General features: G+C 41.5%; 5 protein-coding genes and 2 long non-coding RNA genes across 10 annotated transcripts; 6 read left to right on the top strand and 1 right to left on the bottom strand.

Annotated features, from left to right (window-relative positions):
• Positions 1 to 2,654: 2,654 nt before the first annotated feature.
• On the top strand, positions 2,655 to 9,314 carry LOC115485537 (uncharacterized). The gene is made up of 3 exons (XR_003946315.2): positions 2,655 to 2,724; positions 6,912 to 7,023; positions 8,570 to 9,314. It is a non-coding gene; the product is annotated as an uncharacterized LOC115485537 (long non-coding RNA).
• Positions 9,315 to 25,052: 15,738 nt separating this feature from the next.
• On the top strand, positions 25,053 to 124,653 carry RBM20 (RNA binding motif protein 20). The gene is made up of 14 exons (XM_030241471.2): positions 25,053 to 25,180; positions 100,335 to 101,514; positions 103,117 to 103,178; positions 103,336 to 103,427; positions 103,779 to 103,876; positions 107,703 to 107,846; positions 108,774 to 108,905; positions 110,829 to 110,908; positions 111,717 to 112,401; positions 114,249 to 114,347; positions 115,760 to 116,429; positions 118,771 to 118,890; positions 119,597 to 119,718; positions 123,584 to 124,653. The coding sequence occupies exons 1-14, from the start codon at positions 25,053 to 25,055 to the stop codon at positions 123,692 to 123,694; spliced, it is 3,723 nt and encodes a 1,240-aa protein (XP_030097331.2). The 3' UTR covers positions 123,695 to 124,653.
• A 262-nt stretch (positions 124,654 to 124,915) lies between these two features.
• Positions 124,916 to 129,437, top strand: LOC127059759 (uncharacterized). Its single transcript, XR_007777908.1, has 3 exons — positions 124,916 to 125,312; positions 127,943 to 128,024; positions 129,302 to 129,437. It is a non-coding gene; the product is annotated as an uncharacterized LOC127059759 (long non-coding RNA).
• An 8,073-nt stretch (positions 129,438 to 137,510) lies between these two features.
• Positions 137,511 to 156,581, top strand: PDCD4 (programmed cell death 4). 3 transcript variants are annotated; one of them, XM_018910617.3, is made up of 13 exons: positions 137,511 to 137,925; positions 141,825 to 141,972; positions 143,130 to 143,225; positions 146,501 to 146,797; positions 147,337 to 147,431; positions 149,077 to 149,190; positions 149,454 to 149,675; positions 149,939 to 150,036; positions 151,552 to 151,666; positions 152,499 to 152,606; positions 153,662 to 153,772; positions 154,502 to 154,641; positions 155,839 to 156,581. In XM_018910617.3, the coding sequence occupies exons 3-13, from the start codon at positions 143,186 to 143,188 to the stop codon at positions 155,897 to 155,899; spliced, it is 1,401 nt and encodes a 466-aa protein (XP_018766162.1). In that variant the 5' UTR covers positions 137,511 to 137,925; positions 141,825 to 141,972; positions 143,130 to 143,185; the 3' UTR covers positions 155,900 to 156,581. The 3 variants fall into 3 exon arrangements, with proteins under 3 accessions (XP_018766162.1, XP_018766161.1, XP_009085437.1); XM_018910616.3 differs by lacking the exon at positions 137,511 to 137,925 and adding an exon at positions 138,088 to 138,250; XM_009087189.4 differs by lacking the exon at positions 137,511 to 137,925 and adding an exon at positions 140,639 to 140,921.
• On the bottom strand, positions 155,990 to 157,727 carry BBIP1 (BBSome interacting protein 1). Its single transcript, XM_050976223.1, has 2 exons — positions 157,498 to 157,727; positions 155,990 to 157,422 (listed from the first exon to the last, which is right to left on the bottom strand). The coding sequence occupies exons 1-2, from the start codon at positions 157,541 to 157,543 to the stop codon at positions 157,247 to 157,249; spliced, it is 222 nt and encodes a 73-aa protein (XP_050832180.1). The 5' UTR covers positions 157,544 to 157,727; the 3' UTR covers positions 155,990 to 157,246.
• Positions 157,728 to 169,076: 11,349 nt separating this feature from the next.
• On the top strand, positions 169,077 to 230,901 carry SHOC2 (SHOC2 leucine rich repeat scaffold protein). 2 transcript variants are annotated; one of them, XM_030241186.2, is made up of 10 exons: positions 169,077 to 169,195; positions 169,942 to 170,091; positions 193,139 to 194,073; positions 207,362 to 207,499; positions 217,923 to 218,053; positions 220,874 to 221,062; positions 222,382 to 222,504; positions 224,603 to 224,740; positions 225,230 to 225,347; positions 226,618 to 230,901. In XM_030241186.2, the coding sequence occupies exons 3-10, from the start codon at positions 193,371 to 193,373 to the stop codon at positions 226,824 to 226,826; spliced, it is 1,749 nt and encodes a 582-aa protein (XP_030097046.1). In that variant the 5' UTR covers positions 169,077 to 169,195; positions 169,942 to 170,091; positions 193,139 to 193,370; the 3' UTR covers positions 226,827 to 230,901. The 2 variants fall into 2 exon arrangements, with proteins under 2 accessions (XP_030097046.1, XP_030097045.1); XM_030241185.2 differs by lacking the exon at positions 169,942 to 170,091 and having other exon boundaries at positions 169,082 to 169,195.
• Positions 230,902 to 245,253: 14,352 nt separating this feature from the next.
• ADRA2A (adrenoceptor alpha 2A) lies at positions 245,254 to 247,267 on the top strand. Its single transcript, XM_009087186.4, has one exon. It carries the CDS (start codon positions 245,288 to 245,290, stop codon positions 246,620 to 246,622), a length of 1,335 nt encoding a protein of 444 aa, XP_009085434.1. The 5' UTR covers positions 245,254 to 245,287; the 3' UTR covers positions 246,623 to 247,267.
• The last annotated feature ends 41,091 nt before the right edge of the window (positions 247,268 to 288,358 follow it).

A 288,358-nucleotide genomic window follows, 5' to 3' on the forward strand; every position in this document is an offset into this window, starting at 1 on the left:
AAGCTGACATGGAGCAACTTTCCCAGGTAGTGGTAGACATGTGGGAAATTACTATCTGCAGTAGATCTTAAGCCAGGATGAGCAGGAGGATGTTGTGTCATAAAGCTTTCTGTAGTTCCAGGGACTACAGAGAAGCTGTAGTAGCTGCAGAGAAGACTCCCCTCAGTGAAGAGAGAAGTACAAAATGTGAAACAAAGTGTCCCAAATGCCCCCAGAATTTCTAGCATGGAAAGAGACTATATTTGAGAACCCTGAAGATTCTGAAATTTTGTCCTCTTCATACAGAGCTCTCAATATGAACATTAGGGTGTCTGCTGCAGACCAGTGTTCCTGAATTACTCAGAGGTGAAACCAGTGAGTTCAGAGAAGGACCCAAAGAATATGGCCACAGGTTGACACCTCAGGTTACTGATTTGGTGCCGTTTGGTCCAGTGTTTGTTAGGACATACTTGAGGTGTCTAATCCATGACCACCAGATACATAACTTGCTGTAGTAGTATCAAGCTCTGCTCTCAGCTAACTGATTGGCTTGCTAGTACTAGGATATCAGTACAGTGGTTGTTTGAATTTTGGAAGAGAGAAGTAGTTCACATGCCATGAAGCTAATTACTGTGTTTATTAAAGAAGTGTCATACTCAATCCATCTAAGACTGATCATGAATTTTATCACATAATCTCATTAAAGTGAAAGTAGATTAGAGGAAGGGGTTTTATTTTAGTGATACTGGGTTTTTTTCTACAATGCTCAGCCTAGAGAAGCCTAAATACAGCTAAGTAACTTGAACTTCAGCTCTGTCAGGAGATCTCTGGATTGGGTGTAGCATTAAGTTGGGTTAACAAGCACAGTAGGAAAATGGGTAACCAGCAATCTGGTGAAAACAACAGAATACTAAATGTGGGTAACAGCGCAGAGGAAGAGTAGATCTTTAGCTATCATTCAGTTTCTCATCTGCTAAAGAATAAGGTTTGAACTACTTGCACAAAATTTGGGAGATTATCTATCAAGATTTTCAGGATCCATCTTCAAGGTAAGTTTGGAGGGGGGTGGGTTTTTTTTGTTTAATTGCTGCTAAACCTCATTCTGTACTTGAATAGGGATTTTTCAAGGCTGCTTTCTAAGTTGACACTTTGTTGCCCTGTGAGCATGCTCCTTCCCACATGCTCCATCTTAATGCTGTGCTACTTCTCTGTTGTGTAGCCAGTCTGAAAAAACATGATGTCACAAGTTGTTTCATCGGGTGTACTGAGTGTGTTGCAGTAATGTTGGTACACAGGGGACTGGAATGGGAAAGGCTGAAATGACAGCACCTCCTCGAGATGTCAAAGTACAGTCTCTGAAGTGCTGTGAATGCCCTGCAGTGAGCTTGGGTTGCTAAGTTAGAAACTACAGTTAGAATTAAAGAGAGCCTCAAACAGGAATGAAGTCAGCAGATGATGTCACAAAGTCCTCGTCAGCCCACTGTCTTGAAAAATTAATTGCATGGGAGAGAACTGCATGAAAGTAGAAAAAGTAGAACCTCATTTGTTTCTGACTTTTTTTAAGGAAAGTTCTTACACGAAAGTGGAAGTATTGTTGTGAAAAAAATACCAGTACATATAACCTAAAGGAAGTTTTTTCCCCCAGACTGTTGTTAATATCAGGAGTAGCAGAGAAGTTTTCCTTGCTGTTTGCTTCAGATTGCTATGGAATGCAGTGACTGGAGTAATGCTTCCAAGGTGGATGGTCCTGTGTTCTCTTTGTGATGGTTCATATCTGCTCCATACAACATCAGAATTTACAAGTTGCCTTTTCAGTCTGTCAGTGCTTTAAATTTTCTAGAGTTTTAAAAATAAGCTTTGTTGAGAGTTACTGCATCCCTGAGTTTCTTCAGTGTCCTGTTTTTTCCACCTGTAATTTTTAAAGGCAGAATTCAGTGAAGCTACACATTTGCTTTTAAATGTAGGACATCTCAGGAATTGTAGATATCCAGAGTGCCACTGGTTTCACCAATATAGGTGTTCAGTTGTTCTTTTTCTTAATTATCAATAGGGGAAACTTAACACCTGAGTCACTGATCACTTCTAATATCTTAGGATAGTTTTCATATCTAGCAAACATTCTTCAAGTACTTTGTAAGATTAACACCTTTGAGGTTCATATTTTTAAGCTTATCTAAATGTTACAATATGTAGTTAGTAATTTTGAGCAGGAGATGGAGCCAAACTGGACTAAATGCAAAATGGGAGTTTGCTTTATAATTAAAGTTGATGGTTAAATCATAGCTTTCCTGAGGATTTTTGGAATTCCAGAGACTCTTACAGCTGTTGTGAGGATTCTGAACAAATTGAGAAATACTAGTTAAAGATAGTTTTACATAGACATGAATGTAAGAAAAAGGAAATAATTCAGAGTTTTTGCTTTAAAAATTTATAAATGCCTTTAACATTTTAATAATTTGCTAAAATGTCCTTATTGGGTAGAATTTTGCCAATCTAGAATAAAGTATATATAAATTTATGTAAAAATAAACATTGTTCAAATAAAGTAAAAATTGGAAAAAATATCATTAATGTACATGATTCTGGTTCCTCTGTGAGAAATTGCTAATGATTTTTTTCTAGTGAATGAGATTTTTGTTCTCTTCATGCAGATGAGCTTGTGAGTATGGGAGGTACTGATTCCCAAGGCAGCAATGATCAGAGGGGATGGGCTGCTCCTGTTAAAGTTCTTCTGTCAAATTTGAGGTATGAAATTAGTTACCCTGACTGTTGAAGTCAATAACTGCTAGGATCCTCTCAGCTGCTCCTCTTTGAGTGTATTTTTCCATAGGCACACAAGAGCATAGCCAAAGAACAGCTGCTCTGTGCTTGGAGCACCAGGTTCTGATGCTCTTCATCTGGGGGGAAATAGCTGTTGATTTTGCAAGCTGAGAGTCTTCAGACATTGATCTTCTTTTCCAGCATCTGCTTGCTTTCTTCCTTGGACACAATGGATGCTTTTACAGTCTCACTAATAGCCAATAAAAATATTCCCAGTAACAAGATGAAAATATTTTTTCACATGTGTGCTAAAGTTCACTTCACCAGTGATAGCATTTTGACTTCCAGGAGGGTTATGAAAGAGAGAATTTGGTTTTACAGGAAATATGTAGCCACTTCCTTCAAGTGAAATTATAAATCTATTTGGGAACTATTTTAGTTGGAGGTATTTCTCACCTCAGTCCTGGCATCGCATCCCCCTTCGCCCTCTTACAGTCAACTGAAGTGTAGAGGGAAGTCAAATTAGGCTGAGATCCTTATTTCGAGTTCCTCTGCATTTTTCATCCTTTAGTGTCATTTTTACTCTTTCCTTCTCAATCTCTTTAGTTCCCCATACTTTGGCTGCAGTCACAACAGGACAATTCTTGGATTTAGTCACCTTGACTGCCTTGAGTTCAGCTTTTTGATTTTAGTTTTCTGCCTATGTATTTTGTCTCAGGCCAATGTTTCTTACGTATTGCAGCAATAGTGAAGAACAAAAATTATTGTTCAGTTGTCCTTGACATTATTTTTATTTTTTTTTATTAAGTACTTCAAACTTCTGTTTGCTAATACAGATAAGAGCTTATAATTTCTTAGTGTAGTCATGGCCTGCATTTGGGATGGCTTAATTCCTCTGTGGGGAAATGTAATGATGAGAAATGACATGCAGGTTCTCAGGTTCTGATGCCTGACAGTTCCCACCATTCTAGAAATGAGATTTACATCGGGTGGGATGAGCATTTAGACCTCACTTCTGCAGCTATGCCTATTAAATGTTTGTTGGGTTACGGGATGTCAATGATATAGAATCTGCGTGTACTGGGCTTTAAATAGGAGGCATTCCAGACAGAGCATGTGTTTGAGTCAGAAGTACATCTAATTGCTGTTGATATCATTAAAGGTTGTAGGCAGATGCTGCTGGAGCTTTGAGCACAATGAAAATCTGCCTCAGTTCCTTCTCAGGTTTTTCTGCTTACATTTTGAAGGATAAAAATGCATCTGTGACCTTCGGTGTTCAGATCTGGCCAGCTGGATGCAGGCCCTCACAGTGGAGAGGAAAACACCCCCTTGCTTAAACTGGGGGAAGTCAGCTTGTGAATGAATTTCTGGCCAGTTTAAGAATTCACACTTGTAAATATTGAGTAGCTGGGATTTCTCAAGTACAGCTGTAGTTTGCAGCTCTGGTTACTTGGGAATAAATTGCATTCTCACTGCTTTGTAATTACATTCAGTCTCTGACAGTACAGATACAAAAAAACTGCTGGGGTTACTCTATGTTGCTTCCATAACAGCTATAAATTTTATAATATATATGAATTATGAAATATGTAATATTAAAAGGTATAAATAACATATATATAAACATCTAGAATACATAAAGACATAGTAAGGAAATAGTCTTCTGAAGTTTAGCCTACAGCTGTATTCAAAATTTTGTCTGAATTTCGACAGACCAGCATAGGGTTTGTGTGCTTAGATAATAAAAGCACTCTAATGCAGAGGAGGCATTCCTGCAGTTCTCACGATGCACAGTGGTGATATCTCTGACCTACTTTAAAAAGCGCTTTTTATTTAAGAAGGCTCAAAAAGACATGTGCCATGTCAGTTCTGGGCTTGAACACTTATTTCCCAGTTGTGCTTTCCTACAATAGTATCGTTTATATTTGCCCCTAGATAACAACTTTGGGGATATTTGATGAGTTATAGTGTGGATTATTTCTCTTGAAAGGATACCAAGAAACTCAATCATTATTATGGCTACAGCCCCTTTCAAACAATCTTTTGTCAAGCCTCTTTCTTTTATGCATGACAATTCTTTGACCACCTTCTAGTCAGTGCTCCAGGATTTTTGATCCTTAGTAGTTTTGCATAAGCCATACCAGACTCAGGCTGGGGATGAGGTTCAAGCTGATGTTACTTGATGGGTGCTGTTCTCTGGCTCATTCAGAGAACAAATTTCCAACAGAAAAATACTCTGGAGGACAAGGCAGTGCTTGTGAGACCAAGTTTTAAATTACTCAGTCTCGTTGCCTTTATGAATCCTCTTACCCCACAACGATATTTTATGCTGAAGCTAGTAAGATGGCTTTGATGCTAAAAAAAGTTTCAGATGGGTACCTGGGTAGATGCATGCACAACTTGGAAGTACGGCAACATTTAAATCCCTTGTTTAATAAGGGACACTAAAAAGTGTGTTCACAACTGTACTTTCAGGATATATCTCAAAGCTCTCAGGAACAGTGGTCTGTGTATCTGGATGAAAGGTGTCTTGCAAATCCAGTAAAAGGCCTCTTGCAAATTTGAGGTGAAATTTCTTCAAAAGAGGGAGGGGAAATAAAACAACTGGGGTTGTATTAGTGTGAGGCACCTGAATCCAAAACGATCCATTTGGTGTCGTGTCCTGGGGAGACATCTCAATCTGCTACATAAGACATCAAGGGTCCAAGCCATAAGAGAACCATTCCTAGATTAGATGTCAAGGTTGATCACATAAATATTTCCTCAGTGTCGAATGTAAGGGTAAAGCAGAGATCACAGGCTGAATGGAGGAGGAAGATTTGTTTTCATGAAGAAATAATCTGTTGGATAGATAGAATAAAAGGGAAAACCAGAGAATATTTGCCTGCTTTTGTCTTGTAGTTCCTCCTCCCTCTTCCTCAGGAGACTGGGGTACTTCCTGGATGTAGAGCAGTTCTTCAGTTAATAAAATGTTCCCTTGTCAGAATGGGATCGCTGGTTATATTCAGCACACTACACCCAGGCTTCATTGTCTAATTCCTCTCTTTGAGTTGCTGAGTGATGCAGCTTGGGCTTGTTTCTGGAATGTGCAGTGAGACAAGGGAAAAATATGGATGCATACAGCTGATGTGATAAAAGGAGACAGTCAGGTTTTCAGGGTGGTTTTTATCTTGACTGTGTAACAGTTCCAGAGAAGTGTCTGTGTGGCTCTGAGGTAGCAGGGGATGTGTTGTGCTTGTTCTCTGACTAAGCACCAGCTTCTAGGAGATCAACCCAGAACCACCAACTTGGAGACTGGCAGTCAGATAGGGATCCTTAAACTGTTAAATGCATTTTTCTGGTGGAACCTACTTGTACAGAAAGGAATTCCTTCTCCTGTCTGATCCCTCCAAGGTCACTTGGCAGAAAAAGGAAAGGCTGCTCCATGGATTGCAGTTTCAGATTAGTGACAAGAATTTGCAGAGTTATCCATACCATGTGCTCCTAAGGAACCCCTGAATGGAGCCTTCGGATCTGTGTGTGGGTTTTTACACTGGCTGAGTGTGGAGGTTGTATTAATAACTCTCTGTTGTGTAGAGCACAGATGTTGGACTGTGCAGAAAGAGAGCTAAAGGGCTGGATGAAGGCCATGGTCAAGCTCTCTGGCACTTGCTTTGTGACATTCAGTAGCTCAATGGCTGCTGTTGTCTTTGTAGGGAAGCTGTGCTCGCAAGACCACTTTAAGCAGTCAGCCCGTACAACAAACACCATTACTGATGCCACTCTATTTCCTTCTCTCTGTGGATTTCTAGATGCCAAAATTTAAATGACAGCATCCAGGATGCTCTATTGCTTTTTCTGCAGAGAAACCAAAATACATGATCTGGGAAAAGCTCTTTTGGTTTTCAGTCCATCCTCCCAAAGTGACATCACCAGCCTTGCCAGTTCCTATGAGGTACACTGCTTGGTGACAAGAGAACTTTATTTAGCAAGACATGCCATCAAATAGCTCCAATTTGGAAACTATTAAGAGCAAAATAAATTCTAAAAATTATTACTGAAAGAAGTTTATTAGGTATAAAATGCTTAGTATCACATCCACGGACAACTTATGCATTGCATAAGTGCATTGTTTATAAATAACCTGTAATATTACATCAGTCCCAAACTTCTGCATGCTCTTTTTCTTCTAGGGCTTGGTTGATCATTTTATGAACCAATTTCCTGAGATCTCAGCACACTTCATGCTTTGCGGTTTCTCCTGGGCTCACCTTTCAGGAGCTATAGCCAGTGACTGCAGTATGGGTATGTGTATAATGGCTTGGCAGGTCTCCATAGTTGTGGAATTTACAACCATTGCTGTGCATGTAAAGCTTGGAACAGCTTTTTTTATTATTTATTTCTGGTGTATGATGAATTAGGCCATCTGTCTCCAATGTCTGCTGACCCTTCTCCCCCACTCTCCTCTTGCCTGGTATGTTGGCACTGTCGCACAGTCAGCCAAGGTCAAGGTCTGGAGGCTGGGTCTGTGACCTTCGCTGCTGAGCTCTTGAGGGCTCAGTCCTCAGTTTTCCAGGGTAATTCTCCAGTATGCCATGCACTCACTGGCCTGAGGTGCCATGCAAGGAGGAGAGATCTGTTTACAGTAACATTAAGAATGCGATAATAGGAACTTCCTTCACGCACAGAGCCAGTGCTTGCAGAGTACTTTATTTAAGCCCAAAGTTAACAAGGGGACTAGTTTTTCAAATATAAATGAGGCACTTCCTGGTTTGCATCTAAAATGGCAGGGGGCACTTGACCAAATGAACTGAACATAGGTCTTGAAATGTTAAATGCAGATGCACTTAGACATACTGAGACAGAGGCAAGCTTTGATGAAACAAAAATAGAAAGCTAAGTAAAATTATCTTGGCTTATCCCATTGTGCTCCTTGCCTGAAATAAAAATATATGATAGTGATATAAGTATCAGCAGCCAAACAGGTATGAAGGTCAACCCTTATAAACTGGGCTAGCACTAGTAACTCTAGAACTTGATCCAAAGATTTCTGAGATTAATGGGAATTTTTCTATGAAGTTTTATTGTGCTTTAGATTAAGTGTGTAGATGCAAAAGACTTTATGTAACAGTAAAATGTCTGCAAGCACTTGGGGAATCTTTTGGAAGGTTTCCTGTAAATAGCTAGATCTTTAGTATGAGTGTAAGACTGGAAAGTTTATTTACTGCTGTTGGCAGCCATCACAGGGATATACAAGTGCCTGGGCAGCTCCTCAGGGAAGTGACTTTTGTAGTATTGCCAGTGCTGTTACAAGATGATGAGTCAAGTATTAAAAAAAAAGTGAGAGTGTATGGAAATGATGGGGCTTTGTTTTTAAATAGAAGGCTGTAGGTTCTTTTTCTTTGATGCTTCCCTTTTGGCCTTTAAAGACGCCTGCAAAGCATATTTCAAAGCAGTTGTATGTACCCAAAAGGGCCAGGAATAACTTCCCAATCAGAACCTGAAATTGCCATGCAGTGATATAACTAAAAGATGGTACAGAGCATTGTGGATTTACATTAACACCTCTGGAAGAGGTGATACTGAGCTAGCAGAGGGATCAATGGAATGAGATTTAATGAAGTTGACCAGCAATGAGGAAGAGGAGGAAATTCCTACATGTACCAAGTAGATGACAGAGCAAATGCAGCATGTCTGGAAAATAAATAACTCTTGTGTTATTTTAGATCAGGATTACCTCTGATAAGGAAAAGTTATGTGTAGTGCTATATGAATTCTATGCACAATATCATTTAGCCCAACAACTCCAAAGGGTTGTTAATTTTCAGCTCTCCTTTTTTTTTTTTTTCAGCTTGACTACATGTTTTTGCACCTGTTTTGGCTGCAATGTTCAGAGGTTTGTCTTGTGGGTCCAAGCAGTCCTGTCTGGATGTGAAGTAGCTGAAGAGGTTGATGCTGAAGGCTGATAATCAAATACAAATAGCTGTTCTCATCCCTGTTCTCACCCTGCCTCTTCTAAAGATCAGAGCCTGCCCAGACTCAGCTGTGTTTGTCTATTAACAGATGAGATTACTGCTCTGAGATGAGGTACTGCTTATGCTGCACTAAAAGGTTGGTCTTAGAGCAGTCACAGGTATGTGAGGCCACATGACTGCCTGCCTTGGCACATGAAGCTGGATGCTGTGCCACCCCCTCACATGTGGCCCAGAGTGTACATTCACAGGCACTTGGAGGACCACGCTGTAGAGAATTAGTAGATCTGCCGTGAGGGAGCCTTGGCCCTTTGTAACAGGCAGCACAGACATAGCCTTGGTTTTTCCTGCTGGAATTTAGCTTGAAAAAAAACCCTGAAGTCTCCCTCTCTGACTTTACCAGGAGTTATTGTGGAGTGACCTAGAGGAAGAGAAAATGAATCCACTGCATGTAACCATACTGTGAGGAAATGGGGGTTTGGTGCTGGAGTGACTGATAAAAAATTTAATGTGTTTTCCTGGTGCTTTTTTTAGTGTTGAAGTGTTAATGAGCCTTTGAGACAATTTTTTTATCAGTTCTCAGTATATGCCGCAGCATAAGGGATCATAGTTTCAAGAACAGAGATGGACTTATGAGTTGAAATAAAAATCAAACATTCCCTTCATTGTTATAATAGCTCCTCTGTACTAATAACCCCTCAAAGACCAAAGCAAAAAATTATTTGCTCCTTGTAAGGGAGAAAAGTTCAGAACCATAAAATTCAGATTACTTTGAGACTTCTGCCTCTCGGACTTTACCAACTGGCAGAAAATTAGATGACATCAAAGAATTACTGGAAAAGAGCTTATTTAATTTTGAAATTAATTGGAAATTGTCACGTGTTTGTAATGTAACAGCTGTTTTCCTGTCACTACTGCAAAAGAGAGCAGCATTATGTCTGGATAAGGATATAAAAGATGAAGCTGTGAACTGCAATAGAAATACAAGTTGAACTTAATGGAATGCAGTCAGGTATTTCTGCTGTCTCTACTGCACCTGTTAAGTGTTTCATTTTCCTTTGTTTGTTTTGGAGACTTTTTAATAGTTAACTGTGAAAATGAATTAAATTAATTCTTAAATTTAAATAAACAATTTTACTTCAAAACCGTTCAGATGAAATACGCAAATAACAATCCTGTCCTAAAAAGGAGGTGGAAAAATGTCTCTTTTTTCATGGTTGTTTTTGTAAGATGATGAAAATACCTCTGTGGGAAGCTCAACCCTTCTGTAATTTCTTACACATTGATCTAGGTCATATGTTTTTAGGGAAGGAACCAAAGAGGGTGGGTAGTTGCAGTAAAAATCAGCTGCAGGCAGACATGGATGAGTGTTGGCAGTGAAGTCTTCTCCAGAGTAGTTTACTGGTCCTTTGCTACCTCTGATTAATGTGGCTTACCACACAGCTATTGGCTGCCTTGAAAGATTTTTGGTAAGAAAATTGAGGAAGTATGGTTCTAATGAAGCAACATTTGATGCACAGTGTGCATGTGAAGGATTATCAGGGGCCTTGGGTGTGAGATACAGTGAGATAGAAACCTGTGGGCCAAGTGCTTTCAACCCTTATCAGTGTAACAATTAATGCAAAATGTGCCGTTTAACCCATCTAATTGTAGAATTTGCAGGGAAATGAATAAAATCCAGAATAAAACTCTGTAGAATGTACTAATAGCTGGTGTGAAAAGCAAAATTATTTCCAGATTTGCATATCTGCTCTGGCCTAAAAAACCAATTCCTTAAAAAACACATTTAAAGCCGTACAAAACTTATGGAAGCTGACAGTTTTTACAGTTCTTCTTGCAGCAAGACTTGAAGAGTATCCAGGGTCCATTAATCATGTTCATTGGTGTGATCCCAATTGCAGTGTCTGAGATGGCTTTTCTGGGTTTGGGAATTGGGTGTTCTGTTTGTTTTAACCTTCTTTCCACCAAAATTGACATCTTATAACGGCACCACAAACCATGCCCTTATGAAAAATCTTATCAGGATCATTCAAAAAAAGTTTTAAGGCTAGTTATTTGTTCTTCATTTAAAGGAGTCCCATTTATAACAGCAGAAGTCCTGTCTTGTAGCCTTGAGCTGGACTGGTGAGAGGAAAATACCTCTCACCAACTGCTTACACTGTCAGGAAAATAGTCTGGGTTGTGGGAGGACAAATAGGGATTGAGAGCAGCCTCAGGGAAGGCCTGCAGACACACAGTGCATTTGTCATCAGTTTGTAGGGCTGCCCATCCCTTGCTGTTGAGCATAGGCTGTTGTTAGTACTACAGTTTCCACTGTAGTGGAAAATTCGGTGAAGATGTTGAGGAAAACAGCTTCCCTGAGTGTATTATGCAATCTGTTATGCAGAATTAGAGCTGAAACAGCCCATTCAGTCAGAATGGGTTTGTTTTATCTCATTCTTCCAGCCCAGGTTTATCTGTGTGAACTAGAAATTACAATATTAAATGCCCAGCACAGAAATTTTGTGTGAGGATTATCAGACTTAAGTTTTCTCAGTGTACTGCAGTCTGGGCTTCCTGCTGGCACAGGTTTCCCCGCTGGCTTCAACTGCCAAGGTTTTCAAACACTAATGCCTGGAATTACAAAAGGAGGAATAACAGAAGAGAATGTTTTCTCTGTTTCACTCCTTCTGCATGACAATGACTATTAAAAACTTTTGCTCTTCTCTCACTTCCCTCAAGGAATTTCTTTTAAGCTTCCCAGCTGAAATAAAGCCATGGCATTTTTCCACCTGAGTAAAATTGCTCAGTTTTCTTAAACATAGACATAAGCTTTAGATACCAATAAGTTATATTTTTAATGCTGCTTTTATTTTCCCTTCTCCAGATTTACACATAGAATACATTTACACAGAAGATTTGAGGTGTTTCAGATACTGAGTTTATCAGCTTCCTCTCGTGAGCTGAGTCAAGGATGGTTATCTGGAAATGAAGCTGAGGCAACTGCACAGCTGCTGCATCCTCAAAGTTTGAGCTGCTTGCTGTTGCCACCTCTCTTTCGCTGGGTGCAGCTTGGCAAATTCAAGGTCAGCCTTTCTCATTCTTGCAGTGGTCGTGTGTTTGTGAGCTCTTGCATCTGACTCCTCTAGTGCTGAGACCTGTCCAGGGGTGCTTCATGTCTGTTCTTAAAATAGATCCACCAGATGTTTAGTATCTGGGTGCAGTGTGATTATTTAGTGAAGATTAGATTTCTTTAGGTTTTATATAGTAGTGCAATTGTGCTGTGTTTTAATGATGTGTTCATTTCAATGGGTGCAGCTGGTGCTGCAGTGGTGGAAGGCAGTGTTTTTGAATCCACGTGATGCATCACCACCACGTGCTTGGTGCCTTGCTGCTGGCCTGATCTTGTGAGGTGTTCATCACAGTCCAAAAATAATACTTGCTCACAATGTGATGTATGGAATAGTCTTACAGGGTAAGGTAAGGGAGAGTTTTATTGCTTGTATCACTTGACATTGGGGCTGAATGGAAACTGGAAAATATTATGCCACAGCAACAGCCTTTCAAATTGCCTCTGGATTTGCAAGAAGCAATTACAAACATTTCTAATTCATTATATAGCTTTCTTTTCTTCATTCCATTAGCTTAGTTCCATAGAATTTCTTTCTTTTGGTGAATGCCAAGTAATCCCAAACGGTAAAGGATTTTGTTGGAAAAACTTTTGCTCACATTTCTATCCAATTCTGATGTTCTGTTAAAAGGTTATATTAATAAAGAAATGATTGTTATAGACAAATGAAATTCCAGCACCTAACTACACAGACACAGCATTTCACTGCTATCAGTCTGAGCTACAGCTAGACCTCTTCAGCCTCCCTTGCCTGAGGCTGCAATGCTCCCACTATAAAGCAATTGGTCACACCTCATTATTGAGGTTATTTGCAATAGTGTGCAAAGGACCAAGTAACAGATGTTTTGAAATGGCGAATCAATTTTTATAGATTTAATTAGGTTGATGGCTGCACATATTTCCAATGTGCTTTTTCACCAAAGCTTGGGAAAGGATCTAAATTACAAATTCAGTCAAGCCTTTGTGAGGTTCAGGCTTCAATGTTAGAGCATAAGTATTACTTGCATGCTATTGCAATATTCTATTTTGGCCACTTACACCGTAGATTCTTGTCTCTGAACTTCACTCTTAGAAAGTTACATTTGGACTTAGATGTATGACACTTGTTGTTTGGAGTGATACACACAAATCCCCATATACCAGAATGAAAATTCAGCCCTAATCATCAAAGGGAAGTGAGGACTAAATGAATGTGTCATGCATATCCAATTTCTCCACTGATCATCCAGAGAAAATAAATCACAGTGGATGTCCTTCCATTTCTTCTTTCTTTCCAAAGCTAGAAGGAGTTCTCTGTTAAAGTCACCCTGGGTTTCCCCAGGGAATACTAAAATAAATTAATATTGTCTGATTAAATGTTTTGACCCATATTTAAACCACTGGAAAATGATAGGCCTATTTTATGGCAGCAGGCCAGCTTTTTTTTTTTTTTTTTTTTGTGTGTGCTACTGGAATCAGAGGATAAAACTGGAGGATCACATCTCTTAACTGAACTAATAACCAGTTTCATTCATTTTTAATTTTTTTTTTTGTAACTGTACTTTTCCAGATAGATTTCTCATGTATCAATCTCTCAGCAATGTCTAGTGTCCATCTGTGCTCAGATCTCCTCTCATCTTCCTGTAATACATCAGAAAAGACTTGCAAAAGTGATCCACAGAAAAGAAAAGAGATAAAAATGGGGAAAGGCATTGCAGAAAGGTCTGGCCTGATTAAGTGAAAAATTTTAAATGGCACACATTGCAGATAGGTATCCAAGTCACATTGATTTCAATGAGAATAAGATAGCTTACAGTCCCTCATCTCTCTGAAATGTTCCCTTGCACCCTAAGGCAATTTAATTTGGAAAGAATTGTTGGAAGAAATATGATAGGTGTATAAAATGAGCAGTATAAAAAGCATGCTGCCACAGCAAGGACAGTGCCCTGAGATTCAGAACCTGCTCAGAAGTTAATTGAAATCAATTGGAAAGACTTCTGTTGACTTAAATAAGCTCTGGATCAGCCCTTGTGGGAGCTACTTTCAACACCCAGGTCTACCACAAATTTTTTGAATGGCTCAAAGCAAGTCATTCAGAGCCATATCCAGAAAGGGGGCCAGATAGTGTAATGGGATTGCTCCAAGTGAAGAGAGTGTGAAAGGTTCTCTGTGCAGCCTCACACTAGGACTCTTTTCAGAAATGTCTTATGAGCTGCTAATGTAAAAAACAAAAAAGATTTTTATTTAGCCTGTGGTGCTTATAGTTAAGCATTTAGGATTTAAAAAACAGCATCTGTAGTCAGATTGGTTTTTGGATAAAATGTCATAGGCCACCAATCCTCATGTTTCCCAGCATAAACTCACCAGCAGCTGGAATAATGAAGCAGATATCTCAAAGGAAGAATAGGTTACTGTTAAGCAATTTATTGTATCACTTACATATTTTATTATCCAGCCTTTATGCGGATCAAAAGGGGATCTGTTCTCACTGCCTGGAGAATGGCAGAGCTGTTTGTAACTTGTGTAACTGAGGCCATTCCCTTGAGGTGATGGAGGTTCCTGGTGAGTTCTGCACCCTTCAGACCCAGTGAACTGGATCTTTCTGGCTGCTCTAACCCTTCACAAGTTCTAGCAGTGGTTTTGGTGCAGTCAAGAAAGCTCTGCAAGCACAGGAGCTGGGCAGTACTCAGTGCCTTAGCCATCTGAAATGAGATCAGCTCAGATGGTCAGAGCATGGTGTTAATAACACCAAGGTTGTGGATTCAATCCCTGTATGGGCCATTCACTTAAGAGTTGGACTTTTAATACTTTGCTCTCTAATCATATCCTTGGAAAGGACAGACAGTTTAGCTGGAGATATTATAAAAGCTCATCTGGAAGAAAACATTTCAGCCAAGTAACTGCTTCTGATCATTGTTCAAATTCCATTTTGTTTATGCTTAACAGAAACCAACTTTTATGTGAATATTTTGAGAATTGAAGGAAGTTGTTTTATGTTTACATGTTTACTCCAAAAAAGGAGAAAGAAAAATAATCACTGATCTTGTGAAACCTCCACCAGACTCAGACTTAGGGAGAGGCAACTTGCATTTGAACTGAATTCCTATTGCTTTGCCTTTTATTTATTTATATTAGCTAAAGTAGCTTCCATACAAAAGAAAGAGACCAGTCCCAGAAAGTCAGAAGACTGGAAATTAAGGTAACTTTGGAGAGATGGGAACATGCAGCTCAACCTCATCCTCTGAAAAGGCAGAGGAATTTGAACTTTCCTGACATTTCTCTTTACTAAGAATTTATTTTCAATTACTTAGAATTTTATTGAATGGGAACTACTTAGGTTTCATTTTTTCCCTTTGGATTCTGTTTTACCTTCCTCCTACCTGTCCTTATCAATGTTTTTTTTTTTTTTTGTGGGCTTTTTTTTTGGTTTTTTTTTTTTTTTTTTTTTTGAGATCAGAGGGGTCTTGAGAAGTTCTCTTGCTTCTTTCAAGCATTGACCTCACTTGTAATGTCTGTGCCTCTGCTTACAGTTTTAGTGTCTCTTGGAACTGAGAGGGTAAGGACACAACTGTGCTAGTGAGAAAAATCAAATTATGTAATTCTTTCAGGAATATTACCTTTCTCTTGGGCTGAGTTCAGCATAAGCTGATTGATAAAGTTTGTCTGAGGCTACATATTTTTTGGCAGTTGATCAGCTTACTGGAAAAGACTGTGTGACATGTCAAGTTCTCCATGAAAAAACAAGTGGCAAAGGGAGAAAAGAAAGAGGAAAGATAAGATTTTAAAAGCTTCTTTTTCTTTTTTATAGCTTTTTGCCCTGTTAAAGAAAAAAAATAAATTGAATAGTTGATATATTGTAACTACAGCCTAATAGATTTCTCTGTGAACTGTGAAAGGTAAGGGAGCTTTCAGTGCCAAAGATGGATTATGTCTTCTTTGGTTCAAGGAGACCACTGTGAGGTTTCCAGAAATGAGCATTTCCAGAAAGCAGAATTAATTTCATATGTGATTTTAGATAGACTTTTGGCTTTAGCTTTTTCCTGGCTGAAGGCTGTTTTTGTTTTTGCTTGTATCCCGAGCATGAAGTAATCAAATGGCTTTGCTTTGGTCTGTTTGCAGACTGCGTGGTAGCCCTTGCATTCCAGATTGTATGTGTGCAATGTTTGGAAGATTAGTAATGATGTGCTATCACAGCCAAGGGCAGTCCAAGTAAAAGCTTTGTGGACTGTGACTGATGGGTGGGGCTTATGCCACTTCTTTAACGCTGGGATTGCTGGCCACTCTCATCACACATCTTTTTTTAACAGTGGAGGGAAAAGGGCCTGTGTTTATGAGTGGATTAAAGCATCTGACTTTTCAGACATGGCTCTTTAAGTGCAAACTATCCTGATATGATAATATTTATTTTATATTTTGTATGTAGAGACATGTCTTCTTCAAGACCCTTATTTGAACTGCCTATTAGCCAAAATATTTAATAACTTGGATTTAAACAAGCATCAGTTAAACTAAGATTTTCTTAGGCTCTGGTTCAGGGTTTCCTGGATGGGGCTGAATTTAAGGGTCACTCCATGTGTGACCTTATTTTCTGTTGAGGGCCTGTGTTTGCAACGGCTTCTGTATCTGGGAGGGTGATGCGTTCCATTCCCTAGAGACACTGTATGACTTCCCTTTCACTAGGAACAAACACAAACATTCAAAATGCTTGTGTGATCTCTGCTTATCTCTCTCTCTCCCTAAGAAAACAGCTTTTTCTTCTTCCCAGCTTTGACTGTATCACTTGGAAGACCATCCTTAGATGTATGTTCATGCCTTTTATTAATATAAAGTGTTGGCCATCTTCAAGCCACCTGAACCATGGACCTGTATGGACTATGAAGACTTGCTGGACCTGCAAACTACATAAGTTATATTAACTTTTGCACTTCTTGCTTTCCAATGGATTTTTCATTGCCATTCCAGAGTTTGCTTGCTTCAATAATCATGGATAATGGGACACATAGGTGTACCTAATCCTTCCTCTTGCCCCAAAGTTGGATCATGTTTAACTAATTCCTGACAGATGGTTTGTGCAACCTATTTTAAAGCAGCTACGTGAGGTGTTTCAAAATTTGACATATTCTCTTATTTGCAATTAGCAGATTTAATCTGAACCTCTCTGTGATTAAAATCCACTTTCCTCTATCTTCTTCACCCTGGGGATCAAAACCAATTTATTCCATTCTCTTTAAATGTTATTTTCTGCTTTCAGTCTTTTCATTTCTAGACTGAGCAATGCCTTTTCCATCATCCTTTTTTTTTGTGACTCTTCTTTTGTAGGCTTTTGGTTAGTCCTATTCTTTCTTCTGAATTTTTCAATCCATTTCCTAGTGAAAGTACCCCTGCCGGAGTGGATGTAGTGTTCTTACTGAGGCCTTATCACATCCAAGAAAAATAAGGGAATTACATCAGACAAAACTCCTATTTATATAGCTTAGGTTGATGGATGCCTTCCTTGCATGATATTGTCGACTCATGTTCAGCTGTGATCCTCTGTAATACCCCCAAGTCTTGTTCAGAACAACTGTTTTCTGTCTAGTCATTCCTCATCCTGTACTTTCCCAGACAATATTTTCCTTTCCTAAGTACAGGACTTAACACCGGTCCTTCGTCAGCTGAATCCTGTGTTTTTCACAGTTTCTCTGATCTCTCCAAATTGTTCTGAAGACTCTTTCTGTGCTCCTATTTGCCTATAGCACTTTACCCCACATGCACATTTCAGACGTGTGATCTGTTCCGTTACCCAGACCATTAAATAACAATATAGGAAAAGGAATTAACCCTTCCAGATTTCCAAATTATACGCCTTTCTAGTTTGACAGCAGACTACTCATACCAGCTGTGAGTGAAGGTTTCCAGGAAGTTATGCATTCATCTTCTTGTAGCCTCATCTACAGTATGCTACTAGTTCTCTTTTAAGATTATTTTCTGTGATGGTGGAGCTTTTGCTGCGTTATTTGTGAGCATGAGTTATTGCTCTTTAATTCATGGGGTTTTTTACCCCAATATTTATCTTTGCTGTTTGTTTTCTATGCCCTTCCTCACAAGTTGCTGATAAAGAAAGAGGTAAACTCACTACTAAAGTGGGAAGTAACAAAGGAGAAGCCCTCCAGAGCTCAAGTTAAAATGTTTTTTTTATTCTTAGTATTTCCCTATCCTAGATGGCATATTTCAATAAACTAATTTGACATCACAGTAATAACAGTTATGTGTTTTCCTCCATGGTTACAAGAACATTTTGGGGTTTTATTCCTCCATAATTTTCTTTCAATACCGCTGTTTCATTTTTCAGTCCCTATGAAAATTATTTGCAAAATTTATTTTACAATCCTATATATTGCATATTCTTCAGCTTCCTAATAGGGAAATTACTTTAGAAGTCCTCGTAGATTTTCTAAGGGGAAGGAGCATGTGAAAGGTTAGCAGCTGTGGTAGTTCAGTGAAACAAAACAGAACTGTAGGTTCTAAAGTTGAAAGGCTAATTTTAGAAGATGATCTCAACAGGTGAGCAGATCATTTCAGGTAACTTCAGAGTCCTTTGCTTCTCTGCATTAAATGTCAATGTGCATTTCTCTGTTGACTCTTTCCCTGAATATATAGATTGCAGGAGCTGAGTTAGATTCCAGATCAGCAAGATCATGTTTTCCACTGGAAGAATTCCAGATGATGATAAACATCATCAAATAACTTCGGGCTCACCATGAATGTTGATGAAAGCATATCTCAGACTTCAGGGACACATAGTCTCACCTACCTTATCTAAATGCCATGAGAGTTGTTTGAGATCACTGTAGTATCTACGCAGCAAATGCTACATGGATTTGGCACACTTTTGCAGGACTTCTTTTCTTTCAACTGTAGAGCTGGCCTCGCTGCACTAGACTGCCTGTGGTTACATGGCTGCAGGTCAGAATGTCAGTGGATTCCACACTCTTGTTCACTCAGGGCCCACGGTTCCCTCAAGAAGGTTGTCTAAATGTAATGGCTCAGCGCCACTGTCTGGCATGCAGAACATTCCTGGTTTGTCTCCGGAGATCCGCACTGCAAGTGCTGACATGTAACACCACAGCTGTGCAATTTGTCAGCAGACAAGGGGGAAGGAGCCCTGCCTCGCTCCGTCAGGAGGCACTGCAGCTCTGGCCTTGGCTCTGCCGAGCTCTGCAGCCTCCCAGAGTCAGGGCACCTCGGCAGTTCATGCCAGCAGGCGGGGCTCGCACATGTGGTCTGTCAAAAACTCAGTCCTGCAGAACATCTTTCACAAGTGAGAGGTCCCAGGAACGGATTTGTTTGCCATAGAAGAGACCGCCATATCCTCACTATAACCAAACATCATTTATAGGGGCGTAAATTGTGCAGTCCTTGGTGCTGTTCTACTTAAGCATACTTCCAGAAATCACTTATCTTCGTATAAAATATTAAAAGACCCTACTTTGTAATCTAATTTATACTCAGTTTGTCTTTGTGTGTCAGTAGTATTTATCATTATCAAATGATACTCAGCAGTTATGCAAAAATCAGTGGTTTACCATGGGTAAAGAAACCATTAAGTTTAGACTTTAGCTCTAGCTGTGCATATACCCTTAGAACTTGTATACACATAAAGAAGAGTTAGTATTTAAAGTCTTGACAAATTAATCTTTTTAAGGTCTAGATATTACTTCTAATATAGTGACTTTAAAATTAAAATTACTGAAGTAAAATCTGTACTAAATATATTAATTATGGGTATTTTATTAATAGTGAAAATGTGATAGTTATTACCTACCACTTTGGCAATGAGAGGAAAAACTCCCCATGCATACATTAGAAAGGAGTGGGGTAAACAAATAAATAAGCAATTATTGTTAATTCTCTTGTGCTTATGGGGCCATGAAGGATGAGAACCAGAAGTGAGGATGACTGGAAGCAGACTAGTTACACCATGATATGAATGGAAGTATGTAATAGTGAAGGCATGGAAAGATAAGTCAGGTTATTAACATGCATATTTCAGTTATCTGAAGAGATGAGAGTAACATCCAGGATTGTTTTAAAAGTATTTTTTTTTTCTCAGAGTAGTTTAACATTCATTTTTTACATTTGCCATTATGTTTTCTTTAATTACATTATGCTGTTCTTTAGGCAGTTGGCTAATATAGTTAAAATGCTAAACATTTGCAATTTCTGCAGCTAGAAAAGAGCATGATACAAGCCATTAATGACATAAGCCAGTATTCTGGGGTCAAAGAGTCTGTATTCCTCCTAGGTATGATCAGTTGCACATTCCAGTATTTTCTAAATTTATAATATGTGAATTGAGGATTATATTCTCACTGGCTCAAGGTGCTGAGGGAATACACAGCTTCTCACAGTACCTGCAAAAAGACATCATTAGTTTATTCCACGTAGTTCTGCATCAGGCTTAAAATTCTGCAATGTTTGGATTTCATTAGCTGGCTGTCCCAGTGTATTTGAAAGTCTCAGCTATCCATGATTGAGTGTCTGATAACTTATCTCCAAAGGTTATCCTTCAGCATCTTGATCTGCTTGACTCTTGAAAGCACATGATCTGCACACTGCAGCAGTCAGTCCAGCTCCTGAGTTTTGTTTTTCACCTTTCAGAAGTCTGGAACCAGGCTGTATCTCTTGGTGAATCATTCGTAAGCTTCATTTTCTGGTTACTCATGGGATGATTATTTTGCTCCTAACATGTGTTTAATCAAATTCTTCAGGTGATTCTGTTCTCCTACAAAAACATCTGCTCTATTACTACCTAATTCTAAAGGACTAGATCTCCCCTGTATTTTCCTTTCAAACTATTAGGAAACTTTCTGTTTTCAAAAATTTTGAAAGAAAATTTTGTTTGTTTGCTTATAAAGCAATCTGCAGGCTTGAGCTAAATTTTACCTGGTCTTTTATAAATGTAGCCTGGTTTCTGAATACCACCATTTCAATGACGTGCAGTCATGAGCAGCAGATCCCACACAGGTGCAGGAAAATGCAAAGCCAGAGTAACTGCAAAAGAACCTACCAGTTGTGGCCACCTGTTGTCATTCACATCCAGTGAAAAGAAAATCACTGAAAAGAAAAAAGTCAAAAGTGGTGCTGACTGAAATATTTTTCAGGAGAAGCTGCTAGAAGTAAATAGAGACTTACCCGGAAGGCGAATTTCAAATACCCAGTCACTGGAAATTTCTGCTTCAGTCTTCAGCTTCTCTATCCAAACAATGATCGGAGAGAACAAGAAAACATGTACAGCAAGCTCCAGAAACAGGGTTCAGGGTAACCTGGGAAAACCTGATGCATTGATAACCATAAACTGACTGGACTGAAGTGTTTTTAATTTTTTTAACCTGAATTTTCCTTCATTAGTTTTGGAAGTTGAGTAAGAGAGTGCTTTTCTACCTCTCTCTACCAGTCTGTTAAGGAGTACGATGTTGCCATTCTTCCTAGATGAAGTCTTTTATTCCTGCAACTGGATACTTATGTTACTTCAGTCCTATTTCAGAGATGACATCTCATTCCACATGAAATCATGTTTGTATTTTAATGACTATTGCTGCTGCAGAACCGTCACAACGCTATCTAGATCACACTTTATAAATATGAATTTACTGTTACCTGTGCACAGCAGTAACAGTAAAAACCAGAGTTTATCCTCCATTGAGTCTTGGTCCCTTACCCACTTCGGGAATAAACCACGTTAGACACGCAGTGGTACCTAAACTGCTGCTGCTCATTGCAGCTTAAGTGAGCAGGACATTTACACCAGAGCACAGCATGCACAGCTGGGCCAGCCCTGGCCCTGAGGTACTCACTTTATCTAGGTTTTCCATCTTTCTTTTTTTTCCAACTGCTTCTTTTCCCTAATAATAAAAAGTTGATTATATATTAATTTTCAGAAGATTAAAATTAAGGCAATTAATTCTCCAAGGATTAAATTTCAGGTCACAGAATAACAGATTTAGGCATGAACCAATGAAAGGCCTTACTCAGAATAATAGGCAGATTGACATCTTTTATTCTTAGATGTGTTTCCTTGCTACTGTGTAACGCTACAGTTAAACAAGTTCTTAAAGCAGTGAAATCATTGCTGGTTTTGTTGTTTGATGCTGAACTATTTGGAGACACAGTATCTGTGTGTCCTGGCTCCATCATTGTCCTACTTTATGATGCCTTCCTTTTTCTCTGGGTTCTGCCTGTGCCTTTCTTGATCTGCTCCTAAAAATGGAATATTCTCAGTGTGAGTTCATTTACACCAGAGAGCTGCATCTGATTTATCCTCATGCAAGTTAGAACAGCAGTTAGATCAGGATTTCAGTTTTAGCATGCAGACTGCTACAACTGGAAACTCCAAAAAGGCATTGTAAGAGGTGGGGTTTGTATAATTGTATTGGGAGATGCAGTAAACATATTAATCTCAGCTGAAATGATTAGCCAGGAGTGTTTTTTGTATGAGCTCTCATTAATACCCTGGCATAGATACTTAAAAAAAAAATCAGCAGTTTTAATCTAAAATCATAGATATTTAATACGTACAAAGTCAGCAACAGGAAAGTCAATATTTTGCCAATATTTTTAACAAAATCTCTATTAGCTGACAGTTACACAAACACAGAATATTCTCTAGCCAAGTGGAAAAATCCTACAGTTCTGATTTCTCCATGTGCATAACTATGTTCCATATTAGGAGAACAGGAACTTGTATAGCTGTTAGCACTTGTTCAGTTCTACTGCCAAACCCAGACCGTAAAACTGTGTTTTTTGGACCAGCCATTGTTGTTTCTCTCTTATGAAATGCTGTAAGGTTTGGCCAAAAAACTGCTTATATTGATTTCTTGAATAAGAGAGTCCATGAACATCGGTCAGTCTGTGCCTGCTCACACCCACCCCCACTTATTTCCCTGTAGGACAACCTCAGTGAGCCTTTACTACTGCCTTAGGGTAAGGTAGGGACCAGCTGGTGGTGAGGGGTCAGTGCTTTTGTCATACCAGATCATGCCAAGCCAAACACTTGAATACGAGAGAAAAAGAAAAAGAAACCCCACCCCACCCCCCCCAAAAAAAAAAAAAAACAAAACCAAAACAACAAAAAAACCCCAAAACAAACCACACAACCAAAAAGCAAAAACAAAACCAAAAAAGCTTGACGAGAAGCAGACATAGGGATGAGAACTGTTAAAATGAATGGAGAAAATCTTTGCAGAGTTTTAGGACCCTATGCTGAGACTGAATGCTGAGTTGTACAGTGGATGTATAAAGTGCAGAAATAGTAGTGCCTAGTAAAACACACTTGATCCATTATTACAAGTGATGTAATATGTCTGTGCGAAGTAACACGTTCTTGTGACTATCCACCTCCTAATCCAGGGCGGTGAATTAGTGTCATAGCTGTGCTCCTGTTGCCCTCTGAGCCATGAGTCACCATCTTTCACTTCCTCAAATAATTACAGGCAGCAGTTGGCTGTTGCTTGGTCTCAAGGGCTTTCACTGCTACTCAGGAAATTCACACAAAGCCACTTTTCTGTGGATGATCAGTGGACACCTGGATTTGCTTTAAACCTGGGGCAGAGATGGTCCCACATGCTAAGCTTTTTTTCCCATGACTTGCCTCACCTGTCTGTGAGACCTTACCTTTCCTTTGTTGGAAGATCAGGCATCTCGTAGCTACACAGTGCCAACCGCCTCTTGGCCCTCAGTGAACCAGAAAACACATAATTTGCAATTTTTTTTCCTTGTGGAAATTTTTTGTATTTCTCAGAATATAGTGTAAGTCAATGTGTCTAAACAAGTATTGACGGCTATTAATTTTTAGAAGGTGCATTTGGTGTTACATTACCATTAAGTAACTGTGCAACTGAAATCTGGCCCAATTCTTCACTGCCCTGCACCTGGTTGGTGCTCTCCATCTGCAAAGTGCAAAGTACGTGATTAATGCAACTAACTTAAAATTTTCCAGTTACTAGAGGTGGCATTTTGTTCCCGTTTAGAAGGCTACATATTTGTAAATGACTGTGCCAGGTGCAGGGGAGGAGAACCTGACCCCTTCCAAATTTGTCTTCCTGAATTAGGATTAATTTTTCAAAGAAGCCAGGATGTTTCTGCTTTCCTTGGGGTGTGTGCGTGTGTGCGTGCTGATGGAAGGCTGTATGGCAAGCAGAGGTAGTGCAGGAGGAAGTACTGAAATGGTCTTTGACTTGTCCCTCTCTAATAAACAGGACCTTACAAAGAGAGCAAGAGCTGGAAGAAACATTCTCAGTGTTACTTGTTTAGTGCAAGAGGGTAATTTCTGCTCCATCAGTCATCTGAAATTTCCTCCCAAAACGTGAGCAGGAAAAACTTTTTTTGTCACATTGTATCATCAGGCAGCAATTCCACTCCTTAGTCCTGTGTTATTACAGCAGCAGGTAAAGCCTTCCCGAGTAGGTCTTGATCACGCTAAGGTATGTGTTTGGAAGCAGAGAGCCCAGGATCGACATCCTTTATTAAAAGCCCATCATGGTTTGGCCCAGACGGGGGGGTCTGCTGTAGAGATTACTTGCTACTTGAGAAGGTTTATTAATTGACTCTCCTGTCCCGTTTTATATCAGCCGACAGAGCCTATGTCTGATAAATTACTGATTACATTTCTTCAGAGGTGCTACAAGCTAAAAATTAGAACAGTATACACGCTTTTCCCCTTGCCCTTGGAGTCTGATTTTGGTAAATTATTGCCGGAGTCTGAAGGGGCTGGGGCTGCTCACTCGGCTGTACAGCTCGTCCTTTGCCAAGCGCGGCCCCCAGGACCATCCCGGGCAGGGCCAGGTGCGCCCGAGACATCCTGCCCCCAACAGGTGCGCCCGAGCCACCTTGCCCCGGCTAGGACACAGGGCAGAGCCGTCGGGCTGCCGCGGGGCGCGGGTCCCTCCCGTCGGGCAGGTGCGGGCGGAGGAGGGAGGGAACGGGCCCGACGCCCAGGTGGGGCCGGGCCGGGGGCTCCGCCCGCCCCTCCCTCCGGCCTCGCCAGCGCCTCTGGGGCTCCGCGCAGCACCGGCCGCCCCCGCCGGTGGCCGCAGCCCTCCGGCAGGGCGGGCTCAGTCGCTGGGGGTTGCCTGTCCCGCCGTCGCCAGCCCGGCGGGGGGGCGCGGGGGGAGCGCGGTTGTCTCCAGGGCCGGTCCTCTGCCCCCTCCCTCCCTTCTCTCTGCCACCCTCCCTCCCGCCGCCGCGGCCGAGGGCTGCGCGGCCACCCGCGCCTCCCGCCGCAGGGGCCGCCCCGTATGGTCCTCGCCGCTGCCATGAGCCAGGCCCCGGCTCCCCGCGGCGCTGACCCGCCGGAGAGCGATGCCCGCAGCGGGGCCCCCAGCCGAGGGATGCCGCCGCCCAGCCTGCCCCAGCTTCTCCACAAGTAAGAGCCGCCCCGCGTTCCGCCGCGCCGGGAGGGCGGGCGGGCAGGCGCGGGTCGTTCTCCCTCCCCGGTGGCGGTGCCCCCCTTCCCTCCCCCCTTCCCAGACTGACAGCCCGGCGGGCGGTGGGTCGGCCCGGCACCGGCCCTGGCCGTGGCCGAGCGGTGCTCCGAGAGGCTGAACCTCTCTTCTCCCTGCGTGTGGCGGCGGGCCCGTCCCCGCTGTTAGGGGCACGGACTCCCCTAAAAACCGGCAGTGGCCTCACTGCCCTCAGAAGTTTTCTGCCCGAAAAGCTGCCCGTGTCTGTTTGCCGAGGGTTCGCCCCGGCACCGCGTCTTCCGGGCCGGGGAAGTTTCTGTCGCTTGCCCCGCGGCGGTGTGTGCCGCCTGCCCGGCCGCCGTTCCGCTGCTGCCGTCCCCCCGGCAGGCCTGGGGCGAGGGGCTCGTGGGGTGCCAGAAGCGATCGCATCTCTGCAAAACTGTCACGGGAAAAGTAACCTGTGCGGGTTTGGAAGTCTTATTAATGAGCGCAGTGATGCGAGTGGTATTTTGCTGTTCGTTTTTCACCCAGAAAGAGGGGAATAAGCACTTCTGCTACAGAGATGCAGTGGTGCCAGTGATACTTATCTGGCTAAATGAGAAGCTTGAAGACAAACCGAATGCTCTGTAGCTAGTAAGTGAAGTATGAGTAAGGCCTAAGGTGATGATCTGTGCTGATTCAAGGTGGTTAAGTGCACTGTATCTGATTTTTCCCCAAGTCATAATGTATTAGAAGAGGTAAGGGCTTTTAATCTGCTAACAAATACCCGGCTATGGAGCTGTTAGAATTGCCTGCTATTACTTTAAGATTTGAGTTGACGAGCTGGACACTGGGTGCTGCGCAGTGGTGAAGGTTGAGAACCGCTTTCGATATCATGTCCCAGACCGCCAAGTGGACTGAACCCGTGTGCGGCCCTCAAGCAAAGCGCGAGTATGACAAAGCACAGAGGAGCTGCCACGGCCTTGACGCTGGGCTTGAGCTGCTTTCCTGCAACGACTCCTTCAGCAAAGGCGCTGGCTTAGGCATCTCCATTATCACCTTCTTAACAAAACCCAACAATGTAATTAACGGAGGAAATGCTTTCAGTTCTCTCACGTTTGCGAAATACACACATGTACAGAAATACTGAAGTACAGTGTGTTGATGTTACCGCAAATTTAACGTATGAACGTTATTTTGAGTTGGGAATCACATCAGCTTTTATAAATATGTAAATAACTGGACTTTCAAACTTTATGCAGAATGTGGTCCATAAATTTGATGCTTTATTTTCTATTAGTCTGTTTTTAAATCATGGTTTGTAGCTTAATCGTGAAAACATTCAAGGTTCTTATTACCTACATTTTTATTTCTGATTGGAAATACAGATTTGGAGACTTTCACTGAAATTGAAATACTCCTTGTCTCTTCCTAAGTCCACTGGGCTGTTGCTGTGGTACATGTGAATTATTCTGTAACCACAGAGTAATTTACACTTACTCAAAATCAGTCTGAAATTTTAAACTAAAATGAGTCTCTAAAGTTGACCCTCATTTTCTCACAATTACCAAGACTATGTGGCTGCATATTGCAAGTCAGATAGGTAGATCTGTGGAGGATACTTCACAATTGTATTTCTCACGTGGTGTGTGTTACGTATGAGGGCATCGCATTCTTGCGAGTCATGCTTCCTAGCAGATTAGAGATAGGAAAACTTGAAATACTTCCCTTTTGACCCTACCTTTAATGGAAAGATTTGAGAGAGATGCCATGTTCTGAGTCTGAGTGTTCTTTGTCATGTTAATTTGACGTAGGGTTGCAAACACCGAACATCTCCATCTAAGGTCCTGCAACTCGATCTTACAGTTTTGTAACCGTGTGGCGTAATTTGGTGTGCGCCTGTTTACCTGACAATAAATAAATGCCCTGAATTGGAAATACAGGCAAATTGTTCTTTGTTTTTATGACAATAACTTGGTATTTCATAATCTAAACTGAATATACAGTGAATAATTGAAAGGGAGATGTTAGGGAATATCCAGAATTGCTCTTCCAAATTTATTTCTGACACGCTAGAACAGGTATTATGACTGGCAAAATACCGTGGAATGAAAACAGTGATTCTTCTACAAAATGAAGTAATGGTTTCATTACAGGAAATAAAACATTGATCTTGTTTTCTGAGCATTTTGTTTTTCTCGACTTTTTTCAACAATTGCCATATTTTTGCTTTCTGAGCTGCAGTAAACAAATGTGCAGTTGCAGAATGCTAATTCAGGGCCAAGTAGATCAGAATATTCTGTGGTGTTTAACAAAACACCTCCCTGTTTGAAGTCTTTAATTATAAAATATACATTTTTCATTATCCCACTGGAACTTTGAAAGGTCTCTGGATTCCTTCTTTCTTCCCCTTCAGTAGTTTTGTTAGGAAGGTTTACAGACATTAGGTGAAGAGCAATGTAATTTTAAAAAATGGCTTCCTACATGGGCAGTGGATAAAACTTCATTGTGAGTGCCAAGCTTTGAACAAGAATTAACATTTAGTGAAACTGGAGGTCTGAAATGTCTTAGCAGCTACATTGGCTGAACTCATGCAACACAGGTAGCATGTACTGTATTCTTTAAATGCCCCTCTGCTTTAACATTTATAATGTAATTTTAATACAAAAGTATTACTGAACCTCTAGTTTGAAATTCTCTGCTGATAGTATCCAACTACAATAAAATATAAATTGAAATATGCTCTCTACATGTTGTACTTTTTCCCCCTGAGTGACGATGTCAGTTGCGTTGATAGTAAGGGTCCAATGATAAGATTTACAGAGTTACAGCATTCTATCTATGCAGCTTGTTGTGATGTTTGATAGGAAAATACTTCTTATTTTCCAAAACTAAAAGCCTTATTGCAGTCAAAGCCCTCAAGCTGTAGAGCTGAGAATGAGAAATTGCTGGGAAAAGGAAACATGAATTTACGTGCTTCAGAGGATGACTTATAAACACATACCCTTCTGTATGAGATAGAGCAGAAGACTGAGAGGAAGAACGTTGTAATGGTGTTGGCCAGTGTTCATAACTGGTTTCTGGTGCTGTTGTGTGGAAGGAGAGGAAATGCAGGGTACGGTCTGTAGTGCCAGCAAGTGAAACACGTATTGGATATCTCTGCAAAGACCAATGTGTGTTTGGAACTGTTTGTTGTCTTGGGGCTTTTCCCCCCTCTCTCGGTAAGTCTGCTCTTATGAGAAAATTTATATGGTTTGAAAGGTGTGTTTATAATTTGCAGTTGCAAATTAGGAGTTTTAAATGACAGGTCAGTGTGTGACGAATTTTAGGACCTGCTATTAGGTTGGCTGGAGCGGCTAAGCAGGATGAGAGAGTGGAGACTCCTATTACTAATTCCAGGTGTGTGATTCATTGCAGTCTGACAGAGCAACTACCTGGAAATAACTGAGAGAAAGGACTGTGAGTGGTGGCTGTGGATTAACTATAGAGATGTTGCATGAAGAGTGCTTTCTATGAGTTCTTGCTGAAAACATTTGTCGCAAGTAAACTCTGTGATTATAGGACACCTCATTGTATTGAAATCCAACTCTTTGTATGCTTTTGTTTCTAATGATTTGTCATGGGTCATATCTGTTCAGTGGAAATTGAGCAGTTTTTAACTCCCTGTGTTGATATAGGAATATATGTTTGGTTTACAAATTGAATAAAAGGCACCTTAAAACAATGAGGGGAAAGGCAAAATTAATTTTTTTTTTCCTAAGGGGTTGTGCCCTGGAGATTTTGAGCTCCTCTGAAAGGAAGATGGAATTTCCAACATCTGCGCCCAAGTTGTCATCAGTTTGTGCCAGTTCTGGGGGCAGAGAGGAGGAAGCAGGCTGGTGCTGAGTGCTTTGAGTCCTTTATTTCCCTATAGCAGCAAAGAGAAAACTTATTGAGAAAAATTACCTCCAGTTTATATTTTTTTTAAACTCTAGCCCATGTGGATTTTTTATTAGCATCAGTGTCTGTTTTGTGTAGTGTGGGATTTTCTTTTTCCATTTCCTTTCTCTTTTTTTATCCCCTCCCCAACTCAAAGTCTCTCAGGAGAGATAAAATATGAAATGTACTCCCATTATATACATTAGTCATGGCAAATAGTTTGGCATAAATGGCAAAGGCTAAGCTGATACTTAACAAGGAGAAACACTGGTTTTACTGTTTCTCTTCTTACTGTTACTGATACAGGCTTTCCATACTTATTTGCCTTTTAAAGTACATCTCCAAAATCTCAGTTTCTTCCCTACCTGATAGGACTCTGAAAACTCATGGAGTTTGTGTGGAAACAAATCTAACAGCCCTGACTGGAGATGAAAACCAAACAGAGGGGGCTGTAGTTGTCTTAGCTGAGCAGCTTTACCAAAACAAGAGACAGGAGCTGTAAAAGCAGCATGGTGTGGGACTTGCCAGGGAATGTGGGAAGCAAACCCACATTGTTAAGCTCCTCCTTGTGTTTGCCATTTATTGTCTCTGTATATTATGAAACAGGCAGTAAGGGAAAATGCCGTTTTTCTGGAATTGTCTGGCTTCTTGCTGTGTAATTATTGAGATTCTTCTTACACCTCACCTGATACTAGAATCAGGACTTAAAATGCCAAATGTGCATGTGCGAATGGAGGGGACAAGGACAAATGGAGGTTGCTTCACTTTTAAGTTTACTTGTTTTCCAAAATCAGCATCAGTGATTATAATTATCTTCAAGTAATGTAATTAATTTTTATTTATTTCTTTTTTTTAAATTTTATTTTCTTTTTTTGATGGAAAACAATGACCCCTCCTTTATATCAGCTGTGACCCAAAGATTTAAGATTAATTAATCATATGGAGGTTCTCTGTTTTAAACAAAAATGACTGAAAATGTGGAGTTTGGGACTTGGGCTTGTTCTGCTTGGTTGATCTTTTTCTTTAATCTCTGATTTAAAACCCAACAGCTTACTGGCGGAAAGGCAAAATAAAAAGATTGAAGAGAGAGCACAGAGGTACAAAAGCAGAAAGGGATCAGAACAAAAGAATTTAAAAGGAATGTGTTGCATGCAAACATTTCCAAGTAATCTGACTTTTATTATCAGTTATCAATCAATTTTTAGTTGCCCAGAAATGTCATATTTTAGTGGAGAGAGACATAACAGCAGTGATGCCAACTTTAGCGAAAACTCAATGCACAATTTATAAGAAGAAATATACTAAGTGACTTTTGGAATGCAACACATGAGAACGGAGTCCTCTTTAGTAAAACCCCGTTGCCTGGATGTTGTTTTTTACTGGAAATTTAATATACTGTTCCCATCAATGGGAAGGCTGGAAAATATGTTCCTTTAGTTTTCCTCTTAATTCACCACTTGTCCTTTCAGAGCTGTGTGCACCTAACAGTAAGAGTTGTGTGTGACTTGCTGAGCTTTTGCTATGGTGCTAAAATCTTCCTGATCTCATTTGGAGGAAAGTAAAATGGAGATGGGAAAAACCTCAGTATCCAGTTCTGATCCTTTCTGGCAGCTATCAAAATGTAAGGAACTAGATCTTCAAAGATACTTTTTTACTTCAAAGAGACTGTAGAAATTTATTTAGAAGGGAAAAATGGGTTATTTGCATGAAATAATAATGTCAGTCATTTAAAAATGCTCCTTCAATTAGAATCTGCTTTCTCAGAAGAGTAAGTTGTCTTGCTTTTTCTTTTATTTAAATGAATTCATTTCATATGATTTGCAGCTAGACGCTTTATCAAACTGACTTTATTCCCCTGAATATACTCTTCCCTTTTTTCCTCCTCTTCATCCTTTGTAACATTTTATAGTTGATTTAAGGATGTAATCGCTCTGTTAGCCTCTGCCCCTCTCTATGTCCAGCTGCTTTCCCTTTGTCACGCTAATGACCCATCACAGTGGAGCTGTCACTTGACACAGAGGGGGAAACCAGAAAACGTCTCCCTTTGGGCTTTAGAAACGTTTAATATCTGTCCTGTTCTGACAGCTCAAGCCTAGCCCGTTTTACAAATGCCTCTTGCCTATTTAGGAGAAATGTGGAATGAAAGCATAGGGTATTCTGTTGCAGGAAGGGGGCAAAGGCTTGTTTTCTTAAAGGATCAGTAGGTAGGAGTGCACAAGCAGTTACTTTGTATCAGGATAGCTGCTTTTCTGGGTGTGTGTATGCAAACTTGTGAAATGGGAGTTTAGCTGATATTGAATATGCAGCTTGTGGTACAATTGTCTTGCGCATCTAAGGAACTACAAGGAGGATGCATTTGTTGTTAGTTTTCTCCATGTCTGTGTTGGGAGATGAGCTGAACAGGCAATGAGGAGGACCAGGGTGGAGTTGCATGAATGATGTTGCATGAATGATGCAGTTCAGATTTGTTCTTTGCCATCTCGGTTGTTTAAAGATGTGCAGCTGTCTCACCAGCCTCTGCAGAGTTCTCCAAAGATGCCATGAGCACTACCTGACTCGGGGGGTGACAGGAATCTGTAGCTATGCTGGTTGTGAGGAGCAGTCTATCTCCTGTACGATTTTAACTCTAAAGCCTGTGTTATGTGAAATCTTAATGACAATCACTCTTGGAGAGAGATTCCACTTCTGGATTACTTCTTCTGAAGAAAAGACAGGGGCAGGATAAAGAAGTCTTTAACTTGTGTTCCCTTGAGTAATATCTTCTGCTGGCCAGGGTGAACAGAGAAAATGTTATTTTGGGCAGATTATGAGCAAGCTCCCTGACAGCTTTCTGATTACCTGGTCCCTTCTCTGACTTACCAGCTTTTGAGATAACAAAAGCATCTGGTGTTATCTAGTCTTAACTTTCCTCAACTTGCCATGAAACTTGTGATTTTCTGTAGATTAGGATGCAGAGTTTTTGAATTCAAGCAATGTCAAATGTCTTGAATGTGGTAGTGTCAAAAGCTACAGTTTTATGTGTCGTGGCTTTGCTTTTTTCCTGGATGTGCAGACATGCGCGAATTAATGGTGTCTGTGAGTTAGGGCCACTGGGGAAATGTACAGGAGTTGCAGTGCATTTTTACTAATATTTTAATATTTGTCTTAGGAAACAGGCTTTAAGTACCTCTTCAACAAGTGGCTTGATGGCTGGCATTGCCATTACTGAGATAACAAATACTGTCTGTTTCTGCAGGAACAAATCTTATTTCTGTCTCTGCTGATTAACATGTTTTCCCTCTAAGGGAAAATGCACTAAGTAGTTTTATTAGGTTGATAACACATACAGTTCCTTACACTGACCAACTTTTACTGTTCTATTTTCGGCCTCATTTTTAAAGAAAATATTTTAATAATGTCTTTCTCACCCTTCTTTCTCTTCTTCTTGGGAATAGAGTGAGAGCAGATTAACTTCTGGTACAGAGAAGGTTGCTCCAGTCCCTGCAGAGCTGGGCACAGCTATGCGTATTTGCATGGTTTGCAGTTTGGATGCTATTCTGGTGGTTGTCAGAGGTTTTCTCTGCTCCTCCACATAAAATTCTGTCTGAGAGTGCTCACAATTCAGACTAAGGATGGCATTTGGAGAAAAGATGACTGTCATCTCCTGAAACCACAGAGAGAAATATTAGTGAACTAGGATGAGATTTTTTTCAGCCCTAGGCTCCTCTTATCTTTCTAAGTCTTCCATTAACACGTCTTTAACACTCACACCCTTGCTATCCATGTACCCTGCACCATCCATTTGTGTTCCTCTCATGGCACATTCTTTTAAGGTCACCTAGAGTATTCCACCATCCTGCCAACTCACAACCAAACACTGGCCTCTTTTCTTTATTTACTGCTTCATTCAAGGTCACTGTTGTGTTGTGTAGCAACACCTTCTCATGGTGCAGACAGGGCTGACCCTTTTGTTGGCATCTTCTGTTGACTCTCAGATGAACCAGGAGGTCTGCCTCAGGTTACTCTGCCATGCATCACACTCAGAAAAATGTCATTGTTGTATCTAGAGGTGGACATGTTTGTAAGAACTACAGAAGAATAGTAACTGAGATGGTTATATAGGTACCTCTGTGGGTGGCATAGGCAAACAGGTTCATAGGTAAAGTGTTGTAATAAAATAATCAAAGTTCTGTGGTACTTGAATTCAAGTCAACTCACTTTCTGCACTTGAAAGTACCTCCTCTTTCCCAGCCTCTGGTGAATAAAAAAGTGCTAATTAAATTCTCCAAATTTGACAATGAAATTTAAATTAATCACATGTCATGCATCTTTTGTAGATCAGACTTCTACAAGGCTTGGGATCATTACTGTTCAACCTAGATTTTGTGCATTGCAGATTACTAAAAGATTGAATTTCCTTCCAAATATAAAAAAAGGAGTTAAGTTGAAATTTGCAAGGGCTAGAAGTGACTTTGTCATCTTGTGTAGGTGGTTAAAGTATATCTGTGCAGAGTAAAGCAATATGTCTTTATATTATAAATATGTAACATAATTTATAGCATAACAATGTTATAAGTTGCATAAATAATTTTAGGTGGCCAAGAGTTTGCTTGTCAGCGGTAAATAGGACTTGAATTCCTCTTTGGATATAGTGTATGTGCTATGATCTTCTAAAGCCTTATTCATACACATGAGGATTATTTATGTGTGTAAGGCTTTAAAGGATCAGATCCTATCATCTAAATTTGCAAGGCTTCATGACTCTTTAGTGTATGTTTTTTGGGGAAATTGCTGACAGAAGAGACCTATTGTAGTAGAAGCCAAAGTAAATACCAAAAAGTTTGAAGCATTTAAACTTCCATTTTAAAAGAGTACGGATCTGTGCAGGGAGAAGTAGGGGTCCATGCTCCTTTGTGGTGCTTAATACCATATTAGAGGTCTGACATGTTTTCAAACCAGTACTCTGTAGTGTTGAAGCCTCACCAGCTGCAGGGATTTGCAGAGTTGGAGGTGGAGAGGGGCCTACAAAGAGCCCATCAGCTCCTCTGCACAGTACTGCCCTTGCAGGGGGCCATCACTGCTGTCTTCTCATTTGTGCCAGCATTTGGGAGAAATAAGGCACGGTCTTATATCTCTCATCTAATCTGGCTATTTGCTTTGCTTTCTGTGTAAGTTCTCAGGATTCTTTGTTTGTTATTTTTGCTGCCCTTTTAAAATGGAATAACATGCAAATAGATACAATTTCAGAGAAGCTTTTATAAATTTTATATCCCCGTCCATATGGCAAGAACATAAAATATCAGCAAATAATATTATTTTCTGGATCGCTGGCAAAATTTATGGAGGGAATCTGCTCTTAAACTGCAAGACAGCAGTTTGCAGTCTTTTCTGTACAACATACTGTCTCTTACTGTGTATTTTGGCAGCACTTGTAATCTCCTCCTGCTCTGTAAAAATATAAGACCCTTTTATACAAAGATACAAACATTCAGAAGGGAGCCTCCACATGCTTGTCTTATTGGTCTGCTTAGTATGATAGATTTTTGTCATTCCCTTCTCTGAAGCATTAAAACCTACAGTTTTGCTTTGACAAACTGTATTATATAGAAGTTGGTAGCAGTGTTCAAAGCCCAGGACTTGATTGGCAAGTTTTAGCTGTGAGTAAATTTTCACAGCTGATCCATAAATCCCCAACAGACCATTAGGAGCTTCAGAGAGGCTCTGGCAAACTCCCCTACAATAATTGTAGTTTTAAGTTTGTTATATTTAGTTTTCTCACCTCTTAGCTGGATGCCAGGGGGACCTCACTAGAAGTAAACCAGCTCTGTATTTACTTTTTTTCTCCAAGCTAGCAGTTTGCACAAATAGCACAGCGTGGGAGGAGGGCTTGCTCGTTGCCTCTTGGTGGACAAAACAGAGACTAACCAAGAGTGTGAGTTGTGACAAATGGACCCCAGATCTGGGGTTAGACATTTTAGTAATTCGAGGAGACTTAAGTACATAATTTTTAGCCCTCCACCTCCAGCCCCTGTTCTTAAGACGTAACAAAACCATCAAGGGAGCAGGAAAAAAATGCATCTTCAAGAGTTGTATATAACTGTGTGAGACAGAGAGGCAGCTCTTAATTTAAGTTCCCTGAGGTAATTGTACTTATTTATCTGTAGTGAAGCTGGCAGAGTGACCAGCTTTTAGGAGTCAGCACTACTCTAAGAACAGAACTGCATGGGTGGCAGCGGCGGGGGCAGCGGGCGTTGATGGTGGGAGTATTGCTGGATCTCCTGGAAGCCTGGCTTGGAGAACACATCCTCCTCACATGCAGGAAAGCCAGTCCTGTAGGGACTGCATTGCATCTTCAGTAAGTCCTGGAGAATGCTTCTTATATAGTACTGCCAGACAGCTTAATAAAGCCAGAGAGGTTCCTATCATTCCCCTGCATTTAGATCCTGCTGGGCAGGCTCCAAAGGAAATTCAGAGTAGACTGCTTGTTTGAGCAAGCAATAAATATTTTTGTATGTTTCCTTCTGAAATCAAAACTGCTTTACCAAAAATGTACTTGCCCCTTGATGGAGTCTGGAGTCTCTTGCTGAAGAGGGCTGTGTAGAAGGAAGGTGTGTCTGCATGGTAAACTCTTTCAAAGGGTATATTTCCTTTTTCGGAAGATAGAAAAATAAATGAAGGTCTCTGTCTTCTGCCTCAGAAAACCAGCCTCTCATACCTAGAATCCATGAAGGATTTGTTTACACAGGAGGGTGAAGGACAAGCATTACCTGAATGATTTAGGAAGGGAAATGAAGAAGAATTGGTCTTTGAATTTTCAATTTTTTTTTTTTTTTATTTAGAGCAAGAAAAGCAGAAATCTCATTTATATTAAATGCTCTTTCAAACAAAAATGCCTTCATGTTGCAATTTTATTTAGGAGGATCAGAAGCTTTGTTGATTAAGGTCTCGTTAGGATAATGGTAGAGTAAGTAACTATAAATAGTGATGCAGTGAGTGATGATCTCTTCCTACAGACTTTGTGTTGAACTTAAGCAGGAGAAAGGAAAAATATCAGCCAACAACGTTCTTGCAAGGGAGCATCTCTAAAATAGAGGGGTCTGCAGTAAAACAAAAGGACTTGGTCATCTCTTCAGTCTTTAATTTCAAGTGCTTTAACTCCATTTGATGCAAGAAGTCAAGTGGAAGTGGTCCTTCCAATGGTGGTGATAGAGTGCTCTTGATGCCTGGGCCTGCTTTGGTATCTGACACTTAAACTAGAAATGCTAGGAGTGATAAGAGTAAATGAGCTCATTTCATGTGTACAAATGTAATGCAGAGCATGCTTCTGCTGGGAGAAAAGACAGTGACCTTCATCTGAACAGCATAATGGAAAAAAGTTTTCAGAACTGTATGGAACTTCTAACATAAATTGGGTTTGGGTTTGGTGGGATTGTGGGGAAAAAACACATTGTGGTAATTAAAAATGCAAAACAGTGTTAAGATTAAAACCAAAAGGTATCAGTTATATGGATGTAAACAAACTACACATCTTCCTAGCTGCCAAAGTGTTGTGCTCTGCTCTATTTCCTCAAGAGCTGAATGGATGGGAAGCAGGCCATTAAAAGGGATGGTGTGGTCCTTCAGTGCTTTTGGAGACAGTTCACTAAGGCAGTGCACTGAAGATCATAATGGCAGGGCACCTTCACCTAGGAAATGCTGACCAGCAGGTTGTTAATGCAAATTTCAACTGAGTTGCTTTTCACTTCCCTGGCAAATAAAGTTTGCAAATGCTTGTTCACAGAAGGAGCTGGAGTAAATCAATGACCAGTATTAATGCCTGTGAAATTTTACAGGTGGAGCCTCAGCTGAGTCTGTAAATAAATGCCAGATGTAAGAGAGGGGATGTTTCTGATTGTTGCTCTAAAATACAAGCAAGGGAATGTGACTGGTGAAGAGGATGAGAGACTTTAGCAGGCTTGTTTTCACTGCAGGATTAATTCAGACTCCTGCCTAAGTTTTAACCATTGTCATCTATCAAGAAAATGAGTCTTATGTAAAAATGTGCTTTTGTGACACCTGAGGATTTGGGGGAGAATCTGACCTTCACTTGCATAGCTGACACTTTGGGAAGAGTATGTCAGAAAAATAATCTACAAGCTGGTTAGCCTTCATTTCTACTATTCCCTGAAGGACAGAAATGTTTTCAATGTGATACTATTGAACAAGAAGAATTTCAGTCCTGCCCCTGCTGTGAAAACTTGCCAGCCTGAAACAGTGTTGGATAGGCAGGGCTCCATCAAAAGGGGGAGCTTTTGCTTGGATTAAGTTAATCAGAGAAGTGGCAGGAAGGTGAAATGTATGACGGAGCTATACCCAGAGGAAGAATCTTCCTTTATGAGGGAAAAGTCTCTGTACTTCCCCCAGCTTCTTTGGGAGAGCCTAGGCATTATGCCAGCATTAAGTCAAACAACATTTCTTCCATCCTGCACCCACCTACCTTTCTGGTTGGTGTTGACATTTTTTTCCTAACTCTTAATTAAAATGAGAATGAAGTTAAGGTGCAAACTCAATCATTTGCTTTTCCCTCCTCATGATAGAAAACTACAGCTTTAGTCATTGCAGTAGGTGACTGATGGAAAAACAAAATGTCTATTCCTGTGTGGATGTTATCTACCTGTGAAGTGGCCAGAGCAGTAGGGACGTTCTCTAACCTCTGTGTTTGTCTTTGAAAGTGAAGTGATTTGAAGAAGCAAACCAGAACTTTTTCCTGGTCGAAAGGGTGCCTAGGCTTATGTACAGCCACAACAGGATATTAATAGAACATACTGCATTTCCTTCACATAAAAATACGAAGGGCACTTTGCTGAGAAAAAATCCTGCTGTCCCTTTCTGTCTTTGGGACCAGCTCATCACCCAGCTAAAATTAAAACATGAAGTCAGGCAGTTCTTGCTCTCTATTTTTAAACTGCTTCAGCATATGAATGTGAGTGTGAAATCTTTCTTTAGGCCTCTCTTAACTTAATTACCTACTTATTCAAAATATTCTCTTCTCAAATTACTGAGCTATAATTATATTAATCTTTTCTGTAGACACACTTTTGCTACTTGATGTTTGTTTAATTAGTTTTATGCTTCATTTGTAGTTTTGTTATTATTTACAGTGATGGAAACCTCATGGTAAGTGTTTAAAATCTATTTTGATATGTTAAAAAATTACCAAGTAGATAAGGTTTTTGTGTATCTGCTCCACATGTTCTTCTGGAAAATATAATGAGAAAGTGCACTTCATAAAAAGGTATTCATATTAAAGGGAATGTCTTTTTATTCTTTTTATGCTTTCATTTCTTCACATCTTTTGCTTTGTGCAAGGTTATTCCTATTTTATTTTGGTTTTATGTCTTTTCTTTTGTTTGTGTGAAAAGGGTGGTGTGATCCCAGAACAGGAGTTGCAGTGGAACTGCTTATACACCATAGATTTGTAGCGTTTTTCTGCTGATTTAGATATGCTGAATTCTTCTAATTGCATTTCAGTTTGAAAAAAAATTCTGTGCAACTTCTTTCAAACTGAGCTGCCTTTGCTTGCCTGGAGCTCTGCTGTTTTCCAGTGGCAGTCTCAGCCTGCAGAGGGTGTGCTTCCTCCTGCAAACCCTCCACTCCCAGCTCAGTGCCCAAAACAGCCCGTCCATGAACACGCTGTTCGGAACCCAGGGTGGCATCCAGAGGTACCAAGGAAAAGGCTGTCTCTGTTCCCTGTGGCATTTGTCCCTTGACTTCCTTGACTTTCAGCTGTTTGAAGCACAGGCTGTGTGACTACCTCCCAACTGACCCCTGTCACTGGAAAGGACACTCCTTAGAGAATACAGCGCTTCTTTGCGTACTCATGTAACTGCTCTTGGTCCTAACCAAAGTGCAAAATGGAAAAAACCTTCTCAGCGTTTTCCTGGTTCATTTGCTTTTGTCAGTGGGGAGTAGCTGTGGTGTCAGGGATTTTGGGAAGAGTTTTCCCTGCAGTTTCCTATGTCTGGCTAAGCAGTGAACACACTCCACTGCGTGGGGTCCTTTGTGTTCTGTCAGGTAGATGAAGTTTGGTGAGATGATTGGTTTTAAAAGGCATCACCTTCAACATCCACATAATCCTGCAGCATGCATATGGGAGTCTGTTCGCACTCCTGCCCTTGACAGCTAAATGAGTAAATGGCCTGCTGTAAACTGTCTTTAGGGTGGCTGGTACATGGGCATGGTAGTAAGTATGATTACATCTGCCCAGGCAAATCCCACTTTGGGATTCAGCCTGTTCTGACTTCTGGACTTTCACACATCTTCTGCTTACTAGAAATACCGGGGATTTCATAGGTTTGGGTATTGGATAACAGCGCATTTCTGTCACTGGTGAGAAACATGTTGCTATTCACAGTGGTTTGTGTCAGTATAGTTAGATAGCCAGACAGTGATGTTAAGTAACACAAACCTGGAGTCACAGTCTTTTGGACACGTCTTCCTGTGCCAATCTTGGTGCTTGGAAAAGTTTGCCCATTAATTTGTTCCAAGCTTCCACCCCCTCCCTGCCCTCTCCAGAAAACCCTTGGCAAACCATCTCTTCTGTAAATCCTCCTGCCTTGGCTGGCTGCTGTCTCTCTGTTCATGCTCTCCTGTACTGCTGCCCATTTTTTACTTCAGATTGAAAATTTGTCAGCACAAAGATTTATGTGAGCATATTACATCCTGTAAAGAAATACACAGACCGCTTGGTCTTTGAGAAATGTAAAATTTAATTTTCAGACTTCAACACAGATGTGATGCTCACCTAGACAATTTTAAAAAAATAATGCTAACTACATTAATAGATTGCCTTTTCTCCAACTGAGACTGTAGTCCAATGTTAAAAATGCCAGACTACCAGTACCTGCAGAACTTCTGCTTCTGTCATCTTTGTCTGCATCTTCTGCTGCTGTTTAGCTTTCTAAACTGGTTAGTTTTGTATGTGATTTTTGTAAATGAATTAGTGAAACACATGCTTGACAAAGGCATCTTGGCAAAATCAGTGGGTTTTAATGGTGTTCACATACTTCTGTGCTTGAAATGAAGCCTAAAAAATTTGTCCTCTGGAATGTTACATTATGTTTTGGCCACTGGAAATGAAGCACCTGACAGTGTTAAGCTATCAGAAGGATTTCCAGTCATGGGCAAGCAGCCATTATGTATATGTTGATCCACAGTAGGAGATCTGGACAGCTTTTGATTTACTAGTGCTCATCTGTTCGATATGAGCTGGCTATCAGGACAGCAATTACCTTCAACATTGATTGAAGAGTACTGAAAAGGAAAGGAGAATTCTATGCATGCAAGTCTAGAATATTTGCTGATTGTTCTTCTAGATTATCTCAAAGGTGCATTTCTCAAGGTGGCAAAAAGAACTATTTTTGTTATATCTACGCCTGCTTAAAAATATATTACCAGCTTTATTTTATTTTAAAGCAGACGCTTTGAATTCTCTAGTGTCCTTTTCAATAGATGAGGTTAAATAAATGGAGAATTAGAAACTCTATCTGTTTTTTAGCAGCTTGAGCATTTATCCATTTGTTTGAATGCTGCAGAGTTCAGATGAGCAGATTTATTAGCTGAGCTTAACATTTGGTTTTAAAAAGGATATAAAAATTCTAACATTTTTTTCATATTTGGGCTTTAAATTGTTGTAATAGTAGACTTAATTTGAAGAATTTCTTTTTATTTCAAAAACAGCACATGAAATGTATTTGTTTAAGTGAGTAATAAAACTAAGGAGCCAGGTCATAAGAGACTTTTCACTGAAATCAATAAAAATAATGGTAAAATTCCTGTCATGTGATCTGATAATGAAAGCAGACTTTCTTGTGTAGCATATCATGCAGGTGAAATACAAAACATCTATCTCAGTGTTAGTAATAGAGATGTGTGTAATACATTAACATTTTTATGTGTGCGTGTGTTTTTTAGGGTTTGTATGTTTGTGCACTTACATGGAGTTTTATTTTTGTAAGGAGCTCTTGTTTTAGAGATTATGCAAAATTTTAGCTATTAATATTACTAACCTTTCCCAATGTATAAATACTCCTGGTCTCCCACACAGCTGCTGTGTCATCTAAAAAGGCCTGTGCTCCTTTCACCAGTCAATTGTGTAAAATCAGTGTTGGAACAAGGATGTATATGATAAACTACATTGTCCAAAAGATCTCTTGGTCTCTTACCAAATTTCTGGGGCTGCCTGGGTTAAAGCATTGATGTGGTAGAAACTGACTTTATATTTCTAGGGCACAATTTTAGAAACAAATGGTTTGCTTTTCTCCATTTGGGATTTCAGATTATTGCATGACCTGTGTTACATGACCTAACTTTCACAGTAACTTCTAGAAAGTACTCCTTCTGTAGGTTTTACCACATTTGTAATAAATTTGTGACAGGGTTAGCCTGACCTTATTGTTTGAAGAGCTGGAGATCATGGAAGAGTTGAGATTGTTGTATCAGTGTGGCTTTGTAGGGAGAGTGTGTGCGTGTTCATATATATATATATATATATATATAAACACACACACACATATATATATATTCATACACACACAGACATAGATATATTTTCTTCAGCTGTGGATAATCACTCTGTTGCATATCTCCTTAGGGATACTGAAGTCTTGGAAGTAAAATGGGAATGGCTGCCTGGGAAAGCCAATTCAGAGGTTTCATTTACTGAGCTCTCTGCAGGTTGCCCTGTTAAGGGCTTGGCTTTGTCTTACTGGAAAAAATATCTTAAGGAGCATGGTGGGATTTGTCAGCCCAGGGCTATTTGTAAAGGGGATTCACTGTGAGACTAAACTGCTGCGTGCTGTTGACCCCTGTTGGCTTTCAGCTGTGGAACAAGTTTCACAGAAATGGATCTGAGGGCTGTTGTGCAGACTTTGCTTCGCATGTCAGAAGCTGTGCTAGTCCCTTGCTGGCAAGGAGCAGGGCTGTCTTCTCTTGTAGTGAGCACGTGCATCCTGGGCCAGGAATAAGCTAGGATGCTGGACATTCATCCTGGGAAAAGTGGGTGACACTAAAGGCAACTGTGACTATACAAAACACAATGACTGGTGAGTTGCTCTGTGGTGCATTGTTAGGGCAGCATTTCTCTTCAGCAGCTGACTGTGAGCAGTTTTTTCTGCCCATCAGCACAGGAGTAGTGGATAGTGGATAGACCAGGAATACCCTATAGCCCCTGGGACTGCAGTGGCTCTGCACACTGCCAGCCTGTTCCACCCACTCCCTGAGCTGTGACCCAGCTTTCTGGGTTGTTGTCTAATGCCATCACTCTTTAGAGTCTCTCTGTACACCTAATAGAGGGTGCTAAGCAGGCACTGGGGAATGTTCAAATCACCTTGCTGGCCCTGGAAAGCTCTATCCCAGTATGGTTTCTCTGAGCTAACTAATCCACTGCAAGAATGGATTTAGCAAGAAAACTTACCAGTGGAGATATGCATTGGCACATAATTGGTTAAGGATATAAGCTGAAAATCGAGTTTGTACTTAGGTATGGTTTTTATTAAGAACAATATCCTACTTAGGATTTCAGTAACATATTTTACAAATCACTCTTCAAATGCTCTTTCTGGAACTCAAACAGTCGCGTTATAAATGAAGAACGGATTCAGGAGGCTTCACAGTATTAGTGATTATATTGTAATGCTTTCCAGATGGTAGAACATGATGTAATCCATACTGCCCAGTTTGTTTCACTGCACTGGATACTGTTATGCTCTGTAAGTAACATAGAGACTCTAAGAAGCTCATCAGGCTGTTACAAACAATAGCTGGTTAATCCATATGTTCTTTATTATGTTATGAAAACTGCAGATTAACAAATCACTTGGTGAATGAAGGAAGATTGATTGCTACTCAAAGCTCTTCGAGAACTGGATATGCAACTCGGATTAGCTTAGCTCAAGCTACACATTGGTGAATGAATTCCATTTTCCTCAGGGCTATGAAGTAGTTTGCATCTGTTCAATTGCAAATTCCCCTAGCTGCACTGGGTAGTTTTGATTCCTCTTTGGAGAAATGGCAGGAATGTTGATTTGTTGCTGTTTACATTGATCTGAAATAAAATCACAGCATTAGCATCACTGGTTGTGTGGGCATGGTAGCTAAGGTCAAATTAATTGCAGCTTGCAGTTGCTCATAATTCTGCCAGTGTTCGTGCAGTAATGTTGTTTACTAACTGGTGCTTTTATTAGGCTGACAGACCATCATTTGAATGGCAAACCCATCAAATTTAAGTAGGCACTTAACTCAGGATTTTCTCAGCATTAATTGAAGGCGCCAGGGGTACTGTGGTGGGACAGGTGCAGTGTTGCTGTGAAGAGGGAGGATTTGAAGAGTACATGGGGAAGGAAAACTCCCTGTGCATCCTGACATTCAGCTGTGTAGGGTTTCTCACTTGAACCCACATACAAGAACTTTTCAAGGGAGATTAAGGCTGGGATAGGAGGTTTCAGTCTGCTGGCAGTTATCCTGTAGTGTGGGTTTTGTAGGCACTTCTTTAGGCTATCCTACCCTTTGGTTAAATCCAGAAAAATGGGATTGAGAGAAGAATAGCAAAAGAGACATAAATATATGGTTTTAACTAGCTTCTGGAAACAAGAAAATTTGCTGAGGTGGGTTTATTATCTTGTGGTTGTCTAAATATCCATGGAACATCTGCCCATAGGTTGCCATTGGCAGGCTCAGATCACTGGGTTAGTTGATCTTATCTGGCATAGCGCTTTCTACCCTGTCTGTAGGTTTTCAGGCAAGGAGAGTTGGAACAGGAGCTGAGAAACACTGGAAAGGAGCAATTTCCAGCACAGTTGTTTTTTTGATGGTTGTGTGATGCTGTTTTACCTAGTGATTCCCTCATCTGCTTTTTATCATGCATGGCATTAACTGGTATCTGTTTTAATTTTTTCTTTATCAAGTCTCTGGGGAATTCCACAGTTCAGTGTCAGATCCATGCCTTGTAGGGAAGGATGGAAAGAGGAGAGCTTTGCATGATGCACATGTCTCATTTTACAGTTTCCTGATGATCTTCAGTTTGGCTGCTTGTAAGGAGCATTTGTTGTTTGTAGTCACTCAGCCAGGCTTGTTTATTGACTTAGGTTGTCTTTGCTCACTGCAGTGTTGGTGGTGATTCAAGTGCTTTGCCATTCTGATTGCTTCGCTTGTCCTCTGAAACAAAATTAATGACAGTGGCTTTTGGAAATTGAAGGGTAGCAGAGACCTATTTACAGTTTTCATTAAATATTCCTCCAAGCCCAGGGCAAGAGCTGTGATGCTCAGTTTCATGTAACCTCTTTGCTTCTTTTTGCAAAGAGTTTGTGGTGAATGGGCTCACCAGTGATCTAAGGGCTGAGAGAGGGGACAGAGGTGAAAAGGGAAAAGGTCTTGAAAGGATGCTGTTTTCATGCCCTTCTCCTTTTCCTCCTCTGCTCCTCAGCAACTTTTTCTTCAGGTTTTCTCCCTCTCAAAATTTTTTTAGTCTTCCTGATGTCCTACCATGTCTGATCTGCAATATTCCTAGTTTCTTCTCCTTTACCAAGCCTTCTTTGATTTCAGATTTTTTTTTTTTTGGTGTAATAATTGGCTGCTTCTTCCTCAGCAGCTGAACCTTGTATATAAAGCACAAAGTAGAAATATTCATTGCTTCTTCCTGTTTGTAAGAAATGCCATAGAGAATCACAGCAGATTGGACACCTGGGAAGAGTTTTTGCACAGAAATCCAGCCCACTGAATTGGTTTAAGATGGTAGGAATAGAAATTCAACATTTGTTTGACTGAGAGAGACCAGAGATTTTCAGATTTGATAGAAGGAGAAAACTTTATGTTTTGGAAATATAATATGTATCCAAAGCCTAAAAATGCTCTATTAACAGCAGCTTTCTAGCATTACAGGGTCTCTCCTCAAAAAAACAAAATAAAAAAATTACTTTTTGATCAAGGAGAGAGCAACTGCAAAAGACATTACCTTCCTGAGGAGGAGTAGGGAACCTTCTGTGATTCTAGGAACCCTTTGCTGTATTTTAAAGAGGCTATAAACTGAGTGGGGATCCTGCCTGGGAGGATTGTTGGTGTGCAGAGTGCTGCTGTAAGCATAGATTTTGTGTTGGCTCAGCGCACAGACTGCCGGGCTCACAGCCGTAAGCGCAAAAGGTCAGGATCACATTTAGCCCATAACTATCAACTCTGTGATACACTATTAGTCATAGAAACTTGAGAAATTTGTTAGATACCCTGAGTTTGATTTGGATATCTCAGGACAGTTTTTAAAATTCCACTGTAGTTTAAAGTGGTAGTGCCAGTAGGAAAATCAGTTGATCAAAATACATTGTCTTTAAAATATTTTACTTCTCGTCTGCTTTTTGTGTATTTACCATCATCTTCTAATTTTAAAAGAGCAAAGTTATATGTCAGTGTAAAAGCTGTCTGTCTAGAATAGGCATAATATGGTTAAAATGCTTTCATGCATCTATTCAGTTGCAGCAGTACTACGGGATCATTTTAGCACAAATAGGTTGAACAATTATTCAGATACAAGTGAGATTTTTTTTTTTTATGATGCAAATGTTCCTTTAAAATTCTTAACTACATTTTTCTTCCCTCCTCAGCACTCAATTTCTAATTAATCCAAAATGGGCAATTTTTGTTAATCAGTAGTGCTGAACCGTATTTTGTCATTGTTTCTTAGGAGCTGTGTTTATCTAAATCCGCCATGTCAAACTGTAACTTTTATAGGAAAGCGACAGAGCAAACCATAAACATTTATCCTGCATAAATCACTTCAGTCATTAAACATCAGGTTGTGCATATTAACCTTGCCCTTTTTCTGTTTAAAGGGAGAGGCTTTTAGGAAGCAGTCACAGGACATGGTCTTTTGTTCTACTTACAGAAAATATTTTTTGTGCAGAAATCACAGAACAGGATATCAAATTGTATTGTTTATTTATTTCCCATTGATAATAGATAAGATCAAACCAATAACCATCCAGAAGTCTTGTCCTATGCAGAGACTCTTTGAGCAGGTTAGTGGGAAGTGATGTGCAACTGCCGTGTGAATGGGACAAGCAAAATGGAAAATCATTTAAGTTTAGCCATTGGTCAATAGTAACATAATGCGACACATCAGACAATTTTATTGTAATTAAATATTTTCTATTTAGATTTAACAAAATAATGTCTCACATTTGTCCATATTGTAGATCATTCTTGCTTACTCCATCAGTGTATTTCTTCCCTCCAAGACAACTGCAGAAATGTCCCATTTTTCTGCTTGTTCTCTAGATATCTGGAGCACAGAAGGTGAAATCATTAGCTCAGGAAGCCGATACTTTATGAGTAAATTTAAAATTGTTTCCCATTCTTGCATGTATATGTAGTGGAGAAAGAGAACACGTTTTTATTTGTATCCCATCAAGAAGATTGCGTGTCACTGAAAAAACCCTCTTCCAAAAGCCGGAGTTAATTTTTCTAGCAAAAGAAATTCCCATGGGGTTAGAATCTCAGATTGGAGACAGGCAGGTCAAATTCTTTATCACTTCTTAACTAAACATATATAATTTTTAGCTTAGAATTTAGTTTCATTTATATCATGAAAGCTATTTAGGCATGTCTAAATCTTCTTAGTGCTATTTTGGATTATTTTTTAGAGTATATACAGGAAAAACTTTTTTTTTTTACATTAAATGACTTTTTTTTAGCTTAGGCTTGCGTATAATTCATTAATTTAATTTAGTTCAAATTTGTGAATATAAATTTTTTACGTAAGAGGAAGTCGCCTTCAAGAACAAATGTAATTGAATAATGTTAATTTCATTGGTTTAGTGGGTGTTTTTGTTCTGTTCTATACACTGATACATTGTGAAATGTGATTAGTTAAATACTGTTAAATTACTTAAATAATTAACTAATTAGTTAAATACTACTTAATAGTACCTGTGTTTTCAGTTACTATTTACACATGATTTCCCTCCTTGATTTAGTGAAATTTTTGTTCTCTCTGCTACTATTCAATGTCTTAGAATTCCATTGTACCTGAAGATTTTGAAAGGCAAATATTAAATATTTTCTGAAGCTTTCTGATCTTGAATTTAAAACACACTATGAAATTTATGTTTGTGTATAGTGTTGGAAAACAACGTTTCAGTACTCAGTCTATAGAACAGATGATTTTAGAATATACGATTTTAAAATAAAAGACTTTCCTTAAAAAAGAAGAAAAAACTTTCTTATGCAAGTGAGCTTTCCACTGGAAATGTTCTTTCTTCTGTTGGTTTGCAAGGAAATCTGCATGACTCAACTAAAAAGCATCCCACCACCTTTTTATTAATCAAACTGCATATCTCAGAATCTGATTTATTTAATTTTATTATTAAATGACGAAATTCTGTTGTGGAGAAAGTGTGGATCCAAAATCTGCCTATTCAACTTAGATAAAATGAATTGATTTGTGATTGGGAACACCTAGTGGAACCTGACAGATAATCTTGTTCAATACATTTACTAGGTCCTTCATCTACAAACTCTAGTTTACATTAACTTCCAGATTGTCCTGACCTTAAGTTCAGTTTCAAGCACTCTGTTCCCTTTCAAAAGATAAATTTTCCATAGGCCAGTGCTTATCTGCCTGGCCTCCTGGCTGGCTGGGATTTAAGCTATACTGGCTTGGACAACACAAGCAGTTGAACCGTGTGTACTCACATGAGTGCTCAGCAAGAACATGGGGAATTACTGAGTTTTTATCAGAGGAAAGCAGACAAAATTTTATAAAAGGAGAAACGCAAAACCAAAGATAATGAATCAGAAAAGGTAGTGTGTTCATTTGACTTGATGATACTGGTTTGTTAAAATTGCTTGAAATAACATTTGGTAGTTAATGCTATTTTTTCCTTGATAGATAAGAAGGAGAACACAGTGTATCTCACTGCTGTGTGGCTATCCAATCTTTTGTTAAGCATTTGTACCTTCGGTGTGGGATATTGAGATGAGTAAAAAGGCAGAGGGAGTATGAGTTTGTATGAGTTTTGGTTTTAATTTTCAGTGTAATAGGTTAGTGGTGGTTTTGTGAAGACACTATTGAAAGCATAATGTACAAGAGAACAGACTTCAGGGGCAGATTTATTTTTCTTAATTGCTTCTATTGCTCTTGAAAAAACATGCTTTTTATTAAATATAATTCGGAGTTGTTCCCAAATGATTCCACAGCAGATGTGGGTGCTGTTTTTCTGAATGCCTAATGTGGTTTGCAAAACAACTAAGAATGAGATAGCTGTGGAAATGTTCTCTCCTGCTTTCAGATGCAGACAGTCTATTTTTGACCTGGAGACCAATATCAAGCCCTTTGGGTTTTTGTTAGGTCAAGGGGGTGGGAACAGAAGGCCTTATCTCTTTTTTCCTTTGTTGACAACATACCTTTATCCTTCCTGGGTCCTGGGGGGTCTGCTTGATAGTGCTGGCATTTAAAAGACCTAGATAGGAGAAGTCACAAACTTTTCTCTATTTTTAAGGACGTTCATTAAAGTCCTTAGCAAGGCTTAGTGAGCTGCAGGGCTGTGGGAGAACACTTGCTAGTGACACCAGGAAGCCATAGGAAATCATGCTTCCTTAAACAGAGATCTGTTAAAAGCATGAATTACTGTAAACAATTTGGAAGTATAAAAAAAAAAATTAAACATGATTTATTTGTTTAATTATTGGTTTTGTACAATAGGTGTACTTTCAAAGTGTATTTTTCTGGTGCATTTGGGATTTTTTTTTTTTTAATTAAGTAGTTAATTCCTTTTAACCCCATTTTTAAGAAGGGCCACTGCAATTACATAATGTTTCATTAAAGGAGAAGTTACTTATGAACATTATTTTAAGGATTTTTTTGTTAGATAAGTGGTGAAAACTTAATATAGACCCTCATAAAGGTAAGGCATTGAGGGAAGCTTTGGAAAGAACACGAAATTCTGTACAAACTGTTAGAATGCATGAAAAGGTGCTTTGTCTGTGCTGGCTTGTGCTAGTGGGCAGATTCACTCACATTGTTATATGATGGGTTTTGTTGAACCATTTAGTGTTTTGACTTGACACTGCCCCCTGCCCCAAATTCTTCGACCCTGCAGTGTTGAAAGAGCAAAGCAGTTTAACTGCACAGTTGCTTCTCTGTCTCTGTTTGTGGGTTAATAATAAAGTATTATATCTCTCAGAAACTTTATGTGTTGATATGCTTTATTTATGTTGGTATTTTAAAAATACAATTAAATAATGTAAATAAACTGTAACTGTGAAAATTTATTTATTTTTAGCTAGAAATAATGCACAAGAAGAAAATCCCATAAGAGAAGCATTGTTATCACTGTGGATAATATAGGTGGTTTTGGCAAAGTGGTAGTTTTTCCTCTGTTTTCAGTCTCTTACATATTATAGCAACTTCCTTTACTGGAAGGGAAGGGGCAAAGAGAAGAAACAATTTATTCAAAATAGGCATTTAACTGGTGAATGGTTCCCTATCTAAAGACACATTTGCAAAATTTAGGCAGAACTTTGAAGGCAGAAGTGAAAATTCATGAACTTCCGTGTTAACAAAAAAATGAAATGTTCTTTGTGTGTGTTCAGACTGCATAAAAATGTAATTGTTAATAATGATTAAGTTGCTTTTGTCTCTTCAACCTAATCATACCATGGAAAATAAATTACAGGAATACTTATGGTAAGTACAGAATACACTTTTCAGGAGTTATGGAGGTTATTTTATGCCAATTGTTGACATGCCTACCAACAGGAGCAATTATTGTGTGATTTGCAATAGTGGTAAGTTATACCTGAAAAAGAAAATTAAGGTGACAGATAAGACATATTTGACTTTGTGTTAGTGAAGCCTTGCAGAAACTAGTATTTAACATCTGCATCTATGTAATTTTATTAGTCAGTGGGCAAAAATCTCTGTATGAGGGGAGAATCCTGCTGTGAACAAAGGAAAACTGAAATTCTTTCAAAATGAGTTCTTAATCAGAGAAAACATCGTTATCAGAGAGGCAGTTCATACAGTCCAGTAGTGCCTGTATAAGGTCTTCTCTGATCATCTTCAATGTATTAGCTGCTTTCTGTCTAAATGGTATTTATGTGCAATATTAATCTCATGGACTGGGGCGAACTGTTTTAAAATGATTAGAACGAGTTTTATGAAATCTAACTCAGAGTGTTTTTATACTGAATGAAAAAAAACTGCTGCAAGTTGGTATTGAGTAAGGTTAAAAAATAATTAGAAGAGATGAACAGATATTTCCTTGATATCATACTTCTTACTTATAGATAATTTCTGAGTGTCAGGCGAGAAACAGAAGTTAAGTAGAAACCACAGAATAAATCATAGCCTAATTAAGCCCCTGTTTTTCCCAAAGCAACAAAGATCTTCATAACCTTCTGGAGAAATTTGGTGTATCTCATTAATAACTATTACCATAAATGGTTTCTCTTGCTGTCATCCCCACAAGTGATACTTCTATATTAACTAAAAGCAGTCCTAGTTATTAACTAAAAAATCCGAATCAGACAATGTGGTCACTCCTTGTCCTGGAGTTTGTAATTCTGGCTACACAGATTTGTAAAATGCTCCTATGAAAAATTGCAAATGCAGCAGCATAGGCTGCTCTGAAGCACTCCCTAACCCTATGGAGTGTAAATGTAGATTAATCCCCAGTGACTCCTAGGACTAGATGAGTAGATACAAAAGTGTTACCTGTTAAGCACTGTACTGTCGGTTTGTTCGATGGATTGTACGTGGCTCCTGGTTAGAGATCTGTGGAGTTGCTGAATGAAAGTGTCAACGATTTTTAGTGTCGTTCACCCATTTTGCAATTGTTAAAAAAAGGAAAAAAAGGTTAGAAGGAAAAAAAAAAGGCGGAAAAAATGAACTGTGGTAAAGAATGAGCTGCTTTGGTCCCAGCCAGGTCCTCGCCACCTCCGCAGTTAGAGAATTGTGATTATTTCTTTAAACCACCTATCTTGAAGGATTTAAACAGCCAAAATATTCTGCTTGACTAGCAGAAAAAGCTTAACATCTGCAACACATTGATGTTTTTTATGTTAAAATTTGTCATGGTGACTTTTAAAATTTTCCAAACTCCAGCTTTCAGGCTCTTCATGTATCAAACAGGTAATACAAGTCAGCAGAGTATCAGAACCATTCCTTCAGCAGTATTTTGCTGTCCTTCGCTTGGAGTTTGCTTTCTAAAGCAATGACCCATGTGTTTTTATTTTAGCTGGACTGAAAGCTAGAAAGGTTACTTTTTTATCAGATCTTACTTTTTTTGAGTAAAATGCTTCCCAGTAAATGGAGTGGCAAAGAAAACTCATAATTATGTCACTTTTGCAGCGTTGTGTGACTGAAAACTGGAGCTGCTAAACTGCAGCAAAACTTTTCAGTACTGGCAGTGACCTGCTGTGTACAGCACTAGGAGCAAACCTGTGAAGGAGTTTAAGGTGCAAATTACTCATTTGCACAATATATGAAATATCACATTGATGTGACATGAAACTTGTTTGTCTCAAATACTCCAAAGCCATTGTTAAAGTACGTTTTATAAAATCAGAATGGAATTGTATCCTGTAGGAATAATTAGTTCTGGAACAGTTCTTTACATGTGTACTTAAAAAGTGCCTTTTTACTCAGTGCACATATATTACAGGCATATAACTAAGCAAATCATGCTGTTTTAGAGCAATTATCCAATAAGTTATACCAATAGATATATCCTGTCTTATTACCCTCAAAGAGCAGGAAGCAGCATGAACCTTTCTATTTGACGAACATGAAAATGCTTTTTTTATTCCTCTTATTATCTTCATCATTTCTCTCAGTGAGATTGTACCAAAAATTAATATTTTAGAAATTCCTGTTCAACTCTCTCAGAATTTTAATTTTATGCAAAGTTTCCAAAATCAGTTGCCTTGAGGTTTTCTGTATATTATTCGTTAGTTCCCCTGGAGCATGAAAATTTCTATTTTAGAATTAGCAATTCTTTCTCTGAATCTTGCTTCAGGAAACCTCCCAGGGAATCTTCTGCATGCTCTCCGGCATCTAAGCAAAATAGGTGTTAATATCCAGTATTAAGATTGGTTAGAGAACCAGCAGAGGGAATAAACGCTATATTTCTCAACAAAATGGCTAAAGAAAGAATGGGAATGTTGGCTTTGTTGTGCAGGAAAATTATCTCATTGCATTTAATTAGTGATTTCAAATACTCCTTTATGAGCAGACTGCATGAGACAATTTAAAGCCCAAGCCCAATTAATTCTCATCAATAGATCTTCAATCCTAGAGATGTTATTCATGAAAATTCATTCACTTGTATTTTTGGGCTTGAGAGAAAAACAAAACAAAAAGCACCTTAAAATGAGCCAACTGTGAAACCTGTGGAGATGTTGGTAACATTGACCACTCTCATTGAGAAGTGCCCCCTAAAGAGCCAGTGGAATTAGCAATTTTCCTTCCTTCATAGCACAACTGGGACAGAGAAACCCCATTTTCTTTAGCAGAACGCTTGGACGCCCTCCAGTCAACTGGGAACAAAGAGTTGTCTGTCAGGGTCCAGGGAGCCCCCACATCTGCTCTTTAAACAGGATGTGGGGAAGGGTAAAATCCTCTCCATTTGTGACGCTAACATGGCTTTGAGAACACCTGGAATTACTGGACCCAGCATTTGAATCTTATCTCTGGAGCTGATTTCTGATAGATGAAATCCCTTTAGAGGCCAAGTTTCTATGTTGTGTGGGAGATTGGAGTTTGGGCAGATTTTCCACTGAATGTCCTGAACCCTAGAATCTGAACCCAGCCCACTCTTGGAAAACTGTAAAATAATTTAAACAACTTCTGGGAGACTGTTTAGCCTGATTCTAGCTTTTATTAAAAAAAAAAAAAAAAAAAAAAAAAAACAAAAACCCAAAAGAAATGATAAAACAAAATAACAAACAAACAAGCGAAATTTTTTGAGTACTTTTTACTGCACTTCATTCTCCACTCAAAATTTTGTAAGCAAAAACAAATTGATGCCTTTTTTTTTTTTTTTTTTTTGTTGATTGCTTTCTGGTCTAGTTGATTTAATTTGTGTGAATGTTCAATGAAGCAGAGAACATTAAACACAATCAGGTTGTTTAAGGAAGTTCTTTCTGTGCTTGAAAGAGTGCTAAAAAATACCTGCACATTTTCAGTAGAGCATGAAAGTGTTTCCTCTGATCAATGTGCAGTGAAAATGGCCCAAGGACATCATATTAGCAGTCAGCTTTTAGTGGAATGCATTTCAACAGTTTCTAAGATAAATGGCTAGTTAATAAAAGGAAGAAGTATTTTGGCAGACAATTTGTATTTTTATATTCTTCATATAAATTCATCTGTCTCTCTTTCCAACTAAATATGCTGTCAGATAATGCTGTCAAAATTTTACATAATAGTGCTGTTTACTTTTGATATATTCAAGTTTGGTTTTTGTATATCATGTCAAAAAGATTTGTTGGGTATATATTATTTTGTTTGTTTCATTTGCAGTGGGGAAACCATAATGGGCTTCTCTGGTCAGACTCTGAACACTGCTAGATTTAAGGAATACTTGTTACAAACTTATCTGGAAACTTATAAAAACTCTGCTTTCTATTTCAAAGATTTTTTTTTTTAATCAGTGGCCTAATTGCTTGCATATGAAGTAGTAATATAAAATTATAAATTTTAAAAATTAAAAATTATTTAAATTAAAAATTATTTAAATTTAAAATTATAAATTTTAATATAAAAATAAAGAATCTGCTTCAGAATACATGTTGTGGTAAATTTTACACAGCAGTTGTAGTAAAAAAAAGTGGTTACAGTCATCTTTATTTCTGGAATTTTGAAGTTTGTAGGAAAGCTCTGAAAGTAAAGGGTTGACAACCATAATTGAAATTGTGTTTTTGAAACTAGTAGATAAGTATATTAATGACTGCTTTTTGTATTCATTCCTCATCATATATGATAGCATATAATCTTAAAAGTATATTAACTTGTTTTTGATGTTTTTAGTATTGGAAAAACCCTGCAATTAAGGGGGTGATGTAGTACTTGTTGAGGGGCAATTGAGTGTGTTTATTCTTGCTGTTTCATTTCTGTGGTAAATCCCAAAAGTTAAGAATGCTCATAGATATTTCAATCATCTGAGTTTCTGCTGGTTTTCTTGAGTACAAGTCTCAGTGATGTGCTGGGAGTATTAAAATTTGTTTGTATTCAGCTTGGTTGCTAAGAATTAATGTTGAATTTCATCATATAATTGTCATCTTAAAAAAAAACTTTAAGAAACCACAAATTACAAAAGAGTTAATGTCCTAGATGGGTTTGTTACATCCTTCTTAGCAGACAAGTCTGCAAAATACTGAAACTATAGCACTGGACATATCATAAGTTCAGATAAAGATAAAGATAAGATTGTTTGAAGGATTAAGGTTTAAATCTAAAAAAAGAATGAATATTTTAACTGTAAAAAGTTAAGCGCTGGAAGGAAAATCCTGGTGGCAGCATTGGTGTTAATCTGGCTGGTTCACAGTTTGCCTTCACTCTTTCTTCTGACAGTCTTAATGCCGTGTAATCCTTCATAACCATAATAAAACTGGCCATGCACTTCCTTTTACTGTGAAATAAAATATCACCTAGAGGTAAAAAGAAAAGAAAGAGTAACTGTTATAAACAAAAAACCCAATGTAAATAACAGATGTTTTTCTAATTACTTGGGAGGAAGTATCGTGGTTGCTATACCTTTAGAAAAATTTTCCATTACTATGCTGTTGGCAATCTATTAAACATTTAAGAAATTTGTTTTTCTGAATTGCTGCTCTGAGATGATTGAGTTGCACATACAACTAGAAGCTGCTATGCTGTTGGCTTGTTGGAATAAAGCACAGTGAAAATAATCCTAGGTGTTGGCTGTCATAGTAGGAAAATCTTATTTAAATCTCATTCTTTGTGAATTCTCTAAAAGCGATTTTTCTTATGTCAGAAGCTTGTTTTTAAAAAACAGTAATACCTAGCTTGAATTGATGTTTTGTTATCTTTTTCAGTCAAGTATTTCCAAACTTTTTTTTGGTAAATTTTAAGTGTATTTCTAAGAAGGATGGTATAAGGAAAGTATGGCAAATATGAAGGACCATTGATTGGTAGTAAAGAAAAAATAATATGTGAAAGTAGTTAAAATGTTACATAATTTCTGTTTCTCAGGAGTTAATATATACATGTCAATACTGGCAATGAAGAAATTTTCTTGAAATCCTCACTTGTCTCAGCAAGTTCTGTGCTGTCCAGAGTGTACAGGGAACAAGTGCAAAAACATTTTGATGTTATAGATAAATGTCAGTGTACTACAAAGATTGAATAATATAAGCTTTTTGTGTCAGAAAATTCTTTGATGTGTCTGGCATTAGATTTTTGTGGGGGATATATATATATATAAAATAGATCATTACATAAATGTTTTTAATTACTACTAGTCCATGTTATAATCGAGAAGTCAACTAATGGTTATGCTTAACTATTACAGTGGGTTTAAGGGTGCATTTTAACATTTTTAAGGATATAAATTTGTTTTTCTTTGCATGTGTTTAAATATCTTGAAGGTAGATGAGTTTTCATTCAGTTGTATAATTGTACCATTTCTTTATTGAGCCATTTCTATTCTTCTACCTTAGGGGAAAGTGCTTACCAAACAAAAAATATCACAGTGTGTTACCCACACACATGAAAACGAACTGGAAATAAAGAGCAGTCATGTATTTTAAGAATTCCCTGTCTAGAAACATGCATATAGTGCAGTCTCTTCTTTCTTTTTTCTTTGAGTTTAGGAGGCTTGAAACTAACTGGCTTTTTTAAAAAAATATAGTTTATATTAGATTGCCTTCAATTTTTATCTCCAAACCAACTAGCAATGCTTTCTTTTCAAGTACTTTTAAGGAAACATGCAAAATAAAAATACCTGACAATTATTTTGTAACTCCTGTAAGATCTGTAAGATGTAATGGCTGGAATATACGGCAGATGAAATTACAGACATCGCAGTAAGCTACCATGATACTGCAAAAATTAATTAAAAATATAATAACTAAGTAAAAGCATAAGGATGTTATGTTTCCCACGATTTTTAGGGCGGGAGCAGCCTGTCGGTGCTAGGACAGAGTGGGCAGTTGCAGTGAAGCTGTGGAATTACCCACCTGGCTCGGCCGTGGGGGCTGCTCGGCCCTCGCTCCCCGGTGGCACCGCTCGCGCGGCCGCCGGGGACAGGCGAGCGTCCCGCGGCCACCTCGGAGCCAGGGCTGCCACCCTCGGCACCGCCGCGGCACCGAGGGCTCCCCGTGCCGTCCCCCTACACTCATCTGACAGCACTGGGTGCCTCCACCTCAAAGACTTTGTCAAGGATTAGAGGGCTTTAGCAAGGGTTCTGTGGTTTCATTGCCCCGAGCGTTGGAAAATGCAGTTGCTGCTTACATGGGTAGAGGTTACAATCCGTTTTGAAAAATGAGCTACTAGAGGTCCCCGTTACTCTGTGGATTAAATAATGTGAGTTGAAGCATCACAAAAAAACAAAATTAAGGTGGAGAGAACGAAGGGGAGAAATAACACTGACAAGTAAACTGGGCACAGAGACTACTTCTGGAAGTACTTGGGTTGTCTTGACTCAAGAGTAAATATCTTAATAGTTATTTGCCAGTATATATTTGGCTAGTGGCAAGGCTTTGCAATATCTTGCATCCTTTTAAATTTACATAGTAATTAAAAATGGAATGTATCATTCCCATGTGAATGAACTGGGATATTCTCTGAGTGCAGTTTAAAATATCAGTATTATAATTTAAGCCATAGAAAACACAGGTGCAGAGAACATAAATGAGATTGCACATGTTATAGCCATTCCATATCATGAACTGTTTAATTATCCTTCTTTGCTTGTAATTGAATATAGCCAAACCAGGCTTGTGTTTATGAATAGCAATGGGTGATCTTTCTTACAAGGTTCTTTTATGAGATTGCTGTCTTAACTGACACTCTTTACCAAAAGTCATTTTATTACCTTTAAGCCTGTCAAGATCAGTAGGTGATTCTTTTTTCACAGCTTGATATCGCATGAGACTAGTGTAGCACATGGAAATATTATTTGTGCTAAGATGTAAATGATTAAGTTTTAGAGCAGAGAGTTAAGAAAGCTGGCAGCTTTTTCTTTTTAAATAGGCGTGAAAAGCATTGATGTGCGTCATCAATAGTAACAGTCGTCTCTAAGGAAAAAGCACCTGCCAGGAAACTTCATGGGGCAGGGAAAGACTGTCTGTGTTCACACCATGGTTTTTAGTGTAAAGCCCAGTTGGAAGTATGAGCTTGGATGTTTTTGTTGACATCTGCGCAGCAAGCAAAAAAAAAAAAAAAGTCTGATTTGTATTCCCAGTGAATAAACATCTGTATGACCAAGCCTGCCTCTTGTTCACAGCAAACGAGACTGCAGTACTTTAACCTCTGGAAGAAGTCAGCATTATATGGTGTGGCAGCTACTTGGGTTTACTTCATCCACTTCTGGCTGTGTTGCTGTTGCTTGGTGCAACAATAGGATGAGGGTGGTTGGAATGGCTGTATTTTCCAGTAGTCTGAAGACCTCTGGATTTCAGCTTTCTTGACAACTAGGATTATATGGGGCTTTTGGTGGCCTTCTCAAGCTGCTAAAATGGCCACATTTTGCTGTGACTTTGCCCATCTTGGTCACGTAGAAGGTGTTGGACAGAAAGAAAATATGAAAGAGGGGTGAAATTCAGCGTCAGAATTGCAGTCAGCATGTTTACTAGTAATTAAGAATAACACTTCAGAAGTAACTGTATCCCAAAACAGATTTACCCTCACAAATGAGAAAAGAAAATATCACTTTTCTTGAAGTTCACTACATAGAAGCAACATACACACATTTTAAGTGCATTTTTCAGTTTGGGGAGGAGCTAAGTTTTTTCAGACCAGTGTTAGGCTGGAGAGAGGTTTTCAAAGAGGTCACCAAACTGTTGGAAGAATTACTCTGACATTGCTGCAGTTAGTGGGTTTGTCATGTTGGGGCACTGGAGTGACATTGAGGCTGGTTGATCTCTTCCAGAAACGTCTGAACTCGGAGAATGAGTTTAGAGGTGATTGTAGTACGCTGTATCATTTACATAACTTATCTATCAGTAACACTTCCCATATTGTCAAGTGTGTGTGTTTATATATATGCCTGCTGAAAGGATTGGGTTCAAAGGATAAACTCTGACAGTGATGTGGACTCTATTTGACCTTGGCAAAAGGTAAGTACCTCCTCTTTGGTTGTACTGCTCTTCATTAAAGAAAAATTAAATGTCTGCATGAGTCATTTCTTCTTCCCCTACACAGGCTATGGAGGACTTGTAAGAAAAAGGAGCAAGTCTGATTATAACCTTAAGCTTTTGATGACAATCTATTTTAGTTTTTGTTTATAAGCATTTTATGTTGTTAAAGACTTGACTCAAGTTTGGGATAAAGAACTGAAATAACAGGGATTTGGGTCACTGTTGATAGTCAGCAATGTCTGTAAGTGTGGCTTTTCAGTTTTCATGCTATATTAATAACAAAGTTTGAGAGCAGTGGTGGGACCTGTCTCTTTGCCATCAGCCCTCCGCCTGTGTGCCGGATGTGTCAGCACAATGCCGCTGGCAGATGGAAGAATTGCAATAAATACGCACAGTTATGGTTTAAGTGAAAAAGCTGTGGGAAAGGAAATACATTAATCCACTGCGGCTGTTTTTGCTTTTATGTAAGCCTCTGTAATAAATTGTGAGTTTTTCCTGGACTAACACTTTAAATTTCTAGATTCCTTTCTTGATTGCAGGAGGGAGTAGAGCAAAAATTGAACTGTAGCATTAAAAACCTCCCAAAACCAGAAGCAACTGAAAATTGGTGTAGCAGATCATAAAATGCACTCTTGCATACAAGTGCATTGTTTATTTAGGTAGTGTTGTGGAAGTGATGTTTAGGAAATGCTTTAAAGCTAGTAAAGATCACATCCCTGAATCTGGGAAGAGATAAACTTGATGAACAATTGAGCCTGAACTTGATATTTGAAAGTATACTAAATGTTTGATCTTTTAACTCTTTGTGGTTTTGATACTTTCTTCCTATATAATCAGGAATTTCACTGAAAGGGTGTATCTGATTGTTTTTCTTTGATATTTGCAGCTTTAATAACATTTAGCATATAATTGCTCAGGCCAAAAAGAAGACATTGAAAATTTTACAAAACTTTATTTTTTAATTCAAAAGTATTAATATAGTTTTGTGCCTCAGACACCTAATTTTAGTTTTGATTCTTATGTCATCATCTTGTTATTTTTGCAGTCACTACCACTTTTATATCCTGAAAGGACCTGGTATGCTAAGAAGGAAATTTCATGTGCCATACAAATTTGGAGGAAAATATCTTTTCCTGACCCATTTCCCCTTCTCCACTTGTTGTAAATCACCTTTGAGGTACATGAAATCTTTATTCTTTACTTTTACATTGACCCCTGCCCAAGTGTGGCAGCAGTGCAGGATACCACAGTGGTTGTTCCTGTGCAGGGTCTCCAGTGTCTCCATAGGGTTCTGAGGGAGGGGTTTAGGCTCCTGCTCTCTGCAGATGCCACAGCTGCTGTTGTGGCATGTGGTATGGCTGGTTTGTCTGTTTGATGTTGGTGTGGGTGTTGCTGCAAGGGCTGGTGACAAGTGGCTGTGCATGGAGGACATGGGTAGCAGGAGCCTAAGCTTTCTCTGCTGAAGTGCTGTTAACGTGGAATAAAACGCCTGCTCAAAAAGGGGTAGGAGTGGCAGAGGTTGGCAGTCATCCAAACCTAATGTATCTGCAAGCTGTGCCAGTTGCTTTGGGTACTTGTTGGGATGGATGAAGCTGTGGGCAGAGCTCTGTGTTGTTACATCTCAACCCATTTTTTGTGCTCAAGCCAGTTTATTTTAAGCTATCTTGAAATATCTATGCTGCACCATAGTGGGTAATGTATGCAAAGTCATGCATCTCAGTGCTATCAGTTGCAAATTACTCTCCTGTCACATGGAAACCTTACAAGGAAAAAAAGATAAATAGATGTAAATAGTGTAAGACTCAAGTTAAACTGTTGCTGACTTTTAAATATTGCTCTCTTGCTTTCCAGAAACTTTTGTGGAAGCTGGAAATACTCTAGGAAAAGGTGGCACCTAAGGACACTGCTGAATTAAGCCATGGCTTATGTGTGTCCTGTTGTGCCAGTAATTTCATATCCTCCTAAGAGCTTGTCGATCTTCTTACAAGGGTTTGATGTGAACAACGTCAGGGCAGAAGCTGATGTAAAATATGTATTACACAGCCAAGTCATGCACAGTGAAAGGGGTAAACCCACATGCATATGGTCTGTGGGCACCTCCTCACTGGTTAAATGTTATTTTTGTCAGGTCTCTTGTGGTACTTATATACATGACCGGTTTTGTTCACCTACTTGTGGCTTTTCACTGAAAGCACACTGAAAAAATGCAAATATTACCATAACAAGCTAAAGATCAGGAAAACTGCATCAGAGATAATTTTTTTAAAAAAGTTATTGAAGTACATTGTGAGCAGTAACTTCAACTCAAAGCAGCTTTTGTCCTTAGGAAAAAAATCCTTTCCAGAGGAAAATTTTGTATTGGCCAGTGCCAGCGCTCATGCAGATGGGGCACCTAATTCCCTTGAGAAGGGGCCATTGTAGCCATGTAAAAAGGAGAAGATGCAGATGTTTTTCTTGTTCAGATCCTATCCTTAGTTAATGTTATACTATGCACCATGTGTGCACCGTGCCATGTGGATCCTGCAATTCTAAGAAAGGCTTTCTTTAAACATACACTGCAGCATTCCAGAGCTCTGGCAACAGGGATCCCCATCACAACCTTTCTCCTTCATGCATCTTTTCTAGTGCTTGACCCGAGCCAGATCCATAAGTATCTTAGGAATTAAGTTTTACAGACTAATTTCCCTTCTGCTGCTTGTTTTCTCATGTGAGGTGTCTTTCTTTTCCTGCATGAGTTGCATTTATTGGTAGTTAGATAAAAGGTACAATTTCTTGTTCACAACCACAGGATAGCAATCCGAAATTTCATCAGTGTTTGCACAACTTTCTGCCACCTTTGCATTTTGAGATACAAAATGTGAATCTCTTTTACCCCACAAGCTGATAGATTGCTTTTCTTCTTAAGCGTTTAATTGTTCTGTGGCTTGTCAAAGTGAAATATGTTTCCATCCTACTAGAGTAGGGGAGAAGTTTTTTGACCTCAAGAAAACAACATGAAGAACAGCCTAATGTTTTGTTCAGGCAGTAAACTGTGGTCCCAGACTCTTGTCTGAGTGCTTTGTAATCCATGTCCCTAATGGAAATATCCACTGGCATATGTGGAGACTGAGAGGAAAGATTATACTGTGTTACTGAGTCTATTTCAGCATCAAGGAAACAAACTCATCAGGTGGGGGAATGAATTCCTCAGTCTGTTGTGTTTCAGAAATAACCTATTTAATTACTTAAAAGCATTTTTAAAGTACCTTTTGTTGCATGAGAGGACAATGCTGTCTTTCTGATAAATGTCCCTACACAGACTACCACAGGCCATGACATTCCCCTTACCCCATCTTGATAATCTGAAAATCTTCTGTGCTGGAGCATCTGCTCCAGGGCGGTTATACAGGAAAATCAAATAAATTCTGTGCTTTGTTACATGGTGGATACATTTGCCAGCAAGTTATACAATAAGATTGTGTGAGAAAAGGGTGTTACACCAAGTCTTAATGGGATCTCTTCCCTAGGAATAAGAAAATTAGAAAGATATTAATGACAGTGCATAAAGGTATTGATGATTAGAAGAAATAGGACTGACTCTTGACATAATTATGTTATCTAAGAAAGGAATCTTACACTAATCTTCAGAAAGGTATTGGAAGGCCACTGCTTAATCCCTGTACATTATATCAGAGCCCTAGGTCTGCTGCACTTGAGCGGTAGAGCTCCCATTCTCCTAGGTCTATAGCAGCTTTTCTTGGGCTGTCCTGGAATTTGGGGCCCGATTGCATGATGGGATAAGCCTTCTAAATTTGGGGATCATCTGCTGTTTTGTTTCCCAAAACACATTGTTCCTCTACCATAGTTGTAATTCACATTTTACTGCCTTTTTTTTTTTTTTTAATGAACATGTGGGAGTAGCACTATTTTTCTGATCCTACCCCTAAAGCAGCAGGAGCCATGCATGTTCACCTGTATAGCATTGAACCACCTTTATTTAGCTGAACAAAACAGAAAGTTTGAAAATGAGTTTAAAGGGGACAAGAGAGGCAGGGATCTGATGTACAGGAAATACAGATTACCCTACACATGCAAAGGTCAGACTGCCAAAAGGGCTTTTAATCTCCCATCATGACTTCATGAGAATTTGAGGAGATGTGCATCAGCCACTTGAACATAATCTATAAACTGCCAATTTCAGTTTCTTACTGTTGGTTATCTTGGTGTATTTTAGCATGTTCATCAGAGGGCTGTGAGGCTTTCAGCCTTTCCCTGAGGAAGTGATTATTGCTGACAAATGCGATGGAAGGTTTGTTCATCAGTACGTGAATATTCATCGTAATGAATGACATTAAGTATGCTGATTAAATAGTAGTGGCAATCAGCAAGTTCTGACAAAATTAGCACAAAGTGCCCTGTTTTTTCTCTTGATGACTCAGATCTCTGAAAACCTGTTAGAACTCAATCTCTTTCTAAAGAGTTTCCCTGATTGTTTATGAAGGCGTACCTCAACACATCAGCGACATCTTGTCCTTGTTCACCTCCCCTCTGCTCTGTTAGTCCTCAGAAGCTCTCCAGAGCCCCAGGCATGGCTCTTCAGAGGGTTGTTCAAGCGTGCTGGAATGCAAAGTGACCTTTGCTATTAACCAATGCTATGGAGATCAGTGGGAATGCAGCAGAATATCCCAGTGGTAAATCTGGAATCCTTAATTTCAGTTGTGTGTATTTTTCTAAATCACTTGTGCAACCAGGCTGAAGTTTGGGCTCCATGTGGCTCAGCAGTGTAAGCTAATTCAAGAATTGTGAACAAGTGTTACTTTTCAAAGTCTTCTGCAGTTCAAGCTGCATTGTCAGGAATATAAATTGGGAACATATTTAATGGCATCAATAACCAATTGAATGACACTGCATAAAATTTAATTCACTTCAAAGATTTTTGTAACAAACTTGGCATCTCATACAAAAGCTTCATAGCACAAAAGTATGTGACAGTGATGCATAATGAAACATCATGTTGTTGCACAATCCAAAGTGTTTGCCAAGGAGCAGAGAACTATAATCTTCACAGAAGAGAGAGATAATAAGTTGTTAATCTATTTATTGTTCTAGCTACTACTATGAGCAAACATCAGATTATTTTGAGAAGTACATATGTATATGAATATTTGTAATAAATAATTTCTCCCGCATTCCATTCCAGGGCAAGATTATTATAATGTGCTGACTTTGGCACAGAAACTGAAATCATTTAGAAGATAAAGCCAGTGTAGAATGTGTCGGCTTGCTTGTTAAAACAGTGTCCGTCTATGAAAAAACACAGCAAGTATTGTGTGATCATAACTACTCTGCTGCTTCTTGCAAGCATTTAAGATACAAAATTTCTGACTTGTTATTTTTTAATTCTCAAATGAACCAAGTAGGATCTTCCTTTTTGGAAGAGGTACTGGCTCTGAATCTGTTGCTGCATTGTGTCCGAGGTCTTTGCTCAGGAGGCTGAGCTGGAGGAGCTTTTAACGCAGAAGCAGGAGTTCCTGGCAGTTTCAGCAGCATGTGCCTGAGTTCCTAGGATGGAGCCAGTAGTGGAGCCAGTGCTTCACGTTCCTGCCTCCACAAATGCAAAATGCAGTCATGCACTGCCCAGCACCTTACTAAGACGCAGCAGATCAGCCCCAAAAGCTCTGTCCACAGCCAGCTCTCCCAGGGCTTGCCAGGTTGGTGGTTGATGGTGGAGAAGCAGAAGCCCAACCTTGAGGACTTTAGTGGTCTGGCAGGAAACCACAGGAAACCTGCGAGGGCTGTCTTGCCCTGTTCTTTTGCAAAGAATATCTTGATTGCAAGTGAATTAAAGACTCAGAGTAAGAGGCAATATTTTTAAAGCCATGAGTATATAGTTAAAATAATTTATTAATTTTGGAAATACATAGAAATCTTTCCACTGGTTTCATCAAAGTTTGGAATAACAGCAGGATAGTTGCTTCTAATTGTTCTGAGTGTACTGAGGACTGACATTGAAGAGGTCATGGTAGCTATTTACATGATAGGTAGTTATTTACATGATAGATAATCACTGTGTAAAATTATTAGTGTTAGTATTCATCTAGACATGAAAAGTGACACAGACTAAACTTGGGTTTTCATGGACATTAATTGCAAGAAGACTTGTGTTCACCCAAATAACAAGTGAGAATTCATCCAGAATGATTTCTATGGTGAACTGGAGTCGGTGAGGAATGGAGTGATCATTCTGTTTTGGAAGTCACATTTCAGATTTGTTTTCTGTGCTTAGAGAATGGTTCCAGGTGATGTTCTGCATCTGGTTTAGACACAAGATGATTTATGCATTATTTTTCATTAATTGATTATAAAGAGGAGAAAAAATGGGATTCTGTTTTGACTTCAAAAGCTCTATTCTATTAATTAGGCTTATTAAACAATACTAAACTTGGTTTTGTTTCTTATGGTAAGAAGTCATAGAGAAATGTTACATTGTTCCCAATCCAGGCAATCCAAAATCCAAATTAAAAGCATCATATGACTTTATTTGTTGACCACCAGTTTTATCTGTTGACTGTAGAGGAAACCAGGGGTGATTACAAATCTAAGCTTATTGTATTTGTATTGCAGTAGGTAAATAAAACGATGGCAGTATTCCCAGGGAGAGCTTCCTTGGTTTGAAAGACCATTAATTCATTGTTCCATCCTTTTTTATTATTACAGGGCTGAACTGTAGAGCAGGTTTTCTGGGCTGAGATGCAGTCACAGTTTAATAGAGCAGAGAAAAGCTGCAATAGAGCAACTGAGTCCTGATCCTGTAGATCACAACCTCTGATCAAATTCTTGTATTTGCCCAAACCTGATCAATTTAGATCTTGTTGCCCTTTACAACTTCCTTCAGCCTCCTACCCTAAAGAGTCAGCAAGGGAGAGGTGGGCCAGGAGACTCTTTTAGAAACATCTTCATGAATTTGGAGTGTCAGTGGTGGACAACAGGAAACTAATACAAACATAATAGGTAATAAAGGCAGTAGAGATAATTGACAGTACTGTCAAAGTAAGTGGCTTTCCTTTTCATATCTGAATATTTCACAGGGACTTATAATTATCGGCCAGGTTCATTTGAGATGAAATAATACTGAAATTGATAAAAAGTGAATTGGTGGATATACCGTAACATACGCAGTTCTCAGATCTGAGTTCTCAAGTTCTTTCCCCTATCTTCTGCAGATGGGCTTGTTTTGCTTTTCCCTGTTGTTTCTCAGGGGTTTCCTGAGGGATTTTGGCCCTGCATGTCCAATTGGGGCTTCCCTTTTGATCTGAGCAGTAAGAAAAGCCTGTAAGTCTGAAGGCAGCAAGTCCCCTGTATGTTTCCAGAGGCACAAGGATGGAAAGACACTTTTGAGAACACACAAAGGTCACTACTGCAGTGTCCCTTCAAGAGGTTTATGGCTGATGGAGAAGGGTTAAATGTATTTGCCTGTTGGAGAGTAATACCCAGTTGTCACTGATCATAAATAACCTAAACTGCAGGTGGTCTTTGGTACTGACAAATGCAGACTTTATGACCTATATCAAGCTAGTAAACACTTCGGTGCATCTCTGTGCTAGTTGGGCTAAAAATAGACCTAGCTCCAGTGAAATCTACTTTAAGGATTTCTGTGTTTAAATAACATTTATTTTTTACTATCTGCACCACAAGAGAGAGTGAGTAAGAGGCTGTGATCAAAATAAGTAAAATCCTTATGGAAAATAAAAAAAATTAGGAGAGGAGTGATTACAGCAGCCAAGTGTGAAGGCTGGAGGCCAACACTATAAAGATGTGTTTAGATTTGTGTCTTAAAATTACAGCAGTGCTAGAAGCAAGGAAGCAATATCATTGCAATATCTGTAAAATCTCAGTCAGCAAGACTGCCATTCGCTTGAAATTGTTTCTCTGTGTTTAGATGAATTTTATGGTGCAGGATAGTTACTTTTATATGATCATGATTCCAGTTAATGATTAGAAATCAGGACTTCTGCATATAGTTACGAATTGTATGCAAGACAGAGAAATGCAACAAATCTTAGAATAGACAAGCAATCCACCCTTGCTGGCCCGTTTTTAGAATTTGCAGTTATTTAATCTGTGCATTGTTTCAAACAGTAGCTACCTAAGCTTCAGTGAGCAATGAACCTCTCTGCTGTAGAGCACTATTGATTTAACTTGTGGAAGGCTTACTGAAGTCATGTGTCTATACCTCCTGCTAGTTAGTATGTGTGTTAATCTGTTAAGATTTATTTAAGAAAATGCCAGTGTCATGGTCCTGCTTTGGGTTGGTTTGCTCGATTCTTGTCTTCCTTCTCCTTGCTCTCCTGTAAAAAGTACATTGCACTCAATAGCCAACAATCCAAAATAGCAAAACATCATTAAGCAGATGTACTATAGCACACAGGAGTTCTTGAATAAAGAAAAGATTTTGCAGGTTGAAATACCAAAAGCTAATTATGGGGAGGCAAGACCAGCAATAGAAGTCTTTAATGTGGTAAATCCAGATTCAGGTGATTTCTCGAGCTCTTACTGTGTTGCTAGATGGGGGGGCGGGGAGCTGAACAGCAAGAATTGATTCTGTATACTTCTGCATAGTACATACCAAAACCTTACATTTTGGAGTGGCTGCCAGGCAGTAAGATATCATGAAATATTTTGACTGGAATTTGCAGCTCTGGAAAATGCTATCCCCATGTAAGCAGGGATGTTAGTGGAAGGGGTGGGATTCACTTGCATAATTTTTCAACATCTCGAGGCTGTTGCTTATTCCCTGGTGGGAGTGGGAAGGAAGAAGGAAAGTTACTAAAGATCAGCATGGAGAAGTGCTAAGAATATTCCCGAAGAGGTGTTTGCTTTTGGTTTGTTGTTGGTTTGGTGGTTTTTTTTTTTTTTTTTTTTTTTTTTTTTTTTTTTTTTTTTTTTTTTTTTTTTTTTTTTTTTTTTTTTTTTTTTTTTTTTTTTTTTTTTTGCATTATTATGAATTCAGATTTATCAAATTGTTTGGCCTGACAGGTCGGGTTGTCTACTCACACTTATTCTGAAAACTGTGTGGCTGCTAAGCTGACATTTTATTAATTCCAGTGCCCAGAAGTGAATCCATGCTGTCCTCTTTAATTAATGGCATAAGATACCAGTAGTTTTGGACAAGTGTGGTCCAGTGTCCTGTGGATCTCAGTAATCTATGTCTACCTTCATCCAGGGAGCTAAGTTGTTCTTTTATAAAAGCAGAAGAAGCAGTAAAAGTTTGTATAGAGTTAATTTAAGTGAAGAAGCACGTGTGCACATCTGCTCCAAGAAGGACCTGTAAAGACAGGTTGTAGTAATAAAATTGTTCTTGTGTTTTTATCTTTGCAGGGTCTGGCTCTAAATATTGAACCACTTGCAAATGTGTTTAAATTAACCCAAAGGGTTGAAGGGAGATAGAGTGTTTCTATTGTAAGGTTGGCTAGAGAATTTTTTATAAACATTACTCATACTAAATTGCAGCACACAGAGTGTTCTCTCTTTCTAGAACTACTCTGAATGGGGAAATGGAGAGAGAGGAAAAGGTTCCTTACATACATTCTTGGATTTATGATTTTTGGCGTACTGAGTTAGGTTCTTGTGCTATGCTCTGCATCTTGTAACAATCACCCACTGCCCTTCATGTAGCAATGTACAGCCCAGTCCTGCCAGATCTGTTTTGGCTCCTGGGAAGCAAAAAACAATTTGCTCATCTACACATAAATGTTGCAAACTGCAAATTACACAGGAGCAAATGAATCTCTTTTTGCATCTGTTTCTGTGAAAGGTTTGATGTTCACATTTATTTATATCCCCCAGTCCTTGCCAAGTGTATGATGTAATTTCCTAACTTGTGGCCCCACGACTACTTACTGATGTTATTCCATTTCAGAAATAGCATGAATGAAATACAAACTTTGTACACACCTAAAAGAAATCTTGTCTTGTCTGCTTCTTCCACCTGTCATGTCTCTGTATCTATAGAAGATGCTGCTGCCATTGCTGTCCTCAGAGATCATGTGGTGAACTGCTGCTCCAAGGACAGTTCCTGTATAAATCATTCTGTGAGAAATACAGAATACCTTTTCTCTTTTGTGCATAAATATATGTTGGAGCTTCAAGGTTCAAATACATCCCAAGACACTGATGCATATGGTTTCATCCATTTACATGTGCATTTAAGTTGGTACAATAGCCTCCCATTTCTTCAGTTGAAGGGCTTACGCAATTTTAAATCCACTGCCCTTGTAAAAACAATAATTTTATGGTTTGTAGCTGTGTGGCGTGTGCACAGTAGGCTAAGCTGATTGGTAACACCAAGGTTTCCCGTGAAGCTGGTGGGATTGACAGCCACAGCTTGATGATGAAGACAGATGGAAATCTGCTGTGTCTGCAGGCTGTCATGCCCAGCAGGTCTTAAGGCTGCAGCTATGTGAACACCAGTCACACAGCAAAGCCAAGGCCCCAAACCCCTGGTTCCTGGAACTGGTGGGATATGGAGGAATGAAGACAGTTTTCCTTAAATACCTGTTGTTGTTAAGCTTCTTGGTTTGCTGCTTTGGAGAGCTGATGTTGATATTAAGCCAAGCCATGATTAGTGCAGCAATCCCATGGAGGTGAGGAGGTGTATTAATCTAGGTATATTTCTCATGCTTTCCCTAGGGAAGGTCTAAGCAGCATCTGCTTCACTTGGGTTGATGCATCTGCTGAGTATGTGTCAGGTAATACTGCTGTCACTTGACATTGCTTGTGTGGAATGACTGTTCCCTGCCTCCATCAGCTGGGCTGGGGCAGGTGATGGCCAGGGTTAGTCAATGGCTGGATTTGGTCTTGTCTCTCCTGAGGCGCTGGGATCTAAGTGCCAGTTTTAATCACTATGAAGTTCTCCCTTACTTGTCTGTGTCTTTTATGACAGATAACTAGAAGTGGCACATTTTTTTCAACCAAATATAAAAAAAAAAAAGTTATTTCATGCCCATCACTCATCTGCAAGAACAATTAGAAAAATATGTCGTTCTCATTTTCCTTTATGTTTCACATATTTTTGGTGGGGTTTTTTTGTTATTGTTGTTTTCACCAGTTTTAAATACAAGGATGGACCATGTAAATAGGAAATATGTGTATAATTCCTTTATATTATCTCTTTTTTTTTTTTAAATCATGCAGTTGTAGTTACTAAGTATGAGAGAGTGTAATACAATTGTTACCTTTACATAATAATATCCATGTTTTGGTAGCTGTCTTTAGTCTCTCCATCATAATTTAATTTTATGTTTGCAGTTTGGACTTTCTTAGCTTTTTAGTCTTACCTGTACAAGATGTCTTTAGATGTAGTTAAGAAAAAAAATCCTTGTTTTCATTTTAGTTCAGACCTATAACCAGAAGATAATTGTCAGGAGAAAGGAAGAAAAGTATACAGCACCTTATAAGCTGTTTTCTTATAAACCAATAGAACTTACCCTAATAGTAGAGGCCAGACACAGCTCTGGGTTGTATTCCAGGGAGCTGCAGAGCTCTCTGCATGTAGCAACCTTGTACCTTGCAAACTGGAAAACAAAGCATGTCTGACGTTACAAGAAGCAGATATAAAGGCATTAAATTAACATTTAATTTACTGCATTGGATGTTATTGCTAAGTCAAACTGAGCTTGGCTTGCAGTGAACAGATTGATCATCTAATACAAAATATGTGTGCTCACATAGCTCTGATGGGCTGTGGGAGACCAGCAGGAGGGAACTGATATTCTCAGTGATTTTAAGAAATGTGTATTACTAAACCCTCAGGGAACTATTTGTGTGATGAGGGTCATAAAACTCATGGGATACTTCAGTGGCTGAACCAGTGCCAGGTCAGGCTACTGTGACTGAACAGCAGCTTTGAGTACTCAATGCAACTCTTGCAAGGGATCTCCTTGCAAGCAGCCCCAGAGGAAGCAGGTTTTCAGAGCTCTGTCATTGTTCTTTCTGGTCCCTGCCTTGCTATATGATGCCTGTTCACTTCTCATGCTTTCAAAAGCCCTGGTAGTGCATGTGTGTAGTGCAATGCAGTTTGCTGGGGATGTACTCTGTGACTTCCCTCTCTGCTCATGTGCTCATCCAGACTCTTAGAGAGGATGAGCACAAAAATAAAGGAATCAAGCTGGATGTTATAGTATTAAAGAATTGATGAGTAATTCATATCCACTGAGTTTTGACTGCATGAGGATTAGTTTGATAATCAAGGTCTGGAAAAGAATCCATTAAATAAAGCCAGAGACCAATGGGAACTCGTCTGTTGTATGGCAGTATGTGGGAGGAGAAGGAAAGCAGATATGGAATATTTAAAAATGGGCCATTCAATGTGCCAAGAGATCTGATGCAGCCAATAATAACTCACTTAGCATTGCTAAAAAAAGATAATAATCTTTTAATGCAAAAACCACAGCACACAATACCAGCTGAACCCATTTCAGACGTCATGAAGAGGGATGCAGATGCATTGATCAAGGGAGTGAGATTTGGTGGTTGCCTAGGGACCAGTGAGCCTGACCTACTTCCCAAAGAAGAGGCAAATGCTGGTTTGGATGGCTAACATGCTGATGTGGCATCTCAGAAGTGCTGAATTTCATCTCTCTGGGGAAAAATCTTCTGAGCAAACTTGATTGAGAAGACAAATTTAGAAGTGAATAACTTAAATTGAGATTTTGTAAAGAAAGTTTGCAGAATATTTGCCGCACTCTTCCCACTCAATAACAGAAAAATCATCAGGGATATTCACTCTGGGAAGTATAAAATAAAATCTATGGCTTATGAAAGAATTTAGATGTTTCAGGAGATTGACACTAGAAAGGACTGAGACCCAGTACCAGATAAAGACTGTACAGGAGCTAGAATTGATGCAAAAAAAGCAGAACTGTTTGAGAAATGTCTTGCTTTCCAATATATATTTCATTTCCTCTTGAAAAGAGCAGTATAACCTTGTTGTATCGAATCAAAAGGATTCAGTACACTGAAGTCAGTATTTTGTGAGAATGTGGTAATTTTTTTCCTAGTAGAACCGCACTAAAAATCAACCCATCTGGCTACCTGCACCAAGGAATCTGAAGTTGCATCCAGAAATTCCCAGGCATTTTTGCCATGAGAGTTTAATTAAAAAATTGTGGAATGTGGCAAAAAAAATCAAACTGAGGAAGAAGGAATATGTGTTGGAAAATTATGACTGGAATTGTCTGTGTAGCTCCAGTGTGATTAGTTTGATACAAGCAAGGAACAATATTACAGGAATTTTTAAGGTGAATACAATTGATAAAGACTGAAGAGGGTAGAAGTGTAGTTGTTTCTGTCAGTGTAATCTTCTGTTAAAAGGAGTTAGCTGATTTTTTTTCCCCAAGATTTTTGTTTTGTTTGTTTACATTTATATATAGATAATGAGATTTCATGTTTGCCATGTATTTTGCTTCATATTTCCCAGGCCTTTTATTTTTAGGGAAGAACCACATTATCTGTACAGCAAATTTACTGTATTAAAAGCCCCAAACTTTGAAATGTCTGAGAAGCATTGGCAATAGTGAATTTCTTTCAAATAGAAATATTTTAACAGAAACTTGGAAACAGTGTTATTCAGCAATTCCACCAACAGTTTGGAGTAAATCTAGATGCTGCTTCCTAGAAGCATAAAAATTGCTGGAGTTTTGAATAACAATGTTGTAACCTCAGTTTGTGGAGCAAGCTGGGCCCTTGTTAACACAATATGTTCTAAAGCCAAATCCAAAGTAGTAAATAGAGAAAAGGATATTTGAGTTAAATTTGCACTGCAGTAGTAAGGGAAATGAGATCAAAAAAGTGGTGTTTTGCAGAAAGTCTTGCTTCCACTCAAATCCATGTTACTGGGTTAACAAGGTGAAGCCTCCCAAGCTGTGGCATGCAGGGTAATGTGGGGTGAGCCAGTGGCATGTCCAGACTTAACTTTGCAAACCTGTGATTTTATGCAGTGTAATGAGAGGAGAAGTGGAAAAGGCAGATGAGGCAGTGTCAGGATTGAAGCAAAATTTGCAAAAGGAGAAGACTGAAGAAGCTGTTTTCAGGTAAAGATAGGAACTCAAGTTGCATTTATCCAGTAGGGAGGCAGTGAAAGGATTAAAAAGGTGAAAGTGGTGAAAAGTAAAATCTCGTCATTCCCAACTGCTTTTCTCCCTCCTCCACTTTGATTTGTGGCTCATGAACAAACATTTTTGCTAAAATCCATTTCTGTTCCTATTTGTGTCATGGAAATAATCTGATCACCAGTAGTCAGCTGTGAGTACTGGCTCTCCACTCATACCACGGCATCATTTCCTTTTGTATTGCCAATACCTGTGTGAGAACTAAAACCAAGGCAGGTTGAGGATAACCCTGATTTGTCTGTCTTGCTAGAGCAAACTGAGCACCATGTGAGGAATGCTGAGATATTTGATGGTTCAGGCATGCTGGTCTCCAAGCTCTCAGACAGGGAATAACTTGCAGGGGTTTGATGATGCCATAAATAGGGGTGTCCACATGCTGGTGAGCAGCCTGTGATGGGCTGTGATAAAGGTCACAAGTCTGTGAGTGTCTGGATCCTGTGTGTTCACTGTGGCAGTATCACAGGATTGTCTGTAGTTCTCTCTCAGGCTGAAGATATTTAGGCTCTGTAGGGGCTTTGTCCACTGCAGAAGAGGACATCCTGCAAATACTGCATATGACTCAGCTTTGTTTTGTGTTGTCTTTGATGTGGAGGAGGCTCATAACTTACTGGAGTGTGAAGAGATGTTTATCTGGCTCATTTGGTTCAAGATTGTCTTCTCCAAAGTGTATGCGTACATGTCACCGCAAGGATTTTTGCTTTCTTTTCCTGAACATTTTATCCTATGGTGAGGGTGAAGCAAATGCTTCCTTGCAGCAAATGTGTAAATGTAATTCCATACTACAGAGCTTCATTGATGTGTAGTGTCTGGGGCTTAAACTGACCAAAGAATTCCAATATTGCTCTTACTGGAAGCAACAGAAATGGTAATTGATTTCTTCCACTGCCTTAAATGCACCAATAACCCACTAAAAGTTAGACTTATGCTTCAGTGGCTGGGAAGAATTAGTGGATAAGAAAAGAGTGACATGATTTAATTTTTTAAATTTTTTTTATTTTAGTGTATAGCCTTTTCTTCAGCAAGTTTTCAGCTCTAATCATGGATGATAATGCCACTTTGAAGAAACTAGATTATTTTGTGAGGGAGTTTTATAAAAATTTGACGAGGAAATCTTAAGTTTGTGGCCCTATTAGGTGTCCAGTTGAGCATTTGAGAAGGCAGATGTTTGTACGCTGTGAAACATCAGATTACAATTGATAAGGTTCCTCTGTGCTTCACCTAAATCAAGTTACATTGAGCTGAATGAGAGTCTTGAGCTGAAATTACTCTGGTGGTGTAGAGGATACTGGGCTTTTGCTGAGGATGTAGATGTTGTGAAATATTGTGAAGCCAGTGAGCTTTGCCCTGGGCCTGGGAGGTGAAGCATTTGCTGTTGATAAACCAAAAAGGTAAATTTTAATTCAGAGCTTTGAAACCTTTCATAGGTAGAATTTCTATGTTCATGTTAGGCTTCTTAAAAACACTGAGATTTTTTGCATACCCCACTAATTTGTTAGATTTAAACCAGGTTCTTTCTCTTTCTTCATCTAACAATGCTGTGAGCATCTAAAGGAAAATTTCCTCTGAACTTTTTTTCCTGCGTTCAAGCAGTTTTAGCTTGAGCAGATCCTGCATTGCATCCAGCTCATCTGTGTGGTGACTGGTGTTTGTGGGCAGCTTTCTCTTTGCCTTTTCTTTTTGCAATAAATGGCTGCTAGGCCTCCCTGATGGGGTCTTTTAAAAAGTAAAAAAGATCAATGTGTGTACAGAGCACTTCAAAATTACGAGAGAAATGAATATACAACATTATTCTGTTGAAGAAAAGTTGTATTGTTGGTAAGCACTCCCCACTCTCAGCAAGAAAGTCCCACGCTGGAACGGAGAGGGTACAAGGGCAGTATTGTTTGCGAGTCCTGGCATAAATCTCTGTGCTTGCTGCCCCAGCACACTGGAGCAATGCAGAGGCAATTGCTTTAGTGCAGCAGGCAAATTGCTTTGTGCAAGCAATTCAGCTGCTGCTCATGAGAAACAGAACTGAAGAAGCTGTTTGACTGACTTTCATATAAATGAAGCGTGATCAGAAGACGTTTCTGGTGGAGTTTTGAGTCCCAAAGATTTCACACTTCTGCGCTGCCCTGTGCAGATGCCAGGGTACTGATCTTGAATGCTGGCCCAGAATTCCCAGAGAGTCAGTGTTCAAGTGCTGGATGCAAGCTAAGAGACCTCTACAGATGGTTGCAAGGTGGTTTTTTAAAACACTTTTGGGAATGTGAGAGCTGGCAGCAAAATTATTTTGGAATGCAGTCCATCAGAAAGATGTGATGTAAACCAGATTTCCGTGTGCTGTTACAAGTCAGTACAATATTAATCTGGTTGAATTAGTATCATCATTACTTTATAAAGAGAGACTGTTTTATGGCTTCTCACTGATTTTTATGGAAGCCTCTGAAACATGCCAAGGCATAACAATAATTTTTGGAGATGAGCTGAATTTGTACACTGGAAGAGAAGGCACTTAAAGGGCTGCTTCCCTCACTGGTGTGAATTTTACAATTTCACTGGAAAATTGGCCACTTAACTGTCTGTGAACTGGATCAAAATGCTTGTCTAGCAAATCTTCATTCATTTTGATGATGATCCAAGAACGAAGGCAGGGAACTGGAAATACCTCTACCAATTCATGTCCTGGGTAAAACCCTCTATGAATACCATTTCTTGGCTCGATTTTTATGACTTCATGTGTCTTATAAATTACTCAGACATATCAGTAGCTGTTAAATTATTTAGCAAATGTACTTTTTGTGAACTGGGACATGGAGTGTTTTAAAACTTGAAATGGCATCTTTGGTAGAAGAGGTTAAATGCTGAACATTAGAGAACTTAAGGGAGATTCAGAGCTTTGCAGAGGCTTGGCAGGAAGAGGATGCTCTTTTATGGTACAACATCTAAATCAAGATGTATTTCTGTGTCCCAAAGTGTCATCCAAATCACATGCTGCAGCTTGTCTCTTTCCAGTAATGCTGTTGGACATATTGTCAGCAACACCGAGTATGTTTTTTCCCTTCCTCACTCTGTGTGTGTCAACACGTTTACAGCTGTGATTGAGAATCCTCTGTTTAATGTTTCATAAGTTTTTGGGTTACCTTACACTGAAATAAGCCAGTCTTCATCTGAGAGCACTAAACTTCATGTACATCCCATTGCTTTTTCAAAATAAAAGAACTCTTATGAACCATATGTGAAATAATAGAATCAAGTGTGTACTCCTAGGGAAAAGGTTGGTGAGGAAGCTGAAGTTGTGCAGCTGAGTGGGAGTTTACTTCTACAGTATGTTTAAAAATATCATAAATGTATTCACAAATTGTTTAAATACTTAAGGGAGGCTGGAGGGTTTCTAACATGGCATGTGAAGATTTACTGCCATCTACTGTGCAGTTGAACACTGATTATGTGTAACAGATAAAACAAAAGGAATGAATTGGGTTAGTGTACATTTTTTGGAAGGGGGGCATGGGTTAGGATTTAAGGTATTATCCCAGACAGACTGTGGGGTTTGAAGTTCTGGCTGAGCAAGGGCAAGGTGATGATGCAGAGAAGAATCCAGTGCATCAACTTCCAGACTGTGTGTGTGACCAAGTGGCCAGGCACAAACCTGGGCTCTCCCACCCGGCACTGCGGCTACAGATCCGAGGGGTTTCCTTAAAGATGCCCTGCAAGTGTTAGAAGAACCTACAGCTGTTTCCAATGGATCTGACTTTTATTATCTTCATAAGGTTGGTACTTATTCCTAAAAACCCTTCTGAATGTGATACTTCTTAGCACATTTATACAAAATAGACTTTTAACCAGAGATAGAGATTTTTTTTTTTAAGCCCAGGTAGTGTGGTTAAATTCCTTAATATTTCTGCATGTTTTATTAAGATAAAAGGCAAAATGCTGAGTGAGAAATAGTTGAAGTGTCTCAATGCTCTGGCAAGGAGGGAAACCTAGTAAGGGTATTCTTGTTAGTTACTGCCCTCCCACCTGTAATAAGGAGCTTTTGAGCTTCTCTCACAAATGTTTTGCCACGATATGTGACTTTTTACTCCAGTGTGGATCTCTCCTTAGTACATAAATGAATGATCTTCTGAGCTCTTTCATCCTGCAGCTGGGGCTGTAGGTCCCTTCATGTGGGCCAGGAATTCAGCCCTTCAGATTACTGAATTCCTGTGCCACTCTCAGGCCAGTTGTCTGCCTCCTTAAACCTGCTTCTGGCTCTGCTCTGCCTCTTATTCATGCAGGCTTGTTCCAAAATTTGGAAGATGCTAGTTAGGTGTCTGTGCTGGCTGCTGAATCCATAGCAGCTTGGCAGTGGGGGGAAGCAGGTGGGTGTTTAGATGTGGGTGCTGCCATTGAGACTTTCCTTTCAGGATCATTATTGTGCTTCAAACTCTTGCTAGACAAGTCTTTGTAAGCTGAGAGAGATTAAATGGTCCTCCAGCATTAGTGGATCTTTTTCTTACATCAAAACCATGTGTTTCTTTTATGAATTAATTAAGCCTACAACTAGAATAGCAATTTAAGGCAGTTCTAAGCAATGAGGAAGCTGTGGTGAACTGATCAAGAAACTCAGGCTGTTGTTAAATCCTTTTCTCTCTCAAGCAGAAAAGTCCTAGGCCTTCTTCAAATAAATAGGTCTTCACCTATTTAGATTCAATGTTATTCGGGATAAAAACTTAAAGCTGAGTTTAAGATGTAGAAAAAAGCCCACACAGGTTTATAGTGCTGCAGTAGAAGGATTCTTTTAGGGAAGTATTCAGAAGGCTTCTTCTGCCTTTTGCTTCTTGAAGATTGTAATTTTTTCTGAAAAATTCTTACACATGGGCTTGCAAATATGCTGTACCTTGTAATGTTTTGGCAGTGTGAGGAGTTCTCATTTTCTGCTGTATAATTTTCTTCTACTCTGTAGGATCACTGGTGTGGGTCTTATTACAGCTGTGTACAACCACAGCTCTATTGTGTCTAGTTTTATGTCCTTCACTTCAAGAGTGCACTAAATTCTGATAGTAATAATGCTAATTATATCAAGAAAGAAAACAAACAGGGTAGCATTAGTGAGGAGTCCTTTTTCACACTTCCAAGACATCATTACAAGTATCTGAAATTTCTTATTAAAATGCCTCAAAAAAATTGCAACTCTCTCCTCTCCCCCTTTCTACCATGCTGTATTATCTATTCATCCTAATTTTTCTAGCAGTTTGCTACAATTAGGAAAGATTTCCAGAAGGATAAAATTGTCTGATCTAACTGAGGCTGTTCCCTTCTTCCTATAGAGAGTTGAATGAGTCTTTGTAGTCCTGTTGCTGAATCTCTGACAGATACAGGTGCATGTCAGTTGTTAATTTAATTTCTTTGTACTCGCTATCAAATTTCCTGATAGATCACCCCTGAGGCCTGTAAAGCATGTTAAAAAAAATCCCACTGCTTATAGAAAACAGATCCTGGGAGACTGATGACACATTCAGATCATTGTGAATCATGATGTGGAAAAATAGATTTTTCTGGATTGCTTTTAAGAGCTGCTCAGCTTTATTATAATTAAGGCTTTTCACTGTGGTATTGGAGTTCAGTATGAAACACACAATAACTAGTATATTATTAATGCTATTTGCTCTTACTCTGTCAAAAGAACACCTCAGGGTGCCTACTATAAATGAGATCCTAAGATCATGGTAGGGCCTGTGTCTTTTTGTTTATAACCATAAAGGAACCAGTATAGTAGAAGTGCCAGTGTGTATTTTTTGCTGGGTGACTTGCTATTGTGCTATTTCAAATAGTGCTACTTAAAATTGATGGGTATTTTTAGTGGCATTTTGAGTTTTCACATCTAAAACACAGAAGTGTGGAATTTGGTCATTTGTGGGGAGGATCTACAGCATCTGCTTATCTTTTCACTCTTGCTGTGCACCCTGCTGCTCTAAAACCTGTGATTCCCTGGAGCAAATTGGGGTTGTAAGATGCAGATGTAGAGGAGGGACAAGGATTCTAATCCCGAAGGAATTTGGCTTTTTGGCAGTCACTATAGGCAGACAGGTGTGGATGACTTTGGAGCTGGCTTTAGGTCTGTCACTCGATAGGGCTGCTAATGAGCTGTTTTATGCTTCCTTGCTGTAGTGGATGATGTTGTAATTCCGAGGATAGAATCAGGTTTCCTTTCGGGAGTATTGTCTGCAGCTCCTCAAGAGATCTCTGCCCAGGATCTTTCATGGAGCTGTAGTTAAAGTCTTTTCTTATGCACACATATAGTTATTCTTTTAGTAAATAGCAGTGCCCACCCAGATACTGGTATGCTCAAGCATAATGCAATGAATTACTTTCTTCATGCCTGATGGGAGGGAATTCCACAGCCTAATTGGCTGCACAGAGCACTGAGCAGGACCAGAGCATGGGGAATGCTGTCTTGCAAATGACAAAATGTTCCTTTACAGTCAGATGCAGAGCGTGTCAAAGTCTGTAATGAGCCTGACTGAATGTTTAGCAGTGTAAAGGCATGGAAGTTTGAGAATTACATTGGAAAAATTAATTCTGTCACAGTGGTGTGACAGAATTGCATTGTAAATGCACTGAGGCTCCCATGTGACCATTAACAGCATCTCCTCAGATCTCTAATATGTTACAGCAAATGCCCAGAGGAGGCTGAATCTGTACTGCTGAGATCAATAAATATTTTATCTTTGGTGAAAAGAATTGTGGTGAGGAATACAGCCTGCAATGCTTTTTGTATTTACCTTTGTTTTCCAGCGGTTGAAAGCTATGACAAAGCATACTGAACATTTTTGTTTGTTTGTTTGCTTACTCAAGAGTATGAAAGCCTGACCAAATATGTGTAATCTCTGAAACACAGCTTTAGAAATAAATCCAAGATTTTGCCCCTTAAGTTGAAGGAAACTTTTAATAACTTTTAAAATTTTTTTTTTCACTCTTAATTTTCTTTTTTTTATTCACTCTTACACAACATTGTTTTAAAAGGAGATGGCCAGCTACTTTCAAAGAATTGAACAGTGGTGTTTTGTTTGTAACCTTTTACCTTGGGACAAGAAAAATCAATCACTGAAAAGTTTAAAAGGCTTCATGTGTTTTTTTAATGTGAACAGAAATCAGTTAGAAAGCTTTTATGGGAGTAAATAGTTTTCAGGTTTGGAAAAAGGAAGATCCAGTTTATTTGGAATACCCCCAAATCTGTCTGTATTCCTAACAGGGCTCCCCAGGTGTCTTCTGTAAAAGAATCTGACTTCAGAGTGCAGCCTTCACTTGATGTATACTGGAATTTTGAAGTGATGTATGAAATATTTAAGTATCTCTGAGTAATCCCGTAGTGCTCTGCTGCTCTGTGATTATTTAGCCACTGCTGGGGAGGAGGGTAATACTGGAAGAAAGGATTTGAAGGTGGAGGGAAAAGGAACCTTGGATTTTAGTGCAGAAGGCATTGCACTCACAGGGAGAAAGAGGGACAAGTGAGCAAGTGGGCCCCAAGGCTGATAAAGTGGTAAAGAAAAAGAATTGCCTGTGCTGTGAAGAGTTTGAGGGTGAGGACTTTTAAGAGAAGCTTCAAGCCCTCGGATCTGCAGAGCGACTTGAAGAGCTCTGTCATGGTGGAAGGGATGAGGGCCATGCACATCTTATGAAGGTGTGGGTCCCATTAATTTAGACAGGTGATGCATATTGAAGTTCTAGCTGTAACCTGATGAAAAGGCATGGATAGGGGAGTGGCAGGATTTGGCAACCAGATGCTGGAGGGAAGAGGAGAGGATCCATGTGGATAGCAGGGGAGGAAAAAGGACAAGCATGTGAAACTGCAAAAGATCCGTTGTCAGAGAAGAAAGAGGGTCAGAAGTGGGAGAACCTGCTAGAAGGTTGGGGAGATACACCAGCAGTTTGCTCTTGCCTGGATATTTGTTGAAACTATTTTCAGGTCAGTTTGGAAATACGCACATTGATCTGGTACTGTTTTCTACCTGTTTTCTCTTGTACTCTTTATCCCTTGCACGATATGAATTAATTCATGGTCTTTCACTCAATCCAGTGGAAGACACGGAGAAGGCAAGTGCATGTGTTCTCTGATCCTCTTACTCCTTTTCTTTCCTGTCAATACTCTGAAAAGCCTTTATTGCAGTTTGTTACACTGTTTTTAACTCTTGTCTCTTTAACTTTCTGAAGCCAGACATCCCCATCTAGTGGTTATTCCACCTTCATTCACTATGTACCACTTTGGGAAGAAAGATGCCCTGCACATAGAGCAGGAAGACCAGCTGTAGCCCCTCTGTTACTTCAGTGCATTCCTTATGGGTGTCTTAAACTGCTGTGAGTCCCAAACAAGGTGCTTACAGTTTTTTTCCCAAAGGAAATTTTTTTAGTACTTAGTGGGAAAAAATTTGCTGATATATGGAAGGGAATATTTTACTACTGCTTATGACACAGCAAATACATATGAAGATGCTTGTCATCATAATTGTATGCAGAAAATAAAGCAGGATCAGTCTTGTTTGTTTACTAGAAAATGACAAAAAGAACTAGTTACTAGACATTGCTTTGTAAATTAAATTATTGCATTAAAGTAAAATTTTTGGACCTTGTAGCACATATAATAATGCAGAGCAATGTTTCTGCTGCATGTAACCCTTTGTAGCCTTTCAAAGAAAAACAAAATCTCTTGGTTTTCCTGTTGGAGTCCTGCTTCCAGAAGGCCTCACCATAACTCCCTGTTGAGTGGCTGATGGGTGTTGGTGGTAGCTGTGAGTCAGGAGCAGTTCAAGGCTGGTCTTTGTCTGAGAGGTGCCCAGGCTGGGGCTGTAGTGCAGCCATCTGACTTTCCTTGGCTGTGGGGGAAAGGGTGCCACAAATACAGTCAGGCTCTCACAACCTGGGATGGAGAGACATTTTCAGGACCTCTTGTGATGGGAGAAAGAGGGAAACCCCCCTTTTATTCAAAGGCAAAGTCAAGGTGTGCACCAGGTGTAAACTCCCATCTGCTTCCTCACAGGAAGCTCCATTGTGCTTTCCCCACCATGGGGTCTCCTCCACTTGGGGGCAAAGAAATCTCTCATGGACTTCACTGCAGGAATGGAAACAGTTTTCTATTTCTCCTCAATCTTTAATTAGTTTTGCTTCTATTCTTGAAAGCCCTTTCACTTTCTCTACATGCATACATGCATGTTCAGAGATTGCAAGATAATTTGTTGGATCCCTCACCGTGCCCTGAATCAAAAAGTCTTCAGGGTCAATCAGATTTGCTTTATGTCAGGAAGTGCTAAAGTGTAGCCAGAGCTAGAAAGCCAGAAAGGAGAAGGAGAAAGAGGCTCTCTATCCCTTCTCCTGCAGTGGGGGAACATCTTCAGTGCCTGGCTGAGGACTGGGTGCAGAAGCTGCTGTCTGTGTCAGCTGAATAACTCACCCATGTTTATTGCTGGAAAGGGTAGTAAAAATATTCAGCTGAAATTCTGAGAGTTGGCTCCATTTCCACCATCCTCAAATGAGTATTTTTAACATGTATGCTGTATGGAAAGAGCTCTTTACTGGAAATGTCCTACTATGAAGGGGCTTTCTGTTCCTGAAGCTGAAGCACAAGTGGTTCTGCATTACATCTGCTTTGATTTTATTTTTTGTAATCTGTTAATGACTAAAGAGCCATTGGGTGGCAGTATCAGCCAGTGGGCACCACCAATAGTTCCTGAGCTAAATGCAAATGTCTAGGTAGGAAAGCTGAGAAATTACAAGTTTCTTAAGATGGAAAACGTACATTGGTTTCTGTTTGAAGAGGCTGTGTTTGACTCCACACCATATGTGTTTTGAAAATCTTTTAAAATTAAGTATGATCTCTTTGCTCTACTTTCTTCAAAAGCAGAAGTCTTCATTTGTAATATCAAGATTTTTTTTAAGAAACACCTGTGAATGTAGAATAAAATTAATCTCATGCCAAGAATAAGGGAAACTGCAGTGCAGGAGCTTTGGTTGGTGTGTGCCTTTAGGGTTTGCCTGCACAGGGGCTTAGGTGCTGTTTGAGCTTGGTGTTCCTGAGCTGAGCACATGCATCAGGGGAATTCACATAATACATTTATTTTCATTTTCATTTTATTCAATTCTTTGGTTAATACAAAGCTCACTTGTGTGTTCAGCTTCATGACTGGAAAATAGCATTTGTGGTGACTTACTATTTAATTCTACATTTGGAGGCAACAGACTTAAAATACCAATGTATTTGTGATGATGTAAAACTTGCAAAACTGAGTAAGAGTGCCTACTTTTAGGCTCTATTTCTAGCTAAGCCTGTGCTTTCTGTGATAGGAATTGTAGTTATTTTTGTCATGGGGATGGTGTCAGTTCCATTACAGGCATTTTGACAGAATTATTGTTTTATACATTCGTGCTGTTAGCTCTCAGTGCTCTCTCCTAAGTTCAAGGCTGGCTAGACCATGAATGCTGCAAGCAAATTTAAACTTGTTCATAATATCCTTCACTTCACAAACCCCATCCTGATTCTGAACGGGAACAGTTTGAGAGGAATCAAAAAAAGCCCCCATGATCAAGCTGTTCACATCTTGCTTTCAAATGCACCAGATAATGCCACTTGTTTAAGCTTAGTCATGTCTGGGGGAATGTCAGGAGTCTGCATCACATGAGCTGCTCCTCAGATTTCCCAGCCTGCATCAGCATGTTTTCCTGGGTAGAAGCAGAGTGGAGAAGTTATTAAAATGGTTCATCCTAGATGTTAGCATTGATATTAACTCTCAGGCTTATTTTGTGATTTTCATGCAATATTTCACATTTACATTCAACTGATTTATGTGAAAATACTTTAGTATCTTTTTTTCCTTAAAGTATGTGCCTCAGATGGAAGAACATACATTCTAACCAACCACTCTGTGTTTTTGCTGACAATTTGGTCTTCTGCTCAACCCCCAAATTTATCACCCTGGGGCATCTTCGAGCCAACCTTTAGCTTAATTTTAAACATGTGTATCCTTCCCATGATCTGCTTAAAGACCTAGTGCTGCTTGTCCTCTTTCGCCCCTTGGAGACCAGGAAGCCCAAAGTACCACTGGCATGTCCTTGCTCATGCTCCAGGTCAGCAACCTTCTTCTGAGCAAACCCAGCATGCAGCAGAACAGGGAGGCACCCAGGACAATCTGGGTTTGTTCCTTCCTGCCTTTGTGGCACTGATGATAAATGCACCCTGCTTGGAGGTACTCCAGACTGGTGAGGTCTTTGAGCCTTTCCCCCTGAGTATCACTTCAGATGCTCAAGGGCTGCTGTACTCACCACACCAGCTGTGCAAAACCTGGAGAGGATGAGAGATGAGGAAAGGCTGGCAGCACCAAAATGCTGGGTTGTCTTTTGCCTTGCCATCAAGTGACTCATATTCAGGACAAAATCTGCTCAGTGTGTTCGACTCTGCTCCAGAGCTCTGTTCCCAGGGTCTCTGATCCTGTTTCAAGAGGCAGGAGTAGATTGGCATTGATTCCTAAGGTTTCAAGCCTGTGTTTTGTCTGTCCTCTCCCTGCAGTCCCTCCCCCATGGTGCACATGGAGTTGGATGCCCCTCATGTGCCCATATAGGGAAGGGTGTAACTATCTTGTTGACATTGGCTAATCCAGGCAGGCATGAGAAAGGGCAGCAGAGTGTGATGCTCACATGTAGAGTGGCAGATGGCACTTGGGACTGGCTGTCTCCATCACACCCCTCAGGACCGACATATAAGACAGGGAAAGAGCTTTTTTGCGTACCTCTGCGTGCTCCTGACAGGGTTGCTGAAGAGTTGGGCTGTCTAGCTCTATCTGCTGAGCCACACTCATTCCTAGAGGAGAAAATTAATGACTCTTTCCTGTACTGCAAATTCATGGCAGTTCTGCCATAGTTTTAATTTCCACAACATCAGTGCATTGTATTAGGTGAAAATAACTGAGCAGGACCAGATGTCTTGCAGAAAACACCATCCTGTATTGGTAAAAGCTGGCCTAGCTGACCATGCCTTTTTCCAAATGTATGGCCAAAAGGGACAAAACTCAACTAAATGATTTGCTACTGAGTTTTCATCAATGACACCTAGATATCCCTCTAAGTTATTTGTATGTTAATGCTGGAGTGGGCAGTCAAGCTTATTGTGTGTATTATTCTCTCTGAAGCTCCAGCGATGATCAAAGGCTTTGCTTTCAGTAGACAAGTCAGAGGGTGAAAGTGTCTGAAAGTATTACCAACACAGAGAACACAGGCTGGGTCATTGCTGGAAGACCTGACTGAAGGCTTAATAAATCGGACAAGAGACTTTGAGACCGATCTGTTGTGCAGGAGAATTTTAGGTACTCCAATTAAGTAAGTGAAAACCGATGCACCTATGGAAACTACTCAGGATCTCTTTATAACGGTGCTGAGCACTGAACACTATCTTCACCTGCTGTCCCAGCCACCAAGTTATTTCTCTGTGTGATAATGAACCACTGCATTCACTGTGGACTACAATACAAAATGTAGTAGGAACAGCAGAAAAATTGGAAAAACATCATTAAAGCAGGTGACTGTGCTCTGCCCTTAGATGGAAGCAGCCAGCAGTAGTGCAGGGGGCCAGCATTTCTCTGCAGTGAGAAGGCTTCAGCCTCTGTTACACATATGGATGACTGGGGATTTATTGGTTCCACTTAAAATATAACTATCTTCTCTGCTAAATTGTATTTTAGGTGCAGCAAGAACACTTGTTAGAGTATTTTATTACACAGTCTTTGAACCAGGTGGAGAAGAAGCGTGAATGCTGGACACACGAGCAAATCTCAGCTTGGTAGATGTTTTCCTGGCTAGAAAAGACCACTAAACAGTTGAATCTGACCTCAGGTGTAACACAGATATTTCATACTGTGTGACCCAGAGGGTCCTTTATCATCCCAAACCCAGGTTTTACAACTCATCCCCTCTGATACCAGGATCGACCTGGGCTCTAGCAGCAGCACTACACTGTGATTTCAGTAATATAAATTGGCAGATTTGATGCTGCCAATCTTTGAAGCCTCAATCTCTACAGGCACTTGAGCATCTAAAAAAAGAATTAAAAATATTGATGTGGGCCTGTTTTATTATCAAATGGTGATTGCACTTATAAACCCAGAATATTATGTTAAGGTCTGTCATTGTTTCTTGATGTCATGTTGAAAAGTATTTATGAAGTTTGAATGGTCTTGCTAGTGGTTGTTCAAAAAAGTCAATGTCCAGATGCTCAAACATTTTGGAATCACAGTTGTGTGGAATATTTCTGGTCTTCAACTTACTAGTTTAGATATAGACATTCAAGACCTATGTTTAGTTTTCCTGTCTATCATAAAGAAGTTGTAGATGAAGTTGTCTGATTCCAGCTCCAGTAAGGAAGGTGGTTTTCTGTCCTGGTCTGTAGGACCAGGCTGTAATGCTTAATTAGGCTGTAATGCTGGCTACAAAAAGAATTATAACTTCTCTTTTTAAAATAATTTGTTTGATTATTGCTATATGGAGCTGGATGGGAGCTTAGGAGGAGTGACTGTCTGTGAGTAAAAGCAGAAGAAATATATGTGAATTTTCTGCATGTACTGTGAAAACAGTTTGTTAAGGTTTTTTTCTTGGGTGAAGAAGATAATCTCTGTTTTACTGTGCATTACATTGTAGATGTTAAGATGGATGAAATGCACTCCATTTGAAAAAAACCCACTTATTTGGTTGTTTTAGAAATATGGGAATTCTTACAGCAAATCCAACCACAATTCTGTCTGCTAGCATCTCATTTCTTAGATATTATAGAAGCATGACACTAAAGCTCATTTTTGTGGAATATGAAGATAAGCTTCTTCCAAACCCCAGTCTGTAGAAGGTGGTTTATGCCAAGAGACTTTTAGGCTCATATTCCATCCAAATATCAGGATGTGTTCTTTATTCAGTAGTCTTCTCTGAGTGGGGATGCTCTCACATCTGAAGATCTTGGTCCAATTCTTTTTCTAAATTCTGCTGTTTAAATATTCAAATTGATCCGTCACATTTCTGCTTGGCTTGCGCTGGTGCATCTGACTTCTCAGGATGTTTTCAAAATGACGTACTGATGGTTTTTGTAACAGTAATACTATGATCCAGAAATTCTGGAGATAAGGGCAGAATCTAAATTTTTTTTGATGCTTGCTGTGATAAAAAGAGATTTGTAAACAAGTGAAGAGACTTCAGAGCCCAAAAATTATGCTTAGGTGATTTATATAAAAAGATTGACTGCTAAATTACAAAGTGTAAACAATCCCAAATTAAAGTGTTAGAGAGGAGATTTCCTGAAAAGCTGCATCAAAGGACTTACAGCTCCTCATCAGATATAGGCTTGCCTTTGACTTGATATCTCTCCTTGTGTGCCAACTTCTCAGCTAAAATCTGTTCTCACCTGCATTACTTCATCTATTTGATCCAAGTGGTCTGATTGGTTTTTTCATTTTTTCATTTTTTGATCCAAGTGGTCTGAATGCTTTTTTCCTTACTCCCACTAATATTTAAAGACTGCCAGTGAGCCTTTCTCATCTCAGCAGCCCCAGAGAGTATCATATTACCTTAGCAGAGGGCATCAGGCAGTTAGGAGGCCTTGCATGTGCCAAAAAGGTGGGTTTTGGGACTATCTGAAAACAATGGAGATGCTCCCAGCTGAAATTGAACCAGCTGAGAGACTTCACAGTCTCTCTCTGAAGTGCATCCACTTTCAAAATTAATGGGTTTTTTTGATCCCTTCTGATCACTTTTAAGGTTGCAAAAAACCCTAAATACGCAGATGGAAGTGACTGTTAATTGATTTATTCTGAACGGCACGTCTTTCCTTGTGGACAAGTAGGGAAAGGACTAGCTGCTGGTTTCTTTCTCTTTCTTCTTTCCTCCTAACTTAGCAGATAGATGAAGTGAGGACACACCACAGAGATGAGACTTGCCAGACTGCCAGGAATGCCACAGTTTTGGGGCACGTTCTTCCCCTGGGCCTGAAGGGAAACAAAGTTATCTGATGACAGATGAAAATGCAGGTTGGGGAAAACCCCATAACCGAGAGAGTGAATTTTTTCCCTCTTTGGAGAGATCAGCAGCCACGCAGCCTGTGTGTTAGGCAGTGCTTTCTGCAATCAAACTGCCTGTGTTACTCTCCTTGCTTTTCTTCATCGTTGGCCTGCCCTGACTCGGTGGAAAGAATGCCAGTCCTCCTGCTGACAGGGTGCAGTTGGCTGGGCCGGCAGCTGCGGGCAGGGAGAACCTGCAGCACTCAGTCACATGAACCTTGTGCGGGCAGCGGTGGGGATTAGCTCTGCTCCTGGCCGGAAAGGTCCCCGTGCGGTTCCCAGGCTGAGCTCACCATATGTGCTTCACATGATTGTCCTGAGGGTGACATGAAGCTGAGAGTTCATATTTGAGTGAAAGTTGGTTTGTGTTTCTTCACCCTGTTTAATGTAATGCAGATGCAGAGCAGAGCATGAGGGAGCCTGTGCTGAGGGGAGATGTGACAGGCTGTAGAAAAGCCCTGTAGCTTTTACTAATTCCTTCTCCTTCCCCTGAATTTTACGCTGTTTCCTGATAGGAGTTGTATGTGTGAAGGAACCCCCTTGGACCACCTGTTAGGTGCCTTTCCCCTTTCAGTCATGGTCTTTGCAGTCTCTTAAACATTGGGGGTTTTGTATTTGGAGAAAAGCCAAAAACTTGAACAATAGTTTTCTCCTTTTGAGGGGCGGGGAGAGCTCTCTGACACGGTGCAGGAAGGAAGAAATAAGGCAAGAAAAAATTAGAAAATATGGATGGAGAACCCTCCAGTCTCCACTTTGAGTGTGAAGTATTGCAGGATTGTAATTTTTTTTTTAAGGTAAGAGGTGTGCACTTGCAGGCTGATTTAGTTTGTGGTTTGCCTTACTGCGAGGTAATTTTGGAAATGGCATCTTCCATAGAAGGATCATGTCACATACGGAGTGCCAGTGCTATTGCAAAAGGTTTCCAGACTAATGCTGGAAAAAGGAAGTTTAACAAGCTCTTGCTGTAAGAAACATTGTCTAATGGGCTGAAGAGGCTCATGTCCCTGTGGCAAAATAGGAATATTTGCCTTATTTTGATCTTTGGATATGAGAGAACAGCTAATTTATTTATTAATAATAGAATTTATTTCTTAATTGACATGTGTACTATGTCATGCTAGAAGCAGAGACAGCAAAATGGAAGGTTTTCTGTCTAGGTTAATTTTTTAATAGTGTGAAATATGGGAAAGATCCTTGATTTTACCACCTAGATGTAAGGCATAATATATTTGGGTTTATGGAAGTGCAAAATTTGTTCTTGGAAAGCTTTGATTTTTCAGGAAAAGGTGGATCAGCAACAAGAAGCCTGCTGAGATAACTTGCTGAAGGCTGCATGCGGGTGTGCGGGCTCTGCGCTACCTCTTGCTCTTGCTTTGGGGTCCCAGCACAGGGAACCTGTGGCACAGGTCAGCACTCGTACGCTTATGGGGCAGTGGATGATGACTTTTCCCTTCGCTGAGTGTTTCTGAGCGGGCAGAGAGCTGATTTGAGCGATAATATGCTCGAGCTAACAAATATCAGCAGTGTCTTTCGTCAAAACCTCAACTCTCCTTAGGAAGGAGCCAGCCCGAACATGGACAAATTGCTGTGGGGATAAAATGTGATGTATTTGAGTGCGTGTTTTAAGAAACTGTTAAAATTTCTGCTGGGTAATGCTTGTTGCCTTCCAGAGCAAGGGCTTGCTTTGTAAAATTCAGTCTCCCTCAGTCTTCATTAGTGAGCCGTGTTTTTTCCGCAGTTTGCGTAATTAGACTGTGACCCTCTTCCCAGTAGGATCCCATGGTATTACACTGTACAGGAGCAGGATTTTGGTGCTGATACTTGAAGAGATCAAGAACATATGGCATAAACATCAACCGATATTGTTTGCCATCCACACTTGCTGCGTGTAATGCAACAGGACCGGCTCCTGTTGGCCACGTGATCCGCCTTCCAGTCCTCCATTTGGGGTGGGTTTTTTTGTTCCTAAAGTTGTGACTTTCTGGAAAGAAGCTTGTAAATAATCGGGGTGCAGAGAGCAGGTAGAATGTCAGTGGGATGTTACTGGGAGGCATGTGCGCAACGCTGACATCGGCTCCTGGCCACGCTCCCTCCGCACCAGCTCGCTGCTCCCGGCAGCCCTTCATGTTGCAAGAAGGTAAGATCATGTCGTGTCACCCGTGTCCACCCACCGAAATGCCTGTGTCCCCGTCCTCTCAGCAAGGAGGGACACTAATATGCCAAGTGGAGTATCTTAGCGATCTTTAAAATTTAATTTTGAAGTTCAGCTCGTTCCGTAACGAAGGGAGAAGACAGGGAAGTGCAGCTCTGGCGGCAACAGCTAACTGGGATTTCAGATTAAGGATACGAGCTGTTTTGGGCAGTAGCTTCTTATCGTGCTTAGCTTTTTGTAATAAAGGGCTTTTAGACTTTAAAAGACATTCCACACCCAATTGTATCCTATTGATTTGCCATGGTTAACCACCCGGTAATAAGCCTCATAGTCTGTGTTAGTAGACACAAAGCAGAATTATATTAGTGCTGTTTACAACCAGTGGGCAAAGAGTTATTTGCAAATCGTGGAAGAACTCAAAACACCAAAATTTTTTGAAGATGTTTGAATTTAGAAATGCCTTCATTAGGCTATGAATAGAGTTCTTTGGAATAAAAAAAGAAAAAAAAAGAGGAATCAAAGCATTATTATTTTTTGTTTGTTTTGTCATTTTATCATTTGGAGTTTTTCTAATTACTGATACTTTATACTTTAAGAGAGCTTTTTATTTTCAGAAATAAAGTCTGGTAAATAAATACAATAATATTAAATAAAATATATATTTTTTTAAAGAGCAATAGCAGTGATAGCTTTCTTAGTCATCTTTCCACACAGAAATGAATCTGGGTCCTAGGGTGTTTTGCAGATAAAAGATACATCAATAACTCAAGGTGTAACATCTACTGTACAGGCCAGTGGGATAAATAAAAACTTATTTTCTTCAGTCATGTAGGCTCCATAGACAGTTAGACAATAGCTACTCAGCAGAGCATGTACATTATAGTAAAAATGGACAGACCATCAAGCAAAAATTGAGAGGAAATAAGGCAGTGTTTAACCAAAAAGTAGTGGCCGGCCGTCTCCATTGACAGTTCTGTCAGCAGGACTGGGCAAATGCCCAGCTCAGTGTTGGGGATAGGTTAATATCTTCACACTTTTTCCTTCCTCACAGCTGCCACATGCAGTACTCTGAAACCTGATATTTTTCATCAAAAACTGATTCTTATTTTCTGTCTTAGTATACTAATCAATTTTACTGTGCAGAGCTTGAAGCATATTAACTGTCAGTAACTCTAATTAATACTGAAGGCAGACAGAAAGAGAACAAAATAATTGACATTATTTAATACAAAATGCCTCTTCCAATTTTGTTTCCTTTGTGGAAAATTCTTTTGGTTCCTGTTCAAGACTTAAACACAGTCCTGTTTTATGTTTTGTTTCACAAGGTTGATTGAATGACAGTTTATTATTTAAGACAATAAATTAAACTTCTCAAAGCCAAAGAGTTGCAACAGTTCTGGCACAGGCTGTTTTCTGCCAGAAGAAACATGCTCAGGTCTGATTCATACAAGTGTTGCCCTCTAACTTAAGAAAATTAAGGAAACCCTCTTCTATATCTTTTAAGATTCACATTAAATTTCTTTAGCATAGAAATTGGAATTCATTAAAGAAAACAGTGAGCAACATTCATTGCAAAACAGATAATGAAAGCTTCTAGGCTAAAATACACTGCGTATTACTTCTGTGTAACAGTATGAATATTATGGCCTAGTATTAAAGGCTGATTTCAAAGAGATCATGGAAAGAGAGCAAACTTTTTTGATGTTTTATACTTAAATTAAATATAACCAAAAAGGGATACAGAAGCATTGCTTTTGTTGCAGTGAAATCAGGAAAGCTTTGCAACATGCTTCAGTAACAGCTGAATTAGATTGGGGTTTCACAAGGTTAGTGTATAATTTCTATACACCAGTAGCATGTGAGAATACCTAAACAATAGAAATTTATAACATTTATGTTGTTTTAAAATATGCATAAAAGGGAAACAGAAAAATAGGCCAAAGTATATAGTCATGTAATATAAACATCTTAGGAAATCCACAGAGGTTCTGGTTTTCTAATCATAAATCTGATTGAAAAATAGCTGAAGTTTCAGGGGCTTTGGTTGGGTTTTTCCAAAAGTATTACTTTAAATTGCCAACTTTTCAACATTAGCAGTAAAGAGAAAGTAAATCATCTCGGCCACTTCAGATAGGAGCTATTCCAGCATTTCTGCTCCTACACTCATGTGCTATGTTGGTTAGTAGCTCATAGCATGTAAACAGCTTTTAGGGGAGATAGTGATACTAGATTTATTCTGAAATGATTGTGATGCTCCTGGGTGACTTTTGGTCACCAGCTGTCACTTTTCAGCTGACCTAGGGTACAAACAGGTACAAAAAGAGCCTAGGTTTGCATGTGATTTCTGTAGCCTGTAGTGTTCTGCCAGAGACTTAGTTTACTAATATGCTTTTTCATTAAACTTTTCAAATGTATCATTGGCACTAATATTTAAAAATAAAAGGAGAGGTTTTTTTTTCCCCACAAATGGCAATCCTTTCTTTGAACATAAATGAAGCTACTTTAGAAATAAAAATCCTTCTTTGTACTCTACGCTTTCCACAGTTATATGTCATTTTCCTGTCTACAAACTGAAGATATTACCTTGGTAAAAGGGCTTTTATATTGTCTTACATTACTGTGAAATAGAAATGGCTTATTCAAATGAGGAATTATCCACCTACCACATTATGGCTCCTACTTTCAACAGACAAATGAAAACAGCTGTGCCTCCAGGCACTGCAAGATATTGATACATTCAAACTTATTATTATTGTAGTGGTTAACAATGTCATGCAGAGAACACATTAAAATGAGGTGTGGTGAGATATTAATGTAATATCTCTTTTAGTAAATACTATATGTCAAGGATTATTTTTCGATTGGGCATTTGTCTATGCACTCATGTAATAAGCTTTAAAGGGTTTCTGACTTGAGTTTTTTCTATTTTAAAGTCGGTATTTTCTTTTCTTTGTTACATTAAAAGAAGCTTTCCAGATCCTTTCTCCCCAGAATTCTGTTCTTTCCGAGGGGAGGCTGGGAGCAGCGCTGGAGCACGGAGCCGTATGGCAGAGCCTCAGCGCTGCGGGGCAGGGGTGCATCTGCTGGAGCCCCTGCCCTGTTCCCAGCAGTTACCTGGCTCTGCCAATGCTAATCCTTGTCCCTGCCTTTTTGCTCACCCTGTGGATTTGTATTATGGTCCATATCACATTTTCTCCTGCTTTTCATCCCCCAAAAGAATTTCTGTGCTCCTTGGTCCCAGGCAAGTCCCTGGTGCTGTTCTGTTGACAGCTTGGGGCAAGAGCAGGAGGGGTTTGAGCACTCAGCACCCTGACACCACCACCTGCACAGGGCCCATGGCTGTTGAGGTCCTGAGTTATTAGGGTCACTCAACACCCCTCCTTTCAAGACCCCTACTGGGTGCTGGTTTGCAGGGATCATCCAACCAACCAGGACTTTGGTCAGTAAAGGGTATTTGAAGCCTAATTGATAAGAGCTGTTGCAGGAAGGGGGCTGGGGGCCAGGCATGGGCAGGATGGAAATGCCAGACTGTTATAGAAGCCCTGAAAGCTCCACAAAACTGTGACACAATTTCTCTGCTAATTTAGAACTTTGCAACATGTTACTGAGGTCACTGATCTGGTGCTATAGCTATTTCTGACAGGTTTTAGTGTAAATTTAAAATAAACTTTGAAAAATATTGTTATTTAATTTCAGTAAATAAAGGATTGCATTTCCTTGGGCTAGATGCTTGCAGTATAGCTAAAGGAATTAGTATGGCTGCCTACTGAAATTTAAAATATAGACCAATGTTCCTATGTGCACACTAATGCTCAGATATCTTTGACATGCTGTGGCACATCATCAAAACCAAACAACATTTAAATATCATGAGACATACAATAATTTTCCCAGCTTTTTGGAAATAATGACTTGGAGCTTTGGGTTTATATAGTACCTCTGCTAGACTATGTGCCTTACTTGAAAAGAGCTGAACTTTACCAAACTAAATATTTATGGAGAGTTGCATTGCGTGGGGGAAAGCAGAAATAAACTCAGTATGCAATGTGGAGTTCCACACGATAGATGAAGCATATTTTCAGGATAAAACATGTACTAAGTAACATATACAAGAAATGTGATGGCCAGCACAGACCTTGGTGGTACCTGGTATTATTCTTGTGCTGTAAGTGCCAGTTGTTTTCTATGGCATTGGATTCAGCAACTGAAAACAGCTAGAACAAAACAAAAGCAAATGTTGTTGCAAAGAAGCCAGAACACGTAGTTGATTTTAAACAACAATCTGAGTAACTTGCCCAGAAATATAAAGCAAGAGTTGTTAATAAGAAATCGGTCTCGCCAGAGGTCATCCACCCTTTTATTCTTGCAAATGCAAATATGTTTTGTTGGTTTATTTTTTTAGCAGAAGTGACTTTCAGGGAGGAAAAAACATGGTCTCCTAAGCATGCAAAGCAGAGCTTCAAGGTGGATAACATGTCCTTGAATTACTGGTGTTTGGAGAGCAAATGGAAAGTGTGCCACAGTTTCTTTTTTGGGAACATCTTTAGTTTATTTGATGCCTTAATTGAAAACTTGGGTGAGCAAAGTATCCATTGAATTGGTGCTGAGAGGAGAGGGTTTACAAGTGCTCTGGAGGCACCATGAGAATTCAGAGTAATCCTGACAAACCAGATCTGACCTAATGTGGATGCAATATTGATGAGGATAAAAACGAAATTGTGATACAGTTAATCCTTTGGACAGTCAAAAAAAGCAAGGACTGAACTGGTCCTTATTGTGTGGGAGGTCAGACCAGCAGAGCTCCCAAGATTGCCCCCAACCAGCATATCTGGGCAATATCCCTTCAGGAAAGGGGTTGGGTCTAACGGGGAACCACAGGGCTGTGCTGTTATAAAGAAAAGCAATCAGCCTGGGATTGCAAACAAGTGCAGCTCACAAAATGTGTAGAGAAGGGAGCTGGGATGATTGCAGAGAAGATAGGATAGCAGCAGCTACAGGTGAGAGAAGCCCTTCTCTGTGGGCATGGGGTGATGGGCCTAGGGTGGCAGCAGACAGCCACCATAGGCTTATGATGAGTTTTATAAAATTAAGGGGATTTTAGCAATTAATTATCCCTTGAGGTCATGAAATATCTTAACCCAAGATCAAACAAATATGTCCCGAGCGGTTGAGTTCAGCTTGATCCTGCTTCAGGAACTGGTCTAACCATCTTTCTAAGATCACTTCCAATTTTATTTCTGTGATCAAAACAAAGAACTTTTATCCAAGACAAAGCTACTGTGTTTTGCCCCTTTATCTGGTTCCTTTCTTAGTGAAAATTGCCTGGCAAGAGAATCCTTTGGTTTGAAAGTTTCAAGCCAAAACGAGCAGAAGGACTCTTGGTAGGAGGCAAGCACTTAACTCCCATTAGCTTTGTAAACATCAGGGTTAGCAGCTCTGTGATAACATTTTACATTTCATCTTCTAGATAACTGTTAGGTTAGATAATTGTCCGGTTAGTAGAGTTTAGCATTGCCAAACATGCAAAACTCACTTGACAAAGCACATGTATACATTGGCTGATGTTTTATTTTCCTCTCTCAGTAGTGTAATGGAAAGCTTCAGAAAATCATTATTTGGGATAAGAAAGGTTTTACTTGCAGCTTATACATGTATTAAAGTAGCTTAAGGTTTTTAGTGCTCCCCACCATTAGCTGAACTTACTGGGAAACATGATCTCTTTTTTTTTATCATTTCTAACCAGAACTCAGGAAAAAAAAAGTTTGGTGGTAGATGATTTCAGAGCTTAAATTATGAAGGTGAAGGGTTTTCTCCTTTCAGCAGTCTTTCCAAGCTTTTATGACCAAGAAATTCATTTTACTTGAACAAAAAAGTCCTACAAAAAACTTCTTGTGGAGCTGAAGGGAAAGTGAACAGTTATTTAGTATCAGCCAGAAACAATCTAAGGAAAAAGTTCCAGAGTTCATTTTTTAACCAATGCTCCAGTCTTTTTTGTTATAATTGCTGGATTTATTCAACAGGCAAAAGTAAATATAGACCCTGTATTATTTATAAGATCAGCAAAACAGCATCACATTAAATATAATTATAAAAATTAATTTATATAATAATTTATATATGTTGTGGAGTTTGCTAAACTTTGTCTTTACTCCTAACAGCGTTTGAAATATGATGTTGTAGTTCCCTTGTGTTCAAGAGGCTGGATTCTGTCCTAACATACAAACATGCAATTTTAATGAAGCGCTGTCAAATTATACATTTTAATTTGAAAACCACGTCTACCCCTAATATCTTGCCAACTTCATCATCAAACAGTTGATTTGTATATTTTTAAGGCATTTTTATTTGCTTTTTTCGTACAGTGGCAATTGTTTTGGATGAGTTTAGAGAAGGCAGCTCAATATATTTCTCATAAGTGATGCATTACAGGGAAGGGATGTGTTCACCTTTCTACATAACAGAATGATTTTGTGCTTGCATAATTAGGAAATAGTTCTGTGTGATGTATTCAGGAGTCCTGGATCATTAACTTAAAGTTTGCTAACTGATTCAGAAGCAATTTTAGAAAAACCAGCATGCTACTGCACACATTTAAATCTAATACTCTACTAGTGCAGAGTGATGATACGTTTAGGATACTTGGGTACATTAATGTCCTTGTAATTTTAATTCTGAAATTTTAACATAGTAATGCAGACTGCTTGGGGGAAAAAAGGGCACACTCTGGAACAAAAATTATTAAAAATTTCTCATGCGAATATTTTGACTGGTGTAATTATATGTAAAGACTTGTCTCATGGGGGGAATGCAAAAATCTTAGAATATGTGCAAGATTCATGGAAGATACAAGAAAAATTCTATACTGCTATGAATTAATTTTTTTAAAGTATTCAAATTCACACCTTATGCAGCATTTCAAATATTTGTGAATATATAAATAGTTGTAACTCAGATCATTAATTTATTAGTCCAGATATTTTTTTTCTTTCCTAATTTTGAAAGGTGCTGGACAGCATTTTAAAACCCTTAGTTTTGTCAGTTGAAAATCGAGCTCCAGGTTGTTGATCTGTTCTAATAGACATGTTTTGTGGTCAATCTTTTCATCACTCTTGTAGACAGGATTGCTCAAATAATCCAGCCATCTAGATACCTTACCTCTGACACTGTTCCTGGATAATAAAAGCATAATAAAGATTACAGAGATAGCAGGTGGGCTGAATTGATTTATGGTGATATGACCTTGCCAGTGTTTGCAATCCCATTGTGAGTGCTGCGATATCAATGTACAATTTCAACTCCCATCTCAGAGCTGTATGAAAATTTGTCTGGGCTATGGATTTCTTTACCGAAATTGTGTGGCAGCACTCCTGCCTGTCATTATTTCAGTAAAGAAAGACCATTTCTAACCTTCCTGGTGGTGCTGGTGTAGGCCAGCTGTACAGCGGGTGTTAAATAAATAATTGCAGAGGACAAGTTCTGTTTACTTTTTACATTGCTGACCTTATAATCGGGAATGTTTTGCACGGGATAGAGCTAACTCTGTCTGACGCAGGCCAATTCCCTGAGCGCTTGATGCAGAATGAGAGCTTCATTCAGCTGCTTTCAATCATCTTGTGGCAGAGACCCCCCACGAGCAGGTGGAGGCTGCCTTTTGGTAACCTGAGGATGAGCTGGGGGTGGGAGGTGTGTCCAAATGGGGAATGGCACCCACAAAATACCTTAGCTGAGTGCTATCCTTACCTTGTGTTTGCACTTTCCAGTAGGTTAGTGAGTCAGTACCAAGATTGTTTACAAAATTATGTTATCAAATACATAAATATTTTGGTAGTAGAATAGAAAGAAAGAAGCTTTCAAAGCTGTGTACTCTGGCCTGGTGTATCTCTTGCATCGTGTATTTCACAACAGAACAGAAATCCTCAAATCTGGGTATCTCTCTAAAAGATGCTTTATGTACAGCTCTTCTCCAACCTTCTATCTGCATATCTGCTTTCCCACTGACCCAAGAACAAGCACTTCCTTCTTTGCCTTGGTTAGATGATAAAATATTCTGTTTCTGCTGTGGGAGGATAAACTTTGCAACCCGAAACACTCTGAAATCTGGAAATTGATAATAGACATGGATTTTGAAGGTTTGGCCATTCCCAAACCTATTGTTGCATGGAAACAACTGTTCCCTCTTATTCTGTCCCTCTGGAAGTGGGTTAGAGGCTGTAGCTTTTTCATACAAGGTTCATTTTTGGTAAGGTTTCCTGCAGTCCCAGTCTTTCCTTGGTTTGGACTGCTGGCTTGCAATGCAGGGATTAAGCCAGCAGGCACAGGGAGCTGGTGCTGCCCTGCTCCACAGCAGGGTCCAAAGGCTGTTGGTCTGAAGTGACCAGAGCATTTCCAATGCAGCTGTGCAGGGCACTCCTGGCCTTGCCTTCCCCATACCCAGCAGCAGATCCCCGGAGCAAGCACAGAGCTGGGGAGAGCCAGAGCATTGCCCAGGCAGGGGTGCAGGTTCTTGGAAACAGTGTTCCAAACTTGGTCAAGACATGAGGCTGAGGCAGCTTCAGGGCTTGTGGCAGTGTCAAGTGAGATGGTTTAGCTGGAGAAGGAGCCTGTGCCTGTGTCCAGCAGGTAACCACCAGAGCTGGGAAGTGGCTGCAGCTGTTGGGATAAGCGCACTGCTGCATAGGCTTGCAGCACAATGGAATTAGATTGCTGGGAACAGGAGTCATCTGTGGCTCCTGAGCTGAAACCATTGTACTCTGCTGGCTTTTCTTTTTGAGACCACTGGGCAGATCTTATTTGCATGCTTTGTAAAAGTTTTTTAAAGAGTTTTGCAGCTACTTAAAGAACAAAGGGTATAACTAGCTATAAAATGAAACTGTTGGCAGGACTGTGGTAAATGTCAGAAAACACGCCATGAGTCAAGGCACTCCAGATGCTGGTGGCACAATACAGCCTAGGCACAGGGCCATGCCATGACCCCAGTGGCAATGACAGTGTGTGTGCCATTGTGGCATTGGGGCTCATTGAGCCCCTCCCACCACATGCACTCCTCAGCAGCTTTTGTGGGTCCTCAGCATGTCACGTGCTGGGGTTTGTGAGGCTCTCCATGATGTTTTGACTGTACTTGCGCCCTGACTCTCTTCCATAATCAAATTTACAGCAAACTGTGTTGTAAGTGCAAGTCAGAGAGTAAGTGATGGAAACCACATGGGGAAACAAAAGGCACCTCAGCTCTGAAGCTGAGCACTGGTGTCAGCCTGTGCTGGCAGGGAGTCTGTCATTACATAATGATGCATTTATCCGAACGGTGGTTTGTGTTTTGGGAGACAGATGTGCTTTGCAGTTGCTAGTGGAAGTTAAATGTTAAATATGAAACCCATTCATTTTCTCTTAGTCATACGTTGGATTTAAGCAGATGTTTTCCTAATTTGTGGTTTTCAAATGTAGCATGCTGACAAGACATTTATCATTAACTACAGCTTCATCCATGCAGTTTAGCAAATTGGCCAATTATTAACAGTGAGGGTTGCGTGGTGGTTGATGCATAGTTCCTGCTACTTTGAAAGGCCTCAATTGAAACTCAATACATTTTTACAATATAAATTAATTGAGCTTTGGACCACATCCCTGTTGTGTGAGTGTTCTCTGCTCTCACTGTCAGAATGAACAGCCATTTGTAATGCTATGAGTAGCTGTGTTGTCTGTGAGCAGAGGTGGTGGAAAGTGAAGGATAACATTTTTCCAGTAGGAGCATGAAAATGATAGTTTGGTGGTGGTGCTGTGAACTGGTGAGATGTCTCAAGGGTGTTTCCCAAAGCAAAGAACCACCATGTGCCTGAAAAATTCATCTTATGTTTTCCCAGCTCTGGAGTTCAAGCAGGCAATTCAGTCATTTATTCATCCCATGTATGAGACTTGAAGGACAACACTCAGTGTACCTTTTATTTCTAGGAAGTATAAAGACCTTGATTTTCACCAGCTGGCACTGCAGAAATTTTGTCTTAGATTCAAGTTGAACAGGGAAAACTCTTGAGGACAGCTTGTTTGTAGTTGCTTCTCATTCAGTTTTTTTTCTCCTCTATATTTTCATTTGCAAAACTATAGGCTTTGTGACAGGACAAGCTTCTGTGCAGATTAATAACACAAGGACTGTAAACAAAATAAATGCATGTGGAATATTTTCTCTTGTGGAATATTTTCTCTTTATACAGCTAGATGTGCTAGGTGGGAAATACCTGTGGGGCTGGCTTTAAAATCCTGTTTGATGTCCTCTTTTTCACATCTGCCTGCTTTGTAGGAAAAGGGAATAATTATGGTATCACAAAATCAGCCAGGATCAGTGATGTCTCAGCAGGGAAGCTGGAGGTTGCATGATGTGCAGAAAAGGGGGAAAATTGCTGATTTGGGGATGTTGTGGGAGGGTCTGTGTGGCCTTTGCTTTCCCTGTGTTTGGATTCACCAAACCATTGGCAGCAGCTGTGTATCCCATGCTGGGTTTAAACAGGAGGTGGGTGTAGGTAGGCATGGGGTGAATTTGGCTAACCCAGATGCTGATCCTTTGCAGCGCTGCCAAGCTCCTGGAGAAGAGTCCATTCTCTGTTGGTGCCCCGAGCCCCCTGCTCCCCTCGCCGGCGAGCCTGCAGCTGGCGCAGCTCCAGGCACAGCTCACGCTCCACAGGCTGAAGTTGGCTCAGACTGCCGTCACCAACAACCCGGCCGCTGCCACTGTCCTCAACCAGGTGCTCTCCAAAGTGGCCATGTCGCAGCCACTCTTCAACCAGCTGAGACACCCCACGGTGATGAGCGCCCCGCAGGGCCACGCTGCAGGCCCACCCCAGGGGCCAGGCATCGCTGGCTCGAGGTTCCCCTCTGGTGGCATTGCCTTTCCTGCCCAGAGCCCGGCCTTAGCTGCCCCAGGGGGAGGTCTGGGAGCCGTCCAGGCCCAGGCGCCCAACACAATTGTCATGAATCCCTTTGGAAGTGTCATGGCTCCGACCTCTGGCCAGCAACCCGTGGTGGTGGGTCTCAACAAGGCAGGTGCTTCTACATCTACTGCTGCAGGGGGCTTTTATGAGTACAGCAAGCAAAATGCCGTCACTGCTGCCTCTCAGGTATTCGCCTCGGAGGGGGAACAGTCCAGCCAGCACAGCTTCCTTGCTGGTGGCACCCACACTGCCACCTCAGCAGCAGGGCCGCGCTACGAGAGTCACTTTGGGGCTCCCGGCCAGCTGCAGCATGAGGCGGCAGCGACATTTCCCAAGGAGTCCTACGGGGCAGCAGCACAGCACGGTGCAGCACGGGCCTTCCCCAGCGACCCACACACGGGCTCCCATCCGAAAGGAGATCCCGGCCCTGTCTTGCATGGCAGCAATACAAGCAACCAGTGGGAAAATATCCCTAATTTCCCCAGCCAAAACAAGTCTGACCTCATGCCCGGCGACAGCCTGTGGCCGTCAGCAAGTCAGCAGCAGTATGAAATAAGAAACGAGCTGTACAACCCCGAAGAGCCGACACCTGACACAAAGTTCAGCACGGCCGCCCCCCCCGCCTTCGGCCGCCTCAACCACAGCGCGCAGAGCTTCGGCAGCCCTCGCATGAGGCAGAAGGAGGAGCGCAGTGGCGGCACGCCCGAACTGCCCACCCGCTCCCTGCCGCCGCACCAGCTTGGCGACCTCCGCGGCGTGACCCCTCTCCACTTCCCCCACATCTGTGCCCTGTGCGACAAGAAGATCTTCGATCTGAAGGTGAGTGGTTTGAGGGCGTCCCTGGGCACGGTTCAGACCCTTGAACAGGCTGTCAGGTGACTGATCTGGCTACCAGCTCCTGCCACCCCTCACTGCCAGTGTCCATCACCACAGAGGTGCCCTGAGAGACCCAGAAACAAAAGTTTTGCTCAGGGCATGGTACATCTGTTTCATGGCAGTTACTGGGGCTTCGAAATCCAGTTTTGTTCCACGTGCTGCCGTGAAAGACAGTGAGATTACAGCACTGATGTGAGGAACATGAGGTCTGAGCCGAGGTCCTAGCTCACCTCATGGGCCCGGAGCGAGGTGGGGAGGAGCTTGAAGCTGATCACCCAATACTCAAGCCAGTGTTGCGACCGACATCTGTAGTTTCATCTGCTTCTTTTTTTCTGATCCCAAAGGCTTCCCCCTAACACAGCCTCATGGAAGCAGCTTGCTTAAACAAACCAGTGCATTTTTTGGGTAAACTTACTTTAACAATTCCTCTGTAAGAAATTTTTCTTGCTTGTGTCTCACAAGAAAATTTAGGTCTCAAGGTCCCCAGGGACTTTGACCTGAAAGCAAGAAGCTGCTCAGCTCATGTGGTACAGACTGTGCTCTCTCTCTCTTTTCTGTTCATACTGCCAAGGGAGCTCCAAATTCAACCTCACCCTCAAGAAACAGCTTCCCAGTTTCCCAGGCAGTGTGTTGTAGGTCACGTTATTTAGGTCACGTCTGGAGAAGGCCACTTAAGTGGACCTCTGAGCCCCACAGCCATCCATGGTTGTTCTGGCCTCCTGGTGAGCCCTGCTCTACAAGTCCTTATGACCTTTTCTGTCGCATCACAGGACCAGCAGCTAACCACAAAGGCATGTGTTCTCATGCTGATGGTGGCCTGACAATAAAGTTATAACAACTTGTATGTAAGAAGGAAAATGGCCAGCAGATTAAATAGTACCTGATCCCTCCACACCCTGGGGATTTGGGATATTTGAACATAATTGCTTTCATGTTTACCTTTTACGCTATTCGCAACTGCTTGCAAAAGGTTTTGCTTTGGTTACTGCAGCTTGTGGGGCTGGGCTGAAGCAGACCCTGTCTTGGGCATGCTGGGCATTTCTTGTTTTCATTAAACACTTTAAAAGTGCAGGGGGAATGCCATAGCAGTGAGTTTCAGATCTGTTAGTTGGTATTTAATGCCCTGCCTCAATTGAATCATAGAAATGTAAATAGCTAAGTGTACTTTGACAAATGTTGCTGATCTAGTGAAATAATAAGCACTGTCCTGGCTGCCTTGAATACTGAACATGTTCTTTATAGACATTGCAGGAATTGAGGGTACTTAGCACCTTGCAGGATGAGGTCTTCAGCAAGAGTGAAATAACTTTATTACTAGAAATACACTAAATTTAAGAGCTAATACAGAGAAGGTTTCCTTTTGTAAAATAATTGATAATTTAACATTCAAATAATAAATCAGTAAATGCTTGGCTCTGACATCACATAGTGTCTTCAGCATCTCAGTGTTGTTTTTAGAATAAGGTAAACTGAATGGAAGAATAATCTTTTGTAAATTTGTCTCAGGATTTTTCCTGTGTTCATCGTCTCTTTGTTTCAACATAGGACTGGGATCAGCACATTAAGGGAAGTCTTCACATTCAAAAATGTATGGCTTTTTCAGATAAGTAAGTATTATTTTAAAGTGAATTCTTCAAACTGAATTGCTAACAGAGTATCCCTTACTTCAGTGGTTTTCCACTGGGAATTTATTGCCTAGCAATGAAGCTTTAATATTTTTGGTACATCATGCATGTCCCTAAAGTTCTTTTCTTTCTTTTCCAGCACTGGTATCCGGTGTATGTTAAGCTCAGCAGATGGAACATTGCATTTATCGCCCAATAATGCAGCAGTTTTCAATCCATCCAGTATTGAAGGTGAATGGTTGTATGTGCAGTAGTTAAAAACACTTCATTTAATTGAAAGGGAAATCAGTCTCTGAGGAGAACTGCATTTTTAAAATGAAATGTGATAAAAGTTTCCAAGGAAAAATTTTGAGAAGTTGAGTACAAAAAAAATGAAAGCCAGTACTGTACCCTTTAAAATATGAATTTATTTTTCTTTCAAACAATAACTTGTTTTCATATTACAACAAAACAGTGTATAATTTGGTGTAGAGACTGTGAAATTATTTACTATGTAAATGGGGCATTGCTCACTGAGCACATTAATGCAATTAATATGAGCTAAGATTTTAATGAAATGTGTGTGTGTAATCCATTATTTAGATTATCCACCAAATGTTGGCGCATCTTATATCGCTACACCAGCAAGATCCTTTGGCCAGCCAGGTCTTACATTTTCTTCTCCTCCATCAGGGGTAAGAGTGAGTACCTAAGCAAATTGATGTCTATGTTTCTTGTAGAAGATTGTTGTAGAAGCCACTTCTGCTAACTGGAATTAAAACCCTGAAGGCTTTCTTTTAGACAGTAGTCAGTATTTGCTCTGTTATTTCAACTTCCCTGGAGTTCTTTTATGCTTTTGATTTTGACCAAATATGAACTTGGTTGTAGTTTTGTTTTGCTTTGTTTTTTCCAGTGCTAACAGTTGTTTGCTTGTCAGAGTTATTTGGGGAAGTGGGTAAACAGATTTGTGTGTGTTTTCCATTGACTTTTTTCCCCCATTATCTGAATCTTTTTGACCCAGGAAGGTCAGCTTCAGCTTGGAATGAAGATTTGGATTAATTATGAGTTACCTTCAATACTGAGCCCACCAAGCAACCTTCTGTCTCTCTGGTTATTTGTAGCAATTGCTCTCTGCCTCTCTCACACTGAGGTCCTTCTCCCAGGTAGCAACAGTGGCAAAGACAGTGGCTGCAGCTTCACTGTTACTCTCCCGGAGGTCCCAGATCAGCTTTTCTGGATTAGCTTTTCCTTAGTTTATTTTAGTGTAGTATTTATATCCTCTGTTGTCACTGGTAGCCTTTCAGCAAGTTTGTTTTGATGTGGAGCCTTCCATGGTTTAGGTTTATTAATCCCTGCCCTGCATTCAACACAGGTACCCAGTTTTATATTGCTCTAATGCACACTTGAATTCCTAGCTCTGTAGTAAAAAAATGGCAGAAAAAAGAACCAACATTAAAAGGAGTTCTTACACTGACAAAGCAGGAATGTCTTAAAAGAGAAAAAAAAAGGCAAATAAAAGCAAACCATATTCATAATGAAAATACAAAGCTGTTAGGGTTAAAATGAAACTCATCACATATCAGAAAGTTACAACTAGAGCTGGACACACCAAAGACTTATGTTAGGGCGTTCATGGAATAGCAGCAGTAATCCAGGGGTTCAACTTTTCACCTTGTTAACTTTTATGTATATATCTCTCCTGATGTGGTCTCAGACACTCTGAAAAGCCAGGCTGAGTTGTGTCCCTGTGGCACTCCAGTTCACATCAGGCACTGCTTGCAGAAAGTTCACCCAGATTTCCTTAATCCAGCCAATTTTCTACAGTGCAGTTTTACTGTGCAAGAGGTTATTTGAAGGGGTTTCAGCTTCTGCCTGTCACAGAGACTGTGAGTGCAGGCCAGCAAAGAGCAGAGCTGCTCATGACAGCTGCCTCCAAGGTCAGAGGTGGACTAGTAGTGGGTGCAGAGGAATGTTCCTTTTCATCATGTCTGTCAACTTCGCAACAAATGAAATCACTGCTAATACCAGTGTCATTTCTCTTTAGAATCTGTCGCTATTTATCATTTAAGCTGCCTGAAGAAGTCCTCTTCTGAATGACCTGCAGTATTTTGAGATATAAAACAAACAATAACTTTGATTTTCCTGGATGCTGTAAATCCCTTTTTTCTTCAGAAGCCTATTGGATGAACAGGGAGCTATATTAGAGGTGTTAAGACTGAGTTTGCCAGCTGTCATTCACTCTGCAACCCAGGTGGCTTATAATTTATTACACCTTTGCACGGTAGTATTCACTTTCAGCTAAGCTGCTGCCATTTAACTGAGGAGTAAGAGATTACACTTGACCCTGCATGTAATCATAAACAAAGTGTTCAGATTTCTGGAAGAGCTTGCTCTGTGCTGTCCATCTGCAAATAACTCTATCCCTCTGTAAAAGGCAAGTGCTACCAGTCTTCACTTGGGCATGGTGAGCCATTAGCACTGGAGGGATGAGGTTGGCAGTTTCTTACTATCTTTAGAAAAAATTTCCTAAGAAGCTTGAGAAAAGGATAAAAAAATTTGAAAAGCAAGAAGCACAACAACAAATGTAAGAAAGCAGCTGTAATAAAAAATCACCAAATTGGATGGGTGAAATAAAATGGTGAATAATATGAGGTACATTTTGCTGTTGTACATAATTTTTTCTAGATTTTTTTTTTTTTAAAGGCTTCCAGCTGCATTGGTAACCCCTGGTAGACATTGGTTGCCAAGAAAGTTAACTTTGAGTCTTACTGAAAATTACATTCAACACCAGGCATGCAACAGCTCCTCTAACTTCCTGATTGTAAATATGGAAGGTGTATATTCCTTTTCTGGCCATGATTTACAGCTCTGTTTAATGAATGGATCCAATTTAACTGCAATCAGCTGACAACATTATTGCTTGGTGCAGCCTGTTGATTTCTGGCATGAGTATGTGACCACTTCTTAATCAAGAACTACAGCAGGTTCATGGCATAGCATTTTAATTTAAGCCATTGACAATTGTGGGGAAGTGGCAATGTCTTACAGTTGTTTGATTTAATGTTGTGAGGGCTGTGTGTGGGAGCGTGGGCTCTGGAGCCGAGGCACTGAAGAGCTGAGCCTTTCTAGTCCAATATACTCTTACATACCATCTTTTAAGAGATCTAACAAAACAAACAAAAGGTGACTGGTGACCTGGGGTGTTCTTGCACAGGGACTGCATTTGATGTTTCCTTTTCCTTTTCCTCTAGCTGTAGTAGTGTTCTTCTGTTCTGTGCTGCATGCTGCCTTGCCAGATGCGTGCAGACATCACTACCTTTTCTGTTCAACTGGAGTTGAATTGCTTCATCTTTTTTTCAGGATTAGGTCTTTGTTATTTTTCTGCCAGAATAAAAACCTTACTTCTGGACATTTTTGACTTACCTTATGCAACTGAGTGGGCTCTGTGAGATGCAAGCTCAGTAGCAGATGACTGTGTAATGCAGGGTTCTAGTGCAGCAAAAATACAGAAATGGTTGAGTGGTGAAGTCTGGAGGGAAGGCAACAGGATGGAGGTGTAAATAAGATAACATTAGCTCTGTAACTTGTGAACTTGCTGACAAGCCAAACATTTGTGATGGCTCTGGTGAACTTGATCCCACAAGATTACATGATTTGCATCTTCCCTTGAATGGCACAATTTTAACTGAAGGTAGAGTTACTTCTTCAGTAAAATCCTAATGCAGAGGTCATAAACATGGAGGTAGTCTGGAAAGATTTAATCCTGTGTGAGTGATGTTTTGCTTGTCATTAGCTATGGTAAATTAACATTCTCTCTGGCTGTACCCTGATGCCTTTTGCACAGGGAGTATAGAGCCTGCTTCCCATGCCAAGGAGACGGGCAGCTCTTTCGGAACTGCCCCAGCACTCCAAAATAGACTTCCACCCTTGGGAAGTGATTACCACTCCAGTGCTCTGTGCCTGAGCCAGCCCAATTTGGGAGCTCTGCCTCTCTGCATGTCCACTGCTCACTGTGCCCCCAGGGGGAAGTCCTTCTTCCTGTTTGTTGTTGCAGTGAGAGGGAAAAGTAGCAGGTTTTCTAACCCCAGGTTCAGCTGTGTGTCCTCTCACAAGTCAAGTGGGATCACTTTTACCCCAGGCCCAGTCTGTTCCATGAAGAAGGATTTAAATTTAGTCCCTGCTATCCTGAACATCCATGTAGTCACATAAACTGATTTCCAATATCCATAAATTCAGCAAGGACTGCAGTGAGCAGTTAGTTTTTGCAGGAGTATTGTTGATCCTGTTTGAAGGACAGTCTCCCTTCTAGAAATCCTCTCTGGACTTTGCAAAGTCCAAGGATGGAGACTCCATTGCACTGCAGCTAAACATTTCCATTTCCATTTGTACTTCTAAACCAGGATTGTAAAATGCAAGTTTTAAAGAATATTTTTTTCTTAATAGCAGGTGAACAGAGCATTTAATTTTTTGCAGAAATGTAAAATGTAACATAAAAACATTGGTTTGAGTTGGATTTTTTTTCCCCAGTTTCCCCAGAGGAAATCTACACTGGGTCGAGTTGTTCACATTTGCAACCTCCCCGAGGGAAGCTGCACAGAGAATGATGTCATTAACCTGGGCCTCCCATTTGGAAAGGTCACCAACTATATCCTCATGAAATCTACTAATCAGGTACTGTACATTTGGGGTTACCAGTGTTGACATCTGTTGGCATAAAGACATAAAGATATGAAGACATAAACATGAAGACAAGTCTTTGGGGGGAAATCTCTTATGTAGAAATAGAAACTTAAATATATGGAACATGCTCTCAACGTGAAAAAAATTTGCTGGTCACTGAATTAGATGAGGATGTAAACATGACCACATCTAAAAAAGTACTTCTTTAAAAATCTTGGCAATCTCAATTAAAAAGTGTTGTGAAACTGCACTTTTACTATTTTTTTAAAAAACAATTAATTTCTGCCTTCTCTCAGCCATTTGTTAGCGTTACTTTCAGACTTCTCTTGTTCTTTATAGTAGCTTAAGTATACCTTAAGTATTTTAAGCATACCAGTAGTGTAAGCTGGTAAGAATAGAATATCTTCTCTCACATTCCTGCAGCAGACAAAATGGATGGATGTAGAATCCATGCTAGTGGAAAATGTTTGAGATTGTAATGTGTAAAAATCACAGAATCATAGAATGATTTGGGTTGGAAGGGACCTTAAAGACCATCTAGTTCTAACCCCCTGCCATGGGCAGGGGACACTTTCTGCTAGAACAGGTTGCTCAGAGTCACATCCAGTCTGGCCTGGAACACTGCCATTCAAGGAAGATTAGATACCAGTCATTTAGTTTTTGACTGAACCACCATCTAAGGTGACATATTGGCTTTAATATCTGGTTTGAAACCATTATTTACAGTTAAAGAAAGAATGAGAGAAAGGTTGAGTATTATCATTTCAGCTTCAGGCCTGGAAAGCTACCCAATTTTGTACTATCAAGACATTTTGCATGAAAAGCATCCAGAGAAAATTTACTGTGCTGACTTTTCTCTCTTTTACTTTGTATTCTTAATTATGTAATAGATTGTAAAGTTCTCTCCATTTGTGCTAGGCCTTTCTGGAAATGGCTTACAGTGAAGCAGCCCAAGCCATGGTACAGTACTACAAAGAAAAACCTGCCATGATAAATGATGACAAGTTACTTATTAGAATGTCTAAAAGATACAAGGAATTACAGCTGAAGGTAAGATGGTCATTCTTGATCAAATTAAATGAGTTTCCATGGCACATCTGGAGAATACATTTTAAAAGATTATTGCTGATTACTGATTTCTAATTAATGCTTTAATATGATGGAAAAATAAATAGATATAAATTAAGGAATGTATATTATTGATCTTTTACACTGGCTCTTATTTTAAATTGTATCTCTTGGAAGAGACCCCATTTTCTATGATCCTTTCATACCATTCTTTCAAAAATCCCTTCTGGGCTTCCTTGTGAGCAGGCTCCCTACATTGCTTGGTCTAACAAATGTCTAAAACACAGCCATGTGTAAGATACAACATGTCAGCAAAAATAAGATAGTTCTGTGCTTTTAGTCATTAGGCATTAGGCCCAGAACAATGCTTTTTTCACTGCTTCCATGCTTGAGCCATAGCAGTCTTGACACCAAGCAGTGGTAACAGGACTAAACAGAATACTGATTTCTTTTTATTTCTTGTGAATGATCTAAGTTATAGAGCAAGTGGTTTTGGTTTTTTTTTTTTTTTTTTTGATTGGTTGGTTTGTTGTTGTTGTTGGTTTTGTTTGGGTTTTTTTTTTTTTTTTTTTTTTTTTTTGTTGTTGTTGCTTTTGTTTGGTTGGTTGTTTTTTTTCTTTTAACATAGAGTCAAATCAGAGCAATATTCTTTAGACTTTCTGTAGAGTGTGTGACACTTCTGTTCTGGACACTTGAGTGATGTCCAGAGATCGCTGCTCTTGTGAAAGTATTTATAGAGTCTTATATACTGCCATGTAATGCTAAGAGAGTAATTTTATTTCATGGTGACTTGGACCAGAACTGGCAATGCAGAGCTTAAGAGCTCCGTATTGTATTACCTAACACAGCACAAAGCTATTTTGTAGAACAGCTCAGTAATGTTCCAATTTAATGTTTGGAGTCCCTTTATGAGCCTTGGGGAAAAAAAAATGAAGGAACTCGGATGGTTTGGCTTGACCTTTGGGAAAGCCTCTTTCTCTCCTGTATGTTTATACTAGCTTAAGAAGACTTAAAATGAGTTGCCAAAAGTTCATAAATCAGGGCAGACTTTCCTAATGTGGTACAGGGAGGGGTTCAAATGTTAGGTGGTGGAGACTGTGCATCTTGACAGAGAGGCAGGAGTTACCCAGGAGAATGTGATAGTTTGCCAGATTCCAGGAAGATTTTTCTGCTTTTCAATGGCAGCTTTTCACATCATGGAATTCTTTTGCTTCGCAAAAAAAGAAAGCAAATAAAAATACAAAGAGGGAAGTATGCATGAGCTGGCCTATACTGCTACAAACTGCTGAGTTCCTGCACAATTATGTTGCTCATCTGTGTGCGCTCCAAGTGTTTGAGCAATTGCGAGCACTCCAGCCTGTGTAGGGCATCCTACCTCAGAGTAATCAACACACCAGGATACATCTTGCATTTAGCTTGTCTGAAGCTCTCCTTGTCTAAACATAGTCCTTTAGAGCTATACTGCAGAATGAATAACTCTGAGATTAAGAGAAGGCAGTTCATACCTAGAGGATCAGAGATAGGCTGCTATACACATTTGATTCTGTATCAGAAAAATAGTCAGGTTTGATTCCTCTCCGATCCAATTCCTAGAAAATGCTCTGTAGCGATTGTGTAACAAGGTTTGAAAACAAGCTAGTTTTAAAAGGCTGTTCTGGCAGGCAGAGATGAGGAGAGACTGCTACAACGTAATGGAGCAAATGTTCTGTTTGTATCATTTTACTGCTTTGATCGTGCTGTTGAGAAGGCAACTGCAAACTAGAGTGTAACCACAACACTGAAACTAAGTATTTCCAATCCTAGTACAATTGAACGAAGCATGGATACTATTTCTTGAAGGACAAATCACCTGTATCAGCTTGGAGAGTAGAGTGGCATGCTAAACAGTGTCCTTGTTTTTATTAGAAACCAGGTAAGAATGTGGCTGCTATAATCCAGGACATCCACTCACAGAGGGAGAGGGACCTGCTGCGTGAAGTCGACAGGTAAAGTTTCTCCAAAGTTTGGAATTGGAAATCTGTAAATCTACAGGTAGAAGGAGCATTGTCTGTGTGCTTCCCTCTTGTATTTAATTTGTTTTCCTAATTGGGATTTCATTTATAAAATAGTATATATTTTTATATAGTTCAGTAGTTGGTACAGGGCCTGTATAATGAGATCCAATTGAAACTGTGCATGTTATGAAAATAATTCTTTCCTACTGATTATGTCTCAGAAAGTATGTCTGGCATGTGAAGAGCATAAAAATGAAACTGTTCCACTCTCCTTCCTGTTGACTGAAAAGCATAAAGGCTGGGGGTGCTTTGAGACCAACTGGGAAGGAGGCAGTTCAGATTAAAATGTATTTGGGTACATTTATGATCTCTCTGACTTCTGGAATTTTCAGTAAAATTGGAGAGGAATCACAGTCCTAAAGCATCTCTTTTAAACAGGTGGCCTTTGTCACTTTTGTGTCAGAGATGCCCTAGCTGAGTGAGTATTATGGGTATACACATTAGGGTCATTGTAAAGGTATTAACATATTATAAGCTTTTAATGCTAAACGCCTATGAGATGCTTTTAAGAATGAATGAATATATTCTTGACAGTTCTGTGGGGATTTAGTTAAGCTCTGTGGCTATGACACTGCCTTTTCTCCTGTTCACTGTTTGCAGCTGTGCAGTGCATGTCTGTGAAAGGCCTGGGGTCTCAGGTTTGCAGTCCCCGGGGCAGTCCCCATGAGCTTCCAGTGTACAAGAATTGATAGACAGCAGTAGGACAGCCAGTTACAGTAGCTGCCTTTTCCCCCTGCAGCAGGTACGGCACTGAGAGGCCCCGCTCCCGCAGCCCCATAAGCCGCTCGCTGTCACCTCGGTCCCACACGCCCAGCTTCACTTCCTGCAGTTCACCACACAGCCCGCTGGGGACCAGCAGGACCGACTGGGGAAATGGGAGAGACGCATGGGATCAGTCCCCCTATTCTCGACGGGAAGAGGAAAGAGATAGCAGAGAATGGCGAGAGAATGGAGATGAGAAGAGGGACAGGACTGACACGTGGGTACACGAGAGGAAACATTATTCCCGACAACTGGACAAGTTTGATTTGGATGAACGGCTTGAAGGAGGCAGAGGACACCGAGAAAAATACTTAAAGACTGGTTCCCCTGGGTCCCTTCACCCTTTATCTGGCTACAAGAACAGAGAAGATGACTATTACCGAAAATCCTCTAAGTCAAAATCTGACAAGTTTCAGAGGCAGCTGCAGGATTTACCTGGGAGATCTAAGAGAAAGGAAGAGGCAAAGTTAAGGGAACGCAGGCATTCTTACAGCGAGGACACTGCCAGGGAGGAGGCAGCTGAACAGAAGCACAGCAAAGCATCTGAGGGCTCCAGGCAAAAACAAAGTGATAAGAATAAGGTTAAGAAAGCTGAAAAAGACCAAGAAGATGCTACTGCTGAAGGCAGTGATGTAAAGGAAACCAAACCTCCTGAGAACGAGGTAAATAGAGATCTAAAGGTATATGTAAGAAGTTTAAGTGGTGAAGTAGTACATTTTCTGAAATATCTTAGAGAATTTGTTGTGGGTGTGATGCCAGCAATATGATATGTTTTTCCATAATAAAATTATGGAATGTAGTCATAGAAGAAGTCTTGGGAAGCCATGTTGTCCATGTTTTTGCCTAGACCATGCAGATCTATTACACTCTTGTGGTGTTGGGTATATGGACATTATCATTTTGTGTCTAGCATAAAACCTTTGGGTAACAAATGAGGGGATGGGGTCAGACAGCTGAAAATGAAACCAAGTGACAGTCTGCTAGTTGCATGCAGGTTGTGTGTGAAGAGGCAATTGTCCTCCTGCTAACTCTGTGCAGAATTCCCCATAGCTGTTCTTTCTGCATCCATCACCTGCTTCCGCTGCCAGTGAGGAGAATTGAGTTATCTGGAAATTAAGTGATACTTTACAGAGGTGCACAGTATTTATACAGGGAGGTGGTTGCTATACTATTAAAATGGGGAATGAACTTTTAATGAGAAACATTTCTTTCTGGATGACTCAACAGAGCAATTGTTTCTATTAATCATGTGTCCCTACCCTCAACTGTGGCAGAGATAATTCATATCACTCCCTTCAATGTTCTGGCAGAAATCTCTTCCCATGCAAGAAACCACTGAATCAGTTCACCTATAAAATTATGCAATCTCTGGAGAAATACTTCCAGTGGTAAAGTGGCAATGTTTGTGGTTTGATTCTCCACTGGGAAGAAGTAGGAGGGGGAACACATCCAGATGCCTCATTTGCTCAGTCTCAGTACAGCCCATACTCACATTGCCACTGCTTGGGGATCTGGTTACTGGCTCTCGGCCATCTTGCTGCCCCAGGTGTCCCCCAGGGATAGCTGCTGCCATCCACCCCCAGGTCTGTTGGCACAGGAGGCTGCAGAGGTCCTTGGCTGACCAGGGCTCTATCTCTTGCTTGTGCCTTTGTGCTGCTGGGGTCATTGTCGGTTGTTTCCAGTTGATCTTCATCTCCTGTGGGGCTGAGTTGGTGAAATTTCCTAGATTTGTAACTCACTAGTCTGTAACCAGCAGCAGCACTGCCTCGTGCCATAGATAAGCATGTTTGTACCACCTTTTATCATCTTTCTCCTTTGGCTGGTATTTTGCTATGATGTGTGGTTCCTTGGGAGGAGACATCAGAGAGAAATGTCAGACAGCATCCTAAATCACACTCCTCTGCATGTTTTCCAAGTTGTTTTACAGTGGCTTTGCTAAAGACATACCTCTCTGGGGACTATTGTTAGTAATTTATTTTAAAAGGAAGAAATAGTTTTGTATGCTTTGAACTCACTTTGGCTTTGTCCCTCTTTTACTAAATACGAGGTAGTACTGTGGTTTTCTTCTTCCCTAGTATGAACTGTACAACCAATTCCATTTTCAACTGATCCCGTGTCAATAAACAAAACAGTTGAGGTCTTCTGCAGAGTTTAACACTGCTGCTCTCCTTACCACATCTGAGCCAACATAACAAATGTGGGTAGAGAACAGAAGAGTGGAGGCTGGAAATTTTAATGAATTGATATTCTCCCCCACCTGTCTTTCAGCCAATTCTGTGATATAAATTACACCTCTAATTTTGTTTAAAATTCTTTTTCTTAATTTTTATTTGTACAGCTCTACTAATGGAATTTATTGTTGGGTCTTTTCCCACAGCCTAGTTGACTTGCATAAACTTTAGAAATAAAGAATGTGACCTTGTGAGTGACTTTCCTTCTCTAAACCCAGAATAGAAGCATACTAGAGCACCGCTGTGTGTTGCTATACATGTATATGTATTTATTTTAGCTTGAAAAAGAGGAGCAAGTTCCAGTGAAGAGCTCACCTTCAGATAATAAACAAGAAAAAGAATCTGGAGAGATTCTGGAAAACACAAGGAAAGAGAAGGTTGGTGACACGTTGTTGGTGTAGCTTCTTTGAGAAAATGATTGAAACCTCAGGTTTGGTAGAAGGTTCTCCCAAATGAAATATTAACCCCTCATGAAAAACCACATAAAGGGGTTAGAGAAGGAGCTTGTCTAAATTAGCTTGCCTTACCTTGACCTCTGCTTTAAGGGACAGCTTTTCCTGAAGTCTCCAGAACTCTTTTTTTAGTTACTCTTTGCTCATGTACATTGCTTCACATACATAGCGCTTGGCAGGGGCAGCTGTGAGGAATGTATGCCCAAGTGAACTGGGTAACTTTGCAAACCGTGCCCAAAAATAGGAGATGCAGTCAGTTAGTAGGAAAAGAGGGGACTGTGATGAATACTTTTTAGAACACTGGCCTTATGAACTATAGATGGTAGTCTCCTGATTGTTTCTGGTTTTAATTAAATAATGCCTTTACAGCACCCCTACTGCTGCATTGCAATCGGGGACAGCAATGTCCCTGGAATTCCTCCAGCTTCATTTCTGTAGGGTCATGGGTTGATGGTCAAATATGGAAGATACTGATATCTGTTGCTGCAGAAAACTGATCTCCTGGCAAGAGCAGTGCCACCTCACAGAGTTTTCATGCTGTTTTAGGATTCTAGGAGGGGAAGTGCGGGAATGGCCGAACAGGAGGAGAATACAGATTATTAATAGATTGTGTGTACACAAGGAGTCTGGGAGTTGAAATCTAAGATGCAAGTGTGTCTTAAATGTAAGATATACCTTTTAATTCTAAGACTTCTCAAGTCCAGTGTTAGTGCCTAAGTCTTGTAAGTCTGAAACTGCATGTATGAGGTATTTCAGAATATGTGCCTTGGGGTATAGCTGTAAACCTTCTTTTTCCAAAGTTTAGGCCAGTGGCTCCCAGCACAGTCCCTGGCAGAGGGATTTTGCTGGTTGAAGGGAATGACTACTGAAGGAAGCCATATTTTTCTGAGTCACCATGTGAATTTAAAGGACCTGGTCCAGGAAAGTGAAAGCCAACATGGCTTGAATGGGGTTCAGTATATTTTCATTGCACTGAGAAGGAGGCAGAGGAAGGGGAACACCTAGTAGTATAATTGCATAACAAAGTGTGCTTTGTAAACATTGTGCCTTACTCTATTGCTTACAGAAAAGCAAGAAGCAGGGGATTGGAGAGACTGCAATCCCCAAGGCAGTTACAGAATCTTCACAAAGAGAAGTTTATGTAATAATTCAGTAGAGATTTTTTGTCTTTGTGCCTAAGGTTTAAAATCACAGCACCAAGGCATATCACTCTTTGAAACTAAAACACAAGAGGAGTTAGGCATGGCCATATCAAGATTTTTCCTGGTTTCAAGGATCACTTTTTACAGTGATTGTCTATAATCACCAATCTCTCAAATGTTTTACATCTGTGACAGGACCGAGACTGGGAGAGCGGAAGTGAAATAGAAGGTGAGACCTGGTATCCTGCTAACATGGAGGAATTAGTGACAGTAGATGAAGTGGGAGAAGATGATTTAATTATGGAGCCTGATATAACTGAGCTTGAAGAAATAGTCCCAGTTGATCAAAAAAATAAAGCTGCTTCAGAAATGTGTCCCTGTATGTCAACCATGTTAGAACTGAAAAACGATCACAGCCACTTAACAAGAAGTGAAGACAAATTTGCCCATAAAGCTTTAGAAACAAACTTCAGAACAGCAAAGGGCAGTGCAGCTTCTAGTGGCTGTCAGGAAGATGATGAGGATGATGATAATGATGATGCTGTAACTGAAGCATCAAGCCTAAATCTGGACCCTGAACAGAAGCCAGAGGAATTGAAAGAAGACCAATCTGCTAAGCAGTCTGATTGCCAGCAGAAGGAAGGAAAAATTGATAAGAGCTCCGACACTCGTTTAGAGCCTGAAGATCACCAAATACCTTCTGTTCATCTGAAAGAAGAGACTCTCCAGCTCCCTGATACATTTATAGATGATTACAAACAGATGGGATCACAAGAAGCTGAGAGCAGAGAAGTTACGGAAACGCTCATTAAAAACGCTAGTGAAGAAACAAGACATGGAAGCCAAGAGTGTCCAGAGGCCAAGGGTAACTACTGCTTTTTTTCCCTTCAGCCTGCAGAGAGCCTTGCATGTTTTCTCTGAGAGTAGACTGAAATTTATTGCTAACAAGAATAAGTGTTGTTAATAGTATCAAGGCTTGTCCTTGGAGCAGCTTAGTAAAAGAACCCCAGTGCCTTTGGCCAAACTAAATCATTAGAGCCTCTTAGATGAATAGTGTAAAGGAAATATGATAAGCAGCTTGCAAGCTTTCTGAAAGGCATAAGCTGCTATAATTGTCATGTCAAGGTTCACATGAGTTTAGCTGAAGTCCTTCAGTGCCTTGCTAAATTTATTTTGAATTGTCAATGAAATGAGTGACAGCCTCTGAAGGTCAACAGAAAAGTATCTGTAATGTCTGGCTGGCTCCTGGACAAGGTGGGTATTCTTACACACTGTACTGAAGCATTATTAATGTGGATATCATGCATAGATTGTTACTTCTCAGTCCCTGTTCATGCAAATATATGCCTTTTGTCAGGACTTGCCTTATCATATCCTGTTATCTACTGCATGCTGCCTTTAATATAACTGATAGGATGTGCTGTGAGATAATGCCAATAAATGTAATCATAGCTACCTATTTATATTTTAGCTGTCAGGAAAAAAGGGATCTTGAGGTCTGAAAGTCAGTTCAGTTCCTTATCATGATACTTGAGCAAATGGGCTGTGCATAGTGAGATGAAGTGAAAAACTACATTGAGTATGTTGGTCAGAAATGCTCTTTTTTAATTGCTGCCAGAGCCCATGTGATGGACAGGGGCTTTTGAAAAGAAGGTGATGGAAGATTTTTGAGAGTGCAATGCTGGAAACATTTCACGTGAACAATTGATTTTGAGCTAACTTCTTCCTCCGGGACAGATTTGAAACTCACTGGTTTTTAATACTTGCCTGACTGGCCTGAAGACACCTTGCCAGACTTTGTGTGTTTGGAGATAATATTGCCATGGGACTGGGAAGGGCAAAGTTGGCTCTCCTGGCTTCCTGGGCAGCCAGCTGATGAAAGAGTTGGGTGTCTCAAGAGCATATTTACTAGTGTTTCCAGCATCTCAGCTTCCAGCTTGTCAGCAGGGAGCCTGGAAGCTCCAGGGCCTCTCATGCTTCCCAGGTTTCTGACATGGACTCGTTATCTGGGATTTGCAGTCCAAGGCTCTAGGCCCTCTACAAATGCAGCTGCCTGCTCAAAAGCACAGAAATCAACTGAAGTGGGACTTTAGTTGCTGCAAAGGCCCTGAGTGCCTAAGCTTACCAGCTTACTGGGGGTCTTCCAGGTTCTCTGCTGCAGTATTGGAATCCTGGGGTAGGTTTAAAGTTAACTTGAAAGTCAACCAGTTAGGATTTTATATTCTTTTCTTTTGAATCATGCAATAGGCATAATTAAAAGTGAAGAAAAATTCATTCTCATAGCCAGAAACTGTAGATCTTTGAACTACAAACTTGAAAGACAGGACAGGTTTAGTTTCAGCAAAATATGTTTGTTTTATAAGAAAATCTATCCCTTATTTAGGTGAAATTTGCAATGCAGTATGAATTTTGTCAGGGCAAGTGAGGTAGTTCTTTGATGTAAGGACTGAAAAAGAGGAATCTGACCAGTTTATCTGTATTTCTGTAGCTCTGTGATAGCAAATTCCTCTTATTTTAAAATAAAATTAATCATGGGAAGGGACATCATCTGTTCTTTTGACTGGCTATATCTACCTCAGCAAATCAATCCAGTGTTTCCACATCTTGAATCTCCTGCTGTGTCAATTAGTGTCAGCCAGCAGGGACCAACCATCCCATCCCTACTATTCAGAAACTAAAATCTTTTAGTAGCTTAGAGCCATAAAGCAGGAACCATCCCTTGGAGAAGTGAGGATGGGAGAAGAGTGGCTCCAGGGAGAAGATGCTAATGATGTTGCAGGGATCCTACAAAAGGCAGGTTTGGAGAATTGTATTCATCAGGTCCTGCTGCCCCCACCATCTCAGCAGCCCCTGTGTCAGCCCCGCTGCAGCACTGATCATGCTGGTGGTTACAAAGCTGCAGTCAGGCCATGCTTCTGCCAGAGGTGTGTGATGTTGTTGGTCTAGATAGAGATTAAAATACAAAAGCCCTCCAAACATAGCATTAAATTAGAAATAGAAAAATGGTCTACTGGGAGAAATCAAAGTGACTGCACACCATAGTACAGCTGCTGGAGTTGCACCAAACAGGCCTCTGATTGGAATGGAAAAGCATTTTTTCCTGATTTTACTTCATTTATAGATCCATTCAGAAAGTGTTCCCAAGAAGCTTACTAACGTCTCTTTAATAAACTGTTCTAATTCAATACATTTTTTTATTTGTTAAGCAAATTCTAGGTACTTGGAAATGAGATCTCTGGAATACCCGGAGGTAGAGCCTAAACAAAGGCCCTCTGCAGCAGGCTGGGAACAAGAGGACGTCTTCACCGAGCTCAGCATTCCCCTGGGTACGTTGGGCCGCCCACTGCAATACCCAGGGCTTACAACAAGATGTCACTTTAAGGCTACTTGCTATATTTATTTTTCAGAACAGATGTGGGGAGAGAAGGAACAGAGTATATGACAGACGGGTAGCTGTTGAAAGAAACAGCCTTTTGATTCTAGATCATTGCTAATTCATTCCAAATGAATGGCAAAAGGCAGCTGATGAGATGAAATAAGTTCCCTTGGACTATATATGAAATACGTATGAAAAAATACTTAGTAATTTAAAAGTCTTTGGCATAAAGTATAAACAAAAGTATTGGCTTTACTGTGTAAATACTGATTATGAGCAAAACACCTGGAAGAAGTACATCCTCAAAAGCAATCTGTGTAACTTGAACATGTATTTACGGCTAAAAAGTATTATTGCTTTTCTAGCCTTTGAGGTTACAGAGTGAAGTTTCCAGTCAGTATTATAGCAAAATAGATTTTAAAGCATGTATATGTAAGAGAGAAGAGAAAAGGTGTGTTTTCAATGCACAAGATTTTAAAGTGCAGCTCAATATTGCAAAATTAGGGAAATCAGAGAAGTGAATCCAGGATTCAGTCTTCTTATTCCTAATATTTAACTAAATAGCACATTTTTTTCTTTGAAAACAGGTTTATTATGGGAGGCATAGGATTTTAACTGACATTTCAACTTTAATGTAATTCAGAATTTCTCAACAGGTGTGGAATTTGTGGTGCCTAGAACTGGGTTTTACTGCAAGCTCTGTGGGCTCTTCTATACAAATGAAGAGACAGCAAAGACAAGTCACTGCAGGAGTACTGTTCACTACAAAAATCTCCAGGTAAAAACACACCTGAAGCTACCTAACAACAAGCTTGTGGAGTGGTTTGTGTGTACAGTAGATGATGCGATAAAAAATTAGTTTTTAGTCTGTGGACAGAATTCAGACGAAGTGAAATTCAGGCAAACAAACTTTTCAGTAGTTCCAATTGTTAGCATGCTAATTTCTCCCTCTCAGGTCCTTGAAATCAACTTCTGGATTATAGGTAAAATGAGGCCAGGTGATAATTTGGTCTTCTCACCTACATTTGGTCCTTGTGACTAGCACAGCATGCAACTCAGATCATTAATTCTCTGTTTCAGAGGGTCCTAGATGTTTCTGTCACTGGGAGTGACCCCAGCAGTAGCAGTGTTCAGTACATCTTACTGTCAGGAGCATTAAGCATGACATTTGTCTGATAACATAGCCAGAGCCATTTCTGTGCTGGTGTGGGTTTCTCAGCGTGTTTCAGCTCGCAGCTCTCTGTGACACGCGGGCTCTGCGAGGCATTTCCCGTGACCCTCTGAAATCCCCTCCCTGTGTGCAGAGCACCACTGCTGGGTCATTTCCATTGGGATATGCAGGAGCATGTCAGTGCTTGTTGCTCCATAAGGATGTAACAAAAACATGTCAGCAGTTGATAACAGCGCAGGAAGACCATGTGTGCCTGCAGTTCAAAGACCTGCTTTTGTCACTTTTGAGATGCTCCTTCAATAGAATCAGTCACAACGGCCTGAGCATTGCCTGTCCCATTCTCAGGGCTCCTCAGAGGAGAAGGCCTTAGCTCCCACCCCCAGTCCCTCCCTGCCTGTGAGCAGGGTATGTACACTACATACACACTTGTGCTGTCATTCTCATACTCTTAGCAAAAGTCATGGCAGAGCAAAGCAGAGCTGCTCCTCCTTTCTCTGCTCCTTCCTTCTGCCCACAGTAAATGCAGTAACTCTGCTTCTGTTCAAGTAATTGCTCTCTTTCTTTAGGTGGCTAGTAGGCATTGACACTCACAGTCAAGTAATTTCTCTGGGAGAATTTTCTTCTTGGCTTTCCTGAAGTTCCACAGCTGTAATTATACAAAGGCCTCTGGCCTCCAAAGGCTTCCTACAGGGCTCTGATTCTTGCTTATAATGGACCCTCCAAGTGCAAGCTTGAAAAACAGGTGCCCAGTTTGCATTCCTTTTTTCGCTTCATACAGAAAAACCCAGAGGGATTAACCAGAGGTGGCACCACTCAGTGCAGGCTGTGTATCCCATGCAAGTCTGTCCCTAAGAAACTCATTCTAAAGAAAGATTGCAGCTCTTGCCCCTGCCCCTGGAAGCTGGTTCTCTGCCAAGAAGAGGGATTTTTCTTTTTTACTTTTCTAACTTATTTTGTTAAAGTCATAAGAAACAGGCCGAACTAAAACTGACTTAGTGTGAAAATAACCTCCTTTTCTCCCTATTAAGCCATTTCCCATGAGTACTGTGGTAGATAGGTAACACTGACTTGAGATAAAAGAACAAAGACTATAAAAGCTGTTAAAATTAAATCTGCCAAATGCAGTAATAAAAACAGGCTGTTCTGTCAAGCCATACCTCTTATCTTGCTACATACAGGAAGCAAATGTCTCGTCCAACTTTTGCCTGCTCAAATGGAAACTTAGTAAATTTCAAATCACTGTTCTGTGTTGCTAGAACCCTTTTAGTGTCCAAAATGATCATTTATGCATTCTGCAAGGAATACCAGGCTTCTCCTGTGATGATGCAAGTTAACAAGTGTATTCATCAATGTAGGAACTAGAGACTCTGATTGTAGTGGAGCTATGGGAGTGCTGCTGCAGGGTTCCTGTTCTCCTACCTGGATGCCAAATGCCATCAACCAGCGCCAACAACAGTGTCCCAAATTGTGTCACAGCTTCGAGTCATTTACAGCTGATTTGCTACTTGTTGTCTTTCATGTGATCTCCTTGAGCCACATCCAAAATATACGTGCAGTGCTTGGATTTGAATGCAACACTGAACAGCTTGTTTGCCAATTTTCTTCCAAAAGCCTTGTTTATATGATGATAGTTTCATCTTGAAGTAAGTTTAGTCAACTTTATCTAACTATGATGCCCCTCAAATAACATCAATCACTGATAAAAAAAAATTAGCTGTTTCTTTGCCAGCCTTGCAGACTTTTTGTAATTTTTAATTCTCTTCATCATAATGAATATTTGTGATGTTTGTATTTACAGATACACTGCAATTCCCATGTCCAAAAAAAATCTATATTTTTACCATTCCTTCCTCCACTTCCTCCAGCTACAGAAAGCTGTCACCATTCATCTGGTGGGAGCTACCGTGGCAACTCAGTGCAGTATTTCATACTGTTTTCCACTGGCTTTATGCAGTATTTGTCAAAACTTGTATTTAAATGAAAAAAAACATGCATTTTTTGCTATATATTAATCTGAATCTCAAATTTCAAATCTGGTCTTTGTGATAGTCATGACAGCTGGCAACATCAGCTAAAGGTATTGGATTAAACTCAGTCTTATGTTGGTCGGTGTTCATGAAAAGCCCCAAAAGCTTGGGTTATCCAATCCAGGGACAAGTGTTAGTGATTTATTACAGTTCATGCTGTACAGAACACCTCTCCCAGCCTTTATGGTCCCTATATCTCTGTATACTACTGTAACATTTACTCTGGCTTTTTGCCACGTGGAATTTTGCACCCAGAGATCAGGACTGAGAGTTGTGTAATTTCCACAGCCCAGTCTCTCTAGTCAGAGTAATAAGGGTGCAGTCCATGGGTATGTCCATTCATTACCATTGCTGAGTAACTTTCAGATGAACCTCTTTTTTCAAAACTTGTATTTATCTGAGAGAATGTGGCAATTCTAACACAGCCCATATTTTTACAGCCATTTTTCATTTGATCTCTTTCCCATGGATGCCAAAGAGTAAACTGTACTCGGGGGAAATCCTGCAAGTAGAAAAAATTTTGCAGTGATGTGAAAGAATCTTTTCAAAATAAATCAGAATGAGTAAATAGCTAGGAAAGGAGTTTTATGATCCTAATAATGTGTAGATCAGTTATTCCTGAGTATGATGAAGGTGATGTGTCATTAAGAAGAATACCTCTACATTATTATGTTGGAATTTCCCAGGTGTCTTTGCACTAGCTGCTGCTGGAAAAGCTTCTTTCCATCCGTTTCTATGTCAGCTGACCTTGAATAAAGAGTTTGAGCACTATTTTGAGACCCATACCCATTCATCATCCATTTTGTGTGCAGCTCTGCCAACTAAGAGCACTGCCAAAAGGCTGAAAGCCTCACTGGCCATGTCTGTTCTTTTAAATCTCAGTGAAAGGCTTTATCTTAGAGAAACACAATAAAGGTAAATACTCTAGCCAAACTGCTAAATTGTGTTGATTATTACTGAGTGTGATTATTCCCTTAAAACAAAATGTTCTCGTGCAAAAGGTGTATCTCTGAGCTGAAAATATAATATATAAACTTTAACTCAAGACTCTGAAATCACATTTATGTTCTGACACAGCAGTACTTTCCTGGCAGAATTCAGTTCACTCAGTGGAGTTAGTTCCTGCCCTATAGCACAGGGGAGTAGAGAAGAGGTGAGGTCTGGTTGCACAGACTGATGGGGAGTAGAGTCCTCCTGGTTCTGTCACCAGTTCCCCCCATGGCACACAGTAAAGCTCTGAACTTCTGAGGCTCTGCATGTATTCAGGTAGTTTACCTGACACAGCCATGTTTTCTAGCTTGAGTTTTCACCAAAATGGGGCTTCTGTGTGCTTTCTTTCCTTTTGAGATATTGGAAGAGTTAGAGCTCTAAAGAGGCATAAAGAATCCTGTGTTGAATATTTTCAGTTTTGGTAATAATGCTTTGGTTTTTTGGTGTGATTACAGAAGTATCTATCCCAGCTTGCAGAAGAGAGCCTGAAAGTGAAGGAAGAAGGCTCATCTCTGCCTCAGGATGACACTGGCATCGTTCCTCACTTTGCAAAGAAAAAACTATGATGCAGATGAACTGGAAGAGCTGTAATGAGGGAATGCTGATACTTTTTTTTTTTAATTTCTATGATATAACTATCAATTTGCACTGTACAGAGGAGGGGAAATAAAGAGCATGTTCCATGCATCTATGCCCAGAGTGCCATTAAAAACCAAAATGCCTGAAACTGTTTCCCACGGTGAAGCAATGCTGGCATATCTGTTAGAAGTGGAGCAATTCTTTCTCACACTCTGCGTGCTGGGAGTGGTTTCCTAGATTAAATCAGAATTCTCAGGGATTCTTAAAGTTTTAGTTCTGATGTAACATGTCAGGTCAGGTGGAGTACTTAGCAGCACTCAGCATCCTCCAGTGGACACTGGAAGGAAAGGAGATGTGACTATTTATAGGCTTTAATGTTGCTTAAAATATCTTCAGCCATTTCACTCATTGCCCCAGTGAGAAGTAGGATTTGCATTGAATATCTAAAACCATTTTGCTAAAACTAGTGAGTAGATGGCATAATGTAAACCCCATCAGCACCCACCTTCATGTCTTAGAGCTTGGTGAAATGACAAATGTTTGTGTTGTCAAGCACTGACTGTACACTGCCAGTGTTGTGCCAATTCCAGGGGAGCCACAGTCTGTCCCAGGGACCTCAGAGCCCGAACCCAGCACAGCAAGAGCAGTTCAAATGCACGTGCTGACAGCCAGCCTGCTCTGGTTTCAGCATTTTCCATGGTGTGGTCAGGGTGTTCTCCAGGGACCGTTGTGTTTGAAACTCTTCATTTTGATAATTCTAAAGGGTGCCAACTTTGAGTCTTACAGACTTGAAACTCTCATGAGAGGCTTTTTAAAGTGCCACATGTTTGGACCATGTCTCTTTTAGACATTTTATTCAAGATCCTTGCTTTTGAGGTCTTTTTGTTTTCTTTAAAGCTTGCTTTTCCTCAGCTTGGCAATGTTGAATTTTCCTGGTTTTTATGGAAAGATGCCAGATTTCTAATATTGTTTTTGTATTTTATTTCCCTGAATTTTTTAAGGTGAATACAACAACTGATGGCTCATGGAGCACTGCACTGAGAACACAGGATGCACCAGCAGCTCTGGCATTATTATGACCTATTGTTTCTGCACAGTTGTTGCTTAGTATTTTGCAAAGTCCCTTTGAAATGCACTGTACAAGTTTCTGGTTCATTTCAATAGGGCTTTGTGTACTAAAGTGAATACGCATGCAAACCATTGCCAGGATTGATCCCAGACTTTATAAAATGCCCTGTGCAATCTGGGCAGATAGGGATTTGCAGGCATTTCCATTCTTTGCCTGACTCTAATATTCATCACAATATATTCTGTAAAAATTGCTGGTACTGGATGTCCTCTTTAGATGTTGTGCAGAGGAAACAGTTTCCCAGAAGGTTCTAGCTTTCCCTTGGAGTGACAGGGATGTTGCACAATATTGCAAAGTGGCTAAATTGCCAAAACTGCTTCCACCATGTATTTGTTCCATTTTGTCTTGTGCCAGCAGCTGTGCTCATTCTCTAAAGTACCCTGTAGCCAGGCAGTGTCGCTCAGAGGTGCCTGGTGTTGTTGCCTGAAGCCCTGTTCCATTCCATGGCCTGTGCTTTCCACTTATTTTTACCAGAGGTAGGTTCAGATTTCATAGTTGGAATTCCTGCTTCTTGCAAGTTGAGGGATTCTTTGCATCCCAGATTCAGACAGAGCCTACCAAATAACAAGGGGAAATGAAAAACATTACAGCCTAAATCCTCCTTTGTCCAGGTATGAAGTATGTTAAGACTTGTGTCCATCAGTCATTTAAAACAGCTAGTTTAGTTTTAGTCTTGGAGGAGGAAGTTTGTTGTTTTGGTGGGAGCTTTTTTTGATTTTTGGTGGTGTTGTTTTTTTTTTTTTGGGTTGGGTTGTTTTTGTAGGGGTTTTTTTTGTTTGTTTGTTTGTTATGTTTGTTTGATTGTTTTTTGTAGGGGGTTGATTTTTTTCCCCTATGGAGAAGGAAAAAACCCACCAATATTGCAAACCAGGTATTTTTCCTTCAAGGGTTGGGTTTTCCTTTGACTGTTTGTTTTTCACATTGCAGTGAAACTTGAGCGCAGGGCTGTTAGGACAAGAGCTTGTATTGCAGGCTGTAAGATGATGAAAATGGCAGTAAAGATTGTGCAATTGTCTTCTAAAGTGCAGTTCTCTAGCTGGTCATGTTTCATCTGAATATGAAGTTCCCTTCGTGCCCTTCAGCACAAACTGAACACAAGGGAAGGAAATCAAGCATCAAATCTTTGAAGCTAACCCTGCTATCAAACTGGGGCTCTCACCAGCCTAATGGGAGCTTGTTAGACCATGTGGTTAAGCTTAATTGGATGTGAGACATAGCTGACTGTATATCAAAGTCATATGCCTCCAGCAGCTTTATCCCCAGGTAACCTCAAATGAGAAATTATCACTGTTATTATTCTTTATTTGTAGCGCAGCAGAAGCTACAGGTCCACTGCCTTTATTATAGGCAAGGCACAAATCCACAACAAAGACTTTCCCAGGCCAAAGAGCTTTAAATCACACTTTCTGAAAACAGACAACAGGTGGATACAGGCAGGCAAGGAAAGCAGCAGGTAACCATGAGATTTTGACTGGCAGCAGAAGAATAATTAAAATGAGTGTTTACCCAGGGGCTTATTTTTGGATTTATGGGAGATGATTCAAACTACTTTCCCCCTCCTCTGGTTCTGAACCAGGTTCATTCCCTTTATTCACAGCTTGCAATTAACCTCCTTTTTTTTCCCTAGACAGTTGCATTAGGAATACTAATCCCTCCTTGATACAGTTGGTCCTGGTATCCTTTGGTCCCCAGCCATTTAAGTTTCAGTCTCCAGAGGTGGGGTCTTGACCGAGGCTCAGCAGGAAATGTCCTGGCTCCAGACACCTTGTTTGGGTCACAGCTACAGGCCCTTGCCTGCCACTGAGGAAGGAGGTGGCTCTAGATGGCATCTTTGCCCTGTGCAGTTTCCTCTTCTGGAGGGAGATGACTCAGGTGAGCAGTGCAGGTGCAGAGCCCAGCCCCACTGCTGTGATCAGAGCCAGACATTTGTAGGGCTGGTTTGGACACCCCATCCCTTTGGACTCTGTCCTGACAAAACAGCAATCTGCAAAATCCTGGGAACAGCCAAATGGGCACTTCCCCTTCTGAGAAGGTCCTTTCTCCCCGAAACCTCAACAGTTGAAAGCAATCCCAAGTCTCAATTAGCTCCTAATGATGCCCATGATCAGTTTGCAGCCCCATGCACTTTGAGAACTCAGAGATAATCTCCTTCCCTCTCCAACAGGCCATCATGCAATGCTGACAGGCACTCCTCAACTTGTCTCTACTACCTATTCTGCTGAGAAAGAATTCTGCTGTAGGCAGCCCCTTACCTTCCTCAGCTTGTGTAAAAATGTGTTGTTTCTTTTGGTTTATTATATTAAAATATTGACTTTTTTTAGTTGACATAACTTGTCATCACTATAATCCACGCTCTTTATTTATATATATATATATATATATGTATATAGCACAAAGCAGGCTCAGGTCTAGCCAAACAAATATTGATATTTAAAAAGGAGCTTCCTTAATATATCAAAACCATTTCAATACATCTCAACCAAAGATTGCACTTTTATAATAGGGATTATGTTTTTCATCTCTGTGAAATCTGCATTGATCTCAAATAGTCTTTAATGTCAATCTGCAACCTACTTCCTTTGAAGAAAAAAATGAAAGAATTAAACATTTGCCCCATTAGATCAGACAAAGTTTCACACTGGCTTTAACACTAAATTAGTGTTAGGCTGGTTATATTCAGGGTTTTTTTTCTGTTCTCTAATGATTAAGGCTGTGATTTGTTGAATTATACTTGAACTGGACCAGATGTACTATTTATTGAGCTTATTTAATCTTGTTAATTTAAGTTTTGGTTTGTAAACAGTTGAAATTTGTTAGTACTTGTTTAATTATGTAGGACCTGTCACCAATATTAACTGATCTGTGTAACTGATTGCAAAGTGTTTCAATTTGTATTTCTTAAGAAGAAAGATTTTAATAAAGAGAATTATAAAGCATATGCATTGGTGGGCAATTGTCCCAGAAACAACATGCTTCTAGCTTCCCAGGCGATCTATTAAAAATCAAAGTGAATAAAAGATAGTTTAAGGGGTAAGAATGAAGCAGGGGTGTAAAAGGTTTGCTTTTAAATATAATTTTTACAAGTTGTGGTTCGTGGTTCTTGCAGGGAGTTCCCACTGTACAGATTGTGACTGATTGCCATCAGCTGGTGCTGAAGTTGAAGTGAGCACATCTCAGCAGTTCACTCTGTAATTATCATTAATTGTTATTACCCACTCCTGTCCCTCTAGATATGTCCTTACTTCCCTTTTTCTCTTTATTTCCAAATGAACTGGGCAACTTGTCTGTTCCCACTGGCTTTTTGCTGTCTCCATCCAGATTGTCTTCTCAGCATTCTGAAAGCATCACATAAAATATTGCCCAGCCAGGAACCTTCTCCATGCCATCTCAACCTCCGTCCTTTAAGTTTACCCAATTCTTTTGTTTCCCTTGTCCTCTCCCTTTGCCTTTCCTGATTTATCTTTTTTTCAGCAGTGTTCTCCCCAGTGCCACCCCAGCTATACAAGGACCTTTCTCACTCTGGCCTTCTCCTGGCTCACCACCACTGCCACCAACCAAAGCTCCTGGGAGGAAATACTCAGCCTCAGCCAGGGTGACCTAAAGACATTCTTGTACTAAATATTTAAAGAATGCAAAGAGGACAAAAGCTGAGGGGAGACTTTATCACCAGATCTGATGAATTCATTCAGTGGAAAACACAGAGAGGAAAACTGAGACGCCAATGTCTGGTCCATGTGCAAGGCATGGCATGGGGCACTATCAAAGCATGAGCTACACCTCCCATCCCCCTCTCTGGGAGGGAAATGGGTCCTGTCTGCCCCGCTGAATGGCTGGGGAAATGGACAGAAAGGCTGGCAGTCAGTTTTCTGACTCTGCAGCTCATTAAATCAGTGTCTTTTAAGTAACTGTTTTGCAGGTGAGGCACACATGTCATATATTTTAAGCACAAATGTTTTCAGTTCTTCTGTCCTGGATGTATTAAAACCTTTGTTCGTGTGAATCTCACTGGGGCTGTGAATCTCTTGCTCTAGAAATCAGGCAAATGAAATCATATATTCATACCAAAGAAAAAAAATCCAAACTCTGGTTGAACTCTGGTTCAAACACAATGTTTCAAATCCGGGTTTTGTCATGCTTAGTATTCTTGGTGGAAAAGGGAACTCAGGTCTGGAAAACTTCACAGGTGACCAAAACATCAGCTTGGCCTTTTGACACAAGGCTACTTGACCCACAGTGCAGGTCAAGGCTGTCCCAAAACAGGAGCCCTCTGTGGGAAGCTGACCAGGAGAGAGAACAGGGGCATGCAGGGAGCTGGGGATGGTGCTGCCTGCTTTGGGCCAGGCTGACATGGGGCTTGCCTGGGGGACTCTGCCCTGGTACATCAGCTGGGCTGGCAGGCACTGTGTGGAGCAGCCTCCCCCTTCCTGCTTTTTCAGTGCCCTGGAACTGTGCTGTGTTTGTGCAGGTGGCAGCGAGGGCAGCCCAGAGAACAGGTTTGCCTTGGCTTACGTTCCCACGTCCAACTCCACTGGCCTCCACGGATCTGTGTCAATAGGGCGAGATCTCCTCACGTGCTTCGCTCACTGATGCAATGCTGCAATGCAAGGCCATGGGAGCATGTGGTATGTATTTGTGGAGGGGAAGTTCCCCTGGCTGGGGACAAAAGGGGGACTCAACAAGAGACAGGGATCCTCCCTAAAACATCTTAGTGGAACTAGGAATGCAGCAGTGGAACACAAAATACCAACGAAGATTAGCATTCAATGCCCTGAAGTTGAGTCAGGGGAAGTTTAGGTTGGATATTAGGAAAAGGTTCTTCACCCAGAGAGTGGTTGGGATCTGGAACAGGCTCCCCAGGGAATTGGTTTCAGCTCCAAGCCTAACAAAGTTCAAGAAGCATTTAGACAAACAGCACATGGTGTGAATTTCTGGACTGTGCAGGAGTTGGACGTGATGATCCTTGTGGATCCCTTCCAACTCAGAGTGCTCTGTGATTCTGTAGTTGTCATTGCAGGGCCTGAGCTGGTCTTACTGACCTGGTGGTCAGCAGTCCTTCCCAGCTCTCCTGCCATGCCCCACCTCCCCTTTCCTTGCCTTCAGCAGAGTTATGGTGCATTACAGATCTGGCAATCTGGCCCCATCTTTTTGGAACAGTCTTGTACTAATCTGACATGCTCATGGCACCATGGGAATCTCACTCCCCAGATGAAGAAGTGAAAGAAACAGAGGTAGTCTCCATTTTTTCCTTCCTACCTGTCCCCTTTTGCTGCCAACGTCAGGAGGGCCCTGGGAGCAGTGGGGCCACCAGGCTCCATCTCCCACACTTTGAAGATGGTTTTCTTAGGGCTGATCTGCGCACAATTGCATCAGCCTTCTGCAGGGTGAGATTTCTAATCAGATACCCAAAGCCAGAAGCTCTCTCAGTTCACATCAGGCCTGCTCTGGTTAAAAGGGCTGCCTCTCAGGAGCAGCACTCAGCTAGCTACCTGAACTAGCTTCCTTTAAACTGAAATAGGAGCATACATCAATTTTTAATTGACTGGATCATCTGAATGAGTGGGCACATCCAAAAGCTTTTTGTGAACTAGAAAGCTGCGTAGGGCATGATGAATTCAGCCTATTAAATGTTTAAATAATTGCCAGGCAGAGTCTTGGACACTATTCCTCAAGGTAACACAGTAAAGTATCAGCAGCACAGCCCTGGGTCAGGAGGCAGCTTTCTCAGCCCAATTTCTTCCCTGTGCCTTAGAAACAAAGGCTCTTGTTTAAAAGCTGTCCTCCCCCTGTTCCTGAGCCTTGTTTGAGGACACGCATATTAGTTCCACCTTCCTTAAACACTGCCTTGGTGTCTTTAGAGAACACAGGAAGCCTGTTTTGTTTGTGGGTTTCTTCTCTGGCTGGGCTGCTTTTGCATTGCAGCTGGTTTATCTTTGGCAGATAGCAACGTGTTCTTGGCAGCACATTTTCACCTTGAGCTCACAGGGTGTAGCCACACTGTGTTTTGCACACCTGTGGCGGAGAACTAGGAAAATGTTGCCTGTTTGTGTCAGTGCTGAGATGTAAAAACCAGTTTCACAGCAGACCTGTTAGTGCATTGTAGAGGTTCTGGCTCCCAGGGCATGGGCATACTGGAGGGTGGGTGTGCATGTGTGTGCATGAGCAAGGCTTGTGCTGCCTTGCATGGACTTTAGCACTGAGCAACTGGCAATGGGACGTGCTTCACCATTACAATCACAAGTAAAGTTGTTTTGGTGTGCCCAAGCTGAATTTCAGACCTGCTTATCTACCCTATTCACTGTCACCTCCCACAGCATTGTCTGTAGGTGGAAGCTGTGGTGACAAGCTTGCCAAGACATAGCTGCACCAAGACATTCATGGGGACTGGTGTCAGTGTTCCCCATGGTGCCCTTGCCACAATCCACAGGGTCTCTGGAAAGAAGGGAGACCTCAAACAGGTGTGCTCAATATCAGAGTGAGAAGAAAGAACACTGAGACCAACAGCAAGAGCAGTCCAGGTCTCTCCTGATGCTAATGAGCATCAGCACCACTCCAGCTGAGCTATTCCAGTGCCTGGTTCCAACAGGGGAAGATTAACTCAGGCAGGCAGAATGGATATGCTAGATATTAGTCTTCCAAGATATCAGGAGGCAGATGTTCCTGTGATTGCATGTTCATAAGCTGTGAGTTGCAAGCTCCTCTGCTTTTCTCTTCCTGCAGAGGCAAGTGCTGATTCACGAGCTGCTGCTGTAGTTCAGCCATCAGCACAACTCTTCCCAAACCCCTTCTGTGGGGTCTGATCTTAAAACCAGCAGTGAGAGTCTGGTTGAATTGAAAACTACTTGAGCACTAAGGTAAGTTAAATACTTGTTTAAAACAGCAGCAGATATGAACAGTGTGAGGGAGCACTGGGCCATGCCAGCCTGGTGAAAGGACGAAAACCACTGGAAGAAGCCCCTCAGAAATATTGTTCAGATATGTTCCTTCCAGGAGCTGCTCCATCTCTCTGCACTTGGGGCATGTTCACACCATAGCAAGGAATGGCATGAGCTCACTTTCATTAATCACTTCTTGTCAGCCAGGCAAAGTGGGAAGTAAATTCTGTTTGTTGAAAGCACCATGCAGGTGGTCTGAGAGAGTGGATGTTGGCTCAGCAGGAGCAGGGACTTGGGGTGGGTCAGCTGGTATCGAACTAGAGCCACTGTGGTGTCTTGATTGCTTGTGAATGAGCCTGAACATGCAGACAGGATAAAGCAGAGTGATGCTTATGAGAGTTTTGAAGCTCACATTTGCTCTTATTTGGTCCTGGAGGCTTTCAGCAAAGACCTCCCACTGAAACAAAGAAGAATCACTTTCCTGAAATGGAAAGGACCAAGTCATGTATTCAACCTCTTTCAATACAATTCTGTGATCTTTTGGAGCCTTTGAATTCTTCTTTATCTACAAAAGGTTTTCTACAGAGCAAAATGAGTTCCCAGAGCAGAAAGGTGCTCCTTTTCCAAGGGGATATGGGTTGTTGAGGCTTCAGGTAATGCTTCAAGGTGAGTTGTCATACGTTTCTAAAATAATCTTTTCCCACCACTTTCCTCATGTCAGCATTTCTAGAGCTCCAGTGTGTTGTGGCTGCTGTTGTTATGTAAGGATTTATGAATGGCTACAAAGTTCAAAGGCATATTGGCAACCCCAAGTCCCAAAAAAACAGGAGTCAGCCCAAGCCCTGCCCCATTTCCCAAGACAAAGTTGTTTGCTGACTATTTCTTTTCTTAAAACTTTTTTTAATTAGCCCACAAACTTTAGGATCTCTTAATTCACCTCCCAGGTTTTTTTTAGCTTTTAGGTTGCACTAGTTTCATGGTTTCAAATCTTTCATCCACAAAACCTTGAGGGCTAGGGGCATACTTTGTTTATAAATGAAAGCTAAAATTCGCTTGTTTCAAGGAGTTGGGATTTTAGGATATAATCCCCCAAGCATATAAATTGTGATAAAATCACAGGAGTTTCCAGCAGGGCACCATCTTCTCTCTTTGGAAGAGAATGTATTGGACTGCAGTAAGCTTCAGGCATCACTTGCTACTGTTATTTAGTGAGTCAAATAAAAATAATATTGTGGTTAAACATGAGCTCTGCAGGCCTAACTAAAGAAGATAACCTCATCTATCTGCAGTGCTTCACAAAAGCGCTGCCTTTGTAATCCTCTGGATTAATGTTCACACTTAAGCACTCTGCCCCAGAAGCCTCTGCATCCCCGGCAGAGTGCATTTAAAAGGATAAAGGCTCTCTGGGATGCAGAGGAGGCTGGTGCCAGCCAGGCATCTCCTGGGACACGTGGTTGTGGCTGCTTCCAAACCAGGAGCATTTCAACCCAAGTAATCCTCCTTTCTTCCCTCTCATTGCTCTTGACTGTTGCTTTAATTTCAGTGTCGTGCTGCCTTTCACGTAGCCCCCCTCAGCCTGAATCAGATCCCTATTGTCTGTGTTGTCAACACAGCTGTTTAAATCCCTTCCCCCAAATTCCCCTGCCTTCCAGAAAGCTTCTGTCTGCAAGGCCCAAGCGCTGTTCTGAGTTTGCAGCTTTCTGTCAGGTCCTGGGCTGAGCTCAGATTCCTGTTTGGACCAGCATGAGGTAAAAATGGAAACAAACTCAGGAAAACGCTTCACTTGAGTAAAGCCTGATTCTCCCTGGCTGCCTGCTGGAGGCTGCTGCAGCCTGAGACTGGCAGTGCAGAACGAAGCGAATGATTAGCATTATTAAAAATGCTTTGCAATTATGCAGCACCTTTTCATCTAAAGATTTCAAAGCTTCGTAGCACTCACACAAAGTTACTTATTATCCCTGGCGTTTAGCAGAGTCAGGAAATGCAGGAAAGCAGCTAAGTGACTTGCCTTAGGTCATGCAGTAAGTCGGCGTCAGAGGTGGGAACCCAGCCCCGAAGTGCTGACTCTGTGGCTCATGCCCCAGCGAGAAGACACACCCCACCTTCTCCTGCAGAGAGAGTGCCAGGCCAGCTCCCTGGGGTGGGCAGAGATGGGGGAAGCACTCAGCCCAGCTGGAGCATCAGCACAGCCTGGGCAGTGCCCTGGAAACACCTGGCTGGGAGTAGCACCCGCCGTTCCCAAGCTCTGCTCCATTCCCCAGGAGCCCTGTGGCTGAGGGGCTGTCCTGAGAACTCTAGTGCCTGAGGCTGCAGTCCAGCTTGCCTTGGCATGGTGTGGGGTGGGTGAGTGCAGCCAGCAACCTGGAGGGCAACGTGTGATGCCCCTGGGCTGAGAATGGCCACTGCAGCCCCATCTCCAGCCCGATCCCTCCTGCCTGCTGGCCATACGCACATGGAAAGACCACAAGGACCTTCTTCAGCAGGGAACAATTCAACCTTGACACCCCTGGGGACACTACTGAGGACCAGAGTTGGTTTTCCTTGTATCAGCACTGCAGCCAGGCTGCTGTTCTCCCACTAGCTCTGGCTACAGTGAAGGTGCAGCAGCACTGGCTCCCTCCAGACCAGGTGGTCCAGCCTGCCAAGAAGCCTGGATACACATTCAGACACCTGCCAGGACTTCAGGAGATGTTACACTCTTCGGCCAGCTCAGCTGGCTGGGCTGTGGGAGGCACTGGGTGCCAAACCTTTATGCCCTGCAGCAGCAGAGCTGAAAATGTCACATCCTTGTATGCTGACAATTTTTTGGCTTCAGGCCAGTGGTGGGACATAGGGACAGTGTCCTGTTTTCTGTGAGGAAAGTCAGAAGGAGGGAGAGGAGAGGTGGAGAAAAAAGCAAACATGAAATGGGGTGAAGAAAAGCATGTAGACATTTAGACCTCAATGGTCAGGAAAACGCCTTGGCTGAGTCTCTTGGCCCCAGTGAGGTAACACACCTTATTAGTGTTTACCACAAAAGGTGACTGGCACAGTTATATTTATAAGGTTAAAAAAAGAAAATTCTGAAAGAGCAACTACGTCTGTTCCACCACCAAGCTGCTTATTTTTACCCTAGATCTATAATGAAAATCCACTCTGGTCAAATTTTTCCTTGGAGACTTGAGATGCTGAAGGTTTTTTAGTCATAAACAGTACCCTCAAATGTTCAAAATATTATAACCCATTTATGAAGGCAGGCATGACTGATACAGCTTCAGAGTTCCAAGGAGCATATTTAAGTAAGTAAAAGGAACTAATCCATATAGTCAGCTTTTCTTAGGAGCCTGGGGATTTACATGTCTAAATTTCACTGCAATGAGACTCCAGGACAGGGGATAAAACTCCAGTTAACTTCATGGAGATAAAACCCAGGCAAGGGGAAAAGCCTGGAGACAGATGCTGCAGTTGAATGAATTTATACCTCAGAAATGCTGCTTAGAATGAACACTCATTGCAAGGAATCATTTTAAAAAGCAAAAGAACCAATTGGGTATAAAAGCTGTGTCTCAAAAAGGAGTCAGAGTTTTGTCTTTTAAAGGACATTAATAAAAAATTGGGAAAAGTTTTTCCTCCTTGCATATGGCTGAGGAAAACAGGAGGAAGAAGAAATTATAGGGGATAGAGGTTAATATACATTTGGTATGTGCAAAACCTGAACTCACACTTTGCTTTAACTTTTGCTGAGGATGTTAATCATGTGGCTGCAGATGTGAGGGATAATAGGATGGGAGCATGGAAATGTTTGAGGCCAGGATAGAAGCAAATCTCAGGGCTGTTTCCTGCGCTGAAGGCAGAGGAACGGGCTAATCCACATGCCAGAGCTCTGGAAGAACTGGCCCGATGTCTTCAACAGGTCCCTCAGCCTGGGACAGGAGCACAGCAATCCTGTACAGAAGAACTGAACTGATTTGGGCAAGAAGGTTTCAGCTTAATAGCATAAGGACAGATTCAGAAAAAAATGGTGAAGGAAAGGCTAGCAAAAGAGAGGTAGGTAAATGGCATGAGATGAAATGGGTTTATCAAACCCATTTATCTTTCTTGGGTAAGGCAAGCTGCAAGCCATTTGCTTAGTGAAGGAAATGGGGTGGATCTCACCTCTCTGGACTTACATTGCACATTTCATATGGGGCCAAGTGGAAACTTCTTCAAAAAAGGGAGAGGTGATTTTGCACATGGTTAACCCCCTTAAAGACCTGGTGTAAGAGCAGCAGAGCTGTCAGGCTGGAGGGCAGTTACCAGGGGAGTGTTAAGCATCACTCTGCAGATCTGGCAAAGTGCTTTTGTAAATGAGCTTGGCACTAACGTTACTTGAGAATTGGTGAATTTGCTGATGACAGAAAATATGAAGCAACCTCAGGAGAAAGGAGGCTTGAAATATTATGCTGAGAAAGGTAGATAGAAGAAAGTGGTGGTCATAGGCACAAATGACCAAAGCCTTTCCTACCAGGTCCCTGGCAGCTCACACTTTGATCACCAAGTAATTGACTTGTCAACAGTGGAAATAGGAAGTGAGAAATGCAGTCCTGGAAAGCAGCAGGAGAGGTGCAGCCCAGGCTGCATTGAAGGCTGGGGTGAGCTTGAGGAGAGGCTATCTCACTTCATTTTGCAAAGCAAGTACTGTGAGCATGAGGCTTTCTCCGCATAAACACTCCCAGGAAGGGATGAGGGAAGAGCTGATGCTACTAAGGGCCAGCGCTGGTACAGAATAAATGATCAAAAGGAGGCATCAGACATTTTGATTAGAAGATCACTACCAACCATTTGACAATGTGGTTCTGGAGTGGCCTCCCCACTGCAGTCATGCATGCAAAATATTGAATTGCTTTGAGGATGGGACTTGGCAAGGTCACGATAAGGATTATATCACAGGATGCCTTTGATAGGAGACCTGATAGCACAGAAGTTCCTGTCGTCCTAAGCACAAAGGTAAATGTTCTGTAAGCCTCTGTCCATATAAATATAGAGCATGTGATTATATACACACAAAAAGCAGGCACTTGATTTATTAATCACAGGACCTCAGCTTGTCAAATAATAATTACAAGGCAATAACACACCTTGTTTTAATAAATGGCTCCCTAATATTTTCTCCCACAGTAAACCCGTAGAAAGAGACAATTATTCTGAGGTGGAGGTGGCATTTTGTGTCTCTGGTTGTTAGCTTTTAAATGAACTCACCGTCTGGAACTCTTAAATCAAGTACTCCCATTTTTCTGCACATTTCACAAGTTCCGCCCTTTCCAGTAAAGCGTCTTTTCAGATGCGTGATTGCCCTTTGTTAAGGCAAGAATGAACAGATGACAGCGGCAGCACGGAGGAGACATGCCTGGAACAGTTGAACGGAGCAAACCCGCTGCCGCCGCTGCCAGGAGGGTGTACTCAGAGGCCTGAGCAGGGCAGGCTTCTTGTGCAATGTGAGGGGCAAGTCCTGGGAAGCCTCGAGAGAGACAGGAAGGCAGTGGTTCGGGAAAGTTTTTATGCAAAGCCATGGCAGTGGGTGACTCTTCGGTCTCCGTGCTCGGGCAAACGCAACGCGATCCCTTCTCCGAGGGCGCCCAGCCCCGACAGGCTGCTGCGCCCCGACAGGCGCTGCACACCCGGGTCTGCAGCACAGCCCCGCTCCCAGCTCCCGGATGGAGCTGCACGAGGATGTTCGAAAGCAGCTCTAATTAGTGAGCATTAAAAACAGTGAAGGCGTGTTTCAGTACCCTTTCAACCTGGAGCTGACGCTGTCTGATGAAGAAGAATGGGTGTGCTGTGTTTGCAGTTCATTTCATGAAGGCACCTTAGCCGAAGATGCAAAAATAAAAGTAGTCTGAAGGGAAAGAAAGCAGAAGGCCAAGAGACAGGCAACTGAACAGAGCAGATTGATTTAACAGATACGATACATTTTTGCTGTCTGCATTATGTGTGGAAATTCTTATTCCAAGTGACACAGTAACAGACTCGACTGTAATCAAACAGCACTGCTGAGGTGTCAGGAGCACAGATGCTGCCTATCGAAAATATTTAAAACAGAAAGTAAAACTTTGGAAAATCCGCAGTGGGGAGCGCAAGGGAAATGTTCGGTGGCGTTTCTAACCCAAGGCAACTTCTCTCTGCTTTTCACTGCTTTCTCTGGTGCGGGAGGTCGGAAGCCCTGCGTGAATCAGCCCAGCGACAGCTCAGGCAGAACTCGGTGAGAAGCAAAGGCCGGGCAGCCCGAGCAGGGCAGCGGAGACACGCGGTGTCCATTGTGCACCGGGCACGGCACGGGGGGAAGGGCTGCTCCACGCGTTTGGGGCAGCTCCAGCCAATGGATTCCTCCCCTGGGTGTTACGGGAGGGCTTGGCCTGCATGTGAGAAAGGGAGGGGAGAGTTTGAAAACAACCCAGCAGGCTCTAAAGGAAGGAAGACTGCTAGAAAGTGACCTGCTTGCCTCCGTGCAATCATTTTGCTCCAGGTGATCGGCGACTGTCGGGGTGGAAGCGCAGGAGGGGCCGGGCGGCCGAGGCGCGGCGCAGGTAACCCGGGATGCGGGCAGCGGGGGCCGGCTGGACACACCTCACTGCCGCCTTGAGCTGCAAACACACCAGAAACTCTCCAAAGAATTTGGGGGTTTTGGGGTTTTTTTATTTTTAATTTTTTTCTATATGAGGAGGAATTTTGCTGTTTTGTTTTCTTGGGGATTTTGGTGGTATGGTTGCTATTAATATGTCTGGGGGAGGGAGGGAGGACAGGAGGGAGAGAGCAGGTCTCTACAGCTCAGAGGTTAGCATGTGATCAGCTGTTTTCTACTTATTGCAGGCAGCTTTGAGGCTAGAAAGGGAAAAAGAGGTGATGTCTTTTAGTAGGCTGGTTGATACAGTGGAAAAATACAAAATATCTTTCATGCACATAAGCTCTTTTTCAAGTCACAGTGCTTTAGAAATCAGAAAATATGTGCAGATGAGATTTTCAGTGATTGATAACCCAGCTGCTAATAGAGATAGTCAGCAGAAGAAAGGAAAAACACACAATTTTCTGGTCTGGAGGTGTGCTGGATGGTTTGGTGGTTTTCATCTTCTTTTGATTACTGACCCAGCTTTTAGGCCTCTTGGAAGTGATCCAGTCCTAAACTTTAGCAGAAAATGCTTTAGCAGTTTTCCATGGTGCTTTAAAAGGTGTAATTGGCATGATGCCATATTTTGTGCCATCTTCTCTTGTGCAGGTTCTGGTTACTGTTTCAGTCTCTCTGTCACCTCTTTCTTCTTTACTAAAAAAAATCTCTTCAAAGCCCCACTCTGCCTTGCAGGGAAAGCTGAATTCCATCATCAATGTTACCAGGTAGAATTTATTTTCCAAATCTCAGTGATGACACTGTGGTGGTTTGCTTGGTATGCACGAGTCAGCAGAGGTGCAGAGAACAAACTAGGAACTATTTTTTGATTGATGGGGAAACAACATCTTTTAAAGCTGCCTCTAGGTCGGTGTGAAAAAAATCTTGTGTGAGCACGTTGGACTGTTCTGACTTGAAAAAGTCTGCAATTTAATGTCTTCATGAGCAAGAAAGGTTTTCTTTCTGTCATTTAGCTGATGGGGAAAGTATCATGAAAACATGGTTATCGTGCTGCACATTCTTTTAACAGATTGTTGTTTTAGATCTTAAACCTATTTTGGATGATTCATGCAGAGACAGGCCAGTAAATTAATTGAGAGGCTCTTACACAAGGGAACTTTGGCTCTTATTTCTGTCAGAAGTGTACCAATCTGGAGTGGAATTATATGGGAAAAATATTTAATAATACTACAAAAGTCAAGTCATAATCTGGTTAACTGAGGAGGTTTCTCTCGCTGGCAGCTGGAAAATCATGCAACGCACAGGTACCAAAGCAGAAGGGATCTGTATTTGCTTCCCTCATTGCTTGGGCTCTCCAGAGTGACAAATTAGGGAGAGAAAACAAAGGGTGAGCTGATTTTTGAGGAGAGGCCTGAATGGAGGCAAAGCACATGACAATTAGAGGAGACTGTCATCTCTAATTAGGTGTGCGCCCTCAGGCAGTTCGTAAAGAGTAAACAGGGTAAATGTAAACTAAAACAAGGTGGGAAGTTTGGAAGGCTGTGGATGGACATTCACTGTTTGGCCGTCAATCCCAAAGCTAATCCTTAAACCTGTGTGAAGCGTTTCAGCGGGGCAGAAGGTGGCCGGTGAGCAGCAGCGGTCCCGCCTGCCAGCTCCGCAGCGGCTGAGGCGCTCCCCGGCCGCGCTGCCCCAGCCATGTCCCCACGCTGAGGGAAGGGCTTGTGAGGGTGGCAGCCAGAGGTCTGAGCCCCCCTTCTTAGCAGAGAAAAACACACACAGATGAGAGGTAATAGGTTATTTTTTTTCTGATGGTTTTCTTCAGAAAAGGCAGAAAAATATACTTTAAATTAAAGTAGGACAGCACGTGGAGGAGGAACCAGGCACAGCTGCCGCGTTTCCGCGGCCGCCCGGTGCTAGCACCCAGCACCCCCAGGCTGGATGTGAGGAGCCGTTCTCGCACATCCCGGGGGCTGCCGCTCCACACCCGCCCCCTGGGCGGAAGGGCTCAGGCGATGCTGTCCCGGTGCGGGCGCTCCGGACCGCGTCCCACAGGGAAATGGAGGGCCGGCTCAGGTGCACCGCAGCCCCTCGCTCTCCGCACCAATGGCTCCTTCCCGCTCTTGCCCCCCCGACCCACCCGCGATGGTCGCGCCCTCCCCGCTCTCCCCCGGCCTTCCCTGCGAGCCGAACGCGCACCGAGCTCCGCCCGCCGATTGGCTGCGGGGCGGGCGGCAGCCAGCCAATGGCGGCGCCGCGGGTGGCCGTGTCGCTGGGGCAGAAAACACAGTCAGGCAGGGGGCGGGCGCGCGCGCGGGGGCGGGGCCGGGTGGCGGGCGCGCTCACGGCCGGCAGCGGGAGCGCGCGCGGCGGTGGCTGAGGGGACTCGGCCCGGCCCGCGGCCCTGAGGGAGCGACGGAGCTGCGGGCGCATCCCGGGAGCTGCGGGCGCTCCCGGGCCGCGGCAGCCACTGCCAGGCCCGTGCCTGTGCGCCAGTCCGGCTCCGGCGGCCTGAGCCCTCGGCCCCGCTCCCAGCGGCCTGCAGCCCTCGGTCCGGCGGCCCGAGCCGTCGGTCCCGCCCGCTCCTCAGCGCCAGCGCTGCGCCGCCGTTGGTCCCGGCCAGGGGCACGGGTTTGGTAGGAGTACCGAATCTTACCGTGGCTTTTGTGTGTGTGGCTGCGGAACAGCAGCTGGTGTTGGCAGGTCTCCAAAGCTCCGGTAATGGGGGGGTGTTCGCCTAGAGTTAGCGAGAAGGCAAAAAAAGCGCATGCTCTGTGAAAGTTACTCAGGGATGCTTTCCACCTCGGGAGGTCTTGATAACTTTCGGAAGCTTTGTCCTGCTGCGTGTGATGTTTCTGAAGGTTAATGTGCCTGCTGAGGTAGAATTGCATGTTTGAGTGAAGTGCAAGAAATGGCAGTCGGTACAGAGCTCTGAGCATGTTTCATTGGTGGATTTCAGTGACTTAGAAAAATACCCTTGCTTTATGAACTACTTTAAAAGTACTGTTCATATCACTGATTCATCTTAAAAATTGCCATGGTTTATGTTCTGCCTAAAGTGGGTTCTGTCCATTTTGTTCCTGTATTATGTCTTCCAAGATGGATTCTAATGTTTTAAAGGCAGTTTTGCAAATTATGTTCCATAGTTTTATCGGTAGTGCTGTGTGATGTAAGTCTGCAAATGAGAAAATGATGGGTTTTGGATACAATGATAAATCTCAGTATCCTGATGCTCCAGAATCTTCTGGTTTGAGTTATAGAGAAGGTGGATTGCTAAACTGAGAGTGTATCTCCTATCTCCTGACCAGTATGATGGCAGAACTTGTAAGGCTTGGATATTCCATTATGCTTGTTATAATCAGAGTGGTACTAATGGAAGTTGGGTTGTTATTTATTATGTTGCCACAGGTGGAGGATTTCAACTAGGGTCCTGTACAAGAAGAGCATTTCTCCACTTGAAATTTAAAACTTGGTTACAAATGATGGAAGCTGTGATTATTATTTAACACAGGTTTTGTCCTTTTCTGTCTTTTCCCAAGAGGTGGACAACTGATGGAACATTCCACTAGGAAGGATAAAACTGTTCTTTCAAGGTAGTTTGTGCGGATTAGACTGAGACCTGCACGGAAAAATAGCTCAACCAACAGTGACTAGGAACACTTGAGAACTCCTGAATGATTGCTTGAGGTAACTCACAAGAAAGTTTATTAAAAAAATGTGGGGGGCAGGGAAGGCTCTTAATTGCACAAGGCTGGGAACTGTTTGGTTGGTATTAGGAAATACAGGACCATGACAGCTGAATACTGTGCCCCAAACCAGAGTTTCTTTATTGCCAACGGTCTGTGATGAATCATTTGCCATTAATGGGTCTGTGGCAGGCAAGTGGGCATGAAAGGGGAAAACCAGGGAAGAGAAAAGGGGAAGGGAATGCAGTCGTTTGTTGTCACAATCTTGCCACTCAACGGTGAACAGTTTTCAGGACAGCAAAGGATGAGATGGGGAAAAAAGGGCTCCTGAATTCTTATGGGACAGACACAAATACCAGTAATGTTCCAAGGCCTGTGAAGGGATTTGTGAAAATCTTGCAGGTGAAGAAGTGTATGAGGGAATTCTGGGACTGCTTAATTTTTTTGTGTACATAAAGATGGATGATGCCATCCTCTTCACAGTGACATGGGGTGGTTTGGAGAATAGCACCTACCAGGCAGGGGAGAAAGAGGAGCAGAAAAAGAGAAGTGTTTAAATGAGAACTTTATCCCTTGCAGATTGAATGGTGGTTGCAAAGAGTGTTTGAAGGGTGCAGAAGCACAGATGTGAAAACTTGATAGCTATATTTACACATACAGTAAAACAAACACTATGTCCTTGAGGCGTGGATCAAAAATTAGCTTGTTTTCTAAGGGCTGGGCTGAACTCGATAAATTGGTACCTTTTTATCAGCATCATTCACATGAAGAACGTTTGTCTCGTGGATGCAATTATAACATTGATATTGTACACTCATACAGATAACCACTTGGCAGAACAGGACAGTCTAGCTTGATAGAGGTGGCTTTTATCAGCTAAAAAAAGCTGTGTACATGGGGCTTTTAGCCTTAAAATAACGGCTTTTGTCCCATTTATAAGCAGCAGAACTGACAGCTGCTAAGGCATCCAGGTTTAGATGTGTTGGAGGCTGGTGCTTGTCTCTTGCTACACCATTTACCTTCCCAGGAACTTTTCAGCTGCTACTAATAGTTAATTATAGCTGAAGCCCCCCCATTTTTATATTTTGTGAGTGAAACCTTTGCATTTTACTTTGATCTAGTGTTTTTTGTTCTTTAAGCTTCTCTGTTTCTGTTTAGGCCTCGGAGGGAAAACATTAAGCTTTACATTTCACAGTCAGCTCTCTTAAGCAGCTATGGAAATAGAAAAGGAACACATTTATATTACCCCAACAGGTAAGTAATTTATTCAGTTGTTTTGGGTTTTTTTAAACTTAAAATTGCTCAGCTGACCAGAAGGGTTCTCTGTAGAAAAAAATGTATCACCTGATAATTTTTTTAACAATACTGATTTAGAAAAAAAAATAAATCAAAAACTTACAGAATAATTCATTCAATTTTATATCAAAGAATCCTGCTCTATTATGTTTGTTTAAAAATTATTAAAATAATGAAGTTATCATTTCTGTAAGTTACTGGATAGTAGTTGCACTTATCTCCTTATCATCTGAGTTCAAGTAGTGCTGGTGTGAAGAAAAGAATAAACTTAAAAGTAAAATGTGTAGTTGTGTTTAAATTCTGGGTTTTTTTGCAACAATTTATCTTAAAATTAGGGGAAACAAATGTAGAAGGGCTTGGCTGGAAGTGGGCTGGCATGGGAAAAATTTAGGAAGTACATGTTAGAGATTACCATGAAACGGACTGTTTTGTCCATATCACACATTTATTTTGTGATGCTTAGTCAGGGTAACACAGATTCGTGTTTTTTCTTTATCTTGCAAAGGTTGTGATGGTCTGCATTGACTCTTTCATGTCAAAGAGATTTTAAATGTTTTTTAGAATAACACGTATCTATTTTAAGATGGTGGGTATTGCAGTTGAGGTGGCAATATACTCCATATGGTTTCTGATATTTAAGCAGAATTAAGTTAATGCAGAAGACACCTTGGTTGTCAGCATTGCAGAATTATATTTGGTTAATGGGTAGAAAACTGCAGGAGAGCTGGGTTGGCAGAGTTTGGACAGTTAAAATTGGTAGAAGGCTTTGTTAACAAAGGTAGCCCATAAAAACACAGTTTTTAAGTGAGCCTGCTAGACTGAATGGCAGGGTAATGAGATAAATCTGGATAGCTTCTTAATGTATAGTAAGCAAAGTATTAAAGTTGATTGAAGACTGTTACTGCCTATATATGTATATGTTATATGAGGTGAAAATAAGAAGCTAGAAGGAAGATCTGCACCATTTTATAGGTTCTTATTATTTTATTTTATTATATAAGTTTTTGGAAAATAGCATATGTGTTCAGTCTGCTCTTTCAAGCCTAACTAGGTAATTAATAGTGGAGGAACAGTTGGTTACCATATTATGGAGAAAGAGGCTGCAGCTGGAAGTTACAGTGTTATATAAAACCCAGGGTAGTAGTGCAGTGAGAAATATTAATTCTTATGGGTTGATGTTTCCTGTGGAGGATTTCCTTTAGTCTTGAACCTGATCAGGATTGTGTAAGGACGTTGGACTGTAGCCTCTCCTTTAATCCTTAGCTGTCAGAGTCAGGACTGACTTGTGTTAATTGTTGGCCATTTCCTTTGGAAACTGAGAAAGAAGTAAGTGGTCGTTGAAGAGTGGAGTTTCTGGACAGCCAAAACTCAGGTCTAAACTGGATAAATTCATGGGAGACTGAGCATGAAGAAGAATTTGAGTGGATTTGACTGAGAGGAGCTGGTCCTTGCTGATGGGGTCTCCTGGGGAATGAGAGGAAGGAAACCTGTTTGGGTTTGCTCTTTTTTTCCCCTCTGTTAGCTTTATGCAAATCTCTCATTGTTTTCTTAAAATGTTAGACAAACAGAGAAAGCCACTTGTGAGAAATCTTTTCCTGGATGTGATGCATGCTTTTCTTTTTTAGCTTGGTGCAAGCATAAAAGGAATGCTTTTGTGGGAGTAATGAGTGGAAAGATGAAGCTTAGCCTGGAATGGCTGCATTATTGCTCAGCTGTAGCATTCACATCTCTGAACACCAGTATCTAACTGTCATTTCTTTGATCACAAAAGGAGGTGGTTCCATCAACTTTTGCTCTGTTTAATATAATCTTTGATATGGGTAAATACTTGGACATTGGCAATATTTTATCAGTCCACTTGGCTTTAAAAACAATTTTTCATGAACTTGTTTCAAAGTGAAAAAACATAATTTTGAGAAAAATTGCCAAGTGCACGTTGCTGATGAGCAGATATTGGAAGGATGAATTAATATGTTAGCTAAATTCAAATGTGAATTTTATATACTCTTCATATTCTGTAAAACTCTTCTGTAAAGCAATTTTGGAAAAGCAGCATTTTTGAGTACCCTCCTATTGCCCTGCTAGTGTTGGGGCTGTGGGCTATGTCTTAAGGACTCTACTCAGTTCTGAAGAAATGGAGAACAGAGAGCTGAGGCTGTTCTCTGTCTGTGTGTGTCTTCTAATTTGCAAGGACTCCCAGGGTACTCACCGGAATGTAAATAGGTTCAGGTGCTTTTTCTTTTTTCTTTTTTTTAATCTTGATTAGTTAAGAAGGGGAAGAATAGCTTGTGAAAGCTTTTGTTTATAATGCTCTACATAAGACCTTCTGCTGAATCACACAGCACTAGTGGGGGACAACTTTGTGAAATAAGACTTTAGACCTAAACGTTAAATGTGCATTAGTTTCCTCAGAGGGTGAAGTTATTGTGCTTCTCAGTGCTCTGAGATATTTACAGATCCTTAAGTAGTGAGAGAGGTTTTTGCTGGGCACAAAACAAACCTATTATATTTGATTCTGTTGTGTTTAGAAACAGTCTTGACAGAAGCTATAGTGAGGGACAATCCATAGAGAAGAGAGATCCCACTGATTCAAAGGACTGTACATTCTGTACAAGCTCTCCAAGCTTTATAGTGAACAGCATTCCCCCCCCAATAACATCAAAACCAAAAAATAAAATTAGGAATGTTTTAATTTTCTTCTATGTCTAAATTTTTGCTTTTCTTGCTAGCGAGCTGTGTTTGAAATTCCCTGAGTTGAATAAAGGGAATATTGGTCAATGATTTAGGCAGTTAATTTCACTTTAGTGATGAGTCTTGTAACATTGGTGAGTTCCTACAGAATTTACTGTATTGGCAGTTTCATTTGTTTCTAAATCAAGGGAAGAGTGGGAGGATTGAGAACGAGGCACTTAGATCTGTGCACTTAGTTTAGGTGGTTTTTGTTTAACAAGGGCGGAGTTTTCAGTGGTTTATGTATTTATGTATGGTTTTATTAATTTGCTCTCCAAGTCTTGACATCTGCTCTGTTTAGATTGTGGATATTTTCTGCAGTGGAATAAGGAAGTCCTTATTACTGGAGTATGTAGACATACCTTAAAAACAATGTTTGCCTTTACACTGTTAAAAACAAGAGTTCTATATGGCGTTATAATCCTTTCTAAATGCAGTGTGTTTTGGTATTCTAACATAAAGCTGTTTAAAACGATAAGATTTTTTTCTGTCTTCTTTTTAAGAACTTGAGAATCTAAATGATGCTCCATTTTCTGGTGATGAAGAAAATGGTGGGTCTGAGGAACGAAAAACTGAAATCAATGGGAATTGGATTCCTGCAACTTCAATTACTGAAGCCAAAATAAATGCTAAAGCAAAGAGACGGTTGAGGAAAAACTCCTCTAGAGATTCTGGGAGAGGAGACTCTGTTAGTGAGAATGGAGAGACACTGAAGATTGGAGTTGTACCAACGAGCCCAAAGGGGAAACTCCTGGACAGGCGATCCCGGTCTGGAAAGGGAAGAGGTCTACCAAAGAAAGGTTGGTGTAGCTTAGTGAAGAGAATAGAATGAGAAAGATAAAGATTTGTTCAAAGCACAGTACATTTTTTTCTTCTGGGAATTGTTTTCATAAATCACAGTCTCTGTGCAAGCGTTTGGCCCTTTATGTTATTTAGTGGGTGGCAATAGCAGGTGGCAGCAAATCTAATATGTCAACATCTGTCTTTGAGGGGAGTACATTTCCTTAGCAGGCTTAATACACAAATCTGAACTGTTGGTGGTTCATGGGACTGTTACTAATGCAAATTTAAATAAATATTGTATTTGAAAATACAGTTTGAACCTTCAGGAATTCTTGTGCATTCCATACTGCTTCTAATGTCTTACTGGAAAGTGAGGAAAAGTGGCTGAGGAAGTGGGAACTTGTCAGACAAACACACCCTCTTCAGCATATATTGTTAGTCAGGAGATGGGCACAAGCAGTGATAGATCACTTTTTGAGTGAAAGAATGTTGTATTGAAATCAGAAGTGTTGTTTGTAAACTGGTGGTCCTTACTTACTCTCCCATATTTTGCCAGGTGGAGCAGGTGGTAAAGGAGTTTGGGGAACACCAGGTCAAGTGTATGATGTGGAAGAAGTAGATATTAAGGATCCTAATTATGATGATGACCAGGTATGCAAATAGTTTCTGTGCAGTGTTGGTTTATATTTCCTTTTATCAGTTTCAATGGTCTTCATGAATTGCGGCCTGGCTACACTGAAATGCTCATTTTTATGCTCAAGAATAGATTATTGGCTAGTAAAAGTCAGCTGGTGTAGAAGTCACAGTGTAATACTCACGAATCTTATCCCCAAGCCCTCTTTCAGTGCCTGAGTAAGCAGCGTGCCTTTCCCACATGTGTTCTCCCTTGCTGTTTCCCACAGAGGTGGATGTTGCAGTGCTGCTCCATATTGCTCACAAACAAACAATGTGTTAAAATGGCAACACAGACTTGCTCAAGTGGGGAGGTTAGGGGGGACAGTATCCTTTATAGATTTTTCTCTTCCATGTATTCCCAGCCCGCCCAATGTCTTGTCTGCTTGGTATAAACACTTCATGAAGTTGATGGCTTGGACACTTTGTTGACATATCTTTCTTTAGAATATATTATGGAAGATTGTTTCTTACAGCCATATTACTGGGAGAAGGAGAGAGAAAGCAAAGCTTATTGGGCAGAGGGGTTTTCTATCATTGAAAGGGAAATGGTGATTAGGAGCACAGCTTGCTGAAGTCTCTGCAATCACATCAATTGCAAGACAGACAATCAGTACACTCTGTATGACATCAGCAGAACAATGGTGGTGTCCTTTGAGTAGAGGCTGTTTGCTGTATTCATCGCTGCTGAAAGTATGGTATGTGAGAATATCAATACCTTCTTCCAGGATCAATTTTCACTAAAATTTTACACTTCACATTAACAGAAATAGCCATTAAAAATGGAGCTGACAAGTTCATAGAACAAAATTTATTGAAGAATGAACATTCTGTGTAACTTTGATATGATGGAAAAATAGTTTTTTTGATTTCTTCTATACTTCTTGATCATGGGAAGTTTCTTTCCATCAAACATTGGTTGAAAAATGTCTTTGATCAGATGTCTTTGTCCAGCTCTGTAGTGTTACTTTGAATGTTGGTTCTGTAGGTGCAGAGTGGGGAACTAAATTAGAGTGGGGAGATCTGGTGCTGCTGGAACTCTGCAGGACATGTGATACATGAGGCAGTTGCTGTGTGCCTCTTTTTTCCCCCTTAGGGAATGCCTTTGCTCACAAATATTGTGAAAATGCCTTTTCTGTGATTTGTGCATGGCACCACCTGTCTGGTCACACAGTCACCAAGGAGGAGGGAACAAGGCAGGGTTCCTGTCTGGGACAGGAGTGCCACTTGCAGGGGAAGGTGCTGTGGCACAGACAACTCTGCGGGGCTGGGGCAGGAGCTTCTGTTGCTCTCCCTTCAGTATGGAGGCACTTGACCTCTGCTCCTGTGGCATCAGTTGAATCCTAGGAACAGAGTTTGGTGTGTTTACCATTGTTTAACAGTAAATTCAGCCTTTCAGTTGAATACAGTTAACAGTAAAGTCAAAATATGAAGAAGTATGACAGTTAGCCAGCATTATCTGCACTTTAATAGTAGAGACAGAGTCTAATGTTTTTTGGCAGAATATTGACTACCAAGAACAAAGCATTAAGGATTAAAAAACCACTATTTTGATGCCATTAGTGCTGCATAAGGTGCAAGAAAAGACAGTAAGTATATCAGCTTCTGTTGTCTTTTAAAACAGGAGAACTGTGTCTATGAAACAGTAGTGCTACCTCTTGATGAAAGAGCATTTGAAAAAACTTTAACACCAATCATCCAGGAGTATTTTGAACATGGAGATACTAATGAAGTTTCGGTATGTTATGTGCCTTTTTATTTCTTTGTTTTAGGGGTCAAAGCTGTAGCATACAGGGTAGTGCAGTTGCCAGCTATGAATGAGTTTATAGAGAAGTTGGTAAGAAATGTACTATAAGAATATCCAAGCAGTTATATTAATTATGTGAGCAGAAGCATATATGTAATTGTATAAGCACATAAATATTTATTTGAGGTCTATTTATATATTTAAATAATAAAAATTATGAAATCTCATTGTTTTGTTTTTCAAATCTTATCTAGGAGATGCTGAAGAACTTAAACCTTGGTGAAATGAAATACAGTGTGCCAGTGCTGGCTGTTTCCTTGGCATTAGAGGGGAAGGCTAGTCACAGGGAAATGACATCTAAGCTTATCTCCGACCTTTGTGGGACAGTAGTAAGCAAAACTGATGTGGAAAAATCCTTTGATAGACTGCTCAAAGAACTACCTGAATTGGTGTTGGATTCTCCCAGGGCACCACAGGTATATTTGTAAATCTTTATGCCAGTAGTCAAAAGCTTTTTGTGGTTAAAATAGATCAAATAAAATGAAATAGACTCTGTGTTTTGAAAAATATATATTGATTTTCTTACTGTCTGTAATCCTCTCCCAATTAACCCAGGCTGTGTTTTCACTTTGAAACAGCTCATTTAAATAAAACCTGAAAACCAAGCACATTATAATTATCTACTCAAAACTTCTTTGAAATTCAGCATTTAATTAAAAATGCTTCTTTTTTGTTGCAGTTGGTGGGCCAGTTCATTGCTAGAGCTGTTGGAGATGGGATCCTAAGCAGTACCTACATAGATGGCTACAAAGGCACTGTGGATTGTGTCCAAGCTCGGTAATTTCCTTGCTTTCTCTACAGACACAGTTTTCTATTCCAAATGTCAAAGATGATGATCAGGAATTTACAGCTTCAGAATAAATCATGCAGTTCTGGAACTTGGTTTGTTTTTTTTTTTTTTTTTTTTTTTTTTTAATTTGAAATGAAAAAAAAATTTGACAAAACCAACAAAATCCAGAATGACTTAAGTCAGAGGAGAAATACTGAGTTCTGAAAAATGTATTAATACATTTGAGTTGTCAGGTTTGTTGTCCAGCTTATGTTTGAGAGTGAAAAATGAGCTGAAAAAAAAGTGGTTCTGGAAGGTTTTGTCTTAGAAAAAGCTTTAATGTGATTAATGGGTAAATATAGCATCAGGACAGCTGCTGTAAATATGTTGTGAAATACACAAGGGATTAACTGTTTTGCCTTACAAAGGTTTGAAGCCTGTGCAGTGATTTCCGAGACTTTCTCTGTAATGCTCTGTTTGTCAAGAAGTGCAATTGTTTTCCATGTCAGTGTGAGAAGTTTGAAGGAGCAATCTCTCACAAAGAGGGATGTTTTAATAATGAGTCATGTTTTATTTTTCTTACCCCCATAAGTGTATGTTTCAGCCTTGATATGGAGGTGCTGAACTCCTGTTTCTTTCAGAAGTTGCATTTGCAGTGATTATAGTTTGGCACTTTCAGAAGAAAGAGCGGTTCTTAGCTGCCTACCTTGGGGGCTCAAATTGAGAAAATTGTCTGTCACTTATATAAATGTCTTGTGATTTGAGGGATTGTAGCCCGCATTCTGCACATCTGGGATGCTTTGCTGCCTTTGTTATTTCTTGGCCAGCTTTTCCTGCTCATTAAATCTTGGTGAATAGAGTTATTGTTATTGGCTTGCCCCCAGCATGAGGACTGGGAGAACTGTTCCTCCTTTACATGGACGGTACATAGTGTATCCCAGACTTCTTTTTTGTCACTTCACTTCCCTTTTTATACTTTTTTCAATAAACTGGCAGGCATCCCTAGCTTGTGCTATTTTTCCAACTACATATTTACCTTCTGAAGTGTTTTCTTTGGCTTAAATTCTAAAGGTTTCAGAATTCTTCAGACCCAAATGGAAAATAGTATTTCAGTAGAAAACTGTTCTTGAGTGTGGCAGCAACTCAGGCCTTTTTTGTTTGAGATCTACCTGCCAAGCTGCATTATTGGAGGAGTCTGGATACAATCCATTTCTGCATAAGAAAAATATTCAGGTTTTTTTTGCAAGCATGTTTCAGGTTCTGCATTGGTGATTTAATCTACTGCCATCACAGCATTTTTACCTGTCCTTGATAGGAGCAGCAGTGTAAGGGTGACAGAAACACAACTTGAGGAGCTTATTTTTTGCTGTTTTTTTGATCTGGATGGTCACCTGGAGTTGATAACCCTGACCCCTTCCCAAAGATCTGGTAGCTTTGTTTGAGGAGACGTGGCCATGGGGGCAGATGCAGATGCATTTAATGAAGTTCTGTAATCAGGTTTAAAGCACTGACTTTGCCTTTAGAGCTGCGCTGGACCGCGCGACTGTGCTGCTGAGCATGAGCAAGGGAGGCAAGCGCATCGACAGCGTGTGGGGGGCTGGAGGGGGCCAGCAGTCTGTGAAACACCTGGTCAAAGAGGTAATGACAAAACTCCCCACTCTTCAGTGGGCTGTTGCTCTAAGCTTACTTTGTTGGGGTGGAGGGAAAAGAGACAAGTATCCCATACTAAAATGATGTCTTAGATCATGAGTGTTGATTTTCTTCTGTTGTCTGGACTTTCTTTTTTTATATCATTGATTTAGATGAAATAGTAGAAATGATAGAGATAATTTAATTGATTTTGTAGTATTTGTCACTGGTGGGAGCATGCTAGTACAACATTCTGTATTGCATGTATATGTTTATTTTTGCTTCAAGCAAAACTTTTAAGCATTCAGCTTTTTAAGACCTCACAGTATAAAGTGATGAAGTAATTAAAAGAGCCAAGATGAAACTGGCTAAACTAGATAAACTATTCTTTTTTGGCATTGCTGATCAAAAGCACAGTAATAACTGAAAAAAGAGAGAGGAAGAAAGAGGAATGTTTAGAGATACACGCTATAAAGTAAGCAGGTTTAAAGGAAAAGGTCATGTTACAATTTCTAGGTTGGGAGTCTAACAGATGATAGGAGGAGGCATTCAAGGGAGAGGATAAACTTAATGCCACCCACATGCTCCTTTTATGGTGACACAGAGCTTATAAAACAATGATTTTGGTGCTTCTGTATCAACACTGTGGATAGGTATTTGGCTTACACTGTGTTTCAGGTGACTGATAATGTCTCCATTTATTAATTACATTTTTAAAAGCATTGGCAGCAAGTTTGAGGAACTAACTTGCTGCTGGGTTGCTAGTGGATTATCAAAATGGTTGACAGCTTTTACATTTTGTATCTAATTATTGTTGGGTTTTTGTTTTAAAATTCAATAGATTGATATGTTGCTGAAAGAGTACTTGCTTTCTGGAGATGTATTGGAAGCAGAACGCTGCCTTCAGGAACTGGAAGTACCCCACTTTCACCATGAACTTGTATATGAAGTAAGGAGAAATCAGGGTCTCTTTAATAATTGTTGGTGTTTTGATGTGGGCATGCAAATCATATAACTGGCATCTGAAGCTTAGGTTGCTTGTTCTGTTATTTGAATAACTAAATTGTTTCATGTAAAGTTAAAGGTGTGTGTGCATTGTGCAACAACTAAGCTGCTGCTGACTCTGGGAAGATCCAGAAGTAATTTCTGAGGGTTAAATAGTTGAATTCAGACTATTATAAGTTCCTGAAAATAAGATCTCAGTTTATTTTCTGCTGAGGAATAGCAACAAAGAAAATCCTCCCATGCTTTGTTTTGGTGTTTATTTCCTTCTAGTTTCAGATATCTGGGTATTCTAATGGGTGTTACCTGTTTTTGTTAAGTTATAGAGCTTCCTTTTTCAGGGTGGGATTGTTTCACCCAGCACATTTGTAAAAGCTTACATATTTCAGACCCAGCCTATATGGGAGACAACTAATGTTGTTCCCATTTGTACTGTTTTATCTGCCAAATTGGGAATTGGTTGTTTACCAATAAAGCTGAACACCCACAATCTACAAAATTTCCTTTTCAATAAATTGCATTGTTATAGAAAATTCCTTCACAATAGAACTACAATAATTTCTGTTGATGGGGGTTGTGCAGTATTGCAGATTTTAAGCTTCTGGGTCCTCCTAAAATCACATAAGAAACCCCCATGGATAGAAAATTAAAACCCCTTGGATACAAAATTAATTTCACAAAATTAATTAATTGCCATCTGTACTGCAGCAGCCATATGGATATAGTCATGTAGTGCTGAAGCCAGAGAGAGGCAATGCTTTTCACTCTGTCTAGTCCTTTCTGTTTTTTCATACCTTTTATCTTATCCAAAGAATTTTCATTAGTTTTTCTTTTCTAATAATAATAATAATATCAAACTGAAATTGTGAGTGCTTGTAGAAAATGGGCTTTTTCCCCCAGAAAATCCATAATAACACATTTTCTGTACCTCATATGGTCACACACCTTGTACCTGAGCCAGTGTTTTCATTTTAGTCCAAACACTTGCATGATTTGTTTTAGGCCATTGTACTGGTTTTGGAGTCAACTGGAGAAAAGACCTTTAAAATGATACTGGATTTGCTGAAAACTCTGTGGAAGTCTTCTGTCATTACTGTGGACCAAATGAAAAGAGTAAGTATGGCATTTGGAGAACTTTGCATAAGGTCTTCCAAAATTTCCATCTGCCTTTATGCAGTTAAATGGTTAAAACTAATCATCTAAAATGCTGAAATATTGCTTCATCTTTTAAATTTGTATTTTTATCCGGTAGTCCTTTGTACCTGAAGCAGTACAATGAGTGCTTACTAATTACAAATGTCAAGTAGAGCAGTATAAAACTCAGTATTTTGCACAGTTGGAACCAGCTGTGACTTCTCAGGATGAGTATAGGACAGCAATTCTGTCCCAGGGCAGACTGGGGATCACACCAACACTTATATAAAAATTGATGCAGCTGTGTTGCTGGTGGGAACTGATGAAGTCATCTCTGGTTGTCCCCAGTCTCCCCTGCTGCATAAACTTGTGTTGGTCATTTATGGCCACATTTGTTCAATTACATGGAAGACTTATTCATTCTCTTCCTATGTTACTGCCCTTGTAGCAACAGGCAGGTTAACATACAGATTTCCTACTGTCTGGACTTCTTTAGAAGTTCCAAGTTCAGGTTGTGTTTTTATATAGATATTTGTATAATGGTATGGGCTGATATTTTATACCTTATTTCTCTGCTGACTTGTAGCTGCAATGTGTTAGGTTTGTGAAACCATGTAAAAAAATCCTCTGGAATGCAGAAGGGTTTTTAAAAACTTTGTAATAAAATCATAGAGTAACCCAATGATTATTTGAATCCTTACACTGCAGGGCTATGAACGGGTTTACTGTGAAATCCCCGATATTAACCTGGATGTGCCACACTCCTATTCTGTGCTGGAGCGCTTTGTAGAGGAATGCTTCCAGGCTGGAATCATCTCCAAACCACTGAGAGACCTCTGCCCTTCCAGGTACTTCTTTCATTGTAGATAGGCAAAGGCACTGCTTTTGCCTATCTACAGAAAGCAGCATCTTGGGGCCAAAGTGTTGCTGATTGGAAAATGGAGGATGGACCAACAGTTGGACTGGTAAAATGTGTATTAAGGAGCTGCACTGATGTGAAACCTGTTGAGGCTGGGATAAATATTTGAGGAAAGGCAGCCTCCAGTGACTCCCAGGTAGCACCCCTCAGTGCTCCTCAGAGGATAAAGGCTGCCTCTCCTCTGGTTTCCTTATTTGCTTGGTAGAAATCAGTGCAGCACCAAGCTGGAAGATCCAGGTTGTCACAATGGTCCATGTAGGTGACAGTAGAAAACTGTTGGCTGTACTGGGGAAATGAAAAAATAATCCTCTAAAAATGGTTTAAACATATCAAACAGCATGAGTAGAGCTCTAAGATGAGACAAGTCCTAATATTTACGTAAAAAGGAACAGGACACTCATGGGATAAGCTCTGCACCCCATTCCTCATATCTGTCCTGTGATTCTTGTAATGCTTTTGGTTTTGGTTTTTTTTTTTGTTATAGCTTGGTTATTCGTAGCATAAATAATGCTGTGTGAACTGCACCTAATCAGCATGTTGTTACCTCCCTATTGGTCACAAAACAGTTAAGAAGTTTCATTTCCCCTGGGGAATATATGTAAATTTTTAAATAGGATGTTAATATTATTATTCACAGTTTTATGCATTGGGAATAGTATTTATTTGACAGGTCTTTTCTATTTTGGGTGTTTTGTTAGAGTTCTTAAGTGTGATAAATTTGGATCTTGGAATGTTAGCATCTTTATCAAGAACAGCCTCCATTTGTGGACTTCACACTTAAAACTCTGTGTGTGTGTGTGTTGGTATCAAATGTTTTGCAGGTTTGGGTGTGTGGGAGGATAGAGTGTCATCACTGCATCAAAAGCTTGTTTATACTTTGGTTACCAGTGATATGTTGAGAGGCATTTTTGGTTCGTATACTTCAGTTTTAAGTAGAAACCCACCATTCCTAGGTTTCCAAACCAGCATTTTAAAGCAGCTGAGCTGACACAGTGATCACTGCTAACCCTGCTGAACTCACACTTCATATTTAACTTCCAAGACCTGAGAGAAGATTCTTCTCAGAGATAAAAAACAAGCAACACTACTGTAAATTACTGAAAAGAGACTTTCTACTTTCTTACAGGGGCAGGAAGCGTTTTGTGAGTGAAGGAGACGGAGGTCGTCTGAAGCTGGAAAGCTACTGAATGTGAGACCTGCCTCCTGAAGCCTTACAAGCTGAAAGGGAACATAGCTCGCTATCGATATATACAGCATGCATGCTCCTCTGGTGTGTGTATGGATGCACATCTAGAACTGACCAAATTTAAGAGTTGCTTAGCACAGTTTGTATTTTTTTAAGAGCACATGTTTTGGGTACAAATTGTTTTGGTTTTTTTTTTGTTTTTTTTTTTAATAGTTTTGTAAATTTCAGGAAGAAGTGTTCTTTCTTTGGGCATATAGTAGAACAACTAGCCACTCTGCTGTGGTGGTGCCTTGAAATAAGCTATCTCTGTATGTGCCATGTTTATGACCTAATCATTCCACGTGTGCGTCGATGTCTGACTGCCGCTCGCTCTTTCCAGGACAGTGCTGTCATCAAAAAATCACTGGTTTATACAAAGCTTTATTATAGAAGGGTCAAGTTAAGCTGCTGTGATCCCATTTCCATTGCTGCTAAAGAAATACTGTGCTTTGGAAGTTAAAAATTAGCAGTTTCTTTGTTTTAAAGAGCCCAAGAAAATACAGCTGGGGCACAAGACAAATTCATCTGTTTCAGGGGAGAACACTGGTTGGTTTCAGCCCCCATGTACCAAACTTGTCTTTTTTTCTATGTAACTGGAAAAGTGAAAAGTTCTGGTAAAACATATTAAAAATATTTTTTGTGAAGCTCTTGTTTCTGTTTACTTTTTATTTATTTTAAACAGAATAAATTAAGCAGTACATCTAATGGTGCCCTTTGGTATTGCAGTAAGGAGGAGAGCACAGAATAATTAAACTCATGGCAAATGAGTATTTACCAGAATGTTTTGGAAAACACAACTGACTCGCGTAGGAGCATCCACTCTGGCACAGATACTGTGAACGTGTCTTTGCAGCAGAGCTTCGTGCAGCCCTTGCTCAAGAACAAGATGGATCTAAGGATGACTCGCTTACAGGAACTCGGTAGAGCCTCTCCTTTGTTTTTCAGTTTCATGTCAATATTTCAGGCATTCCGAAATGCTGGGAATAGCCATTCCAGGCTGAGAATATGCTGTGCTCTAGGAGGCAAGCGCTTCAGTGCTCGAGCGGGTCTGGTAAACCCGGTTTGGAGCAGGGGGGTTGAGGAACTCGCCTCCTCCCTCTTTCGTGGGGGGGGTTCTGGTACCTCTAAAGACACGTTTAACAGCAGCGCCAGGGCAGCGACCAGCGCAACTTCTACACCAACAGCGCCCGACGCGCGGCCGGCCCGCCCCGCCGGCACCACCGTCCGCCTTCAGGCCGCACTAATCCGCAGCCCCGCTCTACAGCGGTACCTCCGATCGCGGGCGCCGCCGGGCACGACCCTCCCCGCGCTACTGCCGGGGCGGCGCGGCCCCCGCGGACAGCGGCGGGGCCGCCTCGGACGCCTGGGCCGCGTCCAGCGCCGCCCTCTGCAGCATCTCCAGCTTCTCCAGCGACACCGACTTGAGGGGCAGGATCTTGGGCTTGCACAGCACCATGGCGGCCGTATCCTCCACCGACAGCTGCCCTGCAAAAGGAGAAAAGGGCCGTGAGTGAGGGCCGGGCCGGGCGGGCTGGGCCTGGCGGTGCACGCCCCTGGTACCTTGCTTGGGCAGCACCTCCCGCAGCGCTCCCGTCCCCTCCGGCATGGCGGCTCCGGCACGACACAGCCGCCAGGGCCAACTACAGCTCCCAGCTTGCACTGCGCGGCGCCACACCCACGCACCCCTCCCGTGCCCCCCGGTGTGTGCTGGGAGTGGTAGGCCTAACGGGGCTCCGGCTGCCCCAATGCGCGCTGGGAATGGTAGTCCTTGGCGTGGCGCTGGGCTGGGGCCGCGGCGGGAGCGGCTCCCCCGGGGCTGTCCCGGTCCCGGGATTCCGGGATGCCGCTCCCCGCCTCAGCTGTGCCGGGCTCTGCTCTGGGGCGGAGCCGTCCCACCTGCGCAGGCCTGCCTGGCACGGCGAGCCGCTGCCTGCCCGCCCGCCCGCCAGAGCCCGCCGCGGAACTCAGGCTTCGAGGCGCTTTTATGGTTTATTTTCTGCTTCTGTAAATAAAATCCCCACCAAACTCCATCCAGCAGACGGGCGTGGCCAGGGCGTACGCGTCCCGGTTTTCGTTTCCAGGCAGCGCCTCGGGATTCGCGCTGTGAATCATGCTGCTGTTTGACGTGTAAACAGCAGTAAAAGCCGCTGTCTTTCTAAACACTGAGGGCTCAAATGCCGCCGAACCTGACGGGCCAGTGCACCGGGATCCCCCACAGGGGTCCACCTTTTGCGGGATCTTTGCCGCCGGGAGCAGCTTCCCTGGGAAAGCCCCGCGGGGAGCCGCGTGTGACCCGTGAGGGATTCACCTGTCCTGGGCCTTGGCCGTGCCCCAGCGAGCCCCGATTCCGGGATGTGTTGTAATTTTAGAGTTTGCTAATGTGCTTGCCTGTGTGCCCTGCACACCCCGTGCGCCTCGGGATTGGCAGCTCAGGCTGGTAATCCTGCTAACCTGGCCTCGGCATGGGGAACGCTCCTTTCAGTGTGCTGGCATTGAGACCCGGCTTCTTGCTATGCACAGGGATGGCCGTGGATGAGTAAAATGAGGGGGAAATTTACCTTTGCTAATAATTGTTTTCCATTCTGCCTCGGTGGTGGTTGTCTGCGTGCTTCCTTCCTCTCTGCTAGCTCAGGTGGGACCTGTCAGCTGTGGGATCCAAGGTTTGCTGGGAGACTAGTGATAAAACTTTTAACTTCCAGTAAGCGGCACCTCTCTGACAGTTATTTAAAGCCTCTGTCTGCGTTGTTCCAGTACTATTTCCTTTTTCCTCTAGGCAGCCTAGAGTAGGAAGCTGACAATCCCTCAGGTACCTGGTTCCACCTCGCTGGAAGCCTCTCCTGATGCTGGGTTGGAGGCCAGCAGAACCCACAGAGCAAGAGCAGGGTTCCTTCTCCCTGCCTTGTGGAGCTGGCCAAAGGTAACTCTCCTGGGCTGCTCCTGGGCATCACAGAAATGGGCCCTTTTTGGCCTTACTCACATATTCCACTTTCACGACGTTGGTGAGGCTGTAAAATGGATGTGCTTGCTGGGGACGTCCTTCTCTACCCTTAGAAGTGCTCAGCAGCATTCTCACTGATTTCAGTGAGAAAAGTTCCTTTGTCTGATGTGCTTTTCCATGTGCCAGTCAGTATTTTGTGCTGACTGGAAGGGAAAGGACAAGGCACTGTTTTATGATGGATGTTTTTAGACCAAGGCATTTCAAACAGTAGATGCAATTTGCAGATTAGTAATTTGCAGTTGTTAGTTTGTTAGAACCAATCCAGCATCTTAGATATGGCCATGGCTAAAAATGAACTTGAAAGATACACAGTTATAACTGAAAACTTTGCACTGTGAAAGCTGGAGTTATTCCTGTGGTAGCAAATATGGCCTGCAGAGCAGAAATGAGCTGAAAGTAAGATGCTGAAATCAAATTGTAGGCCAGGTTTTTCACCAGTGTCCTTCACAATGCCAGCGGCCACCTGGAGTCCAGCATTATGTGAACACTTGCATTTGGAGCCCATCTCAGTTGTGCAGGGAATCACTTTCCAAAAGCAGTTTTCCTGCCAACAGGGTTTGTTTGCTTGGTGATAAGAAACAATGGTCAGCTCAGTTTGTTGCTTGAGCATTTTAGTGACTGAGAAGTCTGGCATCCTGTACTAGATCCATTTTCTTAGCTACTCAAATGCCAGCTTGGCAGCCTATCTAGGAAGCTGATAGCGCTGGGACAGGCATGATTGTGGAGGTTGTTTTCAGCAGTTTCTAGTAAGTCTGTTTTTGAGACACCTCCTTCCTATTTTTTTTCCTTTCCTGGGGAAAAAAAAATCATAGTTACCACCTTCATGACTGGGAAGTCTGGATGAGAAAGAGGAGGGAGGCATGGGCATGCAGCTCAATATCCTACTTTTCAAAGTGCCTTAAAAACAGGACTGGGTTTAGTTTTGAGTAAGGCTGGTATTTATTCGTAGTTAAACCCCATTTTTTGACCTTTTTGGCCTCTGGGGTTGACATGTGCTCAAGCAACCATTCATTTCTTTCACGGGCCTTTCCAGTTGCCAGGAATAGCTAGGAAGCTTTTGCCAAAACCCTTCCATCTGGGAAAAGCACCGTGCACTTTTAGTGGGACTGTGCATTATCTTGGGGTCATTCCACAGGGCTGAAGAAGTCAGAACAAGAGTGTCCTTGTGCCCAGGTCTCAAGTTGTGTCCCCATGGCGTGAAGGTTCCCAGAGTCCTGAGACTCGACCTTGGGATGAAGCCCAGTGTTATTTGAGAAAGCCTGAGCGTGGTATCCATGGAGAGGACAACGTGCTCTAGGTTGCACATCCTTATTTTACTGATGTCACAAACAAGTTATTCTTGTGCACTGCAGAGAGCCTCACAGCCACAAAACCAGCAATAATTTTATAAATGATAAGCTTGTTTTCCTCCTCCTGTTCCCAGATACTCTGAGTGCAGCAGACAGCAGAGATGTGCATTGCTGGAATCCAGAGGGTTTCGTAATTTGGCAGCCACTTGCTGAAAGCCCTGCAGATGCAAAACAACACTTATTTCAAGTCTTGAGAAACATCTCCTACTAAGTAGAAGAAAAAAGCATTTAGGTGAAGCAATGTTGCCAGTCCCATTTGTTTATGAGGCTTGGGTTTTGTCTTTATACATTTTAAATGCTTTTTATTTTCCTTCTGCTTTTTAAGTCTTTCAAGTTCATGTTTTCCATATGACAAGAAAGTCTGGAATCAAGTCCTTACTTTTAAAAGCAAAAATTTGGTTCAGAGTCCTGTATAATCATGCAGCTCTAGACATGGGATGTTTAAAAATAAAGCCACTTTGACGAGAACTACCCATCTTGAAGGTGACTTTCTGTTCTGAGTTTAAGTAAATACTTTGTTGACAGTTTAAGAAGCTTTTAACAGCACCTGATCCAAGTGTTTGCTTTCCACTTGGATCTCTCTCTCTCTTTTCTTCTTGTCTAAAATTCTAGAGCTTGTTTCACCTCTCTATGTGCTGATGAGATCAGAAATGTAGTGTGGCAGCATTTGGTGAACAATGCATCCCAGTGCTTTCAGAAATACACCTGCAGATTTCATGCAGTTGTCCCTGAAGCTGCTGAGTGGTACCCTGGGACACAGAGCCCAGCTTCAGAGAGAGGAGGAGGAGGAAGGTGGTTTAGGTTTACTGGGTGGGGTAAGGCAAGGAACAGAAAGCCTGGTGTGGCTCCCTGTGGGAATCCCAAATGCCTTCAGAGCCTGAAGCTTGATCACTTGGTGTTTAACCCAGTCCTTGTTTTTGAAAGGAAGTTGACAGACAAATGATTTTTTTTTAGTTGAGCTTTCTGAATATACTTATTTTAAGTTTGTTGTTTGATGCAGTTTGATGCAGATCCTCAAGCTGTATGCAAAAGGCAAGGAGACGTGCCTGGAAATGCATTATCTGAGGGACACAGACACAGCTTTTTGACAGGCTGCTCTTCCTGCTAACACCAGGTAAATGCAGAGACCTGGCTCCATGTAAGTCCCATTCTGGGCTCCTAAGCCAAATGCTCTACACTGGCATTTCTAGGAGGTTACTTCTCTACTTGTGTGGTTTGAATCCCTTAAGTCTTTGGCCCCATGCCCTGGAGTGCCAGCAGAGGCTTGCTGTAATTGCCCGTAAGTGCACCGTCTGTCAGATTATTGTTTAATTATTCCAGCTTCTCACCGCCACACACTGCTCAGTGTCTCTCTTGCTATCTTTATTTAATTGAGTAGAAGAAATTCGAGACTTGTGCTTCTCTTACATCACTTTGTTTTTACCCATCCTGGCTGCATCCTACCGTGAAGTCCCACCTTTTGTTTGCAGAAGTCAGTCTTCTATAGAGAAAAAAACCATTGTCAATATCTCAAGCATATGTTAGAAGAGAATCAATATTTTAACACATGGTAAAGTCAAACCATAAATCTCTCAACACAGTGAAATGATTGTATTATTCTCCCTTGAAACACTGCTCCTCCCCCTGGGAAACAAGAGAGGGAAAGAAAACTCTTGCATAACCAAGCCCTTGTCCTCACAATGCAGGACTGTTCTTAGTCCTTCTCTCTGTGTTGCTCCTTCCTCTTCAAGACCCATCTTTCCCCAGCCCATCCCTGTTCATCTATTCCAGAGTATTACTGGGATATCAGCTCTTTTCCCGAGATCAACTTGTGATGACCAGTTCCACTGCCTACCTGCTGCCATTTCAAACATCTCTGTGCTTCCTCCCATCCTTGCTACCAGGCTCTTAATAATGTGTGTTGAAAAATAATCTTTCTGAGCTCTCTCTGACACTCTCCTTGTCTGTATGGCCTATAAAAAAAAAACTGGCAACACTCTGACTGCTTTTCTTCTCTCATGCTCCCTGTGCCTGTGACAAATATGTGTCATTTTTCTGGTCTTACACTTGGCTTTCAGCCTCTGAATCAGAACACTCTTCTTGTACAGCCCCCCACACAAAGATCAAGGCTCTGGTGCACACCACAATAATAGTAAATGTTAGGGTTGCTGGCACTCACTCTGCTCTAGTTTTCATGGCTCTGGGCAGAAGGACTTTCAGAATGTTCTTTTGGAAGATCTATCTGCACCTGAATGATTTAGTTTTCAGGGTTTCATTTAGAAATCCTCAGCTGAACCCCCACCCTTCACAGATGTACTCCCTGTAATGCCTGGCTCCCTGACTGATTTTTGGGCTTTTTCTTTTCACTTCCTGTAACTAAACTGTAGGATTACTTATTTCATACTGCTTTCTGATTTTATTTTTCATCCATCTCTTTTCTTCAGGAAGGAGCAATTTATGTAAGAATTTCAGTGTGGAATTGACTTTAGGCTTTATTGCTGTTTGTCACCCTTCAGGAAATACATCCCTGGCTCCAGCACTCAGTCCCTGCTGGCATTCTGAAGAGGAAGAGAAAATTACAGAGCTGCAGCTATTAAGACCAACAGGAAAATATTTTATTCAAACTCAACTTCTTCTTCCTGGGTCACTCTTAAGGAATATTTTTCTGATTGTGAGGATGCGAACAAGGGTTGTGTTTGTTTGTTTGTGTTCCTGGAGACTCCCCTATTCAGCTGATCTTCATCTTCTTCCACATTTCAGGCAGCAGAGCTTGGAGCAGTGACAAGCTGTAATCCCAAGGAAAACTGCTTGTGCCTGTGACCTGGGTTAACCTGCTGGCAGTGATACGTGCCTGGGCAGGGGCAGTCATTTCACACAGCTCAGCATGGACGTGCTGCCACTCCCAGCCACTTTTAGGACACAGGTGAGGTGTATTACAGCAAAAAAGCCTGTAATAAAGTTGTTCTGCCTTCCTGGAGCCACCCCTGCCAGAGACCTTTCCCCTTTCTTGGCTACTGTGGGAGCCTCCTTCCTTCAGCTTCACACCTTTATCAGCTAAAATGATACAGTCAAGAACTGGTTGTGGTCAGGCTCTGTCCCAGAAGGAGGGGCTACACTGCCACTCTGTTGTGGCTACTAGGAGCAGGAAGATCAGAGAGGACAGCAGGGAGGTGGAAGCCTGCTCCCTCTTTTATGTGGAATGGAGTCAGGATATGCCCTTGTATGAAGTTCAGCAGAGAAAAGCTTGGGCTGCCCTCACATTCCTGTGCACCGTGCCATTCCAGTCAGCCTGGTGCTAATCTGCACGGATCTCTGAAGGCATGAAACAACATGCAGTGCAAATGAAATCTGTGCTACACCACACCACAGTGCTGGTGCCAGCTTCTTTTAGAATGCTTCCATGAGAGCCAAGGGAAACAGGTACAATGGTAGAAGATGCCTTGTACCACCTGCAGGCACAGACCTACAGCACTCGAGCAGCTCGTGAGGCATGTGAAAAGCTGGTGAACCCAGGGCCACTTAGACTTGAATGCACTTTCCTGGGGAGGAAGTGGCTTTTCCCTTGGAAAGCTCAACTCCCCAGGGTCTGCATGAGGTCAATGGAAAAAGTGATTTCTTCAGAATGTGATTCAGAGTGCCTAAGCACTGGGCTTATCTTACTGACTACAGAGGAAGCTCAACTTCTGTAGATTTAAACTCACTTTTGAGAATACTCATCCCCTCTTGCCCCTTAGTTGTGGGTGTTATGCTAGATCTGGATGTGGTTAGTCCTTGGAAGGCACACTACCTACTGAAATTCAGGTGCTGCAGACCAAAGCTAAGAGAAGCTTGTCTACCAGAGCACAGGGCATCCTGTTGGATCCTGCTTTGTCCCTTTGAGTTACCCTGGGATGTCAGAAATGGATTTGCAAGTACAAGAAAAGAAAATTAAACCAAGAAAGGTTGGTTTCTTCATGGTTGTCCTGACTGGAGCTGGAATAATCAGCATCTGTTTCAGTTTAACTGAGTTTTCATTCTGGCCTTTCTCCCCTTTCAAAGTACAGGCAACTGAAACCTTTAATTTGCCCTGTCTTTCACTGCAGAGGAAAACAGGAGTTTCTAACAGCTGTTACTATCCTGTCTACAATAGCTACACTAAAAAAATACAGTTTATTGTCTGTTGTGAATGAAAAAGCTCTTGCTTGTTTTTGTTGTTTGTTGTGTTGACTTTGAGAGATAAATTGTTTGAACTGGTTGACTCTCCATTTGTATAATTGAAGATTAGCTTGCTTGATAGCCTGCTGGATTTGCAGTTTTCCCTTGCACTGAACAAACTGAAGAACTGCTGGCCTTGGGACAGCAGTTAGGACACAGCACATACTGGAAAAAGTTTGTGTTCATACAGGTAAATAAGAAAATAACTTCATGCATGACATTCTGGATGTGCTGCTTCAATGCTGATATGTCCTGTCTTTCCACCTGGAAGAGCTCTTGTAAGACCTAGGAAGCCTTTTTAAAAAATTGCTAGCAGACATGGATAGGTGGCTAATGAGTTGAAAGTAGAAGCTGGCAGGACCAGAATTAGTTTTCACATGGTAGTTCAAAAATCCTAAATTGTGCTGCTTGTTTTTGGGAACATAGGTACTCTGTCCTTTTATCATACATTTGCTTTGTAAAAACAATTGGAGAAAAAAGCAAAAATAACTTCTTGTCACTCAAGTAAGCAGACCTGGCTCTGAATATATAAAAGGAAGTGACAGTAAAAATAGCAACATCTTATTGTACTGTAGTCCTTCAACAGAGAAGCACATTTTGAGGTTCCCCTTCTTTGCATCCTTCTTTGTATGGCAAAGGCATCTTGCCCCAGGCAGAACCTTTTACTCTGGTGGGGTCAGAGTCTGATTTCAATGGGACAGAGCTTGGTGTCAGCCAGTGCACTGAGGATCAGCTTCTAGACATTGACAAAGGCTCTGACTCTCCATGGGCATCCTCCAGGTTTGGTTTCTGTGCCCTCCTCTCTCCCCTTCTGCCAAGTGGTCCAGCCTTCCCAGTTTTTGTCTACTCATAATAAAGGCAGTGGAGCCAAGGTGCTGTTCGAGGGGAAGACAGAAGAATTGCAAAGGCATACACTATTTCCATGATGGGCATGGTGCTCACAAAATTAAGTGGGATTTGTTGTGCCATCAGCCTTCAAAACATGCTTCTATCCCCCAGAATAACTCAACCCCTTGCAACCCTTGGCCAAGAGACTGAAGGCAAACTTCTGGTAAACTGATAATTCAAGGGAAAGGAATAGGATGTGACAGGAAGGTCTAGATAGATTGAGGTGTGGATGAGAGGAAGGCAAAACCTAGTGTGAAATTTTGAGATCTGAGACATGATAGTGGGAGATTGAAATACAGAAAAAAAAGAAAGAACAACTGGGAATTAGAGTTTTATGTTGAGACTGGTTGGCAAGGAACTGGCTGACAGAAGACACAGCAGAACTTCAATATAAGGAAAGAAGAAGGAAGAGAGTGGAAAGTCAGGGGGATAGGCAGTGACATGAAGAACCAGACAAGAGACTGGACTAGGACCTGGCACAGGGAACCAAGGTTGGAGGCCCTGTTGGAGATTAAGAAAGGAGAGACAGTTTGAGGAAGGAACAGGTGATCCAAGTCTGAGAGTGGAGGTGGGGCACAGGCAGCAGGGAGGGAATGGAGTAGCAGGAGAGAGCTGTGGGAAGCAGCCCCACACAGGGCAGAGCAGGGGGTGTGGGTGGAGAGGGGCACCATGGGCTCTGCTTGCTGGGACATCCTGACTTGCAGAGCTGGAAGTGGAACAGAGTTTCCCTGAGGCTGGGCTTCATGTTGGCTCAGCCAGCAAAGAATTTGCCTCTTGTGCTGTCTGCCCCAGCAGCAGCACAGAAACCACTGGAGCTGAGTGTCCTTGGCCGAGGCAGCAGCAGCTGCCTGCCTGGGGGAGGAGAACAGGCTTTTGGGTAGTTGGATGACAAAAATTTTACAGTTGGGAGGAGGTAGTGAAAAGGCCACACGACTGAGGGAGAAAGGGTCAATTCATTAGTCTGGCAGCCACTAAATTAAGAAAAGGCAAGTGGGACTATATATCAGAGGTATATGAATTCGGTCAAAGATGATTCTGAAGTTGCTAGATTGACCTTGTGGTTGGCTTAAGCAAGCTTAACTAATTAATTACTTTATTTTAGTTCATTGTGTAAGAGCTAGCTCCTAATAAATCACACTGTTTTGTACAAACATGCTTGAAACAACTGTGTAAATACTAAATAGCCTTAGGAATGGTCTTATGAATCCACTGAATAATCCAAATTCCAACACTCATCCTCCTCTGCTGCTGATCTGGATGGAGGATAACAGCCACTGCTGCTGTTTCTTTTTCAGTAAAAGGGGTAGAAGTCTGTGCTGGACACACAAGGGTGGGGACACACAGCTGATGGCCCATGGAGGTGCTGTGGTGCAGCATGATCCTGCACCAACAGCTGTCCTTTTCAGGAGCACAGGAAATGCTACAGGTGTTACAGGAACATTATGTTGCAAAGCCAAGCCTTTAAAAGTTAGGCAATGTCCAAACAAAATTGCCAGTGAAACCTTAATTCAGAACCATGTAGGTTATGAAATGCTCTTTAATTATGTTTCTCCTCCTGCTCGTTTCAGTGTGAATGGCAATAGTTCAAGGTCCCTGTACAGTCCTGTGGGGTTTCTGGGGCAACAGTCTCCTGATCCTGAGAGACCCTTCACTAATTCTTGTAAGGATTGTGAACTCCTCTATTCCCCCTCTGCTCTGGGACAGGTCTGTGCCCATGAGATCTGGGAACAAACATTGCTGATGGAGACTGGGAGTAGGTTGGTGCTGAGCTTTCCAGCATCCAGTAGGAGGGTATAAAATTACCTACTCCATTTGGGCAGATTAAAAACAAATCTTTCATGCATGAATTCTGCCTTTGCAAAAATGTCTGTTAGTTCTGATTGTTGGCACAAGTATTGCCATAGTATCAGTCTAATCTCATATGACACATTTAAGGATTTGCAGCAGAAGGGTGGAGTTAGCAGTGTAAATTTCTTGGCTGATTTATCTCTTGTGACAATTGTCCTGCTCTGCTTTATATCAGCTTTTCAGAACAAATCAGGGGTTTTGAGTATAAAGTAACATTTCTTTAGATTTCAAATAATATTTTTTTAAAGCAAAGGGAGTGGAAACAGAAGTGGACTCTCTAAGAGAACCAGAGTACATGGAGCATGTATCCATGGTAAATATGGATATGTAAATATTCAATGCTAAGGCAACTGGGCAGTGACACTTTGCACACAAAGGGCCTGAGAAATGTAAAGGTACACAACAAAACATTCAGATCCTCCCTACAACACTACAGACTTTTAATGCAAATGACTGTGTTCAATTAAGTTGCACAAGAAACATTTTTTTCAGACTCCAAGCTCTCAGAGCAACGTGTGTATTTCCATGTCTTGTAGAGGATCCCACACAGTCCACAATGAAGTTTTACTGATTAATAGCAGCAAATAAACATCCAGTCATTGTAAGAAATATTGTCACTAGGAAATTTCAACTGGTTTCTGTCTTGTGACCCAATATGCCAAAAATCCAATTCTGCTTTTAATGCTCTCCAGCATTTATTAGTAAAAGCCCACATAACCACATTGAACTGTCTGGTTTGCCAAAGACTCACACAAAGGCAATTGGCAGAATTTTGGTATTTGATAATTGAATGTGAATAGCCTTATTTCACTGAAACTAGCCCAGATGATTGGCAAAAGTTGTAAAAAATCTGATGGAAATAGAGGATACTCAGATCTGACTATCTGATGTGGCTCCCAAATTTACTCATGGTTTTGATTCTGCTGAAGTAGCTGCTGAACGTGAGCCTGTGGGCCCAGTCCAGACTAGCAAGTACTGAGATCAATCAGTAGACTCCTATTAATTTGAATGTATTTTAGAAATTATAAAGGTGAGATGCTACTGCAGTGCAGAATCCATCAAGGCTTGAAAGGGGAACTGATTGCAGCCACCTGAGAATTTAGCATTAAAAAGCTAAACCTTTCTCAGCAAAATACTGAAAGATCTGTTATAACAAGTCGTCAAGGAACTTTCTTTTAAAGCCCATCCTAAAAGAAAGGGAGACTGATGGCAGGTGCTCTGTCACACTTGGGTATATTTGTCTACACAGAGGTGCGGTTGTCACCTTCTGGTATCCCTTGCGAAGGCAGCTTGGTTAGGCTTAGCCTGAGATGTCTGCTAGAGGAAGAAGAGCCAGCAGATTGGTCCGAGGTTACAGCAGCTGCCAGCTGGGGATTTTGTCGATAAAGGAGACACGGGAATGTCGCGGTGCCCATTTCTTTGGCGGTGTCTCAGCAGCTAAAGGCGCCTTGCAGCAGGAGTTGAGCCCTGAGCGTCCAGCACTGAGGAGAGCTGCTCCACACCAGCCCATCCTTCCAGAATCCCGATCCTGGCTGCGCTGGGGGCCAACTCGCCATCCAGCTGTTGGAACGGCAGGAAAACACCTCCTGATTGCTCTAACACTTCAATGAGCTGCACTGGGTCACCGACCGAGTTACGGGCTGCCCTCCGCCCCCGGGGACATCCCGGCAGCGCTGGCCCGACGGCAGCTTTCAGCGGGGTCTGCGGGGCCGGGCACCCACCCAGGGACCGCCATGGGACAGCTCAGGGGAGCCGGCCCGGGCTCCGGCCCGCACGGCCCCGCACGGCCCCGCTCCCGCCGTCGCCACGGGCAACGCGGCGCTTCCGCCGTAACCTGGAAGCGCTCGGTGTCCGCGCTCGGCGGGCCCGCCCCGAGAGCCGCGGGAGGGCCGTGGGCGGGCGGTCCCGTGACGGCTCGGTGCGCACAGACGGTGGCCGGCAGGGCAGGGCCGGGCGCGGAGCGGGTGCCGAGCGCGCCGCGGGAGGATGGCGGAGCCGCACGGTACGGAGCGGGCGGGCCGGGGGGCTCGGCCGGGCGGCGGCTGACAGCGGGCGGCGGCCGGGGGCGGCGGGAGGCCGCGGGCACAAAGGCGGGGAGGGCCGGGGCGCAGGTGGGGGCGGCGGGGCGGCCGGCGGGGAGCCCGTGCTTGCCCCGGCGGGGCTGCCCCGCCCGGTCCGCGGGGCCCGGCGCAGGTGGGGCGGGCCGGGCCGGGCCGGGCCGGGCCGGGCCGGGGGCGGCCATCGCCCCCGCGGGGCTCGGCCGAGGGGCTGCCGGGCGATGGCAGCGACCGCCACAACAACAACAACAACAATAACAACAAAAAGAAAGGAGGAAGCTCCGTCTTACAGCCTCACTTCTCCCCCTCGCCGCCAGCTCTCGGTGCCGGGAGCTGGCACGGAGAAATTGAAGCGAACTGGCGTGTGTAGTGGCGGTGGCGCTCCGGGTAATGATTACCGGCGTGCGGGTAATGATTGCCGCTGCCTCTGCCCGTGTCAGTGCGTCCCCCACCCTCTCGCATAGGCGTGAGGCTCCTTTCCTGTTTCACCCGATGTATTTATTGTGGCAGTTCTGATGGAGCCACAGAGACTGAACCTCGTTTCAAAAGTCGTCGCCTTCCTGTCTAGCCAGGTGATTTTCCCGGTATTTAAAACAGAGAGGTGTGACAGAGAAAAGCCGTGTGACAGCTTCCCGCGTATATTTGTGGCTGTAGAAGGCGTCTTCACCGAGTTGTTCGTATCTTTCCCTAGGAAATGCTTCAAAGCTGTAGTAACCTTAGTAAGGTGAACGGCCGCGTTGACTAAAATTGCGACTGGGCGTGAGCTGCACAGCAATTCAGCAGAACTGAAGTTTGGTGAAACTGTGTGGCTGCTTCACTTGTCCATCCTCTTTAGGAGCAGGTATGGACATGGAATAGAATGTCACCGTGTGTGAGAAAACAATTGTAAAGTGCTGAAATAGTACTGGTAATCTTTAACTTGTGTTTTTGAGATGGGACTGTGGAAGCATTGAGTTCTGCACATGTGCAGACTTTTGAGGCAGAATATTAATGATCAAGGAGTTGTATTTGTGTGTATTGTCATTGCTGCAGTATTTGGTGGGGATTTTTTTGACTATCAGAATAGGAATTAAGATGGTTTTGGTAATTACCTTCAGGGTTTTAATATTCTACTGTTAGTTTTTGCATGGTTGACTTTACATATTGTTCTTTTTACCTCCTAAACTGTGTGTGTTGGTTTGTTGTGTGTGGTTTTTTTTAAATCACTAGTCATTGTGATATACTTCTGTTTATAGTATCAACGGCTTAAAGTAGGTGATGGTCAGATTAAATCATGGTTATTTACAGCCATATTTCAGGCATATGTTGTATGGTGATCTTGATATAAACTTAGTCTGGTTTTGGGAAAGATTTACAGTATCTTATGAATTTGTTATTACACTGCTGTGCATACATTTTAATTTTAGTAACACCCTTATCATCTTAATTTCCCTTGAATGTTTTGGATTTCACTATTTTGTTTTCTGTGTAATTATTCTTTGCTCTGGATGAGTAAAATGGGAGATAATTTCACTAATTTGAAGCCATGTTCCTTTAATTTTAGGCTGTTTGTCGGCCATCAGCATTTCTGTACGTGTGGCAAGGCAAAGCATGTGTATTAGGCAAAACTAATTTTATATGTAACCTTGTAATACACAAAGATGACTCCAGACAAAGCTGTCCTTATGTCCACAGCTTTCCTTTGAGGAATACTGAGGGATCCTCAAAGAGAATGCTGTCGTCTTCCACGTCCCTCTGTGTGCTTTTTCTAGAAACAATCCTCAGCATTTTTTGTTTGTGGTGATGGCAAGGGAGGGTCCATGGACAGTTCTGGTTGTGAGTAGCTGCTGTTCCCGGTGTAGTTTTTCCTTTCCAGCGTGGCATATCTGTAAGGCAGGAGGTGCTGGGAGGGGCGTTCCTTTGTTATGTTGACACTTTAATCACACTGACGGGTGTATTCTCCTCCAGGAATTTTGTGTGATTGAAGGGATTCCTTCAGAGAGGAATATTTTCTCCAGCTGTCTCCCTGCACCTTTAACCTATGCACAGAAATTAATTGCTCGGAAGATCACTGCTGTGCGTGTGCCTTTTAGGAAACCTTTGGATTGATTGTGACTTGGCCGTGGCTTTCTAGAAAAGCATGTTTCTGCTGGAGAAGCATGTGTGTGGCAGTCCTGGCTCGTCACCGTGAGCCAGCAGCTGTGTCCAGCACCGCTGAAAGAGGTGGATGTAGACGCTTGCGTGTGGGCACGGTGCTCATGCATGGTAATTGAATTAGGGCTGTCAAAGCATCTTCTGCATGTATGAAATAAGGATCACATTCTGTGATCCCTTCTTGACAAGGCTGAGGAAGCACAGTAAATAACAAAGCTCCATTTTGGGAAGGTTTAGTATGGTAGCAAGGAAATAAAACTGCCTTAAGAGGCCTCAGTGGTTCCAAAATACCACTGAGGAGAATTTGGGTGGGTGCTAGGAAGGAGCCATGTCTCTCTAGGAGCAGGTTCTCCTTTGTGTCTGAGGAAAGATGAAAACTTTTCTGCGTGGGAGGAGAAGGCAGGATTGTCCCTTCCTGCTTCCCACCACAGCCCCTGGGAAGGCTGTCCCTGGTGCCCACCTTGCCCCTGCCCTCCCCAGCACCTGGGTTTGGGGTATCTGTGCTGTTCCTGGGTGCAGGAAAAGCTTGTGCCTTGTCCTCATGTCCAGCGGCATTTGCCACCCAGAGCGCTTCGAGGCTCATTGCTTTTGATTTTATCTTTCAGTGGATGCTCTTTTGATTGAAGTGAGGCTTGCTTCTCGCTCTGTTGTCGTAATACCTTGTATTTATTTTTACTGCATGCAACTGCATCTCAGAGGAGATATTTCTGCCTCTCGCTTTTTGGTGGGTTTGTGTGTGTGAGAGAGGGCTGGGGAGGATGCAGTAGCAAAGATTAAAAAGCCAGTTACAACTGATGGTACAGATAAAAAGAACTCTCGTTTTTGTGGAAACTGTGGCGGCTGACATGGTCTAGTCTGTTTGATACAGTGGTCTTGCTGTGTTACAAAATGGATAAAATGTAACAGGTTGATATAATAAGCAAGGTAATGTTTGCTGTATTAGCCATTGACCTTAATTCGCTTGTTTTTTTGCTGCACTGCTTTGCCTTGACTCTGTTGCGAAATACACATCACATACTATTATAAATCTGGGAATTCTCCAACATCAAATTTGGTTCAATAAAGGCAATTTCAGGATATCCAGGTCTCTGGATGAAAAGGGAATTTTCATTACTAAGATTTTTTCCCATCGTTAACCTCCAGGTAATGTATCTTTTGTATAGAAATTATGGACAATTTATAATTTCTTTTAAAAAAGTGAGTTTGTACCATGTGGCGATTTTAGACTGTTTTAAGATTGTCGCAGTTTAAAGGAACTTTATCTCTATTGCTCTACAAGAGAAATGAGAGAACAGAGCCCATCATATAGTTGCAGACATGCTGACTGCTGTGAGGATATATTAAGAGGCTGTGAATTGGTGTAGATAAATACAAGGATGCACGGTCAAAGAACTTTTTAAAACAATCTGGCTTGCCTGTATACTTAGCTGTTTTGGTATTGTTTTACCATTAAGGTGTACATGTTGGGAAAAAAAAAGGTAAATACTTGAGTCTACTAGTTTGCTTTTTGCTTTCTCTGCAAAAGCGTAGTCTGTTCTCAGAGTGGATGTGTGTTAGATCCTGGTTTGCATGCCTGCCTCCCTGTCTCAACCAGTGTTGGAGAGCGTTTCTTTCTTTTTTTTTTTTTTTTTGCCACAGGAAAGTACGTACCCGCTTTTTATGTACTATTTTTGAGCCCAGTTGAAAGTTTGCTGCTGTGTGTTGGTGGTGGGGGGGTTGTACCGGGAGGGCAGCCCTGGGGACCGAGCTGTGGTCCAGCCCAGTTGTTGTCTTGTGAGACATGAGGCTGGTGCTCGCATGGAGTTGGTTGTAGCTTGCTCTCACCTTTGCTGTGCCAATCATCTGTGTGCTTTTGTGCCCAAGGACGCTTCATGCTCTGAGTGTGAGCAAGAGGTGCGGTGTGATCCGGCAGGCAGTATTTCTTTCCATGGAGCCCTGTTGATCCCCTAGATATTGTATCCGGTTCAGTGGACCTGCCTACCCTGTGGTCGGAGGCTTTTTGTTATGCATGCATCCTAATTGTTCGTTCTGTCGCATTGTGCGCTGACTGAAGGGGCTGTGCACCAATGCAAATAGCCTTTCTAATACCTTCCGCATTTGCATTATAATGGCTGCATAAATATTGCAGCACATCTCAATTCACTCGCTGCTTTGACTGCTGGGCTTTAAAATAGGTTCTTTCTGTAGCTCAGATCTTGTTCGTGGTTGGTATTGCTTTGGAGTGGGGTTCTGAAGTGCATCCCTATTAAATAGTGAGGCTTGTTTGTGATGAGGTGTAATTTTAACTTAGCTATGTTCTAGTCTCCCACTCCTTTCAGCCCACAGGTTGATACATGCACTTGGAGGCAAAAAAATTTCAAGCTTTAGCAGTTTTTCCCAACTATTTCTAAACTCACTATATTTGGGGTTGCAAAGCATGTTTGCTTGAGGCTTTGTTTTGCATTAATTCCAGAAATCCTATGGAGGTCTGTGAGAATAGTTTCTACATAAGGAATGTGAAACGTTGTGCCACTGTTGTTTTGGTGCCGAAACATTTGTTGACTTATTGAAAGTGTCAATAAAGGGATGTGACTGAAAGCAGACACTCTTTTTGGGAACTGGTGGCAGATTGCCATCACCTGTCTGTCAAAAGTTTGCTTTACAGAGTTGTTTAACGGAACAGTGATTAGTATCACGTACTTGACTCTTAGTGATAGATGCACAGAGACTTTTTAATATCATCAGAGAATGCAGCTTTTCTTGTGGCTATAGGCTTTTTATTAATGCAATGTGTCAAATTTTGGGAATGGTAGTACATGAAACTAGTATTTCTATTTTTTGGCTAATCTGTTTTAATCCTAGGGTTCAGTCTGTTTTATGTGTTTTATTGTATGAAAACTGCAGCAAGAAAGGTATATTTAAATGAAATGTTAGGGTTTTTTTAAAATAGATCTGATGTTAGTAGCTTGTCACTCTTCCACTTGTTTGCATATACTAAAGCAGTATGAGTTAATCAGGTTAAGGATATGCAGAATGAGTTTGTTGTAAGAATTAAAATTACAGAAACTGTTTTATGAAACAGTAAGCGATAGCATTGTAGGAATCCTAAATTCTTATGGTGATGGATGATTCACTTACGTATGAAGTAGTGCTGTGTATTCTGTGTAGTGCTGCAAACAACATATATATTACTATAATACAGTACTTTTAATGCTTATTCTGTAAAAAAATTGTGTCTATTAGAAGTTTAGAATTACTATAGAGATGGGAATGAAAATGCAGGGTTAAATAATGTTATGTGAAAGCATAAAAATAATCTTGAAACCCCAATACCTGTGAACACTAAGCTGTAGTGCATCTATACTTAGTGTAGAGATATATATGGATTTTAATTATCTATTAGATATTACAGATAATGTTGGTTTAGTACATCAAGAAATATGGCAAAACCACTTCAGGATTTGCAGTTGTATTTAGATCCGTGTTTTCAATGTCTCAATCTTAATAGGAATTAGTAATAAATCAGAAATTGAAGAGTTGTTTTCTGATAGTTTGAATGGTCAGAACAATCCATTGGTCTGGCATGTTGTCTTGACTGGGAAGAAAAGTAAGTATATTTATTACTTTTATGAAAAAATGCCTGACTGGCAGCCAAAACAACCAGGGCCCGGTATTTGTTTGTAGCTGAGGTGCAGCAATGACTGTGGGGAGTCAGATTTCTCTCTTTTCCTTTTCCTTTCTCTTGCCTGTGCCCCAGCCATTTAAATCTTGGCAAATAGGGGATTTTGCTTTCTCTTTGTTATGAGGCTTCTGTTCTGTGACTGCCAGTAATGGTGGTCTGTGTAATTGTAGCATGTGAACTATCCAGTCTCTATATAATAATATTCCTGACTGTTGTAAATTTTTTTGATGCTGAAAGTTATAATCTGTTTTGTAATACACAGCATTAATCGTGGTTATTGAGAATTGTCCTGGGAGGAAATACTCATGTTGTGTCAAAATACTCAGAGCAAAAAAACCCAGAAGCTCTTTTTTACTATTTCTTAACTGTTGCATAGACTTTTCTTTGATAAACAAAAGAAAGCTATTCAGTGTGTCACAACTTAAAGCTTACATTGCACAGTAGTGAAGGTTGTAGTAAATCTGTAGATAAATAGCTGAAGCTCTGTGTACGGTGCAACTGCAGGTGCTGAGTAAAGTGCATTGTGCTATGGAAAGCTTCAGACTCTTGGCTTCAGTCTTCCTTTTTTGTTTGTGTTAGACCTAATCTAGCATCATTGCATCCTCATTAAAAAAAGAACACCTTGTAATCTCTCTCAATGCTTCTCTCCCAGCTTAACACCCCTCCAATCAACCTGCAGCTGTCCAAGGCAAAGAAAAAATGGAGCAATCATTATTCTCTTCATTAGATGAGAAGTTGTGTTTCTGAAATTGTGGTGTTGGAGTTTTGTGCTTTGTTATATTCTCCTTCCCTCTCTACTGCAGAAAAACAGAACTGTGCATTTCTTTTAATTCCAAGGGATAACTGCACAGCCAGGAGTCCTTTGCAGATTGCTGCAAATACCAACTCGTGTTTAGAAGCGTGTAGTTACATGGAGGCACTGTGTGTAGCAGAGAGAAAATGACTTCACTAGCAAACTATATGTCTCCTGGAGGCATCAGGTGGCTTAATTTGTAAACAAAAGTCCACTGCAGTCAAAAATAGATCTTTATAAAAAGAAATAGTGCAAAAAGTGGCTTCCTAAACAAGGAAGTGGAGGGATAATAGAGAATTTATCTGTGTAGTCCTGCAAAATGCTGATCATAGCAGAATATGAAGGATTTACCATGAAATCCCATTTTGCTGTTTCTTCTGATGTAGCACTTAGAGTACATGACTTTTAAAAATGTAGAGAAATGACTGTACAATCAAAGGGTCTAAAGCCAAGAATATATAATATGCATAATTTGGAGTGATTTGCACAAATTTCTTATTGAAGGGATGTATGGGTTAAATGAAACCTCAGCTCAAATGTTCTTGTTAATATGTTAAATTGTGACAATTACTTTTCTAATAGTTCTTCAAATCTGATGGCTATTGTTCAGTATTCACAAAACCCCAAAAATTACTTATTAAAGAGAACTTCATAATACTGGCAGTTGTATGAGCTTTATTGAATTTAAAATTGTAGATTTCATGAAAAGGGGAATTTGTATTAGTAAATAGCACAAATGAAAATACCTGGGAGCTTGTTTTAGTGCAGCAGATTTTGTTTTGGTAAGTCTGTTCATGTCTTTTGGACTCTCTGACAGCGTGCAGATGATCACAGATTTCAGGTAATCATATTTGTTTTTCACGGTGAGCTACGTATTTGCTTTTTGGAATACTCAAAAAATTGTTTGGCAACTGTCTTTATAGCATATTGTGTGTGGCAGGCCTAGCTAGGAGGGAACAAAAGTTTAAATATTATACCTATGAGTTGCAATTCAGAATTTAAATACAACAAGATGGATTTTCCCCCCTATGATTTCATCCATAAATTTATTTTCTATGTTTTAGGTCACGATTAGGGACATTTTTACAGTAGCAATTTTTCTTTTCTCTTCCCTGTAAGAAGTCTTTAGATAAATCTTTGTAGTTTTTTCGTGCATTTAGGCTGTATCCTGTCTTGTCTTTTAAAACTTATCTCTTTGCAGGGCAGCTCTTTGGAGAAGCCCTAAGTCATACCCAGCTATTGAGGTTTCAGTTACATGTTCTCACTGTAGTATCATGTTTTCTTCTTCTAAACCGAGATGCTGTTTATTGAACCAATTATCTGCTGGGTGCAAGCCAGAACTTTCTCCTGAAATCAGAATTAATGAATAAACAAATTCCTCTGGAAGGATTCCTGTTCTCACCGGGCAGTGACAGTTATTGTGTGACAAGGGCACTGTTTATGTCCTGTCACCTCAGTGCCCGTCTGTGTGTCTGGGTCTGTACTTGGCCCTGCCAAAACCCGTGGGGTAAACTTCTGAGTATGGATCACAACGTTCACATCACATATTTGATGGTATGTCTGTCTTGGGCTGTTTTTGAAACCATTCCAGCTCTTGTGTAGTCAGCAGATGGGATGCATACGCCTTCATTAGCAAGCAGTTAACTCCACCGGTAGGGCTGAATTTTCATCACGCTCCGGGTCTCTGACTTGGCTCTTTCTGCATTCCAGCTCCCACTGTTTGTTCTGCTGTCTCGAAGGAGAAATTGACAGGAGCATTACATGCTCCTGCCCTCCTGTGGTAACGAAAACCCAAATGTTTTCCTCAAAATCAGGTTGTATAAAAATAAGAGAGAGAGAGAGAGAAGAGCCAGGAGCTAGTTTTTCTCTTCTGGAGCAGCTGCTCACATCTCAAGATGTGCATTTGCCTTTGGTGAGGTGTTCTGCTTCAGAAGCCCAGGAAAAATCATAGTTATTTCTGACTTTGCTGTTGCAGTATCAAAAAGACCTTGTAGCCTTTTATAGTCTGGAATAAACTTTCTTGCCTTTATATGTGATGTGTACTATCCCTTTTGCATTAGAGAAATTAGGGCACAAATCACAGGGGAGATTTTGACCAGCAGCAATGGCAGTGGGATAGTTCTGCCTTCCCTCCTTGAGCCAGTGGAAACTGAAACCCAGTCCCAGGACGTGGCTTGGAGACACCAAGCTCACCATGGTTGAGGAACAGAGGTGCATCCCAGCCCCAGACTCCTCACTCCTCCCAGCAAAGTGGAAGGTGGAGAAAGGCAAATGGGCACAAAACTATGGCTTCAGTGAGATCTTTGTTGGCTGGGGGGACCATGGAGAGTAGCGTGTGTCATCTTTGAAAGTACAGTGTGGTAACAAGTAGTCATGTAGCCTGAAAGGATCCTGAAATGGTTGTAATCTGTATGTGACCTCTTATTTCTTAATGATCCTCTGTAGTAAGAATACTAAAAGAAAGATGCTCTCAACTTCAAAGCTTGTGGTGTATATAAACTCTGGGCATACACCCTCAGTCTCTGTAGGCAAATCTTTGTGTTGTTCTCAACCTGTAAAGTCTTGGAATGAGAAATCTGTTTGTCACAGCTTTCAGTCCTGTGATTTTCAGTGTCTACTGAAACTGGTTTGTTTTGTTTTTTTCCATTTAAACCTGCTTTATGTTAGCAAGAAGACTTTCACAGTTTGCATGCTGTTGGTTCTTTGGGCCAGCTTGCTGTCTGTCTTTCAGAAGTATTTAATATAAGCTGATCAGTTGTATACCATGATAAGCTAAAAGTATCCTTGAGAGCTGCTTCTACTGATTTTCACATTGCTTTGTACTTTTACAATGTGATTTTTGCTCCCTCTTCATCTTTGAACTACATAATTAATAGTTGAAATACCTTCTGACAAAAAGAAATGGTCCAGAATAATTATTTTTTTAATCTGGGCTGTAAATGTCTTATTTTGTGACACAGAAACAAGTTAATGCAAGGCAGAAGGGTGTAGAGAGCATGAAAGCTTCTCATTGCTGCTGCTTGTCTGTATTCCCTTATCCTGAGGTAATGTGAGGTATCCTGCCTCTGTTCATCTTAATGCACACATTCAGGTATGTGTGCATGCCTGAACTTTTTCCAAGTCACTGCTATGCTTCCACCATTGAATTGCTCTCTTGGCAAGTCTAGAGGTAAAAAGTTTTCTAATAAAAGTAGGGGGAGAGAGCATGGAAAGTTTGTATGTGAGTGCCACTTTGAAAATGCTGTTTCTAAATAGAAATTAATAATGATTTGAACTTTCTCGTGCACTTTTCCAGTGCTAGAGCAGTAACTTGTCATGTGAGCAAGAAGTTCTGCTTGGGTTATACATGGCTGTAAAAGCTCATGGACTGAAATCAAGTTTTCTAGGTGCAGAGTGTAAAATTACTGCTGAGACTCCTTAAATCCCTTCCAAGACTAAGTTTTCCTTCCTGTGTAAGCAACTTTCTCAAGTAGTGGAGGGTGAGATCAGTAACAGCTCTGGATATATCTTAGTTTGATTTTTATGCAAATTCAGTGTTGTATAGCCTGGTTTATAACTAAATGAGGCTAGGAACTCAAGAACTAATTAACAAGTTTTCTTTTGTGGGGTTCTGCTTTGATGGATCTTCCAGAAGTATTTCAGGTGTGTGTATGTATTCATCCACTACAAATGTGCTGCTCTTTAGTTACCAAAAGTAAATGGCTAGAACCTGATTAAGAGAATAGAATTAATTATGCTGAAAATAAAAATATTTTCACCAGTTTTTGACCACTTTTCAGGTAGCTACTCCAAAATAATGTTATTGATGCATTACAGAGATGATTAGTCCAGGACTGCACCATTTAGGATTCATTTGGATTCTCATTTTCCTTGCTGTCAAAACTCTTAATTACCAGCTAGTGAGCACTGTAAGTTCTTTTGTCAGTCAGATGTGGGAGGCTGGTTGTATGGCCCTTTTTCTGACCTCCTCTGATCATGGGCACTTTTCATCCAAGGCTACTGCTTGGTTTTGATTATTAGTATCATTATTAATGTGCAGCTTTTACCGCTGCCTAGTGCTTGCAGCCAAACGTAAATAAAATATCCCAGCTTGAGTAGCAGTGACAAATGAAAGCTTAAACAGGTGATCACAGAGCAGAGTAATTAGCCAGTGCAAAGAAGTGGTTCTTTTAGGTCAAGCTTTTCATTTGCTTTAAGGGTCACTTGCCTTAAGGGTCACTTATCAGTATGAGGTGCTGACAATAGTTGTTATTATGCCATTAGAATTATATATGCATATATATATATATACACACACACACACACACACACATAAAGGTGGAGGGGAGAATTACTTTGCACTTTGTGAAGTTTACCAAAGTCACTTGTGGATCACTCCCAACTTTGTTTTGGTACTTCCGGTGACAACTAGTGGTACTTGAATTAAGTAATGTGGCTTTTATGCAAACCTCCTAATATTTGAAACAGTATCTGGAAATAATAAATAAAAAATGGACAGCTCCTGATGATAATACAGATGAGGAAGAAATTTTAACTAGAACAGATGGTATTTTTTCAGCCTAATTTGGATTTGCTGTGTTCTCTCCCTTTTTATTTAACAGCCAGCCTTTTGTATCTCTATTAGCAACTTCATTTATTGTATATGCAGGCATGACTAATGTGTTGGAGCATGCAGGGCAGCATGGCTTGGAAGCAGTCCACAAGCCAGAACTGCCTTGCAGGGCAATGATTTGCTTCCTATTTCTAAAGGACAGGTAGAAGGGCTATTTGGGCAGTAAATACTTTGACACTGATTTTTTTTTTTTTCTTAGATAGCACTTTGTAGTCCCATCTAGACTTAATGGTAGAATGGCTAAAGGATGAAGGGCATAGACAATTTTCTAGCAGATCCCTGCAGTTATGGTGTGTTCATAAATATGAGGAGAAGTGGAACCATAGAAACAGCCATTGAAGATACCACATTCTTCTGGAGAGAGAGAAGAAGAGCTCCTGAATCAAAATAATAATTTATTGATAAATGCTAGAAGTAGGAACAAGATGGTGCTGTGTAAGATCATGCTGTAATGCAGCCCACAGTGATGAGTCTGAGTGTTGGCAGGGATCATCTGGTCTGGGTTTAGTGGTAGTGTTATTTGCTCTGCAAAATAAGCTAAAAGTTGGTTGTGAGAAAAATGAGCAGTGAAACAGTATCATCTGCACAGATCTGACATGAGGAATTTAGGAGTTAGAGGACAGCACACAGTGTGACAAAACCAGGCTGTGGTTAAAGCTTTCTCTCTCAGTCATATTTCCAACTGGTACTCCTCACAAGCATGGATCAAATTTAGCCTTAGAAAGCAAGAATAATTTAAAATGAAGATTTCCTTCTTTGCATCGTGTCTGAATTTGATCCCCATAGGATGCTGATCTAATATAAAGTGATTTAATGTGTATATTTGTTTTTGCAAAATTGTTAATTCCTGTTTATAGCATTTAAGCATGCTTTAATACTAAGCTAATACTGACGCTTGTCAGACAAGTTATGCTACTCTGTAAGAATTACAGAAGCTTTTGGTTTGGTAGGAATTTGTGCAGCACACACTGATATTCAGCCCTTCAGATTGCAACTTCTCCACCTCCTGTTTGAAGAATTATTGTCAGAGAATGTAAGAAGAAGGGGAGGAAGGAGGAATTGTGGGGGAGAGAAGCTGCCCCTGTCTGTACAACCTTATGCCCAAGAATCACAGGAGCTGGGGGCTGGTGGGGAGGAGGTTTTCTCAGACATGTGCTGATGTGCTTTAGCCCCAGATAGGCATAAAACAGTGCATGTAACTGGATGTTTCTTGCCTTGCAGCAAAGGGAGGGATGGAGCAAGGCTTGTGGTGGGATGGAGGAATGGCTCTGGCATGTTCTGCCTGGCTGGGAGGGTGGCACTGCCTGTGCCCTTTTGCAGGGCTCGCAGCAGTTCAGGTCCTGCTCCACACATCCTTCTTAGCCAGTTCTGACCTCCTGCCTGTCTGTCTGCTGCTGCTCTTTGGTTATTCCTGTACATTGTCAGAGTTCCTTGCAGCCTCTACCCAGTACTCCTGTCTCACTTCAGGTGCATGCTGGTGGTTTTCATCTCTCTTTTACCTGTACTGGTGTTTGCTCTCTTTTTCTCATCCTTTGTGTTTTTATTGGAAGTGTCATTCCTGTGATTTTTTTTTCTCCCTTCCTCACTATTTTGAGAATGGTTGAGTGAGAAATGAACAAGCAGGTAGCAAGTATTAGTTAAAATTAGTTAATCAACTTCTTTGTTAAACTGATTTTTATTTATTTGTTTTTAGAGTTTCAGGTACAGTGTTTCTACAGTGTTTCAGTTTCTTATTCTTTCTGTTCAGGAGCTCTGTTCTCACATCCTCAGATATGTTCTTAATATTCTCATACTGTTCATTTATATATAGTACCCTTATTTTGAACATATTGTTCTGGAGCATATTGTCGTACTAAAATTTGTTCAGTCCTTCAAGTCAATTTGTGAGGCTGTATATTTTTTCTGAGTGTTTTGAGCATATGTCTAATACTTTTTGGATTACACTTGGTTTGAAAAGGACTCACTGTCTTTTAATCTGAGTTGGTTCAACCCGTGCAACTCATGTGGATGCCACTTAAGTGGTTGAAATACCCCTCTCCTGCCCTGTGCATTAGTGCAAAAATTCAGGCTCCATCACTTTGTTGAACTGTTAGCTGGGGTTTGGGTCATGGTCACTCTGCAAGGAGCTGAGAGCATCCTCAGCTCTGTGCAGGTCAGAGATGAGCAGATATGGGCAATCCCAATGCAGGGAATCACCTGTTCTCAGCTTGTCAAGTTCAGTGCAATTCTCTGGTCCTTCTATTCAATGGGAATAGATTCTGCAAGACACAAATATCTGGAGACCAGCAGGCCTGGTGAGACACTGTTGTACCTGAGCTGCTGTAAAGGTTGAATTTTAAATGTTCACAAACAGACAATTCCTTGCTGAATTATCTAGACATTTATGACATCTGTTTTCTGTCTGAAACAAAGGCCAGTAAGGTGCAAAAGTCTCACTCAGTATAAATAGGCATATAGTACAATTTTGATCTTAATTTTGTTAGGATACTGATGTGAACTTCAGTGTAGCTCTGAGCTAACCTGCTTATTCATCAGTTTTTTTCAAATTTCCATTATCTTTTTAAATTTTTGGAAAGTGGTGAGGTAAAAGGTATTGTTGCAATATTTATACAGTGTTGTTTTGTTCAGATTGCATCTAATTTTTTTTCAATGACGTTTTTCAGGTTAGCACTGCTGCTGCTTTCTACTTCTGCAATACACAAGCTTTTCAAGTGTGCTAAGAGTCTGTCACTGAGCTGATTTTTGACAAGCAGAAATCATGTTTTTCACTGTTTCTAGGAAAATTGTAATAGAAGACATTTTGGTGGGTTTTTTTTTAAGAAAATAAAAGGATGCCTCATCTGAACAGATTTTGAAGAATCTGCTTGGAAGGGATCACAGTGGCTTTCTTTTGCTTTTTTTTTTCTTTTGAAGGAAAACATCTTGTTCCTGTGAAACTACCCAATTTATCATGTGTTTTCCAGAATTGTTAGTATATGTGAAATAATCTTTTAATTGGGCTCAAAGTTATGAGCAGAATAGTGTTCAGTGCTGGGGCTGAGGGTGTTTTGTGCATCAGGCTCTGTGACAGTGGGGGTGAGGATGAGGAGAATTCATGGTAGGTCTGGACATTTCATGGTTCATAACAGGAAGGTGAACAGATCTTTCTTTCTTGTCCTTGTTTGTTTCACTTTCATCTGCTATTCTGGGAAAGAAATCTCTGGGATCATCTTGGGAATCTGTAAGAATGCGGATGAACTTGCAACAAATTCAAATGCTGTCATTTTTGGTTTTTTTTGTAATGCTAATGCATTCAATGTTGAGTGGGGAAGAAAAGATGTAAAAAGCTAAATAAAAATACTCCTAAGAAGTTATGAAAATTAAGTTTTCAATATAAGGCAATCAGAATTAGGTAGGTGTGAGTGAGATGGCTTCCAGTGCTGTAGGTTGACCATACTTGTCAGAGTGTGTTCCATACCTCTCTAATCCCTACATACTTTTGCCATCTCCAAGACCCCTTCTCCATGCAGTGTGTAGAAGCAAGAGTGGTGCCTGTTGACTGATTATTTTCTCAGTATTTTCATGTCTGTGATACTCTTGTATGTAGAATTTCCTGTCAGCTGCTTCTTGCCCAACACCTGTGCCTGCCAGCATCCCATCCTTGTTCTTGCTCCAGCTCCTGCCTCTTTCTCAGCCTGCCAGTGCTCCTGGCAGGAGCTTTTTTCTCTGTGTGGCTGCTGTGACCCAGAGGGAGGTGGGGAGGACAGTAGGAGGGTGTCCCACCTGAAAGCAAAGGCTTATTTAGCCCCTCTGGGTTTGACTTGCTCGGTGGGAATGCCTTGTATCAGAAGCTGTTGGTGTTGAGAAGGTGAAGCAGGCTCAGGCTGAAATACTCAGAGTATTTCATACTCTGAGCTTTGTTGCCACAGGAACTCCTTGTAGTTTTCTTATTAGACTTTGAGTGACCAGGAGTGAATATGTGGTGAAATTCACTGTGACAGAAACATTATAATAGATTTGAAGTCCTCAGTCTAAACTGAAACTGCCATAGTTATGAAATTGGTGTTAACATTACCTTCAACTCGAACAAAGCCATGTGCTTTTACCAGCTCTTAGTCAGCAAACAGCTGAACCAAGTAAATTATCTTACCTTTTCTCTCTATTCTTATGTTCCCTCAAGGCCTCTCTCTCCAACCCCAAAACAATCCAAAAAACCCTGAGGGCTGGCAAGCAGATGCTGCCAAATGTCACCTTGAAGGAGGGAAGTCTTCTACAGATCAACGTGTTTGAAGAAGCCTTTGCCACAGAGCCCTGGCTGTATGCAGGGCCACCTGAATCACCTCTGGAATGCATCTTGTTTGTTTCAATAATACTTCACTGCTTTCCCTCATTGTGTTTAATTCTCTTATGCTCAATGGGGGAAAGCAGTTGAAAGCTTTGAAAGAGGCTTGGGAGTAATTTTGGTCTTCATCACCTCCTCAGGGTGTATAATGAACCTACATTTCCATGGTGCCATTAATTTGTGAAGTTCCCCAAGGTATTTCTGAGTTGCTTTGGCTTCTCCAGCTGTGGCTGAGCATCATTTTAAGCAGTGGTGCAGGAACATGGAATCCACTGGAATGTGGTAATCTGCTTAACAATGTGCAGTAATGCAGCATAAGAGGGTGAGGACAGGGAGGGAATAATGCAAAAGCCAGTTGAAACTGAGTGGGCAGAATGCAATTAGGCTCAGAAATGTAGCAGTTAAAAATGAGGCTCCAGCTGGAGTGGGCACATATAATACAGGGAAAATAGCATTTCTCTTTGACAGTTTCTAGTTCTTGCATCTGAGTATTTCGATGGCAGAAGTGGTTGGTCACATCATGTTTAGGCAAATGGTTGCTGGAGAAAAGAGATGAGAATGTTTTAACTTATATCTAGTTAGCTGAAACACAGCAATTTCTTTGTCCTCATGTTTTATATATATCTACATGCACATCTGTATATTAAACTGGCCTGAATCAGTTGCTTTCATCAGGTAAAATGCATTTATCAGGAAGAGTCAGATTACAAAACCAAACAAAAACTCACTGGAAAGAGCACTGCTTGAGCAGTAATGGGGGAGTATGTGTAGATCTTTTTGATATTTAATTCAGTCTAAATTTGATTTGGTTTCCTGTAATATTTAAATATATGATATAAAATTTTGGGAAAATATACTGTCATCAAGAAACAACTCTAGCTGATCATTGTGCAGTTTTCAAATAAATTTTATTTATGAAGCAGAATGTACACTTAGATTACAGCAAATTTGATGCTGATTGTGGTTGTTATCTTTTCTCTGGAAAGAATGCTGATCTGTTTAAGGAAGTAGATATTTTCTAAGAACTGATCAGATCCAAAATATGTTAATGATTTTAAAGGTGAGGAGATGTGTAATTGGAAACTTGTGGGTAAAGAATTTTTTTGTACTTTGACAAACACTTCTATATCTTCCAAACTCACAATGTTAGTTGAAAAGTAAATGCTACTGCAGATTTCCTTTTCAATGCATTAGTTATATTTAAACTAGGCGTTCAATAAAACAAATATGTCCAGGCTTTTGTTGTCTTAACTGAAGATCAAGAACTGCAAATATTTTAGCTAAAAACAATAAAAAAATTGAAGAGAGGCCAGCAATTGTTCAGTGCTGAGCTGCAATAATGTAGTCATTGTGGCTTTGTCTCCTAGAACATAGAAGGTAAAGAGTCATCGCTCCTTTTCAACAAAATGGTGTTAAAAACACATCTTGAGTTGTTTTTCAGATAGGCTTTTTTTTTCTAGCATAGTGTTCCTCTGCAAAAGGATCCAGTGACATACAGTTGCTTATTATGGTCAGAAAATTTGAAGGACTGATAATGGTCCAGCACTGAACTTTGTGAAATCGTCATGATTATTACAGAAAAGCATGTTGAAGAACGTGAGCAAACTTACTGTGTCAAATTCAGAGGTAAATAAACAGAGAACTGCTACAATAAACAAGATTTTTGGTAGATAATCCTGTGTTGCTGTTAGGGGCCAGGGTGGGATGCTACCCTAGATAGTAATTGTTTTTGTTTAGCTGTGATGGGGTTTTGTGTGTGCTTTGTCCCAATCTCTGTAGGATCAACATGACTTAATTTGTTGCTAATATAGATAATTAGTAGATAATATGTTACTCTACTGTTGCTTTGTGTGTTTACTTTCTCTCTTGCTGGTAATTCATGTTTAGTCTCCTTTGTAGTAGGTTTTGTTTTGATAAGTTGTTTTTATTGCTCAGAGGAAATGATGAATGAATGAAAAATATTTGATGCTGGTTTGTAGTTTGTATCATCACCTTTGGTGGGACCAGTGCCATTTTCTGTCAAATTGGTAACAAAACAGTGTGTGCCACGTTGCTTCCTTTGTTTAGAGAAGTTGTTGAGGGATCTGAATAGTTGTGTCTGGGTGCTGTGTAGTGGTAATAGTGAAAGGTTGTTTTATGTTGGAAATTAAGTTTTTGGTACAAGTGGGTGGTCTTTATTCAGAAGTGGGTATTGGGTGGATTGGGAGCGCTTGCTCTTGCAGAAGGTTGTATGCCACTATAGACAGACAAGTTGTATGGTCACAAAAACAAAAACTGGGTTTTCCTAGACTGACAAATCCATTTAGAATGACCCTTTTAAGAGATATTAGAACATGCACTAAATCCTGGAAATTTGTTTCATCTAGAAAGTTAGGATTTTCAAATTTCTTATATTATGCAGGATTACACAGCTTGCTGATAAAGCGAGTTGCCATGGAAATAGAGACATGCAGCTCAAAGGTACTTGCTGGGGGGGCACACATGTAGAAAGTACCTTTTTACATATTAAAATAAGCTGCTCCATGGAGTTGGCAGAATTCTTTGCTCTTGAAGTCTGTTTCTGCAAAAACATGCAATGGTATTTTATAACTTGGCCAAAAAACTAGTGGGTTTTTGTTCCTGCAAAGAAGAGAGAGTGCTTCATAAAAATAATGTTGGAGCACACAGAATGAATCACAGTATGTATATTTTTGTACTTGCTAGGTGAGTTCAAAGGCAGGGCACAAAAGATTATTTTGTCCTCCTAGGAACTTAAGGCGCAGGTGACTCTGTCTGCGTAGGTGACTTTCTGTCTGCAAGTGTGGAGCCTTTTCATCCCGACTGCTCTGGACTTTGGTATGTGACCTGGCACTTAATGCAAGGAAATGCTTCCAGAGAGCAGCAAAGCTGGTGACCAGTGAGTGGAAAGATGGTTTCCAAAGCTTCAAACCCAGCAGTGATGTCCATGTGCCTGCCCATTTGCTCTGGGAGGGCATGGTTGTGTCAGAAGCTGGGATGGGGTGTCCTGGGAGATCTGCCTGGTTCTGCAAGCACACAATCATCAACCTTCAAAATCTTTAGAAACTCACTTGCTCATTTATAGTTACTCCAGGTGTAACTGCACATAGGTTTATAATTAGGTGCCTATAGCTACAGATGTGCTTGCAGATTTAAGACACCACTAGTGAAGCATAAGGAAGCCCTTAGAGGTGGTCTAAATGCAGTTGTTGTCCCCTTGGGCTGACGTGTGCTCAGTCATTCCCTCAACCCCCAGGTTTTGCTGGAATGCGAGGCTGGGTTACGCTTGGCTGTGTGGCAGCCATGGAGGCAGCAAACAGTTGGGATGCTCTTGGCTGCAGTCCTGTGGCAGATGAAGATGTTCTGAGGGGCTTGGAGGGCTGTCAGGGCTCAGGCCTCCTCCTTGCCCAGCTCCGCAGGCTCAGGCTGTGCCTGCAGCGAGCAAGCCGCTCCCTCAGTGTGAGAGGGGATTAGGGTGAAAGCTGTGTCACATCCTGGGGTGTTGAAATCAGGCTGAATTGGTAGTCTGTGAGCTACCATCTGCTGGCCCTCCACTTAGAGAACTGAGATGAATTTGATGGCCAGCCTTTTCTATTGAACAAGCCAACCAGGGTAGCTGGCACCATGACAGTGTTGCCCTGCTGCCATTGATCACCCTGTACTCTGGAATAACAGGTTTCTTCCCAAAGAAGAGAAGCTGTCTAGCTGGCATATTTCAGGAGCACCGCTCTTGTTGAGATAGATGAGGCTGTTTTTGATCTCTGGTGGAGTGATGAGTGATGACTGGTTGTTCCCTTGCTGTCTCCATACCTCTGAGTGAGGTTTTGTGTTTAGAGGAGCTGTGCAACCGCTGGTGACTGATTCAGCAGTTTGCTCCCAGCTGGTCCATGGTGGCTGCAGTGGCAGAAGCTGAAATGCACTTACACAGATGAAAGCTCTGTAGGTCAGATGTTTGAAGCTAGCAAATTGTAGGAGAGAATGTGCTTTGTTTGCAAGTGACTAGTTGGCTTAAGCTGTTTGGGTTTCCAAATGAAAGTAGTGACTATGGTGGTTGAGGGTTTTTTGGGTTGGGTTTTTTTGGTGTTTTATTTTTTTTTTTCTGCATATGTGGTATTGAGAATGGAAATTCATTGTAGCCACTTGGGCTAAGCTTTAAATTTCATCCATTGCTTATTGATGTGTTCATTTTTGTGGTGTGCTGGAATATGAAATGTTTTTGATGTGTCCCATGCTGCTCTAATTAAAAGGTAAATACTTTTAACAAGGAAGAGTTTTTTTTTTTTTAGTCTGTTTGTGAAGAGGTGTTGCTGCAATTACAAGATAGCATTTGAACTCTGCCTTGTTGTTAAGAATCACTTAGGGCTGACTAATCAGAAATACCTATATCAGAATTGCAATTTCAGAACATTTTATTTATTATTATGTAGTAGAATAATTGTCTGCTTACTCCAGAGCATCAAGTATGAGTTGATTCCTTATTTCTTTGACTTGTTTTGTATTTGGAATGATCCTCTGCTGTTATTTAGGTTGAAAAGCCCTAGCTGTGGTGTGGGTTAAGTTTAGTGCAAACACAGAATGAAGAGAATAATCATTCCTATTGTGATAAAAAGTTCTGTATGTAGTAAAAAATTTCTTTTAAAATGCAGGCCTGGATATCTCTTGCTACTTTACAGAAGTAAAATTCTATTAATGTGTTACACTTCAGTGAAAATGATGCCTTAGATATTACATGCTAAGAATATCAGAAATGTTTATGGTTTAAAATGCCTGGTTTGGCTACTGAAAAACAGAAGGGGAACCAGTAAGGGTTTAGGTGGAGCTGTAAAGTGACCATTTTGTAAGATGACATGCCATGATGATTTTCCTTTGGCTGTTGGTTAGCCTTGTCACTTGAGAGAGAAATGTTTCAGCTGTGGGAGACTCTTTATTTCAGTTAACAATTTCTTCTTCAAGCCGTCTCTGTGAACTCACAGGAAACTTTCATATAATTACAAGTCACAAGACACTTGAACACGTCCTCCGGGAAAGTGAGGGACTGCTGGGAGTATTTCATGCAGGGAACAGCCTGTTCTGGGGGGTTCCACTGCTTTGCAGTAGTGGGTAGGAGACAGTTAAGGCTTTTACAGCCTTACTTGAATAGCAGTTGGCTGAAATCCTTTATCTCAAGCCTCATATTGTGTTAGATAGTGACCAGGAAACATCGGTATTTATATTGCCAAATTGCAGTGATTAGTGTAGTGTTATTCCTAGAACTGCAAAATGTTCCTACATTACTGCACTTTTAATAAAGCATTTATTGCATAAATGTTTTAGATTGTATTGCTCAGAAAAACTGAAATCTCTTTTCAATTACAATTTAAAAAAGAAAAAAAAGTGGTACAAGGTAAATGCATTCTTCTTTTCCAGACAGTAAGGAAGGTGACATAGTTTAGGCTGAAGTAGCTTCTGTTTCTGAAGTTTCATCAGTTACAGATAACAGAAAAAATGAAATACATCTGGTTTATGTTCACCAGACATCAGGAGGAGTGGATCAAAACTCTGAAGTTGGTTTTTTTATAGCTATTTACAAACATTTTACTTTAAAAAGTTAATACTCAGAAGAGGGAAGAGATTATTTTCCTTCTTTAAAAGTTTTTTTTCCCCTCAAATACTGGGCCAAGCAAGAGTCTTGTTAAATTTTCCAAGTTCTCCAGGACATAATAGTTAAATGTTTTTATGTCAATTAATATTGACAGGAAGTCAGTTTGAACAGCATTGGAAAATGGAAGTAGTTGGCAGAACTAGCTAATTTCACTTAATTTCCTTTTCCTAAAAATATCTCTGAAAGAAGCTCTCCTTTTGACATACAATGAATGCTTGTTTGACTTTAGTTTAGAATTGGTGGTGACTCTTGTCCTTTAACTGAAAGGGCTTGAAAAATATGCATAACCTTTTGAAACCTATTTAACTTCCTCTGTAGTATGAGTTATTATACTAATGCCCATCAAAAGTTTAGATACAGTATTGACTTGATGTATGTGAGTAACCCCATCAGCTTGAATAATCTGCAGTTGAGATCATGTAGAGCATTGAAGACAAACATTTAATTTCTTTCTAGGTACAATTCAAGTTATTGCTAACCAAGATAGTGAAATGCATGCAGATTATTTGGAGCACTTGCACTGCCGAGCTGCTTTCAGCAGCCCTAATCTCCAGCAGTCTTCTTTCTGAGGCTCTTTCTAAACCTCCTCCAGCTGCTGTGCACATAAGAAATGAAACAATCTCTTGGTGGGTCCTAAATTTGATTAAATTGAAAGCTCAAGAGAGCAGCAGCCCTTTGAGTATTTTGCACTTCGGGGACTGGATGAGGAGCAGTAGCTGTTCTGGCACTCAGGTCTCTTTTCTGTGTGTTATTGGAATTCAGAAACTGTGTTAGTTGTAGACTCTTGGTGTTACTGTTTCATAATAAAAACCTTGTAAAGCCTTTGGGGCTCCCACCCTTTAGTCAGCTGTGTTTTTGCATTGGGAGTCATTGCATGTCCTATTACTGGCATTTTACAAGCGTGTAGATTATACATTGCTGAGAAGCACTTTGAAATATAATCTGGTGAGGTTAGTAATCTTGAGGAGAGGTTAAATTAATGGATGGTGTAAAAGCCATGTGGAAATCTTTAAGATAGAACCAGTAAAGAACATCTAGTAAAGAACAGGCTTGTGCTGCTTTAGGAAACTCAGTGCAGAAAACTTCCAAGTTAAAAACTGTTTTTGCTTGCTGCTGCTAGCATTCAGCCATGGTCCTTTATAACTCAGCTGTCCAGAACACAGGAACTGGAGGCAATTTTTGGCTTCTTTTGGGGGGGAGGGATTATATTTTTTTGATATTACAGTGTTTGTAGCACACTTGGTGATGCTGCAGCAGTAATGAATCAGGGTGAAGGACTGGAAGGCACCTCCTGTGGCAGGTTCTCTTTCAAGCATTTTTACTAAACAGCTGGATTTGAAGCTGTGGGTAAAGTGACTGGTCCTTCTGATCATCTTTAAATAGATTTTCTTCAGCCTTATAAAAATTATGAATGAATATGTATATCTATATATAGAGCCAAGTCTTCAGCTTTGTGTTCTCCGTGTGTATTTTTGTATTTGAAGGTAATCATACACAACATGACCAAAGTTTAAAATTGTTATTGAGCTTTGCTAAAAAATGTTTGTATTTATAGTACTTGCTGATGGCTTAAGTATGCAAAATATTATTTAATTGATTTTGATTACAAGCTTTATGAACTTGTGCAGAAGTAGGAATGCCAGGACAGTGACACAGTTCCTGTGAAGGTTTTAAGAGTATTTAAACAAGGTGGCTGGGAAACAAGGGACCTTTCTTCAGCAGTGGATACTTCGTATCAAAGCTGAAAGGTGGACTAATGTGGAGACATGAAATTATTGTTGCCACTGATTGTTTATTTTCTTCTGCAAAGATACATTCCAAAACATTTCTACTACACAGAATCACTAAGTTCTTGGGCATGTCATGTGCTTTGAATTGAAACATGAAGAAAAGCTACTTTCCATGATGCATAATGATTTTGTAAAAATGTAAATTGGTCTTTATAGGTTTGAGACATCTGTTCACTTGTTAGGCTGCCTTGTATTCATTGAGGGAGAAAACTCAAGATATGGTAAAGATATATTGTGTCCTACTCCCAAGAGAAATTCCTTCATAATTTTGCTTATCTTGAAGCATAATATATTGTTTCTTCTGGACTTTGGTCTGACTTTTTGATAGGTGTGTTTTAAAAATCCTTGTGCTTGGCTTTTCAAAGCATGTGAAGCTGGTGAGAACTTTCTGTTCCACATGAAAAGCAGAGACCTGCAGTTCAGAGCTGGTCAGAAGAGAGACCTCAAGGCAAAGTGTTTGTGTTACTGAGCATTTTAGATTTTACTGTAGATTGAACTGAGATTCTCTTGTGCTGAAAGAATAAGTCTATACGGGTTTCTTTGAAGAGGCAGGCACTTAAAATTATAGCAGATATTTATTGGCTGATTGGGCATTGAGGGAAGAGAGAATATTGATGTTGATGACCAGGGGGTTTTTGTAAGAACTAGGTAAGACATAAGATGGTGACTCAAATGTAGTACCGAAGGCTGTATTATGTTTAAGAATTGTGATTTTTCTTCCCTCACATATACTAATTAGTACAGTTCTTGTACCACAGTGGGTTTTGTGAGCAATATGTGTAGTATTTCTGATTTAGCCTTGGGTTTTTCATTGACATTTGAACAGAAGGACAAATCATTAACCTGAGTTAGTGAGCACAGGCTCGATGTAGAAACACTCAGTATTTAACTGGAAGTTTTATATTTACACTAACTTTGGCTTCTCTTCTCTGTGTTCCAGAAATACTAATACAGAGCATTTGACCTGATCTCTACAGCTGAATCTCCTGATAGCAGGATTAGGAAAGAGTGCCTTCAGAACCAATATGTAGCAAATGGGTGTCACACCTCTGAAGCTCCCCCCTGGGTTCAACACTCACGTGTTTTAAGGATCCTTGTTGCCTCAGCATTGAATTGTTCTTGTGGACTTCAGAAACAGATTTCATGCGGTGCTTGCTGAACGTTGAGTCACCATGAGTAGTAATCTAGGAAAAGAAAAGGACTGTAAAGAGAAGGATCCAAAAGTCCAATCATCAAAAGAAAGGGAGAAGGAGGCAAAGGCCTCAGGAGGATTTGGGAAAGAGAGCAAAGAAAAGGAGCCTAAGACCAAAGGGAAAGATGCCAAAGATGGAAAGAAGGACTCCAGTAGTACACAGCCTGGGGTAGCTTTTTCAGTGGACAATACGATTAAAAGACCTAATCCTGCCACAGGTACTCGCAAAAAATCCAGCAATGCTGAAGTGATCAAAGAGCTAAATAAATGCCGGGAAGAGAATTCTATGCGCTTGGACTTGTCCAAGAGGTCTATACACTTGCTTCCATCAGCTGTCAAAGAGCTAACGCAGTTGACAGAACTTTATTTATACAGTAACAAACTGCAGTGCCTACCAGCAGAGGTGGGCTGTCTGGTGAACCTGGTGACGCTGGCTCTGAGTGAAAACTCACTCACCAGTTTGCCTGACTCTCTTGATAACTTGAAGAAACTGCGCATGCTTGACCTGCGGCACAACAAACTGCGAGAAATCCCCTCAGTGGTGTACAGGCTCAGCTCCCTGGCCACGCTGTACCTACGCTTTAATCGCATAACTACTGTGGAAAAGGATATCAAAAACTTGTCAAAACTCACCATGCTTAGCATACGAGAGAACAAAATCAAGCAACTACCTGCTGAAATTGGTAAGTGATTGTACTGACTGAAAGTGTGATGCCGTTTTTATGTTCACTGCAGTTTGGCTAATTATACATAAACTGTCACTTTTCCAACTGCACTTTATTTAAAACAACATAAAATTATGCTCTTGATCATACTGTTCCACTGTTAGCTTGAGAATAGTCAATACCTTGTATATATATTTGTTTTTATACAACACAAACCCTTTTTCTTCATCTGTCATCTTAAAATCAGATGTATACTGTTTTCATCTTTGCTTTGTACTTTCACTTATTGTGTCTTGAGAGCCCAGATGGTTTAAAAAAAAAGAGATACAGGGGCATTTTTTATTTTAAGATTTTTATAAATCATTTATGAACTGTTCCAAGTTATAAACACATTATGGGCATGTTACAGAGGGGTGTGACCACAGTAATACAAGGTAGAATAGGTAACTATTACAATGAGCAAGCTATTGGGTGCTGTAACAGTTAATAATCTAGGTTAATGATTTGTGCAAGTGTCTGCCTTTTATAAGTCATGAATATATTAATACATGGACTCTGAAGTGATGAAATACTGTACACATGGCTGATGATTCTTATGACTTTGTAATGACTAGTATTTGTTTTTCCAAACATGGTTACAAAGGTTCAAAAGATGGTGAACTAGTGTGAAAGTGCATTGTTAATTTAAATGGTTTATTACACAAAATGTGCTGGATTAGCTGTATATCAGAACTTCTGTGTTGTTCCTAATATGTTCTGCTTCATGGAAAATATGTCTTTATAACACTGTTTTCAAGCAATGTTTGAACAATGTGTGTGCCCTATAAAAGTGTGATTCTGTTAATCAGTAGGGTTTTTTTCTATATATCAGCAGTTTTTAAAATGCAAGTATAGTTCAGCCCTTTTAGGGGGTGGGGGAATAGAAACTTCATGCAATTAAGAAACTGCTTAGACTTTTTTCAAGTGTGAAAAAAAAAAACCAACCTTGTGAAAGCTCTTGTAACACTGTGAGTAATAACTCCCATGCCCTGTTTCCAAAAGCTGCTGGTACTTTCCTATTGTCCCAGCCAGTGTGTGAATGTGTTGCTACTGAAGTGGCCCCTATGGTCACCAATTTTGCAAAGCTTGGGAAATGCTCTTGTTTGTATACCTGATAGATCTTTCTCAAGCCAGCAGTGTTTGCTCTTTATCTTGCACATTGATATGAAAGATACATAAGATAACATGTTCTTGATGGTGGGAATTCCTGGACATGCCTGAAACTGCTCATCCAGTTACCAGCAATGCCCAGTACAGGGAGCTTTGTCAGTGGTAACAGGAGTGAAGAAATGCACTGGTGGTGCCAGCTGTTGGCCTGAGCCTTTGGCTCCCGGTGGCAGCTGCTGGGGATGTGTTCTGCTGGAGCCACAGGAACACTTTTTTTGCTAGGCAGAAAAGAAATGGATGATGTGGTATGTTTTCTGATCCATGTGCTTTTTGAATTGTCATAAGCATCTCAGCAATCCTTTGAATTTCCCCTGGGAGAATGAAGGAATTGCAATTTTGAACTATTTTGACACTTCAGTTTAAGTTCAACAGCCTTGTTGGATATTTTACTGATCAACAAATGATACTGGAGACCGTGGGGCTGATGTTGACAGAAAACCCAGCATACTGCTTGTTTCTACATTCATTGAAGAAACTGTGGCCAGTTTAGCTGGTTGAGCTGTTACACAATTGTCAGTATTTTACCTGGTTCTGTTTGTGGCTCAGTTATTAGTTAATCTAGCACAGAGCCATCTTCTGAGGTTCACCTGGGGATAGTGCTGCATAATTTTAGAGTAATACTAGTAGTGTGTGAAGAAAAAAAACTCTGTGAGGTGTTAGATCCTAGTGTTTGATGTTGCGCTTCAGAAACTTCTCTTGTGTGTTTGATACTGCAGACATTGCTGGGCTGAAACCTCTTTATTTCTTTTGTTTATTGAATTTGGTTTACATGGAAGTGTGTAGTGTCTGTATGTGTTTGTTCACAGTAGTCTTGAAAGAGATCATGTGTAACTGCTTCATGGGAAAATTAGTAGGTACTTGTGTCATGAACACGTGACTTGTTTCTTTTGTATTTTTTTATTGTCTTGATATGTGTACAGGCAGCGTTCTCAGTTCTCTATAAAACCTTAGCTTGAACACATTAACTACTTTGCTTCTGTCTTTGTATCCAGCAGTTAGTCCTGCCTTTATTTGAATTGTGATAATGCTCATGTGCCTTTTTACGGGTCAGCACCTCATTGTGGAAGGCCTCTTAGAAGCACAAATGCAAGACAACTGTCACCCTTATGAAGAATTTCAAAGGAAAATCATCGAGTTCAAGCATACTTTTTTATTCAAAGTAAATTCCTCAGACTAGGTTGCCTGAAATTGAATCAGGTGAAAAATAAAATCAGTTGGTGTTTAAGTAACACAAATAATTTAAACTGCCCAGACACATAGTACAAGCATTTGAAAATCTTTTTCATCAGAGTAAAACCAGATTAAATAATTTAACTTCTGTAATTGACTTCTTCTCACTTACTTTCATGTTACTTTTTTTGATGAAGTACTTGATTTGAAAACACAGCTGAAAATGAAACTACTGAGAAGTGTATTTCTGACTTTTGAATGGAATTTGTTTCTTTAAACACTATTTCTCTACATTTCACATATGTACTTCAAAAAAACCCTTCCCTTTTAAGTCACAATGCTTTTAATCCCTTGTATGTTTTATAATACATTATCTAAATACTATAAACTAGCAAGGACTCATATTATAAGCTTGTAAATAACACAGAAATTTTTTGTTGCTGCAGAATGGAAAGTAAAATGAAGCCATTATCTTTTACTACGCAATATCATGTGGAGCATTTCAAATTCTTTTTAAAAATGCCCCATTGTTCTAGGGCCTAAGGCTCACAATGGCATGCTAGTGTGCTTGTTCATATTTTTAAAAATTCAAAGCTTATGTAACCTGCTGACTTGTCCAGAGAGGAAGAGTCTTGCAGCAGTTAACTGCAGTGTGCTCATGTTGCTGATCTGGTGCACACTGTGCAAGGAATCCTGGGTTTTCTTTACTTTGTCTTTTGAAAGCAGATGTGCTACAAAAAGGTTGGTCTGGACAAAAAGAAAATTAAAGATCCAGACTTCATTTTGAAAAATGTTGCTATTGTTCCCTCAAAGAGGGATAGCATTAAGTCTTACCCTGGTGCTACAGACTTGTGATGACTTTCTCTGTTACTAAACAAAAATTTTCAGTTTTGTATAAGAGTAATTGACTTTCCAGCTTTAGGACCTTGTTACTTTAAAATCAAGGGTCACCTGATTTATAAGCAATTATCCCATTGTTTTTCTAGGAATCTTTGTTCTCTAGCTGTATAAAATAAAGTTTATTTTTCTTCTACTCTTGCTGAAATAAGTTGAATGTGGGACTTCTAAGTGCTCTGATAATTGAGTTGTTTCTTCCAACACTCAGTATGTCTTTGAATAGTTGATTTTTGTGTCAGTGATGTTCCATTGTTCTTAGATGCAGCACTTTCCCTCTGTTGCCTACATTTCTTCTCAGGTGGTCCTGGAAACTGCTTTACAACTGACCTGTTTAAGGGGTGTTTGTTGTTTTGAGAAAACCTGGAAGAGATGAACCTCCCACCTGAGCTGTTGGAAATAAGCTAAAGTTTGGTTCTGTTTTGGACTTTTTGTTATTTAGCTACCAAAGACACTTTAAACTTTATTTAGGTGGCTACACCTGAGGAAAAGTTGCTTTGCATTTGAAACCAGCATTTTAGTGAGAAAGAGGAAGTGTTATTATCTATAGTTACTAAACAGCTGTATGTGTTTCTGGTCTTTTCCCCCTCCCCAGAATTAAGCACCTCTCATTCCATTGCAGCCAGTTGCTTTATTATAGGTAGATACATACTAAATAATTTCTGCTTGTATTTATCAGACTTCTCTTAACACTTTTCTGGCAACATCTATATTGCTTCTACATTTTTAATGCAATTTGAAATTATTTCAGTCAACTGCGTAGTAAGCTGAGGTCTTGATGTACATTGTTGTATTTTCAAATATAAACATATTTGTTTGAATAAGATGTAAAAGTAAAAATACTTAAATACTTTGTTTTGGGTTTTTTTTTTTTTTTCATGTTTAGCCAAGAGCTGGGCAGGTGAATCAGTGGGAGTTTTCATGAAACGGATGTGCTGATGTACAACAGCTTCTGATACTGAAAGTGGCAGGATCCACTCCCCTCCTGGCAGCCTCCCAGCTGCTGCGTTTGCTGTCTGTTACTTTAGGTAGTTGAAATCAGTGTAGTTTAGATCAGCCTGGAGCTGATGTGGGAGGAGGAGTGGGAGAGCATGAACTGGAACAGGGAGAGCAGGACACTTGGCCCTGAGCTGTGGGATCCCTGGGCTGGCTGCAGCTTCCTGCAAGCCTCTCCGGCAGGATTGCTCTCCTTGTATGAGCATGACAAGAGCACTGCAGGTGCTCTGGGGAAGGGTGGATTGCTGTCTGCAGAGAGCTGTTGAAAATGCAGCAAATTACGTTTTCAGAACCTTTTTCTCCCTTTCTCACTGCTTTCCGTGTCTTGTACCCACAAGACACGGAAATAACCTGGGGTAGGTCATTGGAATTCTGGTAGCCTGAGCTCAGCTGCACCTTACTGAAACAATGTTTTTATGCATAGTGGTGAGAATCCATTGAGGAGAGTTTCTTGATGGTAAAGCTACTCTGTTGTTTTTTCTTAGAAATTGCATCCTACCTAACAGTGGTGATAAATTGTTTCAGAGTGTATCTTGCCCTGTGTCCTGGTTCTGACTCTAGCCCTAAGCAAACGTGCAAAGAAACAGAATAAGTTTATATGTGAGGCTTAACCTGACTCCTTGCCCACATCCAACTATTTTTGTATCAGGGATTTCCTGAGTCTGATGCAGCTTGTTTCTTTACTAATTCTTAGTAACCTCTTCTTCCAAAGGCTTGGCCATTTTTTTTCTTTAAACTCCTATAAATGCCTTTCATCTTTAGTAAGGTCTGCAAGTTTGTTTGAATGCTGTTTCTGCCCATGAATGTCACTGTTATGAAGTTGTTTAATATATATATGTATGTACACACACACACACACACACACACATATATATATAGATAAATATATATACACATACACACACACACACACACACAAGCACATCAAGTGCAAGGCAGAACTTACCTTTTCACCTTCTCTGGCAGTTCAATCTCTGGTGGAATCCATGAAATAAAACCTTCACAGAAAGGTTTCTGTGTGAAAACTTTGTCAAAAGACAATCTGAAGGGATAATTGTGGGGATGAGTTCACAAGGTGGATACCAGCTTCATCTCCTTATCTGGTAAATTGTCCATTCCACTGAGATCAAAAAGTGGAAGATTAGAATGGAAGAATTTGAATGCTTTGGTGAGTCAGGCAGTCAGCATGAGAAGGATGAAAACCAGAGGAATTGGCTTGGGATGAGGCCAAGCAAATGTTTCAGTTTGCAGGCTGTTACTTAAGCCTTTTGCATTTCTTATATTTGGAGTTTTATTGCATTCCTCCATGTTGTGTTGAAGGAATTGTTTTGCACAGTCAAGTTGATACTATTTTCCTTGCAAAGACAAGGTTGCATCTTCTACCAGTTTTGAATATTTTTGTCGTGTTAGCACACACAACTCAAATAGAAATATTGTCAATGTGGTTGAAATTACATTTACATAGTTTCTTCAAGTTTCTTAAGACTCCAAATATTGTGTTTTCTGTCTGTGAATGCAACTCTTTTTCTGGGGAGAATCTGGTCAGGGCTGTTCTGCAAGGGAAATATTTTTAGAATGTAATTCGGGGAATCTGCCTACACCGGGCTAGGAATGTCTTTAAGACTCTCTTCTCTTCTTCTCTTCCCCCATCTACTCAATATTTAGATAATTTGTGGTTTCTTCACTGCTTTGAAACTCTTTCATAACACTTGCACCTGTTTTGTTTTCAGTAGTATAGACAGTGGACCAGATGTGTGCAGCCACATTAGTTCAAGTCTACTCACTCCATGCTGAATGTGGTGTCTCTTTATTAAATGACTTGTTAGTTGCAAAGCTTTTCAGTGATGCTCTGAATTTCATTTCCCTTTTTTTTTTAAGCAGAGCTGATAATATAGAGAAATATTTGTTCACATTATTTGGATCTAAGAACACCTTCCTGTGTTTCATCAGTTTGAAGAAAGAAGATTGTGTTTCTGGGCTTAATTGGTGTGGTAATGTCTGCAAACAGTAGTTGAGAAGGCTTTTATATATTTTTATTTTAATGTGATAAAAGCATGAAGTTGTGAACAGGAGTGGAATGAATGTAAGCATTGAGGTATGTGTGTTGGTCTCTAGGAGTCAGAGATAATGACTGCTTATTTGATCCACTTCTTGAGCTGCAGAAAAAGTGTAGAACTCTTTTGACCAGCTTCAGCTTTAGTATCTGGGTTCTGATTCTTGTGAAAGCTCTTGTGGGATGCAATTTTGTCTTGTCAGCTAGTCAAATTCCTCCTGATTACAGTTTCTTCAGGCTGGCTTTGGGATAATGATAAAGTAGTCCTGCCTTTTTGATCTGCTTGCAGAGCTTACTGGGATGATGCCCCAAGTGTAATTCCAGTAGATAACTGACGGCTTGTTAGAAGTCCAGAGTTGTTTTGGATTTTTTTAAAAAAAATTAATTTATAGGTTTTATTTTATTTATTTTTTTTAAATCTATGTTGCAATTATTTTAACTGTTTGAATACTTCAGTAAGTACTGAACAGAGGGAAAAAAATCACTTTCCTCAGGCTGCCCTTGCTAATGTAGCCAGGAAGGTGGTTAACCTTTATTATTTGAGAGCTTGCTCCACACTGAAAATGGACAGGATCCAGATGTTACCCCAGGTTCAGCACCAGCAGCACCCCCTGGTCCTTCCCTGCAGAGCTGTTTCTCACCTCCTGGTGCAAGGTTGTACCTCTTTACAGGGTTATTCCCTGCTAGCTGCAAGACTTTGCTTTTGTCTTGGCACTCAAATGAGTTTCTGCTGTCCACCTCAAATCTTGCTTTGAGCCCTTGCTAAGACTTTTCTCTACATTTTGCATGTTTGGGATTTTGTTTGAACATGTTTTTAATTTTATTAGTATTTGTTGCTTTCAGTTATAAGCAATAAATAATAAGCTGTTGTGTCTTGTTGAAGCTTGTTTTAGAGCAGATTTTGAGTCTTTTCAGCTGAGCTTCTGTGGTTTTCAGTGGTTCCCACAACTAGATCCTGATGTGCATTCTGCATATTGAGAATAATATTGCTGTGCTTATTTCTTACTTATATGAGTATTTTAACTTTGGTAGTCAGTAAGTCACTCACAACTATATAAAAATTGCATTCCTACTCCTTGGTAACTCTTCTGTGTAAGTTAGAGTTGTGCAGTAATAATTCAAAATGGCTCTGATTGCTTACCTCTTCTTTTGGCAGTTGGTAATGCAGATCAAAGAGCTCAGGCTCTCTGTCACAATGATGTACTTGGATCTCATAGAGTTTCTCATAGGAAAACCCTAAAATTGTTTTTAATTTTTTTTTCTAACATCAGGAAACCTGTACCAAAGACTTTTTGTAGACGGAAAATTCTTTTTCCTTTTTTTTTTTTCCCTTTGCCAGCAGAGAACCAAGTGAAAGATGAGTAACTATGAAAGTTATGGGAACTGTTTGTAACTTGTTCCCACCATTGCTGATTTTGGATAATTAATTCTTACAAATTAGCTTACAACCAATGTTCCGACACACCAGCCTGAAGTCCCACTAAAATTTGCATTCTCCTCTTCCTTCTACTTTCCATAAGAGACTTGATCCTCTTGCTGTGTCATCTGGCCTAGGATTTATCATGTTGTGAAGGATTTCATAATATTCAATCTGCTTAAGCATGGGCAGGCATGTCATTAATCCAGTGGCAAACAGACTACATTACAAATTGTGTTTGCCATCCAAGAGTGGTGCCCACTGACTGAATTAGTGATTGGAGACACTGAAGCCTCTTTGCTATTGACCTATTTACTCTCTCCAACTGTTAATTTTTGTGTACTTGAGTGTTTTTTGATGAAGCAGTATTGTGTGTTTCACATGGCCAAAAAGAACTTTCAGAGTTTTGTAAGTCAGGGCATGTAACCTGGCCCTCTTGTCATAACAGGCTTTCAAAGTTGGCCGTGAAATGGGACTATAATTCTGCCTCATTATGCAAAAAATATTAGTCATTTCATTGTGCTGGCTTTTCTAAAGCAGGTGTATGTAGCATTGTCATACTACAACATTTATTCTTTCTGTGTATGAGAACAACAGTGAGGTGATTGCTCACTCCTCCTTTTTTAAGGACTGTTGAGGTGAATACTTAGCTGTATTTTAACAAGTTTTTTAAAAATGGAAGGTGGTTGGAGTCTTCACAAACTGTCTTCTCTGAAAAATGCATTTGAATTGTGTGATTTTTTTAGGGCCTTTAAAATACAAATTTTTAAAAACTACATGCTATGCTGTAACTGACTTTTGTGAAGGTTATTTATAGAGAAACTGTCTTATGTTTTTCAAATGAGCATTGCTCCTACTTTAAAATCGTTTATTGTCAAGCCAGCTAGTACGTGCAATTCCTGTCTGCTTTTTTGGCAGACTTTGAGCTTTAATTGCTTTTTTCCCCCTTTGCAATCACAATGTAATATAGTAAAAAAAAAAAAAAAAAAGGCAAAAAAATTCTCCCCCCGCAAAAAAACTAACTCCAAACCTTAGCACCCTAGCACACTCCTAGCTGATTTTTTAATTGTTGTGAGGGTGCTTATCCCTTCAATGCATTTGTAAGTAGTCTATAGAGAATCCTTTATTCACTATTGTGAATTGTCTGTTTTGGACGTTATTTGTGGCAAAAAGAGCTGGTTCATTTAACCGGTGGTTAGTATTTCCCTGAAGCAGTGCTTGTCTTATTGTAGTGATTTTGGGTGTTTGAACAGTATTTTAGTGAAGTGATGCAGGAGTTGTCCATGTGGTGAAAAGGAATGGGTTTTTCTTCAGGAAGCTGCTTTCTGGTTAAGGCTGATTTTGATCTGCTGCACATTTCTAGCTGACTTCTGTTAAATCAAGATAAAAATGTGTTTCAGCAAATTTTAGGTAGTACACAAAAAAAGTAAAAGAATCAACTTTTGCAATATGAATAAGGTCATGAGCTCCTTAGTTGCTAGACATTTTTCCTTTTGTACCTGCACAAATCTTTTCTTTAGGAAAAAGATTTTTGCTTTTTTTTGATTTTGACATATGCTTCTTACCCTGGCAAAGCAAAAATGACAGATTTCAGCTGTATCTTGGTGAAAATTATTTTGACTTTTTTTTTTTTTTTTTTTGAGAAGCATTTCCTCAATTCAAACTGCCACTGTTCTGACAATAAGAAGGACACTTAGACTGGCTGAAACATCAGCTCCTGGGAAGAGCATGATGCAGATGGCCTCCAGTTGTGCCTCTGTGCATTTGCAGATCATTATGCGTTGTGTGGAGTACTCCTGCCATGTGTTTGTGCGCTCTAGCTCCTGACAGAGCTGCTGTTGTGATCAGCGCCTGCACAGCGTGGCCATTCACAGGGCGCTCACCCAGCGGGGCCAGCGCTGCCCCTGGCTGTGGCTGCGGCTCTGGTGGCCCCGAGCCCTCCTTGTCCCTCGGCCGGGATGTGCTCAGCAGCGCTGGGCCCCGAGCCCTCCTTGTCCCATGGCCGGGATGTGTTCAGCAGTGCTGGGCCCCGAGCCCTCCTTGTCCCATGGCCGGGATGTGTTCAGCAGTGCTGGGCCCCTAGCCCTCCTTGTCCCATGGCCGGGATGTGTTCAGCAGTGCTGGGCCCCTAGCCCTCCTTGTCCCACGGCCGGGATGTGCTCAGCAGTGCTGGGCCCCGAGCCCTCCTTGTCCCACGGCTGGGATTTGCTCACCAGTGCTGGGCCCCGAGCCCTCCTTGTCCCACGGCCGGGATGTGTTCAGCAGTGCTGGGCCCCGAGCTATGCTCTTGCTGTGCTCAGAGCTCAGAGTGAGTTTCTCAGCCGGGAAAATAGAGCTTAGAGACAAGACAGGGCAGGTGGTGCTGGTGGGCCACAAGACAGGACCAGCACTGGTTTGTAAGGGACTGCACACTTTTATTTCCTTATTCCTCTGTTTTCCTACACTTGTCCTTCTAAGCTGCATTGATTTCTCCTTTTCCCATTCCCTAAAGATTCCCTAGCAACTCTTACCATCCCTGGTTGCTTTTCCTTTTACCTCACAGTAGCTGTTCAAGCCCCACAAGCAGTGACAGCCTCAGGCTGTGAAGTGCTCTGGAGAGCCTTTCCATTTACACACTGTCTCAGGTCTCACACACTCTTGGCCCCTCAGTATTTTAGTATTTTAGTTCTCAGGCCACAGCTGAGAGAACTCTGTATGTCTTTGCATGTGAAGATGTAAAAAACCATTTAGGTCTGTTGATTAGAGCATGGTACTCATGACATCAAGGATGTGGGTTTGGTCTCCCTGTGGGTCATTCACTAAAAGCTGGACTTGATCCTGAGTTTCTCAGTTAACCTCTGTTTATGTGTGTAGTTAGGGTTATGAAGTGATTGTTAGGGTTATGAAGTGGTTCTGAGTCTTCCTTTCATTTTTATCTCAAATGGAGTGTTTAAGTTGATAGCCTGGGTTCATGCTCTTCACTTCTGTGATCTGAGTCTCTATCACATCACCCAAAGGTTTTTCACCTTGTTAAACATATTGGATGTAAGATTTTTTTTTGCCATATGTCATGGAGAGCAAGAGGAGGAATGTACCTTTAGTGATTTTTGTTGACTTGCATGCTCTCTGTTGTATCTCAGTAATTCAAGTGAAAGTTTTGAAAAAAATTGCAGTGCTAACAGCATTTCATCTCCCCTCTCCTTCTACCCTTAGAGTGGGCAATAAACCCATTTTGATGAAAGGCTGTCAAAGCTATAAATACACTATAAAGTGTCCAAGAGCCTGATTCCTTTCTGAGCAATGTGAATTAAAAACGGAATATTTCTATATCTCTTGAATTCCTTTCCTTAAGTCACTGTGCTTCATGATAGGGCTCTAACTTTTGATTTCTGCTCTAAAGTCTGAAATTTGTTGTACAATCCTCAATCTGTTTCAACATTCAGTATTTTTATTAAATGTTTGCCAGTGTTACTTTTTAAAATAATACCCGTATCTTTAATGTGACAATATTAAGTATGGCTATCCACATGAAACTAAAGTGTTTGGTTGCTCTTAATTTTCTAGAGAGACATAGGCATTACTTTTCATTATTTTTCTTTCTCAGGATTAGGTAGTAAGATGTTTGTTTCCAACATTTAGCTTGCTGGTGTCAAAGATATCAGCAGGTGCAAAAATGAAGTGCAGCACATGTTGCTACAAAACCCCCAAGTATTTCTTAGACTTCAGCAGATGTAGAGTGGGAAGAGTCAAGTAAATGAGAACTCAGCATGATGAAATGGAATTTATGCCATATTTCAAATTTGATATTATTGGTTAAGGCCTGAAGTGAAAACAAATGAAAACAGCAATCGTGAAGTGAAAACTACTGCCCTGAAGTGTGTGATGGTTCTTGAGTTACCTCAGTAAAGTTTTGTGAGGCTCTTTTTTTGTTTGTTTAAAGGGAGGGATGTTTTAAGCCTTCCTCAAGGTTTTCTTCCTCCTATTGCATTCTACACTTTGCCCCCTTTGTCCATGAATAATAAAGATACGATTGCCACAGACCATTAACTCTTGCTCAGTTTTCTTTTACATTTGCTTTCCTCTGCATGGTAATGGCATTGGCATATGTGGGTTATGCAGTGCTGGATACAGCACATTAGCTCTTGCCTCTGGTTGCCTGGACTGCACTTGATTGCTGATGTAAGAGAGGGGACACACACAGTGCTGGAGTAGCTGCTTGAGCACCAGCTTTACATTTCCATCTTCTTCGTTTCTAGAAAAACATACTGTTTTGGGTTAATTAGTGCAGGAAATAGGATATGTTAATGTATCAGTTATATGTTAATAATCTAAGTAAAACAGAATAATGAAGCTTTGAGGTGGACTTTTTTCCTGGCCTTTCACAATTGTTCCGTGATGCATAGTGAGTATTGTGGCTACATGACGCCTGAACTCTAGACAGAGTCTGAATTCATATTATTTTATGATTTATTAAGTCACCAGTTGTGATTATCTGCTGACCTAATGAGTAGACACTCTACACGTCAGAACTTGCCCAGGATAATCCTGCAGGCCTGTGAGAAAATCCTTGTGTCAAAGATACAATGCTGAAGCTTAAAAATAGACATTTGCTCCTCAAAAGGAATTTGCTGCTCTTCCAAATTTGTTACTCACTGAGTCATGCTCTAATATACAAATGCAGTGACCTCATCTTTACTGGAGAGAGTAGAAGCTGTTCAAATGATATGCATTAATTTCACCGCCATCAGATGGAAAAAATGTGAATACGTACATCTGTATTCATGCACACAGTTAGTATTTTCTTTTTTCAAACCCAGCAGTCTTGCTCAGAACACAGTGTGTTTGACATAAAAATAGGTGAAACTACTGTTGAGAGAGTTGTGCCTAGCTGTGCATTTAAATTAATTTATAAATGCCAGAAATTAAGCACTTATGTGTAAAGTGGCTCTAAACTCCAAGCAAGGCCAAACTTTTTGAATGCTTAACAGATAAGCCTTTATTTCAAACTTTTATTTGCTGTAGGTCTGCTGGCATACACTTTACTTATTGTAAGTTGTCCTTTTTGTGACGACTGCCACCAATGTTTAAAATATTTAAAACCAGTGTTCAGGACTTTGTATTATCTAGGTTGTCAGCCAAATAATTTTTCTGTCTCTTAATTGTTGATTTTATGTCTGAAAGTAATTAATTATATAAAAACAGATTTTAATTTCTCAAAATTTAGTACAGTTCATTTACTAAGTGATGTTTTAAACTTCTCGTCAGCCTGAAACAAGTGTAAGATGCAAGTTTTGTACTTGTATTCCACAGCTTGAACTGTCAGAATAAAAGCAACCAATAAATAACATTTCTTTGGAGAATCTATTAAAGCTTTATCCGAGCTTTTCAAAATTGTTGATAAGGTTTTAGATCTGACTGATGAAATTATGATCCTGTAATACCTTATTTTATATGTATAACTTTATGGTAGCAGTAGCTTTTTTTCAGCTTATCCCAAAATCCGTCTGATTCTATTAATATCTGTGTGGAGGTCATTGTTGAGAGCTGTACACTAATGTCTTTTATGTTTTGGTTTTCCTGTGTGCTTTTAGGTGAGTTGTGTAACCTCATAACGCTGGATGTAGCGCACAATCAGCTTGAACATCTTCCAGAAGAGATTGGAAGCTGCACGCAGATCACCAACCTTGACTTGCAGCACAATGAGCTCCTGGACCTGCCAGAAACCATAGGTAGGTGAAGAGGCTGGAGAGGAGAAAATAAATCACTATTTCAAAATGTTCATTAAGGGGAACAAATTCAAGAATGAGGTTTTTTTGGTGGCTGTAGAGTGACTCGTGTTCAGCTCAACACAGCTTCGCACTTGAGATTTAAAGCTAGGTGTGCTTGTTACTTTAAATGTTACCTTAAATAATTTAAGAATGAGAGTTGCAATGAAAAAGATCCAAATCCATTACTTCTAAATCTTAAGGTGTTCTGTGGTTATAAGCAAACATCTACTACTTGTTTGTTCATTCTGTAAGGAAACTGAGCATATGAAGAAATGAAAGGCTCTCTAATAGTTGAAGTGCAGTACTTTGGCAGATAATTTTAACTTACATCTTTGCCTAAAGAAAAATAGAACTAAAATCATAAATATTTTAAAATAATTATGTATATATTATGTTCTTTGGTGGAACATTTAAAAAATCTCCCAAGTCCACGAGGTCATTATGCTCTTATGCAATAGAATACAGAGAGTTTGCAAGTTGCAACTTGCATTGGGAATAATAGACTAAGATAAACACAGTCCTGGTTGGTTTCAGTATCTCATATAGGACAGAGCAACAAAATACGCCTTTTCCTATCTCATAAAATCAGTTTTAAACAGATGGCAGAAAAATATGGCTGCTGTGATTTAAAAAAGCTAAAAACGAGGCCATCATGATTTTAAGTTCTGTCACCAGAACATACTCAGAAGAATGAACATTATCAGTTTAATGGTATTCAGTGTTGAGTACATATTAATTTAATGCATGGTAAAGTGAGGAACCATTTAATGACACTCCAGCTTTTCTCCTAGCAGTAAATTGTTGAGGATGAAGTTACTATGGCTTTTGGTTGAGAAGGTTTGACATGAGCAGAGTTTACACTGATGATGTATCCACTGAAACTAAAGTTCCTTCCCGGACTGATATTTTTAAACTCTGGAGATCCCATTCCATCTGGAGTTTGCATCTAACTTACACCATTCATAAGTACAGCCTTTATTTTTGTTGCTATTTTGTAAATCTTGCTGGATGTTGTTTTACATAACACTTATGTGTAGTGTATGTGTCACATTCAGGGAGTGAGTTCCCTGGATAAACTGTTAATTATGGGAAAAATTCTCTAAGCAAGTGTGAGATTTCCATATTCAAGGCTTATAGACTAATGCTGTTAATTCCTGTGAAGAGTAATGGTATGATTTACTAAGTTGTTTAGTGCCTGGTAGTCACTGAACGTCTCAAAGAGCCAGAAAAATCTCACTTGTAATGTGCTGCAAGACTGTACTTACAGGGAAAGGTCTCTGGGTAGGAGAGGCACAAAGTTATTAGGCAGTTAAGTCACTTGTGATAGATAGGAAATTGCTCACTCTGCAGTCAAGATAGTTTGGACTCACCTATTTCTTCAGAAAGTTTCTGTAAGCTTAGGTGGTTTCTTTTGAGTCAGGTTCATACCTGGTTGGACTGGATTTCTGTTTTCTTTGTTTAGTTTTTCCCTTGCATTGTCTTTATAATGCATAGAAGTTACTTGCTTTTAAATGTTGGTAGCTGTCTCTTTACATGCTTATCAGAGCTGAATGTCAATGTTTTAGAGCTCAAGAAACCACCAAAGATAGCTGAATAATGGTAGGAGACAGGAGTGAACCATCATGTTGTTAACCTTATTCTAGTTCAGTTTTTCTCCACTGGAAAATCTCTCTTGTAAACAGAAAGTTAAAAAAAAGTATTTAAATAAGAACTTAAAATCAGAAATCCATGTTTGTGCCTCATGTAGTTTGCAAACAGGATTTAATAGTGAAGGGAAGCTTTAGGTTCCATCTTAAATGATAATGATCAGCCTACATTTATGCTTGTTGCAGAAAAGGCAGCCGTAGCCAGTTCAGCAACATTGGCTTTATTTCTTAGTCATTGCAGTTTTGGTTCATACGAAAGCAAGCTGTGGCATGATTTTTAGATTACAGCTTGCTTTGTGGTTGGCATTGTTCAGCGAGAAACTCTGAGTGCTGAGAAAAGCCCGGCGAGTCAATGGCGCGTGGCCGCCTGCGTGCGGCTGGGGCGGCCCTTGGGCCTCTCCAGCTCTCGCTGCAGGTTCTCTCCCTGCCTGCTGCTTGCCGTGACTGCCTTTCCTTGCAGTGTTTCCATGCTTCCAGGTGTCAGGATGCCCACTGTATGAGTGCTGCTAATGGTTCTCAGTTCAGTCAAACTCTGGGTTATAGACCAGGGACAAAGCAGACCAAGTACATTTGCTCATTATAAGTATTTGATGTTCTGTGAGCCCATGAGCCTCCTGGTATGGACCAGGCTTTCCATTACTGCCAGGTCTGTGCTCTTCCTCCCCCACTGACACCCTTTTGATTGGGGCTTCAGTTTTTCTTGAGAAGAATGTTTTTGTCATGCTGCTTTGAAAAACAAACAGCTCTCTTTGCTTTTTATTTCTCTTTCATCAAAAAACCCTCTGAAAGTAACTGCTCAACTATATAAACAAGCTTTGGTTTTACCACAGAAAGATTGCAGAATCTGCCAAATTTAAAAAAAATGCTTGTTTGGTAACTAAGAGCATGTACTGAAATGTGCTGGAGCTGTGAGAAAGGGACGTGAGGTGACATGTAGGGGAGTGGCAGGGAAGAGATTATGCATCAGCAGTGATTACAGAGGTTGCAGAGCCAATATACCCACTCTGTAAAAATACCAAGTTCTTCTTTCAACTAATGCTGTAGAAGCATGCTTTTGTGCAGTAACAAACGTCGATTTTAGATATTAGTTGTCAGGAAGTGACCTAATGCCTTGCTTTATAGATATTGGCTTGATACATTCATATCTGTATTTCTGTTGATTGAAAATTGTAAAGTACTTTTTATATTAGATAATTTCCTGTAAGAAAAATGGGCTTTGTGGAATGGCTTAGCACATTCCGAGAGTCTCAAGCCTAGAATCAAAATCATAGTGGGATCGTAGCTGTTTAGTGTTTTCATTGCAGATTGCACATCCCCCCCATCCATGTCATGATGGATTTTTTGCTTTTGGAGTGTGGTAGAATTGTTAGCTACTTTTATTTACACAGTGTCTTATCTCTGTATACTTAGCTGGCACACTAATATATCCAACACAGAAGAAGGTGAATAACCTACCATTTATATTAAAATTATTAATTGAACTTTTGAGACTGGCAACAAATTTTGGGTGGAGTAAATTGTTTCTTAGGATTACAAGATAGCTTAGATAATTTTGTCCTGCAAATACCACATAGTGAGTGTTCCCTCTTTGAACTTCTAATTTTAGCATTCTGTACAAATGTGTTCACAATTTCAAATGTAAAAGCATAGAAAAACTGATTTGAGAAAGAAATATAACAGAAACAGAGTTACAGCTTTTAGTAATACCAGATTCTTCATCTGCTTTGTAATTTTCTAGTTTTGTGTGCTTATGTGTGCACTTTGATTATAGTCAAATGTGCCATATTCACAAGCATCTAAGGCAACAGAAAATTTAATAAGAAAAAGAATAGTCAGTTGTAAATGTTCCAAAATTATACTTTAAAAGCACAGAAAATTCTGTCAATGGACACACTTTCCAGTATCTGACATAGCACTGTTCCTAAGAGATGGTTAGGAAAATGGGAAATGTATTTACAGCTCTGGACTACCCTCCTGTCCTTCTCTATGGCACTATAGCTCAGAAGCTGAAATCACAGCTTTCTTGAAGTTAAATACTATTTATTGATTGGTTTTGCTGGTTGAAATCATGCTCCAAACCATGCTTCTAACCTGCTTAACCCCAGTGTACCTCTGAGAGCACTGTTTTGCTCTTTAAACCTACAGCTGATAAAACATGAAGCAACGACCAGAACCAGACATATGGAATTGGTATGGCTCAGGTTATGCAAAATTGTGGTTGAGAGCTTTAGGTCCCTAGAAGCAAAGATATTTCTGAAGAAATGTGAAGCTAATTTAAAATGGTATTTTAAATTTGGCAGGTTTAGCAAAATCAGGAGTCTTGTTCTGAAATGTCTGAGCACCTGCAGCTCTCTTAGTGATCAGGGGCAACGTTCAGATGTGACCGATGAGTTTGATGTGGTTAATTACTCACTGTTCTGATGGAGCAAAGTGTAGAGCCTTCTGCTCCAGCTTTCACAGCAAGATTCATATTCTCAACATTTAAGCACAACCTGGTGTTTTGGTCAGTGAGCATTCTGTTTTGTGGCATCAAGCCTCTTTCCATAGGCTCACTTTGGGAGAGCTGATCAACGTTCGGTGCTTCATCCTAAGACTAGAGTGGGGGCAGTTCATTTTAGTGAATGCATGTACCTTCGCACAGTAATTAGATGCAGAGACCAGTGTGTACGGATATGTTATAACTGCAGCTCAGCATTTTCGGAATGATTAGTATACTGCAGAAAGAAAAAGCCTATAATCTTATTTTCTTTATGTGAGAAGCAGGCACAAGGGAAGAATGATTCAAAGGAACACGTCAGAATTGAGACAAGTGGGTCTGTGAGTTACTTGCATTTTGATGAACGCATATTAAATGAGTTTTAAGTTGAATTTTCATCTATACAATTTCAGAAACGTGTCACTAAGAGTTTGTGCTCTCTGGCCTTATGCAGGTGTTGTGTGTGGTGTGTATTGGGTACCTGGGTACCTGAGCCTTTGTTGAGCAGGTTTTGCAAGTATCTTGTGTGCATCTTTTACACAGTCAGCAATGTTAGAGTCTGGAATCAGACTGAAAAGTAACTGACGGCCTGTGGTCACAATTAGCGTTCTAATATTGATGTGATGAGTGAAAACCTGTCTTTGGATGATAGCGTTAGACTGAAAGCAGAGAGCTCTTTGCTATCTTCAGATGGCATTTAAACTTGTAGGGGTGGCAGAGACTAATTTTAAATTAATGTTAAATAGCTTTCTAATAGATAACATCTTCATCAGAACTCCTAGACTTTGCAAAAGGAGGATAATGTGCTTTGGTTTGAGCAGGGCAAAAAATTACGGACCCTGCTGATTTTGGTAACTTGTGAATTTGATTTTGCCTCCTACACTGGGCTGCTTGGTATATCAGGAGGTATTGGTGACTGAAAAGGAAAATTAAAATACACTAAAAGTCACTTTATGGTTAAACCAGTAAAATTAAGTCAAACTTTGTATTGTGTTTAACTATATTTTTGTATTTGGAACAGAATAGTTATGCTTTGGTAGTTGGTAGCAATGATCAGGAGGAATTCTCTTCTCTCCTGCAGTTCTGCTGAGAGTGGTTGCCCTCCCACCCCCATCACCTTTCTGTTCCCACTCCCATTTTTCTAGGGCATCAGCCTTTAGCCAGAGCATATTAAACATTAGGGATGTAGGGGTTGTAGAAGGGATTTGTTGTCTCTCAGATGATGGTCGGTGACACAAGTTTTAATTTGTACAAACCTACAAGCTTCAACTTAGGAAGAAGGTGCCCCCAGACCAGATGAATAATGGCTGTGGGATTTGTTCTTGTTTCCTCTGCAACAGGATCACTGAGATCTCTTTTGGGGTGTCTTGTTGGACCAGTCACTTGGTGCTGTTGCTCTGTGCTTGTGGAGCGCAACTGAAGGTTAAACACTTTATCGGAAGCCTTTCGTTTTACTCTACAGCTATCAGGGGAGCTGGTTTGCTTTCTGATAAGAGATTAGATTAAACACACCAACAGCTCCTTTCACCTAAAAATCTGTTATACAGTTAAAAAGTTGTCACAGAGGGGTTGGCTGACATCTGGAAAACTTGCATATAGTGAGTACAAAGTGTGGTACAGGCTTCTTCTATTTTAAACCAGGAGCCACTGTTGAAATATCTGAATGCAGTGTATTTTTTTTTAAAGTGACATCAAGTTTAATTTTTTTTAAAGTATTATTAATTTTAACTCTACTTCTTGCTTTCAGTTAGTTAAAGATGACACCTGGTATCTTTTGTATGCGAACCAGCAATTTCGTTTTTTGCTAGAAGATCCCTCAGTGAATTAAGCACATGGCACTCCATCAAGTAATGTGGCCATGTAAAACATGTTCTTAAGTAGGTGACTGCTCATTGTGTGCCAAGTGGAGTCAAATCAAAATGTAAGAATATTTATACAAGTTAGACCATCTGAAATACTTAATAGTGCCCTGTTGATTCTAGTAGGTTCCTGCAATTTTCTATTGTGGGCTGAAGTTCACATATACTGTTGATAATGATCTTATGGGATTTTGATGTGCACAGCTCTTATAAGTCCATTTTGTGTTTTTAACATTATCTGTAGAAGTTTTGTCTAGTGAACAGATGCTTTTGGTTTATTTAAAAGAAAGCAACTGATCATGATAGCAAATTAGCTTGATGAACTAAGTTTCACATTAATAAGGCCCTTTCATCTAAGGATAGGGAATTTGAAGGATTATTTTAACTAAGGGAGTGAAAGGAAGAGGTGGGGTAAATCTCAGATGAAGAGAGCATTTATCACTCTGTTTGAAAAGCACTAGTAGGACTTTGAATTAGGAATTTGTATTTCTTTATATTATTCAGCTTACCAGTTCTTTTTTCTCTTGATTTTGAAATACTTAAAAAAGAGATGTAGAGACCACTTCAGGTGGTCTTTCTAAAAAATATTGTTTTGATAGCATAGTTTCCAGCTTTATTTTCTGTGTTCTCTCTTTTTTTTTTTTTTTTTTGATTGGCTAACACTTGTTTTTCCTTTGATTAATATTTTTGAAGTAGCCTTAATAAAGAATTAATTTAAATTAATTTAAACCATCTATTTCGCATCCCTTTTATAGTATCAGTTTAATCTAATATTTCTGGATTTGCCTGCTACTGAGGATTTTTAATTCACTTCTGTGTAAATGAAGCAGCTAATCCTGAGAGAGACATAAAGTCACTCCACTGAAGGGATTATGAATTCTGTGCTTATGTTGCTTTAACCCTGAGAGCTGGCATCTGCTCATGGGTGTTAATGCTGTGCTGGTGAGAAAATGGTCCTGAGACAAGGCATCTGTGAGACCTGGATCCCAAGAGTAACTATTTCTGATAAAAGTTGAACTAAAGCAAGTGACTTTTCAGTGACTTGCTTAGGCCTGGTGTGAGTTCAGGGCTTCGTCAGGCTTTGCAATCTTATTTTTAGAAGTACCACTGAATAAGGCAGTTTACAAGGGTTTTCATAACAGGCTCTCTAAGAAAACAAGTTGGAAGGCATTTGCTTGTTGCTTTTCCTGCTGGTATCTGCTTTTCAGTTGTGGTTATCAAACTGTCACGTACATGAACATCCAGTGCAGCGTTTTCTGAGTCATTACCTGCGAGGGGCTGGTTCAGAGCAGCTGCTGAGGTACAGCTTCAGTGACAAAAGTACAACTGCAAATGGTCCTGGTGGCAGTCTGAGCTGATCATGATCAGTTGTTACCTTCCTTGCCTTATTCCCCTGACCTAGCCTGACAGCTTATCAGCAGATACCCAATGCTGTTCCATCTCAGAAAGCAGTAGCTGAGCTGGGAATGATGGAGATGAGTGCAAGTACTGTAAAGCAACTCCAAATACAGGTATCAGCTGGGTAACCCTGAGCTCAGGGAGCTGTAAGTGGGATCATTTGATGGTTCAATGCACCAGGTGTGGTCTTGAGCAACTTGTGACAGTTTCTGTGGTAAAACAGTTTGTCGCTTGGTTATCGTGTTAGCCAACTGGCCCCTGGAGGCAAATGTTAACATTGTACTGGCTCATTCATGTTAAAAAGAAAAGTTAACTTGGACACACTGGGCAGAGGGAGGAGCTGTCTCCTGTTTTCTGAAGCTGGGTCTAGGATCTGGCTTGTCCAGCATGTGAAGATAAAAGCTGATAAGGGTTTCACACTGTGATGCATTCACAATTAGGTGCGTGTATGCACTCCAAGGATGAAAAGGTAGCTGAGTCTTGTTGACAGAAGACTGTGAGGCTGTAAATAAATTCTGGTTTGAAATGAGAAGGTGGCTCATGTTGCCTATATCAGCTGGGCTCAGGACAGTCCTTCCAAGAGCAGTGGGAGAGGTGCTACTGATGCAGCTGCAGCTGAAATCTTGCTGGTTTGTCCTCGGGAATAATTGTATTTAGTGCTATGTTGTGTGAAACAATCATAAGGAATGTGGTACACACAGGACGTGTCTTCTATTATGCCTTTGTGTGCCTTTCCAATGGAGAAGAAAGATAGCTAGTAAAGAAACAGTGATAAAGTTCTATTAAGAAATGCTATTTATGATAAGGAGAAATTACTGGGAGCTGCTATTTATGCCTCCTTTCTCCTCATGATAATGTCATGAGGATCGCCAACGTGTGTCATTCTCTTCTTTATGGTACATTTTGACTCTCTCTAGTGGCTGCCTTCTTTCATTTTTCTGAAATGCCACATTGCTGGTAGGAAGAGAGCCATGTACATACAGCCTGTGCTCACAATCTGGAACTGGCACAGCAATGTTGTATTGCTAAGCAACAGTTGGCATCACGCTGTCTACTTCCCTGTTCTTCCTTTTCTCCTGAAAAATCCAGATCAGCATCTAGCGCATGTTTTAGGTAGTGAAAAGAATAGTTGGTTCATATCTTACTTTGTGTGAAGTTTGTTATTCATTCTTTAGTAAAATATTAACTAACAATTTAGAGAAATACATCCAGGTTGTGCTTTGTTCATCCCTAAAATGGCAAATCCTAATGATCTTGGAGCCTTGCAATAGAATGTTTTTTGTGTGAAGTGAGGCCAGTTTTTTTATTCAGCCAGCAATGCCTGATCTCACAAATACAGCATGAAATAGCTAAGTTATTTACAAATCTGTGTCTTTATACTAGTGGACTGTAGGATCAGAACAGGTCTTAATTATTCTCTTTAGTGTGTATATGTATTGCAGGATTTAACAGGAAAAGATGAAGATTTGTGCACTGCAGTGCAGTATTGATAGCCTTGGATTTTAAATGCCTTTTTCAGATTAAGTGAAGACTTTCTTTGCTGCTTCTATAAAACTTAATTTTATACTTGTTTAGAATCCAGCACTTTCAAAAATAGAACTCAACACCCAATTGAAAATACTATTAGTTAAGCAAAGGTGTAGCTACCTGTTGTGACTTTTGTTGATGATAGTAAGAAAAATTTGTTGCCAAGCTTGTCAGATAATTATCAGATACGCACTGAAAACTGGTCCTCTTTTTTTCTTGATTTGGAAGATGTAGATGATTTTTGTTCTATATTAAGGGATTTGTGGGGTTTGGGTTTTTTTCAGTTGCAGTTTTATGGGGGAGCTAATGTTTTTTGTTTTCTTGTTTTACTTTCACTACTCTTGTGACTTCTCTGTTTTAGAAACAACATTCTTTCCAGTTTCAAGTTTTTATTATCTACATTCCCAACTATTTGGTGATGTTGGGGCATTTATTTTGACTAGGTTCAGGAAAGAGATATTTTGTTGCTTTCTTTGTTGAAAGTTTTTCTCTGTCTAGCAGACATACTCTACATTCACTTCTTCCTTTGCTGTGCTCCAGTTTGTATAAGGTTTTTGTATAAGTGCACATGCACAGACACTAATACAGCCTTCATTTAATAAGCAGTTAGGCTGTACATATTTAGACACCTTCATCTTCTAAAATTCTTCTGGTTATTCATTCTACCATTTGTTAAATTCTGTGTTTCCTTTCTAATATGTTGGTCTGGTACTTCAATTTGCAGAACAAAGGTGTTGTGCCATGGATGGTCCTAAAAGTGAGTGTAAACCAGCAAATGTTTTGCAAGGAACTGATTGTGTGGATTAATTGTGTGTTCACAAGCTCCCCTGGGGTGAAGTCCACACCTGCACAGATACCTTTTCTGAGGGTGTCACCTGCACTGACACCTTCATCTGTAGGGATGAGCCAGAGGTCAGGTTTCTTTGTACGGTATGGCAGTTGGCTTTTCAGTGAAATTCAAGGCCTTGGTACCTGCAGGAGAGGCTAAATGCCTCAGCACCCTATAGTTCAACGTCCTTGAGCAGTTGGTTTTGGTCTTTAGTACTTGTTAGATGATAAGGGTTGGAGCTAAAGGGAGCTTCAGATGGGGAATTTTCCAGTTGCAAGTTTCTCGAGATTTTCATTCCCTGACAGAAAGACATATTGACTGGGACTATCAGCCTAGCAATATTCAGAAATATTTTTACATGCACTACTGTCCAGATTTTTGTAGACTTCCTCCAGACTTTTCCTTCAGTATCACTCAAAAACTTGAGAGTTCTAGGGTTTTTCCTATTCTCTATACAACAATCTACTTCGGCATAGTTGACTTCAGCATTGGAAATCTGTGAATCTCCTGTTTTGGGATGATAGCTCCATTTCACCATTTGAAATTTTGAAGTGTAGGGTGAGAGACAGCAGAGGAATCAGAAGTCACACCTCGTTCTGTGTGTTTGTGTGATTCTCACAGCATGTTAACACCTGTGTTCTATCCGTAGGAAATCTGTCCAGTCTAAGTCGTCTTGGCCTGAGGTACAATAGGCTGTCAGCAATTCCCAAGTCTTTAGCAAAATGCAGTGAACTTGATGAGCTGAACTTGGAGAACAACAACATTTCTACTTTACCAGAGGTGAGGACTAGAGGGAGTGGACTGGGGAGGGGATGCTGCTGGAGAACATCAGTGTTTTGTAAAGGGAGTGGAACAAGGGAAATTATTTCATCTTGCCTCTTGACTCTGAGGAATACCCTTTGTTTTAACCTAAAAGTAATGTGAATTATGTCAGTTGTGTAAATATTAGGTATATTTAATCGGTATAGAAAGACCAATGTCATACAACTTGAGTCAAAACTGGGAGCAGCACATGTGGTTGTATTTGCTGTGCTGTATCTTTAGAAAACCTTAAATAAAGAGTTCAGATTCCCACCCTTCAAGCCATGTAAGTGTTTCTCAGTGCTTCTGCTTCGTGAAGCATTAGTGCCTGGAAGTAATTGTTCAGATGACAGAAGAAAAATCTGATGTGATTGCTTCTTATTTTGGATATTTATTCAATTTCTTTGGAACCTTTTAAGATGGAGACTTCATGACACAACATAAAGTTTACAGTCTCTTCTGCTTTAATGATGCTCAAACTGCTTTCCTAAGCTGTCATCCCCATGACCCTAAGTCATCTAAATTATTAGTATAAAATGAGGCTAAAGGTTATCTAAATATGTATATAGCAAACTATAAATAGAAGAAAGAAATGCATCTGGAATTGAGCAAAGTATTTACAGTAACAAAGGGCAGTAAGTAACTGATTTTCCTCAGATAAATTTCTGAGCTCATCAATGATAGACTGAAACAGAGAATTCAATAAATGTTTGTACAAGATGATAATTTAAGAAAATGCTAGAGTGAAAGCCACCAGGCTGCTTTTAGGATAAGAGCTAAGCTACCCTACCCCACCCAGATATGTTACAAAAGCAGCTGCAGTGTAATTACAAAAAGCTAATGTGAGGGGTGATTACTTGCTTTAAAACATGTTCAGTCATAATACAAACCTCTTTGTAACTGTGCTGCCTTCTGCAGGTATATTTTAACAATATTTTAACATTAAAGTTTGCAGAAGTGTGTAGTTTATACTGTAATCTCTTTAAAATAAAACGTAATATAGGACAAGGAACTGTATTTGTAGAAGAAATTTCTGAATTTCAAAACATAGCTGAAGCTACTGACACAATGCCTAATAAATATTTTATCTTAAAAGGATGGGCTGGAAGAAGGCAGCAGTGCCACAGCTCTCATAGATGTAAGAGCATTGTTCTCTTTGTACTGCCAAAGCTCTCTTGCCTCCCTTCAAATGCATTTAATTACTCTAGGCTATTAGAGTGAATTAGCTAACATATTTTAGATATTTTTTTGGTATACAAGCAGCCTTCAAAACCAGCTTTTTGAAATGCCAATGTCTTAGAGCTCAGGGACTGCCTAACCCTAGGACTAATATCTGTTAATTAAAGTAGAGGTAGAAACAATATTTCCTAACCAAAGATTATACTAATTGATGATTAGGTTAGATTAATGCTGATTTGAAGAATCATTATTTTATCTGTAGTAGGGTAAATGCTTCTCTGATATTTGCTGAGAAGCCCCCACTGTCTAAAGTTTTAGCCAGGGCATGTAGGTAAATCCCTTTCAGATCCTATTTTATTTATAATAATGTTTATAAACTTTATATACCTAATATAAAGGTATATAAAGTAAAGTTTCAACTTTATATACCTAATATAAATACACCTAATATTTACACAATTGACATAGTTCACATTACTTTTTAGGTTAAAAGTAATTTTTATTCATAAAAGTAGCCAAATCTTTCCTGGTAAAACAGCAAAGCCATGTTCTTAAAGCATTTGCACTGAATATGGAGCTCAAATTGCAAGCCAGAAATACTGACATTAGGAATATGGTTGGAATCATTATCTTGTTACTGCTCATTCCTGATTGCAGATGTTGCATTATTTATGGTATGTAATGCCATGCATAAATCTCCAATTTCTGTCATACTTAAGCAAATAGGGCTGGATTCAAGTTGGTGTAGTAATAAGCAAAGGTGACACTTCAGCAGTAATTTAGATCTCATTATCCATCTCCACAGTTCCAGCAATGTGCTTGGCACGTAACTAACAGATGAACTGAGATATGGGCTGCTGGGATTTTGGAATCTAATTAGATTGTCAAAAGAAATTAAACTCTGGATTCAATGGGCAGCCCTTGCTATCCACTTAACCTACAGGCTTCTTGCTTTTTATTTTTTAAGGAGGAAAAAAAATAGAGCAGTAACTATTTAGGAATATTTTAGAAAAAGGAAAAAACAATGGAATTTTCCAACCCATCCTATTCTTTTTCTCTGTCTGATTATCTGAAACTATTATGGTATAATTACAAGACACTGACAAGTTATGATCACAGTATGGATTTTTATGAAGTTACCAAGGATTTGTATTGGAATTATCAAATGCCTCTTTTGGGAGCCATTGTGGGGGGTTGATATTTCTTTGGGCTCCATTTTGATGTGGGTGAGTTGCTCGAGCCAAAACAGCTGCTGGGGATGAGATGGACATGCTGCCCCTGCACTCCCGGAGCAACATGTCATTAGAAAAATTGCTTTCAGAGGAGAAAAGAGTTACCAAACCTCCCAAACCTGTGCTTTTAAATGTGGTATGTTTGCTTTTTTTGTGTCTGTCAGCATGCAGGAAGGAAGGGGGAAATAAGGTAGTGGCTGATGACTATGAACAGAGATTGTTGCTGGTGGAAGTTTTATCAAATTTAACATTGGTTTATGTGTTGCAACACTTCTTCAGGGGATGGATTTGAGGGGGAAAAAACATTTCTAATTAGACCCATAAGGGAAAAGAGATGCATTCAAATAAATCTGTCCTAAGTTCTTGGGTGGTTTTCTTCTTTCTACAGGGTCTTTTATCCAGCCTTGTCAAACTGACTAGTTTAACATTGGCCAGGAACTGCTTCCAGTCCTATCCTGTGGGTGGCCCGTCCCAGTTCTCCACAATCTACTCTCTCAATATGGAGCACAACCGCATCAATAAAATCCCCTTTGGAATTTTCTCCAGAGCTAAAGTATTAAGTAAGCTGAACATGAAGGTGAGGCACAGAAACATGCTACTGTGTAAAATCAATGAGGAGCACTGTTTGCTGCTCCATGAATTCTGGTAGACTTAATAATGTAAGGAATGAATTTATCATGCTGAAGTGGATGCTGCTGCTATCACATATATAAATAATTCTGTATTAGTATGAAATTGTGCTTTCAAGATGTTACTATTTTTCTTTATGTTTTGTTAGTTAAGACTTTGTCACATTTGCTTAAGTTTAAACAATCAAAATAAGAAAGCTGGCTACAAAGTTCTTTAATATCCACATGGGACACAAGCATGTAGATTAGCTTATTTCTTCCTCAGACACTGTTACAGTTTACATGAACTATGTAAAATATTTTTTTTAATATTGTCTTTCGAAACCTAAGTCAGGGGACTTTTGGCTGTAGTTGAAGAGCACAGAAAAAGAACTTTTAGGTGTGCTAATACAGTTAAAGTAGGGAAAAAAGATTATATTTTTCTGTTAATAGTTTTATTTCAAGAAATGCTTGAGCAGTAGCTAAGCTCAGCTACTGTTTTAGAACACAGTTTGAGACAAATGAATCCTCAATTTGCATTGTCCAGTTTTTTCACATACCCATTTGTAACTTTGCCTGTTTACCACAACTTTGTGTGACCATTTTTTTGAAAGATTTTGTGGTGTCTGGTCTAAACCAAAAATTTAAAAAATATTTTGAGCAGTAGCATGTTCTGAGTAATTTCAGATGCTTTTACTCTGAGACATTAAAGTATATGGGGGCTTTTTGGTTCTTTTTTTGTTTTGGTTGTGGGTTTGTTGTCTTTTTCTCCCCTCAGCAGGGTTGAGTTTGTTGGCTTTTTTCCCCTCAGCAGGGTGTGGGTTCTGGTGGGATTTTTTAGTGATGGTGTTTATTCTCTTCATTGGTTTGTTTGGATTTTTTTTTAAACTCCATATATTTTTAGGATTCAAACATTTGCTGATAGTGCCTTTGTAAATTACAGTGAACTTTCTTTTCTTTTCTTGAACCTACCATCCATTGTGTTCAGCAGAAATAGGACAAAAATTGTTTTAACCATAGTGTGAGATCTTGAGAATTTTTTGCTTCTTATTTTTCCACTTCAGTTCATATTAGTAACAGAGAGTCAATTCTGTAACTCTAGATTGGTACCACTAATATTTGGTGGAATTTGAAAAAAATTGGCCAATCACCAACATTTTGTTCTTCTCATTTCATTATCAACTATGTTGTTATGAAGTATTTCTATTAGCAGTTTGTTTAATCTGTCAGATGCCTTCCCAGCCTCTGGCAAGGGCAGACCCTAAATGTTTGATATGTTAAATCACAGGACAATCAGCTGACGTCTCTCCCCTTGGACTTCGGGACTTGGACAAGTATGGTAGAACTGAACTTAGCGACTAACCAGCTCACAAAAATCCCTGAGGATGTCTCTGGGCTTGTTTCTCTTGAGGTGAGAAGAGTAGAAGTTAACAGCTATGTGAATACTTGCAACATAGGGATTCTCTACTTCAGGTTTAAGTAATATTACTTTTGGGTCAAATAAAGCTAAATAAATGTGTGTATCTGTGCTGTTTGATCCCCTGTTGCATCTGTTTGTGGCTGTTGTCAGTGGCTTTTGAGTGTTCTTTAGGCTCTTGGTGAGTGTGCACAAACCACTACCTACAGCTCTATTTTTAGCCAAGTAGAAGAAAAATGTTTCTCAGCAGGAATCAGTGTTGTAAATGCAATGTTGCTGAACTTGGTTCAGTTCCTGGAGACCAGCATGGAAGCAGCAGGGATCAGAAAAACATAATGACATGTTTGACAGCCAGGGGTGGCTCTGTGAACCTCGTAGGCAGCCAGGTGGGAATTCTCAGCCTTTGAGGGGGAAGAACTTGTAGGTTAAAAGCATTAACTAAACCTGCTCTGTCCCCTCAGCCTGTTTCTCAGGGTACCATCAGCACAGCCAAATTATTGCCTTGGAGGGACAGAAAGACAGAGGTACTTGTTTGAGCAGTTGAGGGGACATTGTAGGCTCTGTGAGTTGCTGGGAAAAATCTGTTAAAGAACTATAACTAATGGCATATTTGAAATTGCAAATTTCTAATGTGACTTCTTTTGTGAATATTTAATTATTCCTGCAGTGTGGGGCTAAAATTATGACAGAGTAATAGTTACTTAATAGCCCAGTTCCCTTTTAAGTGAAGGCTGTGGTTGATGTGATTGGGAAATTAGTGACCTCTAACAACTGGGTTTGCTGGTGGTCTGTCAGCTGCTGAAGCTGGAGAGCTGCTTGGTTTGCTGACCTGTTACCACTGTGTTTCTGTGTAATTAAAAAATCAAACACAAAGGGCTGTTTGGGCGGTGTTTACACAAAAGTGAAGGTTCCCACAGCAGTGCTAAGTCAGCTGCATTTCACGTAGGTAATAGTGTCTGTTCCTGCCTTTGTTTCTTGATAGGCAATTAAAACATTACTGTTCTCATTGCTCTGTGCATGTGTAGTACGTAAAGGATGGTCACTGAAATGCTGCTTGTGCTAATCCTCTGGCACTGGCTTTTCTTCACTTTGATTTTCACTTTGATTCTCACCATGCCTTTGTTTTGTTCCTGCCTGTGGTGTTTTCATGTTGCATGAAGCCAGTGAGAGTTGGGATTATTGGTAGAAGACAGGCACTTGCAACCTTGGCTGGTTGTGCGTGGCTGGCACGAGGGTCCATGCTGGCTTCCCTTTCACATCCTCATGTCTCAATGTGCCTCCTTAAAGAGCTAGATAATAGCATTGTTTAATCAGTAATTAATTACCTGACTACTCATGGTGCTGTTATGAGGCTTGATTACTTCCAAGAACTGCAGGGTTTCTCGGGAGGAAAAATGGTGTATTAGTGTAACCCCTGTTAACTTGCCTGTGAAATAATGAATAACTGTTAACTCAGTTAACTCTGCTAACCCTGCAAATAAGGATACACTTCTTCAACCTGGGGCATTTATAATTCAGCTCAGAAAGGAAGAGAAAATCAAGAGGACATCACTGTAGTAGGCGTGGGTGTGTGATGGCAGCCCATTTTGGAAAGCCAGTGTTCTGCTTAGGTGCCCTCATCTGTGTGTTTATTTGCTGCTGCTCCTAACCAAAGGGACACAGGCAGAAGAGGAAGTACTAAGCTTTTTAAGGAGGATTTGACAAGCACAGCAAATAATGTAAAACATGATTATGAGATAGCTATAAGGAAGCATAAGAAAATTATAGGCAAATTCAGGAAGAAATTGTTTTTCTTTGGTCAATTGAAGAAATAAGGTTTCTATTATTTTTGCTTTGCATTTTTGAATATATATTATAATATTTGAAAGAAGTATATCCTAAATGTATGTATTTGTATCATTAAAGACTTGCAAAAAATTATGCTAAATCACTGACTTGTTTTATTTTTTTTAAATGTTGGGCTACTTCCTTAATGTAAATGTAGGTTAATATTGGACTTAATTACTTGAAAATATGGAAAAAAAAAAGTATTTTAATCTGTTATTTACTTATTTTGTTGCTGAAATTCTGTGTTTGGTGTTTCTTTTTTGAGGTTCTTATTTTGTCAAACAATCTCCTAAAGAAACTTCCCCATGGAATTGGAAATCTACGGAAACTCCGAGAGTTAGATCTAGAGGAAAACAAACTGGAATCCTTGCCAAATGAAATAGCTTACCTCAAGGATCTGCAGGTGAAACAATAATTGGTCAAGATAAGCATCTTATGTCCTTTATTTACACCATCCTGATTTAATTGCAGCTTTTTGGATGAGTGGAAGCTATTTGAGACTGGACATAGAAACAAAAGTTCAGAGTTTTGTGCAACTTCACCCACAGTTAGTCCTCATTAACAGTTCCCCAGCTTTATTAATTAATACTGAACAAAAATTTTTTGAAGGTTTTAACTGTTGTACCATGAGCATGATACCACCCCAGGAATTATTTCAGTCACGCTCATAAAATCTTCTATGTTTAGGTATGTGTTTTATTAGGTACCTTTTTATTTTTACATTCAGTTGATGCCTGGTAGAGATTTGAAATGTTGATGAATGGTTGAAATTTTTCTTGTTCAAATTCAGGAGAGTAGAACCCATTCATTTGTCAGCCACATATCTTGTTACTTGCTGTCATTCCAAGCAAAAATAGTTAATTTAATTTGTAAAAATGTGTTTTTCCCTCAGAAATTGGTTCTGACTAACAATCAGCTGACCACCCTTCCCAGAGGAATTGGTCACCTTACCAATCTGACGCACCTTGGGCTCGGAGAGAACCTTCTCACACACCTTCCTGAGGAAATTGGTAAGATCTTGTTGTCTGGTTTGATGCAGTGTGTCTGGGCAAAGCACATATCATAGGCAGCTATTTTGCCCATCAGTAAAAGCCTCGATATTAATTTGAAACTTCTAGATATGTGCTGCCTGATGTGAAGGATATGCCACAGGAATAGCACTAGAGTGATGTGCAGATGAAGAAGGCATGGTTTGTCTCTTGCATCATCTTTGGTGAGGAGCCATTACAGCTGCTCATCTTATATGTGCCTCAATGTGAGAAAAATGTAAAATAATCTAAACCCAGAGCTTTGTAATTTATAAGCTAGTGGAGGGAGTTTGGATGCTGTGGAAACTAACTGTGGAATTAAAAGCAGTAAGAACATTTAAAGTACCAGTAGAGTTTAGTTATTAAAGCTGGTTGTCCTCACAGATGAGAGAATAGTTACTTATTCTCAGGTGTGACTGTTTCATGTATCATGCTATCAACTGTTTTCTTCTATAGCTTCTCCTTTTGGTTGGTTTGCTATGCAGTGAGCCCTGCCTACTGCTTTCTCTTGTGAAAGATTAAATAGTCTCTTAGGTTATAGGAGATGTTTACAGTGTATAAGATTGGAAAGTGGGGGATATTTTGGGGAGGACTTTTATGATTTTGAAAAGAGAAATGGAAGTCTTAAGAAGAAATTACTCTGTTTTCCAGCTTCTGGTTAACCTGTATTACAGTATGTGTAGAGGCAAACTGTAAAATCTTAATTCCGAAAAAAGTTTTCACACTTGTTAGTTCCATTTAATAAATTCATAAGTTATTCTTTCTGTGCAGAGAAGTCACACTCTTCTGCTCTTTTACTGTGACACATGACAATTATGGTTTCAGGTTTTTAATATATGGCTTCTAATTACATAAAAGGAATGACATAGGTATTTTTAAAGAGAGACTAGATCCTGTATGGCATAAGTATTTCCTAGGTCCTTTTGACTAGATAGCTGTTCCATGTTGCCTGCACTTGCATAGCTCATGAATGGCTATGGTGAATTCCCTTTCAGTTCTCTTTTTCTCTATATTTACAGTTCTTTTATTATCTAAATGAATGCCCCAATGAATATTTTTACAGGGAAATTAAAGCAAATTGGTTCTTGCTTAGGTACTGGTGAATAGAATTTGCTGTGCTTGAGAACAGGAGTCTCACTGACTCAAGGTTCTGTGTAGGAGTCTTCAAGTGAACTCAGAGCCTCTGTCTAAAAGTTAAAAACTGCATGAATCAAAAAGATACTACAACTACTTACTCTTTTATTTTAACCAGGTACACTGGAGAATCTGGAAGAACTGTATTTGAATGACAACCCCAATCTGCACAGCCTTCCCTTTGAGCTGGCTCTTTGCAGCAAACTGTCAATAATGAGTATTGAGAACTGCCCGCTCAGCCACCTTCCACCTCAGATTGTTGCAGGAGGACCCTCCTTCATCATCCAGTTCCTAAAAATGCAGGGACCATATCGTGCCATGGTCTGATGCTCATCGACTTGTCCAATACACTGTACAAAATACAAACTGCATTAATGTTGTAATTGTCTGTATATGTATATATAATATAATATATGTGGTTTATATTATATTATATATATATAAATATATAAATAATATAAAAAGGCAAATTTAAGACTGCATTATGTGTTTCTGCTAATAGAGGAATCATAGCCATTTAGATTTTTTTTTTTTTAATTCTGTAAAAATGCTTGTCTAAGTTTTCTTTGCTGAACTTGATGGAAGTTGTCTGAATAATCTGAAAATGCCAGTTCATTTAAAGCAATTGCCAATGAACTAAAAGTTTAAATTTAAGGGACAAAACCAGTTTTGCTTAGATTTACTTTCAATTAAGAGAAATGTATAACTGTTATATAATGAACTTTTCTGTTTCCCCACCCTCCCCCTTTTTTTTTTGTGTCAAAACCTGAAAGGGTCATGTCCCCTGAGGTTGGTATTTTCTTTTAACTTATTTTGAGATTTGAAGCAAATGGTGTTTTTATATTGTTTACAGTCAGAGTAAATCACTGGATTTTGTTTTATTCTGATTTGCTCTGTTTTAATCAATCATATCTAGAGTTTATATGCCTCTGCTGATGAATTTTTATCAACCAGTTTGTATACTTAAAACATACTCATCATAACAACTGGCAGGTGAAAAGGATGCAGTCAAAACAAAAAGAAAAGAAAAAAAAAAGCTTGAATTCCTTTAAGTCTTGCTTCCCTGAGTTATCAGTTGCAGGCATAACATATCTGAACTGAGCCTTTTGCAGTTGGTCTTTTCTAGCACAAGTAAACCTTTTCAGATTGGTAAAAATGTGGAGTATCCTCAGTGAAGAGCGGTTTTCATTGTGTGAAGTAACAAGTCCATGAGGTCTAACAGTACAGTTAAGTGACAAGGAAATAATATATATGTACATTTTTATTACAATGTTGAGTCATAAACTACAGCAGGCAATTTTAAGGATTCCTTATAGACCTTGTACAATAAATGAATGTGTCTTACTTTTAAACACTGCAATATATGTAAGTTTTAAGGTTGGTTAACAATGTACTATGGTTTTATATCTTGACTTGCCTTGTACCTCCTTCCATTATGGAACTTCTGTGTCCAAGCACAATATCTTCACACTGTGCTGTTTTGCTGCTGAACTAAATGCACTTTTCCCCACAGCTGGGGCACTTGCTTCAAAATATTCAGTTCAGTATCTTGATTATTCTTTTTTAACTTCATCCTATCTGTTTCAGTATTAAACCGATCTGTTAAAAAAGAGGCACCTTTTTCATTTGTGCAGAGATGTTGGTAGCTCAAGAGAAACACTGTAAGTAGTGGACATTCAGTTTTATTATTAATTTCTTGGCTGTTTAGAAGGCAGAAGATGCTTCAGGGAGATTTTCACTATTGCTGCACTTGCAGTTTTCCTTTTCAGGAGGGTGAGAACTCGAGGCAGTCACATTCCATGGTTACCCAAGAACTGTTCTGCTTATACTCACTGGAATTGCTGCTGGGGTAGTGTGACTTACAGGGCTGTACCTTTTGCACAAAATCGAATCAATGGATGCCATGGGAAATCTGTTTCACATGCAGAAGTTTGGGAATATTATTTCTGGCTTTCAGGTGTGCTTATTTAGACATATTTCCTCGATCTACTTGCATTTTGTTTTGTTGTATGTCTTTTCATTAACAAGGAGTAAGTTTTAAATGGAAGGCAGGTGGAGATATAAAACCTTAGAGGGCTTAAACATGCTGTAAAAGTATTGTAGATGTCACTGGATTTTACTAAGTAATGTTCTATTCTTTCTCACACACTCTCTCTGTCGTTCCCCCCCCTTCCCTTTTTTTTTTTTTTTTTTTACATCTCCTGTAGCTTTTCAGTTTAGGCTTTAGTTTATAAAAGGCTAGTTCCTTACAGTTCTGCCTGAGTTAATCTTTCTCAGCACTAAGGTGTTAAAATATGAAGATGCTGAAATGCTTAATATCAAGACTGTAATTGAAATTCTGAATATACTGCAAGTCCGTGTTTGTGCCCTCAGGTCCCTAGGGGGAAACTGGTTTGGTTAATATGGTTCCTTAAAGCAAAAGTGGCGACCCCTTGTGTTTCCAAACGTCTTGGTCTCATTCCCTGTCTGCTCCTCAATCCCGTTTTTATAAGAGTTCAAGGGATTGAATTTGTTTAGTTTGTAAATATGTTGATTATTCACCTTGTTAAGGTACATGGTTAATGACTGTATGGTTGGGGCTGACCCTCTCGCACATAAATTCCTGTGGAGAAGTTGGCTACCAAAATAGTGCTCGTCACACTCACTTAAAAACAAGGTCTTCTTTTCAGTACACTTAGAGGAATAAATAAAGCTATGTTTTGATTCATTACTATATTAAAAACAGGATATTTTTTTCAAACTGTCTTTGTACTAGTATGGCTGTTGCAATGCCAGATAATCCTGAGCCCTGTTTTAGGAGTTTAATTTTATACACTTTGAGGTGAATGCTTATTTTTTCAGTGTCTCAAGGGAGATTTGAATAAGAGCAGTGTGAGAGAAGTTCTGGTGCAGGAGAAATCAAGTCAGAAGAATCTGAAAAGTTCTTTAAAATGATTTGAAAGTTTAAAGCATTAAATATCTGGCACAGATTGAAAATACATGCATATAAATCCATATAAGTACAATACATGGATTTATATCCAGGTCTATACATAGATACATATAAACACAACCATTTTGATCATTCAAAATAGTCTTGCCTCCTGAAATAACAGACTTTTGCATTCCCCAGGATGCTGGATTATTAACTGGTGTAGATTCTAGGTGGTTTTATTGCCAGGTGACATTCAGTTGAACACATGTACTGGCTTACACATGTTTCAGAATTTTTATTTGTCCATATCAGTTAAAATATGAATGGAAAAAACTTCATTCTGACAACTGTATGTATACATAAATACAAAAATGTATTTGTGTATCTATACATGTGTGAAAGCATAGACAAGGCGGAGAAATAAATGATTTACAGCTTTTTGAAAATAAGATTGAGAAACAAGTGATTCCCAGATACTTGTACTAAACATTATTCTCCTTGCTGTAGTGAGGGAAATAATTTAGAACTGTTATTGAAAAATATGACAGTCTTACTTTGGGTGAAAATCATGACCTTGATTACTTGTCCATAGCCAAAATATCAATTTTGTATGTGTCTGTGGCTGTGTACATACATATCCTGAATCATGCCTTGATTTAACAAGCTAAATTATTATAGACTATGTAGAATTATGGAAGTCTGGAAAAGTATAAAGCAGATCAGAGATTTGCTAAACCTTGAAAAGAAGGAACAGTTGCTGTTGTGACTCATGTTGGTCACATATTGCATTTTAATTTACTAAATAGGAATGTTTTTTATAATTCTTTGCAAAAGTTTTTTAGCATAAGCCTTTTAAAATTTTGTCTCTTGCTGTCCCATATTCAAGTTTGGTACTTGGATTTTCTCTCCTGGTTAGTGCTCAAACCCATTGTGTCACCTGGAATTCAAGTGTCATCTTCAATCCTTGGAAACTGAGAAATCTCTTTATTTAACAATTAGAAAGGTTATTTTTCCTCCCCCCTTTTTCTTTATCCCAAAAATAATTTAAACTTCTAAATCAGCACAAATCCATATCAGGACACTTTTCATATCTGGATGCAACGAAGAATTTTCCTGTCAGTGTCACACTTCAGCTGTATCAAAAGAAACGCCAAAACAGCTTCTAGTTAGAAACATGCAGTTGGTGGTAATTTGCACAACACAAACTTCAAGGCACAGTAAGGATGATTACAAATAAATTATAGGATCTAAAAATGGGTTTGTTTTCTCATTAGCAAATATCAAAAAATTATGTTTTTTATTATTATTCTGATTTAGATCTTAACCAGGACTGCACAGGATCTTTTCTGTGGAAAAATATCAGACCACACTAATTTTGTGGTTAAAAGCTAAGTGAGAGTGTAAACAGTCTACAAAAATGTACTTTTAATCTGAATTATTGTAATGTTGTTATGTCTATATAAAAGATTGCCTTGCTTTTTTATAAGAGTCATTCTGTATCAATGCATTCATTATAAATAGTATATTTGTAAATAAGCTGCCACTGAGTCTTTTCAAAGTTTTCTAGTATTTCTAGTCTGACATTAACCTGGATGTAAGTCTACTTCAAATTATTAAGAACTGTGTTCTCTTTATATACTGATCACTCTTCAAAAGATCTCAAAGTATAGATTTTCATGTAGAGCAATTACAGGAAACTTCAAAGTTGGATGATAGTAATGTCTTTACTCAGAGTCATGTAGACTGGAGACCTGTACAGCAAATATTGGTAAAATTTTTATATTCATTTTGTTATGTTTTAATAGGGCATGTAGTAAAAAAAATCCCACAGCTTTCTCTCTGATGGGGAAAATAAATCTTGGATTTTAGTGCAAAATGCATTTCAGCAGCAACAAAATTAAAGTAGGTATAGAATTGTGATGCCTAAAACACAGACACCAGCATTTAATCTTCAGGTTTAATAAAAGATGGTATTAACAGCTGCCATGGCACTGATTAAACTGATATCATCCAGCTCTGTCAAGCTTATTGCACAGACTGCTTCAAGAAAATCATGCTTACATTGTTCCCTACAAACAAACAAAAATCCAGTGTCTTTGGAAGTCAGAATAGAAAGCCTTCAGGAGTTGGGACATGAGGAAAGAGGAAGAGGACTGCAGCTGGTTGCTTTAAAAAGTTGGTACCAGCCCTCACAGTGTGCAGCAGTCACTCGTGCAATAATGAGTGCTTCTGTCATTTCATCAGGTCCCTGCTGATTAAAATCACTAGAGACTCTGATCAAAATACCTAAACTTTGGGCTTTGAGGTGAGTCAGTCCCTGTAACCATAAGTGATCTGACAGACTGAAAACAAGCCAGTCTCCTCACCAGCTGGCACTCCTGTGCCATGATGTTGGACCACCTGCCATCCTCTGTCTGACAGGGCTGTGCAGATGTGCAGATCAGGATGTGTAGCTCCTCTGCTGTACTGCTCCAGGCCTCACCAGCCACTGTTGGAAGGGCTTGCAGAAAGGAAACAGCATCTGCATCACTGCATTTAGTAGCCTTGATAGATGAAGAAAATTCACAGAAGAAACTTTATTTTTCCTATTTCTTTTATTTTTTTTAATTTTACATCTCTGTGTATTTCTGGCCTCTGCAACATCCTGTGTCTAATAATTCTACAATATAATTATGTGCTGGGTGAAAAAGTACTTCCTTTTGTTTGTTTTGAACCACGCCACCTTATTTCATTTGGTAACTCCTAGTTCTTGTAGAACTAGGAATTTATGAACAGTTTTTTTTCCTGTTCATCTGCTTTTTACCACTCTTGCAGGTTTTGGGTTTATGTCTTAGTTGCCAAAGAAAAAGCAAGACAGTTTATTTTCATAAATGACAGCATTCTTTCTCCAAGTCATAGAGTTCTAGTTTTTTAGCTTCTCTTCAAACTAAACATCTTCTATTCTCTGATAATTCCTGCTGCCTTTCTCTGTGTTTTTCTAGTCCTAGCTCTGAGTCTTTTCCCTGGTTCATGGCCTTTAGCAACCTCTTTTTTTCTTTGTGTACTTCTACCTTGTGAAATGAAAGTACAGTTCTGTTATGAAAATTAAAGTTGAGTGGCTGATAAAGTGTAGTACTAAGCTCTGGTGAGGAATAATTCCACTAGGCAAGGATCAGATTAGGACTGATAATTCAGATGCAGGCCATCTTCTGCTGTAATTAATTGTTTCCTCTGATTAGCTATAACTGTCTTCCATAATCTCTTGCAACTAGGTATAAATAGCAGAATTAATGTGAATTTTTTCATGGTGTGCTGTTTTAAATAATGCCAGGATATAAAGTACTCTCTTCATGTGCTAGTAAGAGTTCATTGTTTTGAAAGATGTGACTTTTGAATATTTCAGCTGACCTTTTAAAACTGTCAAAACCCAACGTTTTCTGTTGGGAAAATACTGGGAAATTTCTGATATTACTTTTTTTTTGGAAGAGAAATTGGAGACTACACTGGTTGGGTTTTATTTTCTTCCTTGAAGTCTTTGTAGAAAGCTACATAAGAAATTCACATAGTTAAAAAAGAGAGAAGAAAAGGAATCTCCCCTGACCCTTCCATGACAGGGAGCATCCTGCCAACAATTGGTGTCAGCCAGAGCTTGGCAGCCACCTGGACTGGGGGAACTTTCTGGTTGTGACTGCTTTTTGTTCAGATGGTTGAAGCGAGCCACCCCCAGATGAGCCTGGCCTCAAGAACCATGCTATGTGGCTCTGAGTGAAAAGTGAAGAATGTGTTTTGTTTCTGCCACCCCATGTCCTCAAGGCTGTACAAAAGGCCTCAGCAATATGCAGATGGTGTCTTGTGTGTCTCTGGCGAGACAAACAGATGACATGTTAGTGCCATTAATCCAGCCCAAGTGCTTCTGGATACCCAGTGTCCCAGCACTGCTCTCCAGTGACAGGTCCTGCTCTCCACTGGTGGGAGTTGAGCATTTTAGATACCCACTGTATGTTGCTTAGTGTACAGATACTGCATAAAATCTGAACACTGGGCAGCTCTGTAGAGCATAGCTGGTGCTGTGAACTCTTTCTGATGGCCATGGAAATGAAAAAAGGCGTTAGAGGGCTGGAGATGCTTAGCTTTGATACAACTGGCACAGGCTGAGTGCCTTGAAAGCTAATTTGTTTCATTTTCACAATCCATCTCAGTCAAATAAAATACATCATCTCTTCGTTCAACCTTTGCCTCACTTCAGATTGTAAGAGTGGGAGATAATTTGATTACCAAGATCAAATGATGATGTTTTAGAGGAGGAGCCATCTGGAGTTTCTGAGTGAGCAGCTGGCAGCCTGGGCTGCATGGTTAATGATCTATGTGCTTTGCAACTATTTTTTTCTGCTGCAAAACCTTTTAAGAGTCTTTAGAGATCAATCCACCCCACTGCCTCCAAGTAAGATGCTATCTGCAAAATTGCAGACAAGTGTTCCCTTTTAAAAGCTCTTTCCACAACACCCTCTTTTTCCTCTCTATTAGTATTTTTTTTGTTGTTGTTAAGACTCATAATGAATCCTTAATTTGCTGTAGTTTGTTACTTAGCTTTGCTTGGCCTAGTGCTGCTTTGCATTTTGTCCTGCATTATTACAGCTGTACTGCCTGAAGTGATTTCCAAACTTCATGTGGTCAGTTTTAATGGAAATACATTTTTTCATTGAAAATCTTAAGATGTTTGAGAACAGCCATGGTAAAGACAGTGCAGTAAAACTCTTCTCTCTGTATGACCCAAGGTTTTTGGAAGCCTTTCATCTCTTTTGGTCCTTGCCAAGTAATGTTAACTGAGTGGGAAGTTAGAACTAACTTAGAATTATCTATCCTTGCCAGAGCAGCAGTGGGCAAGAAATTTAACTAGGTATGGAGCTTCTGGTCAGGGAGGCAGCTCTGATTTCAGGCTTTTTAATCATCTCTAAGTCAAGCACTTCTTTTTAGGCCTGCCAGGCATTTCCAGCCTCCCAAAAAGTCACATCAGACAGTGCCACGTGGTTCTGATGTGGGGGACCAGGAGAGAGTCCCAGCAGCACCAGGGAGTCAGAAGTTTGCCTGGAAAGACTGAAAGGCACTGGAGGCAATTCCCTGAAAGCAAATTGAGCCAAGTGGAGAGTGGGTGGTACCCTGCCAGCCTCTCCTGATTGATGCTGTTGGTAGCCCAGGCTGCAGCTCCAGGCACAGCCAGGCAGGCAGGAGAGCCCAGCCAAGATTCTTGGGTCTGTGGCTCCACCAGATGGATGGTCCTGAGGCCAGGCCACTGCTTTTTCTGAAGAAGCTTTTGAAAACTGGGGAGAGCTGATGTTACTTTAAAACAGAACTGTATCTGGAAGTAGCAGAGTCCCCCATGAGAAGGCGGGGCTTCTCTAGCCTTGCTTCTTTTTTCCCCCAGTGAGCTCTTCTATCAGCTCTGATCTCAGCCTCTGCACTTCTGCTCTTACCGGCCAACTCTCTTAATTCAAATTTCACTCTTTGGCCAGCAGCCAGGTGTCTCACCCCCATGCCTTCCACACTGTGCTGAGCTCAAGTAAGTGGAGGAAGGCAGGGAGAGCAAAAAGATGGTGTAGGACCAGTGACTTCTGCCCCATGAACCTGTTGGTGCAGCCAATTCTTCTGAACTTGCTTTGTATTGGTTATGAGCCCCTTTTCTCCAATTCTATTGCAGAATGGAAACACCAAGAGAAAAACAGGATTTGGGAACAGATGGCTGGGAGAGGAAAATAAAAAAGATGGAGCAGCTGCACACGACACAGCTGTTGCATTGCTGTACAGCTTCTCTGTTAGCTCCTTGGACACAGCCAGGTTTTTCTATTGTGTCTCAGAGTCCCTGTAAAGGGATTGATGTCTGAGTACTTGCCAGACAAAAGATTTGGCTTGGGGTACATGTCAAGACTCAGAAATGAATGAATTTTGATTAAATGGCAACTCTGTGGCCAATCTGTGCTCCAAACCATTTAGGAATGAGAATGGATGGTTTAATTTTTGAAGTGACACAAAATGCTTAACAGTGTGGTAAAGAGTTCTGAAATATGTGTAATGCTTAATAATATTCATCACTTCTGCTTTAGGAAAACCCACATGCTTCCACAGTTAAATTGTTAGTGAAGTATTAATAAGAAAATGACATTCTCATTTCATACAGACATGTAATTCCCCAGAGATGTTTAAAAATTTACATTTTTAAAGATATTTGTAAAAGTTGCCACAATTGCTTTTTACCATTTTTCTTTTGCACTGATTAGGGAAAACTAAAACTGGATTGTAGTGAGGAATCAATGGTGATCTTCAGTGACTTCAACTCCAGAGGACTTTGCTGGCCTGGCAGGGTGTCCCAGTGCTTAGGGACGCAGGGAACCCTCCTAGGAAGGATGTGAGCCTGGTGGCTGGATCAGAAGGGCTCCTCAACAAAATGGTTTTGAGGTGCTGTCAGTTAAAGCCAGTTGCATTAGCAGTGAGCTGCCTTTCTGAAGATTTGGGGAATATTTTTAGCCTAGCTAGAATGAAAGGATGCTGAGATTTCAGTTGTGCTGTTTTCCTGTGCCTGTCCGAGGGCACTGGTACTATGCCTCTGGAAGTGCTTGGATGCTGTATGGCAATTTCCACTTTGTGGTTGCTGGCCAGCAAATGGCTTGGCCTCAACAAGTAGAAAGAAAGAGTTCAGGGTGGGTTCAGTGTTCCCTGTCTGGGGAGCTCCAGTGTTTCTCATGGATTGCTTTGCCTCTTGCTCCTCCTGCCCTTGTGTTTCACTGGCTCTGACAAGCTGAACAGCAGAATATACATGAAGGAGCAGAGATTGCTCCTTTCCCTTCCCTCAGCTATGGCTCCCATCAGGTTTTCTTGGAGCAGCAGAGGGTGTTAAAGACATCGAGCCTTGTGGAAATGGGGATGGCATCCTGTGTTGATGGGAGCACTGACCTCCTGTATCCTTCATCAGAGTGCAAAGACAAAGTTGTGGCAGAAGAATCTGCCATTGTTCTGTTCAGGGTTGAAAATAACTTCTCAGGGAAAAAAAAGGGAAGAGTTTGCAGCTGCAGAGATTAATGCTTACTGACATGTGCTCAGTTTTCTGTTACACTTCAGGGAACGACACGGATTATTTTGCTCTTGAATTTTGTATGGCAGGAATTTCCCTTGGTACCTAGGATGCTTCTAGGGAAAAGGAAAATTCGAGCTGAAAAAGTGCAGGTGGAGATTCAGTGCTTCACTCAGCCTGCTTTCTCTAAGTGCTTTGTCCTCATTACACATTACCACCCTTGATTCCCAGATAGGATAAATGTTTCCTGGGAGAGAGCCAGTTTGTATTGCTGAAAAGCAACTTACTGAAGTGCTGAATAAGCAAATACATCAAAAGCTGGTGTTTAAACTTAATTTGAGCCTCTCAGGGAAAAAACAAGTTGTACCTTGCTATCTGTAATATTCCTATGCAATATTCCTGTGACTGTGCCTTGCAATCTGCAATATCCCTGTGATTGTGCCTTGCAATCTCCAGCATCCCTGTGAAATCTGCATGGGGTAATTGTCTTGTAGGCAGTGTGGGAATGAGCACAGTAATGATGAGGGATGCAGAATCTGCAAACCACTGTGAGGATGGAAACTCTGGAGAGAAGAACCCTTCATCCTCTGCCCACCAGATGAAGATTGTTCTGCTCTGGGTTTGGCTCACCTGGCTATCACCACACAGGCCAGGAAGGTGTTGGACCAGGGACCAGCTGGAGTTCAAATGTGGGCCAGCACTTGGTTGTGCTGGGGACTGAATGGGGGCTGAATCTGCTGTGACCTCCACAGTCTGGGTAGTCTCCCTGCAGGCAGGTGCCCTCTCCTTCCTTCTCATGGAGCAGATTGTGTGCAAGCGTTCCTGCCATGCCCAAGTGGATGGATTGTGGAAAGGAGGCCTGGCCTTGGTGGAACTCTCCCCTTTGGCATGGCCTGATGGCAAAGGGGCAGCACAGGGAGAAAGCAGCTCTGGACAGCTGATGAAGGCAAACTCTTGCCAGCACCCCAGGTACTTGTAACAACCAGCTGAGTCCACAGTGAAAGCTTTTCCTTGGAGGTATGTGTCCCTTTCCACCTTTTTTCCCCTTCTCACTGCACCCGTGGTTAATGACTCAGCTGAGGTGAGGAAGGAAAAGTCCCACCTTGGAAGGGCTCTGCTCACCATGGCATCTTTTCCTGTGGGCTTGGCTCAGCCTGTGCTGGGTTTGATTGCCAGGAGACCTGGGTTTGCCCTGCTGTCTATGCTTACTGTCCCCTTGGGAGCTAGGGCCCTTCTGAGGAGGGGCTGGGGCAGGAGAGGGAAGAACTGCTGCCTGGGGGATAAATTACAGGAGCCTGTGGGCTACAGCCAGCATGGGGACAGCGGGGACACAGCGGGACAGGGTGGGCAGTGATCCATCTGGGAGGGGAGTCAGCCTGTGCAGAGCAGTGTTTGTGCAGGGCTGTGATTTAGGACTGGGGCACTTGCAGGGCTCTGGGCACTGCCTATGTCCTTCTCTGCGTCCCCAGCTGAGGCAGCTGATCTAAGCACACTCCTTCCAGAGCTGCTGCAGCTCCTGGGTGGTTCCTCAGTGTTATTTGCTTTTGCCACTAGATGGTGAGGTGAGGAGTGAGGGAAAGCACGGGAAGTCTCGCTGTGTTCCCTGGTGGCCTCGCTCCCTGTGAAACCACGCTGACATGCTCTGCTTTCTGGGAACCCGCCAATTTCAGGCAATTTTTCCCTGGACATTTCATACAGCTCAGCCTTCAAGAACTGCTGCTGCCACCCTGACTCTTTGATCTTTTTAACTCCAGTGCTGCCACCCTGCATTGATGTAGACATGACAAGCTGTGTTAGACACAGATGGCAAACCTGCCTGACGCAGGGATGGACAGAAAGCTGCTGTAGCAATTTACTGTCTCCTGCTGTAGCAATTTACTTTGGTCTGGTTTTTGAAGAGGGTGTGTGATCTGCTTCCCCTTTCCCACGAGGACCTGAACCCGCTGTCAGACCCACACCTTGGCAGGTGGGAATCACAGTCCCTGCACAGCTGCTCTCTATTGTGCCATCTCTTTTCAGAGCTGTTTGCTTCACTGGAAGCTTTGCTCTGGCTGTGCCGGAGGAGTTTGGGGATGGGTGATGGACCGGAGAGTTACAGCTCACCCGGGCTCTCCTGCCTTCCTTCACAAGAGGGATTGAACAAATGCTGGTGACGGCAGCCCTGCCCCAGAGGTAGCAAAATACGTCGTGGAGAACGGGGAGGGAAAGGGCAGGCGCTCACATTTGGGCACTGGGGGGTGGAACTTGAAGGAATGAGTTACTCCTCAGCTGAGTAACTGAATGCCAGCATCTCCCAGCTGGGAAATTAAATGCTTTAAAGGGATGCGGTCTCAAACTTGTCTTAAACACAGGCTGACTCTGCTCATAAAGGGGAGCTTGTTGAACTGCAGAAACTTTATTGCTTTCATTCAGGGAAGGTTATAAGGTGCCCAACCTTTCTGCTCTCTGAATGCTGGCCCCTGAATACAGGGTGCCACTCTGCATGCCCAGGATGACCTGCTTTTCATAGATCCATAGAATGGTCTGGGTTGGAAGGCATTTTAAAGGTCATCTAATCCAATCCATCTTCAACTCAATCATGTTGCTCAGTGCCCCAGACAACTGACCAGGAACACTTTGAGGAATGGGGCATTCACCACCTCTCAGGGTGAGCTGCTGCAGTGCAGGCTTGGAGAGCCATTCCCTTTGTGACTGGCTGGAACACTGACCTGCCTGCCCCGGTTCCAGGAGAGTGGCAGTGCTTCTGGCTTGGTTATTTCTTGCTGGGCATTGCTGCTGAGAGGAGTATTTGCATGAGAGCAGATCAGGGAGCAAGGCTGTGTGTGGGCAACCTCCAGGCAGGAGTGGGGCCAGAGGTTGGGGAGTATCACCTACCCTAGGTTCTGGCCAGGGCTGGAAGGATTTGGCTGTGTTTTCACTGTGTTTTGGCTATGTGGTCCTTAGGTATGGAAAAGCCCACTGTAGTCTGGTTCAGGGTTTTAAGAGAGGCAATGACTCAATCCCCTGAGTGAGACAGTGAACAGTATGGAAGGTCCCTGTAGTATATTAGGAATGGTCCATAGACGGTTTGGTTTATTTTTTACCGTGTTTCCACAGTTCTTGGTTAATTTCAGTGGGATCTATCTTGTGAGCTGGCACGCTGGGAAGCCTGGCAAGGGGAATGGAGCTGCTCCCCAGCACTGAGGGGTGGCCCCCTGGTGTTTAGTTCTGGCCATGTTGCAGGATGCTGTGAGGAAGGAAAAGTCCCAAACAGGGAACTGAATAAAGAAAACAACACCTCATAAAAACACACCCACCTTATGCTTGGCACAGAATTGTGTGTATGTGTATTTGTGGGTGCTGCAGAGAGAAAATGCACATTTCCCTCTCCTCCCACAGGCATTGAAGTGCCTGAGGGACACAAGCCAGTAATATGCAGACAGCCAGGGAGGTTTCTTGTGCAGCACTCCTCCTGCAGTGCTGAAATGAGCCTTTTATGTTCCAGAGGCCACCGTGACACCAGGCAGAAGAAAGAGGGAAAATACTGAACAAATAAACCAGAGGCTTGCATGAGCACAATCCCCATGTCAGCCTCACCCCTGACTCTGCCATGCTATAATCTGTAGCATGGAAATGTTTCTCTTGGCTGTTGGTTCAGGGCTGTGCAATCAAATCTGGTAGTTAAAATCCTGCTGAACAGGGCAGGCAACCCAAACAGCACAGGAAAGGCAAGCAGAGCCTTCAAGGTGTTTGTAAAAAAACCACCTGAGGAGCAGGTAGTCACACAGCATCCATCTTGTGCTGTTTTGAGCCAGCTGTCTGCAGATGTGGGGAGTAAAGAACTGCCACTGTAGGTAATATTCAGTGTGTCTCCTTTCCTTCCCCTCTGAACATCTGATACCATGGCAGCATCCCTGCTTGCAAGGGGATTAGGTGCTAGCACAGACCACTGCTGCAGCTATCAATTTCCTACTGATTTATTCAAATAACTTGGAAAAGTACATCCAGCAGCTGAGTTAAAAAAAAAAAAAACTCTGTTGAAAAACATGCCTGGCTCTTCAGGAGCTATTGCTGTGAGATCTGTGAAAAGAGCAAATCCCAAACTCTCACGTGCAGCAGGGGTGGGGAATGGAAGGGCTGCGGGTCTGAATGTGGGTAGAAAGAAATGTGCCTGGGGTCTCAAAGCAGCTGGAGGGGTGGCCACACTAGACAGTTTTTGAATTTAATTTAGAACTAGAAGGAAAATAGGGATCACAACATTTGAAACATCTGGAAAATGGATGGTGTGCTTGCTGTACTACTTTGCAGCGGCAAAGCCAGGTTTGGCTGCAGAATGTCTGTGCCTCTTCCCAGATAGTTCCTATGTTGTTTTTCCTCCTGGAGTTAACACAGTAAAAGGGAAAACCATATTTTTGTGTGACTTGGCTGCATCTCTGCTGGCTTGTCCTGGACATGCAGGAAAACTGACCAAATTGAAGCAGCTGTGAAGGGCTACTCAGTCATTAGTCCAGAGAGGGGCACGAGCCATGGGATTTCAGTGCCTTACTCCCAGTGGTAACTGAACAGTTAGTAAGGCACATCCTCCTGAAAGACACCCTGCTTTGATACATGCAGATATGCCCAGCAGCACGATCAAAATACACAGCTACAACAAGGGCTTCCTGACATGGATATGCAAATATTGAGATCAGTGAAAATCACAGACCTCATGCAAAGCAAACTGTGACTGCTGCTCACCTCCTGTGCACAGCACCCACAGCTACAGGGCTTCCCTCTTTTATGCTTGTGTCAAGTTGCTCTTGAAAGCTTCTGCTGAGCAATAATTTCTGCACCTTGTTCCAGTCACTTTCATGTGGTCCCCCCAGGAGTCTGCCATGCCTTGACACAGCCTTAGGTTTGTCCAGTCTCTCAGGCCTGAACCAGACTGTCTAAAAAGCAAGCCTCGGTCCTTTGCTGGTATTTAAATTTTCCCCTGCCAGAATCTCACTGCTTTTCTGGAAATAAACAATTCCTGGGGCTGCTTGCTCAAAACACACATTTTGCAGCTTATTACCATAGCGATCTTTCCCAGAGATTCTCTCTCCATATGTGGATTGCTTCGTGCCATGAGCAGCTCCCAGACCGCACGAACGTTTCTCAGCTCCTTCTCCCCGAGAGGCAACAGGGCAGGGTGGTCCCAGTTCCCCGCAGTGGAGACAACGCTGGAAGCGATGCTGGAGTCGAGGAGTGGAAGAGATGCATAAACATGGAGGCAGCATGCCTAATTAATGACCTGAAACCAGCTGGAAAGGTCAGTTTGTTTGCGGGGGCCGCGCTCGAGGCACGCGAGCTGAATGCGAACTTGGCCTCGGAAAGGGCACTGCTCCCTCCCGGGATGGAGGGAGGAGAAGGAGCCATCACAGGAGGCTTGACAGCCTTCAGCCTCACTCATTAGTGTGCACCCAGGCCGGGATGGGGTCTCTCTTCAGCCTCACTCATTAGTGTGCACCCAGGCCGGGATGGGGTCTCTCTTCAGCCTCACTCATTAGTGTGCACCCAGGCCATCCCCCCTTGTCTGGCGAGCCCCATTCCCCAAGGGGTTCTGCTGAGAAGCCAGGCTGCTTTCTGGGGAAAGGGCAGGCTCCTGCAGGTGTTTGGTGTGGGATGCTGCAGAGAACAGGCTGTTTTCTGGGCTCTCTTGTCAGGCACTTGTCGACTGAGTTTGATCTGCAGACTCTTATTACTCATATTAACGCTGTCAGCAGCATGCATGCAAAAATTGAGCGTCTGGATGCAAACGTCAGGGAATTGACATAAAAATGTTCTTTGCTAGCTGTTCTTTTGTCCCTGTGGAACTTTTCTCTACAGTGTTCCAGGGGCTAAAAATTCAAGTTTCTTGCCTAATCCCAGCAGGGCTCTTGGCTGCTTTACGAATATTACAAATTATCATCAGGCATGGTATAGACTTGTAAAGACAGCTGTCCTATAGGACAAGGTGTGCCACAACTTGTCAGGTGAGATCTTCAGGGTACTTGCCAGCCCTTGCAATTTCTGACCAGCCTTCATCTCAACACTTGGGCAGAGCTGTGAGATAACCTGCAGAGAAAATCAAGGGGAGACAGCATTAATGAGTCACTTTGCAGACAGTGCTGAGCACTTCTGGTGTCAATAAAATCACAGAGATGTCACACGCACAACAATGGTGGCAATGAGAGGAAAGTGCCTTTGATGAGGCAGGTTTTTCCCTCTCTGAGATGAACACAATGCCATCCCAGCTGTTCCCCACTTGCAGAGAGCTCTCTTTCTAGTGGTGTTTCTGGGACAAACCCTTTTCTTCAGGCCTTTGGCCTCGTGCTCCCCTTGAGCTCTCTGTCCCAGCAAACTGAACTGATCAAAGCTGCTTTTGCCATGCAGTGGATCAGGAGCAACTTTGCTGGCTGTGTTTAGCTTCAGGCAGACTGAGGGTGTCTAGCTACAAAAAGAGACAGAAAATCAAGGCAGCTGGTCATGCTTTGTCATTTAAATTGGCAGTCTGTCTGTTGGGGAATGCAGAGAGCATGGGGAGAAGGCAGGGTGTTTCCAAAAAGGCACCATCCCAGGTCTGAGCAAAGCACCTCAGACAGTCCCTGGTGAAGGTGAACTGTTGGAACTAGGATCAAACTGATCACTCAAGGGGTTGATCATGCAGGCAGGGCACAGACTGCACCCTTCCCTGTCTGGGTCCTTCCACCCAAGCATGGAGGCTTCTGCCAAGAGTGATGAAGACTCCTTATCCAAGGAAGACCCTCTGCCAGGCAGAGCAAGGCATCTGCAGAGCACAGCAATCCCCTGCAAGCAGCAGAAGGCAGGAGGTGTTTGCAAAGTCCAGCACATCCTTGACCTCTCACCTGGCCTTGCCACAGACTTATGTGACTTAGTCCTCTCATCCTTGCAGTGAAATCTGAGGTTGTATGTCACATTTACTCTCAGACAGAGATATTTTCTGTGGGAACGCCAGTCATCTTGGGTTCAATTTACAGGTTTTAAGTTACTCTGCATTTTGCCCTTTTCCCAGATACCCCAGCACAGTGGGCCCTGCACTCACTTGCTCAGGCAATGGGATTCCCCCTCTTTTTCCCTCACTCAGCCCTGTGCCAGTCCCAGAGGCTATGCTCTGGCTCCCAGACCCTGTCTCTCCCATTCCTGTTCCCTCGCTTGGGCGTCACTGCTCCTGGGCCTGGCTTATAACACGGTGTGTGGCACAGGGACAAAGATGACAGGCCTTCCTCCCTGAAGGCTTTCCTCTTGCAGAGGAAATCGGTTCATTGGCCTGAGCATTCAGCATGGCAATTGAGAGCAGCCTGAATCTGGAGCACCAAGTGAGCATCACTAGAACCATCTGAAAACGAGAGAAAAGAGGCAGTGAGCAAGGGATCGGTGCTGGAGGCCGTGTTCTCTGCAGGTGAGAGAACTGTATGTGCTGGGAGCTGGCAGTGTCAGGGCTGGGTGGGATACCTGGAGCATCACTATTGTTCCTTTGCTGTTACAGAGCTTCCACGCTGCTGCTGCGGCCACGGAGGTGAGTGATGCCAGCCCCGGTGCTATCGGGGAGGCTTTCCAGGTGTGCGGCACCCTGCTGTTGAGGCAGCTGCCCGCCCAGGCCTGCTGCCCTGGGGGACTGCCAGGAGCGAGTGTGCTGAGCCTGTGCTGTGGCGTGGGGCCGCCGTGGGTGCCCGTGCAGCGGGGCTGAGCCGGGCTGGGGTCGGTGCGGCGGTGCAGGGCTGCCCCGTCCGCGGCTGCCGTGCCCCCCCGTCCTCCCCTGGGCCGTCGGGGGAGCGCCCCGGGGCCGGCGCTCGGGCGGCTGGTGCAGTGAGGCGCCGCGGCCGCCAGGTGCCACTGCCCCCCCGCGCTGCCCGGGGCCGCCGCCGGCAGCGCCCGCTCTGCGGGGACCCTCCGTGCGCCAGTGCCTCCCTCCCCGCGGGGTCCTCCGCCCTCGGGCCCGGCAGCTCAGCCCTCCCTGGCTGACTCGCGGGACCATGGTGAAAGCGCTGCCCTCGGGGCTCCCAGCGCGCACGGCCGCACACCGGAGCGGAGCCCGCCCGTTCCCCGGCGCACACACGGAACGGGGCGGCCGCTTTCCCTCCATCGCGGCCCGGCTTTGTGCACCCCCGGCCGGCCCGCGGAGCCTGCGCAGCGGCCGCAGGGCTTTCGCCTCCAGCCGCCCCCTCGCACGCCCATCCCCGGGGACAGAGGGGCCCGCTCTGCGGGACCGCTCCTCTCTCCGAGCAGGGCGGAGAGCCGGGCTGGGCGAGACCGTGGGATGGGGACAGCGTGACAGTGGGTGCGGGTGTGTGCGCGGAGGTGCCGGGGAGCGAGCGGGTGTGCAAATACAGGCGGGGCCAGCGGGTGCGGTGTGTGCGCGGAGCGGGTGTGAGCGCTGAGCGAGGGGCGTGTGCGGGGGACGCGAGTGTCCGTGTGGGTGCAGGGTGCGCGGTGTGCGAGTCAGGCTGTGCGTGTGTCTGCCTGTCCATGTGTGTCTCTGTCTGTGGCTGTGTGTGTGTGTGCGTGTGCGCGCACCGGGGGCAGCTCCCCACGTGGGGCTGACGCGGCAGCCCCGGCCCGATCCGGGGCTATAAAGCTGCTCGGCGGCGAGCGAGGCAGAGCAGCCGCGGCCGGCTGCAGCTCCAGCCTCGGCCCCGCTCCGCCCGCCCCGCCGCGCTCGGGGGTCCCGGGGCAGCGCCCAGCATGCGCCGTGCCCGCCCGCAGCCCCCCGGCCCCCGGCGTGCCGCTCTGCCCCGGCCGGCGGCACAGTAGGAGCGGAGCAGCCGCGCGGAGCCGGGCGCGGCGCGGGTGGAGCCGGGGCGAAGGGCGGGGGTGTCCGCGCAGCCGGGGTTGATGTTTAACCTGGAGCGCCCGTTCACGGAGAGGGGCCACTTCTTCTCCTCCATGGAGTACCAGCGGCAGCTGGAGGAGGAGGAGGGCTACCCCCCTCTCGGCACTAATGGGACCTTCAACGACAGCGGGGCCGGGCCGGGCTGGGACGCGCCGTACCCTCTGCACACCACCATCACTCTCATCAGCCTGGCCAGCTTGCTCATGCTCTTCACCGTCTTTGGCAACGTCCTGGTCATCATTGCTGTCTTCACCAGCCGGGCGCTCAAAGCCCCCCAGAACCTCTTCCTGGTCTCCTTAGCCTCAGCTGACATCCTGGTGGCCACGCTGGTCATCCCCTTCTCACTGGCAAATGAGGTGATGGGCTACTGGTACTTTGGTAAAGTGTGGTGTGAGATCTACCTGGCCTTGGATGTGCTGTTCTGCACCTCCTCCATCGTGCACCTCTGTGCCATCAGCCTGGACCGGTACTGGTCCATCACACAAGCCATCGAGTACAACCTCAAGCGCACCCCGCGACGCATCAAATGCATCATCTTCATCGTCTGGGTAATCTCAGCTGTCATCTCCTTCCCACCACTCATCTCCATTGAGAAGAAGAGCGGGCAGCAGGCTGACCAGGGGGTGGCAGGGTGCAAGATCAACGATGAGAAGTGGTACATCATCTCTTCTAGCATTGGCTCCTTCTTTGCCCCCTGCCTCATCATGATCCTGGTGTACATGCGCATCTACCAGATAGCCAAGAGGAGAACAAGGGTCCCGCCGAACAAGCGGGCGGAGCGCCCCGAGAAGAAGCAGAATGGCTTGACTGACAAGGAGGACCTGCCAGCCACGGCACAGCTCAACGGGGAGAAGGCAGCAGGAGGCAGTGGCGGGCAAGAGGGAGAGGTCAATGGCATAGACATGGAGGAGACTTCTTCCTCTGAGCACCAGGAGAACAACCAGTGTAAGAAGTCGGAGAAACCATCAAGAGGAAAGACCAAGACTAAGCTGAGCCAAATTAAGCCCGGGGACAGTTTGCCCAGGAAGACAGAGGAGGAGAGGAACACCAAAGGATCCCGCTGGAGAGGCAGGCAGAACCGGGAGAAGCGCTTCACATTTGTGCTTGCAGTGGTGATCGGGGTCTTTGTCATCTGCTGGTTCCCCTTCTTCTTCACCTACACACTGATGGCCATCTGCGAGAGCTGCTCCGTGCCCGACACCCTCTTCAAGTTCTTCTTCTGGTTTGGTTACTGCAATAGCTCCTTGAACCCTGTCATCTACACCATTTTCAACCATGACTTCCGACGGGCTTTCAAAAGGATCCTCTGCAGGATAGAGAGGAAAAGGAGTGTTTGAAGGACCCTTTGCTACTGGCAGGACTAACCAAGACTTTGTAGGAGTGTAAAGAACGTCTCTCTTGGGCTGTGCTTGCATGGGATGGTTTCCTTCAGCTCGTAAGCAGGAAGCCTTTAAAACCTGAGATGAGCCTGTGGGAGCACCGGGCAGCAGCAGTGAGGAGCAGCAGGCAAGTGGAGGTCCGAGCTGTGGCATTCAACTTGCCAGGGGAGGATAGCCTTTGACTTGCTTGGTTTATTTTGTTAGGTTTTTTTTTCTTTTGCCAGAATCTCTTGGTGGATATTCTCATGACTGCTTAGTTTGACTCTTTAAAGGCAAACATCGTGCAGCTCTGCGAGATGAACAACAAAGAGGGAGTATGCCACACCAGAGGTGTTGGTTTTTTTATTTTGTTGTGTCTTTTTCCCCCCTGTTGTATATGTAATGAATTTTGACCCCGTTGTAAAATACAGTATTGTATTCTTGAATTTGAATGTCTTAATTTTTGTAAGGCAAGCAGCTTTGAAACTGTGAATGCTTTAATTATCTTTGATACCTTAAGTCTTTCTTTTCCTACCCCCTGCAAAGCCCCTCACTCAAAACCACTGACCAACTAGAGCCATCCTCCTACCTGACAGTTTGATAATATTACCAAAATTCCCAAATTCCTGGTTTTTTTTTTTTTTTTTTGCTATAGGCTTAGGACCACGGACCTCACCAGACTGGCTATTTTTGTTGCTATTTTTTGAATGTCATACCTGTTTCTGTTTAATTTCTGTGTTGCCTGTGACATAACACAGCTGAGATGGCACCTGTCATCTCGTTACTCGTGAGAGCAGAGCCCGACGGAGCGGTGGCTTTGCTGTGCAGGCAGGGATGTCCCAGGCAACAGGGACTGTCTCCCTTGCAACGTGAGCCTTGGGACCCTGCCAAGCTCCCCAGGGTTAATCTTGTTTGATATTATACCACTCTGCAGCACTGAAATGTGTTCGATGCTCACTTACTTCCTCCACCTCAACTGTAAATAGGTAACGTTTCAAAGCAAACAGCAGGGCTCTGCATATCGTGTTTTCTCATCTGTGCTGATTTTGATGGTTTAACTCCTGCAGGATTTCCTGCAGAGGGGAAGGGGTTTGTGCACAGTGGCCATTTGTCTTTCTCAATTAAGAAAGAGTTCAGTTTTTAACCTGCCAGTCTCATCTTTCCTAGGAAATAGGGAAGCATCCCTCTTTCAGTCTTATACAAGGCAAAACTCTGAAATGGGAAACTTAACTTCCAGTTTCTCCATTATTTTATAGCGTAATTAAGCTTTTCTTTTTTTTTTTTTTTTTTTAATCCAAGTGTAAATATTGTGAGATTGGAGCAGGAGAGAGAGTTAATACTGCTTTTACACTCTTTCCTGAAATGGCTTTCAGCTCTTTGTGCTAAAAAAAAAAAAAAATCCAAAACAAAAATGGACAGAACAAATCTAACATCCTTGTGCCATGAATAAATTTCTGGAGAATATTTATAGGAAAAACTTTTGATTTAACACAAGAAATAAACGAACCTGCAAGTCTTTTAATGTTAGGAAAACAGCTTTATCAAATGCTGACAAGTCACAGAAATGGTTTGGAGAAAGCAAAGTTTGTATACGTTGAATGTATAAATGAATTTGCCTTCTCTGGAGTTGTATGGTACACAGGAAGAGACTTTAAAAATACATTTTTACTTTTGGAAAGCGTTTTGTTGATTTTGCTCTCTCTTTTGACTTTCTAATTAACTCCAAGTGTCCCTGGATGCATCTTGGGACTTGGAGAGCAGTGTTTACATTCACTTGCATTTTCAGAACTGAATCCTCAAGAGGTGAGGAAAGCAAATAAACTGTGCTTTAATGTAAAAAAAAAAACAAAAACAAAACCAAACCACGAGCAGAAGTTGCTATAATGGATGATTATTTTTATTAAATAAAAAAAGCGTTTACAGATCAAGTGTGAAAATCCTCTGAATAATGTTAGCTGTTTATTGTATTGTATTTTATTTTATTTTCTGAACTGTTCACTGTAGCTTTGGTCTTGCCATTTTTTGAAGAACACGCTGGGAAAAGCACTGGTGCTGTCTGAAAGGGATTGTCAGCCCAGGTAGGAACAATGGCTCTGTTCATTATGCAGTGGCATAATAACAAATGAGTCCTTGATATTTCTTGGGTATTTCCACCCCCCTCCCCTCTTTGTGCCACGGGAAGAGCATTCATGTGTTTGTTAAAGACAAGAGCGTAGGGTTTGAGGGTGTGATTGCCCCCTGGGAGTGCAGCCTGGCACTGCTGCTGGGGACCTGCCTGGCACGGCGTTTGCAGCCATTGGGAGGGTTTTTAATGATCAGTTTGCAAATGGGACTAGAAACAATTAGGCTGGAAGGCACATTTTGTGATATAAGCAGGAGTGCCCACCTGAGTGGGCCTTTGTTCCCAGCCCCCAGGAGGTAGAGCTTGCTTGCCCTTCCACCAGTGCTGCCAAGACCCTCCCTGAAGGAGGCAATGGGGGAATGTTCTCCCACCAAATGTGGAATTGCTTCTGGTGAGAAAACAAATGACCAGAGCCCCTTGTGGGAGCTGCTGGTCTGGTGGCCCCACTCTCCCAGAGCCCCAGGGTTGCAGTGGGAGGTGCTTGGCATGGTGGTAGGGGGCCAGAGCATCACTGCTGGGTGTAGGGCACCTGATGGTGGCCCAGAGATGAACATCTGGCTCACCTCATGGTGGCTTTTGCAGGTCAGGGGAACTTGGTTTGGGTAGAGTGTCCTGCTTCCACTCTGCTTTTGGCTGACCCTGATGGCCTGGGAGAGTTTTACAAAGCAGATCCCATGGGAGACTCTGGGTCAGCTCCTGGGACACAAGGTGATCCAGAGCCATTGATTGCACTTGCTGCACCCCTCTGGCTGTCAGCTGTGCTTGCTGCCAAATCTCTAGAGTGGACAGTAGTGTATTTTGCTGGGTTTGGGGCTGGGATACTGAAGTTCTTCCCCTTCTCCCCCTGACTCCCTCCCCATCACTGCTTCCAGGTCATTCCCTAGCAAATGACGCATTAAGGGATGTAATGAACTTTGTTTTTTATAACCTTTTATTTTGGGGCTGAAAGGTTAATGGTGTGAGGGGAGGGAGGGGGACCTGTCTCCCCAGCTGGGTGGGAGCCAGCCAGGCTGGCACAGCAAACACCAGGCAGAGACTCCACTGCCAGCTCTGCCCTGGGAGAGGTTTCTCCACCACTTTCCTCTGTGAGGTGACCCTGCACACCACCCCTTGTGTGGGGGCCACCAAGGAGGGCACAAAGGTGCCAGACAAGGGATGTGCAGGAAGGGCTCAGGTAGAGCTGGTCTGGTGGAGCAAATGTCCTGAAATGCTTCTGGAGAGAGCTGCAGGAGCAGCAGGGCTGCCTTTGCAGAGACCTGTGGCTGCCTGCCCAGGGCTTGTCCCTGATCCCCTCAGAACTGCTGATGTATTCCTTTGTTTCCATGGGGTTTTGGTCCACGTTCTCAGGGGGCCGAGGAGCTGGCCACATAGAGGAACCTCTTTCCAGTGAGGGAGGGACTTGGCCTGAGTCTCTCTGCTCACACAAAATGAGTTTCCCACACCCAGAGGAGCCTTGGCGGATTTCAGACAGTGTCCATTGGCCTTCCTGTGCTGTAAGCACCCCCAGTCCCACCCTGCATCCTCTTGCCAGGGGAAGGTTCCCTCTGGGTTTGGTGGTGGCCCCTCTGCCTGTGCAACTTTCACCAGTTGAAGCTCTTTGTCTTATTTCTTAACATTCTCTGTTCCTTGGGAAAGTTCAAAGTCTGTTGAGATTGCTCCATTATTACAGCCAGTGCTCTGGCAGAGAGCTCCTCTTGCAGCTCTCATCTTCTTTGGTATGAACTGCTCTTTGCAGCTGGTTTATCAGAACATCTCTTGACTTATGAAATGTTTGTAGTAGCTGTGGTTTCTGTGCCTTATCTCAGGTTGTAGAAATGGAGGGAAGAGAGAGCAGAATTTGTGTCACCCCAACCTTTGCAGTAGCCAGTGGTACTCCCTCAGCTCACAAATGCTCAGGACAAGATCCCAACCCCTCTGGGAACAGAAAGTGTTGTAGTCTGAGCCCTGGGAAGCCCAGGTGAAATTCCACCTGGGGACTGCAGTGCAGGGAGGCTGCAGCACAATCCCAAATATCCTCAAGGCTGAGCAGAGGGGATGGTGAGCAGGGCTGTGGAGGACACAAAAATCCATGCCTTTTTTGTGTCAGACCATGGCTAGTCCCAGAAGAGAGGTCATGCCAGAGGAGAAGGCCTGCTGTTGTGGAGCAGGGAATTGTTGAGAGGTGTTGAATGGAGATACTGATGTTTGAGCTGGTCATTCAGCGTTCTTCCATCTTGGGACACCTTCTTGGCCATTTCAGTTGTCCCTCAGGAGAACTCATTTCCCAAGGAGGACCACAAATATTGAGGATATCGTCTCACATCCAGGAGTATGGGGGCATGAGGTGGGTCTCAGCACCCAAATCCAACAGAGAGACATGAGGATAGACCACAAAGGTGAGCAAGAAGACAACTCCCTCGTTTGACCACAGATATCATCAACCAAGGTATAAACTTGTTGGCTTAAACTAGCTTAAAACTGCTTAAGCTGGCTCTAGTTTAGTCTGTTAGTGTGATCATCAATTCCATGCTGGCTAAGCTGGGAGAGAGCATCTCTGTTGGCTTGGATCTAAGGTCCTGCTTTCCTTCCGTGTCTCTGAGGGTGGCCTGTAGCAGATTTTAGGGAATAGTGAAGAGCAAGGACCCTTCCCAGGAGGCTTGGGGGTCATTAGGTGCTCTGGGATTTCCTGGGGCCAGCAGTGCCTTTTGCACTGGTGGAGAAATTCCACTGACATGTGTTTCCTGTCAGCAGCGCTCTGCAGCAGGAGGTCTGGAGGGCTTTCAAAGGCATGTTTGAGAAAAAAAACAGCAGTTGGGTCTCTGTGAGGGTGATGGGGTGAATGGGTTTTATCAGGAGGTAAGACAAGCTGACCTGAGCATCCCTGCTTCCCTGAGCACTGCCTGAAGCCTTTGGCCCAAATTGGTTTGGGCACAGCCCTGGATATTGCATTTGCAGGAGCAGCCTTGAGGTCCTCCAGAGCTGCGTGACCTGCTGCAGGGTTCACTCCCAGACATGAGAAACATTTGCTTTAAGTCAGCTGCTACAGGGAGGAATAGATTGCTCTGTTGCTGCTTGAAACAGTTGTGTTTTGCTGGACCATGACTTTATGGCCTTTTTTCTTGCTTGTTTTTCAATTGCTCCCGACAGAAAAGAAGAAAAGAATAAGCTTCTCATTGCTGGACATCTCTGATAAAATAATTTCTGGTGAAGGCTGCCTTTTCTTTATCTGAGCATGTGGCATTGCTGCAAAGTATTCATCTTAAGTTTGACACCTTAAGGTGTTACTGAAAGATTCCCCAAGTAACAAATGAAGTAAATGTATAAACATTTAGGGCTCTGCACCTAAACTTCTTTTCTGAACTGACTGAACTTTTTTTTGCAGATTGAAAAGCTGAATTCTGGTATTTTGCTACCAGGATAACTTTTGGCACTAGAAGGACTTGGACAAACTGTTCCTCTTGCAGACCAAACCATGCAGGGTTGGACCCTGAGTGTGGCAGACCTGGCAGCTTGGCTGCTGGGATGCTGATTTATACCCTGCTGGAGCCCCCCCTTTCCCAGCTTATTCCTGCAGACACAATTCCTGGATAATCTAGTGATAAGTCCTCCCTGTGTAAGGCTGAACTTCTTCTTGGTTCCATGATGCAGGTACTTGAGCTGAAATGGCTCCTTGAACAGGGTTTGTCAGAATGAAGTTCCTGGTTTTAATTTAGGCAACCTTTCCTCGGCACAAACAGCTCTCCATGCTCGTTGTCTCTGCTGTGCTGTTACCCAGACAAGGCACACTTCCACAGGGACACCAAATGCAGCTCTGAGCTCTTCTTTTCCCCAGGGAGTACCCAAAACACAGAGAAGTGGCACGACCCCACTCAACCACATGGCCAACATGAAAAGGGAGTAGAGTCTCCCTGTTTTTCCTTGGTTATGGGTTTAACATGTAACCTAAGTAAAACCCAAAGATTTATACTTCAGAGATGCTAGTTAAAAGTAATCCTGCATTTATTATTTTAAAACAAATATCTTGTGGCTTTAAACCAGCCTCAAATCTAGTGGGGACAGAAGAGTTAAAATGTCCAGTTGAAATGAAATCACCTGACTTGCTTACTTTGAAAGATTTACCATGCAGGGCCTTTGGCGTTGCTGTCTCAGGGTAATGAAGATACATCCGACACATTCTGAGAAGCAGGATAATTGCTTTCATCAACACCAGTCAGTGTTTGGGTGAGATGGCTTTTAAACAGTGCAGCAGGGAGGAGAAGAAAAGCTAAATGCTGCTCTGCTGAGCTGGGCACGCACCGAGGAGAGCAAGGTAAGCAGTGCTGGATGCAGGGCAATCTTTCATCACTGTTGGCTCTGTGGGGGCTAATTAGAGACTGTGTTCTGGCTGCTGTGACTGGTATGGATGGGATTTGGTCCAAAAAAGGTTTTCTGTAGTAAAATAAGATGGTTGTAGCAACAGATGCCACGGTGGCAAGTGCCTTTAAAGCCCAGCCTTAATTGGCTTGATGTGCAACCGTGTCAGGAGGGTGGTCAAGGAGTAGGAAATAATTCACATCAGTGACATCCACCTGTGAGGGGCCTGGGCTTTATTTGCCCCAAGCCAAACAGCTGTTTTCATGACCTTAGCCTCATGGATTCCCACTGCTGAGGATGTAGCAGTGACTGGGGGTGGGATGAGGGCACACACTTGGGGATGTACAAATGGAGTCCATGGAAAATAAAACACAGAGAAGCTGGGTGTGGAAATGGTTGGTGTGAACCGGATGCACCCATCTGCAAAAGCATTCAGCCTGAAATGCTATGGGAGGCAAGCAATCCACCACAGCAATTCCAGCAACTGAGAGCATAAAGATAGGACCCTCCCCTCTTATTAATTGACATCTCACTTGGGATTGCATAACTGACATCTTCAAGTTATCAGATGTTTGGAGGAAGAGGTGAAATTTTAGCTGTTGTTTATTCAGACCAAGATTTAATTAATATTAAATAGATTAAATATTTTATGAAATAGACTGAAATGAAATATTTAGATCCCTCTTCCCCCCAGATAGCAGCCCCAGTGGATGTTTATGTGGGCAGTAAAGCTAGAACATCTTCTGAATGTCAGAGTGTGTTCAAAGATCAGAGTTACATGGGAGTACCATTTGTGGATATGAATTAAATTTCTCTTGGATCCTTGTCTTTGGCAGCCATGTGGGAATGTGGTTTTCCTTCCTCTGGGATTATTGAGCCACGACTGGGACTTAGGTGCCACTTCAGTGCAGGCTGTCACCCTGTTCTCCTGCCACATTCATCTTCAGTGGGGAAAGAGGCCTCATGGGGAAGGGTTTTCTCCCCTGCTTCTCATTTATCAGGGCAGTGTACAGAAACTGAGAAGAAAAGAGCATTGCTTCATACAGATTAATTATGTTCCTGAAGAGGAAAATGTGGAAAACCAGCATCTTGCCTGAAGGAGGGCAGCTAACTCCTCACCAGTTGTGCAGGCTGGTGCTGTGTATCCCCCACCAGAGCAGGAGTAGGTCCACTGTCCCCAAGTCAAAAATCAGCTGCTTGGCCTTGGTGGTAAATGCTTAACTAGAATTAGTCTTGCTGTCAAAATCCACTTGTTGGTGAGTGGAGACTGAAAAAATGACCCTTGGTTTGGTCCAGCCAATGATGGCTTGGAGCTTCAGTCCCTGCCTGCCTGTCGTTGTATCCATCAAGTGATGATGGACACTGGCAGGGGAGGAGCTGGGGATGCATTTCCTCCAGTGCCCAATTTCTAGGGCTGGAGTTTGACCCCTGTGATGGCACTGGCACTGTTGTAGCCAGAATTTGCTTGGTTTGGACTACACTGAGCTTGTTTTAAAAGTATGTACATTATCCTAGCAGGAGTTTTCTAAACAAAGTATTGCCACCCAAAAGGACTTGTGTGTTTGGATAGGACCTCCCATCAAGAGTGAGGGTAAATCCAGGGCTCTTGTTGTCCAACAGACCACTTTGGTCTACTGGAATATTTCAGAGGCTTTAGCAGAGAAATGGCTTGTGCCTCTCACCTCTGCCAGCATCACTGCAAGGGGATGAAGCCAGTGCAACCCATTCAGAGTGGTTAAGTGAGTTGCTAGAGGTTGAGTGAAAAAAGCTGTGGTAGATTAATAAAATATGGTTTTAAATAATTCAGCATGGGTCAGCTGATGAAGCTTAACAGGACCAGAAAGCTGATCTCATTCAGCTTGGTGTGAAGCAGTGCCTGGCCAGCTTTTTGGCAGGAGGTAAGGGATGTTGAGGACCTCTGGGAGGGGGTCTCATGCTGTGTGGGCATGTTTGCCCACCTCATTACTAATCTCACAGTGGCCCTCAGGGACTGGTTGGGATGGCAGCTTTGTGTTTGGTGTGGTGGCAATTGTTCTGTGTGTCCTTTGGTGTCTTTAGGGTCCCTTTTGGTTTCCTACCAGGAAAGGACATCCCTGGTCTGGGTGGGCTTGTGAGGCCATGCTGTCCATGATGCCTGGGAAAGGCAGCTCTACAATTTGCTGAACAAGGGAGCCTGGATTCCAAGGTCACAGAGGCCCATGATGATGGTCCTTGCTTCAGGTATGTGCATCCCCAATGCTCACAGCATCACCTGAGGGGCACCTTCAGACTCCTGGGGAAGGAGCCAGACTGTGGGACTTCCAGCCTTACTCTGCCCTCCTGTTCCTGTTCCTGCAGGCTGTGCTCTCCTGCACCCTCCTCCTGTGGCTGCAGGCTGACTGGCAGTCTGTTTGCAGACACCAGCACTCCATGCTTGCCTTGTCTCTGGATGCTGCAGCATTACCTCATTAAGTCCAGGTCTTTTTCTAGGAATCTGCTGAAGAAAACCCAAACAAACCTGTCTTTGTTTTTATGGCTTATCTCTGTGCTGCTGAATTGCCTTGAGTTTCATTGCCAGCAGGCAGCAGAACCCCCAATACCCATCAGGGATGTCTTTTCACTTATCCTGCCAGGTTTTCTCAGAGTTGTAAACATAGCCAAGCAGAGTAAACCATTTCCAGAGCAGATTTCTGAGGGCCCCCACAGGACCACAGCCAGGCAGGCAGGTCAGCACCTGGGAAAACCAGCCCTTGCTGGCAGCTCTCCTCTCCTTTTGGTGAATTGCACCAGGCTCTTGATCTGCACTGTTAAATGCAAGGGACTGGTGTGGGCCGACTCCCCAAGGCTGGGCACAGGTCTTGGGAGCATGGATGCATGGATGTCAGTGGCACCAGGCCAATGCTGAATGGACCTGATTTCACTCATATATGGCCCTCAAACTGGGGCTTCCTCTGCTGGGGAAGAGAATTAGGTGATAGCTAAGCTGATTGTATTTTTGCCTTGTGACACAGAGAAAGGCACATGCAATAGGAGCCCAAAGAGAGTCTGGTTAATGTGCTTCTGGAATTGGATTGTTTAATGCAAACAGCTTTAGAGATATGACTAAAGTAGGAAAAGAAACTTGGAAAAGACCCCATTTGGGATAAAAGCAAAGAAGGCTATTTTTTGCAAATACCAGTATAGCTTCTTCTAAAAATAATATCTTGGATGTCTGCTCGAAAATGAGAACTAAATGTGATTCTGAACAGTCTAATGCAGCCTGTCATTTCAGAGGAGGAGGGATGGAGACCTCTCATTGGAGGCAGGGGATGTGCTTGCAGGCTCCAGTGACGAGGCAGAAACCAGACTGTGTGGAATCCCAAGCACAGCCCTGGAAGGAGACGTGGATGGGAACCAGCAGCATTTGCCCACAGGCTGCTGAACTGCAGGTTTGCTGTGTTGGCAGCCATCTTCAGTCATGGCTCTGGGAAGATTTTTGGGAGTATGTGAGAGTTTCTGAGGATCAGGAGAATGGCATGTGGTGGTCGTGCTGTCCCATCAGCCGTGGCATCCGCATGAGAAAAGGAGTAACCCACTGTTAACTTCTGGTGGTTTTAATTCTCTAAGCAGAAGCAGGAGCAATATCAAAGGATGAGTTAGAAGAAAGAATGGCCCTTGCAAAAGCCTCCCCTCCTGTAGTGTCTCAGAGAGACAAAGGTCACATCAGAGCTGTCTTTCTGTTCAGCTATTTCAGGTCCTTTTTGGCTGTCCTTGCCTCTCTGGTGCACTGTTCCTGAGAATCTTGTAGAAGCAGCAAGGGAGGTTTCTCTTCTTTTTGCACATCTTTGCCTCAGCATCTCAAGCAGAGTTTTTTCACCAGCCAACAGCTGAGAACACTGTGTTCAAAGGGAATTCAGGTTGCAAACATCGATGCCAGTGCCAAAGCCTTGCAAATGATGGGAAACCTTCAGGGTACCCTTCAGTACTAACTCAGGCAGCATCCAAGCAGTTTTGGAGTGATTTCATAGACTTCTCACTAGTTTAATATTAAGCTCTGCTCCAACTTTGCCCTTTCCAAGCAGTGATCCAGCTGTCCTCTGGCCCTTCTATGAAAACCTTACAAGAAGTTTTTTCTTCCTTTGGAGCTGATGAATGTGGGTGTGTTTTATTTGAAATGTACTGATCAGAGCACTCCCTCTCAGGCAGGGGTACAGGGACATGCAGCCTACAGAGTGCACAGTTCTGCAGCCCTGCCTGATGGCTTCACTTGCCCTTTGCAATGTCAGCTGGGGAAAGGCCTGCCTGTTTCCTTTATGACCAGTGTCTGTGAAGAGCATGGTGATGAGGCACTGAGACCACCAGCCTGTGGAGGGTTTGTATTGGGTAGCACTGAACCTTTCCTAAGTATGAATTAGAGTCTGTCTCTGGAGGGAAACCTTTCTCTTGGATCTCCTTAAAGGGGTTTAATTCATCTGCTTCTGCCTGTGGATGATGTCATGATGGGACCTGGAGGCCAGGAGTCAGCCATAGGTGATCTAATGGAAAAAGGTTTGTAGGTGATCTCATGGAAAAGGCTGTACTTGCCCAGGGGTTTGTAGTGGCCTCAGCTGCTCTCACCTTTGTTAGCCCATTAGACAAATCCTCTGGCATGATGCCCAAGGCCAAGAGAGCTGTCAGGTGGCACAGGGAGGGCCAGACAGTTGTATACACCAAGTCCCTTGGGCTGAGGGCAGTGAGCAAGCTCTCCACCTTGCAAGCTCAGAGCACCCTTGGTGCTACCCTTGCTTGGTAGCCTTGTCTCCAAGATGACTTGCCCAAAACCACACTAACCTCCATGGGACTTAAATAGACCCTGCAAGCTGGAACATCCTATGTCCTGAAAGCTGGATGCTTCAAGTCCTCACTACTAAAGAGAGGAGCTACTTCAGCCAAATTGTGCCCAAGCTGTCAGAGGGACAAAGCTGCAAAATTTCTTTGAGCTGCTTTGGAACTGATTGAATGACTGATGGCAGTGTTGGGAGCTTTTTGGTACCCAACTGGGATGTCCCCCTCAACACCAAAACAGCACCAGAAGGTGTTTTTCTTGTGGCATGTTTTGATTCTGTCACTGTGTGTAGTTTTTGTGATCACTTTGTTTTGCCTGACTGTTGCTCTGGGCATGATGGGGAGGAAAATCCATCTTTCAGTAAGTACTTCTTAAGCCACCTGCTGTCCCAGCAGATTGCTGCATGTGTCTCTGTTCCCAGAGAACAAAACCATTGTAAATCTGAATTTTCAGGTTGCCTTCCATGCCTTCTGCTATCTGATCGGCCTCACAGTGCAAAATTTTCAGCATGTGTTGGATGCAGCCCAAAACATTATGCTATAAGCATGAAACAGCTGTAATGTACAATGTGAATCTCATGAGCAAAGACTTAGAGGATTTGGATTTCCAGGCCAGAGGAAGAAGAACATCCTGCAGCAAAAACCCTTCTGCAAGGCCCTGCTTTTTTCTCTCTGAGACACTGCAGGAGGGGAGACTTTTGCACTTGCCTGGGAAAAACTCAGGCACTGTGCACGCAGTGCTCTGACACGCACCCTAATCCTTTTGCCATGGTACATGAAACTTGAGTGTGTTTCTCCATCCCCAGCTGCATCAACAGTCTTTGGAGGCTTTATAATTGAACTCTGGTTTTCCCCTGTTCTGGATCCCCACTCTCTAGCCTTGCTCTGCAAGGACAGGGACTAAACCTTCTCCAGAGCTGCTCAGTGACTGCATCTATGGAGGAAGCAGCTGGTATTGTAGGCAGGTGTTTGCCCATCTTTATGCCTGTCACAACTTATTAATGTGTGGCATGACTGCAGTGCCTGTGGAAAGAGCCCAGCACTAACTGGTCACTTCCTAGACTTGTCATCCATTCCTTCTGCCAGGTCATCTCCACTTCAGATCTGCTTTCTTTTGGATGCAATTTTTTTTTTTTTTAAGTGACAGTGCCCTCAGGGATTTTGGCAAAAGAAAAGCAAAATGGAAAAATCTTTCTGGCAGGACCCATTCTTCTGACACAGCAGCAGCTGCTGTGGAGGAGAGCCAGCAGCAGGGATCCTCTTTGGAGGAGTTTACAGGCTGAGGATCAGAGCTTGTGCTTCTGTCCCTGCTTGGTAGCACAAGCTGCCTCCCTGCAGGGAGAGGTGGTAGCCAAATCAAGCTTGAAATGTGACATTCACAGCTCTAATTAGATATTTGCAGTTTCACTTTGATCCAGAACCCAGCCCAAGCAGGTGAATGTGCCTGTCTTCCAATGTTTGCCAAAAGGTAGTCTAGGAATTTCCTCAGTGCAGTGACCAGCCAGTCCAGGACTTGATAGATTCAGCCTGTTTAAATGTCTGCATTAAGGCAAGCTGAGTCACCGTGAGCACTCACTTTCTCTTGGTCCATGGTGAAGGGAACCTCCTGGCCATCTCTAGGAAAATGCTTACTCTACAGCTGCCACACTGGGAGAGAGAAATCTGGTCAAGGAGGGAATTACACAATTTCCTTCTACCTCTTGTCCTGGTGGACCCCATCCAGCTCTACTGCAATAGGCTGACCATTCACAGCTCTTCATAATTTATTAAACCTTTACTGAATATTTTAATAAGCACAGCCACAGCAGAAAAAGAGAAAAGCTTGGTAGGTATTTCTCCTGAGTTTGATGTTAGGATATGTGAGCTTGGCATGGGGCTCTGGACAGGGACTGGAAGGAGACTGCAGAAGATGACAGCAGTCCATCACGTCTGATTTCATGGGCTGAGGAAGCTCTTGGGTGCAGGTTCATGATGCTCTCAAGGGTTTGCTGCTCTCATAAACCAAAAGCATGTCTAAGTTTTAAGGACAGGTGTTTTTCCTTCATCTTCCCATCTCTTTCCCTTCCCCACTTCACACTGTTAATCACACTGGCAGGATGCCCTCCAGGCTGAGAGTGTTCCGAGAGCAGGGTGAGAGGAGGATGCTGAGAAGGAACAGCAGGCTGTACATTTTTCTTCTCTAGCATGATTTAGCCATGATTAATGCACATGGAAAATAATCAGTGCATTCAGCCTAATTCTGCAGAATTATTGAAAGGATAATAACAAGGGGAGAGGAGATATTTTGCTGCTTTTAATATATTTTTAGGAAGGAGGGCAGGTGTTGTGTGAATCTGGTTAGGTGACATCAGCATCTCATATTAAGGCAGGGAGCAAAATTTATCATCACTGTTTTCCCTTTTTGTTTTTTTGTCTGCAAAAGGCATTGCTAGTCTGAGCTTTGGAGATCTCCCAAAACCAGGTCAAAAGAAGCTCATTCATCAATAAAACAACTCAGTCTGTATTAAAGGGAAGAGGGATTGTAAACGGGGAATCTTTGGAAAATGGATTATTATGCCTTGCTCTGAGCTGTTGCTCTCCTCAGCCTTTCCACCTCTCCTTTCAACGTGCTGCCAGTGGGGCTGGGTACAGCAAATTGCTCCTGGTTCCTGGGGAAAATGCAGGAGCTGGGGCAGGCAGGCAGACAGCTGGGGCCTGAGCACATCATGACTATGTGGTGCTCATCTTCTTTACACACATCACCAAAGCTCTTGTGTTTTAAGTTAGGTCAGCTATGGCTGCTTCTAGTTTGCTTACTGCTGTGATCTCTATTTATCCCATTAGGAAGGAAAACATCTTGTTTTATGAGCCAGAGGTCTTGTAAAACTTTCTTCCTCTCATGTGTTAAAATGAAATAATAAAATATTGGTTTACTGGAGAGATCTTAATATTTCTCCAGATTATATAATGAACTAAATAATACACAAAAATGACTGGTATGGAAAATATTAGAAAAGCCAATTTTGTGGTTTTAATTGTGTTCCTTTCTGGCCCAGGTAAGTGTGTCAGCTACTTCTTTTAATTGTGTTTTTGAGTCTTTGAATTTACACTTTATGTATTTTCCATTTTCTTGTAATTCCCATTTACCTACACAAAATTAGCACTTCTTTTCCCTGCTGAGCTTACTGCTATTGATTTTTCCTTTAGTTTAATAATTTTGCAAACTTTGATTAGGGCTTTTTTCCTCTGTAGGTTTCTATAGGTGTCTGTGCCTGTTCAGAGAGATTATTGCCCATAAGTGCTTTTATTCAGAGTCCAAAGACAGAATTTCAGACAGAGCTAGGAACCATGTGATCTCTGAGTCAAACTGCAAAGAACAATTGGATGCCATGGCATTTAGCAGTCAGGCTCTTGGGTGTTGCCTCATCACAGATGAGAGCAAGGCTGAAGCTGCCTCCTGCTCTGGGTGGGTGCCTGGCTGCCTTCTGGGGCCATTGGAAGCAGTGGATCCCTGAGGCAAAGCCTTGGGATTGGGACATCCAGGGAATGCCCTCACTGCCTTCCTTGGTGCTGGTGGTGCCTCTTGGGGGGCTGCAAGCACATAGCTGGGGACTGGAGGTGGCACTGGTGTTGATGTGAGGATGTGGCAGCCCCAGGGGGCTGGGGCACACTGGGAACCCTGCTGGGGTTTGGTTCCTGGGGGAAGCCTGACCTCAACAGAGGTCACATCATGGTTAGGTTTATTCCTTCAGATGATCTGCAATGATTCCCTTCCAGCAGAGGAAAGGGATTTGCCTTTGCACCTTTGCATATCAGGGTGCCCAGGTTTGGGTGGAAGGGTGCACAGAGAGTGGCACTCTCTGCAAGAGAGATGGATTTTCTGTCCTGGAGAGTGGGGAGCAGAGTGAGGGAACAGAGGTGTCCAGGTGAGCCTGAGCTGGTGCACACAGCCAGGTCCTGGGTGTGCAGCTCTGTGCTCTGTACAGGCCAGCAGAACCTTTGGACAGGTACTGGGGCAGGAGTCGCATCCCACTGACTGTTTAGAAGTTGGCTGAATGCTCTTCTCCTCACAGATCAGCTTCAGGAACATGCTGTAGGTCTGGAGATTGGAGTGGAAATTATAGCTAGTAATTTTAAGATTTAGGAGGGAAAAACCAATGTTATATGTACTGCAATACATATAACATTGGCCAGACCTGAATAGTCTGGTGTAAATGAAAAGAACAATCCCATGTGCTCTGCCATGTGATGAGACTCCCTCAGAAGGTCCAAGATGCTCAACAGCCCAGGGAAGAGCAGACAGATGTCACCAGGGGCTCAACTCTTGGAGTTATTTTGCCCAGATGAATAGCAGTGATCTACCAGGTGGCCTAAATGGAGTGGCCCAGTGCTCCTTGCTGCTGAGTGACCAGCCAGCAGTGGGTGCATTTCCATGAGACTTGGAAGAGACTGGGAAAGGCTGGAGAGAGATGTGGCCCTCCTGGTGCAGTCTTTGGGCCTTGACTCCCCAGAATGAGCACCAAGTTGTTCATGCAGATGCTTTTCAAATGAGTAAATGCCAAGTGCCTCTGCAGGGTATGGTGGTCTGGTACCTGTCCAAGGTATTAAGAAGGAGATTTGTTTTGGACTGTGTAACCTGCCCTTGCAGAGAAAACCCACTGAGGTTTTTTTTTCCCTCTCTTTCATGATAAGCACAAGAGCCTGTGGTGGTCACAAGATCCCTTCAGGAACATTCTGACTCAAGCAGCTTGTGGCGTTTTTTGTAAAAGTCCAATTTTCTTTTTGAGGAAAATCAATACAGCTCATTACTTAGCCGAGAAAAGAGCCCTGTGTCAGTTCCACTGGAAGCAGGCCTTGAGCAGGCTCAGCCAGTGTTTGTAAGCCAGACAACAGGCTGATAGCCTTTGTCTTAAATTATCTGTTCCAAACTAAAACTGCCCCACTGAGAAGAACGATCAGCTTCCCGCAGACCACCAAAAAGCTGCTCAACAAGTGAATACCACCAGCCTTGGGCAAAATACGGACTGGAAAAAAAAGTAATAACCCAGAAGACACATTTTTACACCTGCTGTGATGACTGTAAGTTCTCATGCTGCTTCTTCATTATATCCTTTCTTCTAGGCTCTGGCCACATCATCAAGTCTTTTCATTTCAGTGCTAAGATGCAAGATATAGTGCCACAAGGCTGACAGCCAAATATTCTTTGTTGAGCCTATTTTGGGTGGTGAGACAGAAGTCAGGTGCTTGGCCCAAACTTATGATGAGTTCAAACCACTTGTGTAAGTGCACGAGGTGTTTTAAAGCAGCTTTGGAATCTGAAAGGGGTTGAGACTGTTGGGTAGACAGTGCCCTTGCTACTACCCTGTGTGTGTGTGTGGCTTTGGGGACTGCACTCTTGGTCACTGTTTTTATGCAGGATGTGGACTGGGGGCATCCTCACCTGCAGTAAATACATATTCAGGCTACTCATATGAGCAGTGAAAACTGCTCCTTGCTGCAGCCCAGTTTCAGGATCCAAGACTATGATCCCTTCTCAGAAGTTTGCTATTTTGGAAAGTTAGAGGATGTGTTGATCCTGTGTGAAATGGAGAATGCAGAGAAAAAAATGCACATTGTGGCTGCTGAGCAATAGGATTGGGGGCTAAACAGTCATCTTTAGGGTTTTAGTTTGAGATCTGAATGAAGAGAATGAGTGAACAGAAATTTAGTGGAGACATTTCACTGCAATATGTTCAGGGACAAGGTCAGTGAGATGAAAGGACCATTTGTGCATGGAGAATTACTGAGAAGGTGACCTAATGGCTGGGGTACTTACTCAGCCAGCCAGGAAGAGCCATAAATAAATCCATAAATAAGGATGCAAAGCTGGTAAATTCTGTTAAACAAATTCCCTGCCTTAGCTATTCACAGGCTGTTTCAAGACCAGAGTGGATAACAAAAGGAAGACTGTGGTTTATTTTAAGGGATTAATCACCCAAGAAATCTGTCTTCTCCCCAGCTCACCTTTGTGGTGGTCACTCTTGAGAGAAGATTTTGGATGCATGGGATGCTGGTGAGCTTGTCCCTGCCTGTCTCCTCTCCATTAGGTGGTGAGGGGTGGTTTCCACTCTCACCCCTGGGATGAGCAGCACGCTCTGGGCTGGGGGAATGTGTCCCAGCAGCAGGGAGTGGGGCAGTGCATGCAACAGCATTTTGTAGTGCCCTGACCTCTTGACCACCTCCTGTCTGCATATGTGTACCACCAGGTCAGGAAAACCAAAACCTGAAAGGGATTTGCATCCTTGTCCCCAAATCTGTCCAAAAACCCCTCTCTTGTTTTAGTTTCCATCACTGGTTGGTTTCCAGTCTTACTCTGTACCAAGCCCTCGATCTCATGAGCTGTCTTTAAGAATTGATTCCAGATTCTAGATAATTCAGGCTGTAGAGACTGTGAACAGATGACATTGCTTATATTACCAGGCTCATCCGGTGTTTGAGGATGGCTATGATTGCAGTACATATAACATTATTTATTATTTGACTGCAATTACACTAGCATGGGTGGTGTTATGCCTGACTAGCTGATTAATCATCTGGAGCAATGAGTAAATCTCCCCCTCTTTTTCAATAATTAATTTGTACAGCTGGATTGCAGTTGGCTGAGTGAGCGTGGAAGTGATCAAGGCAAACAGAGAGGTGTTTGGCAGCTTTAGGTTGTCAGAAAGGATGAGCATGTGGAGCTCTTGGGGCAACTATTCCCTCTGTGATGTAAACTGTAGCTTGAGCCAGCTCTGATCCACCTCAGGGAGCTACATTTCTGTGGTAGGTGACCAAAGTGCTGCAAACAATGTGGTCAAGTCAGAGTTATAAGGTCTGGCTTTGAGGGTAGGGCCATTTAAGACTGTAGGATGCAAAGTTCTTTCCTCCTTGCAAGGGTTTGAGAGCCCTTTGCCAGTGTGTTTATAGCTACCCAGAAGTGAAGAGGAGAGAAAAATTCGTTACTGGAATTGGATTAAATACCTGCTGTGCTGGGGACTAGCCATGATGGCTTAGGGCCACTGCTGTCTCCAAGCAGGTACAGTGGCTTTCTGCTTCTCCCTGCAGTCTGAGCAACATACATTCAGTCACCAGCAGGACAGATTGTCTGAAAGTACCTCATGGTTTTTCTTGTGGGCATTTACAGTTCAAATCAAGAGACATTGCAGCCTCTCCCTTCCTTATATGTTGACATTCTTTGCTCTCTTGATACAGCAAAGATCAAGTTGAAATATTTAATGTCCTCCACAATGCAATTATATATGGCTGGTTGCAATCAATTCCCTCTGCCTCATGCAGTTTGCTATTGTTTTATCCTTTCCTTCCCTTCCTCTAAAAGACATGAGGTTTTCATTTGACAAAAGATAAAGACTTTGATTTCCAGTCTAGGCAAGGAAAACTGAGTTCCCAAATCTCAGTTTTCACAGAGGTGAATTAGAGGGGATTAAAGGTGGTGGAGGCAAGAAGACAGAATAGAAACACAGCCCTGCAGCTTAGTGGACACTGCAGGACAGGGAAGAGAGGACAGGCACTGATGCCTGCTACAGTGATGGTAAACCACTTGGTAAAAGCAGTGAATCAGCAGCTCTGAACAGCTTTTCCCAGAGCTGTGGTTCATCCCTGCAGGACACAGCTGTGTTCCCATCCTGTCAACCTCTGGTTGTATTAAGCTGAGCATTTCATCACCATGGGCTGAAAGTCTATGTGTGGAGGGTGTTCACACCCATCAGGCAGGTGTGGAGGACACCCCAGAGCACAGTGGGAGTGAGGCACCAAAGAGCCCCATCCATGGTCCTGCCTTCCGTGCCCTGCCCAGGGGCACTTCTGCCTCTGCTGTGGTACAGCTGTACTGAGACCACAACACATTTCAAAAATCAATCAGACTTTTCATTACACTTTAGTCGTTGCCTTACCTGTCTAAGCCTTACACATTGTTCTGTATGTGGCTGCTCTCAGTGCTGGTGTGGCTTTGTTTATGATACAGTCATTTTTTACTTTCTGCTTGCTAATATCTCCTGTTTTACATTCTTTCCACATCAATCTAGGAGACCAGAGATAACTCAGATGAAAAGGAGTCAATTATGTGGTGCCTGGGATACTCATAGTCTGGACTTTATGACCCAGGAAGTTGCTCTCTGCACCATGCTCACAATTTGTTGAATTTTTTTTTTTCTTCATTAATATAAACAAATAACATATCCTGGATACTCTGCAGCCAACAGAGCTCACTTTATTGGCAGTAACTGACTTAGAAGCTACTATATCTCTGTGAATTTTAATCTCTATCTCTATCTATCTATCTATCTATCTATCTATCTATCTATCTATCTTTATCTGTATCTATCTGTCTTTCATTCAGCTAGGAATATTTTCTTTTCATTTTGCTTTTGGCTTTTTTTTTCACTTCATCATCAAGTTGAAAGCTTGCTGACACTAGATTCTAGGAGAGTTTCTGAAATTAACTCAAGCTAGGAACTTTCCATTGTTTTCCATTTATGTGGTGGTATTTTCCAAAGCTTTCCTTCCCACTTCATCCTTGATTGGCATGTGACTATGGGTAAGGCAGGAGACAAGCTGGGTCAGTGCTGAGTCCTTGGGAACTCTGCAGGTGGGTGCTGGGAGTGTCAAACTAGTGATGCAATAGATTCAATTTACCTATGATGTATTGCTGCTGTCTTCAGGGAGGTGTTCACTCTGGACAAATATCTCCTGCCAGTGTGACTGCAATGCTCAAATCTTCCCTTCTGACCAGATTTCTGTCTAAAACAGCAAGCAGCCAAGCAATAATGACTGTGCTTAGGTGACTTTCAAATTTTTATTATTTTGTAAAAAACGGATGAGCAGAAGCTTATAAATTTCAGTGTGAGAATGCACTGAGAAGCAGAAGGTTTGAATTAAAGTCACCATTCTTTTTGATCCAGTATTTGGAATTTAGATGTGGGGATTTTGTAAGGGAAGAATGCACCTCATCATAAAGTGCTAGAAAACAGTTCTCCTTTTGAAGAAGAAGACTGAAACCCCATTGAAACATCCTATATATCATGCAGTATAATGCTATATATTATATTGTTTCTGTACCAGATGAGATTATAAACCAACATTTTCTTCTCTCTCTTATATTTGAGAGCAGACTGTTTGTTATTTGTTCTTTGTAATGTTTTACCTGGCAGAGGGTTCATTTTTAATTTCTCTCCCTGTGTTGAGTTGCCTGTGTGTCTCTGCCCAAGCCTGGCAAGGGTGGGGGCCCATCCTGGACCTGGACCTTGTTTTCCTCCTAGAGGCTGCTCCTTTGGCAGTCACCCTTCCCAGGGGACACTCAGAGTACTGGTGAGGGAGAGCTGGTTGCAGATGTGAACTTGCAGGCTCCAGGGCTGCTACCCAGCAGACTTCACCAGAAGGAAAAATTACTGAAGAAAAAGAAAATAAATAAATAATGCAAACACAGGACACAACAGGAGGAGTAGCCTTAAGTACCTTAAATTAGGGGAACTGAAAGTCATCTCACTGCACCATGACATTTTAAGCGAAGTCATTATAATTAATCTTCTTTTAATATAGAATAATAGTCTAAGAAAATGCAACAGAAGCCATACTTCTCCTGCTAACACATATCCAGGAGACAGAGTGGATTTGAAGTAAGGTGATCTTTGTTATATGGTAGAAATAAATTCCTGAAAGCAGCAATTGATCGATATGGAGAGTGGCAGGTAAAAGCAGTACAAATACCTTCTCTAAAAGCATTGGATATAGTAATTCCCACAGCACCAGGAAGATGTTAGCTAATTAGATACACCATAAGCTTCACTATCTTGTAAAAAAAAAAAAAAAACCAAAACAAAAAAAAACCCCAAAAAAACCAAAAACAAAAAAAACACAGGAAAAAGAGAAGATCTCTGAGAGTATGGTCAGCAAGTGACAAATGTGTATGCTGGGACTCTCTGGAACAGGGGAAAGCCATGGCCACAGCTGTGACTCATTCCTGAATGACCAGGGCTGAGTGGCACCAAGGAGACTGTTTGCTTTCATGATGCAAGTGGATGTGTGGCTGTGGCACCTATCCCAGGCCAGTCTGGAGGGCAGCTTGGCAGCATGAGAGTGTCCAGCTGGTGTGGAAGAGCCAGCCTGTTCTCCTTTGTGCACCTTTGAGGCATCTCTCTGTCACTGACAATAGGTCCAGTAAGGTGGGGAGGGTGTTTGCAGGGGACTCTGCCATTCCCCTTGGTAGGCAGGTCAGGATTAGCAGATTGACCTACTTCTGGGAGAATCCATGCACAATTCCCAGCTGTCACTGGTCCTGCAGGAACAGCGGCTTCTGTACCTAATCTTGATCACCACTTTTCGCACCCACCTACCAAATATATTGTAGAGATTATATTATACTCCTGTGTAGAGATGGTGGTGTGTTCATCACAGTTTATACTTCATTCTGGTTGTATTATAAATTCTGTCTTCCACATATATAAGTACAGATTAAAAAGTACACAGAAGTGCTGAGTGCAATCCCTGTCTCACCAATTTTACAGACTAACAGTACCCTCAGATGGGGTAAGATCTTCTCCTTGATGCCTACTGCTCACTAAGCTTCTTTGCTCTCCAGTCCAACATTTAAGATCCTACCATTTTTCCAAGCTCTGGCACCTGTAAGACCCTCTCTATGCTGATTCAGCTCACTAATCTGGCAGAAAAAAATAGTACGACAGAAAAGAGGTAGATGGTGTCTGCTGAGTTAATGAGTTGAACTCACCCTTGGCTTTGTTTGCATAGGCCAGCTGGAAATCTCCTTCCCCACTGAGATGGTGCTAATTCTCATCTCCAATTTTAGCTCATCTCTCACATAATTATCTTCTAGATTTTCTTTTGATGCAGGTAAGTAACCTGGAAAGTGGAATGTATGCCTTTTTCCCCCCTCTGCCTGGAAACATTTTTTTTTTTGTCACTGCAGGTGGAGCCTGGACGGAATATTTTCTCCCCAGAACCACATGGAGCTGGGTTTCAAGGGTGCAAACTGCTTGAAAAATGGAAAAAAATGCACAGCACAGTAAGTGTTGGGAAGGACAAAATAAGGTTAAATAATGAAACCAATTTTTTTGTAATAGCCTGACTGTCAGGCTGGGCACCAGTGTGTTGTTTGTTTTTCCTTAGATTTGTATCTTCCAGAGCTGGTTCATTAATTTTTTCATTAAGCAGCTATCTGTCAATGCACTGTGTTTTAATTATGCCTCCTGCATGAGTGCTGGTCTGATCTAGTGATGCAGGGAAAAGCCTTCCCTGTAGGACATTTCCTCTAGTCCAACCTCTGGACTGCCCCAGCCTTGTTGCAGGGCTTAGTCCCTGTGCAGGGATCAGGCCTTGGTGTGCTCAAGCAGGACCCAGGCAGGGAAACATCTCTGTGAGTGGACAGCTTCTGCTGCTTTTTTAGGAGTGTCCTGAGAGCATGGAAAAAGAGATTGAGATTTGATGCTGACTGCTGGGCTGTGGAAATGTTCCTGACAGTGGTTGCTTTCTCTTTTTTTTCAGCCCTCACCTGCACATCAGCTCTGCTACCAACCTTTTACTTCCTTCTGTCTGAAGCCCCTCTAAAAGCTCTTTCAGAATTATTTGCCTCTATTCTCATATTCAACCTCCATCTCTCTGCAGAGATGCCTGGAGCAAACAGCTTCTCCTGTACTGCAGCTCATGAACTCACTTACAATCTGATTCAAGTGCAGTTATTAAAGGGTAGTGCTGCTCCATTGTCTTGAGTTATATCTATATTGCACAATGTAGTAGAGATTTATCAGACTAACCATAATTAATTTAGTTAGCCCAATAAGCAGTTTAGCCAGGCTGCCATGGGGCTGCTAAAGGGCTCATTTACCCCTTTAGAAGATCCACAGAGACAAATGTTAATCTGGTAGGTGCAATGAATACGTTCAGCCAAAACTCAAGCTGAGCTACGCTTTCCAGAAGAAACCAAAAAACTATCATGAATAAATCCATAATTCCATAGATATATTAATATTTTACCAAACATCCTCCATGGATTCATTCATATTTTATATCCATAGATTTTATTCGTGGAGTAGGGAAAAAAGGAAAATTGTGAAAGCTCTTGTTTCTTAATTCTGGTTTTACTACTCGCAGTGCTAAAAGGACAGTTTGCACCTTTGTTAACCAGCAGGGTCTGTTTGCTGTGGGCACAGAGGTGTAAGAGAGACATTGGCAGTGAACATGTCCAGTCTGATGCCGGAAATAGGAATCTCACTTTTAAGTGTGGGGATACCTGAAGTAGCTTTACCAAGGAAAGGCACTGTGTGTGAGGAGCACTGAGCTGGGCAGGAGTCAGTGCACTATCAGTTTGTGGGAAGAACTGTGTGTGCTTGTGACTGCAAATGAAGTAACTCCTGTTCAAACACCCAAGAGGTACCTGGGATGAAGGATAACTCAGAAGTCAGGTGTTCCCACCCTGAAGGCTCTCCTTCCTATCTCATTTATTAGTATGCTCCATCTGTCATAGTCTGCATTAGACATGAAGGGATGAAATCACCCTTCTAATTTCCCCTCCCACCTTTGGTGAGAATTGTTTGTGCTCTGGTTGATTGAAACCTGCTGTGGTTGTTTTCAGGACTCACTAATACCTGGATTAATCTGAAGCTACTGTACAAAGAGTGCATTCTGGCACCTCTGACAATAGACTTACTGTGATACTGGTCTCAGCTGGTGTGGCATCCAGGCTTGAGTACTGTGTGGTAGAACTGCACCCCTGTGCATTATCCTCTCCTCATATCAAACAGCAGCTTATCCTCATTTAAATTGTCCCAGAAGAAAGGAAAGCTGGAGCACTGAACCTCTAATGGGTCAGCTTGCAATGAGCATTCATGAATTTTAGAAAACTCTTTCATGAGACCAGAAGCATTGGGAAGGAGAGAACCACAAAGGAGATCACTGACTTGCTGTTGCCTAAAAAGCTGAAAGGAGAAGAGCAGAAATACCACAAATACAGCAGGTCTCCTTCTCCAGGCAGCAGGGCATCATAGCAGCAGACAACACAACTTTCCTCCAAACACATGAAAATGGGCATGACGAAAGCAGGAGATAAAGGACCATAGGGTAATGCTGGTAGAGCCTATTCCACCCTTGGGCAAGGGCAAAGACTATGTTTGGTCAGGAAACGTGGAGGCGTCACCACATTCCAAGTGCTGGGTGCAATTATGGGTGCAGTAGATCTCCTCTAGGATGTGTGCATGGAGAAATGTTTCCCAGAGACGCAGCGACTTCGATGTAAAAATTCCTTCTTGTCTCGTGGGTTGTGCCAAGGAAAACAGCACTGGGGCAAGGCAATCTCACAGCAGGAAGAAGTGAGTCCATGAATGGGTCCACTGTAGCACCATAATGGGCATGAATGTGTGCTGGCTCTTTGCACGTGGGAGAACTGGAAAAGGCTTTGGGCAGAGCCCCGCCCTGTGGCTGGTTGGTAGTGATTCCATCTCAAAATAGAAGATGAAGAAGGCAGTGATGATCTGCCAGGCTTGGCAGTAGTAGCAGAGAGAAGGGAAAGGAAGGGAGGGTGGAGCGACCAAAGAAGGCGAGGAATCATGTAAGTAAAATACCTTTTAAAGAAAATCTTACATCAATCCCTGTGTTACTGAACCAAGACAGTCTCAAGTGAGAAGTCATTAGAGTTCATTACCCCAGGCAGCCTACGGCCAATAATTCTCTCTGGCAGCAATACCTAAGGCTGGAAGAACATCCAGGCTATGGCTCTGACTGCTGGGATGCAGAGACAAGAGAGGGCACAAATACTTTCCTCATAGATGTCAAGGAACTTGAAAAAGATAAAAATGGTGCCACAGGGAAAAGAACAGTTAAGTGAGCAAGGGGAACAACAAATCACTGACAGGCATTGCTCCTTCTGGCACCAAAGTTCAGTGATCCACAGGATGAAACGCCTTTTCTGAGGATAACAGACATGCTCCATCTATTGTTTCATCTCTCTTTACTTTTCCTATGTTGTGACGTGAATTCTCAGTCATAAAGCTCCTTATTAGCTTGGTCTTTAAATGGTCCAGTGAGGAAATAAATCTAACTCAACATTCCTTCCTATTTGAATGGCCTGAGAACTTCTGAGTTTGGTTTAAACCAAAAACTCTGAACTTTTCCTCACTACTGCAAAGCAGGATGGTGGTTCTTATGTAATCTGGAAAGGGGATTTCTCAGCAGGTTTTCTCTGTCTTTGCTTTCAGGACCATTCTGGCTGTCTTCCTGGGAAAAATTAATATCTTGACACCTACAGCTATCAACCCTTGCATTTCAGACCCTTTTACCCCCTAGAAGTACTGTGTGCCTTGTACGTAAGGGTTTTCAAGCCAAATCTGAGGTCATAATCTAGATTTCAATAACAAAGTATCTTCAAAGGGAATGTTTGATCTTTCCCTCTGATACTCCTGGAAATTCACTTAGGGTCCCCTGCTCCTCTCAGCTCTGGTTTTGGAGGCTGAGAGAGAGGAATGCTCTCTCACAGAGTGTACCTGTCAGCCACTCTTGATCAAAGCCTGGCAGCTGGTATCCATCCAGAAGCAGAAATGTAAGTACACAGGTGGAGAAATGAGGATCTGAAATTTGCCCTTGGGTAGCCAGCCTTCCGTACCAACATTGTGAGTATTCTCAGCTGTTAAGTGAAAGCTGAGAAGATAAATCTCAAATATAAGAAATTAAAATCAATAAACTCACCAAGTTCTCCATGTCACAGTTCAGACTCATAAAGAGATACAGCCACTAAATCCCCACAGTGCTCCTCTTTCACAATTGCACACATTAAGGAAAGGGAGGAAAGAGTTATATGAAACATTTGTCTGGGTATAGGAATCAGTTATCTTAATGATGCAATATCACAAGGAAATATTGTCTCATTTAGACATCTACCAGCTACAGTCACTACAATGCTCCCAAAAGAATGGTAATTATTCTCACAGATGCCTAGAAATTAAGAATTATACTTTCACTATGTTTAATATCCTAGCTGTGCTTTCAAGGATCATCTGTCTTAGTAAAGCTTTGGGGATCTAATTCAATTGCTTTTTGCCTGTCATTGCTTATTTATAAAACACGTATCTTTCTGGTGATGCTGTGTTCCAGTGGATCTCTCAGAAGCTGGAAAAATGGATGAACAAGATAGATGTGATCTGCTCATCATGCCTCTAGGACTGCATCCTGTCCTCAGCTGTCTCGTTTTGCTAAACAAAGGACATACCTAAAAAATGCATCAGCCTCAAGCTCATCATGCCACAGGGTAGGGCAGAGACATAGCCACCTTTTGGTACTTTGTGCTGATTGTTCTGCTAAAATCAACAGCCAGCTGGTGATTTTTCACCTCAGCTAACAACATCTGCAAGGTGTGAGACATTTGCTCACCCGTGTGCAGAAAAAGAATAATTTATAATGGATTATTTACAAGATCACACCATTATGGAACAGCATTACCAGGAGCCCCAGAGTAATGCCAAAATTGATAAGCTGTGCAGAGACAGCTGAAATGCAGCCATTCCTCAAGAGAGACACTTTAGTGCTTGGGGATGTCACATGCATGTGCTAATGATACAGACAAAATATTAGTGTAATATTAGAGGATGAGAAAAAAAGTAATCTGTATAAACCTTCCCAACCAAATCTCTGAGATGTGTTGGCCACTGTGCTATTTTGAGAGTTTTCAGTAACTCATCTAGTTTGTGTTCCAGGTCATAAGCGCTCAGCTTGAATTTTTTGTCACTCCTTATTTGCTTAAAATTAACCATATGTTTAAGTGCTTTCAGGTTGGAAATGTTTTTGGATACGCAGTCTCAAATTTCAGGCTAACAAATGCATGTAGAGTCCTAACATCTTCTTGTAGGAAATAAGTGGCAGAGCCTTTCAGCCCTGAGAGCTCTCTCTCTGAGTAGTCCAAAGTATATTATTCTGATTAACAAACCATAAGATGTATTTCTTTCCAAACATCTGATGCCACTTTAATACTTTTCTTAATAAAAAAAAAAAAAGAGGAAGCACATATTTTACATTGTTGCTCTGATGACTATGAATTATTGCATATTTTACTTGACTGCTCCTGTGGTTTCCTAGAACATGAAGAAATAATTCTGAAGATGGTTTTAATGCAATACTATAAAAGTTTGGATTCAGCTGACTACCAGATGCTGAGTCATAAAGAGAGAGATGTTTCAGAGGTAATGGATTATGGATAGAGTTTGTAGGATTCGGTACTTATCCTTACTCAAAATCATTGGTCTAGATCACCAATGTTTCTTTCTTGTCCAGGATCACTGTCAGTTATAATTTCTGGTCAATCTGGGGGAGCATCTGACCCTGTCATAGCAGCAGCACCAGCTGGTGCAGGTCTTAGGGCAGGAGAGAGACTGAAAAACCAGCCAGTGCATGAAGGGGGAAAAGCTGTGCTGAGGGTCTGGAGAGTGAATAAGGGAGAAAAATGTCAGTTTTCTAACTTTTCTCGATTAAATCCTTCCCAGTCTCTTCATGAAGCACAGCTGTCTGCTATAAAAGTAAAAAGCCAGCACAGAGCAACAGCAGAACTGTGCAGGGGGAAGTGCAGCTGTACAGCTCCCACAAACCTGGTGGTAAATGTGTGTGTCAAGGTGCTCCCAGGGCTCTGAGCTTGGTCTTTGTCACCCAGCTGGGGCTGCCTCTCCAGGGAAGCAGCTGCTAGAAGGATGGGTGGAGTGTTTGGCTCCACCTACAGTTCTTGTGGGATTCCAGCCGTGTCACTGGCTGGCTGGGCTCCTCTCACGCTCTCTGTGCATGCACACAAACAAAGGGACAATGATGGCAAAGCTCAAGATGGGAAGTGCAGCTGTCAGGAATTTCTTGGTTCACACAAGGAAAATGGAGAGTCGCCAAGAGAACTGAGAGAAGGAGGGCAAATCCCTGATAAAGAAAACCAGAGCAGACAGAAATACTAAAAACAGGAGGCCTTTTAAGGCTTGAGAAAGTGTAAGCAAAAGAAAATGGTGTGGAGGCAGAGGAAGAAAAACGAGAGGGACACCAGAGAGAAGCAGTGGGGTTCTTGATGCTGCAGGATCGCAGACCTGATGCCTGTGTGCTAACTGTGCTGGGTTTATAATAAACATCAAACCTCAGCATGTGCATTCAGATGAGCTGAGAACACGTTCCATAGATTCCATAGCACTTGTTGGGGAATGTTGTTTTCCTACTGAGACATTTAGTGAGGGACAGGAGATGAGCTAGTGTCTCCGTCTCCACCTTCTAACAGAAAAGGATTGCTGCAAAACCAGAAGTCCTGAAATTTCCAGTTGATCTGTTCAATCTCTGTTATAATTTTTGCTGGAGAGTTGTGAAACCAAGCCCTCAGAGTAAAGTGAAAATGAATCTGTGTGAGGCCAGTAGCTGTGGGCAACTGGAGGGACAGGAAGGAGAAAATCGCTCTGGTGGCTAACTGTGGGCATGTGCAAAGGAAATAATTTAAAACCACAAAGTGTTGTAGACGCCTCTAAAATACGTATCTGAAAAAAAGACTTCTTAAAAGGCATTTGCTAGTTCTGGAAAAAGCAGCAATTTGAGTTCAGAGACACCTTTGAGGAGGTTTCCTTGCTATGCTTCCATATGCAACACACACACAAAAGGAAAAAAAGGACTGGAGGAGCTGTAGTTATTGTTGCATGGGGTGCTGAAGCTGCATTCCTGAAGGAAGAAAGGTCTAGAAGTCAAGAGTGAAAGAGAAGCAGTCTGTCTTGAGCAAGAGGACAAAGACCTGACTTGCAGGGAGCCCCTTGGTGTGGGGCTGCACCCACCTGGTCCTTGCCTGCCAGGTTTAACCTGAAGACCCTTCAGCTGCTGGAGGATGCTGGGTTCCTTTTGCAGCAGAGACTTGGGGGTCAAAGTGGAACCACAGGACAGAGAGGTCAGTGCCAAGCACCTGCTTTTCAGTGTCTCAGATTCTCTTTTTTAAGTCTTCAACTTGGCAGCTGAGAACTTAATTAAGACTTCACTCTGCTAGAGTAGTTTTTGTCTCTAAGCTTGGCTAGGCACGTGCCTGAGCCCAGCTCAGTCCGGGGCTCCTCTGGAAGCAATGAATCCATGCAAGGTGGTGTGTGCTGACTGCAAACCAATCTACTCTGGGAAGTGACCATGGCACAGTTCAGCCATCAGGGCTGATCCACCAGCCTGGCATTAGTACCAGCAGTGACAGTTCACAGAAAGGAATTCCTGAGGTTTACCCACCTGTCTGTCATAGGCTATGGATAAGCCTTTTGGAGGTTGCTCAGTATGTCTTTTTATCCCAAAATGCCTCATCTAACAGAGACAGCCTCACAGGCTAAAGCAGATGGCAGTTTTATTAGGGAAAAAAAAACAGGGGAATTTTGAAATGGCAGATTTCTGGTTTTCCAAGATCAGTTTTGAAGAGTAGAATCTTTGCAAATTTGTCCTCTACAAGGTGAGCCACTTCTGTCCCTGCCATTTGCATGGGCATGAGGATTGGAACTCCTTATCTGTACAGAAATGCACCCGTCTCCTTCCTGTCCTCCCTCCCCTGAACTCTCAGTCCCAGAACCTGAGTTCTTTCAGTCACTTATCTGGCAGGTACATGAAATGCAGCGTTAGTTCAAGGACATGCACTAATAAAATAAACATATCACAAAAGGCAACACCTGGTCAATATGCTTAACCTTTTCTGCAGCAGATAAGCTTGGAAGGAGCTGATGAAGCAACATCTACTGTTATGTTTACAGAGCAGTTGCATGTTACTGAGTGACTCAGGTGAAAAGGATTCATCCCTGGTCAGTCCTCTTTTGCTGTTATTACACTCCAGGGAAGTACACTTTTATTCAACTGCCTGTGAAACATGGGGTCTAAAGTGCAACAAATTGGCCACTAGCAGTCCTATTAAGAGACATAAGTGCATATTACTCATTTTATTGTCTGTGTGTAATCTGAGCCTTTCAAATTTCCCTTGAAAGGCTTAGCATCGTTGCCTGTCCTCACCTGAAGCAAAGGTGATGAAGCTCAGGGGAGTTTTGCAGTTGGACCGGCAGCTGTAAGGTGTTGGGTCTGGAAGCGTACGTGCGTTCAGGACAAAAACTACCAGAGGCTGTGAAGGTGTGCTGGGGACATTTCAAGGCTGTTGGTGGCAGCCTGTTGTGTTAGATGGACTATTTCTCCAAGCCAGTTTGTCTGTCAGCTCACGTGATGGCAGCATATGGCAGCTTCAAGAAGGGGAAAGCAAGAACTCTTATGGGGACATAAGTGCCTAAAATATATGTCCTTGGTCTGTGGTGCTCAGATTGTACATGTTACAACTCTCCTCATCTCTGGCTATACAAATTCTGAGGACTCTGATTACCCTGGCATGAATTATTTTAAGGAACAGAATGACTGCTTAAGAACAAGAAAATGTGTCTGTGGTCCAAGATCCTTTTCAACCATCTCATTGTTTCCTCCTTCACTGTATTGCCTGCTGCCTCCCAAATACTGCAGATAGCCTCTAATTCCATTAGCTCTGTCTATGAGTGCTTAAGCTGCCCACTAGCATCCTGTCACTAGGAACAAACTTCCCCAAGGTGAATTATTACCCAATTATGGAAGTTTTGTAACCTTTTCTGAGGCATTCAGTGCTGGTCACTCAGTGCAGACAGGGCTTTGATTGATAGGGACTAATGGCAGGGCAACGTGAAGGAGGAGCTTTTCTGGGAGCTTGAATAGCAAAGCAGTAGTACTGAGTAGCTAATACACAAATAAAGCCACAGGTTTTGCTTTTTTTCTTGAAGAAACTGTAATTTAATATCAATTGGGATATATTATATGAAGGTAAAGAAGAAATCAGAGAGAAGTATAGCATTGAACAAGGTCAGAGCAAAGAGGCATTGGGCAAATTCTTTTTCCTATTTTCTTGTGAATTTGTATCATATCATTTGCTAACAAAACCAAGAGAAGGAAAAGGGGTTTCCTGTAGTATTAAGTTATCAGACTGGAAAACCTAAGGAATACTAGAAACATTTTGTGTCTTGCTCCCTGTCTTTTTGATCACAATGTATGTGGCATTAATATAGGTCATGGCTCTGCTACACAAAGTGCCCTGCAAACATACCACAGCAGATTTTCACCTAAATTGTCATGGAAAATCAATTTAATGATTCTCTTCCAGCTTTGTGATACTTTTAACCTGGGACAGATTTCTCAAACTATGTGAAGGAATGGTTTGGGGAGATGTGGGGAGTGTGATGTGCAACAGATGGTGACTTATGGGCATTTTTTACCTTGTCAGAAACAAGACATAGACTTCACTTCATTAGGAAATGTAGTTTCTGCTTGGGTTTTGAGGGACTTGAATGATTTGAGAACAATTTATGCGAATGAGATTACTAATTCAGATCATTCTGGGTTCACTGAACATTGATGGTGTTAATATTGTCCAGTTTTAGCAGTGGGAAAAAGGAAGGGAAGGGCAGTGCTTAAAAAAAACAAAACCAAAAAAAAAACCTGGAGATATAAACTAGCTACATGCAACTGAGGCCTTTGTATGGTATCCCCTATTATAAAAAGTATCACAAAGCTATTTATGGATGTTGATAGATTTATGAGAGGGAGTGAGTTGGAAACAGAGCAGGAAATTACAGATTGTGCAGTCTTGCTGAATTATTGGGGAATATAGTTCACATCTCTTGCTTTCCCAAAGTCCTTAGTGAAGTGACAAATGGCATACTGCTGTTTCTTCTGTTAGAATCTGGTCTCTGCCAATTAGGTGTGTAAAGAAAATCTGCTGGGATCCTGCTAACACTGGGCATTGTCCACACTTGCAATTGAAGCAATGTACATACAAAAGAGGAGGGATGAATATCAAACAAGAATTCCTCTTGCTAGATTTTAAATTACATTTCTGTGAATCAGATTCTCCTGAGTACAGCTAATGTAGAAAACAGTGTAGCCTTCATGTCACTTGGATAGCAGCAGAATAGCACAAAGTGAATCTAGAGCCTGATATACAGAAGGAAAGAACTAAAACACATCCTTAAGTGCCACATCTACATGTCTTCTAAATACCTCTGATGCCATGAGAAGGCTGACCTAGAACAGAGGCTAGACAGAGTTAAAGAATAAAGTAGGGATTTATTAAAAGGCCTCAATAGATACACCTTGGGCAGCACAAGAGCCTGGCCAGGGTTACAGCCAAGATGAACTCAAAATGGTCACAAAATGCATGACCAGTCATAAGGTCTCTCACTTTTATAAGTTTTGGTCCATTTGCATATTGGAGTTAATTGTCCAATTACAACTTTAGGTTTTGAAGTGCCATCCTTCAATTCTGTTGTTTATGGTCCTGAAATTTGTATCGAGGTTGTCCTTGGTCTCAGACTAGAAAAGGAATTGTTTTGTCTCTCTACTCTGTGAAGAGACTTACTTTATATGAAGCTCAGAAGTACACGCTAAACCAGCACAGATTCTGAAAAGTAGAAAAGCTAAAACTTAAGGCATTACCTCCAGGGGATGGTGACTCCACTACTTCCTTGGGCAGCCTGTTCTAATGCCTGACAACCCTTCAGTGAAGAAGTTGTCTGAATATCCAGTCTAAATAGACAAGATAATCTGTTCCATTGCCTTCCCTGGGACTGAGGTCAGACTGACAGGTCTCTAGTTCACTGAATCCTCCTTCCAGCCCTTCTTATAAATGGGCTTCACATTTGCTAACTTCAGACTCACTCTGGTCAGATAAAACAGAAAGACAGCAGCACAGCCTTCAGTATTGCAATCTGGAAAGCAAAATAATAATAAAAAAGGGATTAAAGTGATAATTTTTAGTTGACAGATTTTGTTTGTAAAGCTATAGTAATCTAATGGGGAACCTGAATTTCATGGAGAGAGTCTGTATGCTGCCCTGGGATTATTGGATTGAATAATTGATGGAAAATGAAAATTCAACTGCATGTAGGATGGTAAAGTACATGGCCAGTCTGTGGCAGCCCGATTTTTTTGAAATGTCTCCAATCCCACCAACACACTTCTGAGGGAAGCTTTGTCTTCATCCCTCGCTCCTGCAGGAGAGCAGGCTGGTTGGTACGTGTGAGTAGGTCAGACCAATTCTGGTAAGTCAGCTTGGATCAGATATGGGGCAGAAAAAAGCTGCTCCTCCTGGGGCACAGTGTTATCTGGTGGGTACAGCTGCATTAAAGAGACTTAGCCATTCTGGTCAGGAGATTTTTTAACTCTTCATCTCCCCAGGGTTCGTCTCACAGAGTTTGTACAAGGGCTGTGCTGGCTCCCCAGGCAGGCTGCTCTGAGAAGAAGCCAGGGCAGCTGTTTCCTCCTGAGGCAGAAAATGCCCCCACTGAGTCTTACAGCCCAGGTTCATCCAGGAGGCAGCACATATGAAAAATTTTTGTGGACCTCTTCCTGTGTAGATGTGAAAACTTGTAAATGATAGGTGTGGGCAAATGGGATCAACAAGGTGTACCCTGGAGATCTTGCTCAGGAACTACATCAGCATGAAGACCACAGCCAAGGACAGAGTCTCCCCCTTGTTTGCCTTCCCATTTCTACCAGCCAGAGTGCTTTAAGTCATGGGAGAAGCAGAACTTTTTGGTACTGGAGATATCCTACAAGCCATACCAAAATAAAAGTATATGAGATGTTTAATACTGAATAAGCTTCAGCACAGCTGCAGACTCATCAATTATTATGTTTTTGGCTCTCATTTTGTAGGCAGATCTTCAAAGTCAGCTTTGGTTTATTTGACATAATTGCTGTAATAGTACCCATCAGCTTGTTAATGTAGAAATCTGAGGTATTTGGCATTCAGGTCAATATGTCATACATAGATATTCCCTATTTTTGCACTCTGCTTGTTAGTATAATGCTCAGGAATGGACTAATGTCATGTAAATAATTTCATCAGGGCAAGATTATTAGATCTACTCACCTCCAAACTCACATTATTTTTAAAAGCCATATTTCAATTCACTGGAAGCAGAGAAGACTGCACATATAAAAGGCTGCTTCACAGCCAATCTACAATTTGAAAAAAAGTAACCCTTTGGGAGGGTCTAACTTCATTTGTAATTTCTTTGTCTTCAGCTCAGCGGAGCATGAAAAAGACACAGTTCCTCTCCCAAACCCAGCCAAGCACACAAGTGGAAGCTAACTCAGGGAAAAGCAGCACAGCACAGTCTCACAGCCTGGGTGCTGAACAGTGTGGCCATATGGTACCCATATTAACAATCCCATCCCCACCAGGAATTTGATATGTTGGTCAATGCTCATCTCAGTTAGGTTTATAGAGCTATGGAGACTTATAATTGGTTCATAAATTCTTTTCCCTAAGCCATTGTTACAACTGTTATTGCTAAGAAATTATTTGGCCTTTCTGTTTCAGGCCTTTTCTGCTAGGGTCCTGTAACTTTTGGTTGCCTTTTACTTACATAATTAGAGTTTCTGTCAACAGAATGTCTTCCATTTTCCTATAAAAATATTTTCTTTTTTTTCTTTTTTTTTTTTTTTTTGTGTAAACATTTGAGTGGGAGTTTGTTCATTATTCTGGAAGAGACATCAATACCATTGCCTTTTTTATGCAAAAGGAAAAGCCAGTCAAGGAAGAGGTTCAATTACTTCTTTTGGTTTGTGTTGCAGTACTGATGAGAGGGATATGCTGGCAGATGTAACCTTGGAGGCCAATGTTCTGGGCACCCTGGGGTCCCAGAGGAGCAGAGGAAAAGCACCAAGCATGAGAGAACAGGCTGTCCTTTGGGCTTTGGACTCTCTCAGGTCACAGGCTGCCCTATGCCTGCAATGTGCTGTGCACAATAAAAGATGCTTAAATATCCCCATCTCATACTCTGCAGGGTAAGTTACCTTTGTACTGCTTTGATTTCTTCTGTATGAGCTATAATCCTGCTCCAGAAATATGCCTTGAAGTTGAATTTACACTGAGATGAGGCAAGAAGTTGGAGAAGTACAGTCACCTTTGTGTATCTCAATTAAATGTACCTTCAGGATGCTCTAAGGGAATACAGAATATGTGCCCAGAGACAATAAAAAGACATTTTGTTATTATTATAATTTTTATTGTTATGGTTATTACCAGGTATTAGTTTATTTTACCTATGAATTCCTGGCTGAATTCCTCAATGAGTCCTTTAGAAATGCCTCTGTTTCTGTGTAGCTGTCTCCATCAGCTCAGGGCATGGTCACAGCATTGCTGTTGGATAGCTCATATGCAGGAAGAGATCAGAAACTTGGAGAGCGATGAACAAAAAATAAGAAGTCAAGGTAACACTTCACTGCCTTTTGAAGGGTCCTAACTGAAAACTGATGTGTAGGGTGAGGACTTTATTAAGGAGCAGATCATCACCATTATACCTGGGTTCAAAATATGGCAGCACCTCAGTGTTATCAGCTGCCATTAGCTGAACTTGTGATAAGATGATAGCTGACTCTGTAAAGGGTCTTGAAAAGCTTTTTGAAGTATTTGTAACTGGAAACCTTGGCATGGTTTCCTTCTGATATGGACACAGTTATGAGGCTTCATAACCTGCCTTATTTCAAGCTTTCTTTAATACCCTCATAATTATATTAAATTGTCCATTAAATAGGCTGAAGTTGAGGATATGAAGACCTGCCCACTATGCATGATCCTGGATGGCAGCCTGATTTATTTTCATTTCAAGTTTTCCTTGGTTTTATTGCATTTTTGATACATAGCAAAGGTATTTCTGTATTTCAATGTGGTTTTTTTTAATTGTTCTTATTCTAATTGTCTAAGGGGAAGTTTTACAATGCAGACATGCTATATTACTATCTCTATAACAGGAGTCCAGAACTATTAATCAGAATTCCCCAAACAATGCTAGTTGTAGTGAGCAAAGGGTAGAAAATGGGGAAAGGAACAGAGAGCCACAGCTACCTCTCTGCTTCAGAGAGCAGGCAACTGTTCCAAATACAAAGATCAAACAAAAATCTTCACATTCACTGCAATTTGATATAGGCTAAATTCACTTTAGGCTTAGATACCCATCAGATTGCATCAGCTTTTTCATCTCTGCTGCAACAGGAAACTTTGATTTTATTTCTAAGGGACATGAGTTTGGGTTCCTTCTAAATTATGTTGAGTATTAGGGCCAGTGAAAACTGTGACTGAACTCTTCTATCCTCCTCCATTCAATTTCATGCCTCCAATTTCTGTGTTTCTAATGAAAGGGATGTTTACTACCAGGCATCTCACTTGAACAGATTTGGCAAGCTGCTGAGAAATGTAAGCTGCAAAACATTTGATATGAATGATTTTTTCTCCATCAAAAAGATCTTATGTCAAAAGTGAAGACAAGTCTCTGCTTTTGCTCTTCCTAATTACAGGATGTTAGACATTAAACATTGAACTGGAAATCCAATTACATGATTATTAATCAGATGCATTTTTTTCAACTTGAGGGAAAATAGGCTAAGTGAAACATGAAAGTCCACTGGGAAACACTACCAATTAAAGCAATTAAAAAAGGACATGGAATTCTTAATTTTTACACTTGGCTAGAACATTGATTGACTGGGCTTGACTCTCCTGGGAGTGGGTGTGCTGTGTACTTTTTTATTTGCTTCTTGATATCACATGCTACTGTTTCCTTATGAAGAATAATTAATTTTCTTTGCAGGAAAATTTTCTTATTGTGATATGGGTAGCTGATCACGTTTAAAATGTTGGATGAGGTTAAGTGATGCCTGTCATTTAACATTTCCATTCACGGGGAGAAGCACATATTCCCTCCTCTCTTATTCTGCAGACAGACTTTCTGACAGCTGAAGTGTAGCCAGTAAATTTCTTTTCCATTAGTTGCAAATTGTACAACAATATACTAAAGTAATTACATCATAAATCTTCTTGCCTTGAAGTTAGGCTCTGTGGTACACACTCATAAAATAGTGCAGTAGCAAATAAAATCCCTGCATCTGTGTATATTTGTCTTGCAATAATTTTTCTGAGGGTGGTCTATAACATTGACAAATGGGAATTAAGGAGGAACTAAAAAGAATTCAGTGTTTCTTCCTTTGTATAAGAGAGGGACTATGGTTCTTCAGTAATTAGGGCTACCTTGGAGCTGCACTATGGTCAAAGCAAAGATTATTGCCAACAGTCTCCTTAGCTGTGCATTAAGAATTGAATATAATACTCCCTTGATCATCCAGGATATGGTGAGTCTTGTTGAAGATCTGAGTTCAAGACAGTGTTGAAGCACCTTAGTAGAGTACCCAGTGTAGACAGAATACCTCTAGGATAAATCTGACCATTGCATGGCTCTAAAATGCTTTGAATGTCAGGGAAACACAAATGAGATTATTTGCACAAAAAGAAGTAACTGCCAATACATCTATTTTTCTTAGCTCCCTAGAAAAGAACAGACAGGTTATGTACCTAAACCACTCAATTGGCACCTGAACATGAACAGTCATCATTTAGCATTCACCACTGTGTTGCAAACTGTGGCAATAAAATTATGGTTTCTTGGCAGTTTTGCTTCCAAAACCAAGGGCTACCCTGGAGATAAAGACCCCAGTAATCCTTCTGATACTCCTTTAATTGTGCAGTAGGAAAGTTTCTTTCCTTTTTTTGGGAGAAGATGGCAGCAGAGGTCCTTTCCCATCCTATCCTCCTTCTCCATGGAGGATACCAGATATTCAGGTTCTTATATTATTTATTTTATAATATATTCCTTAAGAGCTCTGGATCCAGCTCTTCCACTGCCAGGCTGGATTTATAGGAGTGCATGTCAAGTTTAATTTGCTGCAGTGTGTATGGATCAGCAGTCAGAATGTGTGAGCTTTGTCTCTCCCCAGAGCAATATCAGTGCTGCCACCCACTCCTCCCAAATAAGGGGCAGCATTTATTAAGTTATTTCTAGGTTATTTGTGGCTCCTTTCCAGGACCATATCTTGTGTATTGGTGGCACAGAGGGAGAGGGCGATTCATGGTGGTGATGAGATTGCTGGAGAAAACAGTGCAGGAAAAACTTACTCTGAAAAAGGTTTCACTAGGGCTTCTGATTCTGCATAACACTGCAGCCATGGGTCAGCCATGGCAGCAGGAGCCCATCAACCCCAGGAAAATGGGCTTTGCTATCCCCTGCATAACTACCCTCCGTAGACAACATCTCTGACTGGTCTTGAAAGCTTGAAACAGCAATTTGACTCATTCATCTGGGAACCAGGCATGTACAGGAGCACCAGAGAGATATTTTCCCTGCACGGGAAGTGCATTTGATTATATTCACTATATTTGGTGTGATTTGCTGCACTCAGATATTCAGCTGCAATTAGATGGTTAGAAACTCATCATTAATCTTGACTCTGTGCTGCCTGTCAATCTGTTCCCTTACATAGCTTATGGCACTATTCTGAATATTTTGATGAGGAAATATCTCTGCTTTGGAGTGATTGCTGATGGCAGGATTTCTCTCTGTATCTCCTGTCAATATCTCTTCTCTTCAACCTTTTTGGACAACTGTCTCTCAAATGACAATGATTACCTCTCTTGTCTTAGTCAGAGCTCTCTCAAAGCCCTGCTAAGCTGGTGTCTGGACATTAGGACTCCCCCCCGCCTTCAAAATAATTTGTTCCTTGATACCTGAGCATATTCCTTGATGAAATTTCTGATTTTTTTTCTTCTTCTCACCTTAGGATTTCTTAGAATGTTCAGATTCATCTAAGTTACCGTCTGCTTTCTTCCTTCCTAAAAAGACTCATATTCTTGTTGCCTTTATGATATTCAAAATGCTATGAAGATTATTTTGCACTCAGTGGCCTTCCTGCATTTCAACTCATTTTTTAAAAAGAACTCTCTAGAGTCAACATATATTTCTTCATGTAGAAGAGCTGTCCAATCAGTGGAGATCCTATTGTCACTCTTCTACTTCCAAAATTAGAGTCCTTCCTCAAAAAATAATAATAATAAAGTGTTTCTTAGTCAGAGTACTGGATATACTGAAGAATGGGCATTGAGAGATCACTTGGAAAGCATAGTGCTTCTGAAATTTGTGGATCTCCCTCACAAGTTATACCCTCCTGTGGATGAAAAAGCTTTGAACAAAGCTATAAAGCTGAGCATTTTGTGCAATTTAGCATAAAAGTGCTCTGAAGTTTTCTTTCCCTGAAAGAATCTCTAGGACATCCCTTAAGCTTCCTGATGTTCAAACATTTCTGTGTCTTTGTTTAAACACATGTGGGTTGGGCTCTTTTTATATTTATGTATTGATACAGGAGAAGTGGGAAATTGAGATGTCTCTCCTTACTTTACTTTCCACTGATGAATAAAGAAGCAAATCCAGATTATTCACAGCACATCTTGCCTTGCCTTTGTTTATACTTGGCATCAGGATGCAGCTGTTCTGACTCTTCGTGAGTAAGATAAGGTCATATTCATCATTCCATGTTTAAACCTTGTGCTTTCAGTGTCTTGTAATACACATCCTACTAAGCCATTAAACTATCATCTCTGTTGGGTTTCTATAGAATTTTTCATTTTTCCTGCAGCTGATGAAACGAATGATGATGATGTATTTCTAACCAAAAGCATCTGTCATTTAAACTCCCACATTTCCTCCAGATTTCAGAGCTGTTACAAGTCAACTTAGTGCCTTTTATCCTTCAGTTCATGAAGACTCACAACAGTGTTTAAGTGGTGTCCAAAGGGTACCTCCAGGTATGTGTTATTTGGGCTAAAATCTGGATTGCCTTGTCAGAAGTTCAGTTTCTTCTAGAGTTCAGGCTTTATGACAATCTAGGTCAATTCTATGCAGTTATGGAAGAGCAAACAAAAGTTATTTCCATTAGCTCCTTTGAAAAATTTCTTAATGGACATGGAAGCTGGGAAGTTTGGCTTTATGAAATTGTGTTTTCTTTGTCTTGCCCTCTTTTTGGCAACTGCAGAGATATTAAACACTAAACTCAATTTGTTTTCTAGTTCCATGGTGGAATTTGAGTAATTGAATAAGAATAAAACAAGTTTAGATTGCCCAATTCTTAAAAGAACTAAAAGACTACAGTGTCATCTGAACTAATGCTGATATTTATAATGTTGGAAATTAAATTTTATAGTATCCAAATTATTACCAAAAGTGGGAAAATCCATGGGAAAAGACTGTTTGGCTGGGATAGGTGGAACTGAGAGTTATTGGCAGAGGTTTTTTTTCAGTGTGGATTCACAACCAGAAGTTTTCATAAGTGGGTTTTTTTTTTGTTTTGTTTTGTTTTGAGGGTTCTTTTTATCCTCTTGGTATCATACTTTATGTCTCCTAGTGGTTCCTGCAGGGATAATACAGGGGCCTTCCAGTGAAAGGTGACACTTTGGCAAGGAGTGAGAGAGATGAAGTTGATTTGTGCAAAGATACTCTAATAATGACAGCATTAAAAGCTGGATTAAACACATTCATCCTGTATTGTGTCTAGATCCCAAGGACCTACTTACATTTCTCACATAAATGTCAGGATATTTCACAGGTGGGGTGATTGTGGCAAGCACTGAGCACCACTCAGGGAGCACAGAGGGAGACGCTGATTCTCTGGAAGAGACTTCCCTGGCATTTTTAATTGACTCTTAAAGATGACAGTCTTAGCCACTAAAAGGAACCCCAGAAGGACAACAGCTGCCTGGTTCAGTGTAGTTTGTTCAGTTTCTCTGTGTGTTTGTATTTATGTCTTATACTTCTGAGTATATTAGCCAATTTCAGCTAATTTAGATGAAGGGGCACAGCTCAGTCGGACTTGGGATAATTCAATTCTCATGAGGTTTTTGGAACACAGCATCTACAGATTGTGCCAAAGTGAAAACTAAGCACTCTGAGAAATTGTATTTATTCCTTGGTTGTACATCTTTAGCAGGACAGTTTCAAAAGAAATGAGGAGCCCAAGGACTCTCAAAGCTGATATACTGGAGGTGTAGAGCTGTGTTAGCTCTCTGGTATGGGCCAAAGTCACTTCAGTGGCAGAGCAATGTTACTTGTGAGATGATTTGAATCATAGCTTTTCTACCTTGCCTACATTCTGCCTCATAAAATACCACACCAATGAAGCAAAGGGGGAGCGTGGTCTCCACTGGAGACATCTCTGTGACATCAGGAACTGAGTACAGACAGTGCAAACCCCACCACACAACACTGAAATGAAATGCAGCACAGCCTAACCCGGGTCAGCCATACCTTCAGCTCTTACACAGCAGTCAGGGAGATGTGTTGGTCAGTGAGCACCTCCAGACTCTGTGCAGTCACCATTATTTGTATAGACTGCATATAGGAGCTTAGTGGTTGTTCATGATCCCACCAGTCTGCAATGTGAACAACTGAAAAAACCCAAGCAGATTCCACCTCATGGAGATAATACATCCCCCTGTATTTTTGTTTTCATTTAACGTTACTGTTCCCTCATCTTTACTGCCTCAGGGGAGAAAAGGAAAATATTAAGTACCTCATCTTGGGCAAGAGAGAATAATTCAGAGCAATCTTCACCTCAGA

Source organism: Serinus canaria, chromosome 6 (assembly GCF_022539315.1).
Source record: "Serinus canaria isolate serCan28SL12 chromosome 6, serCan2020, whole genome shotgun sequence".
Classification (NCBI taxonomy): Eukaryota; Metazoa; Chordata; class Aves; order Passeriformes; family Fringillidae; genus Serinus; species Serinus canaria.

Coding starts and splice junctions, on each gene's coding strand:
- RBM20 (XM_030241471.2), top strand. CDS start 25,053: ATGGTCCTCGCCGCTGCCATGAGCCAGGCCCCGGCTCCCCGCGGCGCT. Junction 101,515..103,116: donor AGAAGATCTTCGATCTGAAG/GTGAGTGGTTTG, acceptor GTTTCAACATAG/GACTGGGATCAGCACATTAA. Junction 119,719..123,583: donor TTCACTACAAAAATCTCCAG/GTAAAAACACAC, acceptor GTGTGATTACAG/AAGTATCTATCCCAGCTTGC.
- PDCD4 (XM_018910617.3), top strand. CDS start 143,186: ATGGAAATAGAAAAGGAACACATTTATATTACCCCAACAG. Junction 143,226..146,500: donor CATTTATATTACCCCAACAG/GTAAGTAATTTA, acceptor CTTCTTTTTAAG/AACTTGAGAATCTAAATGAT. Junction 153,773..154,501: donor CTGTGGACCAAATGAAAAGA/GTAAGTATGGCA, acceptor CTTACACTGCAG/GGCTATGAACGGGTTTACTG.
- SHOC2 (XM_030241186.2), top strand. CDS start 193,371: ATGAGTAGTAATCTAGGAAAAGAAAAGGACTGTAAAGAGAAGGATCCA. Junction 218,054..220,873: donor ACATTTCTACTTTACCAGAG/GTGAGGACTAGA, acceptor TTCTTTCTACAG/GGTCTTTTATCCAGCCTTGT. Junction 221,063..222,381: donor TAAGTAAGCTGAACATGAAG/GTGAGGCACAGA, acceptor GTTAAATCACAG/GACAATCAGCTGACGTCTCT.
- BBIP1 (XM_050976223.1), bottom strand. CDS start 157,543: ATGCCGGAGGGGACGGGAGCGCTGCGGGAGGTGCTGCCCAAGCAAG. Junction 157,423..157,497: donor GGAGGTGCTGCCCAAGCAAG/GTACCAGGGGCG, acceptor CTCCTTTTGCAG/GGCAGCTGTCGGTGGAGGAT.
- ADRA2A (XM_009087186.4), top strand. CDS start 245,288: ATGTTTAACCTGGAGCGCCCGTTCACGGAGAGGGGCCACTTCTTCTCC.